Source organism: Eleutherodactylus coqui, chromosome 6 (genome assembly GCF_035609145.1).
Source record: "Eleutherodactylus coqui strain aEleCoq1 chromosome 6, aEleCoq1.hap1, whole genome shotgun sequence".
Lineage (NCBI taxonomy): Eukaryota > Metazoa > Chordata > Amphibia > Anura > Eleutherodactylidae > Eleutherodactylus > Eleutherodactylus coqui.
The window spans coordinates 203629698-203855497 of NC_089842.1; the positions used below are offsets into that span (position 1 = coordinate 203629698).

At 44.8% G+C, this 225800-nt stretch overlaps 2 protein-coding genes across 9 annotated transcripts; both read left to right on the forward strand.

Moving 5' to 3' along the window:
* Positions 1-3742: 3742 nt before the first annotated feature.
* Positions 3743-67429, forward strand: LOC136633129 (pleckstrin homology domain-containing family G member 3-like). 4 transcript variants are annotated; one of them, XM_066608630.1, is made up of 18 exons: positions 3743-3807; positions 30807-31276; positions 34224-34324; positions 36308-36377; positions 36820-36866; positions 38320-38470; positions 39026-39157; positions 39237-39419; positions 39503-39595; positions 41553-41639; positions 46286-46319; positions 46567-46638; positions 47766-47804; positions 50094-50104; positions 58252-58458; positions 61666-61776; positions 63276-64713; positions 66316-67429. In XM_066608630.1, the coding sequence occupies exons 2-18, from the start codon at positions 30992-30994 to the stop codon at positions 67185-67187; spliced, it is 3933 nt and encodes a 1310-aa protein (XP_066464727.1). In that variant the 5' UTR covers positions 3743-3807; positions 30807-30991; the 3' UTR covers positions 67188-67429. The 4 variants fall into 4 exon arrangements, with proteins under 4 accessions (XP_066464727.1, XP_066464726.1, XP_066464724.1 ...); XM_066608629.1 differs by lacking the exon at positions 3743-3807 and adding an exon at positions 6593-6749; XM_066608627.1 differs by lacking the exon at positions 3743-3807 and adding an exon at positions 21037-21182.
* A 45379-nt stretch (positions 67430-112808) lies between these two features.
* On the forward strand, positions 112809-224382 carry EXD1 (exonuclease 3'-5' domain containing 1). 5 transcript variants are annotated; one of them, XM_066608634.1, is made up of 12 exons: positions 112809-112878; positions 120499-120653; positions 127650-127718; positions 145641-145704; positions 172954-173069; positions 175037-175098; positions 189855-189941; positions 199320-199424; positions 204533-204613; positions 216098-216241; positions 220815-221006; positions 224081-224382. In XM_066608634.1, the coding sequence occupies exons 2-12, from the start codon at positions 120521-120523 to the stop codon at positions 224204-224206; spliced, it is 1179 nt and encodes a 392-aa protein (XP_066464731.1). In that variant the 5' UTR covers positions 112809-112878; positions 120499-120520; the 3' UTR covers positions 224207-224382. The 5 variants fall into 5 exon arrangements, with proteins under 5 accessions (XP_066464731.1, XP_066464729.1, XP_066464730.1 ...); XM_066608632.1 differs by lacking the exon at positions 112809-112878 and adding an exon at positions 112879-112923; XM_066608633.1 differs by lacking the exon at positions 112809-112878 and adding an exon at positions 112879-112923 and having other exon boundaries at positions 172957-173069.
* The last annotated feature ends 1418 nt before the right edge of the window (positions 224383-225800 follow it).

The following is a 225800-nucleotide window of genomic DNA, read 5'->3' on the forward strand; positions in this document are numbered from 1 at the left end:
TGCCCACCTACGCTAGGTAAGTCTTCCTTTTTTGAATAACTATCATCTGGGCCCTAATCCCAGGAGCGCTGCCTCTGTTTAATTTTAATGAATAAAGAATTGCTGTGATTAGGTCCCGATCTAAATTAGCATATTTTTGGTTATTCACATGGCAGCTGCTGTGTAATGGCAAAAAAATATGCTACTACGGAAATCTATAGATCGACAGAAATCCTCGGAATGACTTCTAATGCCTAAACAGAACCAGCTGTCTTCTTTTCCCAGCTTCCACAGAAGTCTTTGGGAGCTTCCTACGTATCTCGGCAAAAGATAGAGCAAGACCTATCTTTTGATGCAGCATATAAAAGCGCTGAATGAAAATGGTCGCCAAGGTGCAATTTTTGACGGCACACCCAAAAATCGTTCATCTGAATGAATACATTGGAATCCAATGCTTCAGATGGTCATAATTTTTGGACACGGCTAAATAGCTGCGTCAAGGCCCTTAGGCTCTTTCAGATGGATGTATTTTTCAACAGTATTTTGTGAGCCAAAACCAGGACCAGGTCCATAATACGGAAGTAATGCAAAACTTTCCATTCTACTTTCTCTCTGTAAGTTCTGCTCCTGGTTTTGGCTCACAAAATACTGATGAAAAACACGCCTTTGTAAGAAGGGCCCTAAAGGCCCATTTACACGGCCGTAGGCGTTTTACGTGCGCCCACTGCCGCCGTAAAAACACCTAAACGGGAAAAGGCCCGGAACATATACTCTCACCTCCTCTCTCTTCCCCTCCAGCTGTTTGAAATAGGAGGGGGTGGGGCCAAGCTCCCACCCCCTCCCCTTGTCTGCAGCTAGCAATAGAAGGGGATGGTGCGGGCGATTGCAAACAGCCGCAAGGGGTGGAGAGGAGAAGAGAAGGGGGAGGAAGTTTAGCAGTCACGCTGCTAAACTCCCTCCCACCTCCCTTCTCCAGCAGCTAGCATAGGCTCCCATAGGCTTTATGCAGCTGCCGCCACCAGCGTGAAAGCGCCCGGTCGGGCACTTTTACGCCACGGAAATATGCCCCTGTGCACTGATGCATTGTAAGCCAATGCATCAGAGGAGGCAGCGTATATACGCTTATGTGAATAAGCCCTGAGGCTGTATTTACATGGGCAACTATGATCTGTTAAAAAAGAGTCTAATTTTTATTGTGATTGTTATTTTTATGACTTTTTTTGTGATTTTTACAAAAAAAATTCCCTAGTTCTCTTAACTGTTATTTTTAGAGTCCCCATTGTTACATGCGTTAAGAACAAATCACAGTCGCATCGTGCGAGTGTAATCCATTTTCTAATGCACCCATTGACTTGAATGGGTGATTTTCTTCTGAAAATTTGAACCAAACATGTTGCATTTTTATTTTTACTCGGAATGTCCATGTGAGTAAAATAATGTCTATGTGAATATTTCCATTCAAATCAATTTCCATTCAATTTTGGTCGGATTTGTTCAATCTAAAAATCGCATAGAAAAATTGCCTAAGGGCCCGTTCACACTAGTCATTTTTGTAACAGTCGAGCTGTTATCTTGTGGGAGCTGATAAATGTAAAGAAAACAGAAAAGAGGAACGGAAATAAACTGATAGTTTTCCATTTGTTTGTTTTCCATTGACAGCAATGTGAAAAAAACCTGCAATGATGCAATCTGCTTTGGCTCTGTTTTTTGAACTGGAAAAAAAACCGCATTAATCTGTGCTGTTCCTTCAGTCTTAGGGCTCATGGCCACAAGCGATGCGGAATACGCCAGTGAACTACCGCTGTGGTAGTCAAAACAAAAAAGTGCCAGCAAGTGATTGTAATTTTCCGCGTGGATTTTCACGGTCTCCATCCCTTGATATCAATAGAGCCCTCCTGCTGCAGAAATCTGCGGTAAAAAAAGAACATACCGCGATTTTTTTCCCGCAGAAGAAATCCACATGTGTGCATCGGCAGGCAGAAAGCTATTACCTTCAATAGAACCTTGCCACTGCGGAATTCCATCCGTGGGCATTCACCCTTAGGGCTCCTTTCCCGCACGCAAAACACAGAGAATAGAGTTGATTTCAATAGCTTCATACTCATCTCTTTTTTTTTTTGCGCATGGGGTTCTCGCAGGGGCAAACAAATATGGCATTTTCTATTCTATGAGATAGGCTAGATTCAGACGAACGTATATTGGCTCGGTTTTCACGCCGAGCCGATATACGTGTCCTCATTTGCAGGGGGGGGGGGGGTGGAAGAGCCAGGAGCTGGAACTGAGCTCCCGCCCCCTCTGCACTATTTGCAATGAAAGGAGGCGGGGCGGGGGTGGGGCTAAGTTCTGAGAATTAGCCCCGCCCTGCCTCTCCCCATTGCAAATAGTGCAGAGGGGCGGAGAGGAGGCAGAGAGGGGGTGGCTGCTGAGAGAGCACTGCTCCTGGCTCTTCCAGCTCCCCCCCTTCCTGCAGAGAGAGACAACATATATAGGCTGGGCGTGAAAACCCAGCAGATATACGTTCGTCTGAATCCAGCCTAACAAAGTTGTGTAGGAGCGAGTGTATTTTGGAATACACTTGTCTGAAGCTGCACTTATAGTATGTTCACACCTAGCGTATTTTAGTGCATATCTGCACCACAATCTGCAGCATATTTTTAGCAGTTGAACTCCCACAATTAGGCCTTATTCCCACAAGCATTATGTCCTGGCTAATTTAGCCGCGCAAAATTATTGCGGCCATCTCAAGCACTGGTTTCCAATGTATTCATTCAGACGAACAATTGTTTTGCGTGCAAAAATGTCCAATCAAAAAATATGGCACAAAAGTGTGTTATTTCAGCTACTAACATTTCATTTTGCAGAAAAATCTTGGCCTTGCCCTATCTTTTGACCAAACAACGCTGGAAGCTCCATGGACGCCTATGGGAGCCGTCAGAAAAGGGAGGGAGGGAGTTTAGCAAATTTCCTGGATTTCGCTGTAGCTGGCTGCATGAATGGATGGAAAAAAATCACAAATAATAGCCGCAACTTGAAGTCCTGTATTCCCCTGTCATTTATGATCTGGTGCAAGCCAGAGACCGTTCGAGGATAAGGCCACAAGTGTGAGCACTCTTTAATCTAGTCTGTGGTAGAAATGGCAAAGCCCTCATTCATAGAACTGTATTAGTATCTGTAAGCCAAAACCAGGAGTGAAACCATCAGAGAAAAAAAGGGAAAGAGAAAGATTTGTACCCCGTCTGTGTTTTGGACCCACTCCTAGTTTTAGTTGACAATTACCCTCTATCTATTATGGTACTAGAACCTGCAGCACCTCAAGACAACCGTAGACTGGAGGACATTTCTGGGTCTACTCTGTGTTGCCTGCCTGGAGTTATCCATATGCAATGCACATATGACAACAGAAGTTGCTTAACTTTTTGCGCCCATGAAATGAGGGGACTTTCTGATATTTTTGTCCAATAAATGTAGGTTAAAAAAGGAAACCTACTTAGAACTTTGATCCCCTCCTGCCTCACCCATTTCCCTGCCAGGCTTTGTTTGCATATACAACTAAAAACAAAGTCAGCACTTCCTACAAATAAATGAATCATGCAAGCGCACATGAGCCATGAGCCCCAGGCATCTGCAGGCTACACCTATCATATCTGCAGAGAACTGTTATGTATACAAACTGCATGGAAATGCAAGATTCTGAGCACATATTTGGATCAAAATATTTGGGCACGTCCAGGGGACCATTGCTTTCAGATGGGTTCCTATTCCTAACTCTGCGGCAGTCATATAAACAAAGTCCAGGATAGAGGACCAGAGCTGTGGGGGATCAATCTGGTGAGTGTGGCTTTTACTTATCTTTGAAAAATTAAAAAAACTTGGACAACTCTGAAGGGAACCTGTCAGGTCCCCGCAGCACCATAAACTAAGTCAGTGGTGGCGAACCTATGGCACGCGTGCCAGAGGCGGCTCGCAGAGCCCTCTCTGCTGGCACGCAGAGCCATCTGCCGCTCACCACGTTACTGAATACTGGCAGGGGCAGGAAGGACAAATGGCCCTGGCAGGTGAGACATGCCCTCAGCGTACTCCCTCACCTTTCCCTGACGGTCTTCCCTCTCTGCCTTGACAGTGTCCCTGGTGCGCTCCCTTCTTCACTGCAGTGGCAGCCTGGCACCTTCCCTGCCTGCTCCGCGGCTGCGACTGGTCCTCTGCTGTCAGTCCTGGCATGCCGGCGCGCTCCCTTCTTCACTGCAGTGGCGGGTTGGCATATTCCATGCCTGTTGCGCCATTCTCAGTGTCCACTGGCGGGATTGGTCCCCCGCTGTCAGTGTCCGCTGGCGAGACTGGTCCCCCGCTGTCAGTGTGCCCGCTGGGCCGGCGCGTGGGGTAAACGTACAGTGGCAGCATGCAGGCTAACAGGGGGGAGGACAGTGGCGGCGGGGGCACATGGCCAGACACAGCCAGCATTGAGTGGGACAGCGGGGAGCACAGTGACAGCAGCCACAGGGGAAAGTGGGGCATGGGAGCGCACGGTCATGAGCGTGGCGGGCTGGGAATGCAGTGTCAGCAGCGGGGGTGGCCAGGAGCGCTGTGTTATGAGTCTAGGGGCACTGGCGTAACCCTGGAGGCCAGGCAAAAAGCTTGGCACATGCTGCTACTAAAACCTGCTTGCAAAGAGCCAATCGGAAGCTAGGTGTGTGACAGGGCCGTTCCTGCATGGAAACCCTGTCACACCCCTAGCTTCCGGTGGTGACAAGATACACCAGTACCGGAGGTGTCTGGCAGCACACACTGATGTCACAGTGTGTACCTGGGATCAGGGCTAGCAGCAGCGGTGAGTAGATGAGGATGGGGTACGTATATGGGTCTCAATGGGGAAGGGGCGCTATTACTACTGCGGGCCGCTGTGGGGTGTCACTATTACCGCTGGGGCCACCGTGGGATGTCAATATTACCGCTGGGGCCGTTGTGGGATGTCAATATTACTGCTGGGGCCACTGTGGGATGTCAATATTACTGCTGGGGCTGTCGTGGGGTGTCACTATTACTGCTGGGGCCGCCGTGGGGTGTCACTATTACCGCTGGGGCCGCCGTGGGGTGTCACTATTACCGCCGGGGCCGCCGTGGGGTGTCACTATTACCGCTGGGGCTGCTGTAGGTGTCACTATTACCGCTAGGGCCGCCGTGGGGTGTCACTATTACCGCTGGGGCCACCGTGGGATGTCAATATTACCGCTGGGGCCGTTGTGGGATGTCAATATTACTGCTGGGGCCACTGTGGGATGTCAATATTACTGCTGGGGCTGTCGTGGGGTGTCACTATTACTGCTGGGGCCGCCGTGGGGTGTCACTATTACCGCTGGGGCCGCCGTGGGGTGTCACTATTACCGCCGGGGCCGCCGTGGGGTGTCACTATTACTGCTGGGGCTGCTGTGGGTGTCACTATTACCGCTAGGGCCGCCGTGGGGTGTCACTATTACCGCTGGGGCCGCCGTGGGGTGTCACTATTACTGCCGGGGCCGCCGTGGGGTGTCACTATTACCGCCGGGGCCGCCGTGGGGTGTCACTATTACCGCTGGGGCTGCTGTAGGGGTCACTATTACTGCTGGGGTATGTTTACATGTGGCAGCATTTCCGCATCTAAAAAGTAGTCACAATCTGCGTCCTATTTTGAAGCGGCCCTGTCCTTTTTATAATGACGGGGGTAAAAATCATACGTCGTGATAAGCCCCGCCCCCTGACGTGATGGCACTTTGCGATAAATAAGTTGGTTTTGGGTTGCAGTTTGGGCACTCAGTCTCTAAAAGGTTCGCCATCACTGAACTAAGTCATGGTGTTGTTGGGAGACGTGACAGGGAGCTGGGCGATGTATTTTGTTATCGCTCCCTTAATCCAGCAGTGTTCTCCTCTGAAGTTGGGATGCGGCACGAAAATCTGAGTCCTGTGCGCGCTTTCGTATATCAGACCGTGTAAAGGCGGCCTCTGGTCTGCTGCAGAATCCACAGCACAGGTTATGAAGACTGCGGACAGGCACGGAATCCGACCCGTTCGTGTGCGGGCAGCCAAGTTATGGCTGTCAAAAGATGTTATTTTTTTTCCCAACGCTATTCTGTTTTTCAAAAGTACAACCGCGTTAAAAAAAACCTGTAAAATGGTTCTCATCATACTCGTACTGACCCGGAGTATAGAGTCAAAGCGGCCTTTTTGCTGCTGCCCAAAAAAAAGACGAAATTGTGTTGTTTTTTACATTTTTTTATTTCACTCGTTTCAATGTTATAAACTGTTCTCGGTGCGTTAACTAGTACCATCGCAAAATACAACGCGACGGATATCCGCGACGGATACAGAAGTATGGATTTTTTAAAGTAAAACGGAAAACGAGAACAATTTTTTAAAAATGCCGGCATCCCCACGAGGTTAATGATTAGCAGGGAGTCTTGTGTACAAAATTGCTGCCTTTGGAGGCTGGAGGAGAAGGAAGCCTCCCACAGGAAGGTGCTCTTGGCCGAGCGGGTAAGAAGCTTAGCTGAGTCTTTAGGAGCTATTAGCTGTCTGCCGCCATCATACTGACTATTATTCCAAGATGCCGGCAGCACCGCTAGTAGGAGGAATGTGTGAGGAGGACTGAGCTGTCCCCTCCGCAGGATGGCCCCGCCTGAGGGGAGGTGCGGCTGCACCCAGTCTGTGAGGGACTTCCTGGAGGTCTCTGGGGAGACGCTCCATACTCTTCACCTCCTCAGGAATGTCAGCTGTTTCCCGCCCGCCGCGGACGGCGTGAGGTAATGTTGTCGCCCTGTTTGTCACTGCAGCGGCGGCTCCTCTGGTCTGTGCGGCCGCTGGGCTGCCTGCAGTACTCGGCCCGCACTATCTGCGGGAAGGTGCTGACGTAGCAGGTGTCTGTGGAATAGTGTTTTCTCCCCGGGTAGCTCCGGGAGAGGACATGTTGGTGGTGGGAGGGGGTTCTTGTCAAGCTGGCACAGCACAGCCATTCTCTCCGCTTGGCATTTACAAATTGCTGCAGTAGCAGAACTTGTGGCTTTCCAGTTATGTCTGTTTTTTTTCTTTTCCCCCAAACTGTCTGAATATAAACCGTCTTGCGCTCCCAACGCAGCAAGACGGTTGTTAATGGAAGCGACTTTTAGAATTCTGACCCCATTTTGTATGAATGGTACCCATAAGGCCCGAGCTGCGCATATGTGTACAATCGGCTAGTGTTCGCGGAACAATGGGGCACACTTCTCAATGCAAGACTGCGAACGTTCTACCGTATACTTGGGTGCAAAAGAATATGTTTTGGGTGGAAAAGAATATTTGTGATGTCTTCCTGCGTGGCACCGCGATGCAGGGGGAAAAAACAATCACAGCTTGTCAAATCCAGTCCATAGCACGCTATGGCAATATACAACACATCCACGAACAGAAATCTATTGTCTCCCCCCCCCCCCCCCCCCCCCCCACCTGTAGAGAAGAAATTGCAGCATGCTGCGATTTTGTGTGAGCCCTGCACGGACTGCTACCATTGAAGTCAATGGAAGCTGTCGGTCCCACGGCCATTCCACAATCATCACTGCAGAATGGTCGCTGGATCCGCACCATTGCCTAGTGACGGCGCGGCGTCACCTGTACTGCGCATGTGCGCTAGCTGGGACATCCGTAGCAGGGAAAAGAAGACAGTGGACAGGTACGCAGACGGCCGGGTCAGCGGCTGGCACATGGTCGCCCTGTACTGCAGGATCCCACTTGTGGAGCCTTATACTGCCACACTTTCTGAAACGTCTGACACTTTTGCCTCGCTCTGGGCATTAGGGCCCTTTTACATGGAATGATTGTCGCTCAGATTCTCGCTGGATCATGTGAACACCGGCAGAGACTGAATAATGAAACTCTTTGGCTTACCATTCCTCGTTCAGTTTGTGCAGACATAAAAACAAAATACCTAATGGCTGTGATTGGTTCACGAGTGCTGCCTCAGCCAGTCAGAGCCGGCGCTCAATGAACCAATGAGAGCAATCTCTTGCTGCAGGCGGGGTATGTTCTGTCGGCGCTGAGGACTACACGGAAGCCTGACGGAGATCAGCGGAAGGGACCCGAACCGCGCCTGCTAGTCAGTTTTCCTTTTTTTTTTCATGTAGTGTAGCTAGGGCTTATATTTCAAATCCTCCACCCCCCCCTCCTGAAAATCGGGGGAGGGCTTATTATCGAGGAAGCATGGTATGAATGGAGGCGGGCGACAGGAGTAATCTTCGGATAGGGAATAGCTTGCTGATCAGCGGGGATCTCATCAATCTGAATAATGAGGGTCTCATATCCTGCCCTTCTCTTAGGCCTCATGTCCACTAGGAAATTCGGGCCCGCGCAAATTCTCCATGCAGAATCCCGCAGTGATTCCTTCCTTTCTCGCGGACATGTGGCCTGAAGATTGATTTTTCTTACCTGTCCGGACGCAGCGGTTCTTCCCTCCGTCGCAGCCGGATCTTTTTTCTTCGGCCCGGCGGAGGTGCACTTTTTTATTTATTTTTTTTTGGAACTCCGGCTCTCTCAAGCCGGAGAGCAGAATTTCAGCTGCGGGTGTGCCTCGGATACGGGTGGTTTCCATAGGCCTCTATGGAAGCCTGTGGGAGCCCCGCAGAAAATGGAGCGTGCTGCGGGTGATTCCCCGCTCGTGCGATCCGCGCGGCAGCGAAAAAGGACATCCGCAGGTATTTACTTGCGGGTGGCCAATGCATCCCTATGGCCGTGGAAAACGCGTACGGGACACCTGCGCGGATTTTGTAATTATAATTGTCCAGTGGACATAAAGCCTTAGTGAGGGCCCCGTTTCTCGAGATCGGTGGGGGTCTCAGCGATTTCGACAACCCCCCCCCCCATACATCTTGGCGTGTATGCATGCATAATACACGTCAAGATAGTACATGCTGCCATTTTTTATGCACAAGTATTTCTCGCTGTGTGTGAGAAGCACAGTTGGAGTCTACGGGAGATTAGTATTGTAATACACAACCATACACTTCTGTGACGGAGGCCTCAGGGTATGTTCACAGTGTGGAATTCACTGCGGAATGTTCAGTGTGAATTCAAACTCGAAGAACTACATCTGAATTTTTAGTAGCATTTTGCAACAGTTTGGTTGCGGATCCACTCGTAGATTTAGTCCCGTCAATTGGCAAAATCGGTATGTGAAATTCTGCCACTGAAACAAGCATTTCTGCGTCAACAAGTGAGATGTCACTTCTTGATAAAGAAACTCGCAGAAATGCATTTTTTTTTTCTGTTGGAATTCCGCATGCTGATTGACAGGGCTAATCTGTGCCACAAACTGCAGTAAGATGCCACGGATTCTGACGCGATTTTTTTAAAGGCTGGATTCATAAGGAAAATTACAGAGTGAATTCCACTTTTTGCACAAACCATACGTGTAGGTATTATTGTACCTTGACGCCACCAGAAGCTAGGGGTTTGACAGGAGGCATGCCCTTCTCACACCCCCAGCTCCCAAGGGGTCAAGGCACAAAGGTCCTAAGACCGTGTGCATTGAATTATGCCAGCACTGCAGCCTTACGCAGAAGGTTCCTTTGCTTCCTAGACTTACATTCATCCCTGTAAATGCTGCCATGTTACTGGTGTAACATGGCAGCATTTACATGTAATAAAGTAAGGCTAACAAGCAAAGAAACCGTGTGTCTAAGCCTCCATGTCAGGCAGAAAGGAATCCAGGCACTGGAGCCTGTGTGTTCCGCCCTGTCCAGCATTTCAGAGATGCTTACCAGCCGACACAGCAGTCTGACTCCTTCGTCTGGCCCATAGGTTGCGTGCTCCGTGATGGCAGGCGGCTGTGTGGTCCGTGCCACCGTGCGGCTCAGTGTTCCCAGACGGCGTCTGCCTCTCGTGTCGGTGATGACGTCCAGCTTTCTCCTCGGTCATGGCAGTGCACTTTGCCTGTCATTTCGCTGACGCCGTCCGGCTTTCTCCTCGGTGACGGCGGCGTCCTTTTTTGAGGTCTTCTGCCTCTCCACCATGCAAAGGCAGTTTTGGGCAGTATGGGCTCCCTCGTGCTGACCCGGCTCTGCACTTCTAGACAGAGCAGGGTGGTGGCTTCAGGCCCATCGGAGGGGAAGGGTCTCTCTGCTGCAGCTGGGGCTGGCAGCGTACTGCTGTGCAGGCCTCCCCGGATTCAGCCGCACCATTACCTTACTTGGCTGTCAGGACCTGCAGGTAACCCAGCTCTCCAGCCAATTGGGATTAGGGGATGTCACCCCCCCCCCTCCCCTCCTGTCAATCTTGACTCCACCAGGACTTCATGGTGGCATCAAGTTACATTAATACCCAACGTGTACAGCAGGAGATTATTGGTGCTTCAAATTGGGAAGATTTGTAATAACCTCGTTTGCCACTTTTCTACCCAAGTTTCCAGTATCTCCAGTTCCATTTCGAACCATATGCTGTCCTCTCGTGTTAATTACTTTACACAGTTTTGTATCATCTGCAAATATTGATATTTTAATGTGCAATTCTTCTACCGGGTCATTAATAAATATATGAAAAAGAATGGGGCCCAATACTGCCCCCTCTGGTACCCCACTCGTAACAGTGACCAATCAGAGCATATACCATTTATAACCCCCCTCTGCTTTATATCACTGACCAGTAACTTACCACTTACACACATTTTCACTCAGACCAAGCATTCTCAATTTATATACCAACCTGTTATGCGGCACAGTATCAAATGCTTTGGAAAACTCCAGATACACAAGATCCAATGACTCTCCCCGGTCCAGTCTAGTACTTACCTCCTCACAGAAGCTGATCAGATTGGTTTGTCAGGAGCGATTCCTTCATAAACCCATGCTGATATGGAGTTATACAGCTATTTTCCTTGAGGTACTCCAGGATAGCATCTCTTAGAAACCCCTCAAACATTTTACCCACAATAGAAGTTAAACTTACCGGCCTGTAGTTTCCAGGTTCCTTATTTGACCCCTTTTTGATCATTGTGATCTGGTGCTTTGTCTGCTTGAGTGTTGAGAAAGGAAATTCTCATTAGTTATTGGCAGAAACTCATTTCCTTCATGAGATCCGCAGGTTTCAGTTTCCAAATTTACATCTGAATAGTCAGTCTCCCATAATAATTAACTCACTGTGATTTGTTGCTTCATCTATTTGCCTGAGTAATAGATTTTTAATGGCTTTTGTTATATTTGGTGGTCTACAGAAAACCCCTGGGAGGATTTTGCTTTTCCTTCCATGTATTTCTACCCATATTGGCTCCACTTGTTCATCTCCCTCTCGTATGTTTTCCTGTAGTGTGGGTTTTAGGGCTCTTTCACACAACAGTTTTTACGCAGCTATTTACCTGCGTATACACGCTGCGCCATGTGAATGAATGCAGTCGATTCAATGCATTCTATTAGATGGCCGGCGTATATACGCAGGTAAATACCTGCTTATATACTGTCGTGTGAAAGAGCCCTCACACAGGGTTTTACATAAAGACAAACCCCTGCCCCCGTCTCTTATTTACGATTCTTTTTGAACAAAATATAAACCTAAAAATTTACCGCCAAGTGACAGCTTTCATCTGAGGTCTCAGTTATTCCCACTATGTCTCTTTTCCTCAGACATTATCACTTCCAGTTCCTCAACCTTATTGTTCAGACTTCTAGCATTACCTTTTTTAATCTTAATTTTCCTTTTAACTGCACTAAGCCCTCCCTCCACTCCTCCCCCATTTTCGTTGGTGTAGACAGTGACCTACTAAGTATCTTCCCGCAATACGAAATTTCACCATCTTTGGGGTGGTCTTGTATTCATGCCATACACACTGCGGCAAAAAAAAATCTGTACTACTGCTAAAAAATGCATGGAACAACATAAATTGACAGTTGTATGAGGGCTCGTTTTTTCGCTGGACATCCTGTAGGTTTTTGTTAGTACCACTTTAGGATACATACAACTTTTTTACTGCTTTTTTTTTTTTTTGTTTTGTTTTTTAGGCTGGTTTCACACAGGCGCCAAAATCGCGTGATTTAGTCGCAATGCGACAATACTACAAATCACATGTATGTGAAGCCCCTCCTTTCCAATGGGTTCCTTCACATTAGTGATCTTTTGTAGCCTGTGTCATTGCAAGGAAAAAAAAATTCGGGTTGCTAAATATTACTACGATTTACAATGTTTTGTAGCCCATGAAATCCTACTGTAAAGGCCTTAAACTTAGCCCTAGCTGCATGAAGAAAAAAAAACAAACAAAAGACTGCATCACCTAAGAGGTGCTATCAGCTCCCCACACATCTCCCCTGAAGCAGACTTGCTTGAAGTCTTCTTTCACCGCTTCCTGGATTGGAGAGTCAAAATTCTCCAGAAAGCGCTGGCTGTGATTGGTTCTCGAGCACCGCGGCTCAGCCAACCAGAACCAGTGCTCGATGAACCAATCCCAGCCATTCAATGCAATATACAATGGCTGTGATTGTTTCATCGAGCGCTGCCTCTGATTGGCTGAGCCGTGGCATTCGAGAACCAATCACAGCCAGCTTTTTCTGGAGGTGGGGATTTTGAATCTTCAATCCAGGAAGTGATGACAGAAGACTTCAAGCAAATCTGCTGGAGCTCCAGGGAAGACGTGTGGGGAACTGACAGCGCCTGAGAGGTGATGTATTCTTTTATTTTATATATTTTTTAATGCAGTTAGGGCTTATGTTTCCAGCAAGCACTCCCACCCCCTTTTCTCCCGAAAATCACGGCAAAAGAGCGCTACAAAGTCATGTGACTTTGTAGTGACACAAAATCGTGATATCGCACAGACCACCAATGCGATTTTTCTCCTTTTCTTGCAGCGATATTGTGTTGCCTGCGTGAAAGAGGCCTTAAACAAATTTTTTATTTTTTTTTGTAGTCCTCATTGGACATATTGCGTACATAGTATCATAGCATTAATGCTGATCACGACTTTGTCAGCGAGCGCCAACTGTGAGGCCTGCTGTGTCAAAACATCTCCTGGCATATTTGGCCACGATGTTTGCATTAAATGAATGCATTCGAATCCAATGTTTCAGACGGTCGCGATTTTCTTCTTTTGTTTTATCATGGTAAAATGGCCGCGATGAAACACTTGTGTGAAATGGGCCTTAGAAACAGCCAAGACGCACATTGTATGGAGCTGGATCAGCTCCTGATTCCTCTCACTATAAACCCTGAAAGCACAGGATGTAACTGTATGTCCTGTGTTGTTAAAGGGGTTGTCCCGTGGCAGCAAGTGGGGTTATACACTTCTGTATGGCCATATTAATGCACTTTGTAATATACATCGTGCATTAAATATGAGCCATACAGAAGTTATACGTTTACCCACTCCGGTGCTGGCGTCCCCGTCATAAAGCACCCTCCGGCATCTTCCGACCTCACTGATAGGCCAAGCTCCAATGTTTTCAGGACCCACTGAGGTGGGTCTGACTTGCTGAGCAGCTTAGCCTACTCTTAAAGGGGAAGTGCCCCAATCTTAAATTTTTTTTTTAGGGTGAAGTCACACGAACGTATATCAGCACGGTTTTTACGCCGAGCCGATATACGTTGTCCTCGTATGCAGGGGGGGGGGGGGGAGGATGGAAGAGCCAGGAGCAGGAACTGAGCTCCCGGCCCCCTCTTCACCCCTCTGCACTATTTGTAATGGGAAGAGGCGGGGTGGGGCTAAGTTCCGAGAATTAGCCCCGTCCCCGTCCCACCTTTCCCAATTGCAAATAGTGCAGAGGGGCGGAGAGGAGGCAGAGAGGGGGCGGGAGCTCAGTTCCTGCTCCTGGCTCTTCCATCTCCCCCCCCCCCCCCCCCCCCCTGCACACGAGGACAACGTATAGATATAAATGCACTTTGTAATATACATCGTGCATTAAATATGAGCCATATAGAAGTTATATACTTACCCCCTGCGGTGTTGGCGTCCCCGTCTCCATGGCGCCGACCGAAGCCGCCTTCTGCCTGGATTAGACACGCTTGCGCAGTCTGCTTCTTCTGTCCCGCTGAAAGGGGCGCTCTGGCGTGCCCGCACCGCACAGGTCTTCTGCGCATGCGCAGACCAGCTCTCCGGCGCAAGCACGCTGGAGCAGGACAGAAGATGGCAGACTGCGCAAGCGCGTCTAATCCAGGCAGAAGAAGGCTGCGGTCGGTGCCATGGAGACCAGGACGCCAACACCGGAGGGGGTAAGTGTATAACTTCTGTATGGCCAATATTTAATGCACGATGTACATTACAAAGTGCATTAATATGGCCATACAGAAGTGCTTAACGCCACTTGCTTTCGTGAGACAACCCCTTTAAGACTACACAAAACATTTTTCAGTTGCAATCCAAGTTAAGTGTTTTTTTGTTTTTTTCAATCCTGTATTTTGGGGCGTGGCTACCGCATACAATGGACAGATGTATGGCCGCCTCATTTTATGTAGCCACTGGCCATGTATCATTCTATTCACGCAGCCTGCAGGTCCGGTGAAGCAGCGGCAGTGCAGCCAAGCTGTATGCAGCACAGGTGCTAAGGGGAGAGTTTATTAGTCACGCACTGCCTCCACTTGGTGGGTGGAATGCCTGTAGGGACGCTGCCTGTCCCATGGCCATTAGGAAGGTCGCTATAACTACTGGGATTACTATGGGGGTCACTTATTACTTCTGGGGCCACAATGGGGGTCAATGTTACTACTGTAGCCACTTATCTAAGAGACACTTACTACTGAGGCTACTAAGGGGGTTCACTATATGGGGGAGTCATTATTACCTACTAAATCCCTTACACCTGTGTTCTTCAGCTGCAACGGCAGTGTGCCGAAATACACTTTGTATTTACGCACGCAAAGAGTAACGTAGATGGGGCCCATTGAAATGTTTCACATATATGCAGGAAAACCGTTTCCTGCGTCTTCACTGCATATGTGCACTGAGCCATTCACTGCAGTAGCTTATTGCGGTGCATAATATACACCAAAATAGGTCATGGCACGTATATTTTTTCACATGAGCGTATATTGTGTGAAAATATACGCTAATGTGAACAAACCCATTGCAATCACAGGAGACTCTGTTCGGTGCTGCAGCATAGTTTCCCTGCAAATTCCTGGACCGGCACGCTCGCTCAGATGGTGCTCCACCATCTTGCCTTGATGTCTTTTCTTCCATGATGTGATATGGAGAAGGGAGGTAGGTGATCGCGGCTCTTGTTGTTGGCTTTTCCGGTGGTGGACACAACCTCTATCTGGGACTTCACTTTAGCTGCCTGCACTCCGGAGTACAGTTGGTGTAATGGGACCAGACATTCCTGAAGAAGATATGGAGAAGCTGATATCTAGTAGCCGCTCCATTGCAGTTAATCACCTGAATACTTCATGTGTCGCTGAAGTTTTTAAAAGCGACATAGAAATCCTCCAACTTCTCTGCCATGTAGGACGCTGTTTACTGTGATTCACTTCATTGTTTGCTGTAAGGCTGGTTGTGCCTTCAGGCTTTTCTGTTCTTCTCCACAAATAATGTACATGACTATCACATGGTCGGCTTGTGTTATTACAGCGAGCATTTTTTTGCATTATTTCCTTGTGTGCTACATACTGTGAGTACGGGGATCACTTCGTTTGGGACGGACGGAGGGAACCCCTAGACTCCCATGGATTTCTCTCTTATGTCCTGTAATGTCTGGGGTGCGGGCTCCTCTAGGAAACGTTCAATGATTTTTCTTTGTTCCTGGCAGCTGCATATCCTTGGTTTACAAGAGTTGGGAAGGGTATTTTTTCTCTTTAAGTAGAGCATCTAGATGGTGAGTGAGGAGACTTTTGGGCCTCTTGCACACGGGCGACAGCGATATTGCATCTGTGTTCTGTGCGCTATCGCTGCGTTTTCTTGTGGCGATATTGCCATTTTTGTGTCTCTACAAAGTCGCACGACTTTATAGCGCTCTTTTGCCAGGATTTTGGGGGGGGCTTGAAATATAAGCTCTACCCATTCAATGCTATGGCTGTAATTGGTTCATCGAGCGCTGCAGTGATTGGCTGAGCCGCTGCGCTCAAGAACCAATCAGAGCCAGTGGTTCCTGAAAGCAGGGTTTTTGAACTTTTGACTAGGAAGCACTGGGGCGAAACTACAAGCAAGTGTGCCGGAGACCTGTCATTGTGAGAAGGCTTTGGTAAAGAGTCTAACATTGGGTGGCAGGAATGCTGCTTTTCCAATAGGTGGCGCTGCAGAGGTATTGTTCAATCTTAATTGTTTGCAAGAGAGCCATTTTACTTCAACCGTCAAATAATTACTGAAGTCATAGGTTCAATGATCACACTACGTGTGCAATTTATAATACTCCGGGGGGGGGGGGGGCCTTTTAGTCCACAGTTGCTCTCAATGGGAGCCCGAGCATACCTGAGTAGGTCTGGAGAGTAGATTTAAATTTGCGAAAACGAGGATTAGTCATGTGCCATATGTGATTCGGTGTATCTATATGCCACCTCCTGCATCTCTAGCCCTATTAGCGGCGGTTATCTGAGGAGTTGTGGGCACACTGCACTGAATTACAGCAGGTGTACATTAATGACTCCAAGTCCATTGGCGGCCGGTAACGAATACTTGCAGCTCCTGAAAGAAAAAGCAGAACGCTGCATCGTCTTCTGTCAACTGTCGTTTTTTAGCTGGGAAACCAATCTAGTAAGTTGCCAGCGCAAATGATTTATCAGCATCCCTGTACTGAGGATACCATCCCATGACGATGACCTATCACTAACTTTACCTTAGCAGCAATGCTGCCTCTCACACAGCGCGGTGTACTGCGTACTTCTGCGTGTTCCCCATGCGGCACGTGCCGGCGCACGCTAGTGTGAGAGCTCACCTGAGCATATCCCACAGCGTCCTGCCTGTGCGAGATGAGCATACAGTACACGCCAAGAACTTGCTGCGGGTCGCCATGTACTATCGTGGTGTGTATTGCACATAGTACGCGCGATATAACATGCTATAAATGCAATATTATTATTAAGATATAACATGCTGCTATTTTCTTGATATTTCGCACAATTCATGTGAGCAGCACCATGGCCAGAGATTGGTTTAGCGTATTTTGCATGCAAAACCCAGTGGTATATGCTATATCTGCACGCTTGTGTTAGCTAAGCCTGTAGAATCATGTGTCTCTATTATTTTCCCCTATAACCTCAGATGAAATAGCAGACCCCTTTTCCATAACTATGGCTACAGTCACACAAAGACGCACAAAACTTGCCTCTGAACCCCATTCTTTTAATTCTCTTATTTATAAGAGCAACCCCCACCCCCCTCCTTTCAGCGATGCTGTGAGGATAATAATCGCAGTGTGTTCTTCAGAACACGTCACCCATTGTTTCCATTAGGACCTTAAAGACATCGCACGGCACTCGCATGCTGTGCAATGTGATGTTGTCCATTGAAATCAATAGAAAAACCCTTGCGATCTAATGACGCGCATGAAAAGCGTGCCTGAGAATCGCCTGTTCACAAAAAATGTTTATGCGTTTTACCACCTTACCGTGAAAAACTGCACAGTATCGCGCTCCCTCGTGTGAATGTAGCCTAAAGGAAAGGTGCTGGCCACAGACGGTGTATCCCGGTGTAAGGTACTCCGTTCACTCTGGGGTCACCTCCTCAGAGCATTTATTTGTGAATGGGATCTCTTATGTTTCCTTTGAGCAATTACAGCTGACAAATGACATTCCGAGATCCGGTTTCTATAGAGTTTTACAATTACAGGTTGCACGGAGTGCCCAATGATCACAGCCGCGTCCGTCCCTTTGACAGGGGTGGTACACGCACATGGACCTTATCAATGCACTGTATACTCACCGTATCCAATCCAAGTTTGCCTCTGTGCATTTAAAGTTGGAGGATAAGGCTAACTTCATGCAGGCTAGCATGAATCGTGGCCTAATATCGCGTTCACCAACATGCCTGTTTTTTTTTTTTTTTTTGTTTGTTTTGTTTTTTTGTCAGATGATAGCTGGGCACCAGCTCTTACAGCGGAGAACGGAGAAAACCTCCAATCTCTGCTGTTTAACCCTTGACATGCCACGGTCTGTGCGACCGCAGCATGTAAAGAGCTGACAGAGGGAGGGGGCTCCCTCTGTCACCATCGGACCCCCCTGCAATGTGATCAGGGGGTCCTGATAGGTCTCTGTGGCACCCCTAGGCTTTAATATAGCCTCTGGGACTACCAGCTAAATTAGGCTATGACACTCACTCTGTCTGAGCGTCATAGCCTGTCTAATACCCTGCTGTGCCTCAGCATAGCAAAGTATTAGAAGAATTTAAAAAAAAAGTATTATGCAAGTCCCCTAAAGGGACAAAAATGATTTAAAAAAATTGTAAAAAAAGTTATAAAAAAAAATAGAACCGCCAAAACTCTGCCTCTTTCCATTTACTTTGTAAAAATAAACTCAAAAACAAAACTACACATGGGGTATCCCTGCGTTCCCAATGACCCAGAGAAGGAAGTTAGTACATTATTTAATCTGTAGGGTGCACAGCATGAGAGAAAAATTTAAACATGGCAAAAATAGCTAATTTAGCCTATCTCGCCATAGAAAAAACAGAATAGGAAGTGATCAAAATGCTGCACGGATCAACAAACGGTACTCCTAAAAAGTACAACTCATCCTGCAAAATAAAAAAACCCCTACACAGCTCTGTTGATAAAAAAATTAAAATGCTCGGGGTCTTTGAATGCAGCGATAAAACAAATAATATATATTTTGTTCAAAGTGTGAAAAAGTAGCGAAAAAGAAAAAACTATTACAATTTGGTATTGGCATAATCGTACTGACCTGTAGAAGTACTTTAATATATTATTTATACTGCTCAGAGAATGCAGTTGAAGAATAAAAATAAAAAAAACATGCCAGAATTACAGATTTTGTTAATCTTGTCCCTAGAAAAAATGGAACAAAAATCAATCAAAATTTTACATGTTCCTGAAAATTAGATAAATGAAGACTAGAGTTCATCCCATAAAAAACAAGGCCTTCTGGGGCTCTGGCAATGGAAGAAATAATTAATACGGCTCTTGGAATGTGGCGACACAAAAGCAAACCTTTAAGAAAAAAAAATGTTTTAAATGTACAAAAATAGCAAAACATAAAAAAAACGTATAAACTTGGTATCGCCGGAATCGTGTGACTCAGAGAATAATGTTATCACACTATTTATTCTGCATGCTGAACGCTGTAAAAATGAAATCCAAAAAACAAATGGCAGAATTTCTTTTCCCCCCCCCCAATCTTTCTACAAAATTTTTTACAAAAGTTATGCAATACATTATATATACCCAAAAATGATGCCATCAAAAAGTACAACTTGTCCTGTAAAAAACAAGCCCTCACATGGCCGTGTCAATGGAAAAATGAATAAGTTATGGCTCTTGGAATGCGACTGCAAAATTAGTCGAAATTAAATGATTGGCCCATTTAAAAAACCTGCCCTGGTGGGTCTGACAGGGTGGTAAGAATCCCGCCATTCAAGGGGTTAAGGTTAGGGTTCATTCAGATGACCGTATATCGGCTGTGTATTTACACCGGCCGATACATGCGTCTCTCTCTGCAGGGGGAGGAGGCTGGAAGAGTCGGGAGCAGTGCTCTGAGCTCCCGCCCCCTCTCTGCCCCCTCTCCACCAGTTATCTGCCCCTTTGCACTATTTGGAATGAGAGGAGACGAGATGGGGCGGGGCTAAGTCCCGGGAATTAGCTCCACCCCATCCCACCTCTCCTCATTCCAAATAGTGCAGAGGGGCGGAGAGGAGGTGAAGAGGTGGCGGGAGCTCAGAGCACTGCTCCCGGCTTTTCCAGCTGCCCCCCTGCAGAGAGATATACCGTATATCGGCCGGCGTGAATACCCGGCCGATTTACGGTCATCTGAATGCACCCTCAGAGTGCAAAATTGAACACAATGCTAAGTATACTTGATCCCATAGGGGTTTAAGAAGTTCACATGACCACCATATATGTAGCAGTGAACCAATTTGTTTCTGACATCTCCAGCAAATATTGGAATGCTGGGGTGAAAATTTGGCTTAAAGGGGTTGTCTCGCGGCAGCAAGTGGGGTTCAGCACTTCTGTATGGCCATATTAATGCACTTTGTAATATACATCGTGCATTAAATATGAGCCATACAGAAGTTATTCACTTACCCCCTCCGGTGCTGGCGTCCCCGTCGCCATGGCTCCATCTAATTTCGCTTTCTTCTGGCGTTTTTAGACGCGCTTGCGCTGTGCGGTCTTCTGCCTGGTGAATGGGGCCGCTCGTGCCGGAGAGCTGGTCATCGTAGCTCCGCCCCGTCACGTGTGCCGATTCCAGCCAATCAGGAGGCTGGAATTGGCAATGGACCGCACAGAGCCCACGGTGCACCATGGGAGAAGACCCGCGGTGCATCGTGGGTGAAGATCCCGGCGGCCATCTTGGTGAAGGAAGAAGTAGGAAGAAAGAAGAAGGCGCAGAGCGGGGATTTGGGTAAGTAATATATCTATTTTTTTTTTAACACATCCCTTGGGTTTGTCCTGCGCCGAATGGGGGGCCTATGGGGAAAAAAAAAAAAAAGTTTCGGCGCGGGACAACCCCTTTAAAGATAGGGAGTCAAGTACCATCTGTACAGCAGCTTTCTGTTGGTTTCGAGATGATTTATACAGTGGGAAGTTTTGAGTTGAAATGCCATTGCCCACTGGTCTGCACTAAAAGATTCTTGGAGGTCTTTTTCCCAATTTAATTTTGAACTGGCGAGTGGATTAAAATATTAGATTTTTTTTTTTCTTCCCCCCCCCACATACATGAGAATTACATGTGTAGTGATGCGTTTTCGCACTCAGAATAGCAATGCCGCAGGTTTTCAAGCGAGATCCCCATGTAAATACGGTGTTTAGAAGTATCATTCGAAGCTGCTTATAGATGGTATAAGGTGCGGAAAAGTAAAAAGGGAAGATGATTTCCATGTGAAGTTCCCTCAGAGAACAGCTCATTGTGTGATGTGGGAGGGCGAGGATCTCCTGACGCTCGGCTTCCTGTCTGGAGGCGGAGGGAGGTGGCGCAGGTGATACTGTGATCTCACACGCTCCACACCTTTCCCAGCACTGGGAGCTCATGAAGTGTCTGTCTTACTGGGAGCTAAATCTGCAGCGTACACGCCATGTTTGATGAAAAAGGCAGATTTGAAGGATTAAACCGTCGGATTTCCCGACTGTTTGGTAAGTTTTGTTAATTTTTTTACTCATCTGTTTTTGGGTTCATGTAACAGAGTTACCAGTTTGTAAGACTAGAAAAGACCAGACAGATCAGTCTATTAATCCAGAGGAAGGCAAAAAAAACTCCAATGGGGCCAATTCATCCTCATTTTAGGGAAAAACTTCCTTCCCGACTTCAAATCTGGTAATGGGAATAATCCCTGCATCACGGAGCCCTTCTGAAGTAATCTAGTAAATAGAACTTGGAACAATGCTGCACTTAAAGCCGCCCAGGTCCCTCTTGTACTCTTTGTGTTGTTTTCAAAATCCACATATTAGTAAAAATTAAGAGATTAAAAATATTAAAGCCGGTTTTACATCCACGTTGGGACCTCCGGCTGGAGGTTCCATTGCAGAGATGGCTAAGAATTAGGCTGGGTTCACACTGGGCGGATTTGCCGCGGAAATTCTGTATGGAATTTTACCACAGCAGAAATCTCCTCCACATGGGACGGCGAATCCGCCGCAGCAAAGCTGGCAGAAGCTGGCGCTGCTGCGTGGATTCGCCAGCCGCAGCATGTTCATTTTTTTTTCTTCTTCCGCTGCGGCCACGCTCTCCTCTATGGGAGCGCCGGCCGCAGCAGAAGAGCGTGCGGCCGGGCCGCTTCAAAACCCGCGGCTAAGTGCCGCCTTTTTTGAAGCAGCAGATTCCCGTAGGAAATCTCGCGTTTTTTCACTGCGGCCAAACCGTGAGATCTCCGCCTGGAATCCACCCAGTGTAAACCCAGCCTAACAGCAGAAAAAGTCCTGCATGCAGTCCAGAAGCCGGGCTGCTGAGTGGAAAATGGACAGACCCCATTATAGTCAATGGAGTCCGCCCGGCGCTGTTTGGTTCCATCCAGAGACAGAGCCGTTCGTCCATAGGGATTCTCCTTTACTGATCCCTGATCGAAGAGGAAAGATGAACCCCAGGCGCAGATGTGAAACCACCCTCATTTATCTTCATGGTCTGCTTGAGCTAATTTGCACTTCTGTGTTTTACAATTTGTTTAAGAGCTATCGCATGCAAGCGTATTGGTCTACCACATCATGCATGCAAAATTTATGAGCTCGACGCGCTGTACTAATCTCGCATGGGCGGCCACAGGAGCTGCGCAAAAAATGGGTGCAAGAAGAATCGCAGCATGCACTACTCTGTGCACATACATGCCAAGATAGAGCATGGCGATTGGCGGCACACAGCGAGTATGCAATGCTGTTGCGTACTTGCTGTGTGCCGGAGGCATCTTTCTTGCGGGTGGCACGCAGCATATTACGGCTGTCTGAGCCCGGCCTAAGGTTTTGCTGTATAAATGAAGAGTGGATTGTGATATTGTATAGTACAGTGATGGCGAACCTTTTAGAGACCGAGTGCCCAAACTGCAACCCAAACCCCACTATTACTACTGGGGGGGGGGGCTGTGGGCTGTCGCTAATACCACTGGGGGGGGCTGTGGGCTGTCGCTAATACCACTGGGGGGGGGGCTGTGGGCTGTCGCTATTACCACTGGGGGGGGTGGGGGTGGGCTGTCGCTATTACCACTGGGGGGGGGGCTGGGGACTGTCGCTGTGACCACTGGGGGGGGGGGCTGTGGGCTGTCGCTGTGACCACTGGGGGGGGGCTGTGGGCTGTCGCTGTGACCACTGGGGGGGGGGGGCTGTGGGCTGTCGCTGTGACCACTGGGGGGGGGGGGGCTGTGGGCTGTCGCTGTGACCACTGGGGGGGGGGGGGCTGTGGGCTGTCGCTGTGACCACTGGGGGGGGGGGGGGCTGTGGGCTGTCGCTGTGACCACTGGGGGGGGGGGCTGTGGGCGGGCTGTCGCTGTTACCACTGGGGGGGGGGGGGCTGTGGGCTGTCGCTGTTACCACTGGGGGGGGGGGCGGCTGTGGGCTGTCGCTGTTACCACTGGGGGGGGGGGGCGGCTGTGGGCTGTCGCTGTTACCACTGGGGGGGGGGGGGCGCTGTGGGCTGTCGCTGTTACCACTGGGGGGGGGGGGGCGCTGTGGGCTGTCGCTATTACTACTGGGGGTGGGGGGGGCGCTGTGGGCTGTCGCTATTACCACTGGGGGTGGGGGGGGCGCTGTGGGCTGTCGCTATTACTACTGGGGGTGTGGTGGGGCGCTGTGGGCTGTCGCTATTACTACTGGGGGTGTGGTGGGGCGCTGTCGGCTGTCGCTATTACTACTGGGGGTGTGGTGGGGCGCTGTCGGCTGTCGCTATTACTACTGGGGGTGTGGTGGGGCGCTGTGGGCTGTCGCTATTACTACTGGGGGTGGGGGGTGGGGCGCTGTGGGCTGTCGCTATTACTACTGGGGGTGGGGGGGGGTGCTGTGGGCTGTCGCTATTACTACTGGGGGTGGGGGGGGGTGCTGTGGGCTGTCGCTATTACTACTGGGGGTGGGGCGCTGTGGGCTGTCGCTATTACTACTGGGGGTGGGGCGCTGTGGGCTGTCGCTATTACTACTGGGGGTGGGGCCGCTGTGGGCTGTCGCTATTACTACTGGGGGTGGGGCCGCTGTGGGCTGTCGCTGTTACTACTGGGGGTGGGGCCGCTGTGGGCTGTCGCTGTTACTGCTGGGGGGGCCGCTGCGGGCTGGTGGGGCCACTTCATAATAGACAGCATGCAGGTTTTGGCTGCTTTTTGGATGTGGAAATGCTGCGGAATTTTCCACAGAAATTTCTGCTGAGGACATTCTGCAGTATTTCCGCATCCAAAAAGCAGTCAAAATCTGCACCCTGTCTATTTTGAAGCTGCCCTGTCCTTTTTAGAACCATGGGGGTAATTTTTAGAACCATGGGGGTAAAATCGTGATAAGCCCCGCCCCCTGACATGATGGCACTTTGCAGTAAGTAACTGGGTTTTGGATTGCAGTTTGGGCACTCTGTCTCTAAAAGGTTCGCCATCACTGTTCTAGGCTGATGAATTACTTTGTAGCCGTCCAAGTTATTCATCCCATCTGCGTGTTGTACGTGTTTTTGACTAGCTATAGTTCAGTTACATCACCCAGACACCCTGCAGTTCTGTTAACCTGAACAGGTCTGGGCGTTCCATCCAGAATGCGCATAGTTACACATGGGTATACCTGCCTGTCTGAATGAGGACTATTTGTCATTTCCTGGCAGGAAGGAAATATCTCTCAGTACGCTCTTTATTTTGCCTTGGGCAAACTTTTCAACAATAAGTGTAATTGAATGTTAGCTACCCAGTAATACTTATAAGCAACTCCTTGGTTCTTCTGGTTTTCCTTAAAGAGTACCTGCACTTTACCTTTGGAGTGCTCCTTCTTTATCGGTTGTTTACGGCTCCTTCCAGCAGCTGAAGACTGCTCCATGTTGCGCCAGCGTTATACGTATTGGGCCGTCTTCACCCATTGGATGCGGCAAGGAGAACTCTGCAGTTAAATGATCTTTAATGGGGCAGATTAGGAAGATCACTTTGTGCCTAAAAACAGGTGCGGATGCAGTACTGTGCAGCACATTTACTATACGCTTTAGACAATATTTACACCCCCTAGACCAGTGTCACGTCTCCTAACAACACCATGACTTAGTTCAGTGATGGCGAACCTTTTAGAGACCAAGTGCCCTAACTGCAACCCCAAACCCACTTATTTACTGCAAAGTGCCAACACGTCAGGGGACAGGGCTTATCACGACCTAAGATTTTACCCCCGTCGTTCTAAAAAAATAAAAAAAAATAAAAGGATCTCAACCAAAAAGAAACCAATGTGGCTCGACAAGACGGTAAGAGGGGCAATAAGCGAAAAAAAGAAAGCGTTCAAACTACTAAAGCAAGAAGGCAGCGAAGAAGCACTAAAATCTTACAGGGAAAAAAACTAAATATGCAAAGATACGATCAAAATTGCCAAGGAGGAGGCGGAAAGACTGATCGCCAAAGAGAGCAAAAACAACCCAAAACTATTTTTCAACTATATTAACAGCAAAAGGATTTGCAGGGAGAGCACTGGCCCTTTAACAAATAATGCAGGGGAAATCATTGAAGATGATGGAGGGAAGGCAAATCTATTAAATAGTTTCTTTTCAAGCGTATTCACAAACGAAAAGGAAATGCCACACGAGATACAGGGGAATAAAATAAACCCCTCGCAAAATGTCATACCTAACGCAGGAGGAAGTGCGGAACAGGTTAAAGAAGATTAAAATCGATAATTTGCCAGGCCCAGATGGAATACACCCAAGGATACTAAGGGAACTAAGTGATGTGATAGCTAGGCCGCTATACCTAATATTTCTAGACATTATCAAGACTGGTGTTGCACCATTGGATTGGCGCATTGCCAACGTGGTTCCAATTTATAAAAAGGGGACCAAAAGTGAGCCTGGCAACTACAGGCCGGTAAGTCTCACTTCAGTAACGGGAAAATTTTTCGAGGGGATTCTGAGAGACGCCATCGATGAGCACCTCAAGAAGAACAAGGGTATAACTCCTCACCAGCATGGATTCATAAAGGGTCGCTCATGTCAGACAAATCTGATCAGTTTCTATGATGAAGTAAGCTCTAAGCTGGACCTGGGAGAGTCTATGGATCGTGTATATCTGGACTTCTCTAAAGCGTTTGCTACCGTGCCACATAATAGGCTAATATACAAAATGAGACAGCTTGGATTGGGTGAAAACGTGTGTAATTGGGTTAAAAATTGGCTCAATGATAGAAAGCAGAGGGTGGTAATAAATGGCTCATACTCCGATTGGGCCACAGTCACTAGTGGGGTGCCACAAGGTTCAGTATTGGGCCCCATTCTGTTCAATATATTTATCAACGACCTGATAGAGGGGCTGCACAGCAAAATATCAATATTTGCAGATGACACAAAATTATACAAAATAATGCAACGGAGGACAATGTGCGGCTACAAACTGACCTAGATAAGCTGGGGGCTTGGGCAGAAAAATGGCAAATGAAGTTCAGTGATGATAAATGTAAGGTTATGCACATGGGCAGGAGAAACGGATGTCACTAATATTCACTTAATGGGGTACCACTAGGGAAAAGTGATATGGAAAAAGACCTGGGGGTACTAGTGGATTGTAGACTAAAGTGGAGTAACCAATGCCAGTCAGCTGCTGCAAAGGCAAATAAAGTCTTGGGGTACATTAAAAGAGGTATAGGGGCGAAGGACGAGAACATTATCCTCCCACTATATAAAGCACTTGTCAGGCCTCACATGGAATACTGCGTACAGTTCTGGTCACCGGTGCTCAGGAAAGATGCTACGGTATTGGAGGGGGTTCAAAGAAGGGCAACTAAACTAATACATGGAATGACGGGACTGGCATACCCCGAGAGGCTATCAGAATTGGGATTATTTACTCTAGAAAAAAGGTTAAGAGGCGATCAAATAACTATGTATAAGTACATGAGGGGACAACACATGGATCTCTCCCATGATCTGTTTATACCCAGGACTGCGACGGTAACAAGAGGACATCCGCTACGTTTAGAGGAAAGCAGGTTTCATCACCAACATAGAAAGGGATTCTTTACTGTAAGAGCAGTTAGACCAGGGGTGGGCAATTAATTTTCCCATGGGGCCACATGAGAAATTGGAATGGTTTTAGAGGGCCAGACCAACAAATTCCCCGCTATGTCTTCGACCCGTCTCGTTATAGTTCGCCTGGAGAGGGGCACATTTGCGAATGCTTCTTTTTTCTCAGGACAAATTAGCGCTGCAGAGTCCACCAAACATTCTTTGACAAACTCCCCATCAGAGAATGGCTTACTGTTTCTTGCAATTTTGTAGGATACTACAAAGCAGGTCTTTACGGCTGCATCCCTGGATGAGTGAAGCTTTTTAAAAAATCCTTGCTGACTTTGCAGTTTTGCTAGCAAATCTTCAGATACCCGTGCCCGCTCTGCCTCCGTTAAGTTCTTGTATTTCTCTCCGTGTTTAGTCTCATAATGGCGATGCAAATTGTAATCTTTAAATACAGCTATCTGCTCTCCACAAACTAAACACACAGCTTTACCTTTGGTTTCAGTAAATAGATATTTAGAAGTCCATTCTTTGTTAAAAACTCGGCATTCTGCATCAATTTTTCTTTTTTTAATGTTAGCCGCCATATTTAAGGGTTAACAGCTAACCTCGGAAAATAGATTTTTTTAATACACAGTAGTATGCTCCTAGGAGAGGGCACAGAGAGCTGCCCCAAGAAGAGAGATTAAAAAGTGAATATTATTAGTATTATTATTCTAATTACAATGTAAAGGGAAAAGTCCTGACACTTACCAATGACGAGCGTGGAACGATTGTCCTGGCACTCCCCAAGGTCCGCAACGAGCATCCTGGCACTCAGAAGTTACAGTGGCATCACTTACTCAGCATCGGGAAGCAGTGAAACTACAAACTCCGAAGCCTTGTCCATTTTGTTAACTTATGTGCTGTTTAATAAAGTTATTCAAGCCTACGTCATTGGTAGAGGTGCTTGAATAAGTAAGGCCTGAATAACTATTAGCACAGCACAGAAGTGAACAAAATGGACAAGGCTTCGGAGTGCATAGTTTCGCTGCTTCCCGTTGCTGACACCGGACTCATTGCTGAGTCACCAGGACACTCTTTGCGGGCCGGTCCGAGCTATTCAGCGGGCCGGATGTGGCCCGCGGGCCGTGCTTTGCCCAGGTCTGAGTTAGACTGTGGAACTCTCTGCCTGAGGATGTGGTGATGGCAAAATCAATAGAGGAGTTTAAAAGGGGACTTGATGTCTTCCTGGAGAGGAAGTATATTATAGGCTATAAATCTAAGATTATTTGTTAATCCGGGTATACAGGCAGGTAGGAACTATTAGGCTGGGGTCACACAGGGCGGATTTGCCGCGGTTTTGCCGCGGATTGCCGTTGCATATCCGCACTGCGGCAAAACCGCTGTGTTTGCAGTGCAATGCAGCACAAATGAGATTTGCCAAAAAGCTGTTCTCACAGGACGGATTTTTTCCGCACAGCCGCAATGCGGAAATGCAACTGCGTCACGGTTTTAAAAGATGCAGCATGTTCATTCTTTGGTCGTTTCCGCAGCGCTTTTTTGTCCATAGACCTCTATGGACGCAGCCAAAACCGCACCAAATACGCGACAAAAGTAAAAAAGCGCTGCGGAAAAAAAACGCTTGCGGATTTTTCCGCACGAAAATCCGCAGCAAAATCCACAAGCCCAAATTAACCTTTGAAGCGGTTTTGCCGCAGAAGCAGTTCTTCTGCGTCAAAACCGCAACGGAAAAACCGCAGCAAAACCGCAACAAATCCACCCTGTGTGACCCTAGCCTTAGGGGTTGATCCAGGGAACAGTCTGATTGCCATTAGGGAGTCGGGAAGGAATTTTTTCCCCCCAAAAGGGCTAGTTGGCTTCTGCTCTTGGGGTTTTTTGCCTTCCTCTGGATCAACAAAACAGGAGGATAGACAGGCTGGACTAGATGGACATTGTCTTCATTCAGCCTTTACGAACTATGTTACTATGCTTCAAAACAGACAGCGTGCAGATTTTGACTGCTTTTAGTATGCGGAAATACCGCAGAATGACCCCAGCGGAAATTTCTGTGGAGCATTTCCACATCCAAAAAGCAGTCAAAATCTGCACGCTGTCTATTTTGAAACAACCCTGACAATTTCCGCCACATGTAAACCTACCCTAGCGATAATAGTGAGCCCCCAGCGGCCAGAGCGATAATAGTGACCACCTCCAGCACCCCTAGCGATAATGGTGACATTACTCCCCCACACCCCCAGCGATAATAATGACCCCCTTCCCCCACAGCGACCCCAGCGATAATAGTGACATCCAACAGTGGCCCCCAGTGTAATGGTGACACTCCCCCTAGCGGTAATAGTGACCCTCCCCACAGCGCCCCCCCCAGTAGTACAGTGAATACAAAAAATACATGAAGGAACAGGGGAAATCTCGACAAGAGGCAGACATGTTTCAGAACTCGACAAACATGTTCTTACACTAAGTTTAAAGCAGAATTAGTAAATCGTCCCTTTTTGTTCTCAGAAATGGGCAGTGGCAGAAGTTTGTTCACTAATATTTAGCTCCTTCCCAACGTACATGTGACTATATGCATCCTAACTACACACCCCTTGTTGTTAGGATGTAGCTGGCCACAGCATATGCTGTGTATGTAGCTGGCTCGGGAACCTAGTTTGTTCCATGCATGGCAGGTATAAGGTGTCTGACAGCCGATGCCAGACCACAACAGCCATGATCAGAGAGAACTCTGAGCGTGGCTGTTGGCCCTTTAATGTCCCGATTGACTGAGATTTAAATGCCACGATAAGACCCCATAATAATGCAATACCATTATATTGTATAAGTGATCAAATGATCGCAACTTCAAGTTACTAATAAAAAAAGGAAAATATTTATTTTTTAATTATAAAAATAAGATTAGTTAACCTTTTCTCACTGGTTGCTTCAAAATACTAAAAACTTTTTTTTTTATCACTGTATTTAAAAAGGTCCAATTCATTAAAATATTACATTATCACTTCCATATGTCTAACTCCATGAGGAGGGGAAAAAACACAATGGCAGAATTGCGCTTCTTGTTTGATCACTCAGTCCACAAAAAAATAGTCTACAACAGTCTACAACAAAGTTTGAATAAAAGTGATCTAAAAAGTTGCATTTTCCCAATGGTATCGAAACAAACTACAAGTTGCACTGCAAAAAAATCCCGTCACACAGCCCTTCCAAAGAAATTAAAAACCTAATGGGTCGGGGAGACAAAGGTCACCTGCTACACGACCAGGTTTGGATTGCGGAATCTGTGATCGTCTCCCGCGTGGACTATCCGTGGCATTCCGCGCTAATTCAAAACACTATAGCATCTGCATGTTTGCTCGCGGAGGGAAAAATCGCAGCATGCTCCATTTTTGTGTGGGTTCCACACTAATGTCTTCCATTGAAGTCAGTGGAAGCCATCCGACCCGCGACCCTTGCACAATTGACAATGTGGAAAGTTCGCAGGACCCGCGTCATCGCCTGCCCACAGTGCAGGAAATTCTGTACTGCGTATGTCTGACGGCGAGCCGTCTGGACCATCCGCGGTACAGAAGACTACTTGCCAGGTTCGGGGGGTCACCGGCTGTGGTCAGAGCCCGATTCCGTATGTGGAATCCGACCCGTTTGTGTGCAGGTGGTTTAAAAAGGTGGTGTTTTTTTTATATACAGTAATGCCTTAACAAAATCTATAACTTTTTTGTATTGCTGTGATTGTACTGACACACAGAATAACCCCCACCCCCCATAGTGCAACTAATCCCCCCCCCCCCCCCCATTTCGCCGTACTTAGAAATTTGTAACTCTTTCAATACATTAAATGGTTCCATTGAAAAATGCAACTCATCCTGCCAAAAACAATACTTGTGTAGTAGCTATGTCATCAGAAAAAGGTTTTTTTTTTTTTCTTATTGAAAGTTGGAATACCAGAACTGCAGCATGTGACCTGGAGGTAGGCATGTCAATGCCCCTTGGTCATGAAAAGGTTAAACTATGCCATTGTTGCTGTGCTTAAGGCCCAACGGCTCAGAAATGTTTATGCATTACAACCAGGAAATTACTTTCTTATCTAAACTTGCTTTTTTTTGTTCCCTCCATAGAATCCCCGAGGCTGTCTGCTGCCTCCTCCTACAGCAATGACAAGTTATCGGACTCTGACTCATTTTTTGCCAACTTTAACGATTCCAAGTGTCCTGTAAGTGTTTCTACAGCGTCTTCCTGGTCACAGAATGGTGGCTTCGAACTTTATGAGAATATAATTGGCAAAACAGTATATGATGAGCAAATGAGTAAAAGGACACCCTATCCGGACATGGAGCTGTTGTCGCCTACTGATGGGACTGTGCAGGCAACTCGCCAGGAAATACAAAGTGGCCTGAGAAATGGCAACACTATGCATAATGGTAAAGCTGTAAACCGGCACAACCATCTCGGCTCGACATCCTTTTCTCCCTTCGGAAGCAAAGTTGGTAGTGTGATCACTCACAAACTAAGCTATGTGGAACGTGTAGTGCTGGAAATTATAGATACGGAGAGGATGTATGTTCAGGACCTGCGAAGTATTGTGGAGGTATGTAGTAAAACATTCTGCGCCTTACACCTTAATTATGTACTAAACCACTGCTGGAACTTGAGCGTGCATGTAGCCTTTATTATAGAGGTTGGAAACTTCATTCTTATTCCTTGATTTGTGTGCAATAGGGAAGGTGTGCTGAGCGAGCTAGATACTATGTGTCACAATGTATCTCTACCGTATACAAGGGTGTAAATATACAGGGCTTGTCAGGGCAAAATACTGACTCACTGACAAATGCTGCCAACACGTCCAAAAATCACCGACCGCCAACGTCTTTATGGACACGTTGAAAAACTGTAATGAATCATAAAGATTTCTAAGTGATACAGGTCAACAATTCTAATATGAAGACATTAGTGCATTTTACTATGAACTGTAAAATGAGAATTTACAGTTCACAATCACAAACTGTATGCAGGCCTGTTACTGAGCCGCAGCCGATGGAAGGAGGTCGGTTATGAATCTGCTGAAGGGGCATCTTTATGATCTTTACGAAGTGCTGCAAAAAAAAAAAAAAGCTATTTAATCCCTTGAGAGCATGGTGGTTGTTGTGTGTTTTTGTTTTGTTTTTTCTCGCTTTTTCCTCCTCCTCCCCCACATTCAAACAAAACCTGTTGTTTTTTTTTAATGGGGTCACTCTGATGAAGAATGATTTTATTTATTTTTTAATTCATCATGTAGCTATCCCCCAGTATGGCTAGCGTTCTCTTGGTTGGTTATTTTTCTTTCTGAAACTCCTGCCTCTTTCTCCTCAGATAGTCAATTCAGACCAGCTCAGATCTTTTTGCATAAGTGTGTTTCTTTTAATGGGAAAAGTGTTGTTTTTTTTTGTTTTTGTTTTAACATTTAATGTTTTATTTTTTTGTGATAATTAAAACTGTTATTCCACTTACTTTTAATGATACAGAAGAGGACTTGAACTACCGTATATACCGGCGTATAAGACTACTTTTGAACCCCCAAAAATCTGCTCTGAAGTCGGGGGTCGTCTTATACGCCGGTAATACAAAAAAAAGAAAGTGTCAAAAAAAAAAAAAATCATTACTCACTTCCCCCGGCGTTCTGCGGCGCTGCTGCAGGCTGTCGCTCCCTCCTGGTCCCCGGCAGAGCATTACTTTCTGAATGCGGGGCTTGAAATCCCCGCCTCCAGAAAGCTAATACGGTGATTGGCTAACACACGCCGTCAGCCAATCATTGAATGGCTGTGATTGGCTGAAGGCGCACGAGTGTTAGTCAATCACAGCCATTCAATGATATTGAATGGCTATGATTGGCTGAAGGCACGTGTGTTTTAGCCAATCACAGCCATTCAATGATGTCATTGAATGGCTGTGATTGGCTGACGGCGTGTGTTAGCTAATCACAGTATTAGCTTTCTGGAGGCGGGGATTTCAAGCCCCGCGTCCAGAAAGCAATGCTCTGCCGGGGACCAGGAGGGAGCGACAGCCTGCAGCAGCGCCGCAGAACGCCGGGGGAGGTGAGTAATGTGGTTTTTTTTTTGCTCCGCTGTATTCCCGGCGTATAAGGTGACAGTTGAGGGGTCGTCTTACACGCCCAGTCGCTTTATACGCCGGAATATACGGTAGTATTTCTGTATGCATTTCTATGCAGAAATACATGGCAATCCCTGGGATCCTCCACAAGGCCCCAGGCTGCCAAACGGTCATCCGTGATATTTGGCAAGCCATTTGGGACGTACAATGCCTTTCAGGACATTTAAATGCTGCAGTGAAAACTGATAGCAGCATTTAAATAGCTAACAGCCATGATTGGTGTTACCTCTGATTGTTGCTGCGGCCGGATGTCAGCTGTCAGAAGCAGCCAAGTGGTTGGGTCCGCACCTCACTAACTCCACGCACATCTGATATATGTGTATGTCAGATGTTGTCAAGAGCTTAAGACTGAATGCCCACGGACAGATTATCGTTGCGGTATTTGCAGTCAGACACCCGCCGTGAATTCCTGCAGCAATAGCCGTCCATAGACATGCTATGTTAAACGATTCTCCCCTGTCCATGAGCGGAAATCACTCGGGGGAGAATCGCAGCATGTTCTATTCTGTGCGGAAAATTGCACGGGCAGCTACACGGATTGCAGTCAAAGGAAGCAGTCTGTCCTGCGATACTTCGGCTGTGAGCTTTGCGGAAGTACCGCGAGAATCCGTGTCACAGCCCAGTGCCAAAGCTTGCTGGGAGGGGCACTCGCGATAGATCCGGATGGGTGAGTATAGGGTCTCTGCAGTATTTCGCAATTAGAATCCGACCCGGCTGTGGGCATGGGGCGTAAAGGGGTTTTCCAGGCAAAAAACATTGATGATCTAACCTAAGGTCCTCAGCAGCAGATTAGCCAAGATCTCTGCTCAGGATCACTGCTCCTCTCATCTGATGAGAAGATGCCAGCCAAAATTCTCAGACCGCTGTCAATTGTGCAGCGGTCCAGTTTTGGTATTAAAGCTCTTTCCCTTTTAAGTGAGGGCTGCAATACCAAACTGGGCCACTGCATTACAAATGGTGTTCTGAGCAATCCGGCCATCCCCATAGCATCTTCTCATCAGCTGATCATCACAGGTTCCAAGTGGCAGCGCAGCTCTGTGCTAAGGATAGGTCATGTAGTTATTGCTAATTCATAAACCTGCTGCAATAACAAACCCATTCAGATGTATGCATTGGGTTTTGGAAGATGCAATTTTGACTGTGATATGTTGACACATCCTAAGGCTGGGGTCACACGGGACGGAAATCTTGCAAAATGACTGCACCGAAAAAACACCGATTTCACACTTCAGCTATCAGACAATTTTAATGTCAAATGATATTAGAAGTGTTCTCCATATAAGCATGGTAGTGATGAAATGGTAAGCTTGTGAAGTTGTAACTAGGCAATAAAAGTAATAAGACCTGATTGATACTTGCAACTTAATTGCTTGTTAATTTTCTTTTAGGATTACCTTGGAGGCATCATAGACAAACACGAGCTACCTATGAAACCAGAACAAGTCTGTGCTCTTTTTGGAAACATTGAAGATATTTATGAGTTAAACAGGTGATTCATTCTTCACATTTCTATAAGAATTGAGGAGATTATTTTACTGTTGTCTTAGATGTTTTGTTTTAATGTAAGAAATGTAGTCTGTTATGCCTTATACTGAAGTATTATAGTATATAGTGCAAGCGATCAAATGATTTCAAGTTCCTTGAGCCAACTAAAGGAAAGTGTAAAACACAACAAATTTTTTTTACACTTTTCTAACAGTAAAAATTTTTAAAAAAGTTAAAAAACTACAGTTAGAAAAAAAACCTGACCAAGTGAAAATGTTGCTGTCAGTTATCTTGCATCTACCTTAATAGTATGTGAAGTATAACTTTAGGCAGATTTATGTATAAAGTGGTTGCCGAAAAAAAGCTTCCCCCTCCTCTCCGATCACACACTATCTTGCCAGTGAGACTTGCTCTAGAAGAACTAGCCCGACTATGTATTACAGGCTTGTCCATTCATGAAAATAGGCTTATGTAATACAACCTTTCCCCTGAAGCAGACATGTATGGGTAATGCATGACTGATTGCAGCTTCCCTGGCCATAACCGCTGGTCACTGGGGGTCTCAGAAGCTGGCCCTGCATCAACAATTAGTTAGGCGCCTTTTCGTCTTGCCCATAGATTTTGTGAAGGTTATGCTATCCTAGAAATCACTGACACCAGTAATGTTAGTTCGTCTATGATTCCCTATATACCTCCAATGTACATAGGTTGCAGAATATTCTTTTACATGAGTAAGTGGATTTAAACTTCTTACGTTGCATGGCTGGCCAACCCATCAGAAGTCTAATTCTATCTACGTTTCTTTATTATATTTGTCTGAAGATGCCCATAGTAGGGAATCCTTGGCAGGTAGGTTACAGCCAAGATACTGCTTGCCCAAGTGAAACAACCTGAAATGAAATGCATGTATATGTTTGTCAATTCCTGGCATGTGTTTTTTTTTGCATGGATTTGTGGAAACCTTTAAGTTCTCTTTTTGATGTGAGGTGTGACTTCTGTGTAATAAGGCATCCCATATCCACTGCCACAGCTAGAATATCCTCAGTGAAGAAAGGAGAAAAATATCTTATATAAAGCCTTGAATTTCCTTTTTTTTTTTTTTTTTTTAAATGCGCTCGATGACCAGAAATCCATTGATAAAAGGATCCATCTAAATCCTTTACCTAAAGTCTTTTAGATCTGCTAAAATAACAAAAGCAGCTGTCACCGTCTATCACATGCATATGTCACGCCCAATTCCCTGGCATCAGTGCTTACATCCATGATGCCAGCAGTTCGGAACGGTGAAACTGCAGCGGATGTTGCCCAACTCCTGGCATCATGGCACTCAGGATGTGAGCAATGTTGCCAGAAGAACGACGCAGCCTCTGATTGGCCTCTGGTCATGTGATATTCGGTGAAAACTTCTTCCACAACAAACACTGGGAGAATCGCGGGCTACAGTGACTGCGGCAGAGGAGGAGCAAATACCTCTACTTTTTGTTATTTTGGCACAGTTGGAGCTATAGGGGGACTGTTATCTGGTAACCAGATAACCCCTTTAAAAGAAATCCCCCTCTGCATATTCTTGCCTTCCCACTATAGGTGTTAATAGTACCCCACATGACCGGATATTCTAAACGCCATTTGTGGAGGATACTGGGAATGACTTAAACCAAAAAGCCCACTAGATTACATCAGTACACAGCAATCCAGAAAAAATGAGTTTTTGTTTGTTTGGCGTATTGTGCACACATTGATATTGGTTAATGACATTTTATTTTTTTAAATATATAAATTCATCTTTGTTTTTTTTTGTGGCTTTTATGTATTTAAACTGATGAATGAATTATTTATATTTTCCATTTTTCCATATCACCCCCCCCCCCCCCCATTTTCTTGTCCTTTTACACATACTGTGGATTATGCCATTGAAACTTTTTTTTTTTACACTTCTCTAGAAGTAATTTCAGCCGTAACGTACTTATGCCATCTTCTTTCTTTGCAGTCGGCTTCTCCAAGACCTTGATAGTTGCAGTGAAGACCCCGTGGCTGTCGCCAGCTGCTTTGTGGAAAAGGTCAGGATTGACTGATAAAATATGGATATTGTATATTAATTCCAGCGGGCACAGCAAGAACAAGTTTACTCCGTTAACATACAGGAAATCACTGCATAAAGTAGAAAAATTAAAGCATTGCGAAAACTGCAAAATTTTCTTCTAGAGTAAATACAGGAACCTAGTTTAATTCTACCCATTTCCTGCACCATCAGGATCTCGAAGATACTTAATGAAATGTGTAGAATGATAGGAGGGAGTCAAGACGTACCTTTTTTCCTTGTTTTTTTTGGGGTGGGGGGTGGGGGTGGGGGCGGAGATTAAATACCGGGATGACACAGGGAAATATTTATATAGAAAAATGATAAATACTTGATTACCGATGCAAAGAATGCATTATGCTTACTAGTTACAAAATTGCATTTAGTGTATATAAGTCTTTTTCTTTTTTTTTCCGGTCTAGAGTCATAACTTTGATATTTACACCCAGTACTGCAACAACTATCCCAAGTAAGTCTGTGTTCCATAATATACATCTGTGCCTGTAGTTTATTGGTGAAGAAGAACTTCATACTTATCTTACTTTAATCTTTAAAGAGGTTGTCCCACTTCTGGCTGGTTTGCTGCAGGAAGCAAAGTAGACAGCTTAGTAAATTGCATAGTGGCCAGCGTTGGTACTGCAGGATGAGCTCTATTGAAGTGAATGGGACCAACTCGGGCCACTGGATTATACGTGATTCCTGCAGCAAAACTGCTAAAAATAGAATTTTTATTTATTTATTTATTTATTTATTTTTTTAAGGGCATCTTCTCACGTAGTGAAATCACTGTGGGCATATTCTGTAAGAATTCTGTGGTGGCCCATTCCGCACCTAAATGGTGCAGATCTTGCCGCGTTTTCACTTGCGTAACAACTGTGGAATTTAACCCCTAAATTTCAAGCGCTGAATTCCACAGTGCGATTCCGCAGCATAAATAGACCTACTGCGGAATCAGAATTCGCATCATTTTATATAAACATTGGAAATTCTGTGCCGTGTGAAAGGTATTTTTTATATCCCCTCCACATGGCTTGTACTGTAAACACTGTGAATCCTGCCCCTGTGAAGGCAGCCTAAGGTTTATTTATACTTAACATGACATTGCTCAGCCATGATCGTTGAGTGTTGTCCTCGGCTGCTGCACCTTATTTGCAGCTTAAGCCCACCTACAAAGGGATGTCAGAAGGAGACTGTGGCTGACAGTGGAGAAATGGTTGGGGGGCGGCATTAGGACTGGATTGTGCTCATCTCGCCGGCAGTATCGTTAAATGCAGTGCATGGCAGCATTTACAACATATTTGACCGCCTATTATTAAATAGCTCTCACAAGAAATGGAACTATGAGGATTCCCTGAATGCCCCTTAGATTTCAGGAATGCTTCTTTTCAAACTTCGGACTGTTTAACGATTTGAAAGGCATCTTAGATTTGTTTAGTGTAAATGGGCCTTCATTATGTTGTTCCTTAATTCTTCCTTGTGAAAAGAAATGTTTGGATGAGTGAGATTTAAAGGGGTTTCCCACTAATGACATTCCCTATCCACATGATGCGGAATAAATGTCCTGAGTACTAGGAGTTCCCCACTACATGTGATTGGAGCAGTGATACACATGTGTGACAATCACCGCAAAAATGTTTACTTGTAAGTACAGTACAATTCTGTTCATACTCCAACACTAAGATTTCTAGTGGCCGTTCTGAGTACTGCAGCGTTGTACCATCGACTTCAATGAACCGTAGGCCTTAATGTATTTGGTCAAAAGTCGTAATAATTTATTCAGAACCACCTCAATGTCGTCTTTACCGCTTCAGCGAGATTCCATTGAACTGCTTTTATCTTCTCACATCTTTTATGCCTTTAAAACAATGTACAGAAGAGACAATTGCACATGCTATGTTTCGATCCTGTTTGTTTTGTTGCAGCTCTGTTGGTACCCTAACAGAATGTATGAGGAACAAAGTTTTGGCAACATTTTTTCGAGAAAGGCAGGAGATGCTCCAACATACCCTTCCCTTGGGATCCTATCTCTTAAAACCAGTCCAGAGGATCCTCAAATATCATCTCCTGTTGCAGGTAATGGGACTTAACCCTTTCCAATCCAATTTCCCTGCCACCTGCGCACACTGCAGCTTTTATTTATTTATTTATTCTCCGTGGGAAAGCACATTGTGTATTTCTTGGAATTACTCAACAGAAACACATAAAAATTACAGTGTTTTTTTTTTAGCTTTTTTTGAAAATTAACACTTTGCAATCCAGTGTCGGCTCTTGTCCGACATGAAGATTTCTCTGCATAGCTCCAATTTTGGATGAGAACTGACACGTTTCTAACAGTATGCAGGACAGCACTTCAATGTTGGAGGCTGTTGTGCTGATGTATATTACAGTATACAGGACAGTGCTCCATTGAAAACGTGTTGGCGACATCGGAGCTAAATCTGGGGCCAATACTGGATTGGAAAGGGTTAAGTAAAAATGAAGCTACAAGAGTGAACTGAACATAAAGATTTTCATATGTAGTTTATTTGGATTTGAAAACCGTTTTTAGGGTTTTCTCAACTTTCTTTTTTTTTTTTCCTTGTTATACTTTTGGACGATTGTCTCAGATATTCATATTTATTTCATTAGGAAATAGCGAAACATTTTGATGTAGATAAAGAAGGATATGAAGTGGTAGAGGAGGCCATAGAGACTATGACTGGAGTAGCTTGGTACATCAATGACATGAAGAGAAAGCACGAGCACGCTGTACGGCAACAGGTTAGATGTTTAAAATGATTAATCTATAGAAATGTTGCTCAACAAACGTGTAACTTACATGACTGGTGTTCTTTGGCAGGAGATTCAGTCTTTGCTATTAAATTGGAAAGGCCTGGACCTAACCACATATGGCGAGCTGATACTGGAGGGCACCTTCCGTGTACAACGTGCCCGCAGCGAGAGGACATTTTTCCTGTTTGACAAGGCCCTACTAATTACAAAAAAACGTGGAGACCACTTTGTTTATAAAACTCATATTCCAGTAAGATTTGTAGGACCTTCTGTAAGTTTTCCTATGTTGATAATGTTGATCTTATTAATGACTTGTTGTTTTATATTATGCAGTGTTCACATTTGATGCTGATTGAGAGTACAAGGGACTCGCTGTGCTTTACTCTAATACACTATAAGAACAGCAAACAGCAGCACAATGTACAAGTAAGTGTTACCGGATGCTCTACACCGTTAATTAGAACTAGGATTTAATACCATCTGATTAGTATTGTATAGTTTGTCTCGCAGGCTTAAGCATTTGTGACAGAAGAGAGCAATTTAAAGGGGTTGTCTAATGACACGCTTTACCTGTCATGCATACACCCTACCCATGGCTCTTCCTGAAGGGTATAGTAGCGGTTGGCCACATCTTGAAGCTAAACTGCTTCTGCTTTTCTGTTAATTTAGGTACTTGCAAGGCATTAGGACTAGAGATGAGCGAGTATACTCGCTAAGGCTAACTACTCGAGTGAGTAGTGCCTTAGCCAACTATCCTCCCGCTCGCCTGTGAAGATTCGGCTGCCGGCGCGGGTGACAGGTGAGTTGCGGCAGTCAGCGGGGGGGAGAGGGAGAGAGAGATCTCCCCTCCGTTCCTCCCCGCTCTCCCCCCGCCGGCCCCCGAATCTTTAGAGACGAGCGGGAGGATACTCGGATAAGGCACTACTCGCTCGAGTAGTTAGCTTTAGCGAGTATACTCGCTCATCTCTAATTAGGACCCTTGATGCAGGTTGAAAGCTTGCATATTTTGGCCAGAAATATCAACTATTTATATGCAGAATTTGACCCCAAGATACTGGCGGGAACCCAGGTTGTCAGTGCTTTGTGTGATGCAGTGAGGGTGTGAGGCAGCCCACCTGCTCTAGTATTATGGATGTAACGAATAGGCTGTAAGTCTGCATGATGTACTACACGTATCTGTGGTACTGACGCTATACAAGCCTTATCGATGTACTATTGCTAATCAGTCACTCCGCAATGTACGGTGGGATAGTGAGTGACTGTTCATCAGTATTTTGCATCTGTACTAGCTTTTCCATATAGCACTTTGCCTTTCTATATGCAAATGGAAAATTGCCATTTGTATCAATAAGTGTGGTTGTTCTCAGTTCATCCTATCTATCCTATCTATCCTATCTATCCTATCTATCCTATCTATCCTATCTATCCTATCTATCCTATCTATCCTATCTATCCTATCTATCCTATCTATCCTATCTATCCTATCTATCCTATCTATCCTATCTATCCTATCTATCCTATCTATCCTATCTATCCTATCTATCCTATCTATCCTATCTATCCTATCTATCCTATCTATCCTATCTATCCTATCTATCCTATCCATCCTATCCATCCTATCCATCCTATCCATCCTATCCATCCTATCCATCCTATCCATCCTATCCATCCTATCCATCCTATCCATCCTATCCATCCTATCCATCCTATCCATCCTATCCATCCTATCCATCCTATCCATCCTATCCATCCTATCTATCCTATCTATCCTATCTATCCTATCTATCCTATCTATCCTATCTATCCTATCTATCCTATCTATCCTATCTATCCTATCTATCCTATCTATCCTATCTATCCTATCTATCCTATCTATCCTATCTATCCTATCTATCCTATCTATCCTATCTATCCTATCTATCCTATCTATCCTATCTATCCTATCTATCCTATCTATCCTATCTATCCTATCTATCCTATCTATCCTATCTATCCTATCTATCCTATCTATCCTATCTATCCTATCTATCCTATCTATCCTATCTATCCTATCTATCCTATCTATCCTATCTATCCTATCTATCCTATCTATCCTATCTATCCTATCTATCCTATCTATCCTATCTATCCTATCTATCCTATCTATCCTATCTATCCTATCTATCCTATCTATCCTATCTATCCTATCTATCCTATCTATCCTATCTATCCTATCTATCCTATCTATCCTATCTATCCTATCTATCCTATCTATCCTATCTATCCTATCTATCCTATCTATCCTATCTATCCTATCTATCCTATCTATCCTATCTATCCTATCTATCCTATCTATCCTATCTATCCTATCTATCACTTTTTATAAGCTTTCTCTTTTCTGCAGGCCAAAACAGTGGAAGAAAAACGCCTATGGACCCATCAAATAAAGAAACTTATACTAGAGAACCATCATGCAATTATTCCCCAAAAGGTAAGGATGGCATTAATTATGTTTATTGGATTTTCTTGATATTTGTAGTACTTAACTCAAAACGTGATATTTATCAACATTAATACAATATAACCAAGAATACGGTTTGTGTTAGACTGCTGACACTCCAAAGTATAAGGCTGAATGCCCCAGCCCGGGTCGGATTCCACATTCGCAGTACAGATGACGCCTCGTAGTCACTAGGCGATTATGCGGATTCTGCGTCTTTTCTCCATTTTTCTTTTTTTTTAGCATGTCTATGGGCGGTGTTTGCTGCGGAATCCGGAGGCGGACGCCCACTCCAGATTCTGCAATGCAGATACACCCGTGTGCACAGGCAATTAAGGCTGTATTTGCACAGGCAATTTTCACATGTGATTTACTTTGCATTTTGGCTAGTGCGGACCTGTTTCAGTCAATTAAAAGTTTGCCTCCAGTAACACACTAAAGATGTAAATGAAGAACAGTCAAAAGTAATGAGTCATGTTACAGTCTCCCTTTTAGCATCTGTGTAAGGGTATATATATATATATATATATATATATATATGCACGTGGCAAATGGTGAATGAAGCAGTTTTTACAGTATTTGCATGGATTTCCCTAACAAATGCTTCAAGTTTCTGCTGCATGTGAACTTGAACCCTATAGGCAGGCTACATGCCTTGAGGGCGGGGAGAGCAGGAGGGATATTTGATTTAATTAGAAAGCAAAGTGGAGCTCTGAAAATCATGTAAGATGGGTGAACATTGACCTGCTCCCCTCTTACAGATGACAGTGGGTGTACCACTGTGTACTGAGCTCTGGATAGAGTTTGGTCCCGACCCCTTTCAGACAAGGCAGGGGAAGCAAAGAAGAGGAGGCGCTACATGCAAGCCCCAGCTGTTACGTGTGACATGGCTGGGAAGAGGGGGGGGGAGAAAACCAAGCCGCACGTTAGGGCAATAAATGCAGGACTAAACCCCGCTGCCTCCTGAAGGCTTGAGAACCTTCTCGGCACTGCAAGCACCATATAACAGCTCTGAACTGCTTCAGGGCGGCAGCAGCACTAGACCAGCTCTTAAAGTGGCAGAGGCCCTATTTCAGGAAAGCAGCAGTTTCCCCAAGCTGAGGAGCTGCCAGGAGGGAGACCACCAGGGGCCAATTTACTGTAAGCCCAGAGAGAGTTAGCAAGCCCAGATAGACGTAGGAGCTGTCTCAGTCTGAGGGCTCAGTCACACGGATGCATCCGGGCGCCGATGTGCCCGTCTTCCTGCACGAGGAAGACGGCCGCACCTGCAGTGCGGACGACTCTCCGCAGCGCCGTAAGAAAGAACAGATGACCGGCAATGGAGCCGGTCGTGTTCTTTCTGCCGATTGGTGCGGAGAATCGTCCGTACCTGCAGTGCGGCCATCTTATCCTGCTGGAAGACGGGCGCATCACTTCACCATCACGTAACCTACCACCCAGGTGTCAAACCCTGCTATCCATTTCAATCACACCAGTAAGACACTCCTCATTCAGCAGAGTTTTTTATTTTTTTTTTGTATTCGATTTTTATTTTTTTTTATTTATTTATTTTTTTTGTCATATAAATTGCGAAATACAGAGTATGAATGTAAGGAACTTTGTTAAATACAAGAGTACACATATGCATAGTTTGTTATAGATGAATCAATACAATCTTATTGCCGTATTTCTTGAATTGCCTAAACAGTTTCAACAATAAACTTTTTAACTTTTAAAACAGTTCTGTTCTATCTTATTCTGATCTCAGTAGAGATAAAGTGCAAGTCTGTGGGCGCTTATCGTTAAAGTGGGATGGTAAGAGAGAAAAAAAGGGGGGGGGGAAGAGAGGATTATAGTTGGTTGGGGGATGGTGGGGGGAGAGAGATGTAAGATGGGCCTCGAGGTTCACTCCATTGATTAGGTGGAGTGGGTGTCCAGCCAAATCCCCCATATTTTGCGAAACTTGGCCGGGCAGCCTCGGTTTTGATAATTTTCTCATAGGAGGTTACGGTATTTACCAGTTGGATCCAGTGCAGGATTGAGGGGGCTTCTGTAGCCATCCATTTCATGGCTATTACCTTACGGGCTAGGAATAATGCTTTCTCAAGAAAGACACGGGTGTGGTGTGGCCACACCGCCTCCTCCAGCAGGCCAAACAGCGCCATCTTGGGGTCTAAGTCAATAGATAATGGGGACGGTAGTAATGAGTTTATGAGATCAGTAATATCTGACCAGTATTCGTTGACTGGGGGGCATTCCCATATTAGGTGCCAGAAATTCGCCTCTGGTTGGCGACATCTATGACAGGAATTTGAGGATGTGCTGCCCATTTTGTGTAAACGGCTGGGGGTAAGGTAGGCTTGATGAGTTATGTATAACTGGATTAGTTTGTTTATGGCCGGGGAGACTGACAAGTGGGATTCAGAGATGTCTTGTCACTCTTCGGGTGTGAGAGATGGGATGGCTTGTTTCCATTTATCATATGCTGGAGGTGGGTTAGGGTCTATTTTAGCCGAGAGAAGGTGCGTGTATAGGGCCGAGATTAGCCCTTTGGGTCCTTGAGACTTGAGGATGCCAATTGTGGGGAACTTGGATATGCGAGTTGAGATGGGTGGAAATTGGGAGTTCAGTGCGAGTCTTAACTGGAAAAACCTGAATAGCTGGAGCTGCGGGGACTGCAACCTGTCGCGTAGTTGTGTGAATGTGGGAAGTGTTTCATCCGTATATATGTCCCTCAATGTATGTATTCCCTGAGCCACCCAGTATTGTGGGTCTGGGATTGTGTAGTGCGGTGAGACCTGGATTGTCCCAAAGAGGGAGCTCGGGTATCGTGCCTTGGTACTGCTGCAATGTCTTCACCTCCCTCCAGACGCCAAGAGCTAATTTATGAAGCGGGATTGTATCGGCGGGGTTCGTGCACTCTGGAAATTCTAGGATGTTTTAGAAGATTGTTACCTTTTACTTGTTTAGCAAGCTGTTTATCTGCTATGGGCATTTCTCTGTCTAAGACCCATGTCCGTATATTTCTTAACTGTCCTGCCAAGTAGTAGAGTCGAAAGTCTGGGAGGGCCATTCCTGCTTGTTCTTTGGGCGTTTGTAGTGTAGCCAGGCTTAGCTTGGAGCGGGAGGAGCTCCATATAAAGGTGGTGATAAGGGAATTTAAGGATTGGAAGAAGCGCTTGGGGACACGTACTGGCATGTGTTGCAGTATGTATAGACATTTGGGTTGAATAGCCATTTTGATGAGATTTATGCGTCCGGCCACAGAGAGCGGTAACTTAGCCCATCTCTTCAATTTATGTTTGATGTTGTCCAACAGTGGGATTATGTTTTCTGCTATGGCGTTATTGTGGTCGTATGACATAAACACCCCTAGGTATTTAAATGTTGAGACCGGTTTTAGTCCGTATCTAGTGACACAGGGGTCGTTTTTTGGGTTAAGGTCGGTATAGAGGATTGTTGATTTGGACCAATTAACATATAATCCCGAGAAGTAGGAGAATCTATCTATGTGAACCATAGCTTGGGAGAAGGAGTGTATTGGGTCTGATAGAAAAAGTATTGTATCGTCCGCATACATTCCTACTTTACTTTCGAGGTCTGCCCATTTAATACCGTTCACATCGGGTGTACTTCTCAAGCGGATCGCTAAAGCCTCAATGGCTATGGCAAATAGGGCCGGGGATCGGGGACATCCCTGTCGGGTGCCTCTTGCCAGTTGAAATTCGGTTGATGGAATGCCATTTACAATTAGATTTGCGCTCGGGGATTTATATATGGTTTTAACCCATTGTTGGAATTTAGGTCCAAATCGGACCAGACAGGCCTCCAGAAAAACCCACTCTAGCGAGTCAAAAGCTTTTGCCATGTCAAGCGAGACCAAAGCCCAAGGCATGTTGTATTGCTTGCCTAATTGGATGGCTGTTTGGACTCTGCGGATGTTTATTGTCGTGGATTTCCCTGGCATGAAACCTGTCTGGTCCGGATGAACAATGGACAGAATTACCTGATTTAACCGGGTAGCCAGGATTTTAGTTAGGATCTTGTAATCTGCGTTTACCAGTGAAATTGGGCGATAGGAGCTGCAGTCTGTAGGGTCCTTTCTGGGTTTCAGTATCACCACTATAGAGGCTTTGTAGAATGAAGGCGGGAGTGATTTGTCTATTTGGGCCTGGTTTAGTGTTTCAAGTAGTAATGGGGTTAGTTGTTCACTGTATTCGCGATACGTCTCTATCGGGAGGCCGTCAGGGCCGGGTGACTTGTCATTCAGCAGAGTTATACAAAAAAATTAGGCTTTTACAGAAATGAGGAGAAAAAATGGTGGGAGGGAGGTTGTACATTTACACAACTTAGATGCCATTTGTATAAAAGGTTTTATTTATATTGAATAAACCGCCTTCTATTTTCAGTGATATGTATCATTTAAAGAAAAATGTTATATTGCATTTAATGGATTTCTAAAAACAAACTGAAAAAAAATGGAATAACTCAGCACTTTGTCTCCTATAGCAAATGTACATCAGCGATTTTATAATTAAAGGGGCTTGGTGTATCCCTTCCAGTTTCATATTGTCAGGCCTAGATTGAAAAGACGTCATAGTCATTACATTTTATTTTATTAAGTTATTTAATAAAATCACGTTTTGTTTTTTTTTTAGGCCAAGGAAGCAATTCTTGAGATGGATTCTATGTGTAAGTTTAAAAATGAATTCTTATTTCCAACCCTCCATCACTTTGTTGATTTAAAACACTTTGTAATATAATTTTACCTCCGCTGAGCCTTTGCAGCTTTAGTATATTAACAGCTAACTAGATATTTTGTAAATTTTTTTTTTTTTTTTAAGAAATATTGTTGAATCGATTTAATGCGTAGAGTATTACTTCTGCAACATGCTAACAATGCAAGAAGTTTATAGCATTCTTATGTTCTTTTCCTCAGATCCAGGACGTTATAAATACAGTCCAAATGATCCCACTACTATGGCACAGCGATCAGGACGCAGGCAGTCTGGTATGATGCATTTTTTACTTTTATCAATCATTCAGGCCAATAAAAGTTAGGCTGGTGTCTAGCCTATGCAATCCCCACCATTAACGAACAGGAGGGGCCTTCAAATTTCTGACCTTGGTTGGCGACGGGATGTGTACGCTCCATTCGTCCGATAGAGATCAATGAGGGCATCAGAAAAGGCCTAACATGCTCATCTGTCTGATTCCAAACTCTATTTGGTGAGAGACATCATATACTCATCCTATGCTTTACAGAGGACATGGATTTTGGACCACAACCTGGGTCCCAGAGCTCAGCCCCTACTTCTTGCCTATGACCTATACAGTTGTTCTAAAAGTGGTTAAAGTATGGTTATGGGGCAGACCCTTTCTTTATTTTGATTTTACTTTATTAATACAGTTAAAGGCTGGAAGGGTTTTGGTTTTCTCTTTTCTCCTATAGTATGGGAGCCAATGGGTGAGATTGTAGTCGTTTTTTTTTATGTTTGAAGTAAACATTAAGGGAATACTCCTGACTTGTATAACTGATGGAAGGCTTAGGCCGCCTGCACACAGAGAAATTTGCATTGCAGAGTCCGTGGTGGGTGTCCGCCTCTGGACTCCGCAGCAAATATTGCCCCATAGCATGCTATGGCAAACTGCGATTTCAAATCCACAAGCGCAAATCGATTGCGATCATTTATTACTTTACCCCTCTCGAAGAAGAAATCGCAACATGCTGCAATTCTGTGCAGGCTACGCACGGACGGCTTCCATTGAAGTCAATCGAAGCCGCCCGACCCGCAGCACTTCCGCAGTGAGCAATGGGGAAGTATCACCGGATCCACATCATCACCTAACTGTGCATGCGCAACGGAGCACCAGCAGCTTTGACGAGAGACATCGGACAGATACGCAGGGGTCACCGGCCGGGCACCGGGTTGAACTCCGTTGCGGGAATCCTACATACAGGGTCCGACTTGTCTGTCTGCAGGAGGCCTTAGATGGGAAAAGAGCCTAAATAAGCTGCCGGAAAAGCAAAATATATCGTAACAAATCTACAAATTTGAAGTCCTATTTAGTCAACTGGGTGAGGTGTATGTTGACCTATTTGAAATATATATATATATATTTTTTTTCTTCCTACAGAACCATCAAAGTATATTGTAAAGCATTTAAGTGAAAATGGTAAGTAATTTTTTTAAATTTTTTTTTTAGTTTTTAAAAAATACAGAATTTTCTTTTATTTTTGTGTAAAATGGGAATGCATTGGCTAGTAAAGTTTCTAAGCGAAATTCATAAAGAAAATGCAGTTTCTTAGTCATTGGGACAATAGGCTGGCTCATCTAGAATTGGAAAAAAATAATGGTATGGGTTGTGTGCTTTGTTAAAGGTGTTAGAGTTTTTTCTTTTTAATGAAGCTGCCCATTCCCAAAACAATTTAATGGCTTATATTCACTCATCCTGGGTTCCTGCACCTCCAGCACCGCCTATCTATTCGTTTTGACAGAACTTTGTTGACAGGCTGCAGTCAGCCTATTGATGGTACACCTTAGGCTGCTGCAGCCAATCAATGGTCTGTGACTGGCTGCACTTGACCTCTGAGGTCTGTGATTAACTGCAACAGCTTGTGACATAACTTTCACAGGCTGACTCTGCAGCTTGTAACCAGAGCCAATGGAATAACGGAGAGGCAGCGCTGGAGGTGTAGGCACCCAGAAAAGGTATGCATAGGATTTTATTTTTATTATTATTATTTTGGTACAGCTTGATATAAAAAAAACAAACAAAGAATCTTAGAAAACCCCTTTAGGGCTCATGTCCACGGGCAAAATATGATTTAAGATCCGCAGCGGATCTCCCGCATGCGGATCCGCATCTCATAGGGATGCATTGACCACCCGCGGGTAGATAAATACCCGCGGATCGTCAATAAAAGGGATTTTAAAAAAAATGGAGCATGGAAAAATCTGGACCATGCTCCATTTTCGTGCGGGTCTCCCGCGGGCTTCTATTGAAGCCTATGGAAGCCGTCCGGATCCGCGGGAGACCTAAAATAGGAATTTAAAGTATTTACCATCCGTAGCGGACCGGGAAGGTCTCCTCTTCCTCACGGCCGCATCTTCCTTGCTTCGGCTCGGCGGATGTGCCCGGCGCATGCGCGCGGCACGTCGACGACGTGCCGCCGGCGTCAGGAATTCATCCGCCGGCCGAAAATGAAGATCCGGCCGTGAGGAACAGCTGACCTTCCCCGCCCGCGCCGAATAGGTAAATGCTTTTAAATTGTTATTTTCGGCGCTCATGTCCGCGGGGCAGGAGGGACCCGCTGCAGATTCTCCATTGAGAATCTGCAGCGGATCTGATTTTCCCCGTGGACATGAGGCCTTAAGGTCTATAAGTGTATGGTATATTACACAGGTCCCTAAAACGAAAATATTAATTTGTATTGGCACCAACATTGGATGTTAAAAACAGTGTAACTTGAGATCCTAATTTTTCGACATTTTAGAAGCTTCAAAATATCCACTTAAGTCCTTGGAGGTATGACCATTTTGCATGGTGGATTTTCGTTTTTCCTCCCCAGCTTTCAAAAATCTTTTTTTTTTTTTTTTTTTTTTGTGGGACAAGTCATATTTTTTAATAGTTCAATTTAATGCATAACTTTAAAACCCTAAATAGGGAGAAATCGGGGGAGGAAGCAATTGCACAATTTTTTTGGGGGGGAAGGGGCATTGTTTTCATAGTGTGGCAGAAATTACATGTTAACTTTGTTCTGTAGATCAGTGTGATTATGGCGATTAACTATAAATATTCTGCTGTGACCTTCTATCTGCTTACTGCCTGCCCAGCCAGTCAGTCTTATGCCAAGTAACAAACCTTTTATACAACTAGGATGAAGTTCCTTTAATCTGCCATCGGACATTCTAGAATGTCTGATCATTTCTATTTGTTTCCAGCACAAGATTGCAATGTAATGTGACATTTTACAAGACCTAAAGACCAGGCAGAATTAGTTAGAAACAGCTTTTGACTGAAAATTTTAAAGGGGTATTCCAGGCTTGAGCTACTAATGACCTATCCTTTAATAATGGGAGAGACCCTGCAATACAATTTCAGTTCGCTGTAGGTTTCCAGCACATGGCAGTTCTGGACACTTAACACAGTGGCACTGGTGATCAGCTGATGGTCAGGGGTCCTGTATGTTGGGCCCTCACCAATATACTATTGATTACCTATGACTAATATAGGGAATCGTAAAGGGAAATCCCTGTAACAGCATAGTTAGTGATCTTGTGCTTTCCTCAAGCTTCTCGCTGTTTTCGGCTTGACTGCCTCCTATTTTACAAGGTTCCCATTGATGCAATCTGATGGAGGATTTAACAGTATTTATACTATGATGATTTAAGATTCTCTTTTAATATTTTTTTTCCTTTCTTTTTTCTTTTTTTTTTTTTGTCCCTTTTTTAAAATACCCAGTGGGTTTAAAGGTAAGATATATTCTTTATAGTATATGAAGCATGTCATTGTTGTCTTATGGAAAGCATGATCTGTAAATACAAATCAATTATCTGCATTAATTTAAGTTAATATGACCTTATATTTACACGGGTATTTACAAGTAAAGAAAATATTTAAATGCTTGAGTAAGTATTCATGCCATATGTGATTTTCTTGCTTTTGTATTTGCTAAAACAGTTGTCTTTCACATGGCCATCTTTACATAAAATCTTAAGGTATTCTATCCTGGGTAACCCCTTTTTTTAAAGGGAACTTGTTACGTCACAACAGAACTCCCACAGTGCGTGCACGTGTGATGTGTTTTTTTTTTGTTTTTTTTTCTTTCCACCGAGTGGAATCGGGGAGAGGGTGAGTATTAAAAAACGCATCCCTCAACTCCACATCACCACCCGGAAAAGCACCATGCGGCTTTAATAGAAGTTCTGCGCATTTTTGCTCATGTAAAGTTATACCGCTCCTGTTCAAAAAGCTGAACTTTCAGCCACCTGCTACCCTGTCCAAAATACGGGTGCAGATGGAAGGGCTTATGCATGTTGAACTTATTTTTAGTTACAGATGACTTGTAAAAAGCATTAAACCATAATAAAATGTGCTGTAACTACAAAGTTATTCCCCACATGTGGTAGAGTGGAGGACAGGAAAGACATTGTATATAGCCATATAACCAGGTAAAATGGTAACAGGGAAAGACCACAAATTAAAAGAAGTGCATAAATGTCATTTAACACAGCTCACTTAAACCATATATACCACTTGAGTTCCATTTAAGAAGTAAGTGGATCAGAGATTCCTGGGATCAGTAGATAATCTGATAATGGTTGCCAAGTCTTAAGCTATCGCTCCATTTTATCATCTCGCATAGCCGAGAGTTTCTCATATAGCATCATCGTGGAGAGCCTGGTGATAACTGCTTGCAAAGATAGCTTATGGCCCATTTAGACCAACGATTCTCGTTTAAAATTCATTCAAAGCTGTCTTTTGAGCGAGAATCGTTGAGTCTAAATGCACGGACGTCGTGCAGTTTTCGTGCACGAGTCATTCCTTGCTCAATTCTAGTTTTCTTGAATTGAGTGATGAACTATTAACAGCAGTGCAAGCTGTTATTACAATCTGCATCGCTGATGAGATTTTTTCAGCTCGTGTCCTGCTGGTAGTTCACAGTGAGATGCGAGCTGTAAGAGCGGAGAACAGTACAGCTGTTTGCTTATGCAGAACAGCTGTATTCGAGCGATAGCCTGCACAGCTCCTAACTAGCTACTATAGACTACGCAAAGCGGATCGCTCAAAACTGTCACTCAAACTATCGTTTGAGCGATTATCTGTCAGTGTAATCGGGTCTAAGTCTGCATCCACTGGGATGCCAGATGGGTTCTGGATGCATGCAAATTGCCTCTATTTGTCTTGGTGATTGTTAAAACCAGAGAGCCTATTGTCTATTTATCCAAGTAGATATAAGGTTGGCCGCTAATCTCCAGAAGAATTTAGACTTGGGACAGGACCATGAGATATGTGGCATGGTTCCCAGATCGAGGCAGCCACGAAAGCCATGTGGTGAGATGTTCGGTGTAGAATTTTTGTTGATATCTCAACCAAAGTGACTTGATGGCTTCTTTTAGAAATGGCACCAATAGTGCCACCTGAGGAGCATCAGGGTGATTATTTGTCAGTGGTTGATTCATACTTCTAAAAATGAAAGAGATAATACCAGGTCGATGTGCAAACCTAAGACGTTTTTGTTAAAATGTAGTAGGCAGGGATACGGAGTATGAGATAATGAAAGAACATATAAAGCTAAAGATGTGTGACAATTCCAGCTTTGCTTACTCCATAACAATTTATAGAAGTCTAGAAAGTGGCATAAAGTAATGCAGTAAAGCTACACCATTAGCCCATCACCAGTTGAAACTGCCAGAGACTAAGCTTGGAGAAAAAGCTGTATTGGGAATTACAAGAGGGAGAGAGTCGGTTGACATAACTAGGTATTTAAATCTGTATCTCTTTTATAGTATTGTAAGATGGCAATGGGCCATTTAGATGGGACGACTGTCTCTCAAAGTTCGTTCAAATGAACAAATTTGAGTGATAATCGTGCAATGTAAATCCAGACATCACTCACTATTCATTCACAGGTTTTTAGATCTGACCTGTCAGCTTAAAAGCCATCGGTAGATCGTGGGCTTGTCGTTCTATGTAAGCTCTCCCCACTCAGCGAGAAGCCCGCGATCCGATGTTGAAGTCTATCAGGGTAAATGCTCTGTATCAGCGCTAACGACCTTGTCGGTGACATCGTTGCTCGCGCAGTCGTTTACCCTACTATCAGGTAAGCCACAAGTAATTATAAATCAGCCCTGAGAGTCTTCTAAAGGCCCATTTACACGGAGCGATGATCTCTCAAAATTCGCTCAAATGACAGTGAGTGACAGTTTTGAGCAATCATCTTTGCATAACTCTAAGTAGCTAATAAACTACTTAAGAGGTATGCAGGCGGAGCGGGATACTGCCGCGATAGCTCGGACAACAATGCAGCTGTTTTGTCTATACAAACCGCTACTTTGTTCTCGCGGTGTCCTGCTGAGCTGCTAGCTGACAGCTCCTTTGTTCTTCAAGCCTTCAACTGGTATCCCCGCAGTATACCAGCTGAAAGAATGTGATCACTGCCACCCGCTGAGAAAATCAGCATACAGCACTGATGAGGCTCATCGCTAATTTGCTAGAATTAAGCGATGAACGAACAGTGCACGATGGCTACACATTTAGACAGAACGATTATCGCTCAAAAGATGGCTTTTGAGCGATAATTATTGCGTCTAAATGCACCTTTACACTTGATCAACAGAAAAAGGAACGGAGTTGTGGAGGGGTATGAGAACTCCCTGGTGGGTTTTTTTGAGGCTACTGAGGAATACATACGCCAGTATTTAGAGTGAAAATATCTAGGAGCTGATGGAGTTGAAAAATGTGTTCCTGGAACATAATATATGGTTTGTGATTGAGATATTGTTAAAAGGCAATACATTATTTTTTATTTATAAATTCTTTATTTGAGGCCAGTTGCACATGAACGCATTTGCATTGCGGATTTGCAGCAAATGCCGTTCGTAACATGCTATGGAAAAGTGTTCTTCCTGCATATGAACAGAAATCAATTGTGATTTCCGCTCGCAGAAGAGAAATCGCAGAATGTTCCATTTTAGTGCGGATTCCACAAAGACTGCTTCCATTGAAGTCAATGAAAGCCATCCGACCCGTAGTCCTTCCGCAACTGACATTGCGGATAGGTCGCAGGTACCTGCGTCATCGCCTAGCGACGGCACGGGAAAAAAACATTTTAAATGTAAAAATCTGCACTGCGCATATCCAACGGCTTGCCGTCCGGTCCATCCGCAGTACAAATGATGAAGAAAGAAGACAGGTATGCGGGGTCGCCGGCCGCAGTCAGAGCCGGATTCCACTGTGGGCTCCGGTTCCTGCTCTGCCGTGTGCAGGCGGCCTAGAGCTTTTTGCTTTAAAACAAGTATCCCACTGTGGAATAAACAGAGTTTTGTTATAAACAAAAGTTCAACTTATAACAAAAACAAACACAAATCTTAGCAAGCTCAGACAAGAGTGTGGGAAGGTACATTCCTCCCGACATGGAGATTGCATTCCAAGAATATGACGTTCAAGATTGCTGAATAACTCAAAGTATGTAGAATAACAGATTTACAAGAGGGCTCACATTATCTGAGGACATCACCAAACAAATAACCTAACAGAAGAGGCAAATAAGGGGAAGACCATAGTTGGAAGAGATGGTATTTATTTAAGGTAGAACGATGTAAGGAAGGAGGAAGAAAGGGGGGGGGGGGAGAAATGAGGCTGACCAAAGCTCCATTAAGCACCCAATCCCGAAAGTGAAGACCCCAAATTTTTAGACTGGTGTCTTTAGTTCGAGCCCTATAATTTCTCCGTTTTCTTCTGTGTGTTGGAAGCTAACCCAAGAGGCCCAGGTACAGTACCAGGATGTCGTGTATATCGTATAGTGAAGCTAGAAGTTCCTCCAACTACTGGATCTCCTCTACTTTATGGACCTAATGAACCAGGAAAGGTGGTGAAGAGTATTTTCAATGAGCTAGTATACAGGAGCGGGCTGCGTTGACCAAGTGTTTGAGTAGGGATTTGCCGTATGTGCATAAATGGAGATTAGAGAGGTGTAATGGGAGCAGGATAGGAAAATCTGGGAGAGGTAATGAGGTGGAGCACTTTCCAGAAACCACAAACCAGGGGCAATCCCAGAAAACCCGTGAGTGCATATTTCTGTACCACAGCGCCAGTACATTGGAGATGAGGAGGGGTATATTTTGTGCAGCTTGTAGAGCACCACATACCACCATGAGAGCAGCTTGTAGCTTGCCTCCTAGTGTCTACTAATGATCAAGGGTCTGTGCGTGAACACAAAATCCTGTCCGCCGGGGAGAGAGACAGATTTAAGCTCCCCATTTAATCAGATAGAGGGGTTTGTACACCTGTGGTTGCGAGATCAGAAGACAATAAAATACAGATGAAGTGTTATGTATGGAGCCTAACCCCAAATGGGCATCTTCAAATGCCGTCCGTCTGCAAAGAGATCTGAAGAGAGATTTAAATAATTGTCCTGTAATTTTAATGGGGAGGATTTGGAAATATATATAAAATTTGGGGTAAAACATTTGGCTTTATGCCTTTTTAAGGGTGAAGTTAAAGCCTGCTCTGCGCTTTTGAGCCTGTGAGCAAGAAATTGCATGCTCTAAGCATGTTAAAGTAGAAGTTAATTTTGTGGTCCTTACATTGAACAGAAATGGGAGAACAAAAATGTAACAAAATATAAACACAAAAATTTGGGTTTGGGTCCTATAACCACAGGTAATCCAGGATGAGGGTACACCAAGTATCGGTGCTCCCAGAAACTGGAAAGGGTAGGATAACTAAAACTCAGCCTGGTCCTAGTGGTAACCTACTTATTGCCATTAACTTTTGGTCATGTTGGTCAAGCTGTTCAGCCTCAGAACCACACCACTCATTAAGCTACATAAAGAATCAAAGCAAAAAAAATCACACTTGAGACAGTACTTGGAAAGGCCACCTATTTAAGTTGAGTTGAGAGAAGAGGTAACATAAAGAGTAATCAGAAAAATGTAGTCTAGAAATGTAATGAAGATTTAGCATTTTGATTGCACTCTGGCATCAGCTTTCTAGGAGGTTGTCCTATAATTGCATGGACTCCGAGCAGTTATCCAGTTTCACGTTTGCCGAGACAGTCTTAGAGGGAGACTCGTTGAAAGATGGTATGCAATTGTTTCCGCCTCCAATATGCATTTTCCATCTTCCAGAGATTTGATAAATGGAAAGGTTGGTTAATATTTGTACTACTGAAATGGCTAACACCTGCTTTTTCCTGCCGCTTCGGCATGTTTTTCTGTGCCCAAATACACTGCATATTTGTGCATCCAAAAAAAGAATGCAGACGGGCCCATTAAAATGGTGCACAGATATGCAGTGAATACGCAGGTTTCCTGCATATTCACTGCATATTTTTGCCAGACCATTCTTTACAATGGCCTATTTTGGTGCAAATATGCTTGTGTGAATCTCTGTATTGTCCCCTGATATGTTTAAGCATAGTTATTAGGTCACACCTCAGCTGTCCCCCCCCCCCCCCCCCCTAAACTAACCCCAATTTTGATAACCTCTTTGGGTATTGTAGTCCACCCATTCCATTTATTAACTTCGAGGTTGAGTGGGTACAAAGACAAGCAACTGATATCCGTGCCCACAACTGTACAAAATATTTCATGTGTGGTCTGACCAGTGATCACTTTTGAACCCCTTTTTGAATATGGGTACCACATTGGCAATGCACCAATCTAGTGGGACACACCCCATCACTACGGAGTCCTTAAATATGAAACAATCATCTGACGGTCACATTACTTAAAGGGGTGGTCTTGCGAAACAAAGTGGGGTTATACACTTCCGTATGGCCATATTAATGCACTTTGTAATATACATCGTGCATTAAATATGAGCCATACAGAAGTTATTCCACTTACCTGCTCCGTTGCTAGCGTCCTCGTCTCCATGGTTCCGTCTAAATTCGCCGGCAGCTTGCTTTTTTAGACGCGCTTGCGCAGTCCGGTCTTCTCCATTCAGCACGAGCCGCTTCAGTGTGCTCCCCGCTACAGCTCTTCTGCGCATGCGCAGACGAGCTGTCACTGCTCGGGAGCGCGCTGGAGCGGCCATTCTGTACATTCCTCTGTTAGAGGAAGGTGCAGAGCTGCCGAGCTGTCCGGAGAAGCCGCCCAGCTGTCCCGGTAAGTGATGGGCCGGGGGGGGCTGTCGCTGCGCCGAGGGGGGGCTGTCGCTGCGCCGAGGGGGGGCTGTCGCTGGGCCGGGGGGGGGGGGGGCTGTCGCTGCGTCGGGGGGGCTGCCGCTGTGATGGGGGGGGCTGTCGCTGCGCCGGGGGGGCTGCCGCTGTGATGGGGGAACTAGCGCTAGGCCGGGGGGGCTGCCGCTGTGATGGGGGGGCTGTCGCTGCGCCGGGGGGGCTGCCGCTGTGATGGGGGAACTAGCGCTGGCCGGGGGGGGGGGGGCTGTCGCTGGGTCGGGGGGGCTGCCGCTGTGATGGGGGGGCCGGGGGGGCTGCGCCGGTTACCTTCTGCCTGGCGGTGGGTGACAGGTCGGCCGTGTTCACTCCAGGGGTCCGGTCGGCGGCTGCGGGGCGTCTGGTTGCCATGGAGACACAGCTGGTAGCGTCTCGGGAGCGCGCACGTCGGGCTACAGCAAGCGATGCGAAAAGAGCTGGCGGCCATCTTGGGAAAAAGTTTTATAAGTTGCTGAAACGCTGGAACGGTAAGTAGAAACCAGCTAGGAAAGTAATTTACAGGGGTAATTAGTAATGTATGTTTAATTAGGGGGACTGGGCAAAAAAAAAATTCACTGCTTCCTCGAGACATCTCCTTTAATTCCCTTAGAATCTATGGGTGTATGCCGTTGGGACTTGGTCGATTTAATTTTTTTTTTGTCTATTGTAGCCTTTTTAAGGCAGCTCTGCACTTCTTCCTGAGTTAAACTGGTGACCTTTAATGTTTACTTTATCACTCTGCATCTCATCTGGCATTTCCTCTTTATCTGTGAATACACTAGAGAAAAAACGATTTCATAGATTTGCTTTCTGTCATCACCCTCTACAATTTCAAGCAGTTTTCTGGGAAAAATAGCATTGAGGACCTATCCTCAGGACAGCAAGTGCCCCGGGGTTGGAGTGGTAACAGTGGAAGTCTCTGCTCCGACCCCAATGTAGTGGCTGACCTTTGTAACCGCACGTGCAGCTCTCATTGAAATCAATTTTCAAAAACTCATGTTTGCGCAAATGCTTTTTAGCATAATTGTATATAGATATTCATTGAGATTTGCAGTGAATGTCAGTTTTGTTTACAAATGCAATATACGTTTGTTTCTTACGTGTTTTGGACTGTTTTTTATTCCAATTTATATCCATGCCCATTTTGGGTACTGTGTATAAGTATATGTGAATTATGCAAACTATTGAACATTTTGTCATGATGGGTCCTACCAAGCTTGGTATTGTCTCATCAGTGTAATAAATAATATTCCATACTAAAATGCACAAATGTCAGAGACTAGGCTCTGTTCACATTTGCGTCTGGGCACCTGCATTTACGTTACATCTTCATGCTATATGAAGATGGGGAAAGCAGCGCTGAATGGACTCCATTGTCTACAATGGAATTTTCCAGTCTCCATTCTACCCTGCAGCATCTTCTCAGATGACATAGTGCAGCATGCTGTGCATTTTAGACCAGAATTTTTGGATGCATCTGTGCTGGAGGCCCTGAGTAAAGCCTCCAACGCAGATGTGAAAAGAGCCTAAAATGTATTCGAGTAAGTTGTTAATTTGGAAATAGGGTAGTTGTCATTGTAAGAATCACTGTCTACTTGCGTCCATAAACAGTAGATAGACCCAAATTGCAATTTGAGTGTATTTTCTAATGAAACTACAGATCATTCTTTTAGCACTGATAATTCTTAAAGACTTGTCGGGGAACTGCATTATCCTCACACAATATTATTTGTTCAGCATACAGGCAGTGATGACGCGCTACCGGATTTGGGGGATATCCTGCAGCACAGTGTAAGCAATCTGACACCAAGTTGTAATGATCTGCAGACTGAAGACGTTAAGGAGCATCCATCAACTATTGAACTAATTAGAGGCCCAAGAACCGAACTCGGTGCCTGTGAAGAAGATAATGAGGAAGAGATGCATTTGGAAGATAACGGACAGGTAACTACAAATATCCGCTCCCTGCCATACATTGCTTGCGGTATAGAGCAGTGTCATTGCTTGATACTTGGGACACTTCTGGATGGTCTTTCTGTCTTTTTTTTTTTTTGTTCTTTTTGGTCATGTGTCTGATTTAATTATTATAAATTCATTATTAGTTATTTCAATAATAATAAACTTTATTTGTATAGCGCCAACTTATTCCGTAGCACGTATTCATTATTATTAACTTGTTTTTATATGGCAGGGAGGTTTTTAAAATAACATGCTCTGTAATTCAAAGTGTGATCATTATTTTACTCTTAATGTTCAGGAATATCCTAATTACATCCCATAACATGATTAGTGGAGCTCTGACCTCTGGGGTCCCCCCACCAATCCCCAGAACGAAGAACTTTGTTTTTCCCTCTACAGCTGTGCGGGTAACTGCAACACAGTTCCATTCAAGTTCCTATGGCTGTATTGTGGTCTTGGCTGAATAAGAGTATACAGTGAAGGAGCTCCATTAATTTCTATGGGGCAGCACCACTGTGTGAAATGGAGCCGCTGCTGCACATATGAGACCAGTGGCTCCATCCCACACTACACTATGGAAATAGAAGGCTGTATCTTGAACTGCAAAATTAGGGAGGGGACATGGGTCCCCCATTCTGAGGATCAGGGGTGGGGGTCCCAGTGGTCGGACCCCCACTGATCTATCAGTGGGTGGGTGAAAACTTGAAAAAACATTACCTACGACTGGAATACTCTTTTTAACTAACAGTGCAGCCCCTTTATTCTGTGGATTGTGGGGTCTGAGCAGTCAGAACACCATTGATGAGAAAATGATAGTAATTCCTTGCAATATAATATCACTTCTTTCAGTGAAAAAAAAACCCTTTTAGGATGTTTTCATAATAGCCATTTACCCTTTAACTACCAGCTATTTTTCAGGTTTTTTTTTTTTGTTTTTCATCCCTGCGTGCCAGAATCTATAACTTTATTTCTTCGTCGACATAGCTGTATGAAGGCTTGTTTTTTGTGTTGTATTTTTTTTAATGGTACCATCTAATGCACTGGAAACTTTTAACAATGTTATGTGGGGTGAAATTGAAAACAAAAGTGTAATTTTTCAGGAACTTTTGCGTTTTGCGGCATTCATGATAAAAATGACAAGTTCAATTCATTCTATGGGTCAGTGCCATTATGAGGATACTATGTTTTTTTTCTCTTTAGCGTTTACTACTTTAAAACCTTTTTATTAAAAAAGAAAAAGCTTTTTGTCGTCATATTCAAAGCCTTGTAACACTATTTTTCCATTCGTAGAGGTGACTGTCCTCTGACTGGAGTACTTTACTTTTCCATCCAGCTGAGAACTCCATGATAACTTCTTCCAAGCAGACTTGTTTCTTTAAAGTTTGCAACACAAGACCTCTTTGGTTCCTCACTTTTCCAGCAATCCACTAACATTTTTCCAATATGTACAAACTGTTGCCCCACTGGCATACTTTTGTAGACACTGGTACAATTTTTTCTGAATCCTCCGCAGGTTTTTCTCTTATTTTTAGCGCTTCTAATTAAAATATTTCCCAGTAAACCACGTTCTAATACAATTTGTTGTACAAGTAGTCCACAGAGAATTAGCTAGGTACCACATTCTTATGAAAGCAGTCAAAAAAATTTTTTGTTGCATATAGCAACCAATCACAGCACAGCTTTCATTTTACCATCGGAGTATAAGAAATGAAAGGTGTTCTGTGATTGGTTGTTATGGGCCTTGGGTTTGTGATACTTTAAACACTTCTACAATATACTGCAATACTTGATTATTGCTGTGTATTGTAATTCTAACCTTTCACATATTAAGCCCTGCTTTAGGTATAGGCAGCTTTTGATAGGGTTAAATACATGGCAGCCATGGTAGCCTAGGTTAAGCCCAGGGCTGCCAGGGTGGCGATCAGCTGATAGTGAGTCAGAAGGGACCACTGATTTTGGCTGTCTGCATCGGGTGAGAACTGTAGTAGGCTCAGCTCCCAAGCCTCCTTTATACTTAGCCCTCACAGATACAACAGTCTGTTGTAAATACTGTAGTTGGTCACTCCGCAGTCTAGTGTAAATATTGCCACTGAGACAAATCTTAACCTCTTTATCAGTTAAACCTGGGTGTATACTAAGGACAACCTCAAATGACTATTAATAGCAGGAATGAAGGAGCAAAAGGTAATAAAGGGGGGAGAAATTGACAATAATAGAAAAAAAACTATTGGTTACCATGCAGTAGATAACTCCAAATTAATGAGATGATAAAATAGAAGTTCATACGATGATAAACTAATGAAGCAATGTGGTCATTAGAAAAACAATACAATAACAAATCAAGTATTCGTAAACCTACAATAGATAATTCCAAATTCACGAGATGGTAAAATGATCGAATCAAGTTTGAAAATCAAAAATTGACAATGGCATCCATTCTTGGTATGATAAAAATTTATGGAGAAAAGTAACTTAATAATGTAATGTGGTATTAGAAATGCACGAGAAAAAAGAGTAACGGTTGAACCTAAACATAGTGGAATCGATGTAAATAAATACATATGTACATAAAATAAGAGGAGGGGTTGTGCTATAATGCATGTACTACATTTGCAGAGAGTGCGCGTTCCATGTAGTTGTTTGGACAGGGAAGCAGATGTGGTAGACTAAAGCATTTTACCCCCCCCCCCCCCCCCCCCCCCACCTAATTGTACTATCTGTCCAGAGTTTTGATGAAATATATACAAATTATAAATAAATCTGAGGGTTTGGCTTGATCCTGTTGTCACATGACCGTGGGGTATATCAAAAGGTAAAAGATGGCAAGAAGCAGTTGTGCACCATACTCAAAAGGAGTATTTTGATGTGCCATATTTTCTTCTTGAAGTGAGTTCTTCCTATTATTTTGGCAAATTGCCATTTGTATTGTTGTGGCCATTTAATGTTTTAATGCACAATTTTCACCATTCATTCATACCATGTATGCGGGACATTGGTTACAAGCTAGCAAGTTTTGAATTTCACAGGATGTATCTGACTTTCGGAGTCTGCACCAAACTTAAAAAAAAAAATTTTTTTTAAATTTCTTCCTCTCGTCCAAGATTTCCTGGCGGGGACAGGTGACCTGCTGGATGCCTTTAGGCCGTGCTTGTCACTCAAGCTATTTCATCTCATTTCCTTCTTTACTTCTAGAATAAGGATTTTCTACAGCAGGATGCATCAAAGGGATTTCTGAAGCAAAATAATCACTCTACTGGAAAGCTTAGAAAGAAAAGTATAGAACTAGGAGCATTTAACCAAGAGGTGAACATATTTTGAAAATGAAAATTACATAAATGTTTAGTTTTATATATCCCAACTCCTACCCATTATACTGTGATACCAAGATGGTTTCTTTCTTTCTTTCCTGTAAGTTGTACAAAAGACAGTTGCACTAATCCATCAGATACACTCCTTGTGCTTGTCCTGATGCTTCCTTCTCCCAAGACTTCCTCAATCTGTGACCAGACTACTTATTCCTCTGGTGTGCAAAATATTTCCTATAGAAGCCCCTGGGTCGCTTTTGACAGAGCTGCTTAGTTACTTTTTCGTTTTGTGATACAGTAGTTTTTCCTATGCCGACTTAGGACAGAACTGCTCCACATTTGCTGAGACATGATAGCCGACAGAAGGGGAATTTCCAGAATGAGCAAAGGTCATGTTCACTTGCAGTGGAAAATTTCTGCTGCCGAATTGGCCTGATATCAACAACTCAATCTGCATTTGTTGTTTGTACGTTTAGCAGTGCATTTTACTGCATATTTGGTCACATACTTCACTATTTGCATTGCAGTGTGTAAAATGGACAGCAAACAGTACAAGCGGTGAAAAGACATTTTCTTCTCCACTTGTCAGACACCACCTCTTTGCACTGATCGCTCATTTTCAGATCACTGCTAAAAACCATCTTCAGAGAAGTAGTAATAAGACTGATTATCATCTCACTGAAGAATCAGGTTACAGTTGCTGCCCATACAAGTCTATGCAAAAGGGAGGACAGAGCAGCTGCAGAGAGGCACGAAGAGATGCTGCTGTTGCTATTAGTGTTTTACCACCTCTCCCCAGAGCTTCAGTCAAAGCCACACTTCTCATTACTAGTACATAATGCTGTTGCTTATGCATGTGAGAGGTAAGGGGAGCAGGAACTCATCAGTGTGCAGTGTATGAAAGACCTTGTAGCAGCTAGTCTGTCTACTGTGGAGGGGAGTCCAGGTAAAATTGATAATGGTGGGAATAAATCCCATTAAATGCAGGCTACGAGCCATAGAATGGTCAGAAAAAGTGCTGTTCCTAATTTATACATATGACAGCTTATTCTGAATGGTCAGCAGTTATTCTTTAAGGTCCATCTGGAACATCTCAATGTAGTGCAAGTTACTTTCAAATTCCCTTTAATTGACTAACTACATAGTTAGTTAATTTTTCCACACAGTGCTATTTGGTGCTTAATTACTTTTACTGCACTTTAAAGTAAGGAAAGAAAAAAAAAAAGCAAACTGTATTTAGTCGTTCAGGTTCTTATTAAATTTGGTTTGCAGCTCTAAAACAAATGTCTGTCGGTATCTCTGACTGAATAAAACATGTTAGACCGGCACCATTTAGCAGCTGCTTATCCCAATTTCAAAGTGAAATCTGCTGATTCAAGCATGCAAGTTTACGCAGGGGTCAGGGGAGATGAACGTCAACTGCAAAGCTATCTGATGTGTACCGACTTTATAGCACAAAAGCAACTTTCACAGTTATGCATATTTCCTTTCTTTTAGATGTTGGATGAAATGGAAAAAAGTCTTCCTGAACCAGAAGAGGTTTACCTTGGTGGCCTGATCAGTACTACAGGCATTGCTCTAGAAGGTCCTCTAGCAACTACCGACAACCTGTCATTTAAAGAAGAAACTGAAAGATATTCTGATGTCTCTAAGCTTTTGGAAAATGGTATCAACGAAAATGCAGAAGATGTAAAAACCTTTAGCAGTGAGGAGGATGAAGAGGAAACAAATATTCTTGAATCCTCTAGCATCCTTCCACCATCTGTGTTGGATCAAGCCAGTGTCATTGCCGAGAGATTCCTTAATAATAATCTCTCCAGGAGGAGCAGTTTGGCCTTGGAGGATGGAAAAGTCATCAGCTATATAACACCAAGGCTTTCAAGTAGAAGTAGCAGTATGATAAACCTAAATGGCGCAGATAAAAACTTGTGTCGGAACGGATCCTCTGATTTTCTAAAATCTCAACTTGTTTCACCGAATTGTGAAACGGCTTATGCAGAGTCTTCATGCAGTAAAGTCAACTCGTCTGAAAATGTGTTTGAAGAAAAGGACAGAGCGATTGGTAAATACAGAGAGTCAAATCTCTCCTTCCAAGACAGACAGCTTATTGACAAGATAAAAACCTATTATGACAAGGCTGAACACCAAGATGCATCTTTCAGTATCAAACGCAGAGAAAGCTTAACATACATTCCTGCCGGAGCCGTTAAAAACTCTATATTTAAGGCGAACAGTCTTCCTAGGTATGATAACAATAAAAGTTCTGCTTTAAGACGGATAATGTCTTCCAGTAGCAGTGAATGCGAGAGCGGGCTGCACACCACCTATGAAGATTCTTCCGCTTTTGAAGAAAGAGGGGTTACAGACTGTTCCACGTTACACACACAACGTCCGGGTTCATTTTCTAGGAGCGAGCTTCTAGAAATGCAGTTTCCAGTTTCTGATGAAGAGTTCAAATGTTCCTCAGAAATTATTAAAATGTGGGAAAGGATTGAAAAAGAAGAGAGCATCAACCCAAATGACTACTGTAGCGATCCTGAAAAACCACTAATAGCCATAGAAAAAACTGTGGATGCTCATGAACCACTTATAATACTTGAAGAGCATGATTTTGCTAATAAAGAAGAATACAAAAATCACAGAAGTGAAGATTTATCTGCTGAACAGCTAAGAAGTCAATGCGACAATGTCAGTTTTGGCGATCAGGACTACAAGACCCCGATCAAGGATCATCCGACATTAAGGGAGCTTGCCAGCTATATGGATGTAAATTTGTCAGACAACATGAAAAACAGAGTTTATCAACTAGCCCGGCAATATAGCCAGAGGATTAAATTAAATAAACCGGATCCTCACAGGCGTTTGAGGGAAATAGAAGAGGATATGAGAAGAAGCAGTCTGCCTTCTGTAAAAGAGGAAAAAAGTGAAGAAAAATGTAAGTTTTCAGTGGTTGAATTTGACACAGAAGTTTCACGTTCACAAATGCATCTTATTAAAACTTGTTCCATTTGATCAACATTTAGGTACACTATATAATAGAGTTAACCAGGAAGCACTGCTCCGACCCCTCTGTAGTGGCAAGCACAGCTCTCATTGAAATTGATAGGACCTAGCCTGCAATTCCAAGCGCAGCTCCCATTGATTTCAGTGAGAGCTGTGCTTGCAATTATGAGCGCCGGCCACTACACATTGGTCGGAGCAGCAGCTTCTGCTCCAACCCCAGTGTGTTCGAGCCGGTGTTTCCTGGATAACCCTCTTTAAATAACTCCTCCAACTTCCTGAATGTAATTCAGAATTCACTTCATTTGTCTGTAATTAAAAGGGTTATGAACACTGCACGTTCAGATGCCCTATTAGGATATATGACAATTAAAGAGCAGTATTCCCAGGTCTGGATTTTAGTCTATAAGCCAGAACAGGGAGCTCAGGTGGACTTTAAGCCATCCATGTATTACAAGGACAGACCTTCATGTAAATGGCCATAATAGAATATAACATTTGAAATGCCGAGCTGGTTGAGGCTTCTCCCTGCAAAATCATCTGTTCATCGGGAGTGGGATGCAGGGCCTTATTCTGAAAGGAGTTGTCTTTGATGGGACAACTCCTTTCTTTAACTGGTTTGTCACTGATCTGCCTACCGGTCACATTTTTGTCCAAATTTAACTCATTAGGTAGACATCTTAAATAGTTTACATTTGCTGTATTTATAATTCTACAGGCTGCAGAGCGGAAATTTCCCACAATTTCTTGATGACTCAATGTCCGTACAAACCTGTGATCCAGGGGTTTACATTTCAGAATACAATGCAATCTTTTTACCAGGCATTCCTACTTCACTGCAGTAGAAGTGACTTGGCTTATTTATTTAGGACATGTGCAAAATAAAATGAAAAAAAAAATAAAAATGTTGGCGTTAATTTTTATGTAGTTCATATTACTCAAAACCAGGACATATACTAATCAAAGGCTGAAGTACCAGTTCCCAGCATAATACAGACAAGCCAAAGTGTTCTATGTAGGAGCTTGCATAGTTGCAAAATACTGATTACTACTCTGAGACATCCATCATTCACGAAGCGGTGGCTTCTTAGTATTATATCACTTTCACATGAGTGTCCCAGCCTTGTTCTCCTGACCTGAACTTAGGTTATCATTTATTCCTATGATTCTTTTAGTTTGGGTCAGTAGACCCACAGCCACACCAAGAAAATAGTCGGTTGTTATAGACCCATAAATACACCCTTAACACGCTTCTGTGACACTAATCTTGAAGTTGCACACAAGTAATGTTCTATTATGTGTACATGCAAACTTGCAGCCAATATTATTAGATCAGGTAGGTTACCCAGTACCTTCTGAGTACTAGGCATAAAATACTGACGCAGAACCAGACTATCCTAAAAAAAAAAAGTTAAATATGACATATTGGCTAATTATATACTGTATGTAGATATGGATATGTCCTCACTTTGAAAACGTTGTGTTTTTAAATTAACACCGTAAAATGTTTTTGTATAACTTTTTCTTTTTTTTTTAGGTAAACTAAAGCCTGCGTTTTCTCTTCCGTTGTCTGATCACATAGTTTCACCAGAACACGGTCTAGCAACTTCACCACTCACCTTACACAGTGAGAAATCTCCCAAGCGACTATTGTTCAATTCTGCCGGTAGCCCAGACCTATCTTCCCCATTAATGTCTGATTGCAGAAGCCCTTTGAGTCCAGTCAAAACTGAAAAATTCCATTGGCCAGACGTCCGAGAACTGAGATCTAGGTACACAAGTGCAGTCGGGGCGAACAAAAGCCTTCCAGTTAACAGAAGCCAATCTGTGCCAGATAAAATGATGGACCACAATGTGGAAAATTTGCTAGAAACTCAAAACAAAGATTCTGTTAGCCATTCATATAAACAGAACATTAAAAATTCTGAAAGTATGAATAGTGTAGCGCAGGGAAAAAATCTCTCTTATAAAACATGTCTTCAAAGGCCAAACATGTCTGTAAGTACGGATACATTGCACAATGGGAACTCTGGGCAAACCATAGAGGACTATTACTATATTAGTGCAGAAGCAGTTCTAGAAAATAACAAGAAAGTAATAATTGTGGAAAAGATGCCTGCCGCCTGCGATGTAGATGACACCTACGTACACATCCGATCCCCCACCACCAGAGAGAAGATTTCAATAAAAGCTGTGATAGAACGATGCAAAGCTTATCAGGAGTCTGAAGAATATAAAATGAGGGAAGGTGTCTTCAACGCGGATGCTTCAAAAGATATGACACACGATCAATCCAAACCAAAAGTCTTAACCACTAGTGATATTACTCACCATAACAGAGTCAGAAACTTAAGGGAGAAATTCCAGACCTTTAATTCAAAAGTCAGCAAACACTCGGAGTTGGTTTAGGAGGCAAAATGGCAATTGGACTTTTCATTATGAGATGGGCAGAGTTGCGCGGACACATGCATTATGAATAATACAAATATATATACTGTAAAATTACTATTTATGGAAATACTCACACATTTTAATTATAGAATGAGCATCTTTGTATATAATGAATTTTAACCAAATGTGTTCTGCTTTGGGCCTTGTGTTTATTACTCCCTTATTTACATTAAATATTACATATCAAGAAAAGTAAATAACTTGTTGAAAAAATTACACTTGTGCTTAATATGCCAACAAAAAGGCCGTATCTTTATGTATGTAAATTGAATGTCTGTTGTGTGTTCTTCATACACTGCCAAACAAATGGACCAATCTGACATCCCTCTTGGACCTACTGATCTCCTAAAGTGAAGCACCCACCTTATGAGACTTATGTGACGACATGCAGGGTGCCTTAAGAACAATGTCTTTATTCTTCCATAAGCAACAGCAATCTTTCGACCAGCAAGTCTTTATTATGCATGAGAAAGACCCGTTGGTCGAAACATTGCTACTGTTTATACAAGAATAAAGACCTTGTTCTTACTGCACCCTGCATGCCTTCATATCCACTTCAGGGTTTGTATATTGGGTCTGTGGATTCTGGTCCTATGTGACTTTGCATCGTTACTCCACCACTGAGGTGTTTAGAGGATGCTGCTGTGGATCTACTGATCTCGAACCAAATGCAAAACATTGGAGTTCAAATATTAAAAGGATTATCTGGTTATTGGAGAACCTGGCTTCAAAGGGACTCCCTGTATTAACAAAGTGAACTATATTTTACCCCTCCATGGCTGCCGGGATCTAGTGCTGCACCCCCCCCCCCCCCCCCTCTGATTCTGGTGATTGTTGTGGTGATGTCCTAGGAACTCAGGTGACCTCTGCAGCATCCCGTTCCTAAACTCCTGGTATCATAAAGGTCTGCTTCATAGCAAGGGATGAGAGCAGTTTTCTTTCAACTGGCACTCTCCACCACCGGGTACTGCTCCTGCTCCCCCATATCTGCCAATCGGCTTTCTCCTGCCATACACATGCGCCGCTACTCCTGCTGTGGAAGAGAAAGGGCATAAAAGTGGCCCTCCATTGCCCTGTACCATCCCCTGCACTGTCCCTTAAAGCCCCTGGGTGACGTCAAAGTATTTGTTCCTAGTTTCTTCTTCTAAAACGTAGGTGCGTCTTATAAAGTGAAAAATACATTATGAATAAAGACATTCAAAAGCACAAAGATTCAAGGTCCAGTAGTAAAAAAGAGCTTTATACATATATAGAGAAAGAGTAATTAAAACAAAACAAGTCCTGCAACAAGTTTCGAAATATTTGTGGCTAATGAATCCAGCATTCTGCGGAGTGTTTCACCTACCAAAACAAAGGAATCCTGCACACCTTACAATTCCTCATGGTCTATTCTTGACCCTACATCAACCATTAGGGAGGTGCAGCCTTGTACCATTTGTATAGCAGAGAAGCAGCGTCTCGTGCTGCACGTTACTGATAAGATGCTACACTAGATGGATAGATGTCATGTTCTTACAAATACAAAACCTACCATACAAATTTGAAAACACATTCTCGTAACATTTACTTTTTTTCCTTCTGTTGACAATCTGCTGCTGCAGATTTGGCCTTATTTAGCTCCCTTTTCACCAATTAAAAAAAACAAAAAAAAACTGTATAGTATGAAATAGGCGGCGGGTAGTTGGCTGATTTCCAGTCAAAGTCTGTACCAATGGTAGTCCAGTGCTCCAACTAGGAAACAAGCACAGGGTGTTCACCCCTATCTATTTATAAACAGCCCTGTTCTTTCTATATCGACAGTTAAAATCAGAAGTCTCGATAAGCCCCGCCCGCTGATGTGTTGGCACTTTGTGATAAATAAGTGAATTTTGGGTTGCAATTTGGGCGCTCGGTCACCAAAAGGTTCACCATCACTGCATTAGATATAGGAGGAGCCCCCTTGTCACAGTCCTTCATGTAAATAGATTGTTCTCAGCAAGAGAAACCAAGTAATCTTGTAGTTATGATCCCTTTTATAGGCTAATTTAAAAAAAAAAAAAATCACTTATTACTATGGCTGATATAGGGGACACTATTACTACTGCTGACACTATGAGGGCAATAATACCACTGGAGCTACTATGGCGGACAATATTACTAAAGGGGTCACTGTTACTGCTGGGAACACTATGGAAATCAATATTACTGCTGGGGCTACCATGGGGGACCCTATTACTACTGTTTCCACTATGGGGTACTATTAGTACTGGGGCTACTACGGTGGACACTATTACTAGGGCCACTATTAACACTGTGGCCACTACGGGGGAACTATAACTACTAGGGTCACTGATACTACTGGGGTCATTATGGTTGTCACTAAATACTACTACGGCCACTATGGAACAGTATTATTAATGGGGTCATTATTCATTCTGGGGCCGATATAGGGGACTGCTGCGACCACTATGGGAGTCACTATTACTACTGTAGCCACTATGCAGGTCACTATTACTACTGGGGCCACTATGGGGGGGGGGGGGGTCACTATTACTACTGCGGCCACTATGGGGCTACTATTACCACTGGGGCCACTTTGGTTCTACCATGGGGGACAAAATTATTACTGGGGTCACTATGGGGATCAATATTACTACTAGGGTCATTATTGGCCCTGGGGCCACTATTACTACTGGGGTCACTATGGGAGTCACTATTACCACTGGGGTCACATTGGTCATCGCTATTTTCACTGGGGCCACTATGGGAGCACTGTTACTACACAGGCCACTATTACTGCAGCCACTACGGGGGCACTATTACTACTGAGGTCACTGTGGGGGGCACTATTACTACTGCGGCCACTATGGGGGTCACTATTAGTACTGTGGTCACTATGGCAGGCACAATTACTAGTGGGGGTCACTATGGAGGGACACTATTACTACTGTGATTACTGTAGCCACTATAGAGGGCACTATTACTACAGAGGCGACTATATGGTCATCACTATTTTTACTGGGGCGTCTATGGGGGTCACTATTACACTGCGGCCACTATGACTACTGCAGCCACTATGGGGGTCACTATTACTACTGGGGCTACTATGTAGGTCAATATTAGTACTGCGGTCACTATAAGAGGCACTATTAGTAGTGGCGCCATTATGGGGGGCACTATTTCTACTGTGGTCCCTATGGGGGGCAATTTTACCACTGCTGCCACTATAGGGGGTCACTATTACTACTGTAGCCACTATGCAGGTCACTATTACTACTGTGGCCACTATGGGGGTACTATTACTGCTGGGGCCACATTGGTTCTACCATGGGGGACAAAATTATTACTGGGGCCACTATGGGGATCAATATTACTGCTGTGGCCACTATGTTGGTCACTATTACTACTTGGGTTATTGCCCTTGGGGCCACTATTACTACTGGGGTCACTATGGTCATCACTATTACTACTGAGGCCGCTATTACCACTGGGGCCACTATGGGAATAACTATTACCACTGGGGTCACATTGGTCATAGCTTTTTTTCACTGGGGACACTATGGGAGCAGTGTTAGTAAGAGGCCACTACTATTACTGGGGCCACTATATGGTCACTATTATTACTGGGGCAACTATGGGGATCACTATTACGACTGTGGGCACTATTACTACTGCGGCCAGGGGTCTTGGGGTCACTATTACTATACAATCTTACAACTACAATTGGTGAAGATCAGGTTGATTCTCTCCTGCTGTGGATAGACGATAACTGTATAACTTGTCCCAGCTGCTATAATACTCAAATCTATTTTCACTCCATACAGTATAGGAGTATGATCAACAGGGGTATTCTGATAGGCTCAATATCATCAGAATAGTAACCTAGTATGTAACATCGTATGTAACATCGTATGTTAGGCCGAATGAAGACAACGTCCATCCAGTTTAGCCTGCAATAGCTCCTACCTGTCTGTAAGACCCGGCTCTACAACTCAGTGGCCACCTAAAATTTATATCCTGTAATATCCTTCTGCTCTAGAAAGCCATGTCCTCAGGCAGAGAGTTCCACAATCTCACTGCTCTTACAGTAAAGAACCCTTTTCTGTGTTGGCGATGAAACCTGCTTTCTTCTAGATGTAGAGGATGCCCTCTTGTTACCGTCGCAGTCCTGGCTATAAACAGATCATGGGAGAGATCCTTGTATTGTCCCCTAATGTATTTATATATAGTTATTTAGTCGCCCCTTAGCCGTCTTTTTTCCAGGGTAAATAATCCCAATTTGGATAACCTCTCTGGGTAATCCAGTCCCGTCATTCCATGTATTAATTTAGTTGCCCTTCTTTGAACCTCCTCAAGCACTGCACCATCTTTCCTGAGTAGTGGAGCCCAGAACTGAAAGCAGTATTCCATGTGGGGCCTAACAAGTGCCTTACATAATGGAAGAATAATGTTCTCGTCCCTCACCCTATACCTCTTTTAATGCACCCCAAGACTATATTTGCTTTTGCAGCAGCTGACTGGCATTGGTTACTCTAGCTAAGTCTACAATCCACTAGTACCCCCAGGTCTTTTTCCATATCACTTTTCCCTAGCTGTACCCCATTTAGTGTATATTGGTGACATCCGTTTCTCCTGCCCATGTGCATAACCTTACATTTATCAACACTGAACTTGATTTGCCATTTTTCTGCCCAAACCCCTAGCTTATCTAGGTCCTTTTGTAGCCATACGTTGTCCTCTGTTGCATTCATTATCTTGTATAATTTTGTATCGTCTGCAAATATTGATATTTTACTGTGCAGTCCCTTTATCAGGTCGTTGATAAACATATTGAACAGAATGGGGCCTAATACTAAACCCTGTGGGAGCCCGCTAGCGACGGTGGCCTAATCTGAGTATAAACCGTTTATTACCACCCTCTGCTTTCTATCTCTGACCCAATTCTTTACCCAGATACACACGTTTTCACCTAGTCTGAGCTGTCTCGTTTTATATATCAACCTATTATGCGGCATGGTGTCAAATGCTTTAGAGAAGTCCAGATATGCAAGATCAATAGAATTTCCCAGGTTCAGCCTAGAACTTCATCGTAGAAGCTAATCAGATTGGTCTGATATGATCGACCCCCTCATGAATCCATGCTGGTGATGAGTTATTCCCTTGTTCTCCTTGAGGTATTGTACGATGGTGTCTCTCAGAAACCCCTCAAATATTTTTCCAGTTACTGATATGAGACTTACCGGCCTGTAGTTACCAGGCTCTCTTTTGGTCCCCTTTTTGTATTTTGGAACTACATTGGCAATGCGCCAATCCAGTGGTACAACCCCAGTCTTTATAGAGTCCAAGGCTGAAAAAAAGACATATATCTATACCGTATAGCTTATTAACTGCCAATCTTAATTTGGAGGAAGCAAAATCACCCCAATGAGGTAGAAGTCAATTTTCCTCTATTTAGAAGAAAACAATTCCTTCCTGACTCCAATCAGGCAGTCAGAATAATTCCTGGATCACCGCCCCTTCTGAAGTCGTTAGTGGCTACAATACACTCCAGAAAGGCGTCCAGGACCCTCTTGTACTCTTTTAGTGAGTTCACCATCACTACATCCTCAGGCAGAGAGTTCCATAGTCTCACTGCTCTTAAAGAAAGAACCGCTTCGATGTTGGTGTAGAAACCTTCTTTCCCTCCGACATCATGCCAGCATACGCTGGAGGTTGCTCACCTGCTGACCTGAAGGGACAAGAAGAGGCAGAGCATAAAAGAAACCTCCGCTCCACCAACCACCAGTGTTTTTTCTGTCCCTCCAGGGCAGCAGCAGCAGAGCTCCAGCGTATGCTGTCATATGCCGCCGGATACGGACTCACCGATGGCGGCAGGCAGCATCGCTTCTGGCAGCCCCGGTTACCCCAGTGGGAAGGACCTCACCTGGGTGCTAACTGGGGACTGTGTGGGCCTGGGTCTAAGGAAAGGCTTTCCGGCACCACCACGGCCGTAATTCAGGCGGCGATCGCTACCTCAGGGTCTCCCGGCTTCAGACAATGACGTCAGACGCTCTGCAAGGGGGCGGGGTGTCGGATGGAGCGCATGAAGGAGGCGTGGCCTAGCATGGCTTGGTGCTAGATTCCAAACTGTAAGTGGTCCTGTGGGCCAAGCTACAAACACTCGCACTACATTTCAGGACAGGGATACTCAAAAACTTAGGGAGGCTAGGGGGAGAAGTAAAAAGTGTGCAGTATGCTTAGTAAAACTTGACGACTCTTATGCCAAAACATTATGCGCTTCCTGTTCAGCAAAAATTCTGCTTGAAGAAAAATCTTCCCTCCTGTCCGAAATCCGGTCTGTCGTCCGGGAAGAAGTACAGTCCTCCCTTTCGGACCTCCAACTGGGGCCCTTGGGGGCCACAAGAAGGTCCGCTCTGACATGGCAGAAGAATTTGAGTTGGAAGATCTTGGGGAAGTGTCGCAGGGGGAGAAAAAATATCTTTTTTCCGCCACGAACATGGATTAATTATTAAAAGCAGTTTGCAGAACCATGCAAGTGGAGGAAGAAGTTCAGCAACCTCACACAGCGCAGAATGACATTTGCGGGTCTGCTTCCACAACGCAAATCTATGTTTCCTGTAAATGCCACGCTTATGCAGTTGATCCTTAATGAGTGCAGCTGCGTGGATCAAGCTCCATTAATTTCAAAAGAATTTAGAGAGCATCTTCTATTTGCGGACGGAACGCCAAAGGTTGACACAGCTATCTCTATGGTGTCTAAGAGAACTGGGCTACCCTTTGAGGATATGTCCCACTTAAAAGATTCTATGGACAACAAAGTGGACATGACCATGCGAAAGGCTTGGTCCCCGTCCAGTCTGATTATGAAGTCTAACATTGCGGCCACTTCGGTGGCTCGCTCCATGGCGTTTGGCTGGATCAGCTTGCTTGATTAATTGATTAGAAAGCCTCCAGAGAAGAGATTGCGAGCAGCATCCCTCTGCTTCAGATGGCCTTGGGATTTCTAGTGGATGCTTCTATGGAGACGGTCCAGTTTGGAGCCGTATGGCAACCCTATCCAACATAGCCAGAAGGTCAGTTTGGGTAAAGGAGTGGTCGGGAGACATAACTTCTAAGAATAAGTTGTGTACCTTACCCTTTCGGGGGTTCGCGTGTTTTCGGACCGGACCTGGATCGCCTGCTAGAAAAGGCAGCAGACAAAATACAGGGACTACCAACCATCAGGCCTCCCAAAAAAAAAACCCTTCACTCCACGTCCCTCGACTACAACTTACGTAGGGAAAGGAAAGACTGGAAGGTGGTCTTATCCGAAGGGAGGAAGGGGTAAGGCTTTTACTGTTGTCCCTCAGCCTATATCTCTGTGCCTGGTGGGCGGTAGATTAGTTCATTTCTGTACCAGTTGGCGAAACATAACTACTAATGAATGGGTTTTACATCTGGTGGCGGAGGGTTACAAGATTGAACTAGAATCTCTCCCTCCAAATAGATTCATTTTAACCTCGGTACAGTCTCCAGCTCTAGAGCAGGCTCTACTTAAGGGTGTACAGAACCTGCTGGAGCTCGGTGCAGTTATCCCTGTCCCCAAAAGGGAATGGGGGAAAGGGCTTTACTCCCCTCTTTTTCTGCTTCCTAAACCAGATGGTTCGCATCGCACCATAATTAATCTCAAGAAATCAAACAAATTTATTGAGTATAGAAAATTTAAAATGGAAACTATTAGAACCGCAACCCCCTTATTGGTAGAGATAATGTAATAACTACAATTGACTTAAAGGATGCGTATTATCACATCCCCATTTATGTCAATTTGCAAAGATTCCTGAGATTTGCGCTGAGAATCAAAGGGGAAATCTGTCACTTCCAGTTTATCTGCTTACCCTTTGGAATTTCCTCTGCTCCACAGGTTTTTTTCAAAGTGGTGATTGAAATGATAGCTCTCTTGCACAATCGCGGGATTATCATCATCCCTTATCTGGATAATTTCCTGCTGGTGGTGGATTCCCTGACTATTCTGAGATCACACTTGGGTTCCACACTTCAGCTACTTCAGGACCTGGGCTGGATCATTAATGATCTGAAATCCAACATGGAACCGGAAACCCAGAAAAAATTCTTGGAAGTAATTTTGGATTCTTGTCCCCAATGTTCGTCCCTTCCTCCCCTAAGGAAACAACTCATCTTAGATGAATGTTCTGCTCTATATAAAAGATCTAGAGTATCAATAAGAGAGGCAATGCGGATCCTGGGGTTAATGACTTCATTCATTGGTGTGGTGCCCTGGGCCCAGTTCCACAGCCGTGATCTCCAGGCACTTATCCTCCAGAATTGGGTCAAGTCACAGTCCTCACTTGACAAAACAATCCCTATCTCCGCTAGGGCTAGATCCCCACTCCACTGGTGGTTGTCCTCAAACAACCTTTTGCGGGCTTCCGAATGGAATCTGGACCCCACAGTAATAATAACAACGGATGCCAGCCCAAAAGGGTGGGGAGCCCACTTTGAAGGTGGTCATATACAGCGTACATGGGACCCTCATGAAAGATTGAGTTCATTTAACTTTAGAGAACTTAACCCCTTAGTGACCAAGCCTGTTTGCGCCTTAATGACCAGGCCAAATTTTGCAAATCTGACACGTGTCACTTTAGCATGGAAAAACACCAGAAAGGTTTTGCATATCCAAGCGATTCTGACATTGTTTTTTCGCCACATGTTGTACTTCATCTAGGTGGAAAAAAAGACCGATAGAATTTGTGTTTATTTATTAAAAGCGCGAAAATTGGGAAAATGTTGAAAAAATCGTCATTTTTTTCACATTTCCAACTGCAATATCTCAAATATGTGCAAACATAATATAGAAATTTTTGTTAAGATATATATTTCCATCCGTTTACTTTATTTTTGGCGCACATTGGAAAAACTTTCATTTTTTTTTAATCATTTAGGAGACGTACAAATTTAACATTACTTTTCAGCATTTTGAGGAACACTTTGTTTTCCTACACCAAACCAAGATTGGAAAGGCTCATCGGAGTCAAAATGATAGATACCCCCACAAGTGACCCCATTTTAAAAACTACACCCTTTAAGGTATTCACTGAAGGGTGTCATGAGTATTTTAACCCCACAGTTTTTTTTTTAGGAGTCAATGCAATTTAGAAGAGAAAAACTAAAATGTCATATTTTTGCAAATATGTCATTTTAAAGACAGGACTTTTTTCTATAGTACACATGAAAATTAGGATTTGCACCCCAGAATAGATATCCCTGTTTGTCCCGTGCGCAGAAACATAGCCATTGTGGCCCTAATCTTACGCCTGGATGCACAATGGGGCCCAAAATGAAAGGAGCAACCGGTGGCTTTCGGAACAGAAATTTTGCTTGAAGGAGATTTAGGCCCTTTTGCACACTTGTAGAGCCATTGAGTGACCAAAACGATGGAGAACGCCCCCAAGTGACCCCATTTTGAAAAGTAGACCCCTTAACGAATTTATCTAGGGGTACGATGACTTTTTTGACTTCACAGTTTTTGAATGAATCTAAGCCAAGCCGAAGGAAAAAAATTACGATTTTCATTTTTTCGGTAATTCTGTCATTTCAAAAGCAGTTTTTTTTATACAGCACATATATGAATGAAGACTTGCACCCCCAAATGGATAACCCTGTTTGTCCCGTGCTCAGAAACATACCCATTGTGGCCCTAATCTTACGTCTGGATGCACAATGGGGCCCAAAATGAAAGGAGCAATCGGTGGCTTTCGGAACAGAAATTTTGCTTGAAGGAGATTTAGTCCCCATTGCCCACTTGTAGAGCCATTAAGTGACCAAAACGATGGAGAACCCCCACAAATGACCCCATTTTGAAAACTAGACCCCTTAACAAATTCATCTAGGGGTGTACTGCGTATTTTGACCCCACAGTATTTGAATGAATCTAAGCAAAGCAAAAGGAAAAAATTACGATTTTCATTTTTTGGCAATTGTGTCAATTTAAAAACTGTTTTTTTTTGTACAGTGTACATAGGAATGAAGACGTTCACCCCAAAATGGATCCCCCCGTTTGTCCCGTGTTCAGAAACATACCCATATTGGCCCTAATCTACTTACAGGACACATGGCTAGGCCCATAATGGATTTCAGGGCAGAACTGAATAAATTCCAGGCCCCATTGCCCATTTATACGGAAAAAAAATTGACTTCCTAAAAGTAATACCCCCACCCCCACCCCACCCCCGCCATCCCCATTTTTTGGCATTCCCTAAATATTAGATAAAGGTAATAATATAAACTGCGTTTTATGTCCGAAGACAGGGGTAATTACGGAGGCTGGTTGGGTTGGGCACATGGGGCAAGAAAACTGGGTATCCCCCCTCCTGTCATGTATTTTTGGGGGTATTTTCGTGACCTCAGCGGTGGGGATGGGGTGTAAAAAGTGGCCCTCTGTGAGGCTTTGTAATCTTGCTGCGGTGTGGCGGTCTCACAGAGAAGGCGCTCAACAAGCTGCTCCTGGAACTGCATGAAGGCGAGCGTTCCCGGGGCTTCTTGTAAATTACGGATTACAGGTAGCGGTCTGAATAACGCCGGGCTCACACAGCCGTAGGTGGAATCCGCTTGTGGAGGCCCGCTGCGGATTCCAGCTGTGAGCCCGGCTGTGACCCTGTGTACGGCCGCGTAATGTACTGCGCATAACTGCCTACTCACACAGGCGGTCATGCGCAGTACTTTTTTTTTTTCTGTTTGCATTTCCCGCGCCGTCGCTTAGCGATGTCCCGGGTACCCGCAGCTCATACACAATGTATTTGCACATGGGCTGCGGGTATACCCGCCGTCATAGAGCACAATGGGCTCTAGGTCGCGGATATCCGCGGTAAAATATAGCATGCTGAGTTCTGTTTCTGCGAGTGGATTCCGTAATTCCGACCTGCTAATTGGGGGGAATTGTGTGATCCAATGCATGTGATTGATCCGTGGATTACCGCTGATCAAGCGCATGCAGAACCCGTAATTCCTGTGTGACCGGCCTAATCATGTGTGACCGGCCTAATGTTATATCGCTACTTTATCACGTGACCGGGGATCGCTCAGCGAGGCCGCCGGTCACTGCTCCAAGCACTCAGCGACCGTTGGTCGCTGGGAGCAAGGAGATTTAAAATTTCCTGGGCTCCCCGTCTCCTGCGAATGTATCTGGCATTTTGCCGGCGGGCGCATGCGCAGAAGCCGGAAGGGTCCATGGAGGATAATCACATCTGGATTCAAATGCGGAAGCCTCCGAGAAGCATCGCATCGGTGAGGGGAGATGAAACTGCCACTTTTTAAAGAACTTTTACGTGATCGTCTTTATCCATTGGATAACGGCGATCACGTGACCAGTAACCGCATACCGCGGCTCCCTGTGACATCTCCAGGCTCTTGGCTACCTTTGGTAGCCAGCAGCAGGGAGATTTTGCATTTCTTGGGCAATATTTCACTTTTGCGCATGCGTCCGCCATCATGCTGACGGACGCATGCGCCGAAGCTGGGGTAAGGTCCACGGATCAACATCCCATCAGGGAACAAATCCGGGACCTTGGGTACGTAATTTCATCCCCCCTTACGGATAAGATCCGTAAGGGGAGATGAAACTTTAACTTTTTAAACTTTTTTTTAACTTAACTTTTTTTTTTTCTTGACTTTTTAACTTTATATGATCACCGTTTTCCGATGGATAACGGTGATCATATGACTGGAAACCACATACAGCGGTCCCCAGTCATATCTCCCTGCACTCGGCTAACTGTGACAGCCGGGTGCAGGGAGATTTTGAATTTGCCGGGCTCGCCGGCCTTCTGCGCATGCGCGCCACATCGGCACATCGCAGAAGCCAGCAGGGGGTCCCGACACTAGCCGGAGGACATCGGCGGACCTGAGGTGAGTATTTTCACCTCCCCTCATGGATCCGATCCATGAGGGGAGGTGAAACTTTTCTTTTTTTACACTTTTTTTTTTCACTTTTCCGCGATCGTCGTTATCCATTGGATAACGACGATCGCGGTACCGGGGACCGCTCACCACGGTCCCCGCTGACATCTCCTGCCTCCCGGCTACCCACAGGAGCCGGGAGCCAGGAGATTTTAAGTCTCCCGTGCCGCCGGGCCTTCTGCGCATGCGGCTGACGTAATGCCGCCTGGTGCACATGCGCAGAAGGACGGCTACGGCGCCCGGAGCATCGAGACAGCGGGGAGTCGTGCGGCGGACCTCGGTGAGTAATTTCAGCTGCTCCGATGGATCCGATCCATCAGAGCAGCTGAATGTCACTTTTTTTGCAGTTTTATTTACTTTTTTGCGATCGGTGCTATCCAATCGCAATGCCGGGAGGGGGGGGGGTCCGAACAGCCCGGGATGACAGCTCCATGCTGTCAGCTACCTGCGGACACCGACAGCATGGAGCTGTCACGTCCACAGCCCGAGGGGCTTTATTCTCTGCAGGACACATGTTTTTACGTCCTCAGAGAATAAAGCCCACTTCGGGAGGACGTAAAAACACTATGGGCTGGTCGTTAAGGGGTTAATGCAGTTTGGAAATCCCTACGTAGCCTGCAAACACTGTTAGGGATGAAGCACATGAGGATTTTTTCCGATAACATGACGGCAGTGTCACTCATTCGTCACCAGGGTGCCACCAGGAATCCTTTACTTCAGCATCTGTCGGGAAGGATCCTTCAGTAGGCAGAACTTACAACCATGACTCTGTTGGCCTTCCACATAAAAGGAGCCAAGAATTCAGCCGCAGACTTTCTAAGCGGGAAGAAAGTGGACCCAGGAGAGTGGGAGCTCCATCCCAAGGTGTTCAACCTACTTGTGACAAAATGGGGGGTACCCGAAATAGACCTGTTTGTGTCAAGCACAAATACCAAGTGCCATCTTTTCTTTTCGGACACTCTCTCTCACCGCTGGGTTTGGAACTTAGCTTATGCTTTTTCCCCTTTACCTTTGATTCCCCTCCTCCTAAGGAAATTACTGTGGTCAAACCTGTCAGTAATTCTGGTGGTGCCTTATTGGCCCAAAAGACCTTGGTTTCCTCTTCTGAGATCTCTGTCAGTGGGAGAACCTTTCCATCTTCTGTCAAGACCAGACCTACCACTGCTCCTTTACCCAGAGGTTCACAAGTTCAAGCTTACGGCCTGGATCTTGAACGGGTAAAATTCTTAGGAAAGGGTCTATCTACTAAGGTAATTTCCACTATTTGCGGGAGCCTTAAGCCCTCGACAAAAAAGATTTATTCTAAAGTTTGGAAAATATTCTCAGAATGGATGGGTCAGGACATCCAACAGTTAGATCAACCAGATATCCGTAGGATTCTAGATTTTCTCCAGGCGGGCCTGGATAAAGGGTTGAGTCCAAATACCCTCAAAGTCCAAGTGGCGGTTTTGGGGGCATTCTTTGATCTCGCGCTTGCTGAGCACAGGTGGATTAGGAAATTTCTTAGAGGGGCGAGTAGACTGCATCCATTTACAAAGCTTACCCCCCCCCGACCCCCTGGGATCTGACTATAGTCCTTCAGGTCATTTGCGATCCCCCGTTTGAACCTCTTAGAGACCTATCCATTGCCTTGCTGATGTATAAGGTAGCCCTTCTTGTGGCAGTCACGTTGGCTAGGCACGTGGGTGAAATCCAGACCCTTTCACAAAGGCCCCCATATATGAATATTCACCTCAACAAGATTGTATTTTCCTTAGACCCTTCTTTCCAACCCAAAGTCAGATTTCCACAGAGGCCAGCCAATTGTTATTCCAGCCTTTTGTCAAAGAAGCTCCATAATCTAGATGTAAAAGAGCTGTTCTAGCGTACCTTGAGACGACGGAAAGTTTCAGAAAGACTGACAAACTTTTTGTTCAATTTCAGGGGCAGGCCAAAAGAAGGGCCGCTTCTAGAGATTCGATCGCCCGGTGGCTAAGGCAAGCCATCCAGGAGGCTTACAAGGCTAAGGGCATCCCTCCCCCATAAGGACTGAAAGCCCACTCTACTCGGGCGGTAGCGTCTTCCTGGGCAGAAAGAGCACACGCCTCAATTGAGCAGATTTGTAATGTGGCCACGTGGACTTCTAGTCATATCTTTATCAAACATTACAGGCTGGACATTCAATCTAGTCAGGATGCAACCTTCGGGAGGAAGCTGCTACAAGCAGTTATCCCTCCCTAAAATAGCCCATGCTATTTGGTATTTCTCCAAAGTATGCTGGCGTGGTGTTGGAGGAAAAACGGGAATTTTTCTTACCGATAATTCCCTTTCTTTAAGACATTATGACAGCATACAGGCTTTTTCTCCCTGCCGACATGGTTATCTTTGTTTGTCTAACACATGAGGTAATGTGTATGCTTATAATTTCATTGTCTGAGGTGTGTAATGCTAATAAAAACACACATTCTGGTTAAATATTCTGTCACTGTGGTTATTTGGAACACACTGGTGTTTGGTGGAGGGGAGGTTTCTTTTTGCTCTGCCTCTTCCTGTCCCTTCAGGTCAGCAGGTGAGCAACCTCCAGGTGTATGCTGTCATGATGTCTTCAAGAAAGGGAATTATTGGTAAGAAAAATTCCCGTATTCCTCCAGACGTAGAGGGCGCCCCCTTGTTACAGTCACAGTCCTGGGTATGAATAGAGGATGGGAGAGATCTCTGTATTGTCCACTGATATAGTAACATAGTATGTAAGGCTGAATGAAGACAATGTCCATCTAGTTCAGCCTGTTTATCCTCCTATGTTGTTGATCCAGAGGAAGGCAAAAACCCCAAGAGGCAGCAGCCAATTAGCCCATTTGGGGGAAAGTTCCTTCCCGACTCCCTAATGGCAATCAGGCTAATCCCTGGATCAACCCCTAATAGCTCCTACCTGCCTGTATACCCGGATTAACAATTGACCTAAGATTTATATCCTGTAATATCCTTCCGCTCCAGAAAGACATCTAGTCCCCTTTTAAACTCCTCTATGGATTTTGCCATCACCACATCCTCAGGCAGAGAGTTCCACAGTCTCACTGCTCTTACAGTAAAGAACCTTTTTCTGTGTTGGCGATGAAACCTGCTTTCTCCTAGACATAGCGGATGCCTTCTTGTTACCGTCGCTGTCCTGGGTATAAACAGATCATGGGAGAGATCCTTGTATCGTCCTCTCATGTATTTATACATAGTTATTTGATCACCCCTTAGCCGTCTTTTTTCCAGGGTAAATAATCCCAATTTGGATAGCCTCTCTGGGTATTCTAGTCCCTTCATACCATGTATTAGTTTAGTTGCCCTTCTTTGAACCCCCTCCAGCACTGTAGCATCTTTCCTGAGCTCTGGTGACCAGAACTGTACGCAGTATTCCATGTGGGGCCTGACAAGTGCCTTATATAGTGGGAGGATAATGTTCTCGTCCCTCGCCCCTATACCTCTTTTATTGCACCCCAAGACTTTATTAGCTTTTGCAGCAGCTGACTGGCATTGGGTACTCCAGTTTAGTCTACAATCCACTAGTACACCTAGGTCTTTTTCCATATCACTTTTCCCTAGCATTACCCCATTTAGTGTATATTGGTGACATCTGTTTCTCCTGCCCATGTGCATAACCTTACATTAATCAACATTGAACTTCATTTGCCTTTTTCTGCCCAAGCCTCCAGCTTATCTAGGTCCGTTTGTACCCGTACATTTATATCTATTGGATCGTCCCTCAGCTGTCTTTTTTCTAAACTAAATAATCCCAATTTTGATAACCTCTCTGGGTGTTGTAGTCCTTCCATTCCATTTATTACCTTAGTTGCTCGTCTCTGAACCTACTTAAGCTCTGATATGTCCTTCTTGAGTACTGATGCCCAAAAAGTATACAATTTTCCATGTGTGTTTTGACCAGTGACTTGTAAAGAGGAAGAACAATGTTCTCATCATGTGCCCCTAGACCTCTTTTGCTGCACCCTATGATCCTATTTGCCTTGGCAGCAGCTGCCTGACACTGGTTGCTCCAGTTTAGCTTACAGTTAACTAAAATCACCAAGTCCTTTTCCATGTGAATGTTTCCCAGGGGTTTCCCATTCAGTGTGTGATGGTAACATGTATTTCCCTGCCTATGTGCAGAACCTTATAGTTATCAGTGTTAAACCTCATTTACCATTTTTCTGCCCCCAACTTATCCAGATCCTCTTGCAACCATATTATGCCATCTTTTGTGTTAATTTATTTACATAGTTTTGTGCCATATGCAAATATTGATATTTTACTGTACAATCCTTCTACCAGGTTGTTATTAAATATATTGAAAAAAAAGGTCCCAATACTGCCCCCCGTAGTACCCAACTAGTAATGGTGACCCTCTACAGTACTGCCCCCTGCAGTACCCCACTAGTAACAGTGATCCAATCAGAGTATGTACCATTAATAACCTCCCTCTGCTTTGTATCACTGACCAGTTACCCACTTACACACATTCTCGCCCAGACCAAGCATTCCCATATTGCAATGACCAAGGAGCGGGCCACGGCCTAGGATACAGCGGGGTAGACTTTGACCTTGTCACGGTGGCTCTATCGTCTCCCACCCGGAAGGTAACTGGTGATACGTCGAAGGGCTGAGGGCAAGTTAATAAAGGAAAACCCAAATAACGGATTACCTTTAGTCATGTTTTGTCTCATGATGCCACCATTTCTTCCACAGCGGGGAATTCCTGGATGATGGAGTAAATGCTCTCCCATGTAGCTTCCGTGGGGGAATTCCAAGGTAACAGAGTAAATCCACACACACACGGGTACTTTTTAAGACACAGCCTCCGGAAATGGACGGGCGACTGGTCGTTTTACTTAACTTTGTGGACAGAAACAATTTCAGCAGCCTCTTGACAAGTGATGTGACAGGGAAAACTCATTCACTAGGCCATTCTCTCGGCCTCCTCCATTCTGTGTCTGTGAGTTGAAGGTACCCACAGACAGCTGCCTTGCACTCCTCTCTCTGATCGGACTGGAACAGACTCCCTCCCTCACAGCTTGCAAACATATATATCAAGCATCATCATGTGAGACAAAAAGATACAAAACCAGACAGTGGGCTCATGTACCAGACACTTAACTCATTCAGTGCAGCAGCTATGCAATACACACAAACCTTGCAACATGAAAGACACTGACAACACAATACTGAGCATACACACCATTCAGGAGGGGCCCTGTTGTACTGGGCCACTACATTATATACCAACCTTTTATGCGACACAGTATCAAATGTTTTGGAAAAGTCCAGATACACAAGATCCAGTGTATCTCCCGGCTCCAGTCTAGTACTTACCTCCTCGTAGAAGCTAATCAGGTTGGTTTGACAGGAACGATCCCTCATAAAACCATGCTGATATGGAGTTATACAGCTATTTTCCTGAGATCCTCCAGGATAGCATCTCTTAGAAACCTTTCAAACATTTTAACCACAATAGAAGTTAGACTTACTGGCTTGCAGTTTCCAGGTTCACTTTGACAATAATTTCTGACAAATTTGCAGTATAATAGTATGCGCAATACTATAATAATAATAGTGTGGTTGCTAAAAACACTGTGTGAATGCTCCCTAAGTGCTCCAACAGTTGCAGTACATGCTGGGATTACACCGACAGTGCCTTTGGGTTGTCATTGATCGCTTATTCTCAGGATACATCAGAAATAGTAGATCAGCGGTGGTTTTCCATCTGGGATCGCTGCCAATCAGCTGTTCTCTGGGAGAGTGGGCTTGTGCACTGCCCTGATTTGTGCAGGAAGCAGATAGCTCTGTTTTCACTGTAGTGGCAAGGCTTAATATTACAAAGTTCCCATTGAAACTATTAAGTTCCCATTAAAAGCCATGAAAACCTGGCTTTTAATACCAAGCCTGGCTACTGCAGTGGGAACAGAGCTGTCTGCTTCCTGCAGAATTCAGCTCAGTGTGTAAGCACACCACTCGGGCAAACTGCTGATCAGTAGTGGTCCCAGGTGGCAGACCCCATCAATTTATTACTGATGGCCTGTTCTAAGCATAGACTAACAGTAGTTTTCAACTAGACAACCCCTTTAAGAGGGTGTTACAACTGCTGTAAGACTGTTATGTTTCAGCTTTTTCTAAATGCTTAAAACACACCAGTTGCTAATGGTCTCCTTTCACCCTTGTACACACAAGGCTTCAGTGTCACCAGCTGCATCATTGCAGGTTTTTGTGCTGAAACTCTAACGATGCATTTTATAAAAAAGAAAATATAATAAAAATTGCTACAATCTTCTAATATACTGCAGGATACATTTCTGAAAAGTTTTATGCTAGTTTCTGGTGTAAAAAAGTCACACATTTTTGTGCAAATGTGTATTTGAGAATAGATATACTACCACCTAGTGGACATATTAAATATGACACCATTTCTGCAAATATATATTTTTTCCAATCGAAAATTAGAAACTCAGTCAAATTCATCTGTTAGGGGGAGTCAGAACAAAAACTAAATGCACATTACATCTTGTCTTTACGCTGGGTAGTCCTGCATTGTGTGAACATTAGTCACTAATTTATTTAATCAGGTTGAGTTGTCTTTTTCTGCTGTTTGTTGCAAACTAGGAACTGAACAGACAAGCTGTGCGTTCCTCCAGGTCACATGTAGATCCTTACATGGGAGCTGTAATGGCAGACAACGATCATTACTCAGGTTTTATGCAAACAAGTTGGGGTTGATTCACATGGACAAGTTTCACACACAAATTCCGTCCGATAGCGATATGGGCAGACCCCTCGCGTGTTAATAACACATTCATTGCAATGTGTTTATTCGCATGAGCGATTTTTATATTGCAGCAATGCTGCGAGACTGAAAAATTGCTGCACATCCTATGGGATCTTTAAAGAAAAAATAAAAATTGCATTACACTGGCATGCCATGCGATTCGCCTGCAAATGCAATGTAACTTTTACCATTGAAAACACTTGTGGTGTTTTACACATGTGAAAATCGCAAGTACATAGAGTGAGGCATAGATGTGTTTCTATCCACGATAGCACAATATCAGTCCAAATTTCTTGGGCCAATATCGCCCATGCCCGTGCATTTACACGAACAAGTTTTTCGTGAAAGGTTATGATTGTAACCTCTGGCATCTTTCCCTCTTCTTTCAAACATGCCGACCCATCTCTAATCTCCCCTTCATCTTCAAACTACTAGAACGCCTGGTTTACTTCCGCTTTGTAAGCTATCTATCAGAGAACTCTCTCCTAGACCTTCAACACTTGACAGAAACCGCCCTTACAAGGATATTCAATGACTTACTGACAGCCAAATCGAGGGGCGATTACTCCATACTGATCCTTTTTGACCTCTCCGCAGTATTTGACACTGTTGACCACAAACTGCTCCTCAGTATGCTTTGCTCCATCGGCCTAAAGGACACTGCTCTCTCCTGGTTCTCCTCCTACCTATCTGACCGCTCTTTCAGCATCTCCTTTGCTGGCTCTACCTTTCCTCCTCTTCCCCTTGCTGTTGGGGTGCCCCAGGGCTCGGTCCTCGGCCCCCTCCTTTTCTCTATCTACACAGCCCCTATTGGACAAACCATCAGGAGATTTGGCCGCTAATACCACCTGTATGCTGACGACACCCAGCTATACACCTCTTCCCATGACATCTCTGCACCGTTCCTCCAAAACATCACCGACTGTCTGCCCGCTATCTCAAACACTAGGTCCTCTCTATACCTAAAACTAAACCTCTCTAAAACTGACTTATGGATATTTCCACTCTCCACTAACCAACCTCATCCTGACATCTCCTTCTCAGTGTGTTGCGCCACCATTAGAGATGAGGGAATGTACTCGTTTAGGCCGATTTCGCAATCGAGCATCTCTTTTTTTCGAGTAACTGACTACTCGGGCAAAAAGATTGGGGGGGGCGGCGGGGTGCGGCGTGGTGGAGCGGGGGGTAGCAATGGGGAACAGGGTGGAGCTCTCTCTCTCTCTCCCCCCCGCTCACCCCCGGTGCCCCCCGAATCTTTTCGCCCGAGTAAGCAGTTACTCGAAAAAAGCGATGCTCGATTGCGAAATCGCCCTAAACGAATACGTTTGCTCATCTCTAGCCACCATAACTCCCAGACAGCATGCCCGCTGCCTTGGGGTCATATTCGACTCTGATCTATCATTTGCCCCCTACATCCAATCTCTCACCCGAACATGTCAGCTGCAGATCAAGAACATCGCAAGAGTCCACTCTTTTCTCACTGTGGACACGTTAAAAACGCTTACCGTTGCCCTCATCCACTCTCGGCTTGATTATTGCAACTCGTTGGTGATCGGCCTCCCCTGCACCAGACTCTACCCTCTCCAATCCATCCTGAATGCGGCAGCCAGGGTCATTTTCTTGTCCAGCCGCTACTCGGACGGCTCTGCCCTGTGTCGGTCACTGCACTGGCTGCCCGTTAAATCCCAAATTCAATTTAAACTCGCTACCTTCATCCACAAAGCCCTCCACAGCGCAGCGCCACCCTACATTGTCTCCCTTATCTCAATCCATCACCCAGCCCGGGCTCTCCGCTCTGCTAAAAAAACTAGACTGCGCACCCCTCTAATTCGAACTTCTCATTTCCGCCTCCAAGACTTCTCATCGGTCCTCTGGAACGCACTACCAAAGGCTACCCGAGCAATCCAGGACTCACAGAACTTCAGGAGTGCTCTAAAAACGCACCTGTTCAGGGAGGCATACCGCATATCCTAAACAAACTCCTCTGTAGTACGCCACCTGATAACATGCTCCCTGACCTATTGACTGCAATTCCTGCTAGCCATCATAAACCACTCCTGCAGTCATATCAATTCTGCCGTCACACGGCTAAATGTCTGACCATTGTCTATGTGTATAGCATCCCTCACTCTCCACATCGCCATACCGTGCACATCTCCAGCCCTTTAACTTCTGTATTACCCTATTACTTGTAGTATGTAAGCTCGTTGGAGCAGGCCCCTTACCCCTATTGTTTCCATCAACTGATTACTATGTAATCGTGGTTCTGTAATTTTTGTCTTTCTGTATTCCCCCTGTCTTTGTAAGCGCTGCGGAATATGTTGGTGCTCTACAAATAAAGATTATTATTATTTGTATGGTAAGGTTTCTGTGACCATACAAAATACACATGACACCACTTTCCTGCAGGCCATGTTATTTCTTACTTAACCTGTTAGTGACTGGCCTATTTTGAACCAGAGGCCGAATGCACACGGGCAGGTCGGATTCCGTATGTGGGATCCCACAGCACAATCCGACCTGGAGCCCGGCAGGGGCCCCTGCGGACCTGTCCATAGTGCCTGTTCTTCTGTAATGAAGATAGTACATGGCCCAGTACAGATGATTCTGCGCCATTACTATGCAATAATAACTGTAATCTACAATTTACAATTAAATATGATTGGGATCAATTTTAACTTTTTGGATCTTCTATTACAAGTTAACTCATCAAGGGATGATATAAATGCTTCAACATTCTGGACACCAGGTAGTGGCAACACCATACTTAAAGCCACCAGCTGTCACCCACGACACACAATCTGTGCCATACCAATGACGGAACTTTTCAGGGCTAAACTAATCTGTACCAATACAAAAATGTACAACACATCTGAGAATCAGATATGCAGCCGACTTTTAAGTAGATCTCTCTCTAAATAATATATAATGTCATTTTAATGTGGCTTATATTGATATTCATTCATTTATAATGGGGAATTACTGGTACATTCATTATATTTCATCCTGCAGGCTATAATAATAATATGTATACTGTATTGAGCTTTATTATTATAGCCTGCAGGATGAAATATAATGAATGTACCAGTAATTCCCCATTAGAAATGAATGCTTTTTCTGCTTGATTGAATTCTTTTGCAACAAATTCCTGATCACTAAGCAGTGCATGTGTTGCAATTACCTTCCAAACACACCCACTCCGTCACTACTCATTCATTTCTTCTCAAGACAAGCTAGTATACACAGGTATTTCTTTTTGTTTTAATTGTTGTATGGATTGTGTCTTTTCTATAAATGTTCTGTGAGTTGCATCTCACAGCTGTTGACAAAGGCTATTGCAGCCGAAACGCGTTCAGCATAAACCTGTGAGCTGGTATGCTTCTTAATCAATAAAGAATTTATTTTTAGCGGTAGAAGCTCCCCTCCATACTTGCTTCTCTCCTAAGGAATTTGGCTGCTTGCTGTCGGCTGCTTGAGGACGGAGCTCCCACTGTAACTGTTTCACCCTGGTATTTCGGAGGCACTGCTGGTGAGGTGAGCTGACACTCTTTCTGTTTCTCTTGTTCATTCATCTGGCAGCAGTTTATCTCTTGTGGTAACAAATGATTGGACATGTTGAAACCTTGCCTTTGGGAGAAAGTCTAGTGACCCTCATACACATTAGATAGTTATTCAGCTGCTGCTGAATGGCATCTTAAAGGGGTTTTCCCATGACTTAAAATTGCTTCACAACTACTCTATCCTTCCTGGTGTTTCCTCCTGACCGGACATGCGGCGTTAACAAACGTAAGAATAAGCACACTGTGTATGACACAACCAAAAGCAAGACTGTGCAATGAAAGCACAAACTAAGGGAAAACCTTTCCCTGCAAACCCCTACCCTGGGAGGAAGCCCTGCTTACTCAGTGGGCCGATCGCTTACAAAAGGGGTGGACTTACACTCATACCTAGGCCACTAATAAATCCCTACCAGGGAGCCCTGATAACAAAAGAGAACAGTACATGGTAACCAGCAGTCTGCAGTAAGGAAGAGGAGTTCCAGTGGCAGGCTGTGCTCCTTAGCAGGAATCCAGGAGGAAACTGAAATTGACCAGCACTGAGGTCAATTCTAGCATAACTCATATAGGGCAGTAAACTGTAAGATTGCTGGGATTAGATGGGTCTAGCTGCTCGGAGGACATCACCAAACCAGAGATTGGAGCTACATGGGGGATCATTTGAATATTTCCTGCGCATTCTGGGAAGATTGTTGGGTCATTGCATATTCGCTGTGCATTTTGGGAAGAGCAAAGAATCAGTGTAAGCGGGAAGATTACTGGGATTAGACGGGTCTAGCTGCTCGGAGGACATTGCCAAACCAGAGCTTGCTGTTGCAGGATAATCATTGAGTATTTCCTGTGCATTCTGGGAAGAACAAAGTATTGCTGTAAGCATGAAGATTCCTGGGATGACGGGTCTAGCTGCTCAGGGGACATCGCAAAATCAAAGATTAGTTTTGCAGAAGGATCATTTCCTGTGCATTCTGGGAAGAGCAAAGAATCGCTATAAGCAGGAAGATTGCTGGGATAAGACAGGTCTAGCAGCTCGGAGGACATCGCCAAACCAGAGATTGGAGCTGCAGACAAGTAGAGGAGCAAGACATTATCTTCCAAAAGGTTGAAGAGAGAACAAGGGGATCTGTTATCTTGCACCTATTTCTTACCAACAGGAAGGAAATGGTTGAGGAAGTAAGCGTGGCTGGGACCTTAGGAGGCAGTGATCATGCTATCCTTGAATTTTGGATAAAAAGGGGAAGAAGACCTGAGAAGACTCAGACCTCAAGGTTGGATTTCAGAACCTCAGATTTCAATGAACTCAGAAAGAGGGTAGGAATAATCCAATGGCTGGAAGTTTGGGATATATTGCGAAATCAGATTCTCAAAGCACAATCATTAACAATCCCTAAAAGAAGAAAGAATGAGAAGCATTTAAACAAACCAGGATGGATGAACGCAGAACTTGCACACATGTTAAAAACAAAGATAAATATGTTTATCAAATGGAAAGAAGGGGGAATATCTAAAGAAGAAACTTCTGCAGAAACTTTAGGGCAAGTGTCAGAAAAGCTAAAGCTAATAAGGAATTGAGGTTTGCAACAGAGACCAAGAGCAATAAAAAGTCAAAGATGCTATTGGATGCTTACAAGATGGAAATGGTGAATTGGCTAAGAATGATATTGAGAAGGTCGAACTTTTAAATTTCTATTTTGTATCTGTTTTCTCTTAGAAACTGATCATCCCCGTGCTTTTGGGGGAATAAAAGAATGCAGGCTATCTATGCAGAGAGATGGCGAGGGAACACTTAGCTAACTTAAATAAATTCAAGTCTCAAGGTCCAGATGAATTACGTCCTAGGATACTAAAGGAAGCAGCGGAGGTAATTGCTGAACCACTCGCCATAATCTTTGAAAATTACCGGAGAACAGGAGAAATCCTAGAAGATTGGAAAAGGGCAAATCTTGTCCCCATCTTTAAAAAAGGGAGGAAGGTGGATCCAGAAAACTACAGGCCTGTGAGCCTGACTTCTATACCAGGAAAGATCTTTAAACAAATTATTAAATAGCATGTATGCACGTACTTGGATGAAAATGGAATAATTAACCAGAGCCAGCATGGGTTTGTACCCAACAAGTCATGCCAGACAAATCTAATTTCCTTCTATGACAGTATCACCGACTGCATTGATCAGGGAAATGCAGTGGATATAGTTTATCTTGACCTTAGTAAAGCATTTGACAAAGTATCTCATACTATACTTATTGAAAAAAATGACCAAATATGGGATTGACAAGGCAACTGTTATGTGGATTCACAACTGGCTGAGTGATTGTACTCAAAGAATGGTCATAAATGGCTGCACATCCAAGTGGAAGAATGTATCAATTGGGGTACCACAAGGCTCTGTCCTAGGCACAGTGTTGTTCAACATTTTTATAAATCCTCTGGAGGATGGAATTGATGGGAAACTGATCAAATTTGCCGACGACACAAAGCTAGGAGGGATAGTTAACACTAGGGAAGAGAGAGTGTTCAAAAAGATCTAGAAAAGCTTGCACAGTGGGCAGCGACTACCAGAATGGTATTTAACAAGGAGAAATGCAAAGTCCTACATCTGGGCAAGAAAAATGAAGAAAGCACATACAGAACGGGAAGAATTGAGCTAAGCAGCAGCACATATGAAAAAGACCTGGGTATACTAATAGATCATAGACTGAACATGAGTCAACAATGTGATGCAGCAGCCAAAAAGGCAAACACAATTCTGGAATGTATTAAAAGAAGCATAGAGTCTAGATCACGTGAGGTCATTATCCCCCTCTACTCTTCCTTAGTCAGACCTCATCTGGAATACTGTGTCCAGTTCTTGGCACTCCACTTTAAAAAAGACAGAGACAGGGGCGTGACCTGGAAGGAGAGCTAGATGGATGTGTTCTAACACAGCTCTCCCTCTAACCTGAACAAACGACGAGGAAACAAACCAAAAACACCTCCATTCTTCCTCAGAAGTCTCCCCCTCTCTAACAGCATGCCCAAAAGGGGGAAAAAGCTCCACCCTAAGAAACTCACCAACTTTTATGTCACACGGAGCCGAGGTGAGGAGCTTGAAGATGGCGGCCTCAGATTCCCGTGCTCCACAGTAGAGGAGGAGCCGACAGCTACCATATTAAGTCCAGCCGGAGAAAACCCGAGCCGACGCGGAGGGAGAAGTCTTCCTGAGCTGCCTCCAGGTAGGGAGAATCTCCCCTCTGCCTTACTAAGAGAGCCTCTGCTTCTTCCAAGTACCGGCGATATGTCGGGCGGCCGCTCGGACCAGAGCACGGGAAATTCCCCTCCAGCTGTCACAGCCTGCACCTCCGCAAACTCTCCCGCGGAGTACGTGGCCACTTACACTGAAGCATACTCAGAGCGCAGCACCAGAGTCTCCCCCGCGATCTAACGCTCACCTGCGGCTTCTCCCGCGGGGCTCCATACTCTGGCGGGCAGCAACGGCTCGATTGCGGCACACAAAGCTCACCCAGCGAGTACTGACAGCGGGATGAGCCGCTGACTGTGGCCGCCACCGCTAGCATAGAACAGGGGCACACCACCTCTAATAGCAGAGTGGAACAACCAGGGGGTGCCTCTGCCGCGGTCCTCCTGCCTGAGACTGTGCACACAAAATCTGATGGGCACTCTCACTCTGCCTTGGAGAATTATGCAGGTGAGATGGAACTCTGTGGGGGGGGGGGTCACATAATGTCAGTCCCCGATCCACAATTTCAGAAGCAAATACGAACAACTGCAACAAGCAAACAATAAAAGCTCCTATTATCCCAGGATCTGTTTCTTGGACTGATGCATGTGTGGCACTCCAAGAAACAAGTATCTATCAAGAAGCCCACAACAACACAAAGTGGAAAGACAGTACCCTTTCAAAAACACAACAGCATTCCCAAGTAACACATCCTTAGAGACTTTTGTGCAAATCATCTCCTATAATTAACCACAGCCATCAGAGCTGGGCATGCATAAATCGCACAAATCCCACCGATTCCTCGCCTACCACCCACGCTGGAACAAATAGTAAAAGAGGAGCACAGCATTCACCATCCAATGCAGAAGCAATAAAGAATAATAAATCAAACTCCTCCAGCCCGCTAAAACAGCGAGCTCGCTACTCCTCTACTTCTGACCACCCACTAGAAATGACCTTACAGGATATACTAGCGCTCAACCAGGCAGCCTCTGAGTTGTTCATGAAGGAAGCGATGCTGGCACTATATACTTCAATACAAAAAGACATTGCCAATAGCCTTGCTGGCATAAACACATCGGTGGAGGAGTTGGGAGGTCGAGTAGACCATACAGAGCGTAAAATGGAGGAATTCGCATCAGCCCACAATTTGTTAGTGGACTTAACAACTTAGAGGACAAAGTTGAAACTTTGCGAAATAAATTAGCGGATATTGAAGACAGAAATCGACAAAACAACATCAAATTCAGAGGTATCTCAGAATCGATTCCACCTGCTGAACTCACTGCCTTCCTGCAGAGCCTGATCCGAGCGGTCATCCCGTATTGCTCCCCTCTAGATCTAACCATCGACCGAGCTCACAGATTACCAAGAGCGCAGAACATCCCGACTTTCTACCCACGAGACACAGTTGCCTGAGTCCACTTCTTTCACATCAAAGACCAACTTATGCGGGCCTCGAGACAAATACCAGCTTTACCAGCTCATTACACTTTTCGCTGACCTCTCTCAAGCCACAATAACAGCAAGGAAATAATTAACCCCTATAACCACTGCCTTACGAAGCCATGATATAAGATATAAATGGGGCTTCCCAACAAAAGTCATAACAAAGAGCGGAAAAACCCACGTAATCGCCACACCTGAAGAAGGCCTAGAGATTCTGGAAAAGTGGAATATCCCTTGCCCAACGCGTCTAGACCAAAACAATACCCAGAGCAACAAACCCTCTCCCAAGACCCCACAAGAATGGAGGGACCCGAACTAAAGCGACTACACCGCCGATACCTGTTTGACAACCACAGGTTTGCCACATTATTCTTGCAGACTTTCCCCCAAGTTTGCGCAGTATGACTCACTGCACGATTATATGTTTGTTTTTACTTACATGTCAAATGTTATATGTTTCTTCAAAGGTACTTCACTGTTTATCCTTACACTATGCTAAATTGTATCTCTGGCGATGCTATTCTCAATACTCAGCTCTCCTAACGCATTACTTTAACTGCACAAATGGCATTGAAGGTTATGTCCCTTAATGTAAAGGGCCTGAACAGCCCTTATAAAAGATCTCTTCTATGGAGCGAAATTAAAAGAGCCAAGGTTGACATAGTCTGCATACAGGAATCCCACTTTCAAAAATTCGAGACCATCAGACTGTGAAATAAAGACTTCCCCCAAATTTTTTATGCCAATGGCCCTAGGAAAAAAGCGGGAGTTCTTATTGCAATAAAAAAAACAATCACCCATCTAGTTGAAGGGAAACTCCTAATTTGTGGAGACTTCAATATCATTCAGAGCCCAGGACTGGACTCCACATCGAGAAGCGGCAGACCTCCCCCCATCTCTCCGAGTGGCTTCAAAGAGAAGACTTGTATGACATGTGGAGATGCAAACATGCCTCCAAGAGAGACTATACGTTTTATTTGCATAGGCACAACACTTATTCCCGCATCGGCATGTTCCTAACAACTAAATGGCTCCTGCCGATGGTGGTGAAGTGTGAAATAGGAGACATCACTTGGTCAGATCATGCCCCGATCACTCTGTCCCTCCAGCTATCCCAGGCGCCTCCAAATACTTTTATCTGGAGGAATAATAGGTACGTAATGTCTTTAAAAAACAACATTGCCAACACTGAAAAAATGCTTAAAGAATACTTTACATTTAATTCACTTCCATCTACTAACCCATCCCTACTATGGAATGCACATAAGGCATTTGTAAGACGCCTGCTAATCCAACAAACAGCATATTACAAAAAACAACGCAACGCGACACTAACAGCCCTCCTTACTGAAGTCTCAACACTGGCCGTGACCCACAAGGCAGATCCCTCCCTAGCAAATTTATTACCCCTGAAAAAAGCAAGAACAGAATTACAAGCGCACCTTGCAATAGACCATGAAACTTACTTTAAAAGACTTAATATAGTACACTATCACTCGCATAATAAAGCAAGCAAATTAATGGCCAACAGAGTTAAAGCCGCAATAGCAAACGCTAAAATCCCTTACCTTATTTCGCAGACCTCAAACCATAAAATCTATGGCCCACAGGAAATTGCTGATGAACTCAGTAAATATTATAACTTGCTCTATAACCTAAGATACGACGAAGATATCCCTCAACCCAATGAAGAGACAATTAACGCATTCCTCTCGACACTCTCTTTGCCGTGTCTCTCACAAGAACAAAACCAAGAATTGAGTCTTCCTATCACAACGCAAGAAGTAGAACAAGCCATTCATTCACTTAAAATGGGCAAATCCCCCGGGCCAGATGGCTTTGCTAACGAATACCTTAAAACTTTTGCATCGGTCTTGCTCCCTTATATATGCAACTTCTTTAACCATATTATGTCAACAGGTAGCGCTCCCCCGGAGAACTTAAAGGCAACTATAGTCACTATTCCTAACTAGGGCAAAACCCCTGAAACTCCAGGCAATTTTCGACCTATATCCCTCCTTAACTCTGATATCAAATTATATGCAAAAATTATAGCTAATCGACTATTCCCTATCTTACCCCAACTTATTAAAAACTACCAAGTAGGCTTTACGAGAGGACTCCAGGCTCCAGATGGAACCAGACGACTGATAAATTTGATAGCTAAAACAGGTGCTGCGCGAAGTCCTTCTCTGCTCCTTGCTTTGGATGCGGAGAAGGCATTTAACAGGGTACACTGGGGCTTCATGCGTCGGAAGCTAGAGAGGTTTGGACTCTCTGGGCCAATCCTTTCGGCCATAACTGCTCTTTACACGTCTCCATCTGCATCCGTTCTGTCGAATGGCATACTATCTAAATCGTTCCAAATTACCAATGGTACGCATCAGGGGTGTCCTTTATCCCCCCTAATATTCTCAATGATGATGGAACCTCTGACAGAGGCGATAAGGTCCAACCCGCATATTGAAGGCATCCATATAGGGACAAATGGGCACAAAATTAATCTATTTGCTGATTATGTAATTCTAACCTTGACAAACCCGAAAGATTCTCTTCCCCAGATGGTCTCTACCCTACTACAGTTCGGGAATATCTCCTACTATAAGGTGAACCCCACCAAATCACAAATGATGGGGATTCACTTAACAAAAACAGATGAGAGGTCCTTGAGGTCCACGTTTCAATTTCAGTGGTGCCCCTCATCTCTACCTTACCTTGGAATAATGTTAAAGGGGTTGTCTCGCGAAAGCAAGTGGAGTTATACACTTCTGTATGGTCATATTAATGCACTTTGTAATGTACATCGTGCATTAAATATGAGCCATACAGAAGTTATTCACTTACCTGCTCCGTTGCTGGCGTCCCCGTCGCCATGGATCCGTCTAATTCTGATGTCTTCTTGCTTTTTTAGACGCGCTTGCGCTGTGCGGTCTTCTGCCTGGTGAATGGGGCCGCTCGTGCCGGAGAGCTGGTCACCGCGTCGTCATCGTAGCTCCGCCCCGTCACGTGTGCCGATTCCAGCCAATCAGGAGGCTGGAATCGGCAATGGAACGCACAGAGCCCATGGTGCACCATGGGAGAAGACCCGCGGTGCACCATGGGAGAAAACCGCAGTGCATCCCTGGGAAAGGACCGGCGGCCATCTTTAGGAGAAGATTTTTTAAAGTCCTTATTTCGTCGGATCGGTGAATAGCAAGCGGTTTAAAAACCGCTTTAATTTTCTATTTTATGCCAGTGGGGTGACAGGGGGAATGGGGTAAGGTAAAATTTTGAGGTTTGCCGCGAGACAACCCCTTTAACTCCTTCAGTTAAAGATCTTCCAACTGCAAACTTTCCCCAACTGGAAGCCTCGATACAAAAAGAACTAGATCACTTGACCAAATTTGAACCTAGCTGGATGGGCAGAGTGATTTTATATAAAACGCTTATCCTCCCCCGCATATTCTACCTCTTCAGAACTCTTCCTGTCCCTATTCCTGACTCTATCTTCTCGTCTCTCCACCAACAGATGAACAGATTTGTCTGGAGAGAAGCCAAACCCAGAGTAGCATTCTCTATCCTAAACAGACCCTTAAAATTTGAAGGTATGGGCCAGGGGCGTACCTAAAGGCTAAGGGGCCCGGGTGCAAAATTTCATCTGACCCCCCCCCCTCCATCTGTACCCATACCTATACCTAAACCGTGTTAATTTACAAACCTGATGTAGCCCCTTGGCGTAAGCCTTCTCTCTACACGAGCGGAAATCAATTGCGGTTTTCTGCTCACGGAGGAAAAATCACGGCATGCTGTATTTTAGTGCAGATTCTGCATGGATGGCCTCCATTGAACTCAATGTAAGCCGTGCGACCTGCTGCCCTGACATTGCGGAAAAGTCGTGGGGCACCCGCGTCATCTCCTAGCGACGGCGCTGGAAAGTCAGTAATTAAAAGAAAAAATGACTCGACTTGCGGACCATTCGCAGTACAGAAAAAAGAAATTACAGGGACGCACGGATGCCAGTGGGGCACAGGGTTGGACTCCGCCGCGGGCTCACGCATGCAGAATCTGACCCAGTTGTGTGCAGCCGGCCTAAGACTGTTCATGGATTTTGTTGCATTTTTGAACCGCAATTAAAATCACATCCATAACTGCGTGCAGTATTATAAACCGCATGTGGATTCATCCAGTACATGCGGTTTGTAAACTGCATGCAGGTTTATGATGTATTTTTAAGTTGTGTGTGAAGTGTTCAAATATACAGTATATACCCAGGTTATACCAGCTGTACATATATAATTAATTATATACAGTATATACCCAGCTTATACGAGCTGTACATATGTAATTATATACAGGAGAGGTATAACTTATAGCAGCTGTATATATAATTATATATAGTATATACCCAGGTTATACCAGCTGTACATATTATATACAGTATATACCCAGGTTATACCAGCATGGTCCATATCATTATATACAGGAGATGTATAACTTATACCAGCTGTACATATATAATTATATACAGGAGATGTATAAGTATATACATCTCCTGTATACAGTGATATCGGCCAAAATTGGATATCTTCTGTATATATTTATACATGTACAGCTGATATAAGTTATACATTCTGCATATAGTAATATAGAGCATGCTGATATAAACTGGGACAGGTTATACCAGCATGGTCTATATCACTATATACAGGCTGTAGAGCTTCTACCAGCTGTATATATACATAATTATATACAGGAGAGGTATAACTTATACCAGCTATACATATATAATTATACACAGGAGATACACAGGTTACACCAGCATGGTCCATATCACTATATACAGGATGTATATCCCCCTGTATCCCTGTATATAGTGGTATGTCCCCTGCTGGTATAACCTGTGTATGTCCTGTATATAATTATATATATACAGCTGGTATAACTTATACCAGCTATACATATATAATTACAATTCCTTCTCTACTCACCTCTGCAGCAGTCTCTGGGCAGCCTGTATTGGGAAGTCCCCCGTACTTTGATCACATGACCAAAGCCTGGTCATGTGATCTGCAGCTACAGGTCCTTTCTCAGGTCCTGTGCATCCAGCGCTCAGGAGGTGAGTAGAGCCGCACTAGCCCCTCCCCCTGGTAATCGCTGGCCGGCAGAGACTGATAGACTGCAGCTGTGACCATTCACAGCTGCAGCCTATCAGTCGGAGGGCCGCGCAGTGGGAGTCCGCAGCCTGTAATTGGCTGCCGACTCCACATGTAACAGCCCTCCCCTCTGCTCTTGCCGACCTGCGGAGCTGCCTCCCGTATCTTTCCTCTTCTCTCCCTTCTCAGCCATCATGCGACTGACAGCGCCGATCCCCGGGGCTCCCTCAGCTCAAGGGCCGGGTCGCCGTTGCGACGCTTGCTTCCCCTCACCGTATGCCAGTGGTATGGGCCTTCCCAACCTCCGTAATTATCATAAAGCATTTCTGATTGACCAAAGCAAACATTGGTGCAGAATAGACACAGACAAAACGTGGGCTTCTATGGAATCATTTCTAACAGGCATAACCGAATGGAGAGCATACCTATTAGCAAACGCTATACAGGCCCAAAAAGACACTTAACACCCCCCAACAGTGAAAGCTACTATGGAGGCAATAGGCGCCAGGTCAAGCTCAGTACTAACTACGTCAACAAAAATCCCTCTCCTATTTCTCAGTCTAAAATATCTAATCCCCGACATCTCTCTGGGTAACTGGCCTCATAGAGCTTCTATGAAGATCTGAGACTTGTTTAACGGAAGCTCCATACTTTCTTTCCCCCGGATACAAGCAAAATATGCAATCCCATCGCCAGAATATTATACGTACTTACGAATTCACAATTTCTTGAAAGTATGAAAAACTCTCCACATAACACTACCAAACCCGTTGAAAGACCTACTAAACAGAAACTTAGCGTCACAGGAAAAACGTTCAAAATCTATCTACACTAGTTTATCTGGTATTCAAACCTTTAAAAAAATGGTTAATTTTCTAAACTGGGAAAGGGATTTAAACAAAAAATTTTGCCCAGGGACATAGTGCGAAGCCCTGAAGTGGGCCCACAAATCCACCTCCTGCGCCTCCCATTGGGAACAATATCATAAACTCCTGACGAGGTGGTACTGCTCTCCTCTAAGGTTGTCGCAAATGAAAAAAGAGTTATCTCCCCTCTGCTGGAGAGGTTGCGGAGGAGTTGGATCCTTGCTACACATATTTTGGTCATGCCCCCAGATACATTGCTTCTGGAGCAGGATCTCACAGTACATATCTAATTTTCCCCCGACTTGGAAGAAAATTGAACCAGAACTAGCCCTCCTTCTTATAGGCATTTAAAACATATCTAAAAGCCATAGAGTAATCATATCTCACATACTCCATTCGGTGCGCAATTTAAGGAGGCTGGAATCAGCACACGTGACGGGGCGGAGCTACGCGATGCCGCGTAGAAGGGGGCGGAGCCAGAACACCGCTCGTGCCCGGACCGACCAGAAGGGAGAAGACCCTTCTGCGCAAGTGCGTCTAATCGGGCGATTAGACGCTGAAATTAGACGGCACCATGGAGACGGGGACGCCAGCGCAGGGAAGGTGAGTATATAACTTCTGTATGGCTCATATTTAATGCACGATGTACATTACAAAGTGCATTAATATGGCCATACAGAAGTGTATAACCCCACTTGCTGCCGCGGGACAACCCCTTTAAGAATATTGCCCTCTCTGAATGTAATTTCCTACCTTCAATGAATCCTAAAGCAAATCTTAATTCCAAATGCCGTAATAACTGCTGGTCTAAATACAATTATAAATGTTTTGTGGTACCTTTTGAAATTAAAGGTTATAGTCTTCCCTGATAACCCTATCCGTTTTCCCTCCCCTCCTCCCCCTCCTTACTCTCCCTCACCATTTAAGATGTAATATGCAATGCTTGGAATATCAATGATGAAACCTACTGTATCTTAATCTCAAATACATTGTATATTTTGGAAATGCCAATAAAACAATGTTTAAAATGCCCCCCCCCCCCCCCCCCCCAAAAAAAAGACAGAGACAAACTGAAGCAAGTTCAGAGAAGAGTTACCAAGATGGTGAGCGGTCTACAAATTATGTCCTATGAGGGACGGTTAAAGGATCTGGAAAGTTTAGCTTGCAAAATAGAAGGCTGAGAGGAGACCTAAAGGGGTTGTCCCGCAACAGCAAGTGGGGTTATACACTTCTGTATGGCCATATTAATGCACTTTGTAATATACATCGTGCATTAAATATTGGCCATACAGAAGTTATATACTTACCCCCTCCCGGTGTTGGCGTCCCCGTCTCCATGGCGACGAACAAACTTCTTCTCTGGTCGCAGGAACAGTCGCGCTTGCTCACAGAGGATTCTTCTCCTAGATGGTCCGGGCTCACGAGCTGCGTCCTGGCTCCTCCCCCTTCTCAGCGTCATCGCGTAGCTCCGCCCCATCACATGGTGCCGATCAGCCAATGAGGTGGCTGGAATCGGCAGTGGAGCGCAGACAGCAGAAGAACATCCACAGTGCACCATGGGAGAAGACCCGCGGTGCACTGTGGGAAAAGAGCAGCGGCAGCCATCTTGGACAGAAGATTTTTTAAAGTTGCTGAACGGGGATTCAGGTAAAGGAATTTTTTTTTTTTTTTTAATAACACATGTCACCGGTTTTCCTTTGCAGGTACTGGGGGACTGGGCAAAAAAAAATTTTGTCTTAACCCCTTTAATAGCTGTCTACAGATATTTTAAGGGTTATCACAGTGCAGAGGGATCAGCCCTATTCTCATTTGCACAAGGAAAGACTAGAAGCAATGGGATGAAACTGAAAGGGAGGAGACACAAATTAGATATAAGAAAAGAACTTTCTGACAGTGAGGGTGATCAATGAATGGAACAGGTTACCAGGGGAGGTGGTGAGTTCTCCTTCAATGGACGTGTTTAAACAAAGGCTGGACAAATATCTGTCTGGGATGATTTAGTATTCCTGCACTGAGCAGGGGGTTGGACCCGATGACCCTCGAGGTTCCTTCCAACTCTACCATTCTATGATTCTATGACTCTGCTGATAATGTGTATGGGGGCCACCTGATTGCACTGCTAATGGGGGCACTTTGCCTGTTATATTATGAGGCCTCTCATCCAGGACAGAGCTACAAGCTCATGGGCCCAGGGGAAAACATTCAGCTTCCCCTACTGTTCCATATTACCGCCATACTGTGACTGGATAACATCGCCAGACCGTAAAGCATCGCCAGACCGTGACTGTTAATCACTATCATGAAGTGACAAAATATGACCACCCTACAGTTACTGGATAACATCGCCATATCATGATTGTGTAATACTGCCATACTGTGACTAGATAGCACTACACCATATGACTAAATAAAGCGATCATACAGGTGCTGTACAATGCCGCCATAATGGGAGGGAATAATACCACTATGAATAAGACCACTAGGAGAATCCAAAAATGACCCCAGCTGTAAGTGAATATAACCCTCGCCCTGAGGCTGACTACAGCGATCATGTTGTGGTCCAATACCACCCAGGCGGCTGCAGAGCATCACCCTCCTGCAGACTGGAGTTGTTAATAAAATACTACATGCAGGCAGAAGTAACAATAAATGTGACTTACAGGTGACCTCCTTGCTGATGGTCAATGCCTTGGTGTGATCTGTCTCATCTGGCTGACCACAGAAGCATTTGGTGAATAGGTTTCCCATCTGCAGAATTTGACAAAATTACATAGTTAACCTTTGGGAGTTCTGGTTAGTGGCCTGCGGTTGGGCTAAAACACTCATCCACATTCTACTCGTCTACAACTGGTCTGATAGTGATTACATAGATTCCGCCAGTGTTCACAGGTGACGTCTCTGTCTTTCTTCATTATCTGGTCGCAGACCACCGTCAACATTTCTTCCAGCCGCAGTTCGGCTCTGCACATTGTCCCCATCCAGCCGCTATATCTAATAACCCTCTCAGTGCCCCACCACCACCACCCTGGCCCCCTTACTAATCTGCCCAACTGCAAGCACAATACTAAACATAATGTTAAAAGGTGGGCTGCGGCCTCCCCAAGCATAGGGACCCGGTAGCAATTGCATCCTCTGCGACCCCTATAACTACTTTAATGTCTGTAATTGCTTGCAAAAATATTAATTGTCAGCAGCACTCATACTCTCACACAGCTTCAAAAAAAGAGCTTTCTAATGCACGCCTTAAAATAAGGGGCTGGATGCAGAGAGTCCCCAAACCAGTCACAGAATATGCAATATAAGGCAGCACAACTTGCAGCGATAGGAAAAAGAATAATACAACCTTTATTTAGTCCATGGTCTAAAAAGAACCTCAGCAGCAACGTTTCAACCTCAATATGGGTCTTTGTCAAGCTGATTGCTCAGAAGCACAACACTTCAATAAAAATACATAAACACCCCCCCCTCCCATCACCGCGGTGTCCAATAAAAACCACAGGAGTAATTACCGATAGGTGTGCGGAGATCCAGTCGGCATGCCTCTAATCACGATGTCCAAATCATAACATGAGGTACCTGCGTCCCCTTATCCAATCCGCGCTTGCGGGGTATCCATGGAGTCTCACGAGAGGGAGAGCCTCCTGTCACAGGGTTCCCGAAAGGAGTCGCCGTCTAGCACATGCGCACTAGCACACACTATGCGTGTGTGGAGTCGGGCAAGGGAAAAGCCCAAAGGTGGGGGCTCCAAATCGCTCCTGCATAAAGTGCTTTCGGCCATACAGAAACCGGAGGCAGCGTGCAATGATCAGATACTGGTGTACTAAAAGCCCAAATCGGGCAATTGAATAACCCAGAGCTACATATATAAATTATGGATTATTTCTGCATTATATCAATGAAATTCAAAATTTGTATGCAAAAAGGGAAATTAAGCACTGATCAAAAGAAGAACTAAGATGTGGACTCAAGTATCTCCCATACAGTGCTGGGGCTGCACACATCCCGGGGACCCCTCATATAGTAAGAAGGTACCCATATATGTAAGCTTAACGCCACCATAGCAGTCGGACAATTTAAACAATATTTAAACTGAAAAATATAACTAAATAAAGCCGAAATAGTTTTAAATTGCATAATTAGAATTTATTGAAAAAGAAAAAGAAAAAAGAAACGTGACAAGAAAGCGGGAAAAAAAAGACAAGGGGGAGGGGAATTAAAAGAAAACCTCAAAAAAATTTTTTTTCTAAAATATCAGTAGAAACATCAGATCAGAAGATGTCCGACAAAGATGAAAATCCGCAACCCTCAGAATAATTCTCCATGGATCTAAAAAACAAAACACAAAGTTAAAAACACATCAATATACAAAAATTGTACAAAATACAAGAAAAGACTCCAAAAGGGGAGGGGGATCATAACTATATGATTAAATGTAGAGCACCGTATTAAACTCCAAGTTGAGGCCATTTGGGTGCAATGTGTCCAAATCAAAAATCCATTTAAGTTCCTTCTTCAAAAGGATACCTTCCCGATCCCCGCCTCTGATGTTAAAAGGGACATGGTCGATCACTCTGAATCTGAGCTGACTCACAGAGTGACCGGCCATGACAAAGTGTTTGGGGATGGGAAGGTCCACTTTTTTTGTACGTATTGTGCTTTTATGTCCAAGAATGCCTTTTTTGTACGTATTCCCCTCCCCCTTGTCTTTTTTTTCCGCGCTAGACGGCGGCTCCTTCCGGGATCCCTGTGACAGGAGGCTCTCACGCTCGTCAGACTCCATGGATACCGCGCAAGCGCGGATTGGATAAGGGGGCGCAGGTACCTCATGTTATGATTTGGACATCGTGATTAGAGGCATGCCGACTGGATCTCCGCACACCTATCGGTAATTACTCCTGTGGTTTTTATTGGACACTGCGGTGATGGGGGGTGTGTTTATGTATTTTTATTGAAGTGTTGTGCTTCTGAGCATTCAGCTTGACAAAGACCCATATTGAGGTTGAAACGTTGCTGCTGAGGCTCTTTTTAGACCATGGACTAAATAAAGGTTGTATTATTCTTTTTCCTATCGCTGCAAGTTGTGCTGCCTTATATTGCATATTCTGTTAATGTCTGTAATTGTGTACTTGTAGCATTCTCTCAAGTCTATATTTTACTATTGAAGGCACCAAGTGTGATTACTTTTACTACTGAAGGCACCATGTGGGGTTATTCTTACTAATGCTAGCACCATGTTGGATCACTTTTACTAATGCTGGCATAATGTGGGGTTACTTTTACTACTGAAAGCACCATGTGAAGTTATTGTTACTAATGCTGGCACCATGTGGCATCACTTTTACTAATGCTGGCACCATGTTGGATCACTTTTATCACTAAAGGCACCATGTGGGGTCATTATTACTAATGCTGGTATAATGTGGCATCACTTTTTCTACTGAAGGCACCATGTGGGGTCATTATTACTAATGCTGGTATGATGTGGCATCACTTTTTCTACTGAAGGCACCATGTGGGGTCATTATTACTACTGAAGGCACCATGTGGGATCACTTTTACTAATGCTGGCTCCATGTAGGGTCATTATTACTAAAGCTGGCACGATGTGGGATCACTTTTACTAATGTTGGCACCATGTGGGGATGACTTTTACTACTGAAGGCACCATGTGGGGTTATTATGACTAATGCTGGCACCATATTGGGATCACTTTTTACTGCTGAAGGCACCATGTGGTGGCATTATGACTAATGCTGGCACCATGTGGGGTCATTATTACTAATGCTGGCACCATGTGGGTCATTATTACTAAAGCTGGCACCATGTGGGATCACTTTTACTAATGTTGGCACCATGTGGGGATGACTTTTACTACTGAAGGAACCATGTGGGGTTATTATGACTAATGCTGGCACCATGTGGGGTCATTATTACTACTAAAGGCACCATGTGGGGTCATTATAACTAATGCTGGCACCATAAGGGGATCACTTTTTACTGCTGAAGGCACCATGTAGTGTCATTATGACTAATGCTGGCACCATGTGGGGTCATTATTACCAATGCTGGCACCATGTGGGGTCATTATTACTAATGCTGGTACCATGTGGCTTCACTTTTACTACTGAAGGCAGCATGTGTGGTCACTTTTATTACTGAAGCCACCATGTGGAATCACTGTTACTAATGCTGGCACCATGTGGGGTCATTATTACTAAAGCTGGCACCATGTGGGATCACTTTTACTAATGCTGGCACCATGTGGGGTCATTATTACTAAGGATGGCACCATGTGGGGTCACTTTTACTAGTGAAGGCACCATGTGGGGTTATTAGTACTAATGCTGGCACCATGTAGAATCAATTTTACTAATGATGGCACCATGTGGGGTCATTTTTACCACTGAAGGCAGCATGTGGGGTCATTGTTACTAATGCTGGCACTATGTAGCATGACTTTTACTACTGAAGGCACCATGTGGGGTCATTATTACTAATGCTGGCACCCCGTGGGGTCACTTTACTGATGCTGGCACCATGTGGGGTCACTTTTACTACAGAAGGCACCATGTGGGGTCACTTTTACTATTGAAGGCACCATGTTGGGGCCATTATTACTAATGCTGGCACCATGTGGGATCATTTTTACTAATACTAGCACCATGTGGGGTCATTATTGCTGAAGCTGGCACCATGTGGGATCAGTTTTACTGATAGGATGTAAAATTAGATGTGATATAAATGGGCATGAAAGCTCTAGTACCCTGTTGGGCCACTTCTAGCTTGGATGCAAGATGTGATACGGGCAGGCATGGAGGCATTAGTAACTGTTGTACGGCCTCTAGCTAGGACACACAATATGATACAGGCACGCATGCAGGCTCTAGTACCCTGTTGGGCCACCTCTAGCTTGGATGGAAGATGTTATATGGGTGGGCATGGACGCTATAGTACCCTGTTGTACTGCCTCTAGCTTGGATGCAAGATGTGATACAAATGGGAATGGAAGCTCTAGTACCCTGTTGGGCCACCTATAGCTTTCGATGCAAGATGTGATACAAGTTAGTATGGAAGCTGTAGTACCTTGTTGGACCACCTCTAGCTTGAAAGGAAGATGTTATATGGGCAAGCATGGAGGCTCTAGTACCATGTTGTACCGCCTCTAGCTTGGATGCAAGATGTAGTACAAATGGGCGTGGAAGCTCTAATACCCTGTTGGACCACCTCCAGCTTGGATAGAACATGTTATATGGGTGAGCATGGAGGTTTTAGTACCCTGTTGTACCACCTCTAGCTTGGACACAAGATATGATACGGGCAGGCATGGAGGCTCTAGTACCCTGTTGTACCGCCTCTAGCTTGAAAGCAAGATGTGATACAAATGGGCATGGATGCTCTAGTATCTTGTTGGACCAACTCTAGCTTGGACACAAGATGTGATACAAGTGGGTATGGAAGCTCTAGTACCCTGTTGGGCCACCTCTAGCTTGGATGTAAGATGTGATACATGCGAGCATGGAAGCTCTAGTACCCTATTGGGCCACCTCTAGCTTGAAAGGAAGATGTTATATGGGCGGGCATGGAGGCTCCAGTACCCTGTTGTACCGCCTCTAGCTTAGATGCAAGATGTGATACAAATGGGCATGGAAGCTCTAGTACCCTGTTGGCCCACCTCTAGCTTGGAAGGAAGATGTTATATGGTCAGGCATGGTGGCTCTAGTGCCCTGTTATACCGCCTCTAGCTTAGATGCAAGATGTGATATAAATGGGCATGGAAGCTCTAGTACCCTGTTGGGACACCTCTAGCTTGGATAGAAGATGTTTTATGGGAGGGCATGGAGGTTCTAGTACTCTGTTGTACCACCTCTAGCTTGGACACAAGATGTTATATGGGCAAGCATGGAGGCTCTAGTATCCTGTTGTACCGCATCTAGCTTGGAAGCAAGATGTGATAGAAATGGGCATGGAAGCTCTAAGTATCCTGTTGGACCATCTCTAGCTTGGATGCAAGATGTGATACAAATGGGCATGGAAGCTCTAGTTCCATGTTGGGCCACCTCTAGCTTGGATGGAAGATGTGATACAAGCGAGCATGGAGGCTCTAGTACCTTGTTGTACCACCTCTAGCTTGGCTGCAAGATGTAATACAAATGGACATGGAATCTCTAGTACCCTGTTGGGCCACCTCTAGCTCGGAAGAAAGATGTTATATGGACCGGCATGGAGGCTCTAATACTCTGTTGTACCACTTCTAGCTTGGATATAAGATGTGATATGGGCAGGCATGGAGACTCTTGTACCCTGTTGTACCGCCTCTTGATTGGATACAAGATGTGATACAAATGGGCATGGAATCTCTAGTACCCTGTTGGGCCACCTCTAGCTAGGATGCAAGATGTGATACAAATGGCCATGGAAGCTCTAGTACCCTGTTGTAACGCATCTAGTTTGGATACAAGATGTGCCCCTCAGCAGCAAAGTCAGGATTGAGGTGCTTACACCTAGGTCTCCAGAAATGAACACGGCCATCTGTAGCAGTCCAGTTTCATTGTTCATAAGACCACCGCAAACTGATGAGATGGTGGGTAGATGTCAAAGGCAGCACATGTAATGGGCCCTGTGAGACCAAATATTATTCAGCCAAGTGCTTGGAAAGGCTTTAAACAGACACAGGGGTGTAACAATAGTGCCACCTGTCTCTGGATGGTGGACAATGAAACAGCTGGAATTGCTTGTGCTTGTCGGACGATCCTCTACACTGGTGGTCTGTTGAGGGCGTCCTGGGCCTAGTCGCCTTGTGTCCGTGCCCCCATGCATCCTTTGGTCCCAACACCTCCTAACAGTCTGGTCAGAATGGCCCAGCTTGTCGCATTCCAATAATGCGCTCCATCTCAAACGCTGTTAACTCGGCAAAACCTCATTGTGTCGTAGAGGCGTCTAGTGGTCAACAAGCTCTACACAAGTGAGAAAAGAGGTCACTACACACAAGGAGCCTTTGAGAGGCTTTTTGTGGGCCAAGGGTGGAACCACTTTTAGGACCTCAGGTGACAAGACCCATCGACTAATCACACCACAACTCTAATCTTGTATATCTGCCTGAAATGTAACTTCTGGACGGTACTCAGGGGTGTAACTGAAGGCTCAGGGGTCCGGGTGCAAAAGTTTAGCTGGGGCCCTCCCCTCTCCATCTGTACCCATACCTAGAGGCTCCAATGCAAAATCTGTAACAGGGTCCCCAACTATAATGCTTTATTCATAGTACTAAGCTCCCTATATGGAGAAGAGAGGACTTATGGGACCCCCAAGGCTCCTCTTCCGGGTGCAACCGCATCCCCTGCATCCCCTATAGTTACACCCCTGACGGTGCTGTATACCATATATACACTCTTTGTAAGGAGTTGTTTTGCATGCCAAGTTTTGCAGTAGAACAACTCCTCCTTTTAGGAGCTGGATATTTATTGATTTTTTTACAAAGAGTATATATATGGTATACAGCACCGTCCAGAAGTTTAGAAACACTCCCTGTAAAATTGAGAAGATATAGTGAAAAATCCTGATGCTTTGAGATATAAGTATTTATTGCTCTAAAAAGCAAAACAGCAACCAAAGCTCAATCTTCCAACTAAGGCCTCATGTCCACGGGGAAAATCAGGCCCGCTACGGATTCTCCATGGAGAATCCGTAGCGGGTCCCTCCTGCCCCGCGGACATGAGGCATAAAAATAAGAATTAACTCACCTCTCGCCCGCTCCGGATCTTCCCTTCGCCGCGGCTTCATCTTCTCTCCGTCGCGGCCGGATCTTCTTTCTTCGGGCCGGCGCATGCACGGGGCACGTCGGTTACATGCCCCGCGCATGCGCCGGCCCGAAGAAAAAAGATCCGGCCGCGACGGAGAGAAGATGAAGCCACGGCGAAGGGAAGATCCGGAGCAGGTGAGTATATTCTGATTTTGGTCTCCCGCGGATCCGGACGGCTTCCATAGGCTTCAATAGAAGCCTGCGGGAGCCGTCCCCGCTGGAGACCCGCACGAAAATGGAGCATGGTCGAGTTTTTTTCATGCTCCATTTTAAAAAAAATCAGTTTTATTGGCCATCCGCGGGTATTTATCTACATAGGTGGTCAATGCATCCCTATGGGATGCGGATCCGTGTGCAGGAGAAGAGTTAAAATCCGCTGCGGATTTTAATTCTTCTTTTGCCCGTGGACATGAGGCCTTAGGGCTTATTTACACGAGCGTATATCGGTTGGCGTCTTCACGGCCGGTCGATATACACTTCCATCTAAGCAGTTCCCCCTTCCCTCACCGACTCTCTGCCTCTCTCCTCCATTTCGGCATTTGCAACGGGAGGGGGCAGGACATGGGCGGAGCTAAACTAGGCATTGTCCCGCCCACTCCCATTGCTGGCTATGGACAAGGGGTGGGGTGGAAGCTTGGCTCCACCCCATCCCGCCCACTTCCATTGTAAACTGCTTGGAGGGGAGGAGAGAAGCAGAGAGTCGGTGAGGGGGAGGGAAGGGGTGGACTGCTTAAATGGAAGCATATATTGGCTGTGAAAACGCCGGCCAATATACGCTCATGTAAATAAGCCCTAAGTCTTGTAATTTTGAAAATAGTTTCAAATTTTGGACTACTGGAACTATCCAGTCTTTTCCTGTACGGCACCTTACACACTTTAAGCATTTAGTAGATCAACTTAGAAGTATTTTGGTCAGGATATGCTTCCATTCTTGGTTGAGAACCGACCAGAGATTTTTCTGACTACTGATTTGCTTATTTATACAGGATGTTTCTGAAGTTTTGGAGGTTACTGTAGGAGGTTCAGTAAGGCCGGGCTCACATGAACGTATCTCTCAGCGTGCCGCCTGCAAGAGAGATGCGCTTCGCACGCAGCCAGTACACAATTACGCCATGTACTATCTCAGCGTGTATGCGAGTGTAATATGCGTCAAGATAGAACATGCTGTGATCTTCTTGCATGCTTATTTCACGCAATTCGTGTGAGCAATAACATGGCCACCTACGGGAGATTGGTACACCATATTCTGCGTTGAATGTGTTATACCAATACTCTTGTGTGAGCCCAGCCTAAATTGCACTAGATATATTGAGGTTGGATAATTATGTTGTGTACAGACAAGAGCCCATTAACAAAGGACTACTGAAGCTTGGTCAGGTTGGTTTTCGATGGATGACATTTGAAGGATGCACTGGAGGAGTTCTAGTCTCGTCACTGAGGCACAAGTATTCCAAAACCTATCTGAACTGATAAGGATATGCGGCTCACAGAATGGCTCCTGTCTATTTATTGGATATTGATAAAAGAATATGTTGTGGGCTTCATTTGGAAATAACAATAATAAAGTAAATAAAATTACCAAAATTTAATTATACCATGAAAAGATCATCTCTGGTATTTCATTAACCCCATAGGCCGCCTGCAGACGAGCGGGTCGGATCCGGTGGCGAGAATTCTCGCCGCGGGACCCGACCCAAGCACCTGCAGGCAGGAGCGCGTACTCACCCGCGCCCGGCGGCCTCGGCTCTTTCATGTGCCGGCTGCCGGGCAGCCGGTGCATGCGCAGACCGGAGCCGGCGTCCGGGTGAGTGACGTTTCTGTGCGAGGCTCTGCGAGCCCCGCACAGAAATAGGACATGCCGCGGTTTGTTTGCCGCACGACATTTCGCGCGGCCAAACCGCGGCCGTCTGCATAGGAGTGCGTATTGTAATGCACTCCTATGCAGGCTTTTACTGGCGGAAATCCCGCCGCGGGATTTCCGCCCGTCTGCAGGCGGCCTTAAGGACGCAGCTCTCTTTTTTTCCCATTTTCGTTTTTTCCTCCCCACGTTCAAAAAATCCTAATTCTTCTATTTATCCACCCATGCAGATGTCTGTTGGCTTGTCTTTGCTGGATGAGTTTTAGTACCACATAATGTACTGAAAAACATTTAAAGAATTCTAAGCGCAGTGAAATTGAAAGAAAAGCAGTTCCGCCATCTTGGGGGGGGGGGGCTTGTTTCTACGGTGTACACACTGTAGCAAGAATGACATAAGAATTTTATTCTGTGGGTCGGTACGATTGCTACGATACACAATGTATATCGGGTTTTTTTTTTTTGCTGTACTGTTAAAAAATAAAATACCTTTGGAGAAAAAATAAAATGATTTTCTGCCACCATCTTGTACCGGCCATAACTTTCACATCAGCACAGGGTAGTTCTGTGAGGGCTCATTATTGTGAGATGTCTATTTGCACCATTTTGGAGTACATAGGACTTTTTGATCACTTCTTATAAAAACATTTTTTAGAGACACTGTGACCAAAAAAAGCACAATTCTGACATTGCTTATTTTATTTTTTTTAGTTCGCCGTGCGGGGTAAATAATACGATACTTTGATAAATCGGACTCAGCAATTTAGTGTTTTTTTGTTTATTTTGTTTTATTATAAATATGGGAAGTTTTTTTAAACTGTTATTACCTTTTAATAAATTAATAAAACTTTTTTTTTTGCTCATTCTTACATCCTTTTTGTCCCTCCGAATCTCCATGATTTATAGACCCACTACATTCCTAGTCAGTACTATCTGCGGCGTACCGGGCACACCCCGTAGTAGAACGCCCCCTGCAGGCAGCAGTCACACACGTGGCTCCTGCCTTGCGCTGAGGAGACGGCGCGCCGTGTGTCCCGCCCGGTGAAGGTTTGTCCTCCGCCCCGGGAGGTGTGTGGTAGGGATGTGGTGGTCGTCGGCCATGACAGGGTTCAGGTAGTGGAGCTGCTGCGGACGCCGGGCACAGCACCGCGGACTGCAGGGCTGGCACTGGGCTGAGCACTTCCATAGGCTGCAGCATGCCTCCATACAGAACCTGAGCAGTCCGTGCAAGGGCATATCCACAGGAGCGTAAATACGCTGCAAATACGGCCCATACATAACAGTGGCTCCATTCACAGTATATGCGTATGCGCAAATGCCTACGTATCTGTGCTATAAATGAGGTTGATTTGGGCACGTCTGCACATTGCACTGTACTTTTTTACGCCCGCCGGGCTGTTTACAATCGTACGCGTCGCTCCTCCGCCCCGGTTTAGTTGTGTAGCCTAATGTATGTTATGTAGCAGATGTTTGTTATTTTTCCCAACAGTTTTGCACTGTATTTCGCACCCCCTCCCATTGTGTATGGGGTGTACATTTGCACTCGCCCCAATGGACTTCCTATGGGGCACTTTGGTGCACAAAAAAAGGAAGTCGGAGTGAACCCGTTGAAATTAATAGGTTCTGTTCTCTGTGTATTGCGCACGCAAATATGTACACAAATACACCGCTGTAAAGGAACTCTCAGCCTGGATTCACTGTGTATTTGCGCATGCAATATGTAGAGAATAAAACCAATTGAATTCAATGGGTTTGCTCCCATTTCCATATTTTGCGCGCGTATTTCGGTTGTAAAAAAAAAAGGAAAAACATGTTCTATTTTTCTAAGTATTTGCGTACTAAAGCTTCTCATAGAAGTCAATGGGAGTGCACAAATGTACATACAATATGCAAGGAACTGCGTAATTCCACTGGAAAAAGAACACATCTTGGACTCATTAGACTAATTGACCTTTTCAATCAGTGCGTCTTTGTTTGCCGCAAACATATGAACATGTCTTGCGGGCGCAAAAAGTACAGTAAAACACGCTTAAAAGTGTACAAAGAGATTGCGCTGAATTGCACGCAAATACACCTCTACCGTGTGATACCAAAACCCGCCAGTTGTTTGCCATGTGTGCAGGGATTTCCCTGGCCATAGCCCGTTTTCACACGACCGTGACACTCACATGAGATTTGCGCATTGTGGAATGCCCAAATCCCACGTGAATACGAACCGCATGTACAAGAGCCGTGTTTTCTTGCACCATGTTACATCTTTTATCTTTGTGCTCCTCAGAACGCACCGCTGATCTCATGGTTCTCGTGTGCCGTGTGATGCGAGGTTACCCACTGAAATAATTGGGAAACCCCTCCGATCCTCTAGAGCGCATGAAACTCATGCAAGAGGATCGGAATTTCACAGAAGCGGTGCGAAGCGTTTTTGACTGAAAATCGTCTGCAGACAAATCGCACGTTCCCAAGCGCGATATCACACTCGCCGTGTGTAGGTAGCCATAGCATGTGATTGTATAGAGCGCTGTTCACACTATCGCCGTGTGTAGGTAGCCATAGCATGTGATTGTATAGAGCACTGTTCACACTATCGCCGTGTGTAGGTAGCCATAGCATGTGATTGTATAGAGCGCTGTTCACACTAGGCCAAAGTTATCAAACCTGTGAGAGGGCGTGTTCACACAGAACTACCGCAATAACCGTCAGAGAGTTTTAGGACGGTGAATCTAACCGTTTAATGTGTGGCAGAACTGGGACCTGACCTCCGAGGTCGGCTGTGGATTTTCATGCAGGTTTAGTCCCAGCCCCTCTCCGCGGTTTCTGCTCCAAAAATTGAAATGTCAATTCTTTTTTCCGCAACAATTCTTTTTTCATTCCGTATAAACTATATTGAGGGGTTTCGTGGCATGTACTTGTATGCTTAAATGGTCTGACTTTAGGCATGGAAACTGTGCCCAAATTCACAAGAAATTCTGCCAGTGCGAAGGAGGCCTAATAGTACCATGGTCTTTTGTTGTCCATAGCAACCAATCAGCGCAGATTTCATTTTAACAGAGCGGTTTCAGAAATGAAATCTGAGCTCTGATTGGTTTCTATAGGCAGCAAGAACAGTTTTCCTATTGGGCAGGGATGGTAAGGCTGTGTTCACACGGGACGGATTTCCAGTGGAATTCACGCGGATTGGTTGCACCGAAAATCCGTGAGAATTCCGCTGGAAAACCGCGGTGCGGGTTTTGAAGCGGCTTCGCCGCCTGCATTTCCGCTGCAGCCGTCTCTCCCCATAGAGAAGAGAGAGGTCGCTGCAGAAAAAAGAAAAAATTGACATGATGCGTCTTTAGTATCCATGCCGCATGGCCATTTCCACACGGTTTGTCCGCAGCGTGTGGACGAGATTTTTTCTTCTCCACTTTGCAAAATCTTCTCCACTTTGCTGGCTAATCCCGCGATTAGGAGCCGCATGCAGAATTTCCGTGTGGACATTCCGCAGCAAATCTGTTCCATGTGAACCCAGCCTTAGTGAGGCTGACCATGTTTCAGCCAGTCTTCTACCGCACTTCATTAGGGCTTGGCTTGTAATATCTTTGGGGAAACATGCAGAAGTACAGTTTAACCTCTTCCCTCCCCATGACGTAAGGGTATGTCATGGGAGCGAGGTGCTTCCTGCAAAATGACGTACCCTTACGTCATAGGGATAGCGTGAGATCATGCCAGATTTCGCGCTGTCTAGCAGTGGGAGCTGTCTGTCACTGATAGCTGGCCTCCCGCTGCAACAGTGGGGGCGCATCGGAGATGCGCCCCCCCCCCCCCCTGCTGTTAACCCCTTCTACTTACCCCAATCTACTTACATCGCGGCAGGGAAAGGGTTCACAGAGGGAGCGTGCTCCCGCTCGGTTGCCATGGCAACAGGATGCCAGATACTGGCGTCCAGTATTGCCATTGCCTATGAACACTGTAATAGGCGATAAGGCATTGCAGGAGAGAAGTCCTGCAATGCCTTATCATAGCGATCATCGGTGGTATGGTGTAAGTTCCTCAGAGGGACACAGATGGTGTAAAAAAAAAATCAAAATAATGTACAAAACTTAAAAATGTAAAAAAACCCCTTCTTATGCTTTTTCTCATATTAGCATTTAAAAATAAAAAAAACCCCAAAGAAACGCATATTTTGTATCGTCGTGTCCGTAAAGACCCATACAATAAATCGAACACTCTTTTTATCCTGCATGGCAAAAAGTGTAAAAAAATGCTAAAAAACTGAGGCAAGACGCTAATTTTTAGTATTTTGCCTCACAAAAAACGCAATAGAAGTGATTAAAAAAACTTATGTACCCCCAAATGGTACCAATAAAAACTACAGCTTGTCTCACAAAAAATAAGCCCTCGCAAATCTCAGTCCATGGAAAAATAAAAAAGTTATAGGACTTTAAATGCAGCGATTTTAGAAAAAAAGAAATTTCTAAAAAAAAGTTTTTTTTATTACAGAAAAGTGGAAAAACCTAAAAAAGGTAAGAATTTTGGTATCGTTGTAACCGGACTAACCCGCAGAAAAAAATGTAGCATGTCATTTATGCTGCATAATTAATGCTTTAAAAAAATCTGTGGCAGAATTGATGCGTTTTCTCTCCCTACGATCATAAAAAAAATAATTAAAGTTTTACAATATAGTCTATGTACCCAAAAATGGCACCGATAAAAACTACAGTTCGCCATGCAAAAAACAAGTCCTTATACGGCCGCGTCGACGGAAAAATAAAAAAGTTATGGCTTTTGAAAAATAAAGATGAAAATCTACCAAAAATTGTTTGGTCCTCAACACCAAAATAGGCCATGTCATTAAGGGGTTAAGGACGCGGCCTATTTTGGCCATGAGGCCGCAACAATTATTTTCGGGATTTTCATCTCCACTTATCAAAAGCAGTAACTTTTTTTTTTTAACGTCAAGATGGCCCTATGAGAGCTTGTTTTTTTCGTTGCAAACTGTAGTTTGGTTGGTCCAATTATTTTTTTTTTTTTCTTTGAAGAGCAGGAAGAGAAAATACATCAATTCTGCCATTGTGTATTTAAATTTTTTTTTTACAGCATTAGGACTTATTCAGATGACCGTATATCGGCTCGGTTTTCACGCCAAGCCGATATACGGTGTCCTTGTCTGCAGGGGGGGGGGAGGATGGAAGAGCCAGGAGCAGGAACTGAGCTCCCGCCCCCTCTGCACCCCTCGCCACTATTTGCAATAGGAGGGGGCGAGACGGGGGTGGAGCTAAGTAACAGTGCTTAGCTCCGCCCCGTCCCACTCCTCCCATTGCAAATAGTGGCGAGGGGTGGGGAAGGAGCGGGAGTTCAGTTCCTGCTCCTGGCTCTTCCATCCCCCCCCACCTCCCCCTGCAGACAAGGACACCGTATATCGGCTCGGCGTGAAAACCGAGCCGATATACGGTCGTCTGAATAAGCCCTTAATCATGCAGCATAGATGACACAATACATTTTTTTTCTGCAGGTCGGTACAATTAAGACATTAACAAAATCTTTTTTTTTTTTTTTAGATTTTTCCACAATAAAGACCCTTTCTTTTTGAAAAAAAAAAATTCTAAATGGCTGCATTCAAAGTCCCGTAACTTTTTCATTTTTCCATTGTCAGAGCTTTATGAGGGATTCCTTTTTTGCAGGATAATCTGTAGTTTTTATTGGGAGGCAAAACTAACAAAATAAGCATTAATTGTTTTTTTTACGGTGTTTGCCGTACAGGATAATTTCAATTTATTGTACAGATATTTTTACATTATTTTTTTTATTTTTTTTTTACACAAATAGGAGAAAGCGTGAAAAAAGTTGTTTTTTTTTACACTATATTTTTATTTTACTTTTTACATTTTGTATATCCCTGTAGGGGACTTCAACCTTAACAGCTATGATCGCTATAATAATGCATTGCAGGACTTGTGTACTGCAATGCCTTATCGATTACAATAGTGATCACAGGCAGGGGCAGGATGGGTGGCGGGTTCCTAGTATCTAGCGTCCATGGCAGTTGATTGGCCCTCCACGATTATATCTCGGGGGTCCGATGATGTCACAGAGGGAGCGTGCTGACTCTGTGAAACCTTTACATGCCGCGATCTATGTAGCTCGTGGTATGTAGGGGATTAAAAGCGGAGATGGATGTTCTCATCGATCTTGGGTGTTGAAGTGATTGGCTATCTAACAGTCGGCCTCACTTACGGGATGGCGCGGGCTCAGCTTCTGATGCACTATCCACATGACTTATGTTTACGTTCTGCCAGGATGTAAACTTACGTCATATAGCATTATCCATAGCTGGCATGGAGTCTCCAGTACCCTGTTGTATCACCTCTAGCTTGGATACGAGATGTGATACGGGTGGGCATGGAGGCTCTAGTACCCTGTTGTACTGCCTCTAGCTTGGATATAAGATGTGATACAGATGGGCATGGAGGCTCTAGTACCCTGTTATACTGCCTCTAGCTTGGATACAATATGTAATATGGGCAAGCATGGAGGCTATAGTAACCTGGTGTACCACCTGTAGCTTTTTTGCAAGATGCGGTACAGTTAGGCGTAGAGGCTCTAGTACCACGTTGTACCACCTCTAGCATGGATACAAGATGTGATGCGGGCGGCATGGAGGCTATAGTGCCCTCTTGTACTGCCTCTAGCTTGGATACAAGATATGATACAGGTGGGCATGGAGGCTCTAGGATCCTGTTGTTCCGCTTCTAGCTTGGATACAAGATGTGATACGGGTGGGCATGGAGGCTCTGGTACCCTGTTGTACCAACTCTAGCTAGGATGCAAGATGTGTTACTGGCGGGCATGCAGGCTCTAGTACCCTGTTGTACCGCCTCTAGCTTAGAATACAAGATGTCATACCGGTAGGCATAGAGACTTTAGTACCCAGTTGTACCACCTCTAGCTTGGATACAAGAGGTGATGCGGGCAGGCATGGAGACTCCAGTACCCTGTTGTATTGCATCTAGCTTAGATACAAGATGTAATATGGGCAGGCATGGAGGCTCTAGTCTGTTGTACCGCCTCTAGCTTGGATACACAATGTGACACGGGGCTGGAGGGGGGCATGGAGGGTCTCGTACCCCTGTTGTTCCCAGCAGCATCTCTCATCACCGTTTACCTTATTTTTCACACTATAAGACGCACCGCAGCTTTAGACATCAGAAAACATGAAAAAATGTGTCTTACTAATTTAATCATCCCTGGATATCTAACAAAGTGGTGGAGCTGCGATCATTAACCCCTACCCTCCAAAGGGGCGTAAGTGTACGTCCATGCTGCGGGGTACTTAATGCAACAGGATGTACACTTACGCCCAGTGGATAGCGCAAGATCAGAAGAGACCCCTGTCATTGATAGCCGGCCTCCCGCTGTTAACCCCTTACATGTCGCGATCTATGTAGCTTGCGGCATGTAAAGGGCTCACAGAGGCACCTGAAGAAAAAATGTATTGTGCCATTTATGCTGCATGAATAATGCTGTAAAAAAAAAACAATCGCAGAATTGATGCGTTTTCTCTCCCTGCTGTTATTAAAAAAAAAAAAAATACAAAATTTTGCAATACAGTTTATGTACCCAAAAACGGCACCAATAAAAACTACAGTTCGCCACACAAAAAACAAGTCCTCATATGGCCATGTCGATGAAAAAATAAAAAAAAAGAAAATTTTGCGTCCTTATGCCCAAAATAGGCCATGTCCTTAATGGGTTTTGTCATTTAAAGAAAATAAATCAGTACTTGCCTATTCCTCCCCAGGTAGCTGTCTTCAAGCATCGTCCCCTCACTGATCTTCTCCAGTCCCCGGGTCACCTCACTACAAATCGTCTGGATCCTCTTCTTGTTATGATTCATCCATTCTCCACATCCTTCTTCCTGCAGGTCAGTGAAGATTACATCACTAGTGACGTAATGTTCACTGCCTAGGAAGGAATGCTGATATATTGCTGAGACTGCACATGCATGCTGTCTTGCTGCGAGTGTTTATATACTATTGCAGAGAGACAGCGCGCATGCACAGTCTCGGCAATGACTTGGCGCTCCCTGCTAGGCTATGAGCACAACGTCACTAGTGACCGGGTACATTGCCCTGCAGGAAGCAGACTGCAGAGAATGGATGCTTCATCACCGGTAGAAGACTAATTGTCAGGCTGGAGGTTGGGTGACCCGGGCGGACTGCAGGAGCCAGGAGAAGATGCGCTAGGCAGACTGGGGGAGGAATAGGTAAGTATAGAATTTTTGTTTTCTAATGACAGAACCCCTTTAACTTTGGTGTTCTAGTATAGAAGAGGGGTTTAATGGTGAGCAGTCAGCGCCTATTAAATCTAGTGTGTTTATTAAAACAATGGCGAAAGCACAAAAGTTCCAATTATGCACATACACAGTACTAATGTACGCACATTGTACAAGTGCACAATACACGCAGCTCTACACCATACACAACTCTTACTACATACACACACAGCTCCGCAGCACATACATGCTGTCATGTTAAACACTGATTTTATTAACCCTAAATCCCCACAAACAAGGGTAGTATTAAATGACCCCCTTCTACCTGCTTCTTAGTCACATGGTTATGACCCAATTGCACTATTTTGTACTAGCTAATATTGTGCATGTAGCTCATCTCTCTTCCTGCCTTCAGACCTAACACTTTCTTTATTTTGCAGGGAATTCAGTTACAGCTGTAATATGGATCTAACCAAGGAAGCGCACGTACTGAGCAGGTTCATAGGGACCAATATAAAACTCACTACTGCTCATGGATGCTTTCAGGGGGAACTGTTTCATATTGATGCCGCTCGTGCAATAATTTTAAGTAAAGGTAAGTAAATAAATGCATCTAGGTACTTCTAAATCCATCGTTTTGCTTGCATTGACATATATATGGGATGACTTGAGCCTACTTTTGCCAATTGGGGATATCGCAATACAATAGCGTTTTCAAGCATTACCATAGTTAGGCTGTATTTACACAGACGATTTCCTCACGTGACTTCTGTCCAATTGCGATACGAACGGAATTGGCAGAAGAAAATAATGTAATATTTTCTTCTGCCATGGACAATTTTCTTCTCGGAACACGATAGAAAAATCACACGCATGTCCTGTTTTGGGTTAATATCTCCCAATTATTCCTATGGCTGTGTTTTAAAAAAAAAACAAAAACGTATTCCTAAATCGCATGAAGATTGCATGCAATCTTGGAAAATATTGCCCTCAGCTGCGTAAATACAGTTTTTGTGTACTACAAGGTAAAACGGAAAAAAGGTTTGGTACTGTGTTAGCCAGTAGAGCAATGTGTGATTGTTCTTAGTGAGAGAAACCAAGTAATCTTGTAGATTTGATACCTTTTAATGGCTAGCAAAAATACATGATGTTACAGCAAGCTTTCGGGAATATCTCACCAACTATATCAGGCATCTGTATCTCCTTCCATGTGCAGGTTGGAAAGATAAGACACATCATAAAACTGTCCTGAGCTCAGTGGACTGATTAAGTATTTATGTCTCAGCTCAGTTTGTCTGTTGTTTTAAGTTTTGAGTGCAAAGCAGTCTCAAATTTCTGTGTGTGAACATTCATTTAGATCGAGTGTGCCCCCCTCCCTCTGCATCTGTATGTTATAATTATGTGCCATCCAAACAAGTTTCATTCATTAGCCTGATAAAGGGGGTGAAATATCCACGAAAGCTTGTTTAACATCATGTATTTTTGTTAGCCATTAAAAGTTATCATATCTTCAAGATTACTTGTAAAACACCTTTTCTTGGTATTGACTAGGAAAAGTAAAACTAAATAAAGCTGTTGTATCAATGCTGTTTTCCATTGTGTGCCACATGGGAAGACTTTGGCACAAGCCACAAACAGAAAATTGGGAATTGAGCCGCCAGATTCACATGAACTTGTCGACCTGCAATCCTTTGCGGAAAATATTTGCGGTTGGTTGCGAATGTGTCCGGTTTTCCACGCAGATGTAAACATATGCACATTGTATTGTTTGCGTTGGAGAAGGAGCTCTCTCTTTCCCTTCCAGCCAGCATTCTGGCTTTTCTATTCTTTTTTCTTATCAAGTTGCGAGCGTGTCCTCCGTTCAAACGCATGTTAATTCCATATGGGCTGCGGATCACTCGCATCCATAAACCTCTATTGAGGACGTCCGCTCAGAATCCGCGTTAAAATAAAGTTGTTCGTGGAATATATGATTCATACCCTGAAGTGTAAAGGAAAGTCACACTGTGTGCTCCCTGGACTCCCCATTCCCTTATGGGCCATTTATAAGGGACGATTCATAGAACATAGAATTGTAGAGTTGGAAGGGACCTCCAGGGTCATCTGGTCCAACCCCCTGCTCAGTGCAGGATTCCCTAAATCATCCCAGACAGATATTTGTCCAGCCTTTGTTTGAACACTTCCATTGAAGGAGAACTGGCCACCTCCCTGTTCCACTCATTGATTACCCTCACTGTCAGAAAGTTTTTTCTTATATCTAATTTTTGTCTCCTCCCTTTCAGTTTCCATCCCTTTGCTTCTGGTCTTTCCTTGTGGGCTCCTGTCCATGGACGATGGTGCATTGCGTTACTCTCGGCGATAATCTGGCCACGAGTAACACAGTACACGCTGTCCACAAGCTCGCTGGACTCAAATCGCGGCATGCTGCAATTTGCCACGATTCTCCGTGGTGAGCCTATCTGTCAGACTCATGGCAGAAACTGACATTTCTCTCCCTGGCGATATGCCGCCTCACCCATGGACAGGGGGCCTAAATGAGAATAGGGCTTATCTCTTTGCACTGTAACAGCCCTTCAGATACTTGTACACAGCTATTAAGTCTCCTCTCAGCCTTCTTTTTTGCAAGCTAAGCATTCCCAGATCCTTTAACCGTTCCTCATAGGACATGATTTGCAGACCGCTCACCATCTTGGTAACTCTTCTCTGAACTTGTTCCAATTTGTCTTTGCATTTCTCCATGTTAAATACCATTCTGTTAGTCGCCGCCCACTGTTCAAGCTTTAAATACTCTTCCTATCTTCCCCAGTGTTAGCTATCCCTCCTAACTTTGTTTCGTTGGCAAATTTGATCAGTTTTCCATCAATTCCCTCCTCCAGATCATTTATAAAAATGCTGAACAACACTGAGCCTAGGACAGAGCCTTGTGATACCCCCTTGATTCATTCTTCCACTTGGATGTGCAGTAGTCATTTATGACTACTGTTTGAGTACGATCACTCAGCCAGTTCATCGTAGAAGATGATCAGATTGGTCTGACATGATCGACCCTTCATGAATCCATGCTGATCAGGAGTTATTCCGTTGTTCTCCTTGAGGTATTGAGGTATTCTTCGATGGCGTCTCTCAGAAACCCCTAGAATATTTTTCCAGTTACTGAAGTGAGACTTACCAGCCTGTAGTTACTAGGCTCACTTTTGGACCCCTTTTTGGAAATTGGAACCACGTTGCCAATGCGCCAATCAAATAGTACAACCCCGGTCTTAATAGTATCCATAAATATTAGAAATAGCGGCCTAGCTATCACATCACTAAGTTCCCTTAGAACCCTTGGGTGTATTCCACATGGGCCTGGCGATTTATCGATTTTTAATCTGCTTTAACCCCTTCATGACACGGCCTATTTTGGGCTTAAGAACGCAACAATTTTTGGCGGATTTTCTTCTCCGTTTATCAAAAGTCATATCTTTTTTTATTTTTCCGGCGACGCGGCCGTATGAGGGCTTGTTTTTTGCGTGGCGAACTGTAGTTTTTATCGGCGCCACTTTTGGGTACATAGACTATATTGTAAAACTTTTTTTTTTATGGAGAGAAAACGGATCAATTCTGCCATAGATTTTTTTTTTACAGTGTTAATCATGCAGCATAAATGAGACATTCCATTTTTTCTGCGGACTGGTACGGTTACAGCGATAACAAAATTCTTACATTTTTTTTTTTTAGGTTTTCCCACTTTTCTGCAATAAAAACCCTTTTTTTTTTTTTTTTTTAAATCTTTTTTTTTTTCTAAATCGCTGCATTCAAAGTCCTGTAACTTTTTTATTTTTTGATGTACGGAGCTCTGTGAGGGCTTATTTTTTGCGAGACAAGCTGTAGTTTTTACTGGTACCATTTTGGGGTACATACGGCTTTTTTGATCACTTTTTTATTGTGTTTTTATTGAGGCAAAATGCTAAAAATTAGCATTTTGCCTCAGTTTTTTAGCATGTGCAACTTATTGTGCACGTCGTTACGGATGCGAGAATACCAAATATGTGGGGTTTTATTTTTTTTTACCTTTTTTTATGCTAATCTAAGAAAAAGCATTTAAAAAAGGTATTTTTACTTTTTTTACATTTTTTTAATTCATTTTTTTTATCTTTGTTTTTTGTACAACATTTGTGTCCCCCTGGGGGACTTTAACCACTGCCCTGATGATCGCTGTCATAAGGTATGGCTGAGCTACTGCTCTGCCATGCCTTATTGCTTATACAGCGATCATAGGCATAGGCAATACAGGACGCCAGTGTCTGGCGTCCTGTTACCATGGTGACAGGCCGGGCTCTCACGATGTTATCGCGAGAGCCGGCCGGAGACACAGAGGGAGTCCGCTCCCTCTGTGAACTCTTTCCTGCCGCGATCTACTTAGATCGCGGCAGGGAAGGGGTTAACAGCGGGGGGCGCATCTCTGATGCCCCCCCGCTGTTGCAGCGGGATGCCGACTGTGACTGACAGCCGGCTCCCGCTGCGGGATAGAGCGGGATCATACGTGATCCCGCGCTATCTCCAGGACGTAACTTTACGTCTTGTTGCGGGAAGTACCCCGCAGCCAGGGCGTAAACTTACGCCCTGCAGCGGGAAGGTGTTAACCGGTTCCGCACTTCCTCCTGCGTTAGATATGACATATTTTGTGAGGGGTTCATTTTGTTCCCCTGCATCTCATGTAGTACTTTTTCTTTTTGTTCATGAATACGCTTGAAAAGAAACTATTTAATAGGTTTGCTTTCCCTCCATCATCTTCAATGATTGCTCTTGCATTATCTGTTAAAGGGCCCGTGCTCTTGGTACAAATCCTTTTGCTGTTAATATAGTTAAAAATAGTTCGGGTTGTTTTTGCTCTCTTTGGCGATCACTCTTTCCGCCTCCTCCTTAGCAATTTTTATCTTATCTTTGCCTATTTAGTTTTTTTCCCTGTACGATTTTAGCGCTTCTTCGCTGCCTTCTTGCTTTAATAGTTTAAACGCTTTCTTTTCTTTCTTTATTTCCCCCCTTACTGTCTTGTTGAGCCACATTGGTTTCCTTTTAGCTGAGTTTCTTTTATTTTTAAAGGGAATGAACTGCTCACTTGAGGTGATTAGGATCCTTTTAAACTTTTCCCATTGATCCTCTGTACTGATATTTTTGAGGCTGTTGTCCCATTTAATGTTACTGATAGTAGTTCTAAGCTGATCAAATTTTGCTTTACTAAAGTTTAGTTTTTTTGTCGCTCCCTGATAAGGCTTCTTATTGGATGACAGCTGGAAGTTAATTATATTGTGGTCACTGTTCGCCAAGTGCCCTTCCACCTGTACCCCCTTTATTCGGTCCGGTTTGTTAGTACTAAGTCCAGAGTGGCCCTCCCTCTCGTTGGTTCCTGCACACGTTGGATAAGGTAGTTATCTTTAATTGTTCCCACGAATTTATCACCCCTGTTAGATTTACAGGTTTCGTTCTCCCATGTTATATCCGGACAATTAAAGTCTCCCATGATAATTACTTCGTTGCGGTTTGACACCTCTTCTATCTGCCTTAATAGTAAGATTTCAGTTTCTTCTGTTGCTTTTGGTGGTCTATAGCAAACCCCTATCAGGATTTTGTTTGTTTTCTTTCTGTATTTCTACCCATAGAGATTCCACGTGTTCACTTCCTGCCCTTATATCCTCCCGTAGCCTCGGAATTAAATACGATTTAATGTACAGACATATCCCTCCCCCTTTCTGGTTTCCACGGTCTCTTCAGAAGAGGTTGTAACCCTGTAAATTCACCACCCAATCGCACTTTTCATCAAGCCATGTTTCTGTTATTCCGACTATATCATAGATTTCATCAGTCATTCTTGCTTCAAGCTCACCCACTTGACCGATCAGACTTCTTGCATTCGTGGTCATACAATTTTTACAGTTTTTTTTGTTCTTTGTTACTAATGGTACTGTTGGCTGATCTGACAGTTCTAACTGTACTAACCCCACCTCCTGCTCGACCCCCATTCCTATTGCTTAGACCCAGGTCGCTAGCTACGCTGACTACCCCATTATTTCTCCTTTTGCCCTCCCCCCACCCCCCCAGTCCCTAGTTTAAACACTTCTCCAGCCTTCTAGCCATCTTCTCCCCCAGCACAGCTGCACCCTCCCCATTAAGATGCAGCCCGTCCCTACGGCAGAGCCTGTAGCCGACAGCAAAGTCAGCCCAGTTCTCCAGGAACCCAAATCCCTGCTTCTTACACCAACTCCGGAGCCACTTGTTTACCTCCCTAAGATCCTGCTGCCTTTCTAGTGTGGCTTTAGGTGCAGGTAGTATTTCAGAGAAAACTACCCTAGAGGTCCTCGCCCTAAGCTTGGACCCTAAGTCTCTGAAATAATTTTTGAGGGCACTCCATTGACCTCTAATTTGTTCATTGGTGCCAACGTGCATTATGACCGTTGGATCCTCACCAGCCCCTCCCAGTAATCTGTCAATCCGATCCGCGATGTGTCGAACTGGAGCGCCAGGAAGACAACACACCGTTCGACGATCCCAGTCTTTATGGCAGATTGACCTATCTGTCCCCCCTATAATTGAGTCCCCCACCACTAGGACCTGTCTAGCCTGCCCTGCGCTCCCCGTCCCCATCTTACTGGAGCAGTCATCTCCCTGGCGTTCAGAGGGCATGTTGTGCTGCAGCGGTGCTGGCTCTGTAATGGCTTCCCCCTCATCTGCCAACTTTGCAAACTCAAGACTAGCCTCCCTGGTTCTCTACCCTCTACGCCTCCTTCTATCTGTCACCCAGCTTACTGCCTGCTCCCCCTGCTCTTCCGTAATACCATCTTCCCCTACCTCTACCCCAGTGAGCGCCTGCTCAGTGAGCAGCAAACTCCTTTCCATGATGCCAATGGATCGCAGTATTGCAAGTTGCTCATTTAGATCCAGGTTTTGGGCTTCTAAATGTGCGACGTGCACGCATATTGCGCAACAGTATGCACCCCTCGATTGGCTGATCAAGGTGCACATACATTGCACAAGTCGCACACTGGATGACATTGCCAGGCATGGAGCTCATTCTAATGGGTAATTACAATTTACTTGTGGAAGTAGTGAAGATAGACTTGCTCACACTTCGCTCGCACCACGCCACCTATGCGGTGGGGAAAGAACGCTCCCCGGCCGTCCCGCTTCCATGCCGGCAGCGCCGTGAGTGATGCTCGTTCCCCTGTAACAGGACAGGAGCGTGCATCACTGGAGCGTGCTGTCTGCACTGTTTGGCCGACAGCTCGTTCCTGTCTGAATGTGACATTAGTTGGAGGCCCATAATTTAGTTAATGGGGCTTAAGTTTCAAAGTTTCAGCAGCAGTATTTATTGCTTGGTGGTCTTTTTAAAAAAAATTTTTTTGTAGTAAAGCTCCGTAATTTTTCATTGATTAATATCATACTGAATTGTTTTTTTTACATTTGCTAGAGAGACATGAAGTTTGTGCTTGATGACAAATTGTTGAAGAGTTAGGAGCTCGTGTATTGTATTTTTAACCCAATGTTTCTGTGTCGGCATTCTTTTCTCACAATTTTTTTTTTTTTAATTTAAGACTAAATTCTTATATTTCAGTTAAGGATTTAAGAACTGGAAACCCTTTACCTGGAATGATGCTCTTTTTTGGAAACAGCATTCTAAAAGGTAACATGTGTCTGTGCTATTTCATAAATGTATTGTGTTGAGACTAGTTGAGACAAGGTGAACTCATTTTATTGACATTCAAATGTACAACAACTTGGAGTGGTCCTTTAACAGAGCCTCTTCAACCTCAATCGCTGCAGGAGTCCCACCTTAAAGGGGTATTCCCATCTTTTTAATCCTAGTTTATTGGGTTTGAAAACAGAAAGCAACACATTCAAAAACATAAAATGTTTATTTCCAAAATGCTCTGTTCTGCAGATATTGCAGCTTTTGATTTCTCTGCCCTCTGGTTGTTTACTGCTTGTTGCTGGGGAAGCAGAGTCCCTCTTCTATGGAAAGAATTAGGCAGGCCTGCTTTAAGCATTGGCCCCCCCCCCATGGCTTTAATCACACTCTTTTTTCCTCCTGACTGCAGCACTTGTTCATTTTTTTAATCCTTCTTTCCTGTACTTACTACAACTTCAATTACCATCTCTCATACATCGTGACACATAGCCAGCACTAAGTGCATTTTCTGTCAAACTCCCTTGTCTCCTGCTCTCTGGTTCCTCCTACTTTGAGGCACAGGAGACAGCGGAGGAGGACTCTGGATATTAGCTGTGTTCATGATACTGTGTCTCAACTCTGTATATGTATGTTGGTGATTTATATGGGGTGTGACAACTAAAGGATTAGCCGTCAAATAGGACGCCATCTTTTTCATCTAAGATGGATTGTGCCACTCTCACAGAGACCCTGGACAACCGGACTTCCTTAAATCTGTGGCGTCTGCCAGCTTAATCGCACGCAGCAATGGTTCAGAGTATTTCCAAATTGCACATACACCAGACCACAGAACATAATCCAATTGGCTGACCACTGATTATACATTGTACGTCCCTCAATATTTATGACTAGTGCCATAGGATTAAAGGGGTTGTCTCGCGAAAGCAAGTGGGGTTATACACTTCTGTATGGCCATATTAATGCACTTTGTAATGTACATCGTGCATTAAATATGAGCCATACAGGAGTTATTCACTTACCTGCTCCGTTGCTAGCGTCCCCGTCTCCATGGCTCCGTCTAATTTAGCTGTCGTCTTGCTTTTTTTAGACGCGCTTGCGCTGTGCGGTCTTCTCCCCTTCTGCTCGGTCCGGCACGAGCGGCGTTCTGGCTCTGCCCCCTTCTACGCGTCATCGCATAGCTCCGCCCGTCACGTGTGCCGATTCCAGCCAATCAGGAGGCTGGAATCGGCAATGGACGGCACAGAGCCCACGGTGCACCATGGGAAAGGACCCGCGGTGCATCGTGGGTGAAGATCCCGGCGGCCATCTTGGTGAAGGAAGAAGAAGGAAGACGTCGCAGAGCGGGGATTCGTGTAAGTAATATGTTTTTTTTGTTTTTTTTAACACATCCCTTGGGGTTGTCCTGCGCCGAATGGGGGGCCTATGGAAAAAAAAAACACGTTTCGGCGCGAGACAACCCCTTTAATGTTCTCATAGCAACACAGTTCATTTACTACACTAGGTTTGAAGTCCTGAGAACTTCTTCACTCTGCGTCTGGGTTTACAACACGCAGTGTCCTTGTTACCATACCCAATCAGAGTGTCACTATAGGGGGTGTTCTCCCCTGTCAGACTCGTGGCAATCACAGTTTGGTCTGCACCAGACCTCAGGCTTGCAGCCCCAGCAGCTCAGTGTGTCTGGAGGTTTAATCTACTGTAGACACACCCGTTGTCCCTGCTGATTAGCACACAGTGTGACTGTTTTACAGCCTTGCCACAGAGGCTCGATTGCATTTTGTGTTAGACTTGTCGTAACGTTTCGGGAGTTTCTTTAATGTCTTTCCCAAGCTTGAAACAGAATTCAGTCATGCACCTCTGCCGTACTTCTAGAGTGAGGTCTACTTCATTCACCATCATGGCACATGCAAAGTGCTTTCATTCGCTGTGATAGATTTCTGAAGAGTATGGCTGTCAAACTGTATGTTCAGACATGATGGTGCATGTCATTCAGTTTTGCTAGATCTATCACGTGGAGAAAACAATTACAGACAGTCTCATTACCTTTCAAGCAGCCCCCGGGTGTGTGCAATATATAATAATATATGTTGCATAAAAATCCTTGAATGAACTCTAATCAAGCTCATTCATTACATTTTGTGCAAAGGTATGCTTATTTTGGATCCTTCTCAAACCTCACAATAAGTGAAATACAGTGTAATGCACTGGATTATGCCACTTATCGGACTTTCAGAACAGTAGTACTTTCCTATTAGAAAATAGTTTGCGTTATGAACAAAACTATGGATTTATTCTACATGCACTTTTCTCATTAAATAATAAGCTCCAACCTATAGGGCAGGTTTTTGAGTATGTGACTACCGTATATACTCGAGTATTAGCCGACCCGAGTATAAGCCAAGTCAATAAGTTTTACCACAAAAAACTGGTAAAACTTATTGACTCGAGTATAAGCCTAGCTATACTCGAGTATATACTAGGTAAAGAAAAAATGCAATACTCACCTTCCAGCCGGCGTCTGTGTCTTCGGACCATTGCACCAGGGACTCAGACACCAGCTGGCAGGTCAGTATTGTGGGTTTTTTGTTGTTTTTTTTTTTACCTCAGTCGAGTATAAGCCGGGGGGGGGGTTTCAGCATAAAAAAAATTGCTGAAAAACTAGGCTTATACTCGAGTATATATGGTAATTACTTTTGGCATCACGCTGAAAAGATTAACATTAATAATTGTAATATCATGCGGATCCAGTACTGAACTTACTAAGCATTTAGGTGAAACAGCTCCGCAACAAAGCAGTAAGACCACATGAACTGACACAGCTCTTAAAAATCACTAATCTTCGCTTGTATCACTCTATATAAGGTTCCAAAGGTTACTGTTGTATTATGTCGCCACCGGAAATTAGGGGTGGAGACGTAATACAGCAGTGTTGACATTTGGTGACGCCCCCAGCTTCTGATTGGCTGTGGGCTCTTTCTGGCAACTCTGTTCTGACTCCCTGCTCCCCTTCTCCCACTGCTATGCGCTGGCCGAGTGGGAAATATGGAGTTGCCGCTCCTGAATTCCCTGTACCATTACTGACCCCCGAATCTCTTGCTGGTCCTGTTGGCGCTCCTGCCATCACTCATCCCTGGCCGTCTGGCTGGTCCAGTCCGCACTCCTGCCATCACTCACCCCGGTCCTCTGCTTGCTCCGGTCAGTGCTGCCACTGTCTGGCGCACAGCTATGACTCCACACCACCCCGGCACTGTGTCTACTTCTCTCCTGCTCCTTTCTCTCCTAACGCGTACAGGGCCTCCCGGGTGCTGCCACTCACCCCCCTTTGTTCCTTTGACACAGCTGCACTGTTGGCGTCAGCGTGGGGGTTCACACCAGGGGACATTTGGTTACATGGACTGCAAGGTCCTCGCGGTGGCAGCGGTGGGGGGTGGTTCTGAAAGAGTTTGTACTGGGATAGAGGGTTAGGGTTAGGATTGGTTTAACTGTTAGGCTTATATTATTAGGTATAAATGCTTCCAAGTTAATGCTGGCTGGCTCTTACATGGAAGCATTTTCAGCTAATAATGTAAGCCTAACACTGAACCTAACCCTAACCCTCCATCCCAGCAAAAACGTCTTCCACGCTGCTCTCTGCCTCAGAGCTGTGCTGACCGGACAACAATGCAGCTAATCGAGAGCTAGGGGCGTGACAGGGGCGTTCCTTTATCTAAGGCCTGTCAAACCCCTAGCTTACGGGGATGTCAAGATACAATAGTACCGTTCCAAAGTGCTCCTCCAAGTGAAATCTGCTCAAGAACCATCCCATCGGCAGCTTCATGAAATTGTATGTAAGTTTAGAAAATTTAAACAGTTTGGGGAAGTTCCAATGTGACAGTGCCCCTGTGCACAAAACGAGACCCAAACAAGTTTGATGTGAAGGAGCTTGACTTTCCTACACAGGTTTCTGACCTCAACCCCATCAGGCACTTTTGAGATAAATTAAACAGTTCTGATTACAAGCCAAACTTTTTCGTCCAACATCAGTACTGCACAAATGCTCTATTGGTCGAATATGCACAAATTTCTACAGACTCCAAACTTTTGTGGAAAGCCTTCTCAGAAGGCTGGAGGCAAACCTGTGAAAAGGGCTCAACTCCATGTTACTGCCCATGATTTTGGAATGGGATGCTCAACAAGCTCATAGAGGTGTGATGGTCAAGAGTTGACATACTTTCGGTTATACAGTGTACTCTGCCTGTCGTCATTTTATAGGAACTTTTTGATTATTTGCTTTATTTTTATTCGCTAAAAATCTTTCATGGTCTTTTTTTTTGTTCTCACTTCTGTCGGAGTGATTTGCTTCTTAATTGTATTCTGTAATTGTTTGTCATTCTGAACAGTACTTAAAAATATTGTATTTTAACCCCTTGGTAACAAAGCCTGTTTGTGCCTTAGTGACGGAGGCAAATTTTGGAAATCTGATGTGTCACTTTAAGATAGAATAACTCTGTAAAGGTTTTGCCTATCCAAGGGATTCTGACATTGTTTTTCGCCACATGTTGTACTTCATTTAGGTGTTAAAAATAGACCGATAGAATTTGTGAATATTTATTATAACTGCCAAAATTGGGAACATTTTGCAAAAAATATTATTTTTTCAGATTTTCAACTGTAATTTCTCAAATATGTGCAAACATACCCGACACATTTTTGCTAAGATATATATTTCCATTTGTGTACTTTATTCTGGACGCACATTTAAAAAACCTTGTTTTTTTTTAACCATTTAGGAGACATACAAATTTAACATTACATTTTGAGGAACACTTTGTTTTCCCACACCAAGCCAAGATTACAAAGGCGCATAAGTGTCAGAATAATAGATACCCCCACAAATGACCCCATTTTAAAAAACTATACCCGTTAATATATTCACTAAGGGGTGTCATGAGTATTTTGACCCCACATTTTTTTCCAGGAATTAATGCAATTAATTAAGAAAAAATAAAATGTCATAGTTTTGCAAATGCGTCATTTTAAAGACATTTATTTTTATATAGTGCACATGAAAATGAGGATTTACACCCCAAAATGGATACCCCTGTTTGTCCTGTGTTCAGAAACATACCCATTGTGGCCCTAATATTATGTCTGGATGCACAACAGGGCCCAAAATGAAAGAAGTAATCTGTGGCTTTCAGAACAGACATTTTGCTTGAAGGTGATTTAGGCCCCATAGCCCACTTGTAGAGCCATTGAGCGGCCAAAACGACAGAGAACCCCAACAAATGATCCCATTTTGAAAACTAGACCCTTTAGTGAATTCAACTAGGGGTGTACTGCGTATTTAACCCCACAGTTTTTGAATGACTCTAAGCAAGGCAGAAAAAAAAAATACGATTTTAATTTTTTGGGCAATTGTGTCATTTTAAAAACAGTTTTGTTTTTTTTTTCAAACTCTTTTTATTGGCATTAATTCACACATGAAAGAAACATACACTGGTTGATTACATTTTTGTATACATCTTGCTTGGTTGTCGTAACAGTTTCCATTTGTTAGTCTTTGCTCGTAACACTTATATGCCTTCATTTTTTCTCCCTTTTTATTTCCCCCCTCCCCCTCCCTTAATTCCCCAAAAACTTAATACTTTACTGTATAAACTTAAGTGAATATATATAAAACGGTTAACTAGTGGTTTGTCAAACTATCCCGCTTAACATTTTGTTTTCCTACTGTATTTTGTCATGTGATTTTAAGGGACCCCAGCCGGTTCATGTGGTTTTGTTCATGGTATCATGTCGTATTGGCAAATTGGAGCATGCAATCTTTGATTTCAATGGGATCAAGAAATTTTTCTATGAATTCTCTCCATTTTCTTAAAAAATTTTTTAGCTTGGGACTCCGCGCATCTTTCTGTCTCTAACCTCTCCATTTTTAATAGGTATTTTAGCTGTTGCATAACGTCTTTTATGTCTGGCGGTTTGGCTATCAGCCAGTTGTTTAGGATACATCTTTTACCAATTAATAGGATGTTGTGGATCAGTTTTGCATTTCTTGTGTTGTCTGATAATTGATGGAATATAAAGATTTGCGGTATTAGGTGTAGGTTTTGTTCCCCCATGTCTCGGATTATTTTGAGGATTTCTTCCCAGTATTTTTTGATTTTAGGGCATTGCCAGATACCATGTAGAAGATCTGAATGTGTCAGGGCGCATCGTGGGCATGCCTGTAATCTGTCTGGGCCATTAGGGTTCCAAGGTTTGTCAAACCCGTATATTGCTCTATGGATCAGTTTAAAATTGGTTGCTCGCCACCGCTCATTTGATGTCGCCTGCCTCATTGCGTTCCAGCTTTTAATTATTCCTTCCGGTAGTTCTGGGTCATTTAAGTCTCTTGCCCGTTTTTTAAACAGTCCAGCGTCATTGTCTTTCATCCACCCTTCTCTAAGGCCGCCTGCAGACGAGCGGGTCGGATCCGGCAGCGAGAATTCTCGCCGCGCGATCCGACCAGAGCGCCTGCAGGGACGAGCGCGTACTCACCCGCGCCTGGCGGCCCAGGCTCTTTCATGTGCCGGCTGCCGCGCAGCCCGGAGCCGGCGGCCGGGTGAGTGCGTGCCCCGCAGAAAATTAGAACATGCCGCGGTTTGTTTGCCGCGCGAGATTTCGCGCGGCCAAACCGCGGCCATCTGCATAGGAGTGCGTATTTTAATGCACTCCTATGCAGGCTTTCAGCGGCGGAAATCCCGCGGCGGGATTTCCGCTCGTGTGCAGGCGGCCTAAGTCTGTGATATATCGCGGATATTGATTGTTTACCTGCCTGGTTGTTTATCATTATATCAATTGGGTTTAGTATTTTTTCCTTTGATATGTCTATTAGTCTTTCCCTTAAGAAATTTCGCACTTGAGCGAAAGGCAGGAAATGCGTTGTGGGCAAGTTGTATTCCCTGCAGAGTTCTTTGAAGGTTTTATATCTGGGGTTCTCTGGCTGGAGGAGATGGGGAACTTTTGTAATTCCTTTATGTCACCATAGTTTAAACATTTTATTTTCTCTTCCCTCTTTGAATTCTGGATGGTCCCATATATCCATATGTTTTGAGATTTTAAATGATAAACCAAATGATTTACGGGTTATCTTCCAGGCCGCTATGGTGTCTTGAGCCATTATCGACTGCTTGCATTCGCCTGGTAGGTTGGTATATGTTGTATGAATGAGGGCATTGAGACCCCATGGCTCAAACAGTTCTACTTCCAGGGTAATATTCGAGTGATCATTGGGGGCTTTCAGCTAGTCCAAGGCGTGTCTCATGAGACTAGCAACATTGTATAGTCGAATGTCAGGAAAATTGAGGCCTCCTCTATTCTTGGGTAACATTAGTTTTTTTAAGGTAATGCGTGGTCTCTTTCGTGACCATATGAAAGCTAAAAACGCTTTGTGTAGTTTCATTAAGTCGCGGCTTTGGAGTAGGAGTGGGATTGTTTGCAGTGGGTATAGGAGTCTTGGGAAACTGATCATTTTAATCAGGTGGCATCTGCCCGAGAGGGAGATCGGGAGGTGGTTCCATCTATCTAACTCTTGTTATTTTTAATATTATTGGAGGGTAATTTAGAGCGTCGAGGGACTCCGGTCTTTTGCCTATGTTTATACCTAGATATTTAATATGGCTATGTGCTATGGTTACTGGACATTTTTCGAAATCTTTGTCTGTAATTTTTCCCTGAGGAGAGATGTCCAGTATTTCGCACTTGGTGGTATTAATTTTGAAGCCTGACCTGTTTCCGAAAGCTTCCAGTAGGGCAAATACTCGTGGCAAGTCCGATTTTGGCTGGGCGAGTGCTAATAAAATGTCGTCTGCAAATAGCATTGTTTTGACCTCTTTTCCCCGAATTTTTATACCTCTGATTTCTGTGTTATTTTCTAGTAGCCTTGCTAGTGGTACGATTGCTAGATTAAATAAGAGTGGTGATAGGGGGCACCCCTGTCTAGTGCCCTTCTGTAGGGGGAATCTTGGTGAGAGGAAGCCTGGGGTATTGATTTGCGCCTGAGGGGAGGAGTATAGTTTCCATATGTAAGTGTAGAATGGTCTGGCGAACCCCATTCTGTCTAGTGTTCCCTTCAGCCAATTCCACGACACGTTATCGAAAGCTTTCTCCGCATCTATTGTAAGTAGTGCCGGTGAGGGGTGGGCTGTTGGGTGTAGTTTGATATCGTCTAAAATTGTTAAGATCTTTCTTATATTTGTGATAGCTGAGCGTTCCTTCGTAAAACCTGTTTGCATAGGTGAGAGATGTGCGGCATGATATTGGCCAGACGGTCTGCCATGATTTTAGCCATTAATTTTAGGTCTGTATTAATTAGAGAAATTGGTCTGTATGATTTTGCGTCGGCAGGGTCCTTGCCTGGTTTTGGTAATAGTTTGATGTATGCTGTGTTCATGTCTGAGGGAATGGGGTTATCTCGCATATATCCTTCGAACAGTTTTTCGAGCACTGGGGTGGTTTGATCTTTTAAGATTTTAAGTAATTCGCCTGTGTAACCGTCAGGTCCCGGGGCTTTATTATTTCCTAGTCCTTTGATGCCGTCTTTGATTTCCGTTTGGGAGATTGGGGAATTTAACATTGCGAGTTGTTCGTCTGATAGTGTGGGCCAGGTTATGTTTGAGAATAAGTTCTCCTGTGTAGTTGTTTCTGTTTGTGCTTGTGAGTAAAGGTTTGAGTAGTATTCATAGAATATGTGATTGATCTTTTTGGGATGCGCATGTACCTTTCCTGTTCTGTCTTTCAGGCCTGCTATGTTATTTTTCTGATAAGGCCCTCGTGCTAGGTTTGCCATTAATTTTCCTGCCTTGTTGCCGAATTTGAAAAGTTTTGCTTCTTTGCGTGAATAGGCTAGCATTTCTCTTTTATTTAGCCAGAATTCGTATGATTCCTTTGCTATGGTCCAGTTTTGCTTGTTATTGTTCGGCGTTTCTTGGAATCGTGAGTAGGCGCTTCGTAGTTGTTCGCTAAATTGTTTAATTTTGTCATTGATATTTCTTTTTAATGATGCCATGTATGCGATTATTCTACCTCGTATAACCGCCTTTGCCGCATCCCAGAGTAGTTGGGGGTCATTAAAATGTATTTCGTTGTCATATAAGTACTCGAGCCACCACCCCTTTAGCAATGCGCAAAATGTCTCGTCATCGGACATATTAGATGGGAATCGCCATATATAGTCTTCCCCCCTCGGGTGTTCTTCCCGTAGTGCCATCACTACTGGAGCATGGTCTGAAATCACCACGTCTCCAATATAGATCTTAGTTATTCTTGGTATTAAGTATGTTGACGTTAGCATGTAGTCAATTCTGGACCACGAGTTGTGGGTGTGGGAATAGTGTGTAAATTCCCGTCCCTCCGGGTTACGTTCCCGCCATACATCTCTGAGCCCCGAGGCGTGGGTAAAGTCTCTCATATTGGAATCATGGTTTTTGATATTTTTGTTTTGAGTCGCTTGAGTGCGTCTATCTTCTCCTGCTCTAATTACTGCATTGAAGTCCCCCCCCCCACCACTTTGCGCGTCTCCGTGTCTTTTAGTAGTTTGTTTGTGAGGTCTCTTAAGAACTGTTTATTATTTGTATTGGGGCCGTATATATTGTAGATGTTAACGTTTTCCGCCCCTAGCTTGGTTTGTAGTATTAGAATCCTCCCCTCTGAGTCTTGCCATTGTTTGTGTACTTTGATGTTTAAACCTTTTTTGATGAGGATCAGTACCCCTGCCTTTGACTGTACTGCTGGGGAACCATAGACTTCTCCTACCCATAATCTGCGCATGCGAAAATAATCTTCTTCTCTCAAGTGGGTTTCCTGTCTGCTTTTAGGCGTTTTAAATGACGTAGCATCATTGACCTTTTCTTGGGTGATCTAAGACCTTTGACATTCCAGGATATTATGTGCATGACAGTTATAGTTTAGTTTGCTCTCTGTCTAGAGTATGTGCTTAGTGATCTGTTAGTGGGTAACCACAATTTTAACTTATACACCTTACTCTAAAAAACTCAGTAAAAACACAGAAAAAAAAACAACAACAAAAAACTTTGGTGGCCCCCCAGCGCTTTTATGCTGTGGTAGGCGGAGGAACAGGGAAAAGAATGCAGCTTCTTCTAGGATAAAATGTCGAACATATGCCCAGAAGAAGAGCGCATGAGTTGTCTTCCTCTCATTCCACTTTGCAAGCAGCAGTCGGGACTATAATCTTTCTGGGGTCGAACTATTGCGCCCGTTGTTGTCTTTGCCTTACTTATCTTAGCCTTGCTCCCTTGTGGATTGCGACTTGGAATTGAGTGGAGCTTTAGCACCATCTCTAGGTTTGCATTCGACATTTTTTCTCCGCTCCAGAGAATTACATTTAAAATTTAAAAGTTATTAAATATGTTATAAACTTGAGATAATTAAATGTCCATCTGTTTTCAGGACAACAGTCTTTCTTCATTTTTCCTTTTTTTTCCCCTTCTCTCCTCCCACCCCCCCCCAGTGTCCCCTCCATGTAGTTACATACTCACGACCCCGTTGGGGAACTTCGCAGAGGCGGAGTCGCGGGCAAGGCTCTGTTCTTGCTTCGTGGAGCTTTTGGGGAGGCCGAGGGTCGCGGAAAGTCTTCCAGCCAGTTGTCACGTGTGTCTGTCTGTCCACGGTCGTCTCGTCTGTCTGGTGGGTCTTTGGTTCTTCTCGGTCTTAGCTCCTATTCCACCCCTTCCGGATCATGAAAGGTTAGAGTGTTGCCATTGCGAAATACTTTCAGGATTGCCGGGTATAATAGCGCAAATTTTTGTTGTCTTTTGTGTAGCTCAGAGCATATTGGAGAGAATGCCTTCCTTTTACGCTGTACCTCTGTCGAGTAGTCTGCGAAAATTAGGAGTTTGTGGCCTTCCACTTCCAGTGAGTTGTTCCGGCTCTTAAAATTACGTAAGATTTGTGCTTTATCTGTGTAGTCCAGGTATTTGACTATAGTGGGTCTCGGGCATGTCCTGGTGCTTGAGGTTTGGGTTGTGGGTGTTGTTCGCAGATCCGGGCCCAGGCGATGTACTCGTTCGATTTTTGCATTTATTGGTAATGCCCATTATGCTTGGTATTGCTATTTCACATAGCTGTCGTAAGTCTTTCTGTAGGTAGCTTTCTGGGACTCCAATGATCTGCAAGTTATTTCGCCTGGACCTATTTTCCAAGTCTTCCCGTCGGTCCCAAAGGTACTTGTTGACGCGTGCTAACTTTTCTATGGATTTGGCTGTATCGCTGTGTTCCGTGTTTATTGTCTCCATTTCAAGTTCTATCGCGTCTAGGCGGTTCCCGTGTTGCGTCATTGTTTCCCGGAGTTCTCGTAGAGAACCAGCCACTGTGGCGGCCAGAGTCTCTTGTAGGTCTGGGCCAATGAGTTTTGCCACCTCAGTCGCCAATGTTTTGTAGTCCAGGATCGCTGTGCCGTGTTTGGCTTGAGTCTCAGTGTCTGGTGGTGTGGAATGACTAGGACTGGGTGCTCAAGGGTAGTTTTCTCTAGTGGTATCTTCTTTTTTCTGCGTCATTTTAGTTATGTTTTTTGCTTTCCTTTGGTGTGGCCCACAATGTTGTAGCCGCGGCTTGGGGTATGCCCTTTGTTAGCGGTTGCGAGGTTGCTGTTTTAGAGATGAGTGGTACTGAGAACTGGTGGTTTTGGTTGTTTTGGAAACCTCTGGATTTATGCGCAGGTGGTCTTGAAGTCGAGCGGTTCTGATGTCTGTGGTTTTACCGGAGGTCGGTTCTGAAGATGGGTAGTTCTGAAGATAAGTGGGTCCGTTGCTAGGCAGCTCGGGCAGTAAGCGGTTTTGGAACTAGATGGTTTTGCAAATATGCGATTCCGGGTGCACGCGGTTCTGGGCACAGGCGGCCCCAAGCGCAGGTGACTCTGGGCCCAGGCGGGTCCGAAAATAGGTGATTCTGAAGATAGGCGGTTAGTATATTGTTGCACTAGTGTCAGAATAGCCCGTATTGCGCCCAAGGTATATTGTTGCACGCGTGACCGAACAGCGGGTGTTGCGCTCAGAGACTATTGTTGCACGAGTGACCGAACAGCGGGTGTTGCGCTCAGAGACTATTGTTGCACGAGTGACCGAACAGCGGGTGTTGCGCTCAGAGACTATTGTTGCACGAGTGACCGAACAGCGGGTGTTGCGCTCAGAGACTATTGTTGCACGAGTGACCGAACAGCGGGTGTTGCGCTCAGAGACTATTGTTGCACGAGTGACCGAACAGCGGGTGTTGCGCCCAGAGTCTATTGTTACACGAGTGACCAACTAGCAGGTACTGCGCCCAGAGTATTTTGTTGCACTAGTGGCCAAGCAACAGGTGTCGCGCCCAGCGTATATTGTTGCACGAGTGGCCGAGCAGCGATTATTTCGCCCAGAATCTGCTGGTGCACAAGTGTCAGGTCAACAAGCACTGCACCCAGAGTCTATTGTTGCATGAGCGTCAGGTCAGTGGGTGCTGCCTCCAGAGTATATTGTTGCACAAGTGACCGCGTAGCGAGCACTATATCCGGAGTCTATTGTTGCTCGAGTGTCAGATCAGTGGGTGTTGCCTCCAGAGTATATTGTTGCACAAGTGACTGAGTAGCGAGCACTGCGCCTGGAGTTTATTGTTGCACGAGTGTCTGGACAGACCAAAGTTATTGCGCTCACAGTCTATTGTTGCACGAATGGAAAAGTAGTAGGGAATATGCGCTGAGTATATTGTTGCTCGAGTGTCAGGGCGAGGGGAGCAGGGGCTGCGATTATATTGTTGCACGAGTGCCAGGGTCTCGAGTACCAAGTTGTAACTGTGCTGGTGTTCAGGTCTCAAGGAGGCCAGGCAGACAGGTATGTTGTGTTACATTACATGCCCTCTCAGAGCTGGAGACCCTCTGATATACTGGGGGAGTGCTTTTGTGGAGTTTCCCATCCTCCTTGTCTGCCCCTCGCTGACCTCTGCCCTTTTTTTTTAAATTACTGTTATGGGTGAGGCAGTCTCCACGTTCCCCGTCCCCTGTGGGGTCCTACAGCTGTTTCTAGTATAGGCAGAGACTGTAATGGCCGCGGGGAGGGGGACACGTGTCTCCCACCTTCACTCGCTTCTGTTCTCCGCGGCTCCATCCCCTCTGCAGTAGGAGCGCCATCGGGAGCTGTGCTGGCTATGGTCTGCGGAGTTCCCGTCCTCTCCCGCGGTCGTCACCAGCAGATTCTGAGGGTGCAGGTAGGGGTTGATGTGGGGTGGAAGAATTTTGCTTTGCCGCGCGGCCGGACGGCAGTGGGGCTGGTGAGGTTTGCGCTTCTGTCTCCCGTCTCCCTTCACTTTCCGGTACTTCGTACTGTTTCTCCGCGGCAGCAGTGAAGCTTTCCTTCTTGAAGGGCCGACAGCAGCTGTGTTTGGGGTATTTTCTGGAGCGGGGTTGCCGGAGCTCTGTGTCCCTGCTGCTTTACTCCATGGCGCCGGATACGGAAGTCTAAAAACAGGTTTTTTTTTGTACAGCACACATATGAATGAAGGCTCTCAATCCAAAATGGATACCCCCGTTTGTCCCGTGGTCAGAAACATACCCGTTGTGGCCCTAACCTTATATCTGTATGCATAACGGGGCTCAAACAGAATGGAGCAGTTGGTGGCTTTCAGAACAGTCATTTTGCTTGAAGGTGATTTAGGCCCAATTTCTCACTTGTAGAGCCCTTGAGCTGCCAAAACAATAGAGAACCCCCACAAATGACTGCATTTTGAAAACTAGACCCCTTAACGAATTTATCTAGGGTTGTATTGCATATTTTGACCCCATAGTTTTTTAATTAATCGAAGCATAGCAGAAGGAAAAAAAGTACGATAATAATTTTTTGGGCAATTATCTCATTTTAAAAACGAGGTGGGGGGGGGGTGTACGCCAAACTGGGGAAAAGGTACGCAGATAAAGATACCATCAGGCGACATCGCGGGAGGCCTTAGATAAAAAAATTTCACCTCCCCCTCATGGATCGGATGAAATTTAAACTTTTTTTTACCTTTACGTGATCACCGTTATCCATTGGACAGCGGCGATCACCTGACCAGGAAACGTGTACTGCGGCACCCTGTGAAATCTCCAGGCTGTCGGCTAAGTTTGGTAGCCAGAAGCGGGGAAATTTCAAATTATCCGGCATTCTGCAGCTTTTGCCCATGCGTCCGCCACTTTGGTGATGGACGCGTGCACAGATGCCTGGGGTAGGGTCGACTGATAAATCCAGGGGCCTTATGTACGTAATTTCATCCTTCCTTCATGGATATGATCCGTAAGCGGAGATAACTTAACTTTTGAAACTTTTTTTTTTAAACTTTACATGATCGTCGTTATCTATTGGATAACGGTGATCATGTGACTGGGAACCGTATACAGCGGTCTCCAGTGACATGTCTCTGCTCCAGGCTGCACATGCTGGCCAGGAGCAGAGGGATTTTAAATTTCCCCGGGGCCTACTGCATGTTCAGAAGGCGACATAAGGTCCTGGAAGGACCGTATCGCTGCGGGACATCGTAGAGGATGGGCGTGAGTATTTTCACCTCCACTCATGGATCTGATCCATGAGTGGAGGTGAAACTTTAACTTTTTTTACTTTTTAGAACTTTTCGGTGATTGCAGTTATCCATTGGATAGCACGACGATCACGGGTCCGGGGACCTTCAGTAGCCGGGAAGCAGGTGATTTCAAATGCCCCGTGCTGATCTTGCGGAGGATGGGGGTGAGTAGTTACAGCCCCCCTCATGAATGCAATCCATGAGGGGAGCTGAGGCTCTAAATTTTTTTAAAACTTTCTATTTACTTTATTGCGATCGGTGTATCCATTGGCTAGCCCTGATCACATTACCGGGGGTGGGGGAGGGGACTTCACGTGGCCCCCCATTACTGCTCCATGTTGTTGGCTACCTCCCGGAACTAACAGCATGGAGCTGTCATGTCCTCAGCCCACAGGGCTTTAATCCTCAGGGAATGCATGTTTTTATGTCACTGAGGACTAAAGCCCACAAAGCTAGGACGTAAAAAGGCAATGGGGCCGTCACTAAGGGGTTAAGCCTACTTTTTAGAATTGTTTTGAGTGACCTTCAGGAGCTCTCGCTTCTAGAGCTCCCAGAAGTTGCTAATGAGCACCTGCTTGGATGCTTTGCTGGACTCACATGATCTACTTCCAAATAAAAATAAACAATTGGTGGAAATCCCAGGCATAGATAAGAATACATCTCAGAAATAACTGAGAATAGTGTATTTTCTCAAAAATACATAGAATACCTAACAATGATTTTTAATAAGCAAGTTCGCTAACTACATAATGGCATAAAGCCCGGAAAAATGGATGGACATATCTGAACTTTTGTGAAAGATGAAGTGGATTCACCATGATTGCTTACCTTTGGCAAATTCATGTCTTTGCAGTTTCTGATTAACTACTTATAGTTTACTGCTGACCTTTTGACTGTGATGCCACTTGAAAACTTGCATATGTGAAAGACGTATTCGGGGAAATTCCTGTTCACGCATTCTGTACGCAAACTCAGTAGTGAATTTATTAATGAGGAAGGCTATTAACAAAAATGATGCCCTTGATGCAATAAATCTGCAGTGCTCTTAAAGGGGTTGTCCCGAGAAAGCAAGTGGGGGTAAGCACTTCTGTATGGCCATATTAATGCACTTTGTAATATACATCGTGCATTAAATATGAGCCATACAGAAGTTATTCACTTACCTGCTCCGTTGCTGGCGTCCCCGTCTCCATGGTGCCGTCTAATTTCAGCGTCTAATCTCCCGATTAGACGCACTTGCGCAGAAGGGTCTCCTCCCTTCTCTTGGGTCTCGGCACGAGCAGAGTTCTGGCTCCGCCCCCTTCTACGCGTCATCGCGTTGCTCCGCCCCGTCACGTGTGCCGATTCCAGCCAATCAGGAGGCTGGAATCGGCAATGGACCGCACAGAGCCCACGGTGCACCATGGGAGAAGACCCTCGGTGCATCGTGGGTGAAGATCCCGGCGGCCATCTTGCTAAGGTAAGGAAGAAGTCGCCGCAGCGCGGGGATTCGGGTAAGTACTAAACGTTTAGTTTTTTTAACACATGCATTGGGGGGCCTATTGAATAAAAAAAAAAAAACGTTTCGGCGCGGGACAACCCCTTTAACCTCAATATGTCTATGTGAGAATATTTAGCCTCTCTATATGTTTTAGCTGTATGTAAAATAATCCCAGAGAGTTAACAAAGTATAGTGGATAATCATTTATTTACTTTGACACTTCAACTGGCCAGATTTTTTTTTAACAATAATTTTTATTGAAAATGTTCCATTTTACAAAGGAGTATAAAATTGAGATAATGATTGTAGGCGTACAAGGCTAGCTGGGTTAGTGGTAGTAGTATAATTTTAATCTGTTACAGCCAGATTCTTCTCTGCCTTTCATTGTTGTTTTTGTCATAGAAATGATTCAAAAACCTCAGTGGCCTGACCAGGGCCAACATGCAGAAGGGAAAAGGAGGGAGGTAGGCAGGTATTGGGGTAGGGAGGGGGGGTTATTCTCTCATGGGGCAGCAACCCAAGGGGGGAGGGATCCCCAAGGTTAGCTTTCAGGCTTTGTATTTATAGTGCAGTTGAGGTGCCAGCCTCCACTGTAGGGAGGGCGTAATCTATCCATGGGGTCCAAATATTTAGAAATCTATCATACCTATCCTCTGATATTGATGTTAATTTCTCATTAATCAAGTACCAATTCATTCAGCATTTAACCTCAGAGAATTCCAGCAAGGTTTTTTGCCAAGATTGAGCGATAGTTTGTTTTGTGGCTAGGAAGAAGAACGAAATCAGCTTTCTAGAGTTTGGAGATTTATTTGTTATCCATTTGTTCAGTAGGGCTTCCCATGGGTTTTTACACAGATTATGATTAGTTACTGTATATATGAGGAAGTTTACCCTAATCCAGAGTCTTTTGACTCGAGGACATGACCACCATATGTGGAACATATCTCCTGGGGAGGAGCATCCCCAGAAACAGTCTATACAGCGACCTGGAACCACGTGAGCAATTCTTGTAGGGACTAAGTACCAGCGTAATAGAATTTTTTTCATTGGAAGAAGACACTGAAGTCTGTCACTTCTACTGAACATGTATGTGTTAAACCTGTTGTGTTACTATCCAAGTCCTTGTCTACTGTTTTGAAATCTATGGATTTAGAAGTGCTGTCCCACAGAAGGTTTTGTGATTTATTTACATAGTAACATAGTTTGTAAGACCGAATGAAGACAATGTCCATCTAGTCCAGCCTGCCTATCCTCCTGTGTTGTTGATCCAGAGGAAGGCAAAAAAACCCCAAGAGCAGAAGCCAATTAGCCCTTTGGGGAAAAAATTCCTTCCCGACTCCTTAATGGCAATCAGACTGTTCCCTGGATCAACACCTAATATTTCCTACCTACCTGTAACCCAGATTAACAATTAACCTTAGATTTATAACCTATAATATCCCTCCTCTCCAGATAGACATCTAGTCCCCTTTTAAACTCCACTATGGATTTTGCCATCACTACTTCCTCAGGCAGAGAGTTCCACAGTCTAACTGCTCTTACCGTAAGGAACCCTTTTCTATGTTGGTGATCAAACCTGCTTTCCTTTAAACGTAGCGGATGCCCTCTTGTTACCCTCGTAGTCCTGGGTAAAAACAGATCCTGGGAGAGATCCTTGTATTGTCCCCTCATGTATTTATACATAGTTATTTGATCACCCCTTAACCTTCTTTTTTCTAGAGTAAGTAATCCCAATTTTGATAGCCTCTCTGGGTATTCCAGTCCCATCATTCCATGTATTAGTTTAGTTGCTCTTCTTTGAGCCCCCTCCAATACTGTAACATCTTTCCTGAGCACCGGTGACCAGAACTGTACACAGTATTCCATTTTGTTTTTTTTAGTGGAGACAAAAGAAGAACATTCAGATCTTATTAGTCGAGGAGAAGATGAACCACTTGATGAAAGGTAAAACACTGACCACTGTACTGTTAAGTAGAATATACTTCTCTACATTATTTTCAAAATCTACCTTATAATTGAGATACAGTATGTTGGAAGATAGCTCTCGGTCCCTTCCATTCATTAGGAATAGTCAGACTTTGGAGCTTTCTCTAATCCTGTGTTCACACCGTGTTTTTCATACAGTTGGCAACATACAGTACTGTACATCTGGAACCAAATAGAAATTGCATCATATACTGTATGACACAAATGGATATCAGGAAAAAAGTCCTGCGCTCAAGAGGTGAGGATGAAAGATGTGGAGAGAATCAATACAATGCCAAAGAATATGTCATTAATAGACACTAACTTGGAAGGAGGGGGTGTGATGAACAGAAACCCCCACCTCTAAATGTCGTAAAAAGATGTAAATCCACATGGACGTCAGAATGTAGAATGAAGTGAAGCTTTATTAGGGCGGCAACGCGTTTCAGTGCTATAACACACCTTTCCCTCAGTCGTCTCCAAGACAGCACCAATTGAGATTGCCTCCTCCTGATAGGACAGGAACACACTGAGAGGTTAAAAGCTCCCCACCTTCCCCACTTTCCTCAGTGTCTTCCTGTCCTGCCAGGAGGCAGGATCTCTGAGAGGGGCTGGTGGAGAAGCCAGCCAGGATTTACTTACAGGCAGATCGGAGGGCAGTGGGTCAGCCTGTCCTCCCTTCCCAGCCAGACGACTCCCGGGACGCCACATGGGGTGGTAACCCCCGGGCCAGGTTCCTCCCGCGGAGGCCCATGGGGGGTACAAAGCAGGAGCCTCAGTCCCCCTCCTCCTCATATAGTCACGGCGCGGCGCTCCAGGAAGCCCTTTGACGGCGGGGGGCGGGGCGTCGCGTCACGTGTCCAGCGTAGTGACGTCATCACGCTCGCATCAGGAGACGCACGGAGGGGGCGGGGGTTAGCGCAGGAGCGTGAAAAATTCAAAATATGGAACCTGAGAGAAGCCAGAAGGTGGACCAGCACTACAGGTCGCAGGGTGTCTGCAGCACCGGTACTGTAATGAGTGCTCCAGCCCCAGAGATAGCTGAAGCCTCAGCAGCCGTAAGTAGCCAGTGCGGCAAAAAATACAAAATGCAAAATCCAATGTATTGTATATGGAAAAATTGCATATTTACCCGCAAAAAATACTTTCCCTTTTTTTGTCAGGGGGATAAAAAAGACATCCCCACAGAATAAAACCCCAAAAATGCGTGGAGTGCGGGACGAGACTGCCAGCTACGTACCAGAGGCCTCTATGCAAGGCATGCGTAGCTAGGCTAGTCAAAGAAGAATCGGGGGGATTCATGGATGACGTTAGAAAGCTGGTGAAGGAGGAGGTTCGATCAGCCCTAACGTCACAGCTGTCGCCGCCAGAGAAACGGCAGAAAAAGGCGTATGTTCCCGACGAACCTTCCGACTCCGAGAGTTCTATCGGATCGGAGCAAGAGGAACAGGCGGCCGAGGAGTCCTCAGACGATGACTACAAAAGATACCTTTTCCATCAGGACGACTTAATGGAATTGATTAAGTCAGTCAGGGCTACATTAAAAATGGAAGAGCCCAGAGAACCACGCACCCTGCAAGATGAGATATTCGGGGGACTAGGGGAGAGGCGTAAACATACCTTCCCTGTCCACAAAAACATCATTAAAATTATCCAAAAGGAGTGGAAGAAACCAGACGCAGGTTCCTTCTCCGCTAGAGGGGTAAAAAGAAGGTACCCATTCGAGGAGGAAGTTTGCGCAAGCTGGGAAGAGATACCCAAGGTAGACGTCCCAGTGGCCAAAGTAGCTAGGACGACGAGCCTGCCCTTTGAGGATGCCGCACAATTAAAAGATCCCATGGATCGCAAAGCCGAAGGCCTTCTAAAAAAAATCATGGGAGGCAGCGGCAAACATACTTAGGCCAGGGATAGCAGCCACCTGCGTGGCGCGCACTCTGGGGGTATGGCTCGAACAGCTGGAGCTACACTTAACTAATAAAACGCCAAGGGAACAGATCCTAAATTCCCTACCTATCCTGCGTATGGCAACAAACTTCCCAGCGGATGCCGCGTCCGAAACGGTTAAACTCTCGGCAAAAGCTACAGCCCGATCTAACTCAGCCAGAAGAGTACTATGGCTGAAATCATGGTCAGGCGACTTAGCCTCAAAAAATAAACTATGCGCCCTCCCGTTCTATGGTCAGTTTTTGTTCGGACCAGACCTAGACAAAATTCTGAAGAAGGTAGCCGACAAAAAGAAGGGATTCCCGGAAGAAAAGCCGCAGAGAGGGAAGACCTTCTTCCGAACCCCAGGGCAACAGCCCGAGGCCTACCGAGGCAAGGGCAAGACAGGCCGCTGGAGTTACCCCAAGGGGGGCAGAGGGAGAAATATCCTCTTTAATCCCCACCAGGGGGAGCCCAAGCAGAGACCCTGACGCCAGCTCCGTAGGGGCAAGGCTGGGGAACTTTGTGGACCAATGGGCCACAATTTGCGAGGGCCCATGGATCCCAAAGATCCTACAGCAGGGATACCGGATAGAACTGGTGTCCCTCCCCAGAAGGAAATTCATTATCACAGGAGGCTCAGGGCAACAGTTACACTTACTAAGACAGAGCGTTCGGGACCTGCAACATCTAAACGCAATATCCCCCGTACCGCAAAACGAGGAAACTCAGGGCCATTATTCCAGGCTCTTCCTAGTAAGAAAACCCTGCGGGAAACAGCGGATGATAGTGAATCTGAAGCCCTTGAACACCTGTGTCAACTACAGAAAATTCAAAATGGAGTCCATCTCTTCAACGATAAAGTTGATTCCCAAAGGGGCCTACATGGCATCCATCGATCTGAAGGACGCTTATTTCCACGTAACGTTCCACGAGGGGTCCCAAAGACACCTAAGGTTCGCAGTGGATATGGGCAAAGGAATAGAGCACCACCAATTCAGATGCCTGCCTTTCGGGATCTCCTCAGCACCCAGAATTTTAACCAAAATTATGGCAGAGGTAGCTGACTACCTGAGGAAAAAGTCGATCCTAATAATACCCTACCTGGACGATATTTTAATAATAGCAGAGTCCAGGGAACTACTAACGAAGCACCTAGAGATAGTGCTAGAACTCCTCCAGTCTCTAGGATGGATCATAAACTGGGAAAAATCCAGCTTAGATCCTGACAGGAAGAAGACGTTTTTGGGCATAACGCTCAACTCAGAATTACAATGCTCCTGCCTGCCCGAGGAAAAAATACAAAAAATCCAAAGGCTGGTCAGATCCTTCCTACAGAAACGATCATGCACAATTCAGGAAGCCATGTCTCTCCTGGGAAGCCTAACATCATGCATTCCCGGAGTAGCATGGGCCCAGGCTCACACCAGAGCTCTACAGGCCTCCGTCCTATCCACATGGGACAAAAAGCAGTCCTCGCTAGGGACAAAAATGTATATTCCCAAACACAGTGAAAACATCCCTGCGTTGGTGGACATCCCCAGCGAACCTGCAGGAAGGGGTTCATTGGCTACAAAACCCAGCCACGCACATCACAACGGACGCAAGCGCCTGGGGATGGGGAGCGCATGTGGGGAACCAGTTCTTTCAGGGCCCGTGGTCCCAAAGGATAAAAGAACAATCCTCCAATTACAGAGAGCTACAGGCCGTATGGCGGGTCCTACAGCAGTTAGGAAACTCGCTACGGAACCAGCATAATAAAGATACTGTCGGACAATACCACCAAAGTCGCCCATATTCGGCACCAGGGGGGCACAAGGTCTCCTGCCCTGCAAAACATTTCGCAGAAAATCTTCCACTGGGCAGAGGGCCGGATCCTTTCGATCACGGCAACACATTTAAAAGGGACGCTAAACCAAAAAGCGGACTTCCTCAGCAGGAGGCAGATAGACCCAGGAGAATGGTCTCTCTCCCTGGAGGCATTCAGAATCCTGACCAATCGGTGGGGGTCCCCACAATTGGACCTATTTGCAACCAGGGAGAACGCCAAAGTAGGCAATTTCTTCTCCCTCCGGCCAGGAGATCGTCCTATAGCAATAGACGCCTTAGGCCAGGACTGGGGAAAGGGGCTAGTGTACGCGTTTCCTCCGATACCGCTGATCCGCAGGGTCTTACAACATTTCAGAACCCAGGTATGCACGCTAATCCTGGTGACCCCCTTCTGGCCCAAAAGAAGTTGGTTCGGTCTTCTGACAACATTGAGTGTCCAGGACCCAGTCACCTTTCCCACCTGGACAGATCTGCTATCACAGGGGCCACTGAACCACCCGGGCATAGACAAACTCCACTTAACAGCATGGCTCTTGAGGAATCCTCACTAAGGGGGAAGGGATTCTCAGAGAGAGTGGTAGAAACGTTAATGTCCAGCAGAAATAAGACGACCCACCTTATCTACCAGAAGGTTTGGAGAAGGTTCTGCTCATGGAGACAGGGAAGGGATTCCGGGGATTCTATCCCGAGCATCCCTTTGATCCTAGAATTCTTGCAGGAGGGCCTACAGATAGGCCTCTCTCCAAGTACCCTGAAGGTCCAGGTCGCAGCCCTTAGCGCCATATGCGACACAAAGTTCGCGGACAATAGATGGGTCAACAGGTTCTTGACAGCAGCAGCTAGATTACGACCTAGACCCATAAAACTTGTTCCAGACTGGAACCTTAATTGGGTTCTAAGGGCCATGTCAGCGGAACCATTCGAGCCGATCGAAGCACTACCGATAAAAATGCTTACAATCAAGACCGTTTTTCTAGTAGCCATCACATCTGCAAGGAGGGTTAGTGAGCTTCATGCTTTGTCCATTCACCACCCATTTCTAAAAATCTCGGACTCCAAATTAATATTTAAAACGGACCCTGCCTTCATGCCAAAGGTGGTATCACATTTTCATAGGTCCCAGGACGTAATAATTCCCTCATTTTTTAGCAAACCTAAAAACGAGGAAGAAAAAATCCTAAACTGCTTGGACGTCAGAAGAGCAGTCCTAGGCTACATAGATCCGACAAGCCACTGGAGACGGGACGACAACCTGTTCATCCAGTTCAGTGGCCCAAATAAAGGGAACAAAGCGGCAAAAAACTCCATAGCCAGGTGGCTCCGCCTCGCCATTATAGAATCCTATAAAGCCCTCGGGAAGGAAATCCCCTTAGCTCTTAAAGCCCATTCTACAAGGGCAGTAGCATCCTCATGGGCCAAACATAGCTCAGCTTCGGTCGAGCAGATATGCAAGGCCGCAGTCTGGAAAAAACACCACACGTTCATTAAACATTATAGGGTAAAAGTGCAGCAGGACGAGGACATGGTCTTCGGCCGCAAAGTCCTCTCGGCAGCAATCCCACCCTAATAAACTTTAGTTGGTACATCTCAATTGGTGCTGTTGTGGAGACGACTGGGGGAAAAAATGGATTATACCTACCTGATAATCAGGTTTCCAGGAGTCTCCACGACAGCACCCGTACCTTTCCCCCCTAAATTGATAGAAAAGAAACTATATAATATAATATAATATAATATAATAAATAAATATATAATATAATATAATTTCATAATCAACAAAAAAAAACCCGGTTAAGGGAAGAAATTTAAGTTGAGCTCCTACGCCGGCGATTCGTTAGAATCCACTGACGAAAGTGGGGAAGGGGGGGAGCTTTTAACCTCTGTGTGTTCCTGTCCTATCAGGAGGAGGCAATCTCAATTGGTGCTGTCGTGGAGACTCCTGGAAACCTGATTATCAGGTAGGTATAATCCATTTTTTCTCAAGCCGACATGCATATACAGACAAGAATAGCACATATTTATATAAAAAATATGAAAGGTGATACGTTACACGTGTCTCACATTGCTAAGCGGTTCCGGCGCTGAAATGGGGGCGCGGCCTGTGGTCGCGCTGGTTACGTCGTCATGTCATGTGACCGAGGTCACATGATCATGTTAGGCGTCATTAACGGCACGGTCCATACTGACGTCATGGCGTCAAGATGCGTATTGCATAGAATGGAACGCACAATGCGTGTCACAGGTTCAGTAACGTGCATCAAGCATATGATTCATAGTAACGTCACTCCACAAACGTGCGTCTGACGTGCGCTGGAACGCACGTTGTGTGCCATTGATAGGACTACAAGATTAAAGGTAAAAAGTGACAAACAAACAAACATTTAAAATTCACATGAGAATACTGCAATATATCAAAGATCTTCATCCAGAAGGGGAGAAAACAACTCTATAGCAATTTCATATTAAAAAGCTGGCATTATACAAACACTAGTTCTATGGATAAATGGCATAAAGAGGTAAGAACGTGACACGCATTGTGCGTTTCATTCCATGCAATACGCATCTTGACGCCATGATGTCAGTACGGACCGTGCCGTTAATGACGTCTAACATGATCATGTGACCTCGGTCACATGACATGACGACGTAACCAACGTGACCACAGGCCGTGCCCCCATTTCAGCGCCGGAACCGCTTAGCAATGTGAGACACGTGTAATATATCACCTTTCATATTTTTTATATAAATATCTGCTATTCTTGTCTGTATATGCATGTCGGCTTGAGAAAGGTGTGTTATAGCACCGAAACGCGTTGCTGCCCTATTAAAGCTTCACTTCATTGTACATTCTGAAGTCCATGTGGATTTACATCTTTTGACGACATTTAGAGAAGAGGGCTTCTCTTCATCACACCCCCTCCTTCCAAGTTAGTGTCTATTAATGAGATATTCTTTGGCATTGCATTGATTCTCTCCACATCTTTCATACTCACCTCTTGAGCGCAGGACTTTTTTTCTGATATTCATTTGTGTCACTTTCTAACTGAGGGAGCTCTGATTTCTAGGAGCCCAGTCTCTCTGCAGCTCTACTTTTGACACCAAGAGGATTGAAGTGAGGCAGGAGAAGATACGGTGGAGATACCCCAGCTTTTGCATTTACCACTGACGTTGCCCTTCTTTTGTTAGTACCAGTCTCCTGAGGCGCTCTCTACCCATTTTCTGCATATCATATACTGTATGGTATTGTTGGAGAGTCAGCTCAGGTAGAGCGCGGGGTTGCAGTGTCAGCGGCAGTCACAGACCACAACAGCAGATAAAGTCCATACAGGCTTGGCCTGTGTTTTATTATAAAGCATAAAAATAAACCAAATACAGCCTTAACTCCTGCTTATCCAGCACTCACTATACAGAGTTCTTCCCTGTCTCTACATACGGCTTGCTGCAGCCGCACAAAAAAACACACAATAGCATAAATTGCAGCTTTTTCCTGGGTCAGGGATAGAGCGTCCCTTGGGACCAGCGGCTTACAGCATCTAGCTGCACCCAGCCTCTCCTCTGTCTACCTCTGTTCCAGCTTTATGGGCTGGGTTAATTACACAGCCTCTACACCTGGGGAACTTGCCTCCCCCTAATAAGACCTGGAGTGGAATGGACACGAACTCCCTTCACTTCAACGGGCATAGTACCTGAATCCAAGCGAAACATAGCGACCATCCATTATTATCCCCTTCAGTGTCTTACAGTATCTATAGACTTCTATAGGTGAGATTTATCCCAGATGTGTGCCCTTTTGGCATACTATGCTTTCTGAAACGGCATACTACAAAATATCTATATTTTATTTTATTTTTTTTAATTACTCTTCACAAAAAAATTACTAAAACAAAACTGATCTGTTAAACACAGCCCAGTTATATGCAAAAGGAAACATTTTATTAGGATTACATCAAATTGATGTTTAAAATGTATATTTCCATAGTAGATCAGTAACTATGAAGCTACTAAGAGCATAAAATAGAGCCAGGTAAAGAACAGTATGCAATGTAGTGAGCACAGTTCTCTGTTCATATTAAAGCTGGGAAGAGCAAACGAGATATCACTATGTCTGCTGTGCAGCTCTTTATCAACTCTTATACTGGTGAACAGGGACGGATGGTATGACTTGATGCAGTCTTATTATCCCATTGTCGTCTATAATAAAAAGAAAGAACAAAGTGACTGTTTTTTTTTATATGCCTTTTTTATAATGTGCAAGTTATGTGTGTTGTGTTGGTTTTCTAAAAGGTGACCTCCCTGACCCAGATTGTTGCTAAGGATAGCTATACACTATAAAATCCGTGCGGGTGTCCCGCACGCGTGATCCGCGCCCATAGGGATGCATTGGACACCCGCGGGTAAGTAAATACCTGCGGATGTCATTTTTCCCTGCCGCGCAGATTGCACGTGCAGGAAATCACTCACAGCATGCTCCATTTTCTGCTGGTCTCCCGCAAGCCTATGGAAGCCGTCTGTATCCGCGGCACACCCGCAGCTGAATTTCTGCTCTGCCGCGGCAGAGCAGGAGTTAAAAAAAAAAAGAGAGAGTGCACAGCGCATGCGCATGGCATGCTTCCGGCGTGCCGAGCACATCCGCCGGGCAGAAGGAAAGAAGATCCGTCCGCTACGGACGGGAACCCGCAGCGTCTGGACAGGTGAGTAAAATCAATTTTCAGGACTCATGTCCACGGGAAAGGAGGGACCCGTTGCGGGATTCTGCATGAAGAATCCGCACGGGCCTAAATTTCCTAGTGGACATGAGGCCTTAAGATTTTGAACAATAGGAAAAGCAGATTAAGCACCTTTTCTGCTGACCACCACTGCATTTTAGGGGCACAAACGAGTGTGGCAGACATCTCCTGTATTAAGGCGTATTCATCATTACAGTCTGCGCATGCATGGAGTGCAGCAAACATGCTCTGCCTGTTCTCATTGCCAGGAGTATCACTAGAGCACATGCTCTGGCTGTTCATTATTACAGGAGCACACTCCATGGAGCATACTTGGAGTGTGCTAGCTGTGCTCCATCCAAAAGCAGGGTTGCAAGTAGAACATCAAAGTAGCACCCTGCAGTGCAATAGTTCTGATCCACTTTATCCTGCACATACAGTTGTGCAACGTTGAAATGGATGAAAAAGCAGCACAGATATACTAGTCAGAAGCCATTTCTCTGTCTGATTATTTAGAAAAATATGTAGAGTATTTTGTTGGTTCCATGCTGATTTTGTAACTTGAAGTGAACCTAAATGTTCAGCTGCTTGTTGTTTATGGACAAGTAATTCACAATAACTGTTAGGGTTCATTCAAACTGGCATTTGCGTACGTTAACTGTTTATACATATATAGCAGATGTGTGTGGAATTTGTATGTCGCAGGTTTGGGAGACAAGCCCACTTCATACACAACGGATATCGGCTGGGAAAACAGCTGACGTCTGGCCACTTTGTCTGGGATCAGAAAGAACTCAAATCCCGATTGTTAACTCTAAACATGTTGGGGTCAGTGCTACCCGAGGCATTTAAATGATTTGGCACAGGAATGAGGCTCCGACTGATAGTCATCTTGCAACAAGATTGCAAGATGTTGTTTAATTACAATGGCAGTCTGGGGCCTTGTAAAGATTTCCACACATGCCATGGATTTCTTCCTACTAAGCCCTACCTGTAGCAGGGATTAATATCATGCCGGCAAAAGTACAGTATACTTCAGTACTGAAGTTCAGGGCTCCCTTAGTATACAATATTAATGGGTTCAACATACATATCATCTCAGAACCAATTTTTCCCCATGACATCATGACAGCATACGCTGGAGGTTGCTCACCTGCTGACCTGAAGGGACAGGAAGAGGCAGAGTATAAAAAGCACCTCCCCTCCACCAACACCAGTGTTTTTCCTGTCCCTTCAGGACAGCAACGGCAGAGACGCTGTCCCATGCCGGAGGAGGACTTACCGGCGAAGCGGCGGCGTGGATTTTTCGGGCAGCCCCGGCAAACCCAGTGGGAAGGACCCCATCTGGGAGCTTTCCGGGGACTGCGTGGGCCGGGGCCCAAGTACGGGTTGCCGGCACCACTGCGGCCATCATTTCGGGCGGCGGCCGCCATCTCTGGTGGGCCGGGGTCCAAGTACGGGCTGCCGGCACCACTGCGGCCGTCATTGCGGCGGCGGCCGCCATCTCCGGGTCCAGGGCCGACAGGAGCGCTCCAGGGGGCGTGGTTTCGGCGGGCGGTGTCTGAGTCTGAATACAGCGCGGTGACGTCTGACGCTCCGCAAAGGGGGCGTGGCCTGGCGCGGCCGGCGCCAAATTCAAAAATCTGCTGCCCCTGCATCAGCTGGTGGTGTTTCTCCACGCTAAGGAACGATCCTAAGCACAGGAAGCGTTCCTGCAAGGCGCAAGATGTCGGCCAGAGAGACCCAGAGACCCTCCAAACTGTAAGTGGTCCAGTGGACCAACCTACACCTGCACTACATACACTTCCCGACTAACAGAGTTTCCCTTGTCTTACAGGACAGGGATACTCAAAAACCGAGGGAGGCTAGACGAAGGAGTAAAAAATGTCCAGTATGTCTAACCAAACTCGACAACTCCTGCACAAAAACGTTATGCGCTACCTGCTCTGCAAAAGTTTTGCAGGAGGAAAAAACTTCCCTTATGGCCGAAATTCGGTCAGTCGTCCGAGAAGAAGTGCAGCCCTCCCTCTCGGACCTCCAACCTGGGCCTTTCGGGGTTACACGCAGGTCGGTTCCGGCGGTGTCTGAGTCTGACTCCGACATAGCGGAAAATGTGGATTTTGACGGGGAAGTGACGCAGGAGGACAAGAAATATCTTTTCTCTACCTCAGACATGGATCAACTGCTAAAAGCGGTACGCAGGACCATGCAGGTGGAGGAAGACGTGCAGCAACCCCGCACAGTCCAGGAGGATATGTTCGCGGGGTTACTCTTGCAACCAAAATCTTCATTCCCCGTAAACGCCGCACTCAAGCAGCTGATTCTGAATGAGTGGGAGACCGTGGATCAGGCTCCGCTAATCCCCAGGGAATTTAAAGAACGCCTGTTATTTCCGGGAGATGAAGTGTCCTTTTTGGACGAGATACCTAAAGTCGATGCTGCAATTGCCATGGTATCCAGAAAGTCCGGATTGCCCTTTGAGGATACGTCCCACTTAAAGGACCCGTTGGACCATAAGGTGGACACAACCATGCGTAAAGCCTGGTCTACCTCCGGTCTCATCACGAAATCTAACATCGCGGCCACTTCCGTGGCTCGTTCCATGGCAATCTGGTTGGACCAATTTGCAGCCCTAGTCGACCAAAAAGCCCCTAGGGAGGAGTTCGCAAGTGGCATCCCTCTGCTGCGAATGGCAACAGGGTTCCTGGCGGATGCTTCAATGGAAACAGTCCGCCTCGGAGCCCGCATGGCAGCACTATCGAACACCGCTAGAAGGGCAGTGTGGGTGAAAGAGTGGTCAGGGGACGCAGCGTCCAAAAATAGGCTATGTACCCTACCGTTCCGGGGCGGGCGTATATTCGGACCAGACCTGGATCGTCTGCTGGAGAAAGCAGCTGACAAGAGTCACGGACTGCCTACCACCAGACCACCCAAGAGACCCTTCACTCCTCATCCCTCGTCTACGTACGCCGGGAAGGGGAAGACCGGAAGATGGTCTTATCCAAAGGGCGGAAGGGGTAAGACTTTAACTTTTGTCCCTCAGCCCATACTTTCGGGCCCGGTAGGGGGTAGACTGGCTCGCTGTGCCAATAGCTGGCGTAGTATTACAACTAATGAGTGGGTACTGCACCTAGTGGCGGAGGGGTACAGGATCGAGCTACTATCCCGCCCCCCGGACAGGTTTATGATAACCCCAACCCAGTCTCCAGGCCTAGAACAGGCTCTGTTGGAGGGCGTACGGAACCTGCAGGGTCTCGGCGCGGTTATCCCGGTCCCTAAGAAGGAACAGGGAAAAGGTTTCTATTCCCCCCTCTTTCTGGTTCCCAAACCAGATGGCTCCCACCGCACCATTATCAATCTAAAACAACTGAATAAATTCATTGAATATAGGAGATTCAAAATGGAAACCATTAGAACTGCAACTCCTCTAATTGCCAGGGATAACGTAATGGCTACAATAGACCTTAAGGATGCCTATTTTCATATCCCTATTTACGCCAACTCACAAAAGTTCCTGAGGTTTGCGCTGAGGATGGAAGGGGAAATCCGCCACTTTCAGTTCGTCTGCCTACCATTTGGAATCTCCTCGGCTCCGCGAATTTTTTCCAAGGTCGTGATGGAAATGGTGGCCTTCTTACGAAATCAGGGTGTCATGATCATCCCCTACTTAGACGACTTCCTGTTGGTGGCGGATTCCCCGTCTACCCTGAGATCACACTTGGAGTCCACATTGCAATTATTTAAGGAGCTCGGCTGGATTGTTAACAAGTCAAAATCCAACATGGAGCCAGAAAACAGGAAGAAATTCCTGGGTGTCATCCTGGATTCCAGTCTACAAAATTCGTCCCTTCCTCCCCTAAGAAAACATCTTATCATAGAGGAATGTTCCAACCTCTATAAAAAACATAGGGTAACGATAAGAGACGCAATGCGGATCCTGGGACTAATGACTTCGTGCATCGGCGTGGTCCCCTGGGCCCAGTTCCACAGTCGCGGACTCCAGTCACTAATTCTCCAGAATTGGGACAAGTTGCAGGCTTCGCTTGATCAGACAATCCCTATTCCTGCGGAAGCCAGAGCTTCACTCCGTTGGTGGGTGTCGTCGGACAACCTGTCTCAGGCATCCGATTGGAATTTGGACCCGGCTGTAATAATCACGACCGATGCCAGCGCCAAAGGGTGGGGGGCCCACTTTGAAGGCGGTTATGTACAGGGGGCCTGGGACGTTCACGAGAAAGCTAGCTCATCAAACTTTAGGGAGCTTAAAGCTGTATGGAAATCCCTGCGTAGCCTGCAAACACGGTTAGTGGCGAAACATGTGAGGATCTTCTCAGACAATATGACAACAGTATCACTCATTCGCCACCAGGGTACCACCAGGAATCCTCCACTGCAACGACTGGCGGGGCGGATCCTTCAATGGGCGGAAGGCACAACAAAGTCCCTATCAGCCTTTCATATAAGAGGAACCGAGAACTCAGCCGCGGACTTTTTAAGCAGAAGGAAAGTGGACCCAGGAGAGTGGGAACTCCATCCAGAGGTGTTCAGCCTTCTTGTGGAGAAGTGGGGGGTACCAGAAGTAGACCTCTTTGCGTCAAGCGCAAACACCAAATGCCGGCTTTTCTTTTCCAGAGGCGCAGAGAAACAGGCCTTGGGCACGGACGCTCTCTCTCACCCCTGGGATTGGGACCTAGCGTATGCCTTTCCCCCTCTACCACTAATCCCACTTCTGCTAAGGAAATTACTGCAGTCAACCCTAACAGTAATTTTTGTAGCACCATATTGGCCCAAAAGACCGTGGTTCCCCCTCTTGAGATCCCTGTCAGTGGGAGAGCCCTTCCACCTTCCAACAAGACCGGACCTACTGTCGCAGGGCCCTCTTCTTTACCCGGAAGTTCACAAGTTCAGGCTTACGGCCTGGAGCATGAGCGGGTAAAGTTCCTAGGGAAGGGTCTTTCCCCTAAGGTTATTTCCACCATTAGCGAGAGCCTTAAACCCTCGACACACAAAATCTACTCCAAAGTCTGGAAAAAATTTTCGGAGTGGTCAGGCCAGGACATCCAGCAGCTGGATCAGCCAGACGTCCGTAAAATCTTAGATTTTCTCCAGGCGGGCCTGGATAAAGGTTTGAGTCCGAATACGCTCAAAGTCCAAATTGCGGCCTTGGGGGCATTCTTCGATCTCGCGCTGGCGGAGCACAGGTGGATTAGGAGATTTCTTAGAGGGGCGAGCAGATTACATCCATTCACACGGCCCACGGCACCACCCTGGGATCTAACCATAGTCCTTCAGGCCTTGTGCGACCCCCCATTCGAACCGATTACGGATCTATCCATCGCCTGGCTGACATACAAGGTAGCCCTGCTTGTGGCAGTTACGTCGGCCAGACGTGTGGGGGAAATCCAGGCCCTCTCACGAAGGGCCCCATATATGACTATCCACCCGGACAAAATAGTTTTTTCTTTAGACCCATCCTTCCAGCCTAAAGTATTGTCAGATTTCCACAGGGGCCAACCAATAGTTATTCCAGCCTTTTGCCAAAATTTCAAAAATGCAAAAGAACAAAAGCTCCATAATATAGACGTCAAAAGAGCGGTACTAGCGTACCTTGAGGCAACGGAAAGTTTCAGGAAGTCTGACAAACTTTTCGTTCAATTTCAGGGGCAGGCCAAAGGAAAGGCCGCTTCTAAAGATGCGATCGCCAGGTGGCTCAGGAGAGCCATCCAGGAGGCTTACAAGGCCAAGGGCATCCCCCCTCCTGAAGGATTGAAGGCCCACTCAACGAGAGCGGTGGCATCCTCTTGGGCGGAGAGAGCGCACGCGTCGATTGAGCAAATCTGTAACGCAGCCACATGGACTTCAGGCCATACTTTCATCAAACATTATAGGCTGGACTTTAAATATAGTCAGGACGCATCCTTCGGTAGGAAGGTGCTCCAAGCCGTAATCCCTCCCTAAAAAGCCCATGCCACTTATTTGGTATTCCTCCAGCGTATGCTGTCATGATGTCATGGGGAAAACGGGAATTTTTTCTTACCGATAATTCCCTTTCTGGAAGACATCATGACAGCATACGGGCTTTTTTCCCCCCCTTACCAACATGGTTACCCTAGTTTGTCCAACACATGAGGTAATGTGTATGCTTTAACTTTGTTTTCTGAGGTGTGTGATGTCAAGAAAAACACACCTTCTGGTTAAATAGCTGGTCACTGTGGTCATTTGGAACGCACTGGTGTTGGTGGAGGGGAGGTTCTTTTTATACTCTGCCTCTTCCTGTCCCTTCAGGTCAGCAGGTGAGCAACCTCCAGCGTATGCTGTCATGATGTCTTCCAGAAAGGGAATTATCGGTAAGAAAAAATTCCCGTTTTCTATGTAAAACTGATAATTGTATCATAATCTCCAAAATTAATACAAAATGTGGATGAGCAAAAATTAAAGGGGTTTTCAGTAAAACCAGTTCCCCATGCACTAACCTACCAAATGGGCACTCACCTTTCCCTGGTGTGTCTTGCACCTCTAATCTGGGTCTCCCCTCTGACATCATGCTTACAGGCTGCCTCAGCCTGTTTACGGGACGTCAAAGGCGCTGCATCCAATTACAAAGCTCAGTGCTCTTTCTTTGTATAACTATGTACATAGAAAGCTGCCAATCTCTGATAGGACCGCCCATTGGACTGCTTAGCTCTGAATGTACAGAGGTTTAAATAAATACAAAATATATATTTATAGAGATATAGTTATACTGAAAATGTTCCTAAAAAACTATATACCAATCTGCTTAGCTCCTCCTGCTCTGTAACCTGCTGCCTGCAGTCTAGATAGCATGTTCAAGCTGACGGATTCTCTTTAACATAGTTCTGTAACCTCTGCAAATATTGATATCTTACTGTGCAATCCCTCCACGATGTCATTATGTTAAAAAAATAGGGCCCAATATTGACCCCTCTGGTACCCCACTAGTAACCGTAACCCAATCAGAGGATGTATAACCACCCGAGTCATTTGTAACTACTCTCTGCTTTCTGACACTGACCAGTTACTTACCCACTTACACACATTCTCACCCAGACCAAGCATTTTCATTTTATATACCAACTTTTTTTTGCAGTACAGTGTCAAACACATTGGAAGAATTAAGATATAAAAATTACTCTCTCTGGTCCAGTCCAGAACTTAGTTCCTTCTAAAAGCTGACCAGGTTGGTTTGACAGGAGTGGTCTCTCATAAACCCATGCTGATATGGAGTGCTAGATCTATTTTCATTGAGGTACTCCAGAATAGCATATCTTAGAAACACCTCAAACATTTTACCCACAATAGAAGTTAGTTACTGGCTTTTAGCTTCTAGGTTGACCCCTTTTTGAATATCTGCACCACATTCACTATGTGCCAATCCAGTGGAACATACCCTGTCAGTATAGACTCCTTAAATATAAGAAATAGAGATGAGTGAGCACCAAAATGCTTGGGTGCTCGTTGCTCGAGTCGAGCTTTCCGCAATGCTCGAGGGTTCGTTTCGAGTAACCAACCCCATTGAAGTCAATGGGCGACTCGAGCATTTTTGTATATCGCCGATGCTCGCTATGGTTTTCATTTGTGCAAATCTGCAAAACCTACGAAAGTGATGGAAACGACACAGAAACGGATAGGGCAGGCGAGGGGCAACATGCAGGGCTTCATCTCAGGTTCCCAGGTCTCACTATTAAGCCACAATAGCGGCAAGAGTGCCCCCCTCCGCGCGCGCGCGTCCTAACAATTTTTACTTTGGACAAACCCTCATTAGCAAGGCACACCTTAGCTAAGCACCACACTACCTCCAACCAAGCACAATCACTGCCTGCGGGACACACCGCTGCCTCTTCTCCTGGGTTACATGCTGCCCAACCCCCCCCCCCCAGCACGACCCTGCATCCGCAGCGCACACCGAAGTGTCCCTGCGCCCGCAGCGCACACCGAAGTGTCCCTGCGCAGCCTTTAGCTGCCCCCATGCCACACACTGGCCTCATAGCCACACCACCCTCATGTCTATTTATAAGTGCGTCTGCCATGAGGAGGAACCCGAGGCACACACTGCAGAGGGTTGGCAGGGCCAGGCAGCGACCCTCTTTGAAAGTGTGGGCGATAGCCCATAATGCTGTTGGGAATTGATAAGATTGACGTTCCATCTTCACTCCAATCCTTTGCCACCTCCGTCAGGAGCTGCAAACGTGGGCATAAAGGGGACTCCACTGCCAGCCCAGCACTTCTACACATCTCCACAATGCAGCAATACTCGGTGTGGGAAGTATGTGAGCGGGCCCTGGGTCAGCCTCTGTCCCAGCAAACACCCTGAGTGGCCCAAAGTGCTGCGAGTGACATAGCAATGGGGACTCCATGTGTCCACACATTACTCATTCTGTTTGGGTGTCGGATACCTCATCGGCAACGCAAGGGGTAAACCATCTGCACTCTGCACCCTACCCAAGTCTGTCATTGTTTTAGGGACAGACATGTAAAACACCTCAATGGGAAGTCTGTGTGCACCCACAGCATGGGTGGCCCCCAGGAACCCACAGACGGTTGCGTGAGAGGAAATAGATGTTGGCTGCGGCCCACACGCCATGCCCTAGACATTCTGTTTGTTTTGTTTTTTTAAAGTGCCAGGCAGGTACAACTCCGCTATGGCAAGTCTGTGTGCACCCGCAGCATGGGTGGCAAGCAGGAAAACACAGACGGTACAGAAAGAAATCCCATTGCAGTGCCCCAGATAGCTGCGGTTACGTGAGAGGAAATACTGCGCTGAACATGCTGCCTGATCTCCGCGGCTCTCCTGCTACTTGGCCCTGGCGCTTCGCCTTCTGCCGCTAGCCCTGTGGTATTGCATCACTCTCGATCCCCTTTCCTCTTCAGGAATGAGAGTGGAAAGGTTCTCCTTATACCGGGGGTCGGCTGAATGCTTCAGCTAGGAATAATGGAATAGGACCCCAGTTGTATTTTGTTGATTTTCGGAACTGGGGCCATGATTAAGAGGGACGGACGGGGGTATTCGTATTGTGCCGCTAGAGGTGAAATTCTTGGACTGGCGCAAGACAGACCAAAGCGAAAGCATTTGCCAAGAATGTTTTCATTGTTGGAGGAGGAGGAAGGGGAGGGTTTAGAGGAGGTGGCATAGACCGCCGCAGATACCAGAATCGAGGAAGGACCCACTATTCTGGGTGTGGGTAGGACGTGTGTGGTCCAAGGCTCTGCCTCGGTCCCAGCCTCCACCAAATTCACCCAATGTGCCGTCAGGGAGAACTGGTGGCCCTGCCCGCCAGTACTTGTCCACGTGTCCGTGGTTAAGTGGACCTTCCCAGTAACCGCGTTGGTTAGGACACGATTGATGTTGCGGGAGACGTGCTGGTGTAGGGCTGGGATGGCACACCGGGAAAAATAGTGGCGACTGGGGACCGAGTAGCATGGGAGCGCCGCTGCCATCATGTTTTTGAAAGCCTCCGTTTCCACAAGCCTGTACGGAAGCATCTCCAGGCTGATCAATTTGGCAATGTGCACGTTTAAAGCTTGAGTGTGCGGGTGCGTGGCGGTGTATTTGCGCTTGCGCTTCAAGGCTTGCGCTAGCAACAGCTGGATGCTGTGCTGCGAGACATTGTTGGATGGGGCCGAGGACAGCAGAGGTGAGGGTGTGGGTGCAGGCCGAGAGGCGCTCTTGCCTGTGTCCTGAGAGGGGGGTTGGATCTGAGTGGCAGGTTGGGGCACAGGGGGAGAGGCAGTGGTGCGACCCGGAGGCGGTGAACTGCCTTCATCCTACCTCTAGGGGGTGCTTGGCCATCATATGCCTGCGCATGCTGGTGGAGGTGAGGCTGGTACTGGTGGCTCCCCGGCTGATCTTGGCGCAACACAGGTTTGCACACCACTGTTCGTCGGTCATCCGCGCTCTCACTGAAAAACATCCACACCTTTGAAGACCTAGGCCTCTGCAGGGTGGCTTGGCACGAGGGGGTGCTTTGGGAAACAGTTGGGGGAGTCTTCGCTCTGGCCCTGCCTCTACCCCTGCCCACCCCACTGCCTGTTCCAACCTGACCTGCTGCTGCACTTGCCTCCCCCTCTGAAGACCTCTCCTCAGTTGGCTTAGCGAACCAGGTGGGGTCAGTCACCTCATTGTCCAGCATCTCTTCCTCCAAATCCTCTGTGCGCTCCTCCCTCGGACTTACTGCCCTTACTACTACCTCACAGATAGACAACTGTGTCTCATCATCATCATCATCGACCTCCTCACCCACTGAAAGCTCTTGAGACAGTTGCCGGAAGTCCCCAGCCTCATCACCCGGACCCCGGAAACTTTCCAAAGGTTGGGCATCGGTCACGACAAACTGCTCAGGTGGGAGAGGAACTATTTTTTCCCAATCAAGGCAGGGGCCCGAAAACAGTTCCTGGGAGTTTGTCTGCTCATCAGAATGTGTCATTTTCGAGGAAGGAGGAGCAGAAGCGAGAGGATTCAGAGTTGCAGCAGTGGACGGCGTAGAAGACTGAGTGGTCGATACATTACTCGATGCGCTTTCTGCTGTCCACGACAGGACCTGCTCACACTGCCCATTTTGTAATAAAGGTCTACCACGTGGACCCATAAATTGTGATATGAAGCTGGGGACCCCAGAAACTTGCCTCTCTCCTAATCCCGCATCAGCCGGCTGCGATTCACCTGGACCAGGAACTCGGCCTGTGCCCACACCTTCACTTGGACCTCTGCGTCCTCGCCCCCGTCCACGGCCACGTCCTCTAGGCCTACCCCTACCACTCAGCATGGTGTATTTCGAATACAGCAGACACAGAGCGTTGTAAAAAATTAGGCAATTATTTGCCTGCACTTGGAGGCTGACAGCAGTTATGTTACGCACACTGTAGGCCAAAAAAATTATACGCTTGGCTGCAGAAAGGCCTAGCTGGCTAATAGTGAGCCACTACAACTCCTAGCAGCCACACGCGCACAGGTAGCCCTAAGGTGGATTTTTTTTTTTCCAGATATTTTTGAAAAAACCAGGAGCCTAGATAGCGTGTATATGACTTTCCCTCTATCAGCAGCTGTGGCCGTACGCTGTGCGTGAAGTTGATGGGACGCACAGAGCGGTGTAAAAAATTACACAATTATTGGCCTGCACTTGGAGGGTCACAGCGGTTATGTAACGCACACTGTGGGCTGAACAAATTATACGCTGGGCTGCAGAAAGGCCTAGCTGGCTAATAGTGAGCCACTACAACAGTAATACACACACTCACAGGTAGCCCTAAGGAAGAGCTTTTTTGGGGTACTTGTTGACAGGATTCTACACTACCACTGTCCCTGCCTGACCAGTACTGCCCCTATACTCTGTATAATCGGCTGCAGACTGACAACGCAATAGTCTGCAGAGCCCAAGATGAAAAAAAAAAAGTGCAAAACTGCTCCCAGCTGCCACAACAGTAATGCACACGGTCAGTGGTAGCACTAAGAAGGACCGTTGGGGTACTTGTTGACAGGATTCTACACTACCACTGTCCCTGCCTGACCAGTACTGCCCCTATACTCTGTATAATAGACTGCAGACTGAGAACGCTATAGCTGTAATAGCCTGCAGAGCCCGAGATGAAAAAAAAAAGAATTGTGCAAAACTGCTCCCAGCAGCCACAACAGTACTGCACACGGTCAGATGTGGCCCTAAGAAGGACCGTTGGGGTTCTTGCAGACGCAAACAGTAGCCTAACACTCTCCCTATAGCCAGAACAGCACTCTCCCTAATCTCTGCCAGCGTGTGTCTGTGGCGAGCAGCGGGCGGGACCGCTTTATATACTCGGCGGTCACTTGATCTCGCCAGCCACTCACTGCAGGGGGGTGGGATAGGGCTGGAACATCACAGGAGGAAGTTGTAATGCCTTCCCTGCATGTCTATTGGCCAGAAAATGGCGCTAAACATGCAGGGAAGGAAATGGAATTGACGTGAGTACCACGTGGTGCTCGTCTCGAGTAACGAGCCTCTCGAGTACCCTAATACTCGAGTGAGCATCAAGCTCGAACGAGTACGTTCGCTCATCTCTAATAAGAAACAATTATGTATCACATTATTTTATTAGCTTATAACCCAGTGGTGTATGCCTTTGGGACCTCGTGATTTGTCTATTTTAATCATTTTAGGGTGGCTATACACTTCTCCCTGGGTTAAACTGTTGAGCTTTAATGGAGGGTTTACTTTATCACTCTGCATTTTACTTGATATTTCATTTTCCTGAGTGAATATGCTGGCCAAAAAACTGTTAAAGTGATTAAAGTGCTGTTGCCTCCAGGTAATGTCTCCTCGATTGGAGGTGTTCACTTTCCCTTTTCTTCTCTATCTGGATACAGACCCCCATGGGGACTTCTTTGAACCACAATGCATGTCTGCACCATCTTCCCATCCTTCCACTACACCTTCCTGTCAGTGCCCCTTAGAAGTAATGGTGCCCACCATTTAAGGCCCCAAAACGTCATCCAGCAGTACAGCGATCTTTAGTCAGTACTACCTGCCACCATGCGCTCTGTCCTGCCCAACTCTTCCGCCATTTATTGCTTACTCAGTATAGGAATGCTGAAGACGAGGGAGAAGCCAGGTAGCACGGAACACGCTGTATCAAGCAGTCCTGAGTAAGGATAGTTGGACTGCAAGCCGGGGTTTCAGGAGCGGGGGCACAACAAATGAAATGGTGGCAGAACTATTTGGCCCCGCCCAAATAGCAGCTGTTCAGTGCTCACTAGAGAATCCTCTGCTTGGCTAGTCTGATGCTGGTCATCATACATGACGTAAACCAAGAAAAGACTAAACAACATGTGTGACTTATGATTATAAGGACATCGAAATTAAGGGGTACTTATAATACTTCAAACGGATATAAGAAGTTTGACACCGCTATGAAAATGTACCTAGGGTATGGGGAGAGTTGAGACACCTCTTATACATTTTAGCAAACTTTTCTGGGCAGCTTCTACTGATAGAAATATAACTCTCTTATGGTTCACATAGTTTTTATTCATTTAATTATAAAGGGTAACTTATGAAAAGCAACTTTCAAGCAATAAGGACACTTAGTAAGCAGAACAGCATTGAAAGGACACTATAAACATGGGTTCAGTTATTTGTGATAAAACACAGAATGGTGGTAATAGGAAGAAAATATCCAGAAGAAGTCTCTGAATTTTAGATCCTCTTTCCACTGGCGAGGAAATTGCGTTTTTCGTGCGATACAAGAGTGAGTGAGTGAAAACGCATGATTATGAAACCAATGAGTTTCAATGGTGTTACTCTCATTTACGATGTTTTCACTCCAGCGATGCTGCATGAAAAAAAAATCGCAGCATGCCCATTCTTTTTGCAATAACATTGTTTTCAATGGTGCTGTCGGCTGACCCTATTAAAAGCAATGGGAGAGGATCGCTATCCCCTGCTGCGGCTGTGACAGCTGCAGCAGGGGATTCCTTGGATGTGAAAACCCTGGATGCTGTCACATGTAGGGCTTCACCTTGTTGTCAATAGGGCCAGCGGCAGCAGTGGCGGCCCCATTGAAAACATAGGGAGAAGATCGCACTCCTCTTCTACTGCTGTGACCGCTGAGGTAGAGGATTCCTTCATCTCCGCCAGGATTCCCCTTATCATTGAACATCCAGGGGGTTTCCCATGGATTGCAAGAGCAAATCACAGCCTGATAGCTCTCTCTCGCCAGTGTGCAAGAGGCCTAACAGTTACCCAGACGGCTAACAAGAATAACTTGTAATCCTTAAAAGGACTAAAAAGAAAGATGAAGGCATGTGACATAGACATGAGAGAGAGAGTTTTATGATGCAATGTCAAGATCGCCATTTTGCTCTCGCTAAGATGTGTAGCGCACACACGGAAATGCACTCTGAGACTCCCGATTCAAGTTTAAGTCTGGCTCGTTTTACCTTTTGTTATGCTTCACTGCAAACACTTCTTTAAAGGGGTTGTCTCGCGGCAAACCTCAAAATTTTACCTTACCCCATTCCCCCTGTCACCTCCCTGGCATAAAATAGCAATTTAAAGCGGTTTTTAAACCGCTTGCTACTCAACGAACCGACGAAATATGGAGTTATAAAAATCTTCTCCCTAAGATGGCCGCCGGTCCTTTCCCAGGGATGCACTGCGGTTTTCTCCCATGGTGCACCGCGGGTCTTCTCCCATGGTGCACCATGGGCTCTGTGCAGTCCATTGCCGATTCCAGCCTCCTGATTGGCTGGAATCGGCACACGTGACGGGGCGGAGCTACAATGACGACGCGGTGACCAGCTCTCCGGCACGAGCGGCCCAATTCACCAGGCAGAAGACCGCACAGCGCAAGCGCGTCTAAAAAAAAAAGCAAGAAGACATCAGAATTAGACGGATCTATGGCGACGGGGACGCCAGCAACGGAGCAGGTAAGTGAATAACTTCTGTATGGCTCATATTTAATGCACGATGTATATTACAAAGTGCATTAATATGGAAATACAGAAGTGTATAACCCCACTTGCTGCCGCGAGACAACCCGTTTAAAGCACTTTACATCAACATAGTGCATAAATAGCAAAATTAAACCCTTGTCATCTTACCTCATACTATACTTATAATTTCCCTCTGTAACAGTCAAGCCTGGTGCCCAAAATTCCATAAGCCATATAGAACTGCAGTGGCCGTGATTCATGATTGGGCAAGGGGGGTCCCTGTGGACGACCACTGCTGTACGATTCCCATGGGACATTTTTGCACAGCCTGTCTGTGTCTCCTGCTAGCTGTTGGTTGTGGCTTCCATTCTGGAACAGAGCCTCGCACCTCTTTTCTCATACCCTTCTCTAGTACTATTTTCCTAGAATCTTGCCCCCTAGTGGCCCAAACACATCACTACTGTGGCTGTTCTACCACATATTATAAACTCCCGAAATGATAACAGAAGCATATTTTCTCATGTAGTGAAAAATTGTGTTTTAAGACCCAGATAGAGATCCTCCATTGATCCAGGGAGCAAAACTTGGGGTGTTTTAATGGTGCTCCATGGAAGCTGGAAGAGAGAAAATTGATAAGATTTACTTTGATCAGAGGCAATTAAATCTTCCATATGCTTCCATATGTTGTTGAATAGGTCTATCCACATCGAGTGGGAAGATAATATCATAGATCTCTAAAGTCTCAGAAGAATCAATCATATCGCCATGATAAAATGTCAGCAAAAATCTTTTTTTTGTTTTAAAATGAATGGGAGGCGTCAGGTAATGGCGATCTGCACAGTTGAAGAAAAAAATGATGAAGCCTTAAAGGGGTTGTCCGGCCAGAAACATCATAGCTCATTACTTCTGTTTGCCCATTTCCATGCACTTTGTAATATACATTGTGCATGGAAAATGAAGCAAACAGAAGTTTTGGACTTACCTTTAGGGGTGCCCCCCCCTGTGTTGACCCTTGGTCGTCCCAGGTTACGACAAGAAATCTTCTGCATTTCTTGTCGGGCCGGCAGCAGCTCTCGTCGGCGCTGGAACGCTCCTCTTCCCTTCCGCGCATGCGCAGTCCTTCTTTCTTCTGCCGGGACCGCGCTCTTTACCTCATCATCGCAGGGGACGCGCGCCGCCGGTCGGCGCATGCGCAGTACACTCACTTCCTGGTTTCATATACCAGAGCGGAGTGAGTGACTGCCTGCCGCTGCTGCTTGGACAAGAGCCAAGAAGACACCGTCGGGACTTTAAAAGTATGTGAAAGGGGAGAAGGGGAGTAGGGGAGAAGGGGAGAAATGTTGGAGAGATGGATGGATGGATGTGTGCGTGCACGGGGGGGGGGGGGGGTGCAGTGATGTGTGTGGTGTGCACGGACCGGCTGTCAGAAGTCCCGGGGGAAGGGGGGGTGTGTGGAGTGGGAAAGATCAATGGATGGATGGATGGATGTGTGCAGGGGAAGGGGGGGGGGGTGCAGTGATGTGTGTGTATGTGCACGGACCGGCTGACAGAAGTCCCGGGGGAAGGGGGGGTGTGGAGTGGGAAAGATCGATGGATGGATGGATGGATGTGTGCAGGGGAAGGGGGGGGGTGCAGTGATGTGTGTGTATGTGCACGGACCGGCTGACAGACGTCCCGGGGGAAGGGGGGGTGTGTGGAGTGGGAGAGATCGATGGATGGATGGATGTGTGCAGGGGAAGGGGGGGGGGGTGCAGTGATGTGTATGTGCATTGTCCCGGCTGACAGAAGTGTGGGGGGGGGGTCATTGTGAGAGGGGCACTATGAGGGCATGTGTGTGTGGGGAAATGTTTTACTTTACTTTAGCAGGGGGCGGGGCCTGGGCGGGGAGAGACTGTAGAGCAGTTCAATAGAGGTGGGCGGCGTGTCGTGGGCGGGGCTAGGACGTGAGCTGAGGGAAATCCTGCCTTTTCATGTCTTACTACCATCGGGAGCGCGCACACAGAAGAGGGGAGGGGGGGGAGGGGGGGCGCAGGGCATGTGAGAAGGCAGCACAGAGGCGCCATCTTTGAAAACTGCAGAGAAGATCAGTCTAAGGTAATAAACTGACATTGCAGCTGATCTACTGGCCGGTTTGAGCCCCTGTATGCTGTCTGTTACTATCCTTACTGAAAGGGAAGCAGCAGCATTATAAAAATTTTTACCCTGTGTGGCCGGACAACTCCTTTAAGTTTAATAACTTGTAAATCCCCCCCCCTCCCCCCTTTAATAGCAATCGCTTCCACCAATCTTATCCTGTAGCCCGCAAATAAGATTAGCACAGTGTTCAAGAGTAATTTTGGACTATTCCTCTTCAAATGTTTATTTCATGAGTATTTCTGGGATGCCTTGTGCGTAGAGCCCTCTTCAGGTCAAGCCACAGCATCTCAATAGGGGGAATGAGAACTGTGCCTGAAGTACCATTCCAGGGCTCTACACAGTATACAGGGCTGTGTGTTCACTTATGCACCTGCCCCTACAAACCGTTGATCGGTGTTGGCCCATCAGCTACTGATGACCTATACTGATGATAGGTTATCAGTTGTTTAACCCTTTCCAATCCACTGTCTGACCTCTGAAGACATTATGATTTAAGGCTGTACAGCTACGATGTTGGGAGACATCTGTTGGGGTTCTCTTACTATATATTGCCAGCCTCTCTGCTGTCGGAGCCTATCCAACGTGTCACCTCATGCAGTACTGGCTTTAGGCTTTAGCCAGCATATAGCGCCGTTGTATAACGGCAGAAAAAGAGTAAGCCCCTAGGAAAACCAGGATACAAATTGGATTGGAAAGGGTTAAAACTTGAAAACACTGTTTGAGGGTTAGTGTAACATAATGTGCAGCAGAATTCTATCTGGAAAAAACTGATGGAAAATTGACCCTTTATAAGTCAATGCAGAAAAAAATAAACAATAACTGCAAAGAATTATGAACGAAAACCTGACACATAAATTATTTAAATGGACACTAACTTTTCAAACCTCGTAGGCTAATCTAACAGTTTATATATGTATTATCAATGTAGAAATATATTTGCATTAAAATTAATTTACATTTTTACCAATTAAGATTAAGTTTGAAGTGCCTGCGATTAGGGTGTCTACCTTCCAGCACCTTTACAATCCACTGCCTGTCATTTAGGCATTTGGCTTGTCTAGTAACAGGGCCATGGGGACACCGCAAGTTATTACATGCAACAGAGAGGTGGGCATTCAGTTGCTGCCTTGGAGCTTGCCGGCTCTGATTGGCTGAGACAGTCAATAAAGGGGTGTGATTAGGCATACAGCCAGCGCCGAGAAGCAATCACAGCAATCTATTGCTGGAGGCGGGGTTCTCAAACCTGGCCTACGGCAATAGACTTTTGAGTGCAGGGGAAGCCCGGATCAGCGTCAAAGACCAACAGCTGCAACCCGGACGGCAGCGGCTAGGTATTACTTTTTTTTTTTTTTTCTATCTAGTGTAGCTTGGACTGATTTTCTGGGTAGGGCTTATATTGCAAGCCCTCCCCCTGAAAATCGGTGTGCGGTTAACGCTGCCAAAAACGCGGCACCAAGTGTTGCCACGTTTTCAGCAGTGCTGAAACCACTGGCCATTCATTTCAATGGGCGACACAGGGCTGAACCCAAAATGGAACCTGCAACGCTGTCAAAGCGCAGCATTGAAGACGCTGCGTTTTCAGCCCTGTGTAAGCAGCCCAATTGAAATGAATGCGTGCATTGTACAGCGTTTAGCGCAGCGCTAAACGCTGTACAAAAACGTCTGTGAGTGAAGCCTAAGGATCCATTAGCTGCAGTCTTCTTCTTGCTTGTCAATGTACACTACGTCACTGGTGACGTAGCGTTCACTGCCCAGTCGGAAGTGCCAGATGCTATGTCGGGCTAATGCCGAGACTGCATATGTGCGCAGTCTCGTTGCAAGAGTTCCTATACTAACGATGCAAGCCAAGCGCATGCGCAGTCTCTGCATTAGCCTGACATAGCATCTGGCGCTTCCTGCTGGGCAGTGAATGCTACATCACTATGACGTAGCCTACACTGACCTGCTGGAAGAAGACTGCAGCTGCATAACAGAAGAGGAAGAATCCGGTCAGCTTCTGGTGAGCTGCATTAAAAGCAATGGGAGAACTCTGTGATCCTCTGATGCGGCTGTGACAGAATTACTTCAGTACCACAGGGATTGTTTCCATGTGAAAACTCTTCGCATCCAGGGGTTTCCATGTGGATTGCGAGGGTGATATCGGGCCGTGATTCAAAGCATGATATCGTTATGACATTAACTACTTGAAATATAGTAACACTTATGATTTATTAGCAGTGTTAACATGCTGTCACAAGATTCTTTCCAACCAGCGCCAAAACCTGACGATGTTGATGCAACAGCCCATCCAAGGATGGAAAAAAGTGATGTACAGATCTTTAACTATTCAGGTATGTTAAATTAGAATTTCATATATTAATGACTGTACAATTTATTTACCTAATCGATTTCGTTTATACCAGTTCTTAAAATATCTTCTCAAATCTTTATTAACACCCTTTTATAGTTCTGTACAGCAAAAGAGTTTCTATCCATGCAAATATTACTATGGAGCTATACTTAAAATACAAATATCACATAAAGAGCGAGCAGATGGCATGATTCCAAAGTGCTTTTCTTTTCAGCAGGCATTTTCTTGATTTTCAGAGTTGTCTCTTTTCCCTATTGTATACATAAGATAGAAAAAAAGAGCAACTTGCCTTATGTGGATTATAAAACTATAGTTCCCGTTGGGCAGAAAAGCTGAGTGCAATTTGTGACATGGTCAGAATTCTTTTGCAACTTTTTCACCCTTAGGCCAGTTTCATACGGCTAAGAATCTTGCACAACTTTGGTGCGTTGTCAGACTCACAAAGCTTGCACAAATATGAACCCCATTCATATTTGCAATGTTTTCCCAGCCCGCATCACTGTAAGGGAAAAAATCATGGCATGTCCTATCTTTTCGCATTCTTTGAAACTCATTGATCATTGTTTTCAATGGAACAGTAAAACGGACCACACGCCGTACAATATGCACGCAAGTGCAATGTGAGGTCTCCCATTGAATACAATGGGAAATACTTGCCAATCCTTTAACGCGGCTGAAAGATTTGCCGCTACTTCACAAAAGTGATGGAAGGCGTTTTTTCCAGTAGAAACCCCTCACATTGGCGTTAAAATGCATGATTTGAGCATGATATCGGGCCGAGTTTCTGGGCTCAATATTGCGCTTGCCCCTTGTGTAAGTAGCCTAAAGAAAAGTAATGTTGTGTGACAACTTCGGTAAACCTACATTTTATTGTTACCAGTAGATGCTGTGGTATAATCTAATACTAAAGAGGTATAGCATATTTGTAAAGTACAAGTTTTCTGTAATTTTGTAGAGTTTATAATGCACATGGTATCTTGTAATGCCTCCTCTTATAGATGTTTACACACTATGCAGGTAGATATGTACTATATGACCTAATTAATGTGTAAAACGCCCCATTGTAACCAAAGAAAACAGGTGCATAAAGTAAAGCACACAGCCAAGCAATCTCCATAGACAAACATTTGTTGTAGCCATATCAGTCGTACTAAAGAACTGATTGACTAACTACTTTTGCCACGGGTAAAGGTGCATTTAGAATGAAATATGATCACTCAAACGGCAGTTTGAGTGCCAGTTTTGAGCGATCATCTTTGCGTAACTCTTATGTAGCTAATTAGCTACTTAAAGAGCTAAATGCAGCGGTAGCAGGACACCACTGATTGTGAGAACAAAGCAGCTGTTTGCATATACAAAACAGCTGCTTTGTTCTCGCAGTTATCAGCTGGTGTCCCTCTGAGCTGATAGCTCCAACAAACAGCAGGAGCTGACAGCTCCTTTGTTCTTGCAGCTTTCAGCTGGTATCCCGCTGGGAAGTCCCAGCGGGATACCAGCTGAAAGAATGCTATCAGCCCCGCCCACTTAGAAAATAAGTGTGTGCCGCTGATAAGAGTCATCCTTGATTTCTAGTTGGCTAGAAATAAACGATGAATGAATAATGCACGGACAGTGCATGATGGCAGCGCATTTGGACACAACGATTATCCCTTAAAAGATGGCTTTTAAGTGATAATCGTTGTGACTAAATGGGCCTTTAATTTGTATAGTTTCTGATCTGCTAGATCTTCCCTGCTGAAGTGAAAAGTTGTGAGAAGAACAGCTCTGGCACAAAGAGGTTGACTACAGGGCCACTGAATACTGAGATGTGTAACATGGCATATCCTCTCTTGCATCACTCAGTACGGCGTTCCAAACTGTATCTGGAAGTGACATCCGCACAATAAGTGTGGATGAAATTATTTTCAAGAGATACTGTGTTTTAATGTGTTTGTTTTATTATTGCAGGTGATGATGAAAACATAAATTATATTGTGATAGATAAGTTCCAACCAATGTTTGGACCAGCCGTAAGTAAAATTATTTTGATAAAACCATTTAAAAACTGGTTAGAATTGCTAATAATAAAAATAATTGTGGCTTTTGTGGTGCACTTGGTCAACAGTGTACTAGGGGTATATTCCAACATACAAGTGATCATGTGGAACCACATCAAAATAGCGGATTCTTTTAGTCGGTGCAAGGAAAATGTAATATTACATGGCAACAATTCAGATGAATAGCAGTCGAAAGGATAGGCCATCAGTATTTGATCGTGGGGGTTTGCAGCCCAGGACCTTGACGAAAAGCTGATTGAGAGGTATATATTAATGACATAAACTAAAGATTGATCATTAATATTGGAATCCCGGAAATCCTCTTTAAATTTTGCAATAGTCATTGTGCTTTAAAAAGAAAAACACTGCTATATGAAAAACTGTCGGCCATTGTAGAAGATAAAATGGAGTTATTGCTAAAAACGTGGCAGCCATGGTGTGTCTCCCTGGCTATACCAGGACTGCACAGTGCACTCAGTATGGGATAGAAAACAAGCAGAAGGAATGTGCAAGACCATATGTATGTCAGAAACTAATGTCCTGACCCCAGTTTCCCCTCCGGTGTTTCAAAGTTTTAATAGTTCTAGCCTTGGTTTCACATTCTCCTCAAAAGGAGAGAAAGAAAACCTAAAAGAGAGCAACAGAAGTACCTGTTAGATTTCCTGTTTTTATTGTGAAATTACATTATTGCACCACCTGCGAGGGGAATTTTCTGGCTCATCAGCATGTAGTGTCATGGAATATAAAGTGTTAAGTGTCCGATAACAGTAGTAATTCGCCTAGCTATTTTTTCAATTAAAATCAGTTGAAATTAAAAAGGAAAACATGCTGCCTTTATTCCATGGATCAGCATGATTTCCGTAATATCAAAGTTGTACTGTTTTAAAATAATTTAAAAAAACAAACCATTTTTATTGGGGGGAAAAGTTTTTTTTTTTTCTTCTAATTGTACTTTAAAATATTTATAAACTTCTTTTTTATGTCTCACTAGGGGACTTGTACTTCTTTAAGTTTGATCACTAATATAACAGTAATTTTTCTGTACTGCAGTGTATTATGCCGGTCATTATAATAAAGGCTGGTTTACACGGGCTGATGATCGCTCAAAGGACCGTTTGATCATTGATCATTTTGCATAAAAATTAATTGGTATTTAAGTAGCTACTCAGCTACTTAAATACCAATTAGGTGTGCAAATGAAGCCTTCCCTGAATGCAGCTAATAGCCCTAGGGCAGTGGTGGCGAACCTATGGCACGCGTGCCAGAGGCGGCACTCAGAGCCTTCCCAGCTGGCACTCGTCGCCGTCGGCCGCTCACCACATTAGTAAATACTGGCAGGGGTGCCGCAGCTCCCCTGCTGGTATTCACTCAGCAGCGCTGCGAGAGGCGCTGATCCCGGCACACACTGTGATGTCAGTGTGCAGACAGGATCCTCCTCCCCCCTCCTGTGACGTCTCATACTTGGTTCCGCGAGAGCAGGGGAGGGGAGGAGGTGTCCGGCAGCAGGTCACAGTGTGCTCCTGGGATCAGTGGCAGCAACAGCGCCAAGCAGAGAAGGTGGGGAATTTGGGTCTCAGAGGGGGGCGCAATTACTACAGGGGCCACTGTGGGATGTCGCTATTACTATTGGCTACTGTAGGATGTCACTATTACTACTGGGGACGCTGTGAAGTGTCACTATTACTACTGGGGACCATTGTGGGGTGTCACTATTACCGCTGTGGCCGCTGTGGGAAGTCACTATTACTACTGGGGGCTGCTGTGGGATGTCACTATTACTACTGGACTGATGTGGGATGTCCCTATTACTACTGGGGCCACTGTGGGATGTCACTATTACCACTGAGACCACTGTGTGGTGTCACTATTACTGCTGGGGGGCCACTGTGGGATGTCACTATTATGGCTGGGACCACAGTGCGCTGTCACTATTACCGCTGGGGCCGCTGTGCGGGGTCACTATAACCACTAAAGCCGCTCTGGAGGGTCACTATTAGCGCTGGGGCTGCTCTGGGAGGGGTCACCCTTACTGCTGGGGCAGCTCTGGGGGCGTCAATATCACTGCTGGGATATGTTTACACGAGGGGGAAATCCTGCAGAATGTCCTCAGCGGAAATTTCCGTGGCAAATTCCACAGCATTTCAGCATCCAAAAGAAGTCAAAATCTGCACCCAGTCTATTTTGAAACAGCCTTGTCCTTTTAAGTACGACTCAGGTAAAAATCATACGTCGTGATAAGCCCCGCCCCCTGACATGTTGGCACTTTACAATAAATAAGTGGGTTTTGAGTTGCAGTTTGGGCACTCGGTCTCTAAAACGTTCGCCATCACTGCCCTAGGGTATTATCTGAGCTCAGATCCTTTGTCCTCCACGGGGAAACAATGCTATCAGCACTCCCGCCCCCCCTTCCCCCGTGGAGAACTACTGATAAAAGTGAGCGACGATTTTTAGGTTCGACTGAATTTAACGATCAGCTAGCAGTGCCCGAAAAGCGGACGATCGGCGCACATTTACACGCACTGAATATCGCTAAAACGATTATTTTTTTTAGCGATCAACGGCTGGTGTATATGGGCCTAAAGTGTTTTAAGATAACTGCTCCTGGGGCCATGGTTAGGTTCCTGGTTGCCATAACCAGTCATGTGCACCTTGTAAACGCATCGTATGGGTGGACACTGGTGATGAAATGTCTCCCTAGCAACGACTGTGGCGTCTAAGAGGTCAAATAGCGATCATCAGATTTATCGCCAATTCCATCCATTAAAGTGTGTGTGGGGATGTGTTAAAAAAAAAAAAAAAAAAAAAGCAATAAAGAAGGAAGAGCGCAGCAAACTGCACTATTCTGGCTGGCAAATGTCGTCAAAAATCGAATTAAATTGATCTTAAAGGTCCCCATACACGTTATACTCAGGTTGACCAAAATAATCTTTTATACAGCATCAATGTTTTCCACACTACTGTACTAATCACATAGTACATGTACAGTGCCTTGCGGAAGTATTTACTGTCCTTCGTGGTGTTAATATTTTGTTGCAAAGGGATTTTGATTAGGTTTTATGTAATGGACCTGACGAAATAGTCCAGATGGTTACAGTGGGATGAGAAAAAAAGCCTGGTTTAAAAAGTGAAAACTGAAAAGTTGAGTTACATATATTTACTCCTGTTATATGTATTCTGCCCCTTTGCTAAGAAGCACCTAAGTAAGGTCTGTGCCAACAAATTACCTTCAGAGAGGAAATAGTTCAATATGGTGTCCACGTGGGCAATCAAAGTGTCACATGGTCTGTCACATGATGTCAGTACGAATTCACTTGTTTTGAAAGCAACATGAACACCAAGGAGCTCTCCAAACAAGTTAGAGACAAAGCTACCAATGATAACTCCGAAGGAACGCTAAAGATCCATAGCAGAGATGTAAGTATCTGCCCATAAGGTTCACTATAAGCCGTATACTCCACAGTGCGGGGCTTTACAGAAGAGTAGCCAGAAAAATGCCATTGCTAAAAGAAAATACTTTTTGAGTTCAGCACACAGTATGTAGCAGACTTCCCTAACACATTGAAGAAAGTTTTCTCATCAGACAAGGCTAAGGGCTTTTACCAACGAGTATTTTTTCATTCAAAAGTATTTTATTCGCATATTTTCTAAATAAAAACATACATTTGTCATACGTGTGTAAATTTAAAGCAATGGAAATAAATGTATTCTCTCACCAAGAATTCGGGTATGCTTCGATTATTTTTTTTCCCTCCTAGACAGCTGTTTACTGTCCAAACATATAAACAGTTATACCAAGACAAGGACAATACTGACAGACAATGAAACAGAGGGTGGGAGGGGGAATGGTATTGGGGGGGCAGGTAATTCATGGGAGGGCAGGTTAGAGTGATAATGCCGGTCTCGGGAGAGAGCCACACCCAGGCCCTGGACTCTTTTTAGGGAATTTTTCTGTACATTCTACAGCCGTCCCGTGTCCACCCAGTTTTTGAATTTCTCGGAGGACCTGAAGGTAACCCAGGCCCGCCAAGTGTTATAGAATTTTTCCTGGGTATCGCTCTCCCCGGCCCCCGGCTCGTCAAAGCGCATGAGGTGGTTCAATTCCTTTACCCACATCGCTCTTGAAGGAGGCGTCGTGGATTTCCAGAGTCTGGGGATAACTCTTCTGGTAGCGAGTATAAAAAATCTCAGGATACCTCTCAACATTTTTGATTGAACCTGGGAGGACCGAGAGCAGAGCCATCTCCTGTGTTAGGTTTAATTGTGTCTTACAAATATCATTATATACTTCTATTGTACCCTTCCATATGTCCGTCACTGCAGGACAGCTCCACCATATGTGGAACATGTTTCCTCTGTCTGCATTACAGCGCCAACAGATAGGTGATGTCTGGGGGAAGATTTTGTGTAGATGGTCGGGAGTTCTATACCATCTCGATAGAATTTTAAAATTTAGATCTTGGGCTTTGCAAGCTGGGGAAATTTTGTGGCAAAGGATCCAGGCTCTCTCCCAGTCCTCCTTTGGTAGTCTATGACCCAGTTCTTTCCCCCAGGCCTCTATATACGCAGGCTTCTGGGCCTCTGTCTCCCGATTCAGCATCATCTTATATAAAGATGAGATCATATGTCCCTGAGGGGTTGTGGACATGGCAATTTGTTCAAAGAGCGTAAGGGCACCCGAGAGATTCACCGGAGGGACGAGAGACCCCACAAACCCCCTCAGCTGAAAGTATTGTAACTAAGAGCTGGGGTGTGTCCCCCCCCCCCCCCCCCCCCTCCTAAGATCTCTGCCAGTGTCTTTAAGCTTGAGTTAGTCATCACGTCTCTAATTCTTGGTATTGGTGTTGTGACCTAGTATGGTAGATCCGATCAGCGAATTGTGGGTTGGTTATAAGGGGGGTTAAGGGGCCATGCCATTTTTTTGGGCCAAATTCTGACCAGGTCCTGAATAACTGACTTACGAACGGGGAGATGTTAGGTATTGCGTTTATAAGTTTAGGTGGGATCCACGCCGCCCCCCGTAAGGCTCTCGGTACCAGTGTGTGTTCTGCAGTGGCCCACAGTTTGTGATTTTTCCTCTTTAAGTAAGTCTAGTACACAGTTTGAAAGGCAAGCTTTATAATAGAGGGTAAAGTTGGGTAGTCCCAGACCACCCCTTTCTTTTTGTCTGGTGAGAAGTGAGAAGCGCATACGTGGCTTCCTTCCTCTCCAGACGAACACGGTGATAAGAGTTCGAAGGCGTTTTAAGAAGTAGTTTGGTAGTTTCACCGTCTGGCATAAATAAAGAAACTTCGCGAGGGAATCCATTTTGATTACATTGACCCTGCCGCTCCAGGACAGGAGCAATGATTTCCATTTGTTGAGGTGTCTTTCCAGCTCTGTCAGATATGGGAGAAAATTAAGTTTGAAGGCCTGGGTAGTGTCTGTCGAGATTTGAATTCCCAGATACTTTATTGAGGAGTGTCTCCATCGGAATGGGAACTGTGCCTCTAGCTGTGATACCTCGGTCTGCGGCAACATCACGTTCAGGACCTCTGATTTTTGTGTGTTTACCTTGTAATTACTTATTCTGCCAAAACGTCTGAACTCCTGCAGGACCACGGGAAGCCCAACGCGTGGGTTGGACAAATATAATATCCGGTCATCTGCAAAAAAAAACATATTGTGTTCTGTGTCCCCGGTCAGGATACCTCTGATTGAGTCGCTTTGGTGGATCGAATTTGCTAACGTTTCCATTGTTAGGACATAAAGAAACGGGGATAGGGGGCAGTCCTGCCTAGTCCCGTTTGATATTTGGAAGGCATCTGACTGGGAACCGTTGACCCTGATCCTGGCTGAGGGGTTTCGGTATAAGGACATAATTCGATCCTTCGTTTTCAGTCTAATGTGGCCGAGAGAAAGTGCCAACTGACCCTGTCTAATGCCTTCTCTGCGTTGACCGCCAGAAGGCATAGGGGGTTATTGGTGTCTTTTGCTCTGGCTATTAACGACAGGGATTTCACCGTATTATCCCTACCTTCTTTGCCCAGGATAAACCCCATTTGTTCCCCATGGATCAGGTGCGGGATGATATTTTGTAGGCGTGTGGCGATCAATTTTGCGAATAATTTTATATCGATATTAAGGAGGGATATGGGTCTGTAGTTGCCGCAAACCGAGGCATCTTTCCCTGGCTTGGGGATGACTGAGATGTGGGCCATTAAGGATTGCGTCGGCAAGGGATACCCTCGTTCCACTGCGTTGAAGGCTCTGAGAATCAGAGGAGAAATCTCCTCCCAGAAGACTTTGTAGAACCTGGCTGTGAAACCGTCAGGTCCTGGGCACTTGCCCTCTTTTAAGTCTTTGATAAGTTTCTCGAGCTCCACCGCATTGAAGTCTTCATCTAGGCTCACCGTTTCCTCTACTGTCATTCTTTTGGGAGCATTTTGTGTCAGATAGGCCTCTGTCTCACTATCTAGTCTCTGAGTGTCTAACTGCGCTGGGTCCTTAATGTTATATAGTTTGGAGTAGTACTTCCTGAATTATTCTAATATGTCCGTTGTGGCGTGTACTTGTCCTCGGCCCTCTACTTGTATTTTTGGGACATGGGAGGAAGACATTCTGGGGTGGAGGGCTCTAGTCAACCAACTTCCACATTTATCTCCATATTCAAAAGCCCTTCTACGTAGTTTGTCTCTATGGGCAAGGGAGCGTTGGTCAAGGATTTTGAGGATCTGCTGTCGTATGGAGGAGATTTCGGCTTTAAAAGCGTCACGCTGGGATTTTTTGTTGGCCTCCTTTTTGAGTTTACATAGGTTCGCTGAGTTTTCTTTTTTGAGTCTGGTTCCATGTAATATTAGGATTCCCCTGATGACGCATTTTAATGCTTCCCATTGGGTGGGGGCAGATGTTCGATCTTTTTGGTGGACCGCTATGAACCCCGTGATTGCCTCTTTGATGTCAGAGACACACAGGGAGTCTCGGAGTAGGTTGTCATTAAGCCTCCACGAGGCGGCTCCCGGGCGACCTGCGCATCTCGAGAACCCGCCATACACTGGGGCGTGATCTGACCAAATAAAGTCACCCAGGGAGCACCTCGGGGAGCAATCCAACAAGCTCTGCGAGACCAGAAGGATATCTATTCGGGTGTATGTATTATGTACTGCCGAGTGGAATGTGTAGTCTCAGGTCCCCGGGTGAAGGATCCTCCATAGATCCACTAGATGTAGGGCATTTAAGGGTTTTATAAGTAGTTGTAGTGCTGATCGGGATACAGAGGTCCTACCTGAGGAAGAGTCCATCTCTGGGTTGAGCACCAACTTCCAGTCTCCGCCCAGGATAATTTTGGATCAATTTGCGAACTCGGTCAAGGTCTTCAGGATCTTGATGACGGTTGGTACTTGTTCCTAGTTAGGAAGGTAAACATTAGCCAGGGTAAATATCATATCTGACACCTCTATTTTTAGGAAGACGAATCTGCCATCTTGATCTATTGAGGAATCTATTACATTGTGTCTAAACCCTCTATGTAAGATGATTGACACGCCTCCCGGCTTTTCGTGGGATGAGGGCTGTGGAACAAGGTGGGGTAGAATTTGGAACTACACGCTGGGACAGAGTCTGCCCTAAAGTGTGTTTCTTGGAACATAGCTACCTGTATTCCTTTCTTGTGGAGGTGATAGAGTATCTGGCCCCTCTTCTGAGGAATGTTTAGACCCTTGACGTTGTACGTGCTACATGTTAGATCGGCCGTGGTTGTCTTCAGGGATGAGGAGCCATTTCGTGAGGACCTGCCCGCTCTCGATAGTGGGGGGGGGGGGGCTTGGGAAGAGAGGGGAGGGAAGACACATAAGGTAAACCATACAGAGACAAAAACAAATAACTGGTAACAAATTGAAAGTCTATCTTCTCACGATAGTTTGCGAGGGCTAACTGTGCCATCGCTTTAAGCTATAGTAGCAAGAACTAGCAAACTTACGAACTCTCGCTCCCAACCCCTATAAATCAAAACATTTTGTAATGTGATTAATCTTCAAATCCTGCCGACTCCAAGAAAGTCCCGGACTCCCTTCTCTCCCAGTGACTCTGCCTCTCTCAGGCGGATATGTGGAATAAAGATGGGATGTTCCTTCTCAAGCTGGTTTCCCCAACTTGGGCGTCTGGGGTTCATGAGTCTCCCGGGGCCTCTCTCTTCGTTGGCGTGGTCTGTGATCTACTGTCTGCCATTCGTTTCTCGGTGGCAGTGGCAGAAGAGAGGATGGCTCGGGCCAGTCCGGGAGGGACACAACTGGCAGTTCAAAGGTGCCCAGCAAATTGGGCAAGTCGCCCAGCCCTCGCAATGTAGCTGTTTTGCCTCCTTTGTTGGCGTGTAGCTGGAATGGAAAGCCCCACCGATACACAATTTCTTTTTCTCAAAGTAATGTAAGTAATGGTTTCAGGGCTTTTCTTAATTGAAGAGTACGACGTGATAAGTCTGACAAGATCATTAATGGAGCTCCTTTGTAGGACAAATCACTCTCTAGCCTGTTTGTAGGATCTGCTCCTTCAGCTTGTAGAAATGCACTCTGCATACAATGTCTCTTTGTCTGTTCGGGTCAGTGGATTTGGGGCCCAGAGAACAATGGATTCTGTCGATTTCCACTTCTGAGTCTGGCGGTCTCTGTAGAAGCTTGTTAAAGAACTCCCGCGCCCATTTACCCACGAGTATTTTTTAACGCTGCGATACCACTGCATTTTATTTACTGCAAATGTCAATGGGACTTTCTCATTTTAACATTGAATCGCACAAAAATCGCAGAAGCGCAAACTTGCGATTTTTGTGCGATGCGATTTTAACATTAGAAAGTCCCATTCACATTTGCAGTAAAAAAACCGCTGCAATATCGCAGTGTTAAAAAAACGCTAGTGGGTAAAAGCCCTTAAACTGAACTTTTTAGCCATCAGGGGAAAAGCTATATGTGGACAAACCCAACATTTCTCATGACCAGAAGAACACTGCTGCCACAGTGAAGCATGGTGGTGGCAGCATCATGTTGTTGGGATCTTTGTCATCTGCAATGACTGGAAAACTGGTCATGTGTGAAGGAAAGATGGGAGTAAATACTGGGCAACTTTTGAGGAAAATCTGTTTCAGAGATTTGAGACTGGCACGGAGGTTCACCTTCCAGCAGGATAATGACCGTAAACCAACACTGGACGGGTCTAAGGAGAAACATGGAAATGTCCTGGAATAGTCCAATAAAAGCCCGAACCTCGATCCAATTGAGAATTTGTGGCATGACTGGAAGACTGCTGAACACCAACGAAACCCATCTAACTAGAAGAAGTTGAAACAGTTTTGCCTGGAAGAACAAGAAAAAATCCCAGTGTGTATATGTGGTAAGGGCTCCTACCCACTTATGTCTTTTCAACGCTGTGATATCGCTGCGTTTTTTTTAACGCGATTGTCAATGGGACTTAACATTAGAAAGTCCCATTGACAATCGCGTTAAAAAAACGCAGCAATATCGCAGCGTTGAAAAAACGCAGGTGGGTAGGAGCCCTCATGGAGACCCCAAGAGACTTGCTGTACCTCTGTAATTGGAATAAAAGGTGGCTGCACAAAGTATTGACTTTCAGGGGAGAAATACTTAGATTTAAGTTCTACGGGGCGTTTTTTTGTCAGTTATTGTTTGGGTCACAAAAAGTATTTTTCACCTTTGAAAGTATTGTGTAAAATAAATTGTATAAAAGCAAAAAATCCATTTTAGTTTTAGGATGTAATTAGAGATGAGTGAGCACCAAAATGCTCGGGTGCTCGTTACTCGAGACGAACTTTCAGTGATGCTCGAGAGTTCGTTTCGAGTAACGAACCCCATTGAAGTCAATGGGCCACTCGAGCATTTTTGTATATCGCCGATGCTCGCTAAGGTTTTCATTTGTGAATACCTGGGAAATTCAAGAAAGTGATGGGAACGACACAGAAACGGATAGGGCAGGCGAGGGGCTACATGTTGGGCTGCATCTCAAGTTCCCAGGTCCCACTATTAAGCCACAATAGTGGCAAGAGTGAGCCCCCCCCCCCGCACTGTCAGCATAAAGATCGTTCTCCTCTGCCACAGCTGTAACAGCTGTGGCAGAGAAGAACGAGGTTAGCCCATTGAATTCAATGGAGCCGGCAATACAGCTGGCTCCATTGAAAGCAATGGGCTGCCGGCGATCGCGGGATGAATTGGCGGGAAGGGCTTAAATATATAAGCCCTTCCCTGCAATTCATCCAGAAATGTGTAAAAATGAAAAAAATATATACTCACCTTGTCCCGGCAGAACGCTGTTAGCCCATTGAATTCAATGGAGCCGGCAATACAGCTGGCTCCATTGAAAGCAATGGGCTGCCGGCGATCGCGGGATGAATTGTCGGGAAGGGGTTAAATATATAAGCCCTTCCCTGCAATTCATCCAGAAATGTGTAAAAATAAAAAATATATATATACTCACCTGGTCCCGGCAGACAGAGTTCAGCGCGGCCAGCGGCAGTCCTCCTGAACTGCTCTGAACAGCTGTGAGTAGTATTCAGCAGCCGGGGATTTACAATCCCCGCCTGCTGAATGAGCTGCCTCTAATTGGTCACAGCCTGACCAATCAGAGGCAGATTCCACTCACACACCCATTCATGAATTTATGAATGGGTGAGTGACTGCTGCCTCTCATCTGATTGGTCCCGCTGAGCCAATCAGAGGCAGCAGTCACACAAATGTCTGCACTTCTGTATGGCCATTACAATGCACTTTGTAATATACATTGTGCATTATATATGAGCCATAAAGAAGTTATATACTTACCTACAGTTGACAATCCCGTTGTCCCTGAATCCGACAAAAGCTTGCCACCGGCTTCTCCACTCGTCAGGCATACGCAGAACAGATTTTCGATCTGTGGACGAGCCTGGTGTAGTTCGCACATGCGCAGTATTGCACTTTACTCCTGGACAGCTGCGGCGAGGATCAGAAGCGTCTCAAGCGGCGGAGAGTAACTGTAACAGCCTGGGGGAGGTGCTATCAATGTACTGGCTGGGGGTTGGTTGTGCTGCCAATGTACTGGCCGGGGGGGTAGGCTTTCAATATACTGGGCAGGGTGAGTGGTACTGTCAATGTACTGGCTGGGGGGGCTGTCAATGTACTTGCAGAGGGTGGGGTTGGGGGGGATGTGCTGGTGCTGTCATAACTTGTCTCACGGGTGGGAGAAGGGGACCCGTCAAGTCGTCGCACCGAGGGGTAGGAGGAGGGCGGTCTGTCATAACCTTTTTGCAGTGGGGGTAGGAAGGGCTCTCATTACTTTTTTCGAAGGTGGGGCTTTCGTAACTTATCGCACGGGGTGGGGGAGGGGGGCTGTCATAACTTGTCGCCTGGGGGTGTTGGGAGGAGAAGGGTGGGGTATTACTGGCACTGTCACCCAGCCAGCCACCATACCCACCCAGCCACCCAACCACCTAGTGTAATCCTGCCTGTGCAAGGAGGGGAGGAGCTGAGCTGTGACTTTTAAATGGTGTCTCCCGTGTTATCTATATATAGGTGTCACCTCTCAGTGTAATCCTGTCTGTGCAGTGAAGGGAGGAGGTGAGCTGTGACCTTTTTGTGAATGGTGGCTCCTCTGTTCTGTATATATAGGTGTCACCTCTCAGTGTAATCCTGTCTGCAGGGAGGAGAGGAGGTGAGCTGTGACTATTGTGAATGGTGGATCCTGTGTTCTCTACATATAGGTGTATTCTTTTAGTGTAATCCTGCCTGTGTAGGGAAAAGGAGGTGAGCCATGACTATTGTGAATAGTTGGGGTGCCGACAACTAGTCGCCGCTGGGGTGCCGACAACTAGTCGCCGCTGGGGTGCCGACAACTAGTCGCCGCTGGGGTGCCGACAACTAGTCGCCGCTGGGGTGCCGACAACTAGTCGCCGTCGGGGTGCCGACAACTAGTCGCCGCCGGGGGTCGGGGTGCGGACAACTAGTCGCCGCCGGGGGTCGGGGTGCGGACAACCAGTCGCCGCCGGGGGTCGGGGTGCGGACAACCAGTCGCCGCCGGGGGTCGGGGTGCCGACAACCAGTCGCCGCCGGGGGTCGGGGTGCCGACAACCAGTCGCCGCCGGGGGTCGGGGTGCCGACAACCAGTCGCCGCCGGGGGTCGGGGTGCCGACAACCAGTCGCCGCCGGGGGTCGGGGTGCCGACAACCAGTCGCCGCCGGGGGTCGGGGTGCCGACAACCAGTCGCCGCCGGGGGTCGGGGTGCTGATAGGTCAGGGAGTGGGGGCTATCAGTGTTACTTGTGACGTGGGAGGGGGGTGTCTGTCGAGCGGGTATCCTTGTTTCAGAGTGGGGAGGCTGCAGAAGATTTCTCCCCCTGCTCTCCCCCGCCCCTCTCCATTTACTGTACACAGCAGCCGTTCAGTACTGAATGGCTGCTGTTTACCCTGAACTCTCATCATGCAGAATTTTATCCTGGACGATGAGTGTGTATAGACAGTCTCTTCTGGCACCGCCCCTCTAAGTACACTGTACAGCAGGAAAACATGCTGTACTGTAGAGGGACTTAGAGGGGGCGGGGAGAGACTATAGAGCAGTTCATTAGAGGTGGGTAGGGCTGGGATGTGAGATGAGCGGGGCCAGGAAACCTTGCTTTTTCATGTCTCTTGCTGCCATCTGGACCGCGCACACAGAGGAAGGAGAGAGCAAGGCATTGTGGGAATACAGCACAACGGTGCCATCTTTGAAAGCTGCATTGATTTGTTGGGTCACATGTCTTGAACCATATAGCAATCTTCCTGTACTCTACTGTCAAAGGCAAGCAGCTGATTTTTTTTTCTAACATGTGACATGCAAATAAATTCAGCACATCACTTAAAATTGGTATAAAATCTGAAAAGTAAAGTAACTGCAACTTTTTCAACCCCTTAAGGCTTTAATCCTGCCTGATCGCTGAAATATCGCATGTTATTAAAGCCTCTGCTCCTGCAATCAAGCATGAGCAGGTCGGGTTGTCAGCTGTTAGTCACAGCTGAGAACCCAGGGGAGAAGTGGTTTTTAACCACTTCTGCCTTCTCCTTTCCCGGGTACATAGCGCTCAATGAGCTCTATATACTAAAGTGAAAGTGGAGGTATTTCTTCCACTTCATGAGCCGACAGTCATGTGACTGCCTGGAACCCCCTGGCACAACAGAGCTCCAGGGTCCTAGCAGACTCGGATCAGCTCTATTAGTGACTACTGTTACTACATAGGGATGTTTTCCCTGTAACTGGAGCTCCTATGGATGTCCCAGCTACAGTGGAAAAGTGTCAAATGAAAATTAAAAAAAAACATGTGAATGTCCCCCAGAGGTCTTATCTGATGTCACGGAGGACATAGATGGTGAAAGAAAATTGTTACTTAAATAAGTAAGAAAAAATGACAGCATAAAATGTAAACATATACATAAAGAAAATGACCCAAAACTGGTGCTGTATGCACCCTGAAAACCAAAACCATGCATATTTTATATCAAAATGTCTAAAAGAAAATGAGGAACCCATTCCCATACTTTGTTTTAGTGTAAATATACATTAATTAGAAAAAAAAAAAAACTATAAATGTTAAAAAAAACAATTTTTTTCAGCTTTTTTCCTCCAATAAAACTTAAAAACGGGAAAAAAGTCAGTAAAAAAGATATAAACAAAAATTAGCCCTATATGTCACGGAAAAAAAACGCAGCAAAAAATATTTTTGTATCTGAAGGAAAAAAAATATGGCTGTAAAACCACCAGATGGGTAAAATCTAAGGATGAGCGAGTATACTCGCTAAGGCACTACTCATCCTAGTAATGTGCCTTAGACGAGTATCTCCCTGCTCGTCCATAAAGATTCGGGGACCGCTGCGGCTGACAGGTGAGTCGCGGCGGGGAGCAGGGGAGAGCGGGCGGGAGAAAGGGAGAGAGAGATCTCCCCTCCGTTCCTCCCCGCTCTCCCCCGCAGCTCCCCGCCCCGCAGCGGCACCCGAATCTTTAGGGACGAGCAGGGAGATACTCGTCTAAGGCACATTACTCGAGCGAGTAGTGCCTTAGCGAGTATACTCGCTCATTACTAGTAAAATCCCTAAAATTGTCCGTTTCTTAAGTGGTTAAAATAGATAAAAATGTGCTTGTTATTAAAATGGAATAAGTTGTATTGAAATAAACTTTACTAATTTATTGTCAGTTGTGTCTGGGAATTGCAGGCGTAACTCTGATTTTCAGGGACTGTGCACATTGCAAATCCAGTTCTTGTCTGGGCCAGAATGCAGCGGGTTTTTTTTTGTTTTTTTTCATGTGGACCCTTGGTCCGTGTGAAAACTCGCTCAAAGGCTATACTTGGGTCCGTGTGCTGTCAATGAAAAACCCAGCCAGAAAAAAAACTATAGGCTGCCTGTCCACAGGCATTGCGAAATCCCGCACCGGATCTCCGCCGCTGGAGCCGCTGCCTGGGAGCAGGAGCCGGCAGACAGATCTCGACGGTGAGACTATCTGACAGATAGGCTCACCGTGGAGAATCGTGGCAATTTGCAGCATTCTTCGAATTGCTGGCCACGAGCGGAGAATTGCTATGATTCTTCGCTCGTGGACAGGGGGGCTGCGTGTTCCACAGCAACGCTATGGAAAGCGTGCTGTACGTTCCCCGCGTCCAGATAATCGCCGTGGAGAACGCAGTAAAAATTCACCTGTGAACAGAAGCCCTTAGGCGTTCTATTCAGATATCTGTATCTTTTTTTTTGTCAGGTAAGGCATCTCCAGAATCAAAAAGTACTGAGTTTAGCAGCTGTTACACTAAACGAGTCTCCATATGGAAAGCTCTGCTGGCTACAGGTAAGCGATTTTGTTTGTTTTTACATCTTTGTTGTTTCTCCGGACCATTTTGTGTACTTATCTGCGTGGGGGAATTAGAAAAAGTGAGCGTCCCATATAGTTCAACCTATTGTCCTACAGTGTTGATCCAGAAGTAGGTAAAACAACCCCACAAGACTTAAGTCAATTTTCCTCTTCATATGACAAAAAATTCCTCCTGCCAACAACTTATTTCCAACAATTGAGTAACCATTACAACGACAAATGAAGGATTTTCAAAGGGGGGGTTTCAGCCTAGCATCTAGCACAGTTCATCCTGGTCCTCTTATGTAATAAGATGTAAATGTGGAGAAGGAGAGGTATGGGCTCACAGCCTTGAAGCCAGCCATGCTCACTTATGCCAGTCTCTCCCTGTTACTCTGTACCATGGTCTGTGCTAGTATGGTCTTCTCCTCTCCTGCCGTGATCTGCAGCTTTTAGGAAATATTTCTGTATTGAAATCCATGGGGGTAGAAGCAGGGCTGTATTTGCAGATAGTGCTGCCCCAGGCACTCGGATTGAATACTCCCAATTAAGTGTCCATTTACACTGGCCAATTATTGTCATGATTTGTTCTTTTTTGCATCATTGTAACAATAGTTGCCCTGCATTATTAAAGAACAACAATGATAATAAAATCATCATTTACCTTTTTAATCTTCCTTAATTATACAGCTATATAAATATGAATAGATACAATACCAGAGCCAAGATTAGTACGTGGATTTGGTGGCAGAATCTAGCTTATTACATAGATATGGTACAAGAAATAAGCTTAGTCCATCGATATGGTAGTAGAACCAAGTCTACATAGATACTTTACCAGACTAGAGCTTACCATATAGATACTTTACCAGAACCAAATTTACCGCATACATATAGTACCAGAACCAAGCTTGCTACATACATAAGATAACAGAATGAAGCTTACTACTTTAAATACGAACATAGAACCAAGCGTATTATGCAGGTATGGTATCAGAATGAAGCTTTAGGTAGCCTCTTTCAGACTAATATTTATACGCTACCAGTATAAGAGAACAAAAATAAAAAACGGATCCACAAAAAAATTATTTAAGCATATAATTGTCACCTTTTTTGTAGCATATTTGGATACATTTGAAAACCTAGTACAAATCAAGTCTTAAAGGGGTTTTCCAGGCAGAAACTATTGATGACCTATCCTCTGCAAAGCTTTTTTTTTTTTTTGGCTCATCTTTATAGCTTCTCACTATCCCAGAAATCACAGGCTGCATGCACCCATTTAAGAACACTCCTTGGTACTTAAAGGGGTTGTCCCGCGCCGAAACGGGGTTTTTTTTTATTCAATAGGCCCCCCGTTCGGCGCGAGACAAACCCAAGGGATGGGTTAAAAAAAAAAAAGGTTTAGTACTTACCTGAATCCCCGCGCTGCGGCGACTTCTTACTTACCTTACCAAGATGGCCGCCGGGATCTTCACCCACGATGCACCGCGGGTCTTCTCCCATGGTGCACCGTGGGCTCTGTGCGGTCCATTGCCAATTCCAGCCTCCTGATTGGCTGGAATCGGCACACGTGATGGGGCGGAGCTACGAGGACCAGCTCTCCGGCACGAGCGGCCCCATTCACTAGGGAGAAGACCGGACTGCGCAAGCGCGTCTAATCGGGCGATTAGACGCTGAAATTAGACGGCACCATGGCGACGGGGACGCTAGCAACGGAGCAGGTAAGTGAATAACTTCTGTATGGCTCATAATTAATGCACGATGTATATTACAAAGTGCATTAATATGACCATACAGAAGTGTATAACCCCACTTGCTATCGCGGGACAACCCCTTTAACTTCAGATAATGCAGGTCAGAAAGGAAGTTTAAGTAGACTGATTAAAAGGTAGTGCATAATACAATGTTTACTGTGCTTGATTGAAGTCCACGAGTAGACTGGGAAAGAGGGGATTTCAGATCTTTGATTACTCTTTTTTTTTTTCTTTAACAATATCAAACATGTTTCTATGGTTTAGGCTAACTTCACAGGCGAGCGTGAATCACTGCCCCAGATCGCACCCCCCCACCATGTGAATTCCCTGCGTATGTGAAGCGTTTTTATATCAAAACAGCCTCTGATCACTTGGGGGATGTAGCAATCCTCCGCGGCAGCTGTCAGGATTGCGGAGTTTCTCCCATTGTTCTCAATGGGAGATCTTGCATTGAATTGCGTGCACCTAGGACAATCACCTTTAACAGTGTATGCAATAATCCTATATGGAGAGATCTGCATTTGACATATTGAGCAATAATATCAAAACATTTAGAGTAAGACTGCCTTCACACTCTTTTGAATGGGGTCATACACATGGGCGATGTTTTAGCGCATGGCACCGAGATGCCATGCAGAAAAGAAATCGCAGCATGTTCTGTCTTTCTGTGTGATTGCGTATCACGTCTCCCATTATTTTTAATGTGGCCTGCGGCATCTCGGTGACATGCAGTAAAACATTGCTCATGTGTATGACCCCATTTAAAAGAATCGGGTTCATATTTGTGCATCTCGCAACGCACAAATTGTGCTCTATTTTCTCGCCCGTGTGAAGGCAGTCTTGCTCTAAATCTTTTGAGATTATTGCTCAATATGTCAAATGCAGATCTCTTCACATAGGATTATTGTATACACTGTTAAATGGCACATTTATATCCTTTTCATGTCTACATGTTTTACTGCCCTTCTATCTTGTATTGTTTGTTTTGGAATTGAAAATGCTAATAATTGTATTAAAAAAAAATTACAGATAGAATACCCAATGTGTAAAGAATATCGTAAGCATATTAATAAAGACCAAATGTTTCTCACTCCAACCCATAAAAAGTAGATGCACGGTGTGTGATATACACATTGAGAGACATATATAGGCATTCATAATCCTGACCATAAGAATTACTAAACCCAAGATAACTATAATTGTATTAAATATGTCATAGAGGAGAAGTGGAATGCCCATATTTATATATCTTACAGTATGTAACACATCTTTGTAAACCCAATTTATCAGCAGTAGCCAATGACTTGTATGGTAACTAAAATGCTCCACAAAATCCGAAGTACTCACCTGTGTTAGTTTAAAGGCAAGCCAAGACAGTGCCTGGCCACTGTCAAGGGGTGCCATTGCATTGCTTGAATAGCCAACACGCCTGACAGCCAAAAGTGAGCACTGTGCCAAGCTGTCAAAACAGCGCAGGCGTCTTGCTCCCGGGCATCTGAACATCTTGGCCACTTGTATGGCTGCTCTCCTATCATATAGAACCTAAGAAAAATCTTATACTTAAAGGGTCACTCCAGGAGGTGTGGCTAGCTAATGGCAGATTAGGCTGCTTTTTAAGCGAGCTCCTGCTTAAAAATTATTTTATTTTGCCAATTATCCACACATCAGGATATTTTAGAGGCGATTTACCACTGATGGGGCGAAAAAAAGGTTCGGCCAAACCCTTCCCTGACACAGGAGGGTGACTTGGGCAGCATTCGGCACTTTCCAGCGGTGCTCCTGCTTCTACAGTTCAAGACCTAATGTCGGACCCAGCACACATTTAGAGCAACATCTCAGCTGCGACTTTGAGAGTGCAGCCTTCATAGATTAGTACAGTTGGAAGGGACCTCCAGGGCCATCAGGTCCAGCCCCCTGTTCAATTCAGGATTCACTAAATAATCCCAAACATGTCAGTCCAGCCTTTGTTTGAAGACTTCCATTGAAGGAGAACTTGCCACCTGGCAACCTGTTCCACTCAATAATCATCCTCACTGTCTGAAATTTTTTTCTAATATCTAATCTGTGTCTCCTTCCTTTCCGTTTCATCCCATTGCTTCTAGTCTTTCCTTGTGCAAATGAGAATAGAGCTGATCCCTCTGCACTGTGATGGCCCTTCAGATATTGGGAGACCGCTATTAAGTCTTCTCTCAACCTTCTTTTTTGCAAGCTAAATGTTCCCAGATCCTTTAACCGTTTCTCATGGGGCATGATTTGCAGACTGCTCACAGACCAGCAGGAGGACTACTCACAAGCAGGGGGGCCGGCCTATCTGCTTCAGAGATTGCTCATTCGAGTTGACTCTGAGAATATTAGAATTCCTTCCTAGGCTGTGAATGCTACAGCACAGGGATGTGACCTTCACTGACACGGTCAGAAGAAATGTGAGGAATGCAGTCCTAATAACAAGACGGCCAGCGTGTGGTGAGGTGACCCAAGACACTGCAGAAGCTCAGCCAGGAGAAGATGTGGTAAGGAGACTGAGGGGGTGGTGGAAAAATAGAGTACAGTATAGTTTTTTGTTTTTTTTTTAATGACAAAACCCAAAGGAACATTCAGCCATTGGATTCTTCCTACCCTCTTTCTGAGTTCATTAAAATGTGCCTTTCTGAAATCCAATGTTGTGGTCTGAGTCTTCTCAGGTTTTTTTCCCCTTGTTATCCAAAATTCAAGGATAGCATGATCACTGCCTCCTAAGGTCCCAGCCACCCTTACTCCCTCAACCATTCCTTCCCTGTTGGTAAGAATTAGGTCTAAGATAGCAGATCCCTTAATTTTATCTTTTTCCCTTTGGAAGATAAAGTTGTCGGCAAAAGCAGATAATAATTTATAGGATCCATTACTTTTGCCTGCAAGAAACTAGCAATAAATACCTGGATAATTTAAAATTTACAATAATCACTATATCATGCTTTTTTGAGAAATTGGCCATCTGATGTAGAAAGAGTTCATGAATATCTTCTGCTTGTCCAGGTGGCCTTTAGTAAATGCCTACAATGGTGTCCTTTCTGTTGTTCTCTCCTAGTATTCTTATCCATTCTCCTCTACAGAACTATCATGCTCTGAACTTGAATCTCTGCTTTTCTAAAATACAACTCGATACCTCCTCTTTTATTAGGTCTACTTCTAAATAAGTTGTATCCTTCAAGCCTTGTATTCCAATCATGTGTATCATCCCACCAAGTTCCTACGATGCTTAAAGGGGTTGTCCCGCGCCGAAAGCTAAAAAATTTTTTTTGCCCAGTCCCCCAGTACCTGTAAAGGAAAAACGCTGCCATGTGTTAGTAAAAAAAAAAAATTCCCTTACCTGAATCCCCGTTCAGCTACTTTAAAAAATCTTCTGTCCAAGATGGCTGCCGCTGGTCTTCTCCCACAGTGCACCGCAGGTCTTCTCCCATGGTGCACTGTGGATCTTCTTCTGCTGTCTGCGTTCCACTGCCGATTACAGCCACCCCATTGGCTGATCGGAACCATGTGATGGGGCGGAGCTACGCGATGACGCTGAGAAGGGGGAGGAGCCAGGACGCAGCTCGGAGGCCGGAGCCTCCAGGAGATGGTTTTTCTCTGCGCAAGCGCGACTGTTGCTGTGACCAGAGAAGAAGGCTTCAGTCATTGCCATGGAGACGGGGACGCCAGCACCGGAGGAGGTAAGTGTATAACTTCTGTATGGCTCATATTTAATGCACGATGTACATTACAAAGTGCATTAATATGGCCATACAGAAGTGCCTAACCCCACTTGCTGCCGCGGGACAACCCCTTTAATTACATTATATTTCTCTTCCTCTGGTAGGAGCTCCAATTCCCCTTGTTTGTTTCCTATGCTTTGTGTATTTGTGTAAAAACATTTTCGCTTAGGATTGGTGTTCCTTACTCCTCTACTTTCCTTCAGAATTTTTTGTCTATTCTTTCTTTCCTCTTCTAATAGCAAAGTTTTCAAATGTATTAACCCTTTCCAATCCACTGTCTGACGTCTGAAGACATTATGATTTAAGGCTGTACAGCTCCGATGTTGGAAGACGTCTGTCAGGGTTCTCTTACTGTATATTGCCAGACGCTCAGCTGTCGGAGCCTATCCAACGTGTCACCTCATGCAGTACTGGCTTTAGCCAGCATATAGCGCAGTTGTATAATGGCAGAAAGAGTGAGCCCACAGGAAAACCAGGATACAAATTGGATTGGAAAGGGTTAATTAGATGTATATTTTTACCTGCCCTTTCACTTCCCTTCCCATCTAGGTTAAAGCTCCCCTGATGAGTATAGCAAGGCACCTGTCAAATATATATTTACCTGTTTTTGTGAGGCGCAACCTGTCTCTAGCAACGAGTCCATCATGTAGGTATTTTCACTCCATGGTCTAGAAATCCAAATCTTTGCTGATGGGTACCATCAACATAGTCAGTTGTTCACCTCTAGAATCCTGTTCTATGGCCATCTATAGGGAGGATGGATAAGAATACCACCTTTGCTTCTCTGAGACAGGGGACTCCAGCTCACCAACCCAGCTCCTTCTCCCCCCTTTCAAAGGCTGAATAATATATTCCTGGAGGCTCTTGGGCTATAGCAGCTCCAGGTATGACAATCATGCAGTCTCTGGAAGCAGCACGTGGCAGGACATCTTCCCCCATTCCATTTTTCCTCTCAGTGGTGACTTATCAATCTCCATCCTAGGTTTCTCAGTACCCAGTGACCCTGCATCCCCTATACCTGTGGGCGCAACAACTACTGCTCCGCTTTTCCCTGATAATGATTGGGACTGGAAGTCGCATATCAGAGCAATCCCTACCAGAGCAGAATTAGATGGGCTGTTCCTAAGGTTTGAAACCTCTAATAAACATGGCATGGAGGCAAAGGGAGATTCAGCATATAGGCCATATGGTAGTTGCGGTGGAGGAGGCCCAGGAATATATACTTATTGTACTTTAGACTCACACAAGCCATCCATGACAATGCTGTGCAGATAGCAGACCTGGATTATATGGAAAATAGCCATCGGAGAAATGATTAGAGGCCTTACTGAGGACATTATTGCCGCGCATCTTGAGGACTTAGCATAAAAGCTTTTTGGGGTCCTTGCTCAGCAGGGCCTCTGACTGCATCAAAATTGATAGAATTCATAGAACCTTGGGCCCCAAGTCATCCTATCCAATGCACCCCAGGAGTGTTGTATTTAGGATTCGCTTTTACAAAGAAAAGAATGCTATCCTGAAGCAAACTTGTGCTGCTGCCCCTCTAACTTTTCAAGGTTGTCCAATTTTTATATTGCCTGATTTAGTCAAATGTACACTACAGCTATGCTGGGCTTTGAAACCGCTACCAGAGGCCCTGATAGGTAGGATATTCCCTATTGGGTTACCCTTTTTACGTCAAAGCCAAGAAAGATGGCAAATGTACTGTTTTCAAGACCTGAGGGGAGTTGCAAAGGGTTTTGGGAAGCTTCGAATATAATAGAATTAGTTATCTTGGACATAGGAATTCTTATGGTTATGATTATGAATGCATCTCTCAACGTGATACTACAGTATTCCCCAACTCCAGTCCTCAGGGACCACCGACAGGTCATGTTTTTAGGATTTCCTCAGTCTTGCACAGGTGATGTAATTATTGTTGGTGCCTCAGACATTGCCACGGGTGTTCTTACCATAGGATATCCTGAAAACGTGACCTGTTGGTGGTCCCTGAGGACTGGAGTTGGGGACCCATGTGATACTACATGCAATGCTTCCACTTTTTATTGGTTGGAGTGCTGTGCATTTGGTCTTTATTAATATGACTGCAATATCAATGACAAATTAGGTATTCTATTCTATATAACTGTGGTTGTGGGTTTTTTGTTTCCATTTTTTTACATTTTTATATAGTCCTTTCATTTTTTGGCTGGATTGTTTACTGTAAATTTGTTAATTCATTACTAGGGCCATACATTTAAATTTGCGATATTTTGCCCATTTGTGATGTATATCGTTTTAACCCTCTTATTTTTATTATTTTTTATCCAACATGGTTGATAAAGGTGATGATCACCGAAACCTCCTGTTTAAATACTTGTCTGACCTCTATTTGAAATTCCTGATATGTTGTTTAACCCCTTAGTGAAGGCCCCATAGTCTTTTTACGTCCTGCCATTGCAGGACATGTATGGAGGGAGATAGTGCCGCTATCTCTCCCCATACAGTGCAGACGTCAGCTGTTTATTACAGCTGACACCCACGAGCAATAGCTGCAATCGGCCACACGGCCGATCACGGCTATTAACTCTTCTGACAGCGGCATTTAAATCCCCCGACCAATGTTTGGGGGTCCTGTATGGAACCCCCCGGTGAGATTGGGGGAGCCTTGCAGGTGTCATGGCAGCCGGAGGCCTTCTGAAAGGCCCCCATTGGTGTCTTGGCAGACTGCCCATCAAGCCGTTGCCGTGGGGTGGCTTGGTAGGCTGCCTGTCAGAATGCAGTATGATGTAATGATCAAAGCATCGCTGGTTGTTGTCCCCACTGGAGACTAAAAGAAAGTGTAAAGATAAAAACAATAACGTTTTATTAATTAAAAAAAAAGTCATACAAGTTAAAAAAAAACACCTTTTTTCCATATTTGCAATAAAAGAATCTAAATAAAAAACAAAAAAATGCGTGTATGGTATCGCTGCGTTCGTAAAAGTCAGATCTATCAAAATAATGGATTATTTACCCCGTACGGTGAACAACGTCCGAAAAAAAAAATAAAGACAGACAGAAATGTGCTTTTTGGTCATACTATCATTTTTTCATACTATCTCCAAGAAAAAATGTAATAAAAAGCGATGAAAACGTCGTTTGTATTCAAAAATGGAACCAACGGAAAAATCAGGACGTATTGCACAAAATGAGCCCTCACATAACTATGTCGACGGAAAAATTAAAAAGTTATTGTGCGCAGAAAATGGAGAGAAAACTATTTAAAAAAATTAAATATCTTTGAAAAAAAATACAAATAGTACTGCAAAAAAAAAAAAACTATATAAGTTTGGTATCATAGTATTCGTACTGACCCATAGAATAAAGTTATCCGGTCATTTTTGTTGCAGTTTGTGCGCCATGGAAACAGGACGCACACCGAAAGATGGTGGAATGTCGTTTTTTTTTTCCATTTCTCTCCGCTTAGAATTTTTAAAAGGTTTTTCAGTGCATTATAAGGTTCAATAAATAGCACCATTGAAAAATACAACTTGTCCCGCAAAAAACAATCCCTCATACAGTGACATTGATGGATAACTAAAGGAGTTACGATTTTTTAAAAGGGAGGAGGAAAAAACGAAATTGGAAAGAAGCAAAAAAAGCTCCGTCGCTAAGGGGTTAAAGCCCTGGACTTCAGTATGCTGTTGAGAAAAACATAAGCCTTCAAGCAGTTTGGATTACCTATTTAATTACACATTTTAAACACCTTGTCATGAACATGGGTTGATCCACCTTTTTAATTTTGTCAGGGTCTGCTTTATTTTCTATCATTTGACTTGTGTAGAATTAATGTATTCTTATTCATGTGAATATTAAATTTACCCAGACATCATTGTTTTCTTTTTACTTACTGACTTTGGTGTTTTTGACAGGTAGCAACTAAATTTCGTGTTTATATTTTTGACATTCTTCTTCTGGGACCTAGAGTATTCAAGAATGGACTCCAAATGGTGCTTGAAGATAAAGGCATCCTAAAGGTTCTAACTTTGCACAATGTTGTTTTCTATGTTCTGTGTAATATGCTTTCCCTGAATACCATCTCAAGTAATTGAGCGTTTCTAATTCGAGTCCACTGCATTTGGACAATCCTTTGAGCCCAAGGATGTCCAAAGGCTTCCAGAGGGCTACTTCCTTCAACCAGTCCTTGCCACTCCTGTCAAGAAATAGGAAGGATTCCTGCTTTTAACCCATTATGTGTCTAATACACCCAGGGCTCTCTAACTACAGCTCTTCTGAAACATATGGTTTGACATTATTAACGTTTATGCAACACCAAAATTGGTAAAGGCATGAGGATACTTTTTAGGGAGTCAGTGTATAGTTTCATTTAGTTTATTCTCCCCAGGTGGTGAGGAATTTTTTGGGAGAGGTTTTGTAGTTGGTTTTTTTCAAATGGTGAAACAATTGTTAATTTAAAGTTTTTTTTGTCAATATATTGTAGTTCTTAAACAGTTAATTCCAAGACTTATTTTCAGTTTAGTTTATGGGCCATCCACTTTGGGAGAAATCCTTTTAAACACATTGTAAAGCCTTTTTATTTTCAGGCCATGAAACAAATTTTACCCCTTATGACTTTTTCATTATAGTTCTTGGACAACGAATTCCAAGACTTGATCCCTCACAAAGTAAAGGACATGTTTACTATTTAATATTTGACTGTTTTCTGTTGTAAAAAAATGTGCTGGAAAAACTATCTTGCATATTTTTCACAACATTTTTAATGTGTTTTAGACCATTTCAGACTATTTTTTATTGTTCAATTGTTTTTATTGTCATTAGGCAAAACATACTTATACATACACTGGTAGTTGTAGTAGCATATGCATCAAGTGAAAAGACTCTTTTACAAAAGTATGCACAAGGTAACAAAACTTGCCCAAAGGTGGTATTCGCATTTATAACTACTTTGAAAGGGAAGGAAAGAGAGGGGGGGGGGGGGGGGGGGGGGAGAAACATGGGGGAGTGGGGTAGGGGGGGATGTAGAGGATAGCAGGATATATGATTTATTCCATTGTTTCACAAATTTGTCTATTTCTGCTTCTTTTTTTATTCATCATCACATTTTCCAGTATTCAAGGTCTGGTTTTGTTCCTACGGGTTTAACCTTATAGCCATAAGGTCTGCTTTAAAGTAGTCTATCCAGGGGCCCCACACCACATTAAACTCTGGTACTCTATTCTGTCTGAGAGCAAAAATTCTTTCCATAGCCATGTGCTCTGATAGCATCAGGGTTATGTCTGTTAGAGTGGGCGTGAGATAGGATCTCCAGTGCCTTACTATTAAAAGTTTCATGGCCAGAAGTCCATGTGAAGTAAACTTCTTGAACAGTCGAGGGACGTTCTCTATTCCCAACAGTAAGTTTGCTAACTTGGGGTATCATTATGTTGAAAATATCCCACGATCGTATCCTTGATTTTCTTTAGAAATTTTGGGATCTTCATTAGGAACGTATTGTTTCTCCAGCTATTAAATAGTGGGACAGAGGGGCCTAGTTTGAATTTTAGTGTATCAGAGCATGGTCGGACCATGAGGTTACACCTATTTTTGCTTCTTTTAATTTATTAAGAATTTGGAAATCTACAAGGAGCATGTCAATTCTTGACAGGGATTTGTGTCTGAATGAGTAGAAGAGGTATTCTCTAGAATTCACATTCATAGCTCTGAATGCATCAAAAAGATCATTATGTATCCACGACGACAATGTGAATCCCCTGCTACCTCTTGTATGGCTTGAATCTAAGGAAACATCAGCTACGACATTAAAGTCCCCACACATTATCAATGAGCCCTGCTGTACTTTTCTTATTTTCCTTGTCACCCTGCCCGAGAATCTCAACTGTCTTGAATTAGGGAATTTCAGACTATTTTTTCACTGTTCGATAAAGGCATGTGGCCTAAATGTGTCATTGTGCGCCAGGATTTGCACAAAATTTGGCATAAAATATACCAACCTATTAGTTTGCTTAAAGTCACGCTACATTTATCATCCAGCATGAGACACTGAGATCAGTCGGGTGCATTTTAAGACTGTCTGGTCTAAGTTTGCACTTTCTACTAACTAGGCATTATTAGTAAATCTGCCCTAAATGTTATTTTTAAGACCACTTAGACTATCTGCACGTGGCCAGATTTGCATTGCGGGCTTCTGAATTTGGATTCGGCAGCAAATACTGACCATAGCATGCTATGGAAAAGCGTTTTTTTTCTCTACACGAGCGGAAATCAATTGCGATTTTTTTTCCGCTCATTTCAGTGTAGATTCTGCATGGACGGCTTCCATTGAAGTCAATGGAAGCCGTTCGACCCGACGTTGCGGAAAGGTCATGGATTTCGTGTCATCGCCTAACTGCAACATGGAAAAAGCAGAGATTTAAAAATTGGCCATCCGCAGTAAAGAAAAAGAGAGAAGAATGTCAGGTATGTGCGGATGCCGGCTGGTCACAGGGTCTAATTGCACTGCAGGCTCCTGCATGCGAAATCCAATCTAGTCGTGTACCGCTGGCCTTATTGTGTAGGAGCTCATTTCTGTGTATTCCGGAATCCGGCCACCTGCAAGTGTACTTGCTGAGCAACAAATGCAACTCTCGCTAGCCCTGTGTTTGTAGCAATCTTGGTATGTGCATACCAGTGATAAGTTACAAGTGCACCCCCATACCACCAAAGAAGTAATCCAGGCTATGATTGCCTAAATAAATTGAGGCCATTAATCACCCCTTCTAAAGGAATAATTTTTAAAATTTGTACAAAATTTGCACTTTGACCATAAATGTTTAGTAGTTTATTAGTAAATAAATCCACTAAGTGTGGCGCATGCCACATTTGTTTTTGTAGGTCATGTAATGTATGCCCTTTTCCTGATACTTTTTCAGTTCTCCCATAAAATCCTGGTTATGATTGCCAGTATAAGTTGATGTCACTGATCATTCTTCTGAAGGAATAATTCCTAAATTCCTATTCCGTTGATGTGAATTTATCAGTGGATGAATTCCTGTTGAAATTTTAAAGACCTTCATTTCCTTTTTTTTTTTTTTATTACCAGCTGCACATTTGTGTTTTATAATGAACTGATATAAAATATTGGATATATTGTATTTTTAAATTTTGGCCATTTCTTCAAAGAGCAGCAACCCGTGTGCCTTAAGGGTGATGTACAAAGGCATTAGAAAACAATGCCTATATGATCTGTGGCGGATTAACCATTCCACCAAAAAATCTTTCTTATTCTATTTACCTCCTCATGGTACTGTACATGCACAGATTGACTACTTTGGTCGTAGAGCAACCTTGCGTCTTTTATCATCCACCGAGAGGAATACTATGATGTGGTCAGACCATATGTCGCAATAATATCTCATAAATCTTCTGCTTCCATACGCACATGTCACTGAAGACTTAATGAGCACTTACTCAGGAGGCCGCAGTAAAGCAAGTAGGCTCAGAGAATATCTGAAATCCTACTTTGAGATTTTGGGTACATGCACATGGACTAATAAAACGTTGTGCCTGATATTCTCAGTTGCAAATTGGATTGGACAGCACACAGACATCCTGTCCATGTGCTGTCCAATGTGCGGACACCACACGCTGACATTATTATTTTTGGCTTTTATTTGCACAAGAATAAGACACGTGAATACTCTCATTCAAATGAATGGGGGCTGTTTCTGTCTAATTTTCAGTCTGGGAAGTCCATAATGCTGTCCTTAGGAGACCTACATTATGCTAAACTTGGCTCGTTATCTTAATTACTTGATACTAGGGCACATTTGAAAGTACTCGCCATCCATAAAGTAGATAAAACTTCCTGACAACTTCCCACCTACGAGCCAAAGCCTTGCCCAATCTTAATGAGCCTGTTCATGAAAATGAAATTTTGGAAATCATCAAAGACCTTCCTAATGGAACATCTCCAGGACCTGATGGACTACTGTACCTGTACTATAAAACTTACAGTCGTGTTATTGCCTAGATTTGTCTTCCTCTTTTAATTCCTTCCTAGCTGACTCTCCATAACAACCCTAATGCTCCATTCATAGGCATCTGTGGTACAAAAACCATGTAGACCAATTGCCCTCCTTAATTCTGATTTGAAAAATATTCACAAACCATACTTGTGGCATGTTTGAATTATGGGCTACCTAGTCTTATCCACAAGGACCCAGTGGGCTTTGTATCTTGTAGGCAATGGAGAGACAACACAAGGAGAGCAGTGAATTTAATAGATATTGTAAATATAACTGAAGAACCTGCTCTTCTTTTAAGCCTTGAAGCTGAAAAAGCGTTTGATCGCCTGGGATGGACGTTTATGTTAAATGCTTGGAGGGCTTATGGAATTGTTGGTCCCTTCCTCACAACAGTCAGGCCCCCTGCACACGGGCGGAAATTCTGCAGCGGGATTTCCCGCAGAATTTCCGCCCATGCTCGCCTGCATAGGATTGCATTGCAAAACGCAATCCTATGCACACAGCCATGATTTGTCCGTGTGAAAACAAACGCGGAAAACAAATCGCGGCATGTTCTATTTCTGTGGGGGTCTCGCAGAGGCCCGCACAGAAATGTCAGTAGTGCCGGGCCGGCTCCGCTCTGCGCATGAGTCGGCTGTCCGGCAGCCGGCACATCACAGAGCCGGAGCTGTGGGAGCAGGTAAGAGCCACACTGGTCCCTGCAGGGGCGCGGGTCGGGTCCTGCTGCGAGATCCGACCTGGCCGTCTGCAGGCGGCTTTAAAGTGCTTTATTACTCTCCCCCCCCCCCCCCCCCCCCCCCAGCCAAGTTATCTCAAGCTTCCTCTAGAAAAAAATAAAATAGGCAAAGTTATTCCCTATCTCCTCTCTCCTTTGTTTTATGCATTGAGCCTCTCGCAGTCTCTTTAAAGTCCAACCCGGATATTAAAGGAGTAATTGTTCAGGACAAAGAGTTGGTGTCAAATTTGCAGTTCACGTCTTTCGGAGCTTTACTACGTATTTCTCTAACTAATCTACATGCCACCTTACGTGTTTCTGTTCAATTTACTGAATTGTTAGTAAAACACATTCAATAAGGGCAAGTATGAAAGATTTTGAAATGAAAAAGAATTTCTGTTTTTAGGTTGTTCATGACTGTCGGTGGCTTGGGAATTTTCTGTCTCAGCGATATAGTGTGGTACTTGCCAATGTCTTTGACACACAGGTATGTTTTGAAATGCTAATGCTCAAGTGAAAATCCTAAATGCACTGAATATAGATATTATTTTAAATGTTTTTATTAAATTCTTTTCCACTTTACAAAACATATTTGTTGTTTTACAGCGATATTTTGAATATGATAAATCAGTAAAAGATAAGATATTTCTGAGAGTTGTTCAGTATAAGTAATCTAATCCGAATTTGATGCATTTATTCAAAACCTCTTCCTACATAGCTTTTTGTGGGGTGCCCAGAACTGGACACAGTATTCCAGATGAGGTCTGACTAAGGAAGAGTAGAGGGGGATTATTGCCTCACTTGATCTAGACTCTATGCTTCACTTAATACATCCCAGAATTGTGTTTGTCTTTTTGACTGCTGCATCATATTGTTGACTCATATTCAGTCTATGTTCTATTAGTATGCCCAAGTCTTTTTTACATGTGCTGCTTAGCCTAATTCCTCTCATTCTGTATGTGCTTTTGTCATTTTTCTTGCCCAGATGTAGGACTTTGCATTTCTTGTTAAATAGCATTGTTAGTCGCCGCCCACTGTTAAAGCCTTTCTAGATCTTTTTGAATGCTCTCTCTCTTCCCTAGTGCTAGCTATTCCTCCTAGTTTTGTGTCATCAGCAACTGTGAAGCAATATGTACGTTACATAAATGATGAATGAATGAGCTGTGATCTAATGTAGTGTTTCTCAACTTCAGTCCGCAGGGACCCCCAACAGGTCATGTTTTCAGAATTTCCTCAGTATTGCACACGTGATGTAGTTATCATTAGTGCCTCAGACATTGCCACAGGTGTTTTTTCTGTATAATATCCCGAAAACATAAGCTGTTGGGGGTCCTTGAGGACTGGAGTTGGGAAACACTGATCTAATGGTAAAGACTGGGAACAATAACTTTAACTACTTGTTCACTTATCTTATCAAACAAACACGTTTACAACTTCTTGCTGTATAAAATGTGGGGTAGGCCACAGCTTTATTAAATTTTCATATAACTCAAGAATTTAACTTTTCTCAAACCCAAAAACCTATCCATGCTGTAAGAAGGTTAGCCTTCTGAGTCCGTAAACCGTCCTAGAGGACGTTCGTAAGCCCCGATCCTTTGGCTTGCCAACCTTCCTCGACTATCCTATCCAGCATGGAATAACTACCAGGCCTAAAACCAGCTGTGACAACTTCCAACCTCCTACTCCTCAAGCAATCTCTTTATTCTCACTAGCCCTACCCTCCAGGGCGGGTGGGCGGGCGTTCTTCACCGCTGCCGTCTTCACTCTTCTCTTTGTGTCGCTTGTCTGAGGTCCTCTTCCGCTCTCCCTCCCCCTTTCTTCCTGTCTAGACTCCTCCCCCCCCTCTGACGTTCATTTTACCTTTTCTACTAGACCCCAGTCACATGCCGTCTCATTAACCATTTCACGGCATACGAGACTGGGGACAATAACTTTAACTACTTGTTGACTTATCTTATCAAACAAACACGTTTACAACTTCTTGCTGTATAAAATGTGGGGTAGGCCACAGCTTTATTAAATTTTCATATAACTCAAGAATTTAACTTTTCTCAAACCCAAAAAACTATCCATGCTGTAAGAAGGTTAGCCTTCTGAGTCCGTAAACCGTCCTAGAGGACGTTCGTAAGCCCCGATCCTTTGGCTTGCCAACCTTCCTCGACTATCCTATCCAGCATGGAATAAATACCAGGCCACACGGGATGTGCCGTATCCTTATGGCGCATTCCGTCCCACCCCACCAACCTGAGCTAAAGCTGCCTCAACTCCATCCTGCAAACCTGATAAAAAAGTATCCAATCCGACCTCATTAAGATGGACGCCGTCCTCCCTCAATGCTCCTTTTTCCATATCTTCAAGCTCCTAATGCCGCACCGCAATACCGTCTAATGAGCGAACGAACTGCGTCATTTTCAAATTGACTAGTTTTCTGACCCTTTCTATTGCCGCTGGGTCTCTCGCTCCAATCCAGTGTCTTCTTGCCACTATGTCTGACCATACCATGATCGATTCCTGAAAGCAGTCGCGAAAACGAAGTATGTCTTGCTTCATTATCACCAAGAGATCCGCCAGCTTTATTTTGCCAAGGTCGTTCCCCCCGGCATGCACGACCAAAACCACCCTCCGGGGGGTCCTGTTTATATCCATTATTATTTTCAGCAATCTGGGCCATTGCAGCCCCCGTACACCGTGCCACGTTACGGACGTACCGGTCAGGCCTAAATTCTTTCCCATTGGTCTTACCGATGCCCTCATTTCCACCCAATAAATGTAAGAATGGCCAATGATGTACACCCTCCACGGCTCCCTGGCTGGGAAGATAAAACAGAGAAAAACAAGAAAAAAACCCCGTAATGGGAAAAAACTTCGCAAAACAAAACTTCATCCCCAAATATATTAAACCGGAACCCAGCGTTATTCGACCATCAAGTCCGGCCTCACGTAGGATTTGTAAGCCTGGGATTTCCATCTGCCCAGCCTCTTTAAACCTTCGTTCATGCCGCCTGCGTCAGCCATAGTCGCAGCGCCAATCCTGAAGGAGTGTCCAGCCAGCTGCCCGTAACGAGGTGCGAAACACCGACGCAAACTGGAACCGAGTAAGTGGGAGGCCTGAGGAATGCACCAAAAATTGCTCCCTCTGGCCCTTATTAGCCATATACTGTCCTACCGTGCCCACCGGGCACCAGCGCGTGCCCAAACTGCTAATCGATAGCCATTCGCCCCTACTGTAAATGTCAGTCTTAGATTTTCTGATTTGGACCCGTAAGGACCCGTCTGTCATGATAACGTCGTTGCAGCGAAGGCCTCCAGGTTTTTTCTTATTAGCGGGGACTAACTCGCTGATCCTGAGCGCCGCGTAAAAGGCTAGTAAAAAAGCCGCCCTGAACAACAACGCTTCCGAACCGTTTGTGCATGTGAATTCCAACACGTCCATTAATTTATTCAGAACTGAATATGTAATGGGGCGACGAGAATCTACCCGCCCCTTATCCTTCTTCCAACCGCGAACAATCTGACGGAAGACAAAGTCTTTGGTAACATCCTTAAAGCCATGTAATTTTAATAAAAACGCGACACCTGACAAATGTCTTTTTGCTACGTTTACCGACGACCGTTTTGCCCGTAAAGATGATAACATATCCAGGGTTCCCCCGCGGGCACCGTCGCCCCCAACCATACTGCCCCCAGCAAAAGCCAACCACGTCGACCAAAACGCCTTATAGGTTTTCCATGTTGCAACCGCCACCGAGGATTCCACCAGCCTCAGCAACTCTCTTCTGCCAGACTCCATAAGAAAGGCGGGCAGCGTACCCCCTTGGCAGCTGCCTGTGGGTGCCGCTCCCTGAATAGCTCCATCTGCGAACGAGAGAGTGCGTCAGCCGCTCCATTGTTATAACCCGGTACATGCTTTGCTCGTAAATACACGTGTGGACCACCGCAGCGTTATCTGACCAGAAACAAATCTTACGATCCTAGAGCTTCTCGCCCCATAATTCCAAAGCCACCACCAAAGGGAAAAACTGCAGCAACGTAATATTTTTATTCCATTGCCTCTCCAACCACGACCCTGGCCAGGACTCCCTGCACCAGTTGTTCTGGAAAATAACAGCAAAACCAACCGACCCGGCCGCGTCGGCGAACAAACACAGCTCAGAGCCCGACCACTTTTCCTTCGGGCACACCACTTGCCCGTTGAAAGTATCCAAGAATACTCGCCAGATGTGTAAATCAGCTCTGATTCCTTGCGTGATTCGTATGAAATGATGGGGCTCTCTGGCACCCACTGTCGCCAAGGATAACCGTCTGGAAAAAACGCGGCCCATGGGTATCACTTTACACGCGAAATTTAACAAACCCAGGAGGACCTGCACCTGCCGCAACGTAGCCTTTTTGCAGCATGACACTTCTTTTACCGACTGCCGCAGCCGAGCTACTTGATCCGCCGGCAGTCTGAAGACCATGTCGACCGTGTCTATCTCTATCCCGAGAAAAGTAAGCCGGGTTACCGGACCCATGGTCTTCTCTTTGGATAGCGGAACCCCAGCGTGACGCATGAGTTGCCGGAACGTATCTAACAAGATACCGCAATCCCCTGATGACTCTGAACCAACAAACAGGAAATCATCCAGGTAGTGTGTCACTGATGAGATGCCCGACTCGTACCTGAGCATCCACTCCAGGAAAGAGCTGAATACCTCAAAGTAATAACAGGAAATGGAGCACCCCATCGGCAAACACATGTCAAAAAAGAATTGGTTGTCCACTTTACAGCCCAGCAAGTGAAAACATCCCGGATGCACAGGCAATAACCGGAAAGCCGATTCGATATCAGCTTTTGCTAGATGCGCACGCTTACCCGCTTTTTTTAACTAGAAGTACAGCCTGATCAAGCGAAGTGTAAACCACTGAGGCTTGTTCTTTTGAAATTCCATCATTTACCGACTCCCCTTTTGGGAAGGATAAATGATGAATCAGGCGGAACTTGCCGGCTTCCTCCTTGGGTACTAGCCCCAATTGGGAAACCCGCAAGTTAGCGAAAAGAGGTTCCTCAAAAGGGCCGGCCATGCGGCCCAGCTCTACTTCCTTGAGCAATTTTTCCCTTACTAGATTTAAATTGTCCATAGCGGACTTCAAATTGGGGCTCAACGTTGACGCTGGCTGAAAAGTGAACGGAATAACAAAGCCGACGGAAAAACCAAGTCTAAGTATTTTTGCTTCCCGTTTCCTGTGGTATTTGTCTAACCACTGAAACAGGAACTTGCTTCTCACTGGGGTGCGGCGCTCCACTGACACCGCCCCCAGTGGTGGCTGTTCTTTGATTTTTGAAGCACCGAATTGCAGCGTGCTGGCCCCGGCAGACAGAACATTTGTGTCTGAACTTACAGGTGGCGTAAAAACGGCAGTGGCCCTCGTTGTATAAGCAACAGGAGCCATTGGGTCTCGCCACCGCAGGTGGCTGTTGACTGCCCCCTGCGGCACCCCCTTGAAAGGACGTTCTTTGGGGGCGCTGGGCTAGAATAAGCTGGATCCATACGTCTGTTGCTTTAGACGCCCAGCTTATGTGGTTTACACCCGAAACGCGGTGCCTAAAAATCTTCATCGTATCACCACCACGCCACGCCGCCGTGCAATTTATATGCGCTATAAATGGTGTTGAGGTACACCATGAGTTCCGGACCTTTTTAGGCTGATGCTGGCATGTCACATATGCCAGCACCGTATACGCCTGCAACCAATTACCAAATGTTTTAGCCACCTTCGGCTTCTTTTCCGCTCCGCGCTCGGAAACGCGCTCTTTATCTACCATAACATGGTCCGCCGATAGCAAGGACCAAATATCCACATAAATTCTTTTACGAATTTTCTCTAATAATTCTTCAGACAAACCGACCCCCAACGGGGCAACACCACAGAACAAAGAGTCGGCGTATTTTAGCCCCTCTAAGGGGTCCGCCACATCACCACCTGTTGAGCCTACACCATTCTTACCCGCAGGCGAGCCCCTGCCCCCTGGCGAACTGCAGGACACTGAAAGCCCTTCTGTTCGATCAACCTTGCTCAACAGGAACTATAACACCGTACTAGATCACCTCTATCCGCCGCCTTGGCAGGATCCATGACATTTTTCCATGCATTAATGTATGTAGACTCACCGGCTTGACCGACCTCCGGCGATGCCAAGAGAGGTCCTCGACAGTCTTCTCTCCATGCTCCTGTGTTGTGAAGGCGAGGGCTGCCACGCGACCCTGTGCGTAGCCTCTCGAGCCCTCCTTGAAAATGCTGCTCCAGCGTGGCCCTGCTCTGGCCATCTCTGCGAAAGCTCCCGCCTCCTGTGGCGTATGAGCTCCATGTTCGTGGAGGTTGAAGGCGAAATCGCCGGCCGGCGGGTGTCATCAGTTGGTATTCTTGCCCTGAAGCCATACACCTGTCTCCCTCGCTGGCCCTACTCGCACTAGGACTACCGCCATGCCTCTGCGACCCTATCCTACCCTGTTCGCTATCTCGCCTTTTCTGGTAACGCTCCCGCCTGACTCTCTCCCTCTGTCTGCGCTTGGCGCCTTGACCCTGGCGGTTACTGCCGGCGTGACTCTGGGTGCTGTAAGAGGAGTATCCCTCGGTGTGTGCTAGGGAACTCACATGCTTGGGGTTAATGTACACCAGCCTATGGGAACCGGGTATGGCGGGGTACGAAGCGCGAGAAGGAATGCTCCGGAGTGGGTTGTGCTGGCCATGCTCGCGGTGGGATCCATGGGGTGCCGCACGTAGGGGGGATGAGGGGGGACATCCGGGCCAATTATCGCTCTGTGAAAGGAGGGGGTTGCAGGGGCGCGGGCCTGGTGATCTTTCTGGACTGGGGTCTGAAAACAGGCTCCCACTACCTTCAAATGACGCTGCTCTATCCCTATCGCTCCTCTGTGCAGTGAAGGCCCTACTAGCTGCGCTGCTCGCTGAGCTGTGCGCGGGGGTGCAACGCCCCCCCCCCTGCGGTGGTCCTACGCTCGTCCCTGCCTAAACTTCCCTCTACTCGCCGTGCAATCTCCCCCCTTAACGCCCCCTGCTCTCTACCTGCTCGCGTTGGGCGGCAGCTCCGCCATCTTGTGAGAGCCGGCGGCCATGCCGTGCGCTCCTCAGGGTCTCTTCCTTTCTTTGCTGCACCTCCTGCCTTGAGATTGCAGGCTATTACACAGGGGAACCCAATGCTGGGTTACCTTAGTCCTTTGTGCCACGCGTGACACCACCGTTCCATCCTCTGTGGTGAATCCAGTTGTTGGTAATAAAGAGTCCACACAGGATTTAACTTTCTGAGCAAAACCGGGAACGGTAGGTGAAGTTCGTTTACTTGAAAATAACTTGGTTACAATCCATCAATACACGCCAGCAGTAGAACAGTGCAAAAACTCAAGACTGTGTGACAGGGAGGATTCACGGGAGGTTAGAAGAAACCACAATCCTGTTATCTGTAGGTCCTGATCCCGGCGACTCTCTTCTCTAAATCTCTACTGGTCAGTTATAGAAAAAAAAGTTATAGGTCTCTTATATATTTTTTTTTTCCCAAAAAAAGTGTTTTTACTGTGTAAAAGTGAAAAAATAAATAAAATCTATAGAATGTTTCATCATTTCCTGATGTGAGGACTTGGCAATAGACAATTCTGGTAATGTAAGTCTAATCTATGCTTTGAGATGCAGTACTTTTTTTTCCCAAAGTTTTCAAAAACCCGATTTTTATGTACAAAATTTCCATTCCAAACAATGCCGTGAGACACAGTCTATTTAAATGCTAGGTTGTATCCAAAAGGTGTTCTGTACTACAGTACTACTTCTAAACATACGTTAGCAAGAGATAGGGAATAAATGAAAGAGACTATAGGATCAGAGTAAATTGTTCATAGTCTAACTATGAGTTACATAGGTTTTTATATGAGCTTCAGATGCAAAACTTTAGGATATTTTTAAAAAAAAAGTTTATTATTGTAAATGCTTTGGAGCAGTAAAGAAATAGTTTCATAGATGTACATACACTTCAAGGTTTGACATATTTCACTCCCAGTGTCATCCCTGCTGTTCACAGACTCTTTGTACTGAACGACTCATTTGGCTATACTTGTGCTTCCTTAATTTAAAAAAAAGGTGATTTAATGTGTATAATTTTTAGTTTCTGATCCATATTCTGGGAGCAGGAAAACGGAAACTACTGGCCAAACAGGTCCCTCTGATGATTTATTTTACGAACTAGCTGATTACCCGGTGTTGCCCGTGCATTTCATTTTTAGACACAAAAAGAATTTAAATTGTGTGTGTGTGTATGTATGTATGTATGTATGTATGTATGTATGTATGTATATATATTTGTGTGTACTGATTTAATATATTAGTATATGATGAGAAAGAGGTCATCTGTGTAATATCTTACTGCATGAGGAGGAGGTGGTCTGTGTAATATCTTAGTGCATGAGGAGAAGGTTGTCTTTGTAATTTATTGGTATATGAGGAGGAAGTCAGCTGTGTAATATATTAGTGTATAATGAGGATGAGGTTGTCTGTGTAATATCTTAATGCATGAGGAGGAGGTCGTCTGTGTAATATACTGGTATATGAGGGGGAGGTCGTCTGTGTAATACATTGGTATATGAGGAGGTCGTCTGTGTAATCTTAGTATTTGAGGAGGAGAAAGTTGTCTGTGTAAGATATTATCTGAGGAGCAGGAGGTCTGTGTAATACTGGCGTAATTAGAAATCACCAACTTCGCCTGTAATTTTAGTTGCCAATAGCAACCAATCACAGCTCAGCTTTCACTTGTTATACTGCTGAGGTAAAATGAAAGCTGAGGTGTGATTGGTTGCTACGGGCAACACAGATTTCCTTTTGGACAGCTTTCATAAGAGTGGGTGCTGGGCTCATTTCTGTGTGGTAAATAGTAGCTTAGTGCTGCAGTGAAGCTGTGCGGTAGTTGGAGCAGAGGAGGAGGTTGTCTGTGTAAGATAATATCTGACGAACAGGAGGTCTGTGTAATATATCAGTGTATGATGAGGAGGAGGTCGTCTGTGTAATATATTAGTATATGAAGAGGAGGTCGTCTGTGTAATATATTAGTATATGAGGAGGAGGTCGTCTGTGTAATATATTAGTATATGAGGAGGAGGTCGTCCGTGTAATAAGTATATGAGGAGGAGGTCGTCTGTATAATATATTAGTATATGAGGAGGAGGTCGTCTGTGTAATAAGTATATGAGGAGGAGGTCGTCTGTATAATATATTAGTATATGAGGAGGAGGTCGTCTGTGTAATAAGTATATGAGGAGGAGGTCGTCTGTATAATATATTAGTATATGAGGAGGAGGTCAACTGTGTAATAACTAACTGCATGAGGAAAAGGTCATCTGTGTAATATATTAGTATATGAGAAGGAGGTCATCTGTGTAATATATTAGTATATGAGAAGGAGGTCGTCTGTGTTATATATTAGTATATGATCAGGAAGAGGTCGTCTGTGTTATATATTAGTATATGATCAGGAAGAGGTCGTCTGTGTAATATATTGGTATATTAGAAGGAGGTCGTGAGTGTAATAGTATTTGAGGAGGAGGTTGTTTGTGTAAGATATTATATGAGGAGCAGGAGGTCTGTGTAATACTGTCATTAATTAAAAATCAAAAACTCACTGACTTCCCCTCTAATTTTTGTTGTCAGTAGCAACCAATCACAGCTCAGCTTTTACTTGTTATACTGCTGAGGCAAAATGAAAGCTGTGCTGTGATTGGTTGCTGTGGGCAACACAGATTTCCTTTTTGGACAGCTTTCATAAGAGTGGGTGCTGGGCTCATTTCTGTGTGGTACATAGTAGCTTAGTGCTGGTGGGAAGCTGTGTGGTAGTTGGAGCAGAGGAGGAGGTTGTCTGTGTAAGATAAAATCTGACGAACAGGAGGTCTGTGTAATATATTAGTATTTGAGGAGGAGGTCGTCTGTGTAATAGATTAGTGTAGGATGAGGAGGAGGTCGTCTGTGTAATTTAAGACTGTGAAATAAAAACTATCTGCTCAAGTGCAATTCTGGCATTCCCCCCCCTCCCCCCCCCCCCCAGGGGTTGTGGGACTGTCTTATCCCCCCAAATTAGACCCCATAGGATGAGTTATATATATACAAAGTTTGGTTGAAATTGCTCCATGTATACATGAGTTATGGTGGCACATACACACATACATACATTCTATCTATCTATCTATCTATTTATCTAGATATAGATGAAAGCCCTCACTGACTGACTCGCCACCAATTCTCCAACTTCCCGATGTTGTAGAAACATGAAATTTGGCACAACCATAGATTATGTCCAAAATAGGAAAAGTAAAGAGGTCCCAACTCGATTATTCAATTCTAGCACAAAAGAATTAGTGTCCAAATTTTACGTACGGAATCTAATTCTCTCACTTCCTGATGTCGTAGAAACATGAAATTTGGCACAAGCATAGATTATGTCCAAAATAGGAAAGGTAATAGGTCTCAAATCGATTATTCAATTCTAGTGCAAAAGAACTAGCGTCCAAATTTTACGTACCGAATCTAATTCTCTCACTTCCCAATGTCATAGAAACTTGAAATTTGGCACAGGTATTGATTATGTCATAAATAGGAAAAGCTAATGGGTCCCAACTCGATTTATTTAATTCTAAGCGCAAAATAATTAGCGTCCAAATTTTATGTACGTAATCTAATTCTCTCACTTCCTAATGTCATAGAAATTTGTCACGAGCATTGATTAGGTCATAAATAGGAAAAGTTAATGGGTCCCAACTCGATTATTCAATTCTAAGCGAAAAAGAATTAGCGTCCAAATTTTACGTACGTAATCTAATTCTCTCACTTACCGATGCAACAAATAATTACACAAATTTTTACCACACAAATGTGAAATTTGCCATGACCATTCTTTGCGTACTAAATATTGGAAATTTAAAGCATTGCAACTAGATTATTCAATCCTATGCATAAAAGTAAGTGACCCCTATGTAATGTAACTAATAACACACATTGTACTGCACAAACTTGAAATTTGGCATGACCATTTCTATGTTATGTAACTAATAACATATCTGTACGCCGCAATATATGAGACAGTTATCTTCTCAGCAAAACAAAACACATTTAGAAATAGGAGTATATACTGACAGGAATAAAACTGACTGTCGTATGTATTGAAAGGCTGTAAAGTACAAAAGGAAGTGGACATGGACTGCTGGGATGGAGTATGCCATTAACTATAACAAGGGGTTGCAACCTTCAGTCTGGGTAGGAATCTGAATAAAAAGGGGCGTTACCTTTCAGAGTAAAAATGAGGAGTGTGTGTGAGGTGGACATTCCGTGGGATGACATTTTCACATACAGTCTGAGATAAATCTCTCTCCTATCTGCCTATACACTGAGAGGAATCTATCTGATCTGTGTGTTATGAGCAGCGTGTGTGAGGTGGACATTCTGTGGGGTGACATTTTCAAAAAACTACCTTTTTAGTTTTAACAAGGAATTATTTCCTTTTAAAATTCTATTGTTTTCTTTTTTGTTTTTTACAAATCTTTTTAATTTTATTTTTTATTTTATATACGTCGCATGGTTACCTCCATGTGGTGTTTCCTGGGTAACGCAAAGAACTATGCAAAATGGTGAACATATTTTTTTCCTCGGTATCTAAAGTAACCACGACTTTATAAGATTTTCCGTGTGAACACCATATAACACCAGTACCAAATTAACTCGGGTGAAGCCGGGTATATCAGCTAGTTTTATTTATTTATTTATTTATTTATATATATATATATATATATATATATATATATATATATATATATAGATTAACCACAAATGATTTATTACAAATTATGCATTGGTAACACCATATTAATCCCATATTATTTTATGATGACCCTAGATAACACATTGTATACTAATATTGCTATAATTTGTGTATTATGTTTTGTAGGTAGCTGATGTCTACTTATTTTCATTGGAAACGGGTGGCTTTCTTCCTAGTCGCGCACGTACAGTTAAGGAATGTTTGACTCAATATCTCAAACTGTCACCATCACACGGTTCCTTCTTAATGTACAAGCAAACACTAATGAAGGTTAGTGTTTATGAAAAGAAGCAACATTTTGTCATATTTTATTTACATTAGTGACCAGAATGTTATTTCTCCCTTTGCCATAAATCAGTTTAGAAAACCTTAATCTAGAGCATAACCCATATGAAAAGAACAGTAAAACAGCGAATATTGATCAGTCTAGGACTGCTTTTTATCTATGGCAGTAAAAATGAAACACTACTAAGAAGTGAGATAGTGTTTATCTGAGCTAGTAGAGAGTGATCACCGGAATCGACGACAATACTAAAGCAGGGCACACTTGACCAGATTTGAATTGCAGATTCCTCGATTGGCATCCTCGTGGACCATTTCTGGTAAAACGTGGGCATTGAAAGGCATGTATATTTGAATTTTCCTTCACGCTTGCAAAAGAAAAGGGTCACCGGCTGGGTTCACAGCCAGAATCCGCTACAGGCCTCCCGCATGCAAAATCCGACCTGCTTGTGTGAGCCCGGCCTTAGTACTCTCAAATAAAATACTACTTTATACTCCTAGATATGCCAGATTGCCTGAGGTGAGACAATCCGTTTGACTATTATAGTACTGCCAACACATATCTTGCACCTTTTTAAAATTCTCCAAGTAGCTAAAGCATCATTGGAAAATCACTGAAGTATTGATCAATCGATTTAGTTCCTTTTTTCCCCCCACATATAATATATACATTATAATTCTGGAGCAATACCTCTGCAGCGCCACCTATTGGATGATAGTATTCCTTCAAATCAATAAACAACTGTTTAACATGTCTGTAAAACAATGATTGGGAATAGGTAAGCAAGCCAGAAAGCCATAAACAGACCGCTGTTTCGGGGTGTTTGCCCTTTATCAGAGTGCAATAGGTTTTTGGCTTTACTAGTGAGAGGCCTGTGATGTGGGCAATCCAGTAGGTGGCGCTGCAGAGGTATTGTTCAATCTTCCTTATTTGCATAAATTACACAAAGGAGCATGCATGGCAGTATAAATCTCCTCACTCACCTCTCAAGTGTCTTCTCGCACCCTTCTCGTTCTGGGTGCTCTCCTTGGGGAAAGACAATGCCATTCTACGACCCACTCACCCCTATATGTCTCCACACACTTTTTTGGTGTTTTCCTTAAGATGAGATGAGACTCCTCTTGACCCACATTATGATTTTGTAATTTACTTTCCTGAACACTCAGTTACCGAATTATTCAATCATACATGCCATGCCATGTTATGTTTTGGACGCGGTAAAGTGTTACAAACTGTGCTGTTCACAATCGCTCTCTGGTGTACTGCATCCTGTTTGATACAGGTGGTGAGTTCGCGCGGCCAAAAATTATTTTGCCCTCTAGTGATATTTTCGGTTTGACGCAATCTAACACTACCTTGTTCATTGTCATGGCAGTCCAAGGTATCCATAGCATTCTCCTCCAGTGCCATAGTTCAAACGTATCACTTTTCCTTCTGTCTGTTTTTCTGAGCGGCCAACTTTCACAACCATATGTCATTATGGGAAAGACGATTGCATTGACCAGTCTGTTTTTTGTTGCAATGCTGATATCATTGCTTTTCCAGATCTTTTCCATTCCTTGCATTGCAATCCTACCAAGTGTAATCCGTCTCTTGATCTAAGGTCCATATTGCCCATTGCAATCGATTTTGGATCCAAGAAAGATGAAATCTTGGACCGTCTCGACTTCTTCTTTTTTAATTTTTATGTTCACTGTCCCGTTGCTTACCGCGGTCATGACTTTCGTTTTCTTGCTGTCGAGGTACAGTCCCATGCCTTCGCTTTCCTTTTGCACTTGTTTCTGCATATCGGAGGTTGTTGACATTTCTGCCAGCGATTTTGACTCCAATTTCTGATTCGTTCAGATTGCATCGCCTCATGATCGTTTCTGCGTACAGATTGAAAAGGACTAGTGATAGAATGCTACCTTGCCATACACCTTTCTCAATTCCGAACCAATCCGTGTTTCCATAAACTGTCCTGACTGTTGCATCTTGGTTGTTGTAAAGCAACCTTATAAGCTGTTCAATATGTTCTGGGCATCCCATTTGCTTCAGACACTTCCAAAGCTTGTCATGTTCGACACAATTAAAAGCTTTGCTGAAGTCGATGAAACACAGGTACACATATCTTTTTGATACTCCCGGGACTTTTCAATGATCCAGCTCAGGTTTGCGATTTGGTCTCTGGTGCCACGTCCTTTGCGGAAGCCAGCTTGAACGTCCGGCAGTTTCCGTTCAACAATTGTTGCAATGCATTTTTGTATGATCTGTAAAAGAATTTTGCTTGCTTAAGTTATGAGGGCGATGGTGCAGCAATTGGAACATTCTTGAGCATCACCTTTTTTGGAAGTGTGACGAGGACAGATCTTGAAGCTCCAGATCTATTGACATAGGTCGGTTAGGATCTTGATTGACACTGGTTTGAGCAGTTCGGCTGGTATGTGCTCAATGCCTGGAGCTTTCCTGTTTGGTAGTTTCAGGGCCCATTCGACTTCTTCCTCGAGAATGACCGTTTTTTGTTCTACTTGATGTACGTCATCCAACGGGTTGTCTTCCTGATCGCCTGCATACAGCTCTGCTGTATATTCTCGCCACCTATGCTTGATTTGATTTTCTTCTTGTAATATTTTGCCATCCCAGTCTTTGATGGTTGGTGCCTGGATCTCCTTTACCTGGAGGAAGAGAGCTTGGGTGTGGCCTTGCTGATTTGCTTCTTCCAGTTCTGCACATTGGTTGTTCCAGTAGCGCTTCTTGTCTCGTCTGACTTTTCTTTGAAATTCCGCATTTAGCTGTCTGAATTCAATGATGGTGCCCGCTGCTTTAGCTGCTTGGGGCTTGTTGGCAATTCTGATGGATTCATCTGATAGCCATTGCGGTTGTTTTGCTGATTTTTTGAAGGGGATTATTTGTTTAGCTGTGTTCAGTGTGATGGATTTGATTTGCTCCCATAATTCATCAGGGTCTTTTCCGATGGTGCTGAGTGTTTCAAATCTGTTATTTACTTCGACTGCATATCGTGAAAGGATGTTGACTACATCGAAACGGAGTATTGCTGGTGACCTTTTGATGCTGAATCTGACCTTGATTTTTGCGACTAGGAGCTGATGATCGGAGCCGCAGTCTGCACCCGGAAGTGTTCTCACCAGAATTGTGCTTTTCTAACGCAATTGACATAGGAAGTAGTTGATTTGGTTTTGATGCATGCTATCTGTGGCCATCCATGTGTACAAATGGCGTTTCGGCTGCTCAAAGCATGTGTTCATGATCGATAGGGAATTTTCTGTGCAACATTGGACCATACGGTCGCCTGCATTATTCCGCTCACCCAAACCGAATTTGCCAGCGACAGGTAGGCCTTCTCCAGAGCCGATTTTCGCTTTGAAATTCCCTGTTATAAAAGCAATATCCTTGGCAAGGGTCTGATTGATTGTTTGCTGGAGATCGGCATAGAATCTTTCAATGTCTTCATCTGTTGCATCGGTTGTGGGCGCATAAACTTGCAGAATTGTGATTGAGCAAGGATTCCCATTGATGCCTATGGATATGATTCTATCGTTTATGGCATTGAAACAATGGACTGCTTTGGCGACTGCCTTGCTTGCAATGAATGCCACTCCGTCTGATAGTGTCATTGCCTGAGTAGAAAATGGTGTAATCATCGCTATTGAAGAAACCGTTGCCTGTACAGTGAAGCTTGCTGATACCCAACAGATCAATGTTGAGCCGTCCCATTTCATTTTGTAGCATTTCCAATTTGCCTGTGTTCATGCCACGGACGTTCCACGTGCCGATGTTGTAAATCTTTGAGAAACGCAATCGAAACTTTTTGCTTGTAGCTGCATCAGCAGACCGGTTTCCAAATGGCTTTGACCGGCCCGCGTCATTAGTGCCAAAGTTATTCGAGTTTCGTTCTTGTTTTTCCCTAGTGGCTTGATCAGTGCTTTTCAGTCCAGGGTGCCTGCCTTCCAGCACCATATTTGGACACATTTGGTTTTGATTCATGAAATATTTTGGCAGTAGTGGTGGAATAGTTTGCTATTGCTTTCCCTACCCCTCCCCATTTACCCGGGTTTATGACTGGCGTGCAGCTGTTGCCAACAACACGGCTGGGTTGCGATTACTATAAAAGGGTGTAATCGAAATACTAAGTTAGTTCTTAGATAGTTAATAGGGTGCTGTCAGGTAATTCTGTCCAGTGCCGGATTTGCTTCTTCTTCCCTTGGAGTACAGTGGGAGGTATATGCTGCAATACCGCCGTACTCTATCCAGCCATTTCTGAGGATGGGGCTGTGTCCTTGAAACACATCATATATGTTCTGGCTGCTAAACAATTAATAAAGAAGTGTGTTTTTTATCCCTTTGTCTAAATGAGCTTTACATTATAAGGGCTGGGCCTATGGTCCGTGATTTTCTTTTACATTAGCATTTCCATCTCTCTCGAGACTATTGGGAATCTTAGCTTTCCCATGTCTGGCGCGTCTAATTCAAGAAAAAGCCATAGATTTCAAATTCTAGTTTTGAATATGAATTGTATTTCTCTTTTTTTTTGCTTAAAATATGGAATATATTTCTATACAGGACAACCCAAATATCTGGTGTGATCGTCCATTACCAACTGCCGCACTGAAGCTACTATCGCTGGAAGTAATGTACCTCTTGTCTCTGCGCTTATCCATGCTGGATGCTATGTTAGCGGACTATACATTGTTGGTTGATGGTTATCTTAATGCATGTTGCCAAAGAACATCAGATGTGTTTCTCAGCTCTGAGGTATTTAGCAGTTGATTCATGAAAGCTAGTAATGTTGATCATAATTCAAAATGTAAGCTCTTAAGTTCACTTTTATGGTTCATTTGGAATGACTATATTTCTGCAATTACAAAAATATTGTACAAGTATTAAAGGCATTTTCAAAGCTTTATAAAAAATACTATTTTTGCCTACATAGGGCATAATTTGCAGGGAAAAAAAAAATCATTATCCCTTTCTATTTCCCTGGTACTCCAATGCCGCTAGTCCATGGTCCCCCGCCGGTCTCTGTTTACATTGGACATCGTTGTCATGCTGTATCAGCCCGTGAGCCCTCCAGCCAATCTCTAGTGATCTTCGTGATTGGCTGGGGCATGCTTTTACAGCAAACTACAGCTCTAACCAATGTAAATGAAGCCCTGTTTGGTATGTGGACATGGAGTTCTGGAGCAACAGGGGATTAAAAGAGGTGTATGATTTTTATTTAAAGAAATTATGCAATATGCACGTAAAATTACATATTTTTTCTAAAGCCAGAATCATCCCTTTAATAGGTTTATTGCCGTGTTCACACAAGATTGATTTGCTGTGGATTTGAAGGAGTGAAATCCCTGGCGAATCTGCATCCAAATTCGCACCATTTGGTTTGTATTTGCTCTGCAGTAAATCCATCACATGCCAACATACATTAATACTGAACTTATGAGAATCATTCAACCACTTGGTCTTTCATCCTCTACAGTGTAATAAATAATCCATTGAAACAGATTTAAATAAAGGCATATACAAAGTATTTATATTTTATTACGAATCTAAAACATTAATTAAGGGCAGACAGTAATTAAACCTATAGATATCTAGTAAAGAGATCTGGTAACTGTTACATCCTTGAGTCTGTTTGCATCCGCTTATGTGGACTCTGCATTTTATTTTTCTTATTTATAGGATTGGTCAAGCTCTGTTAATTTGTATCTTTACGCCAAAAACTCAATGTGGATCACAGCAGGAGAAGGAGTGCCATTTTGAATGCAGTTGTAATCACCATACGCAGCCTACCCATACCCTGGCTTTCATTATCCCAGATGACCAGATCAACACAAATGTTTTGTTTCTGTACTTAGCATATATAAATGTATATTATTGGGGGGGCAATGATATGTCTGCCCAAGAAACATAGAAAGTTGATGGAAAAAAAAGTACACAGCCCATCTAGTCTGCTCTTATATTAATTTATTTTTATTCTCCTCTTAGTATAGATCTATGCTCATCCCAGTCATGCTTGAATTCATTTTTTGTTGATTTTCCAACCACGTCTGTAGGAAGTTTTTTCCAAGCCTTTACTACACTGTAAAAAATATTTTCTGACATTGATTCTGATCTACCCCCAACTAATCTCAGATTAAAGCTTACTCCTCTCCTGCGCTCAACTGGAACAGAAATATAGGGAAATGTGACTTGCTGGAATATTCAATAAGAAATTAATGGCCTCAAGGAAGCTGTTGACTGGGAATGAATGTTATCCTTGTAGAGACAGTACAAGCTACATGTTCTTAGAGTAATGCACCACACATACAACATTCCACACCTGAACTGCACCTCAAAACATAATGCCAAAAGCAATCAAGGCTACATGCACCTTTTAAGTGAACCTTGTTCTCTCTCACCAAGGGATTGTCAGCAGATTTCCAGGATGCTCATTAGTTCATCCATTCAAGATGGATACGGCCCATCACTTCCCTGGCCTAAAAAAATGTGCTAAAATACAAAGATTTAGAAAGAGGTCACTGAAAGTAAAATATGAGTCTCATCTGCACCCAGATAGTTTAAGAATGAAAAGCTGATATCTGATTCCTTGCTATAGGCAACAAGCCCAGTTTATCTGTTAGATAGTACTGATAATCCCCATGTAATTTAATGTATAGCTAGTCATTAATTGGCGAAATCACAGCATTAAACACTCACAATTTTTGCTTTTGCCCTGTCTTTATGCTGCATTGCAAAAAAGGAAAATAAAACAATACTTCTGTAGCGCCACCTATTGGATGGCAGCATTCCTTCAAACGGTCAGGCAGACAAGTGGTCGCTAGTGACTGGTAATTATTAGGAAATTATAGCACCAATGCTTCTGGTGGCGCTATGCACCACACATCTCTGCTGCATGCATGTCAAACACACAGCTCTGGTACATGCACGTCACACACACACACACACACACACACACACACAACCCTGCTACATATACATCACATATAGCCCTGCTACATACATTTTTTATTGTACACAACAGGGATCACAACCAGCACAGCAGAACCCTGTAAACACTGATCATCCCCTGGTCACGTGACCCCAGACTCCTCGCACACAGGTGACTGATTGCATGACCGTGATATCATCACAGGTCCTGTAAGCACATGGCTGCTGTTGGGCTCTGCAGGTTTTTAATAAAGTGAAGGACCTGTGATTACATCACAGTCATGTGATCAGGGGCGGCGCTCAGAGCCCCGGTGACTGATTCCATGATGGTGGCATTTTCACATGTAACTCACACAGTCACTCACTTACAGACAGGTGTTCGTTAGTCTTTCATAGAAACTGAGGCTGTGGGGGGTTTGTAAGGGATGTAGACAGCCTGTAATCTGCACAGGAATGAAAGACCTGTGATGATGTCACCATCGTGATCAGGGGCAGAGCATGTAACTCACGGACACGGATCCCAAGTGACTGATCTCATGAGGGTGACATCACAGGTACTGTATGTCTTAGGACCTTTGATGTCGCCCTCATGTGATCAGGGGAGGAGCATGTAACTCACAGACAGGTGGTTGTTTGTATTTTGATTACAGTCTGTTTACACAGGCAGATGCAGCTGCAAACCAAGGATAATTTTATGATCTGCTCGCAATATCAGATCTAGAAACTGGATGCGTTAACACTTCACAAATATTGCGCAAACAGCTTGCTCTAACGAGATGTTTGTAAAATACTTGTGCTGTGTAAAAGTAGTGTTAATCTGTAATGCATACTGTATAAATATACTGTATATAAACTCCAGACTTAAGTTTTACAGAGATTTTTCTTTTCATATTCTTGAACAGACCACCTCCTCCGAGCTTCCAAAAGAACTTCAACAACTTTGTGTATTGCAGCAAAGGAGAAGAGAAAAGGCCTTAAAAGAATATCAAGTTAACAGCCTGGGATTCCTTATAAGGGCTGAAATATAATCGATGGGGTGGTGCTACATTCATGGAACGTTTTCAGTATTGAATAAGAGTGTCTGGTGATTTAAAGTGGTTTAGTTTTTGATTTGATTGCAATATATTCACAGAACAAATAAAAATGTTCAGTTTTTTTTTTAATTTGCATTGGAATTAAATAATTCACTACAAATTGAAAATTCTATTATTTTCTGTTTATTCTGGTTTACGTCTTACAAAAAAATAGAAAGGGGTAGGTAAAATCAGAATTCTATGGGTTCTTCTTGCACTGCACTTCGTATGTCTCCACTGAGGTCTTTCAGCATATGAATCTGGGTAAAAAAATATTATGAGAATATGGTGCTGTATATTTGACAGTATGTAGTGTTACATTCTGTTTGCCCAGTCTGGAAGTCAAAACCTTGGTACCTAAAATGAGAATAAGTGTTACTAGAGGGCTACCCCGGCAAAAACACATTTTTCCATCCCTGCCCTTCTCATCTAATTACCTGTCACACTGTTGAGGTCTCCTATGTGTATTGCAGTCATTTCCATGCAGTGCAGCTCCCCTGTCTGATGCTTATCAGACACCATTTTGATGCTGAGATTTTTTCTCTCACTTCAATCCCACGATGCATCAGCACAGCATTACATGACTAGCTAGAGAATGTACCACCTCTGCTTCAGGAAAAACACCGCCATTTTGTGTTGTTTTCAAATAAATAGGCTACAGACCAGAAGTATACAATCAGGAGGATGAGCTGTTCTCCTCAGTTATAACTGTGTGACAGGAGCTGTGTAATTATCATCAGTGACTGTGATGGATTGTCTGCATCCCCCTACTAAGCAGTTTCTGTGGTAGGGTCACTCACTTGAAACAATGCCTCTACAGCACCACCTATTAAAAGGCAGCATTCCTGCCTGATTGCCTTATCAGGGGTACTTTTTCAGAGTCCTGTAAGTACACTTCTTCAATAGAATTGTATAATAGAGCATGAGCACAAGTTTCTGAAAAGAGTCGGATTTTCTAGGGTCGCGCGATCTTTGGAGGACAACATCGCAGGAGAGTATAAAAAATATATCACCTGACTCCCTGTCACACCTGTCTCCCAAAACAGCACCATAACTTAGTGATGTGGGAACATGACAGGGTGGCCTGATAGACTGCCTGTCAGATTGTAGTATGATGTAATGCCATAGCATTACATCATACTGCAGGAGCGATCAAAGCATCACATATTGTGGTCCTCTAAGAGGACTACAAGAAAATGTAATAATAACAAAGTTTTACTAATTATTAAAAAAATAAAAGTAATTAAAAAAATAAACCTTTTGCCATACTTACAATAAAAGAATCTAAATAATAAAACAAAAAATACATATTTGGTATCGCTGTGTTCATAAAAGTATGATCTATCAAAGTAATGCATTATTTACCCTGTACGGTGAATATTGTCCAAATAAAAAACACCAGAAATGCGTTTTTTTTGGTCACTCTGTCTTCAAGAAAAATTGCAATAAAAAGCAATCAAAAGGTTGTATGTATTCCACAATGGTACCGACGGAAACTACAGGATGTACCGCACAAAATGAGCCCTCACACAAGTATGTTGATGGAAAA

Excerpts from the sequence above, each read along its gene's own strand:
- LOC136633129 (XM_066608627.1), top strand. The coding sequence starts at position 21,125 with ATGTTTGATGAAAAAGGCAGATTTGAAGGATTAAACCGTCGGATTTCC. Across the intron at positions 36,867-38,319 it reads TACTGCAACAACTATCCCAA|CTCTGTTGGTACCCTAACAG; the intron begins GTAAGTCTGTGT and ends GTTTTGTTGCAG. Across the intron at positions 39,420-39,502 it reads TTTATAAAACTCATATTCCA|TGTTCACATTTGATGCTGAT; the intron begins GTAAGATTTGTA and ends TATATTATGCAG.
- EXD1 (XM_066608632.1), top strand. The coding sequence starts at position 112,892 with ATGTGGTGGTCGTCGGCCATGACAGGGTTCAG. Across the intron at positions 112,924-120,498 it reads TCGGCCATGACAGGGTTCAG|GGAATTCAGTTACAGCTGTA; the intron begins GTAGTGGAGCTG and ends TTTATTTTGCAG. Across the intron at positions 189,942-199,319 it reads GAAAGCTCTGCTGGCTACAG|GTAGCAACTAAATTTCGTGT; the intron begins GTAAGCGATTTT and ends TGTTTTTGACAG.